The sequence below is a fragment of the Aphis gossypii genome, chromosome 1 (genome assembly GCF_020184175.1).
Source record: "Aphis gossypii isolate Hap1 chromosome 1, ASM2018417v2, whole genome shotgun sequence".
Taxonomy (NCBI): Eukaryota; Metazoa; Arthropoda; class Insecta; order Hemiptera; family Aphididae; genus Aphis; species Aphis gossypii.
The window spans coordinates 43,740,194-44,000,005 of record NC_065530.1 but is presented as its reverse complement, the minus strand read 5'-3'; the positions used below and the strand labels follow the sequence as shown (position 1 = coordinate 44,000,005).

General features: G+C 26.8%; 12 protein-coding genes and 1 long non-coding RNA gene across 24 annotated transcripts; 8 read left to right on the top strand and 5 right to left on the bottom strand.

Moving 5' to 3' along the window:
• Positions 1-51,450: 51,450 nt before the first annotated feature.
• Positions 51,451-101,717, top strand: LOC114126280 (uncharacterized). 4 transcript variants are annotated; one of them, XM_050197891.1, is made up of 21 exons: positions 51,451-51,805; positions 77,392-77,445; positions 92,698-92,956; positions 93,231-93,513; positions 93,584-93,711; positions 93,765-94,051; positions 94,113-94,189; positions 94,259-94,431; positions 94,511-94,648; positions 94,730-95,194; positions 95,231-95,272; positions 95,345-97,143; positions 97,211-97,295; positions 97,372-97,491; positions 97,566-97,670; positions 97,998-98,139; positions 98,212-98,471; positions 98,531-98,681; positions 98,764-99,038; positions 99,136-99,269; positions 100,663-101,717. In XM_050197891.1, the coding sequence occupies exons 3-21, from the start codon at positions 92,755-92,757 to the stop codon at positions 100,828-100,830; spliced, it is 5,034 nt and encodes a 1,677-aa protein (XP_050053848.1). In that variant the 5' UTR covers positions 51,451-51,805; positions 77,392-77,445; positions 92,698-92,754; the 3' UTR covers positions 100,831-101,717. The 4 variants fall into 4 exon arrangements, with proteins under 4 accessions (XP_050053848.1, XP_050053846.1, XP_050053847.1 ...); XM_050197889.1 differs by having other exon boundaries at positions 95,231-97,143; XM_050197890.1 differs by having other exon boundaries at positions 94,730-95,272.
• Positions 101,718-112,680: 10,963 nt separating this feature from the next.
• On the top strand, positions 112,681-140,434 carry LOC114125992 (diacylglycerol kinase eta-like). Of its 3 annotated transcripts, XM_050197892.1 has the most exons (26): positions 112,713-112,819; positions 132,027-132,118; positions 132,202-132,310; positions 132,540-132,645; positions 132,737-132,873; positions 133,256-133,347; positions 133,423-133,553; positions 133,627-133,795; positions 133,865-133,967; positions 134,027-134,172; positions 135,036-135,221; positions 135,288-135,456; positions 135,521-135,625; positions 135,682-135,807; positions 135,880-136,079; positions 136,176-137,134; positions 137,196-137,384; positions 137,467-137,566; positions 137,631-137,799; positions 137,866-137,966; positions 138,030-138,217; positions 138,276-138,543; positions 138,615-138,735; positions 138,822-138,911; positions 138,985-139,137; positions 139,276-140,434. In XM_050197892.1, the coding sequence occupies exons 3-26, from the start codon at positions 132,254-132,256 to the stop codon at positions 139,570-139,572; spliced, it is 4,362 nt and encodes a 1,453-aa protein (XP_050053849.1). In that variant the 5' UTR covers positions 112,713-112,819; positions 132,027-132,118; positions 132,202-132,253; the 3' UTR covers positions 139,573-140,434. The 3 variants fall into 3 exon arrangements, with proteins under 3 accessions (XP_027845656.2, XP_050053849.1, XP_027845664.2); XM_027989855.2 differs by lacking the exon at positions 132,027-132,118 and having other exon boundaries at positions 112,681-112,819; XM_027989863.2 differs by lacking the exon at positions 112,713-112,819 and having other exon boundaries at positions 131,977-132,106.
• A 4,337-nt stretch (positions 140,435-144,771) lies between these two features.
• On the bottom strand, positions 144,772-147,398 carry LOC126549224 (uncharacterized). Of its 2 annotated transcripts, XR_007603369.1 has the most exons (3): positions 147,204-147,398; positions 145,539-146,346; positions 144,772-145,463 (listed from the first exon to the last, which is right to left on the bottom strand). It is a non-coding gene; the product is annotated as an uncharacterized LOC126549224 (long non-coding RNA). The 2 variants fall into 2 exon arrangements; XR_007603368.1 differs by lacking the exon at positions 147,204-147,398 and having other exon boundaries at positions 145,539-146,881.
• Positions 147,399-151,670: 4,272 nt separating this feature from the next.
• On the top strand, positions 151,671-156,956 carry LOC114126199 (signal recognition particle receptor subunit alpha homolog). The gene is made up of 12 exons (XM_027990092.2): positions 151,671-151,923; positions 152,474-152,674; positions 152,733-152,907; positions 153,000-153,147; positions 153,221-153,371; positions 154,222-154,364; positions 154,438-154,582; positions 154,669-154,860; positions 154,939-155,110; positions 156,098-156,225; positions 156,319-156,495; positions 156,578-156,956. The coding sequence occupies exons 1-12, from the start codon at positions 151,798-151,800 to the stop codon at positions 156,701-156,703; spliced, it is 1,884 nt and encodes a 627-aa protein (XP_027845893.2). The 5' UTR covers positions 151,671-151,797; the 3' UTR covers positions 156,704-156,956.
• A 1,859-nt stretch (positions 156,957-158,815) lies between these two features.
• Positions 158,816-164,724, top strand: LOC114126080 (upstream stimulatory factor 2). The gene is made up of 6 exons (XM_050211070.1): positions 158,816-159,017; positions 159,116-159,339; positions 159,403-159,524; positions 159,720-159,854; positions 160,350-160,528; positions 161,732-164,724. The coding sequence occupies exons 1-6, from the start codon at positions 158,977-158,979 to the stop codon at positions 161,760-161,762; spliced, it is 732 nt and encodes a 243-aa protein (XP_050067027.1). The 5' UTR covers positions 158,816-158,976; the 3' UTR covers positions 161,763-164,724.
• Positions 164,572-168,714, top strand: LOC114126217 (short-chain specific acyl-CoA dehydrogenase, mitochondrial). Its single transcript, XM_027990115.2, has 10 exons — positions 164,572-164,724; positions 164,798-164,923; positions 165,078-165,244; positions 165,986-166,095; positions 166,188-166,339; positions 167,170-167,358; positions 167,438-167,581; positions 167,639-167,766; positions 167,923-168,018; positions 168,081-168,714. The coding sequence occupies exons 2-10, from the start codon at positions 164,884-164,886 to the stop codon at positions 168,291-168,293; spliced, it is 1,239 nt and encodes a 412-aa protein (XP_027845916.1). The 5' UTR covers positions 164,572-164,724; positions 164,798-164,883; the 3' UTR covers positions 168,294-168,714.
• Positions 168,715-170,449: 1,735 nt separating this feature from the next.
• LOC114126059 (malate dehydrogenase, mitochondrial) lies at positions 170,450-177,637 on the bottom strand. Its single transcript, XM_027989937.2, has 7 exons — positions 177,280-177,637; positions 176,700-176,897; positions 175,390-175,557; positions 171,997-172,122; positions 171,771-171,908; positions 171,496-171,687; positions 170,450-170,854 (listed from the first exon to the last, which is right to left on the bottom strand). Exons 1-7 carry the CDS (start codon positions 177,337-177,339, stop codon positions 170,723-170,725), a joined length of 1,014 nt encoding a protein of 337 aa, XP_027845738.1. The 5' UTR covers positions 177,340-177,637; the 3' UTR covers positions 170,450-170,722.
• On the top strand, positions 172,433-174,598 carry LOC114126070 (protein mono-ADP-ribosyltransferase PARP12-like). Its single transcript, XM_027989949.2, has 4 exons — positions 172,433-173,083; positions 173,623-173,743; positions 173,928-174,180; positions 174,258-174,598. Exons 1-4 carry the CDS (start codon positions 173,070-173,072, stop codon positions 174,431-174,433), a joined length of 564 nt encoding a protein of 187 aa, XP_027845750.2. The 5' UTR covers positions 172,433-173,069; the 3' UTR covers positions 174,434-174,598.
• A 5,436-nt stretch (positions 177,638-183,073) lies between the features above and the next one.
• On the top strand, positions 183,074-192,309 carry LOC114126274 (SANT and BTB domain regulator of class switch recombination-like). The gene is made up of 14 exons (XM_027990188.2): positions 183,074-183,944; positions 184,037-184,149; positions 184,222-184,335; positions 184,415-184,568; positions 184,650-184,805; positions 186,188-186,298; positions 187,468-187,688; positions 187,797-187,855; positions 189,177-189,324; positions 189,911-189,982; positions 190,127-190,264; positions 190,763-190,967; positions 191,088-191,281; positions 192,094-192,309. The coding sequence occupies exons 1-14, from the start codon at positions 183,436-183,438 to the stop codon at positions 192,234-192,236; spliced, it is 2,337 nt and encodes a 778-aa protein (XP_027845989.2). The 5' UTR covers positions 183,074-183,435; the 3' UTR covers positions 192,237-192,309.
• A 43-nt stretch (positions 192,310-192,352) lies between these two features.
• Positions 192,353-217,237, bottom strand: LOC114125887 (uncharacterized). Of its 3 annotated transcripts, none has more exons than XM_027989694.2 (8): positions 216,456-217,237; positions 215,418-215,475; positions 202,092-202,300; positions 199,846-199,952; positions 198,912-199,017; positions 198,475-198,801; positions 196,585-196,787; positions 192,353-194,753 (listed from the first exon to the last, which is right to left on the bottom strand). In XM_027989694.2, exons 2-8 carry the CDS (start codon positions 215,471-215,473, stop codon positions 194,481-194,483), a joined length of 1,281 nt encoding a protein of 426 aa, XP_027845495.2. In that variant the 5' UTR covers positions 215,474-215,475; positions 216,456-217,237; the 3' UTR covers positions 192,353-194,480. The 3 variants fall into 3 exon arrangements, with proteins under 3 accessions (XP_027845495.2, XP_027845503.2, XP_027845513.2); XM_027989702.2 differs by having other exon boundaries at positions 199,846-199,949; XM_027989712.2 differs by lacking the exons at positions 215,418-215,475; positions 216,456-217,237 and adding an exon at positions 202,675-202,826.
• Positions 217,238-224,875: 7,638 nt separating this feature from the next.
• On the top strand, positions 224,876-240,769 carry LOC114126140 (uncharacterized). Of its 2 annotated transcripts, XM_050199982.1 has the most exons (11): positions 224,876-225,955; positions 228,007-228,069; positions 228,205-228,378; positions 233,137-233,286; positions 233,349-233,504; positions 233,601-233,615; positions 233,681-233,866; positions 238,837-238,907; positions 239,070-239,242; positions 239,303-239,486; positions 239,596-240,769. In XM_050199982.1, the coding sequence occupies exons 1-11, from the start codon at positions 225,839-225,841 to the stop codon at positions 239,738-239,740; spliced, it is 1,434 nt and encodes a 477-aa protein (XP_050055939.1). In that variant the 5' UTR covers positions 224,876-225,838; the 3' UTR covers positions 239,741-240,769. The 2 variants fall into 2 exon arrangements, with proteins under 2 accessions (XP_050055939.1, XP_050055943.1); XM_050199986.1 differs by lacking the exon at positions 233,601-233,615 and having other exon boundaries at positions 224,884-225,955.
• Positions 240,449-243,797, bottom strand: LOC114125960 (uncharacterized). 2 transcript variants are annotated; one of them, XM_027989802.2, is made up of 6 exons: positions 243,638-243,797; positions 243,234-243,387; positions 242,178-242,366; positions 241,197-241,322; positions 241,000-241,113; positions 240,449-240,913 (listed from the first exon to the last, which is right to left on the bottom strand). In XM_027989802.2, the coding sequence occupies exons 1-6, from the start codon at positions 243,709-243,711 to the stop codon at positions 240,848-240,850; spliced, it is 723 nt and encodes a 240-aa protein (XP_027845603.1). In that variant the 5' UTR covers positions 243,712-243,797; the 3' UTR covers positions 240,449-240,847. The 2 variants fall into 2 exon arrangements, with proteins under 2 accessions (XP_027845603.1, XP_027845612.1); XM_027989811.2 differs by lacking the exon at positions 243,638-243,797 and adding an exon at positions 243,469-243,608.
• A 3,472-nt stretch (positions 243,798-247,269) lies between these two features.
• On the bottom strand, positions 247,270-259,507 carry LOC114125910 (PAX-interacting protein 1-like). 2 transcript variants are annotated; one of them, XM_027989730.2, is made up of 22 exons: positions 259,204-259,507; positions 258,961-259,145; positions 258,492-258,672; positions 257,901-258,063; positions 257,664-257,827; positions 256,399-257,550; positions 255,630-255,839; positions 255,427-255,558; positions 255,196-255,366; positions 254,932-255,097; positions 253,163-253,299; positions 252,935-253,099; positions 251,181-251,303; positions 250,376-250,477; positions 250,046-250,283; positions 249,792-249,982; positions 249,456-249,712; positions 249,170-249,354; positions 248,816-249,045; positions 248,573-248,741; positions 248,204-248,506; positions 247,270-247,830 (listed from the first exon to the last, which is right to left on the bottom strand). In XM_027989730.2, the coding sequence occupies exons 1-22, from the start codon at positions 259,321-259,323 to the stop codon at positions 247,736-247,738; spliced, it is 4,839 nt and encodes a 1,612-aa protein (XP_027845531.2). In that variant the 5' UTR covers positions 259,324-259,507; the 3' UTR covers positions 247,270-247,735. The 2 variants fall into 2 exon arrangements, with proteins under 2 accessions (XP_027845531.2, XP_027845539.2); XM_027989738.2 differs by lacking the exon at positions 251,181-251,303.
• Positions 259,508-259,812: the final 305 nt, after the last annotated feature.

The window sequence follows — 259,812 nt, the reverse complement described above, 5'->3', positions numbered from 1 at the left end:
CTATAAGTAAGACGCTTTCAGTGAAGTTCAAATATAATATGTTATATTTATCACAGAGGAAGAACACGGTTGAAAACACTCATATGTTCAACGTCTCTCTTCATCAATATAATATGTGCTTTATACTATATTACTAAAATTAAAAATCAAATTATCGGCTTTCGCTTGTCAGTACCACTGACTACTGCATTTCAGAATAAATACGTTCCCTTTACTTTTTAATTATTTATATCAATTATCGACTTTATCATATTGTAATGTACAAGATAATTCTTTAAGCATTAAATTTCTAAGTTTTAATTTAAAAACAATTTGAATCAGTAAAGTAAAGCGGCATAGATGTACTTATAAGTTATAACTACTCATTTTACTCGTTTGAAATTTGATTCTTGTACATCAAAATTCTCAAAAAAATATTCTACTTTGAAATATGAAATAAAAAATAAAATTTGTCATTCAAAATATGATATTTTACAAAAATAGTGCTTTGTAATGAATTAAGTAATGTAAAGATATTTTCAAAAACGTTTATGATAAAACGGCGTTCTGAATAGTCAATTTAAGTACTTCGCAGTGGTGTATGTATTTTTTCAGTATCATATAATTTTACGATTATTTTACTTTTATAATAAAAAAATACTGTACTCAATACCTACCTATAAAAGTAAACACTGTCCAAAACTTTTTAAAATCGTCGAAAAAATATAAAAATAAGGAAAATTAGGAATTTTTCTTAAACTAGTTTTAGACAAAATTAATTTCTTTATTTAGTTTTAATTCAAAAAGTAGATGTATAGATACTTGAAATTTTTACCAGATGCCTATAATATAGGTACCTATTATAATTTTCTTAACATGGTATAATTTTCAAAATATTTAGAGACCCTTAAGCTATTTATAGTTAGAATGCTACCCGTTTCGCTTTTCAACAAATCTTGTCCCCTAAAACTCTTCGGAACATAGACAGTTTTCAAAAAATATATAGTTTATAAGATAATCAATAAAAAATTATTAATCAATAATAATAATATATTAAATGAAAACCAATTAAAGAACACACCTTAAACCTTATTTACGTAACAGGTTATCGGGTCTAAATAAGTCTGCACATTGGGTAATGATGAGCTGTTTGAAACCTCGTCTGAAACTCTCATTGGAGTGCATTTCGGTCATATGACATTTATATTAAAATGTTCTACATTGAACTCCATAATCTTACCGCGATTCGGTCGAGTTCAATAGAAAATAGAAATCTTTCTTTTTTAAGTGAATACTAACATAATACGTGTGTACATGGATATCGTGAACACGTGAATGAAACATAATAAAACACGTATGGTTATTAATTTATTATATGTGAATTAATAAATGCTAAAACACGTGAACACGTATCAGAATCATAATCACGTGAAAACGTGAATTAGTTAAACACGTGAATAATTTTAATTGGTATGAAAATGTATATTATTTACTATTTACTTATATCATAATAAATATACATTGATTTTATAAAAATAAATAATTTTTAACTAGCGATTTATAGAAGATTATCATACAACAGATATTGCGTTACAAAAATCTGTTTTAATCACCAATTATCTTCATTCTGTAGTTTTTTATTTGAAAATTTATATTTATAATTTAGCGATTCGTTTAATTTTATTTTTTATTAGATTTTGTCATATTATACCACATTATTTATTACAAAATATTTGATATTATGTGTAGAGTTTCAACTATATTATAATTTATTTTATTACAACAGTCAGCCGTTAGGTTTACGTTCAACTACATTAAGCGAATGCAATACATTAGTTTTTCCGAAAAATGGGTTCAAGAAAAAGTTAGATCTAGTTAGGTATAAATCGAATCTTAATTTCACGTGAATACTTAAAAGCGTGTACACGTGAAATAAGGACCATTAATAGAAACTTGTAGCGTCGATGAGGCGGATGGCAATCGGGCCTCAACTTCTGCAGAAGATGGCGCCATGACTGCAGCTAAGACGACTGATGTCGAACAATATGCAGGATATTTGATCAGATCCTGTTGCACCGAGGCATAGGACGACGACCGGACTTCGACTGCATCGCCACCAGATGTTATCACCACAATATAGGGCATTAAACCATTTGATAATATAAAATTGTTGCTTGTCAAAACTTTTTCTAGTATTCTGTATCATAATCTATTTTAAGTCGAAATGACCAATTTTCTGCTTGTCACAAACTCATTGTGTGTACCTAATTTTATACAATAAAACCAGATAAAACACACCACGGTGACGTCAAATCGGAAACAATTATATGTTCACTATTATTTAAAGTGTATATCGCATGTTTTAGTCTATATAATTATTAATTATTACTATTATCTTTAGACAATTTTACACCCGGAATCTCTAAGTAAATATTACAAAATATCAAATATTGAACCATTTTGTATTCGAATCAAATAGAAGTATCGAGAATGTATACTCACATCTAAGAAAAAATGAAAATGAAATCAGGTAGTATTTTAGTGATTCTATACAATTATTATTCAAAATACTTAAAAAACAAAATGTTTAAAATATATAGCTAAACACAATTATGTTTTTTTAGACATTTGAAGTTTAAATTTTACGAAATTACAAATTTAAACATTGAATAACGGTATTAATTCAAATTTAATTTAATTAAAAACATTATTCGTGAGGAATGAAAACCTTTACATATATTACGAATTTTACTAAACGCAATACAATTTTAAAATATTATGTAGATTAATTTTAATTTTACCTATTTATAACATGAACCTATTCATGCTGTTTGAGACGGTGAGGTGGTATTAGCTCAAAAGTTAATTACAATAATATAATGGTATAAATAAATATATTATTATTTATTAAAATTAAGTATTAATTACATAATAGATGCTATGTTTCCGGGAAAAGAAAATCAACCTGCTACCGTAATACTAATAGAAAAATGTATTACTTAGTAGAAACATCAAAAAGCAAATTATCATGATATTATTATGTAGTTAATAATAAAAGTTGACAAGCCGTTTCCGCTTAGAATCATTCTTTATATTATAATATACAATCACAATGTTGTATAATTTAATTCAAAATTAATACATCCACTACAGTGACCTTATTGTACAGTATAGCGATACCCACTTGCGTACCATTTTAAAATATATAGATGTTACAGTAATGAAAAACTTAACGAAATCATCGTTAACTTAAAAATAAAGACGTGAGATAAATTCTATGAATATAATTTAATATATTTTATATTATATAGATAAAACGTGAAATTAAGATTTACATGAAAATAATTGTTTTCAGTAATATTATTATCAATTTATACACATCGTGGTTAATAGACTGTAATAAATGATGATATATCATAGTTATTGCAAGTATTATCATTATGTTGGTTTTAATGGTTCTGATGATTCAATATTATGAATTATTCATTATTTTATATTTGATACCTTAATCATAATCTCAAATAATGAAGTAGTAACTAAAATGATTACTAATTAAAATTCATTAATACAAACTGTGCAAAAAATATGAATGTAATATTATGAATTATGATTAAGGTCACAAACTAACAACTATATACGTATTATTTAAACGTTATCTAAAAAGTTTGAAAGTAAATAAACTCAATATAATAAAACGCAATAAATATACAATAGTTGTAATAATTTGAAATACTATTTGAAAACCAAAATTATTACAGTATTACGTATTATTAAGATAATAAACACATGAAGCGTAAAGTAGGTAACGAGAGAACTTTGTCACTGGCTAGTTCACTTGCTAATACTAGCACTTGCACTATGTGTTAAATTCGAATTCAATGATGAACCATTATACCTAAACCTACAAAAAAAAAAAACTCTGAACTGACACATATTTTTGAATTATACTAATTTTAGATTTTAAGAGAAAATCGGTATTGATTTCACAGTGTTATAGGTATATTTTATTTATTTTTTTGTTATTTTTCATTATTTTTTAGGGAAATAGAAATGATATTTTGATGCATAATTTTAAGAATAGTAGAAATTGATTCTAGTTGAAACTTTAGAGGGTTAAAAGTAATCAATTTTCAACACCTGTGTTTTAAAAAATAAGAATAAGGAACATTTATACTTAAAACTAGTATTCGACAGAATTATACTATTAATTAGTATAGAGTATAATATTATATCACACACATTATACACTGTAACAAAACAAATTATTACATTATATTTTAACATAATAATGTGCGCTTTATCGACTATAATAAATATAATAAAAAGGTTGATAAAGAGGGTTTTGGAATAAAAAAATCTGTCAACAAAGTTAAATTAAAATAAGTAAAATTTTTACATTTAAAAAAAAACTCTAAAGCATATAATGAGGAATTGAGTCTTTCATATTAAAATCCGACTATTATTACTGCCATAATAGTATAAAAAAGAAATTAATTATTCAAACTGTAAAATGATATACATACAATTTATACATATATAAATGTTCTTTTAAAAAAAAGGTCCTAATTTTTTATCGATAATGATTGAGTAATATAATTATATAATGCTGTATCAGTTGTCTTGTAGGTATTTTAATTTCTCATACTTTATATTAAAACTCGAAAACTAGATAATTTGTATTATAATATTAATTAAATTATAATTATGTATGACGAACAAACAGCAATCGCCAATAGTCGTCTATGGAACCGGTAATGAATACAACCCTTATAATAGAGCATTACACTTACACGCTCCCAGAATATAAAAATCAAAACGTATACTTATGTGTATGAATTTTTTTTAAACTAATAGACACTAATCATTATTCTCAAACCTATTTACGTCATACCTTAGTACGTTGGTATTGATTAATAATTTATCTACTTAAATATAAATAAGCAAAATACAATATATTTTAATCATCATTGAATTCAAATATAACAACTTTATTATATAAATTATAAACCTATCAATGACAACCTGAATTCAAAACCTATAGCAAAGGTATAGTAAATATACAGTTTTTCTTTCAGACAAGGGTTCTATTTTATAAATATTTTCATTCATTTGTAACTCATAATCATAAATGATTAAAAATGTACACTTATATTAAAAACGAATTGACAATAATATTTCTTAGGTTTTTTATATAAAAAAAAAAAATAATAATAATAATAAAAAGATACTGATTGTTTCTTTTTTTAACCCGAAACTTATTTACAGAGGGTAGTGATGACGAGAACATTATGTATCTGAGCTGCAACTTTTTTTTTTATTATTATTATTATTGATTTTATAAAATAAACTGTAGCCTTCTACTTTTTATTTGATAATGTACTAAGGAATTATTTCGGGCTAATTTATATTGTGTAATGAATAATTGACAAAATAGATTTTTAATTATAAATTATAGTTTATATTAGAATAAAAATTTACTATTATACGGATGGTTGTAAATGCATGCCAATTAAATTATATTTTAAAATAATTTCTAAATTGCCCATATTTTAAATTCATACATTTTACGAATTCACAATTTACTCTTAAAGTAAAGAGTAATAAAACGAAAATGGATTTCATTCAAGACCTAACTTAACCTAAAGAGCCGTATTGCACTATTTCGTATATGTATGTTTTATTAATAGTTCATCGATACACGTCAAAATGATAAAGTACGCGACAATGTCAATAAAATTGTTATTTTATTAATAAGTAATAGCACAGATATGTAAAAATTGAAAATTAATTATTATTGATTTTCAGAAATCTAGTGTTTCTTTGATCTCCCAAAATTAATGCATTTAATATAGTAATATATTATAATACTGTGACTTTTTTGAGGGATTCTGAAAGGTAGTAATACCAGTCCCTTATCTACGAGACTGGCACAGTGGCACAAAGCCAGTTTTCCGACTATTTAAAATGTACTGTATTTCAAGAATTTTCGTTATTGTATAATAATTGTCAGTCATACTCAATATATATATCCCAACCTACCAATATAAAATAAATTGATTATTATTTATAAACATTATATAACTTTTATGAAATACATTTTTATTTAATTATCTTTATTTTTTCACAGTAAACTTATTTATGTAACATTGTATTTGCCATTTATGTAACTATAATAATATAATAACCGACTATTAAAAGTTTAACTTACATAAAAGTTTCAATAGGTCGTTCATTTAAAAGGATGAAGTGCAGTTTGGTAGAAACCTTATTTTTTGTCCTGGCAATGGGTGGGTCTTTTTTGGTTTTAATATTGGCAGTTAAGCTACATTATACAGTTATTCTTAATAAGGTAAGCTGTTTTAAAGTTAATGAGCAACTATTAACCGCAATAAAAGAAAATTGCTGAAAATAATTTTTCCATAATATTCTACTTACGCAGTTACGCCAATAGGTATAAAAAAAAAAATCAATCAAAATTTATATCATATTAAAACAAATTATTTTTCATAAAAACGATGATTTAAAGGAGTAAAGTCAAGAGCGGTAACCCAAAAAATGTAATAATTTGTAATATTTGAAAGAGTAATTGTATAAACTCGACCCAGCAATGTCAAATAATAAAAAGGTCAAATATAAATTCTGCTCCGAATTTTTAGTTGTTATAAATTGTATACGTAAACTCAACCCCAATTCGTTAGGAAATTTACATAAGAAAATAACGTGAGCTAGTTCCTAATTTTTAAACTAGATGATATACTATTTTTATTTTTGAAAAATATTTATCATTACATTCCAAATGAGGCGAGGTTTTTTAACATTATCATCGTTGTTTTTTTTTTCATTTTTATTTTATTCAAATGAATAATAAACTGTAAATAAATTACAAAATTTAGACTCTTTAATAAGATTAGCTTATCGTAACGTATATATCATAATATAATTATTATCTGTCTATTGGAAAGCATATCATAAAAAAAATGTTATCGGTGGAAAATACTGTTTTACGGGTTTCATTAAACGATTTTTGTAAATAAATAAACTATAATAATCATTTTAAAACAAAAACAGTTTTCAAATTCTCAGATATCAAATGACAGAGTTCTTTCAGGGTTGTAATGTTAAACGAGTGCAGAATTCACGTATTCCGTGAAATTTACAAATTTATATTTATATTTTTTTTTTACATAAGTGAACATTACTGATTTGTTTATTTAGTATTTCAATATCCGTCTGCTTTTCTACTGTTTACTATGACCTATTGCAGAATGTAAAACCAAAATCGTAAAACTGCATGCATCCCGACGACAATAATAATGTCTGTTGTTTATTGTGATAAAGATTTCGTATACTTATACATAATACGTACGTTATCCTGCAGACCAATAATTTATTGATAATAATTATCTGTGGTGCAATAATGTTTTAAAATTTATCATTATTAGTATATCATTATTTTTAGGAAACCAAAGATTTATATTATTGCAACCATTACTACAATGATGTAGCCGACCCACACTAATAAAAATAATACCATACAAAGTCGCGTACACACATGTACACATAATAGCCCGCGAGATATAACTACACAATTTATTATTTTTACCACGTACAACCGCAAAATAATAGTATACCGTCGCGGCGGGTCTTCTTAAAATATCGCTCAGACAGTCGGACAACAAATCGTTTTATTTTAAAATACACTATACATTAGAAGTTATTTATGAACTGAACCGTGCGACAATTATAAGTCGATGCACAGACATTCCTATAGTTAATCGATACAACATTACAAGACATAATAACATGAACACGGAAAAGATTTGATATCGTACGCCGTGACAGACTTAAAATCTACGACGAGTTTTATAAGCTCAAATGTATTTTTATCATCCACACCATTCCCCTTAAAATAAGAATTCATATGACGTAGTTTCTCGTTGGTGACACTGACAAATATAAGTAATACTTATATTCGAATGAAATCATATTTCAGAAATGTTCATCTATTTTTTTCGAGATTAAAATAATAAAAAAATATGTACAATACACTTTCTTTTTAAAATCTTTAAAATTATTCATTTTAAAACACGCTAATTGTATAGATTAATTTTTAAAGCTTATTTTTTTTAACTGTGTAACATTCCAACCCTTGTTTAGGATTAATGGTCACAAATTAAGGATGATATAATATTTTCGAATTCTAAAAGGTGTACCTATACGTAATACGTTAAGTAATAATTTATATTTTATATTATAGTTTTAAGCATGATACAAATCATTTTAATGTTGTCTTGATCATGGTCCAGTTGAATATACCAACCCAAACTGTAATTAATAAATTAATAATTTATTAGTAATGTTTTAATTTATATTGTTATCTGAAACAATAATATAGAATATATTTTAATATTAATAACTATATGTTTTTAACGAATAAAAATTTATTACGTACGTTACAATGATAAGTCATTTTATTTTATATTTATTTCATCAATAATTTATTTTGATTTATTTTTCAATATAAATGTGAAAAATATTATCATATAGATAAAAAAATTATTATAATAAAACGAGTAAATATTTCTAGTGTATTTGTTATTTTTTTTTAATAACATAACTGAATGCATTTTAATATTTTAATAATTCTTTAGATTACCGAATTTCAAGGTTTAGATAGGTAACGTATACTATGGACTATAATGGCGTACCTTTAGTAGTCTGTTTACAACACCGTATATTCATCGTTTTACGATTGAAATGCATTTTCAAAAAAAAATCTATTACAGTATTATATAGAAATGTCAAAAATATACACTGACTAACTCGGCCATCGGAGATTCAAGTATTTTATTATATGATAAAAATTAATAATGAATAAACACTCATTGTTTGCGTTTGCGTAAAATCTGAATAATTTTATACACAATACGTAATATTGACAAATAATTAATTATTAAATTTAAAAGACAAATAATTCTTGGTGTATACCAACATTTGCGAGCATCGTGTGCATATTTATATTACGGTTTATTATTTAAACCAGCTATTTACTATGGTCTTAACATAATAATATTATGCGCGTTGATTTATTATACAACATTATTAATTATCATTATACCTACCTAAACGAACGCATTGGATAATAATTCAAATAATAAATATTACTAATATTATTATATAAGACTTGATTTATCATTTCATACACGAACGTAACGTAATTTAATTTATGAACGAACTTGTAGTTATATGTTGAGTATTATATTCAATAAAATTAATAATATATGAACTTAATACAACATTGAGCATCAAACTAACCTGAATAAATCTAGTGGCCTGTTTGCATATATTAAATTGCAATAAAAACATACACTTTTATTTAAGTATTTAATGATTATTATCCGTTTGACACAATTTTTTTTATACATATTTTTTTTTATGGAATATTATAATATATATATGATATTGCTTTTAAAATGTTATATTTTTTAAGACTTAAACTTTAAGTGATCAGCCTACGTAAATATAACAAATCGGGCTTGAGTGTTATAGTACAGTTTTGAAGGCTTTTTATAGAGCTCTGAAGTTATAAAAAAAAAAAAAAGTAATAACATGTGAAATTACAAATTATTGCATAGTGTTTTCGTACGATATTATATTATATTACTCTCGAGTCAAAACCTTCGGGTATTTACTTTAATTCTACACGTCAGTTGTTACAGTATGTCATGAGTCATGACACCATTTATTATAATGTATAAATATTAAGCGTGTGCGTCCAGGTCGAGGGCCAGTTACGACAACTTTATTATAAGTATAAATGAACATACAATTTTTTTTTTAACTAGTGCACTTACTGCACTTGTATATTTACAATTTTATTGGAGCATTTATTCACCTTACAGAGACAATGGTTATGGTGAAATAAAGAATAATTATTTTAAATATGGTATGCGTAAATTTCAAACTTATTTTTAAATCCTAATGCCTATACGAAAATGGTTTCAAGGATAAAATATTAATTTTTAAATTGTTACGTTAATGTTAGTAATAATAGAGTAAATCAACCCTCGTCGTCATGGCCGCCATCATCACGTGGAAGTGCTGAACGAGTGCAATTCCGTAGAAATGTTAAAGAGGGCGACATTAAACACAATAATCGTAAAAATGCAAATGACACAAAACGACTATTAAAAAAAATGTCTTTTCCACTGCAGTAAATTGTAGTTCGTATATTATACAGTTGTTATCAACGTGACTTTTTTTTTTTTTTTTAATAATGCAAACAATTGCATATGATTAAAATTTTAATTCTATATCTGCAGACGCATTATAAGTTATAACAGCCAACGGGTCATCACGCGTCCAGTATAATATACAAAAATATTATCATCATATTATTATCTAACGGTAAGAATAAGGATTGTATAATGCTTCCGCGTATAAATTGAAAATTTATTCGCTACCCGTTAATAATATATGACAAAATTGCCTTGAATGCTGTAACTGTAATATATGTACCGATTGTACTGTTGCGATTCATAAAAGTATATTTTTTTCTGTTCCCAAAAATAATGCGCCGTTCCAATACGCTTATATACCTACTTCTAACTGAAATTTGTTTCAGAGATAAGTCGGCGACCTCGGTCAATCCAGAGATTAAAACAAAATAATCATTAAATTTACAAACTTTTTTAATGAATCGTGAATTGAAAAAATTCTTTAGATTACCCTTAACACATAAATATATGTATTACATATGTCGTATGACTTGCAATGAATGTTTACGCCTCGGGTCTTTCGGTACCTCGACGCATATTCCGCAAGGAGGGGAGAAGGCCTTAGGTTAAATATTTAATACAATACCATTGTAGTATTCCCATTTCCAACACATCATTCGTATGATGTACGGCTTGATCATATTATATATAGCCAAACGTTATACAACATTTGGATTCGAGACTTTACAGCATTTACACAAGGTGTAAAGTGTAACAAAAAACAAACCGAAAAATGTAAATATTTTCTACATAATAATTTCTGTCAGTTGTTTTTGTTGCATTGTGTAGTATAATGTATATTGTATTATACATTTTATTGTATACATCTACATTCCACAATGCATTTTTTTATATGGTAAAGAATATATTAGATTGTATCGCGAAACGTTAGAACCACGCTGTCTGTATATAGCGTGTACTGCAAAGTATTTGAAATTTTACTTTGCCCATAGCTATTTCAGTATTGTTATTTTATGTAATGGTAGAGGTATGATCATAAAATAAGTACTTACAGTTATATAAAATAAAGAATTAGGCGCTTGTATTTTGAATGTGGTATATTATACCTGAATAAAAATTTGTATAAAGTGTATAAGATCTGTTGAGTATAGTAAATACTCTTATTTTCATTCAAATGTATAATAATTTTTAATTGAAAGTAAACAGCAAACAAGTGCAACAAACGCACATTATCTTTCTATGAGACAATGCGTTAAATTAACGTTTCTTATTCTTTCTTTATATTACATATAGACGTAAAAATTTTACTGACTACTTTCTGCTTGTATTTTTAGGGTTATAATTTGAAATTGTAGAATCGTGAATAAAAATATGATATATAATTTATATTTATACTTTTATAAATATTATACCATATTATACATTAGGTAGGTATGCTTAAACAAAATAATTAATGAAAAATTGAAAAACGTAACAACTACGATTGTAGCACTAATATCAATAATAAAGGGTGGTAAATCATAGAGAAGTCTATATTTATTCGCAGTAATTAACAGTTTGGTTCCTTGAAACTTTCGAAGTCAAACTCTTGAAAACTGAATCCACACGCCTCAACGTGTGTCGTCTACTAAGTGGACAATATTATAGTTAATACACCAATACAAGACAAAGTGCAGGCAAGTTTTTAAAAACTAAAATTTAATTAATTTCATATATCAATGATGATACTATAAAATTATTATTTTTATTATTATTTATTTACAATCATAATCGTGGTTTTGTGAACATATTCGAAATCAGTCCATTAAGCACAGTTATTTCTATTTTACACGACTTTGATAGTGTTGAAGATAGTTCATTCAGAGGAATGGGAGGCAATTCCTCCACCTTTGAATTTCATTCGACCCTCTCTCATGACAAATATAAGGTAACGTCAACTAAATTTATAATAATCATTAAGATTTTATTTATTTATTTTTTTTGATTATTATTATCGATGACATTATACTTACCTTTCACACATTCTTTGTCGAAATATCAAGAACTTATCTAATCGTGTTCAATAAACAATATTGTATTGTTATTAGTATTTTAATAAAATATACGCACTATACCTAATGTTTACCAATTTTAAGATGAAACTTTGAGATAATGAATACAAATAAATATCAAAAAAGACTTCATAGACTTATCAAGAGTTTTTTAAAGAGGCAAATTCGATTTAAGTATAACAAAGAAAAAAATCGCAGCATTGATTGGTTTAAAAAATAAACGTAATTATGTTTACTAACTTGTTTTGTGTAAGATGAACCATATTTTTAAATTAAATATGACATGTATATTATATAGTATATAAAATGGCAAGTATACTGAATTACCTAATTGTAATAAATAATAATTAAAAAATATAATTGATATTACTTAAATGTATACGGTTAGGTAACGAAACAATAAATAACGCTGTTTTTTAATATTTCCTATGTATAGAAAAATGTATATAATACACAATCGCCTGATGAGTACCTATAATTATTTATTCATCGTTAGCTACAAGTATACTTATAATAAACGATTATAACACAAACGACGAAAGTGTATGTGCGCGTAACGTAGGTAATTAATATCAAAAACGTCATTAAAAAAAAAAAATAATAATAATAACAATAAATAATAGAACCTTATCCTGCCTGCTGCAGCTCGTCAGTCGATCGAATCGCGTTAACGATAGCTATATAGTGACTACGGCAGCGATAGTGCTGCGCTGTTTTTTTTTTTTTTTTATCGAAGACGCAATCTGCAAGGTATTAACTATTATAATAAGACGACAGCGACGCTGTCGATCTTAATTGTCGAAAAAAATTTTAATTGCGCGTTAATTTTAACGCGATATCTGCACCGCAAATAAAATACAGAAAAATAAAACTGGAGTTCGCGATTATGTATATAATATTATTATCAATTCTAATTATCTTGAAGTTACCTTATACCCGGTACATCGTATAATATGACTAATTATTAATAATAAGTAGGTTCGCAAATATCTCATCTCATTATAATATATAATGTCTTGATAGACACCTGCGCATATATAATACGGTATACGATATACATGGTATATTATATTACGAACAATAATTATTGTTATGTGATTATTGCAGTTCGTTTACAAAATCACGAAGGCGTAAAAAGATTTCAAAACCGTCTGATTAAATATGACTGTCCAGATATTATACTCAATATAAATTTTACCGTTTTGAATTATAAATATTTTCATAAATTATTATTAAACGCAAAACCATTATATCACTGACTAGTACCTTTTGGTACAATGGTACTTTAAATAAGTACCTATTTCGTTGCAAGTATAATGATAACTTGATGTTGGTGTTTTATTGTAAGTCTACACAAAAAGTTATAGTTAAAGAATATTCTGACTTAAATAATAATATGTAATTACAATTTAGGTTATTATAGATTCTGAAAGGAGCGACACATGTATTGATTTTACAATGATGTATCTGTTTCTTTTTTCTGTCTGTCATCACCTTTAGGGATTTAGGGACCGTAAAAATATTTTTATTTCCATATTTAAGCCTTTGAGGGTGGTTTCTGATGAAAAATTGGATCTAATTGGTACTTTGGGAGTCAAAAGTAAAACAATACATAGTACTTTTCAAGATAATCAGAGAAAAAAAATTCAGGTAAACGAAAATATTTACATACAACCAGTATTCAAAATATCGATTTCGATTTTTGGTACAACTCATAAATAAATAAACTTAGATTCTTAAAATTTTCCCAAAATATTATAATATTATTTGTTACATAATTACTTTGTTATTATTTTTTTATAAATGTCGATAAGAAAATTTACTGGATAAAAATGCTTGAAAATTAAATACAAGGTTTCTCATAAATTGTTATAGCTTTTTAAAAATATGAAAGAAATATACAGACATGATTTTTCAGAACATTTGAAATTAAAATTTAAACAAAATTATAGTTATTTAAACTCAAAATAACGATTTTTCACGGGTACTTGAAACTTTTAACGTATAATTTCAACGTTATAATATATGCATTGTTTTTAGTAGAAATTCCCAATCGTTTTACTAATAATAAAATAAATTATTAAATTGTTTTATTTTTAATAGCAATATAAATGCTTATTGTACAGCAGAGTTTTTACTTATTTTCCTCCTGTTTTTCGTTGAAATAATAAATTATATTACATTAAATAAGTTCGTAGTTGTAGAATCGTTTCAAATTTACTTGTAGATAAGATAATACAATTTTATTTTGTATTTAGTGTTGAATTTTAAATGATGATTAAGAGAAACTAAGAAAGAAAGTTTTATAGTGTTAATAAAATAAATTATATATTTATAACTATTACTAATAATACTATTGATGAGCAATAATATATTCATTCAATAATTTAATTATCTACGACCTTTTTATATTGTCGAGGAAGTGCATAGGTAAGATGTAATCAATACATTTTTAACCTTGAGTTATTTTTAGCAAAAAAATAACCATAATGATTTATGAAAATATTTTGTTAATAACGCATTGGTTTTTATACGTTTTAATTTGTATTAAATAACTATTGTGTTATTATATTATATATTTAAATTGTAGATGTTTGATGTTAATTATTATAGTTTGCATGACCTTAGGAAAAACAGTTCAGCCTAAAAGTCCGGTAAAAAAGTCCAAGGAAAAAAATCCCGGATAATAGAACAAAAAGACTGGAAAAAATATAATATATTTGAAAAAAAAATGATAATTTAGTGAGCATCAAAAAAATAAAATAAATTAGATTAAAACTGTATTATATTACTTAATAGTAATCTCTTCTGAGTTTTTTCTGTTAGGTACAATGGTGATTAGAAAAATATTTATCTCATCATAATTTTATCAACAGATTGTTGTATAATGCCTTAGACTATCTATTATTTTTTTTTAGATTTACTATCGTTTTGTTGGTTGATTATTATTATTTTATGCTGTTTTAAAATTATAAACACCTTGATTATCGACACACTTTGTCAATCTATTTCCGTAGATTTTAGGATGACTGCGACACTGCAGCATTACGCCGTTACATCAAATTAGATAATCAAGTACTTGAAGTACTCTAACTTTCACAAATGTTAAATTTCATATTGTTGACCGTTTAGTGTAACTTCGTGAATGTTCTATGGAACTACACTTCAGATTGAAATAATGTTTAAATTTTACGCAATTTAATAGATATAACCGCAACAACTCTTTGATATGTAAATCATAAATATATGTTCCAGTATTACTTATTTACATATAGTGTCATATACAGGAAAAGAAATAGGAAGTTATTTCGAACAGTAATGTAATTTAGTCTTAATCTATTTTCTTTTTTCTTTTGGTACTAATAATAATTCACTTTTTCAAACATGTCTACTTTTTTCAGACTTTTTGTTTTTTGTCTAGACTTTCTTCCTGGGATTATTTAATATTTATATTATTTTCTACTTTAAATACATATATCATATAAGACAAAACCTAAGTTTAAACGTATGATCTATTATTTATATTTTTAAATTCTCTTATTAAATTTATGTGAAAAAAAAATTAATTCATTTTAGATTTATTTTTGTATTCATAGTTTATAATGTTTACATACTATACACGTAAAATAGATTTTGTATTAATGTATATCTAAGTGACGATAAGTACTAAGAATTGTGTATTTAGAAGATAGAAATATTTATTTTTCAGAACAAATATTTTTTAATTTGTTTTTAAATAAAAATTATTTTCACTAAGATATGACGTGCAAATAGTAAATACATAACAATATATTTTTAAATTTTAAAACTATATTGATAGAAAACATTATATATAGCTTAATTTTATATAAAAGTTCAATAAATAATAGTACCAAATATTAATTACTAGTAGGTATGCATATGAAATGTGACAAAAAAACTATAATACTTTGTATAATATGAGTCATATACAACTGTAATAATTATTACAGGTTTCCAATGTTTTCATAGTTTTCACTTGAAATTTTAGGTAGGTTAAGGTCAAAGTAGTTTTTAACAATTACTTTTTATGGTTAGAAATCTATTTAAAGGTAGTTTTAAAACGGTTTTTGAATATTAATTTTTGATACAATTTTCCATATTAACAATAAAGCATATAGCATTATGCAATATGCATTATACATGCACTATGCAAGAGGCTATACATTGAAATTAATTATATTGTCTGTTAAACTGACCCAGTATAACTAATGATTGAAGAGATGTCTAAAATCTAAATCAACAGAAATCTCTGTTCTAAAGATTTATTGAAAAATAAATTGACCGACAAAACAATTGAACTTGATCGAGTTATTCTTACTCGTCTATTCTACTTCAATGTTAGTCGAGATTCGATTAGTTGATAAACTATTGAAGAGTGAAACTATTAGCTTTACTAACTAGTTAGTAGTTTTGCTTTTCATGCGGTTATAACTTTTAAAACCAGCGCCAGTGTCCTCGATAAACTCATCGAGGGGATGCTAGATTCTTTTTCTCCTGCGGGTAGGAGTGTACCAATAACTATAAGGAGCATGCATGATTTAAGAATTCGTGGCATCTTGAAGCTGGATATTACAATATAATGTAATATGTTTCGTTGAGAGGGAAACATACGCCATACATTTTATTGATCACTGCAGATATGAAATAGTTTGATATTTATTTTTTATTCAAGTTGTTTGATCAGGTAAACGTGCGGGTAATAAGATTCAAGTGGCCAATATTCTTTTTCTGGTTCAATTATTTTGTTTATTGTTTTTTGTGATTATTATACTGCAATAAGAGTTATAGTTATAAAGGAAGAAAAAGCAGAAAATCGGAACAATATGACGTATTTCTTCAAGTATTTCTACGTGAAACATAAAATGAAAACGAATATTTATTTATTTGAGTCTTCCTAAATTAACTACAAATTATATTATAAGATACCAATAATGGCATAATATGCTGCGAGGAATGTTTGGGCTTTGGGGGGATATACCTCTAGCATGAATTTATTTTTAGTCAGGTATTCCTCTCTTTCTTAAAATATTTTGTATTCGATTATTTACCTACAAAAATTAAAGTGTACAATTTGATTTAGATACCTACTATACACTATAAAATATACTTTTTTATAACACTAATAAACACATTTTTGTACTTAAATATCCTTCACATTTAAAACTGTAAAATGAACAAAAAGTAAAGTAAAATAAAAAATAAATTATATTGTTAAATACGCCGAACATATTTTCGATAATATCGTGGTAACGATCTTATGTTTACTCTGCAAAACTGAAACGATTGTTATGAATCAATAAAACGTCTTGTACGCATTTACAGTGCCAGAAGGGTGTAGTTTGGCAGAGGTGCGGTCTTCCATGATCTCAAATCCGATAATAATTACTTTCAACCCCGTTTTAAAAATTCTTGCACACACGACTGCATGAAATCATTATAATATATGCTTTTATTATAATATACGTGATGGGTCAAATAGGTACCATGATAATAATATGTACATTATAAAATATATATTTCATAAATTACATGTATAGTATTGTATACTTACTATACACAAATTATATTAGTATACCTATTATACTCGTATATATAACTATATTATGATTTATGGTCTATAGTGCATAACACTCTGTACGCGGAGTCCGTTTAATTAGCACTTCTATAATCTGTCAAGCTTAAAACTGCCCTCGGTGCGAGTAGTGAATACGTATAAATATCTAATGTATAATATTATTTAGATAGTTCCACACAAACTATACATCGTGCTCCAGTAGCTCCCGACTGACCGACGTTATTCGTTATATTATGTATACGATTTGTCATCATGGTGTATTATTATACCCGTGTCTACCGCATTTTTATAATATACGCATGCTATAATAATAATATAACGTCTTTGCTTGATAAGACCACAGGCGTTACTTGTTGTGTTCAAGAGCAATCGACCGATGAGCTTTCACGAGTCCTGCAGTGGCAGTGCGCCAGTGCAAGCTGTTCGCTATGACGGTCATACAAGATAGATATAGAAATATGTACCTACTTTAACGATTATTAATCATATATTGCAGTAACCTAATTACATATATAATTGATTTAACTATCATCTATAGATTATATATGTTTAGTAGGTCCCTGTTAAAATCAATAAAAAATAACCGTAAGAGTAAATATCGCGAAAAATAAAATATATAAATAGGAAAATGTTTTGATATCAAAAACAATGATAGCGAAAAGTTATAATAATCTGCTATACTATCTTTTATTTTTGTATTATATAAAACTAAAATACCACCCACTCGCTGATAACTGCTTTTAAAAAATAACAAAACATATAAACATAAAATTTGTGATAGTTGTTTCTTTAGTGCTGTATAGATGTACTATAAGAACGGATTTTAAACGCAATTATATGTAGAGATGTATAAGATATATAGCTATATTGTACAATGCATGTTTATTATTTTTATTATTGACTACAAAAATAGAGATAAACTAGAAAACATAAGAGATATTGTCTATAATATTTACTGTAGGTACGTGTATTATTTTTATTATTATTATCTTTGATAGAGTTTGTAATATTTTGAAGTTAATTTTAAGAAAAGTTAAAAAATATTACTTAAAAAAAATCTTGTTTTTGTTATTAAAACATTTCGTAGTTTTAACTTTCACGATTTTCATTGGACTCGTATTCTGCAGTTGCAATAAATGCAGTTGGAATTTACCTACTGAATATACCATAGACATTTTGCCAACACCACCTAGTTAGGTACAAAATATTAAGCCATATTTTTGTTTGATTATTAAGTCTTCCAAAAATCTAAAAATTCAAAATGAATATCGCAAGAACGCTGTAGTTGATGTGGATTTTAAGTGATGTTATTGAGAATGTTGTTTACCAGAACCAGCAACTACAAGGAGTCATGAATATTGTAGGAATGTGTGTATACCTACTATTGAAATATATAGTTTTATGCGTTTTACCTGTCATTAAAATCATTTTTACTCTTTTAGCTGTACCCGTTGAAGTAGGTTTATACATACTACGAAAATAAAATATATCTACAATATTATATTTATTCTTCGAATGAGGTAATATTATGATATATATCTTTTACACAAAATCAAATAACTAATAAACAAACACTTATTCGACACATCATCATCCAAAAAAGAATTACCCATATTATTTTACCAATACATTTCATTATTTCAGGCTAAAATACAGGACATTTAAAATCATACGGCTGCTCTAAAGACATAATATGAAAACTTAAAATATTATATTATCGTTAAAGTTAAACCTAAGATAACAATAATATAGTATTAAAATGTACACCAAGTATCCTATTACGGGACACGTTTCATAAGTCATTGAGAATAATATAAACGATATACACTTTTCCAGTAACTTTTATGCCAACACGAAAAGGTAATAAACTTAGAACAATACACTGATATAGTAATTACGTTTACAGCGATATTAAATTACATGAATGTAAATTTTCAAGAGATGATCGATTGCTCTCTATTTGTTTAATTAATATTTGATGTAGGTAATTTAATGGGTTTAGACGGCAGCACGGTAACTAGTATAAATTAATAATTAATTGCACGCATCTATACAAATCGTAATCATTTAATTATCAATAATATTATAAAAAAATAAATAAAAAGGAATCAGGCATTAATAAAATAATAATTTTATTTATATACACCAGCTATATCGATTCAATAGTTAATAAATATAGTATATTGTGATGCTTAAAATATTTTTCATTAATATATTATATACTTGTATGTAAGTGTGTGTTATAGATTACAATCGAGTCTTAGATATAAAAAATTCGTAATTATAAGGATCCATAAAGTGAAAAAAAATTTCACTATGCCGAAAAATATTCATGCATATTTTTAAGTGGTTGAAAGTTATAAATATTCATAACTCGTATATCTGAATAATATAGATTTAAATACAAGAAAATATCACGACATAGATACATTTAATGAAGTAGGTATCTACTTCATGAAACGGATACGACACGAGTAAACACAAATGTTTAGGTACTAAGGTACACAACTCGTATAGGTATTGAATATGAAGGAGATCTACTTCGTTTTATACCTACTTGAATATGTCATATTGTGTATTTAATAACATTATTTTATCTTAAAACGTGTTGAATTGGTCAATTAATATACAAAACATCTGATCGATATAATTAAATGAAAGTATTTATATAATGTTAAAAGTAAATAATTATTAAAATTATCAATGTACATTCATATAAAATTATTTCTTCGATAATTAAGTAGGTGTAAGATTTCAAATGGCAATGTTTTATTTAATTCCACCAACAATAACTTCATCTACATTTGTAATTTTTTTCATAAAATTGAAAGTATAACTTTATTTTAAAATGGTGTTCTACATTTTTACAAATGAATCTAAATTGAATTCTTTATTGGCTTTATACTTTATAAAATTTACAGCAATTTTTTAACGTGCCTATTTCTAAAAATATATTTTTTTAATTATAAAGTATGAACAAAATGGCTATTAAATTTCTATGCTAGATTACCTTAGTCAATTGGTAAATAGTTTTAGTTTATTGTCGACCAATAGTAACTATAAGTTATTAGTTTGTAAACATCAACATCTAAAATATTCCAAATATGTATTATGAGTTAAGCTTAAGACTTTACAACGAATAGTTACACATAACTGAAATGTATAATAATATTATAGGTACATATTATTATTATTTACAAACAATATTTTTCATACCTACAAGACTAAAGTAAAATATTTAAATATATTAAAATTTTAAATTTAAGTCGAAACAATAGATGTATTACTTTGTGATAAAATGTTTGTTTTAAACTAAGCACTTATAAGCTATATTATGGTTATTTAGATAAAATAAAAACTTTTGTTATATAATATTTTAACAGAAACCAATGTATAAAAATGCGTTCGAATATCTTGTGTTTTTATTTTATTATACCATGCAAACGTACGTGCTGGTACAGTGGTACGGATCACATACGAGCGATATATTTTTATTGTTTAATTGTTTTACATAAATAGGCATGTGCTGAAATTGTATGGATAACTTGTCGAAATTCTTCCAGAGTAAAACAGAAAGAAAAAATGGCCATTAACTACTACGTACCTATACGCGAAAAAAAATCAGTAACTGACTCATTAGCGTTGTGGATTTTTGTACGAATTTTCACTTTTTGTTAATAATATAATATTAATTATTATACCTACTCGGTATGCGAATAACTCAAAATTGTCTGGGAACATGTTAAACGCAGTAAATTTCACTTAAAACTTAGTACTTTCCCAGCAAAGTTATTTGCTTTAGGGACCTATATAATTATATATACGTGTAATACGTGACGCGGGGTTAATGAAATAAATAATAATACTACCTTCGACTGAAAGAAAAAACCGACAATTGTGCAGTATATTATGTTATCGTATTGTAATCAAAAATTAATTGGTTCACACTCCACAATCAATAGAATGGTTTCCTGTTTTAGCAACAAAATTATTTGAGTATAACTTATTGGAATAATTAAGTTAAATCATTATATTTTTCTACAAAATTTAGGAAATATAAGATAAACTATTTAGGTAATTGCATTTTATAAGTTCCAAATTGTAAATAAAATATACTTTAAAATGTTTTATTAATATAAACAGTCATAGAAAAGATGAAAAATAATCTATCTCTTCAGATACATTTACAATTTAAAATTATATTGAAATCTATCAATAAAAATAAATGTTAAGACTAATTTCTTATATAGCTGTATGTGTGTACACTGTAAACTATACAGAATTATATAATATATGTCTACATCTTTTTAGATGTTAACAGTTTCAGTTTTTAGTAAAGAACATAATTTATTATTAATTAAAAAATAATGAAGAATGTATTTTAATTATACGAGTCCTATGTTTTAAATTGTTATTAAAAGTTAAATGAATTAGCCAATTAATTAAAACCGTATATTATACACAAAACTGTTTTACTTTCAGTTTTCACTAATACTCAGATTGTGATTAAAATATAGTAATATTTCATTAATTAAACACTATTTTTTTTTTAAACTAAAAAATGTTGTCATAAAATAAAATTAATACATTGTTAATTTTATTTGCTCACACTGTGAATATACATGTTTTTAACTGTTAAATTAAAATCGAGACAAAATAAAATAAAATACTGTATCAATGAAAATGAAGTTATAACTATGTAGCATCATAATATATGTTAAAAATTAATAAACTTATATTATTTACTAATTAGTCATCACAATAGTGATGTTATAGAGTATAGACCATAATATATTATGATGTTAATGAAGCTATACAATGAAACATGCAGTAATATATCATATATATATATATAGAGAGAGAGAGAGAAGTATAATATGGGTAAATTATAATATAAAAAATGATTAACTTGCAGGAATGCCCACTCCCATGATGCCACGGTCCCGTTTTATTTTTTTAATTATGCATTTATTTAAATTCTGATTTTTGGATGAAAGTTTATATCGCTACAGATCACTTCTCAAATGACATAAAAAGATTAAGGTATTTTAAAATACGGTCTTGAAGTTCACTTTACATTTTTAAAACTATTAATTTTTTAATAAATATACAAATAAAATATAAAAAGTAGTTGAACATTGAAGATGCTCGCGGAATCACCCTGTATGAAATAGTTCTTTTTTTCAAAGGGGTATCACTTTTTTCTTAAATGCAAATTTATTGTCAAGCTGTTGATTTTATTGAACACTCTGATTTTTATGTTTCAATCAAAATTCAAACCATTAATTTCTGAGTTGTTAAAAAATTAAAATGTATATACTAATACTCAGAATAATAGTTATCATTAATGATTTTACGTAGAACATAATATAGTTATAATATTTAGTCCAGTACTTATTATACACAGACAGTTTTTACAAATCATTTAAATATTAATAGATTCAAATTAATTAATATACATTTTAGATTACCCAAGCGCCCGTTTTTCTAAACTTGTTATACATGCAGGGAGTTATTATTCTTATTACTCAAAGTTTAATAAATAAAACACTGTTTGTTCAAAGTAAAATACATCAATATTTTCATAAAAAAAAAGCATCTGCTTATAAATGTACAGTACAATAGAGCATTAACCTTTAGATAAAAAGTACTTTTAATTGCCATAGTAATGATAGAATACTCCTTAATTTTTATTAAAATATTGTATTTAGATTTGTACTTATATTATATTAGTAACTAAGAAACAATTTCAAAAATCAGAATTTCAGTAAAAAATGCATAATTGAAATAACAATGATAGTGATCATGCTCAGTGAATCATCAAGTATATTGAGTATATCAGTAATCAAGAATGTACGTAAGTATCGTAATACAATTATTATGAAACCACGCGGCTCCCCCATTAATCTGCCCATACAAAATCAAATTAGAAAATTTGTTTAAAAGTTAAATTATAATTTAGCTGCAGCGTGATCGTAATACGAATCGGTGAAAATAAACAAGTTACAATTTAACACACACGTAGTAATAATTTCAGCGTAGGTAGTGTGAAATTCAATTTCTGGCGTATCAATAATTAGCTACCTATATGGATTGCGAGAGAAAATAATAAATTATAAATAACGTGAAGATTTCAAGGAAAACGGATTTATGTACGCGTGTATCATCAACAGTTAAATGTATAAAATATATTATGATTCGCGATTAATGATCTCATACAAAATATACAATACATGACGACCTTTTATAGTTGACTATTTAGTGTGTACATAACCGCGGCAGACTTACGTATCACATAATAATAATACCGTTTATCGATTTACTGGCCAAGGTTAACTGATGAGTAGAATCACTAGAATCGTCTGCCGCTCGCTTGACTGTATAATAATATTACATATTATTATATAAAAATATTTATGTAGTTTAAATACTTGCGTCCAATACTCTGTCATAAAATTATGATAATCTTCGATAAGCACCTATACCTTCATTATATAGGTTGAACAGTAAATATTATAGTATACAATATATATATTATACCTAATGATCTATCATCGTCATCAAAGTCGCTAAGATATTACCTTTAAAAGATTTAATATATACAATTTTTGATTTTGGTCATGGTAATTTGTATTTAGTAACTTATATAGCTGTATATAATATGCATTTCTGAGTTTTTTCTTCCTCTTCGGAGAAACATGCTGAGCGCCTCCCATCACTATGGAAATGATTTGAACCGTACATCGTCTAAAAATCAACAGACCACATCGGAATAAACGTTTTTCAAGATATATATATATAATAATAATAATATGTACAAGGATTAAATAATATTATTTTAATAACATGAATACTTTCTGAGTTGCCCAGTTGCAACGTTATACAATTTAGTTGGATAACCGACCACTATTATATATAAAACACTTTATGTATAGATATAATATCGAGCTTAATGTGTTCAAACGACTCTAATTGACTACACATAAATATGTAAATCGTGTTTATGTATTATATACACTAAACACTAAAGTACAACTGATATGATATTAAATCAGTGTCGTCAATGTGCATACCAATAGCAATATGTATAGATACGAAATGATGAATTTTGTACACAGATCTCTATTTGTATTTTAATTACAGATATATTCTTACTACCCTCTCGTAATTAAAATCATAAAATATTTTATGATTATTTTAGTAAATCCGAGATGGTTCTTAAACATATTATAAAAAAAAAACTAAAAATGCTTTATAAAGAATTTGGATTAAATGTCGTTTTGATATTGTATGAGAATTTATCAGGCAGATACAAAATACGTGTGTGTATAGTGTATTTGATAATGTATTACGCTTTTTATTCATACCAACAATCATTATCTTCGAGTCAAAAATCGAAAAACAAAAATAACCCATTAATACTAACTTATATATGGGTTACTACCAAAACATGACGTTTGGCGGCCGCTGTATGCACTTGAAAATAGGGTTCGGCGTCACGCTGTTATTAGTCGTACCATTGATACTTACTACAAGAGTATAAATATTATTTTAAAATTCATATAATTTTATCATCCATCATTAATATAAATCATCAATCATTTTATAACAGTTTGATTTTGAAAATGTGTTGTTTGGGACCAATAATATATTTTATTGATTTATTTATTAACGTTTAAATCATAGATTTTAAAGGTAAATAAGAAGTACCAATACAATACTATATTATAATATTATAATAAATAAATTGTAACACATTTTTAAATAATTTTTCGGTATATTAAATTATATACATAATTTTTTTTTTATATACGTACACTATTATATACGTAGGTAAACCTTAAAAAATATGTGTGTAATGATGTCATAAATTGGTTGTAATAAAATAATAGGTCCTTCGACGAAAATATTTTATTTGATAATATTCCGTGGGGAATATGACGTTTTAATATAATGTGATTTTTAATTCTGGACGAAGAAGTAGTATTAAAATGTTTAAGATATTAAAACTATGAAAATATAATACAAGGTCATTAATTTCACGTTTTTTATGTCGAATAAATTTCGAAAATATTTCATCGATATTTTATTATGTTCTTTTAAAATTTTAAAAACTGCATTAACGCTTTTGCTTCCAAATAAATTACGCTGTCTTTAGAAAATCGTTATTCAAATTCGATGATTTATCATTGCATTCAAATGTTTAAAACAATATGGTATAACTTAAAACTACAATACGATGCAGTCTTGCGCTAAGGTGAGCGATGCGAGACGAGCTCCTGACGTTGTAATTCACAGCAGTCACTATGTATACTATCCATTTTAATTATTTCATTTGTAAATGTACTTATGGTAGTTATTTAATATTGTTACACGTCTTAGAATAAATTTGCTCGTTTGTATTATATTTCAAACTATACAAAACAGTACGAAAAATATTCAAGTATAAATATTACTAAAAGGATAAATCTTAAAAATATTTAAATATTCATTATGACAAAATAGTGTATAGAAGAATCTTTTTTAAGTTATTTATAGTTTAAATATTTTAGTAGATAATTACCTTATTAAATAATTTTAAGATAAAAATTATTATCTAGGAAATCTTCTAAGCTTTATCGATATTTTAATTTTTAAGTGACTAAGAGTATGTGCAATTATACAGTTTTGAAATGCTTATAAATCATAACTAACTTTAAACATTTTAATATTAATCAAAGTTTATCTTGATATTATTTTTATTTTTAAACTGTATACAGACTATTCGCCTTTAAATTAAAATTAAAAACACTACTTAGTTTTTGTTTAACACAGATTTGCTATTCTGTTCATTGGTTAGGTTAGGTTAGGAGACAACATGTGTGACCAAATACGGGTATCTTTATAAGTCTCAAGATACATTTCATTACTTTCAATTTTCCTCAATATTATTATTGCAATAAATAATAATAAATTTAAAAATATAAAAACTTATACGAGTGAGCGTTATCAATTTATTTGCCCAAAATAAGATAAAATTCTTGTCCCTTTTTACTAAGTTGCAGAATATGTACCACATACCTATCTACTTATAGGGTACTTTACGTTACAGACATTTATAGTACAATAATATTTTTATCAGCCATTATATTATATTATCCGACTATCCGAGAGTAAAAGCACCACGCCTTAAAAATACACACATCGGTAAACGACGTATTTTACTACATAGCTGATGTTATTTGTAAAAATGATCTAATACCTAATTATATATATTTTTTAAAGTTTACATTTTTTTATTTTGTAACAGTAATACAAAATAATAATCTCAATATAATATGTATAATATCAACCACATATCCACATACAAGTATAAATATTATTATGATTATTAAATCTATTCATTTGAAATTCAAAAATAGCTACACTTACGAGTAGTTCATTATTTTTAATTTTATTTTTTAGAATCAAATAGTTTCACAAAATCATAGACTAGAGCGTGTAAAACAGTCTTATATTAATGGTTTTATATACTTCACATTTTTATCCAAGTGTATTTTACATAAAATATTACATCATTATCATTATAAATGTCTATACTTTAAGCAGCCACTATAGTACTGGTTTTCGAAGCGTATTATATTTCATATACGTTCTATACGTTCACCGTCTCAACGTAAGCGTTTTATGTAATAATTAAATACTTAAATATTATTTTGTCTCGAAAATTAATTATGTTTGTTAAATGCAGACTCGTTTAATTGCTTACATTTTAAATTTTAAGAACAAACCTAACTATTTAAGCCCGTATAAAACTCGAGTAGTTATCCCATATAATTTATATTTTTAAGAGTATTAACTATATTATATTAATTGTTTTAAATAACATTGAATAACTATTCTCATAAAAAAAAAACATTGGATTAAAAATATAGTTATTTTTAATTTTAACCAAATAAATATTATGTTTGTCATTAAACTAAATCCTGCTAGATAAAAAAAAATATTGATACGAAAAACTAACTGGAGAAGTAACTATTATGTATAGTAGAGTCTGAGTATACATCATTATTGAGTAGGCCACTAGTTAGTAGTAATAATGGATGTATTAAATTTGAATTCAATGATTGAATGATTGAAATTCCATTTGCTACGAAATCGATTTTGAGCGGAGGAGTTGTATCAGACTATTTCTATGGATTTATTGTAATGTATTATTTATATTTACTAGAACTCTAACCTATTATTTTTTTGTTATTGTTATATAGGTTGAACAAATATTTATGAAAAATAAATAACATATTATGATGTTATATCATATTATGTTACTATTATTACCAAGCACCAATAATCAATATGTACCTACAGTAAAACGATGTAAGTACGTTCGTGGTATAACTGTATAAATACCTTAAAATTAAACGAAATAATTTTGAATTACATTATATACACAAATGACGAAATGAATAATTGTAAAGTTCCAAGTACATAAAAATAATATTTTTTGAACTACATAAAATTTGTTGAAGGATAAATCATTATTTATCCTCAAATATCCAATTTTGTAAAAATTTGAACTTGAATACCTACAAAAAATCTTTTTTTAAATTTTATCCGTTTATTTTGAAAAGTACTAGAACTATTTAATACCTTGCAAAGTACTAACTAAATCCAATTTACTCCAAAAAATCACCAGTAGTTACTGTTCCAAAACATAACAACAGAAATAGAAATAAACAAAAAAAAATATCATCATTGGGAAATAGTTAAATTTATTACTATACACTCAAAATCTTTTATTGTTGAATATTGATTTACATAAACGTAATGATATTTATTAAAAAAACATCATTTATGTACGCTTCGAATTAAAATTTTAATTTCACAATTTCCACAACGTATATAAATAAATACAAAAAAAGATTACATTTTTAAATTTAAATTATTGAGTTTAAATTGTGTCCGCCTTTTTTTTGCACATAATTATAACTTATAAGTCAATTATAAACTTAAGCTATCCATTTTAATATTATTATTTTAAATAAAAAAAAAAATGTTTAACGAATACTTTATATAATATGTTAATTTAATAAACTATGGGTACCATTTATTAATCTGTGAATATATTAATTTCTTAATTTCTATAATATTATACATTTTTTTGGAGGGTAATTGCATGTAAATTTGTTATTTTCATATTAATTTATTATATTTTTATTGGTTACACAACTATAATGTAATAAATGAACAAAATATGGATGATGTTAAAATATTTAAAAATAAAAGCATTATAAAAAAAATTGTTTCCTATATTCTGTTATTTTATTTTCCTTATTATTTACTAAATAGGTATACAAAGTTAGTTTAATCAAGGTGACCATTATAGGTTTGTATCAATTAAGTACAAATACAAAGTATACTATATTATATTTATTTATTATTATTAATTTATAGTAGATTGTTGTCAATACAACTTATTGAAATTGTCAGTCAATATATAATTGTAGTATGTATGTATTATATACAAATTAAATTTTTTCTTGTAATAATTTATTATAATAATATATGAATCACTAATAATACAAAAAAAAAATCAGACAAGACTCATAAGTGAACAATATTTATGAAACATATTATGCTATAGCATAATCACTAATCGATATACTAATACTAGTAGAGGCCATTACTATATATTATGTCTATGTAGTATGTACTGCTATTATATTATTATATTATGCTAGAGCGGGTGGTCTATATATTGCGCATGTTATAATTAGATTTAGAAATAATATTGTATATATTTTATATGGAAAAAACAATTTTAACTAGAGAGAGACTTTTTGATTAGGTTGTCATAAACAAATAATAACTCATCAAATAAAATCCCTAGATGTATTTTAAAAGTCAAATATATAACTTATAAATAGTTATAACCATCATGATTATTAAATGCCAACTATTTAGACATATATAAGTAAATATATTAAAAAATAAAATTTAAAATTGCAAATCTACAAGGTTATAATATATTATTATGATTCAAAAATATGTTATAATATGTTCGATATTGACCTTTAAATGTAAGTTGTAACAGAAATTAGCTATAACTTAATATGAGACATTTTTTTACGAATCCTTATAATTTTTTATATTTATTAATATCATTACTAAAAAGCATATTGTACAAAATATATGTATCGTGTAGGTAATATATGTACCTACTATGAATTTTGGAATTTCCAAGGATAAACAATTACATTTTGTCTATGTCGAAAATTAATATTTAAAAATAATATTATTTCTTAATTATTTTCTTAATTACAGCATCATAATATTAGGTATTTATTATCTTATAAAATTTCAGTAATGAAAGAATACTTAAAAATGTAAATAGATAAACAAAATTTACAATAAATATATTGAATAATATAAATTAACTTATGTATATTTTGTTAGTACCTATTAGTTCTAAAATGTGGTGCCTATACATAAATTACTTCCATGATGTAAATAAGTAGATAAAAATAATATAGAAATTCATTTTTGAAATATAATTCCCATTTTGATACCGTGTATGATTTTAAATTTTCTCTTCTAAAACAAAAAAATAAACTATTAATTAATAAACAGCTTTGTTGTTTTAAAAAATATAAATCCTCCAAGTTATTGTTCATTATAAAAACGAATAAATTCTCTGCAACTACAATGAGCAATTATTTTTTTATTTTAGAGTACACGATGAGATTAATAACTGTTTTACTATAATATAGTGTTGTAGACTTGTAGTCGACACGACGATTTCACTATAGAAACAGCCTTCACATTATTTCAAATTCGTGAACCACGAGTAATCTACTTTGCCACTTTGGTGTAGGTACGTAAAACTGGAATCATATAATAAAATAAATATGATTTAATTTATTCGTTTTACAATAATACAATATTAATTATTATTGCCACGGTTTAGATACTCCAATACTCAATAGATTACCTACTTAATATAAAAATATATACAAAGCGCTCCGTAATAAACAACGCATATTTTTATCGTTCAATTTTAGTGACTAATCTGTCGTTCTTCAAAATGACGAAGTATATATACATAATAATACACTAGTAAGTAATAACATATACATGAATATACTTTCTGCAGGTTCTTATATTGTTTTATAATTGCAATCAATATTTTAAACATAAATATTTTCATTTATATACAAACATCGAAAATTAAATTATAATTAAAATTACATAGAAATGTAAAACTGTCTTATAAGAATGAACTCAATTATATCAAATTTGACGTATTGCACATTTATACTCGTGAAAGTAGTTTATAATACTGTAACTCGATAATCCATGTACCTACGTACGAACAGAATGACATGCATAAAATATCCAATATATTACTATTATTGTGATTTATTATTATTATTGTTATAACCGTTCAACCCGATATGACACGATGCAGGTTTTTCACGACGTCGATACTTATTTATTTTTTTAAATCACTAAAATTTAGTTTTATGATCTCCACTCGTTTGTACACCTATACGGCACGTAAACGCTCGACGTATCGCATCGATTAGTTTTATGTTTACAAAATGTCTGGACAAACTCGTTAGAATTGCATTGAAAAGAAAACGAATTTTCTGAATGTAATTTTATAGATCGCGGTAATCGAAATAATCGTGCGATATATATAATGCGAAAATAATAATAGCTGTACTTATTATTTTTATATAATGCAACACGTTTTAGTTTCAAAATGTATGCTTGTATTATATTTTAGATTTCTGAAGGACATAAACGTGTTTTTTTTTAATGTTAATATGGTTTTGTTCTTAAATCGTGTCCATATGCTCAAATAATTATCTGTTTTGACTACCGAACAGGAATAACATAATAGTTCACCAATTTATAAAATAATTTTTTAATCAAATATTATGTGTCTTATAGTATTACCTAGGTGGCTAGGTAGTTTATTTGGCAAGTTTGATTGCATTATCTACGTATATTATATAAATATAATATATACTATATATAGTATTATATACATTGTATTATTATAGTTTAGTGCACGTACCAATTGCAATACTAAATAGGTTACAGTAGAAAGAAAAAATGTCAACAGTTTATTTTCAAGATTGTTTTTATTTTTCGTTTTCAAGCTAAAAGTTAAATCCATCTGGCGTCTACATTGAATTATAGAGGTACCTATTTCTATCTACATCGGCGAACACATTAATAATGGTATTACAAGGTATAAACTTATTAAGTCTATTAAGACCTAAATAGTGATTGGATTATGGTCTGTTATAAATTGTAGAACCCCGTCTCGAACAGTCGGGTGAATTATTTTCACATTTTTAAAAAGAAATATGTAAAAAATAACCTCATATATGACATAGAAAAAAATTTCATATCGCCATAAAAAAAACAATCAACTGATAATATGATAAAAATAAATAATTTATTCAAAAATGAAGAGTTATGAAAAGTTAGTTATCAATTAGGAATTTGGAAAAATTTATCTGCATACGACACAATAGTAATATAGACTCTTAAATAAAAGAAATTGGTAAAAATAAAATAGAAATGTAGGTAAAGACTATATTCAACTTGCTACTGGAAACCACCTTAAATAAATAAGATCGCATCTGATTCTACTAAAAAAAAAAGCACATCATTATAATTATATAATACAATACATTCATTACTTAACTTAGAATCTAAGACAAAAATAATAAGAAAAGGGTATGGTTTAAATAAATGCGCTAGATTTTTTAATTAAGATAATTTTAAGTTCAAAAATAATAAAAATCAGAATGAACCAGATGTAAAAAAAAAAATTTGTTGGAAGATAATATTTAGCCAAAAATAAAAACACAACAAGAAATAGTTTCTAATATTAAAAAGGAAAGGGCAATATTTCGAAAAGTATAAATATACAAGGAAGGGGTCATAAACATAAACTGTCTATGACGAAGATGATCGAAGTAGAGATACATTATTATAAGAGAAAGGCGGAAGGAATGATTAAAAGAAGATGATGAGCAAGAAGGAAGACAAATATTTGATATCATGAGGGATCTATAAGTGTAGCGAGACTCCAGAACCATGGGCGATTTATAATAGAGGAGAAAGAATGAATATAATTAATTTAGTTAATAATTATTTATAATTATCTCAAATAATTCTACATCATAAAAAATTATAAAAACAACTTTAAATTAACGTTCAATAAATACATTTACTTTGTAAAACTTATGACCTATCACAATATTGTTTATTCAATAATTCAAATTAACTGTTTTATAAAGAATCAGAATATTATTTTCTGTAAGACATTATTATTGAACTATTATTAAAAAAATCCATTAATAGGTACAATGTTATTTAAATAACATGGTGAATATTTAAATTTTTAGTTAACCTTTCAAATGCTAGAAAAAATGTCCCTGATTATCTGCAATCTGCATATTATTATTTATAATACTACTGTAAGTTTCAGAGATGAGCGAGTTTTATAAATACTTGTATTGGCTATTGACTATATAATTATGGAAATTGTAATATATTAATAAATTATTTTGAAGGTAAAATATTATAAGTGTTTTAACCTGTTGGTAATTCATATTGAAATTGTTAATCATTATTATAAAAATAAAAATAGATATAAACTATTTAATACGTCAAAACAATAATGATTGATTTATGATTATATTTATCAAATATCAATATAATATGAAACTGACAAAAGTTTATTTATAAAATATTATTCATTCAACTATCTGCCGCTTTGCCAGGTGAAAAAAATATACCTACTCCATATTTTATTATATAATTTTATTTACATTTTAGAGAACTATAAAAATAATATAGGTTCTAAGACCTAAGTTCACATAAATAATTGCATGAACTAAACTGCAGTACCTTCCTAGTTCCTAATACGATTTATAAATTAAATACTATAATTAACAAAAAATATGAATTATTGAATTATATATAATACTGATAAATAAGTAATGATTTATAAAACTTGCAACCAAAAGAACAACCAGAAACCATGAATATAGACTTATATTATTATACAACAACGATTCGGAAACAAAAGTGTTATCGTCTCGTGTTAGTAGATATTAAAGTAATAATACATTTATGAAATTATTTATACTTAATCTTTTTTCATACGATAAGAAAATAACATGTAAAATATTATGAAATACAATATTAAATTATAAAGCATTTTTAAGATTAGTTTATGTACGATAATATTTGCAAGCTGCAAATACAAAACTGTAAAGTGTAAAATACGAACACAGAACGCATAGAAGTTCTACAATCTAATTATTGTATGAATAAAAATCTATAAAATTTAAAATGAACATTTATTTATCCAATAATTATGGACTGTGCTTTATAACTGTATCGTTTTGTAAAAAAGTATCTAAAACTAAAATTACTTATATTATTATAGTACATAGCAGGTAATAAGTAACATCTAATTCCAATAACGGAACTCAAAAGTGTCAAAAGTCAATACCAAACAAATATAATAGGTACTAGGTACTCCAAAAACTTTCTAAAACTAAAAGATAATATTATTATACCCTATAATCTATATAGGTAGTTTTGCAGTTTAGTGTTTTTAGTGTTTACACTGCATACGAGACACGAGTTTATATAACGTAATATGCCTGTGTGCCAATCTGTTTCAGTGACGTATTTAAGGTATTCGCTACCCTAAGTTAATAAAGTTCGATTTCCCTCCCCCCTGTTCCCAGTCCTTTAGTTTAGACCATAATGTGAGAGTAATTTTTAGATAAACATTTTAATTTTAGTTACAACAATGTAGTTGTAAATAATGAAATAACTTTGGTATATATATTACACATTAACACACCTCAGAAGTATTTAATTAAAAATAATTGAACACATATTATAATGATTACCAAAAAGCTACAATTATATAAAAATATTATTTTTTTAAGTTTATAAATAATTTAGTGTGTCAATAAAAATCACCATATTATAATAATATACAAGATTTGGCACTGTCTTCAAATTAAACTAAAAAAATTTAAATCCTTACATTCGTTTCATGAAAGTCGAAGCCATAGACGAAGCTAACCAAAAAACTTAAAACGAGCTTTTGCTCACATTATTATTCTATGTTGTTTCGAAATTTTAGTGTAAACTTCTGAGAAATTCAATAACCACAAATCTAAATATTTAAATAAGTTAAATACAATTGTTAGTATGTATTTATTTTCAGTGTGTGTGTATAGAATACAAAAGAGGAAGTGCATTTTTTAGTTTTTTATAACTTAAAAAGCACTTTAAAAATAACCTGTCGCATTAAACTGAAAAACTAAAAACTATAAACCAATTTTAAATATTAAACAATATATTTTAAGACAAGATTTTTGCCCTCTCGATTTGTAAGAAAATTATTAATTTAATTATTTTCTGGTAATCGTTATCAACTGTTGTTTAATTTTTCTGATTATAATATTATATTCTCCACCTTACGTAATATTTCGCACGTTTAATGATACGAGCAATATACATCCTTAACTATCAATTACATGCTCAAAGACGATATATATAATATTCTAATAATATAAATGTGGTATCAATATGTATACGTGGAATTATGGAAACACATACATAAAGCTAAAAATCTTTTTTTCTTTTACCAATACGTTAATTTGTAATTATAGTCCTAGGAAAATCAAATATGGATACGAACAAATATTTTATGATCGTGACTACCACACAGACAGTTATAATTATATTATTGTATGTGCGTTATTCCTGACGGTGTAAAATAATATTACAATAATATTATCGTATTAGAAATTTAGAACGTCGATGAGCGAGTATTTTTATCAACGGTCATAAATTGCGTGATTCGATAGTCATTATAAACACGGTTTTACTCTTAGTTGGAACACTTGGAATTGTTGAGAATTCTGTTTATTATATTAATTATTATAAGAAAATAATAGCTATTCAGTGTGGTTATCGCGTTGTACTGTGGGCTAATACAGAAGTATATAGGACCATCTGCATTTCACAATTTCACATACTATAATAAATTGTATGCACTTGACTACACACTTTAAATAAGAGAACCTTTAACTCGCTTGTAATGTTTTTGTCATACATTCGTACAAAATAGTCAGTTTGAGTTCAGCAGAACCAATTTTGTGTTGTAAGCTTTTATATTAGAGTAAATTGTTGACCTATTTTTTAAGCTTGAAAGAACATTTTTTGTATTTGTTTATTTTATTTTTACGATATTTCAATTTCTAATTCAGTTATGAGCACATATTATTATGAAAAAAATAAAATATTACTATTTACGATTTATTTATTAATTACATAAAAATTATTATTTCATATTTAAACAAAGATAGGCACATTGAAATAATATTCTTATTATTAAAGATTGATAATAGTTCGAATCATTAATATTTTGAGAAAATAGCACAAATTGGATCTACCATCTACCAAACGCAAATTTTCTATGTTGTACATTTGCATGACGTTTATAGGAAATGTTTGCACGAAAATTGAAGTTAGTTGACGGAAACAATAACGCCCACATGACCGCATGCAAGTATAGGATCCTCTTAAATTGATTATTTTTGTACATATTATTTACACAAACGCCTGACACTATTTTAATGGAAATTTCGACGAGGGTTCAAAAGTTTGACAGTTGTTGGACGTTGGTACGAATAAAAATCGGACAACTAACCGTAAATATTGTAAAATGATAATGCTATATTGGTATAAATATGTCACTGCGCCAATCTGTCTATCTGTCTTATCTTTCTTGATTCTTGACCTTGTTGCCATGGTTAAGACTAAGTAGTACAAAGTATTATTTAACTATAACAATATTTTCACTACAATTTACATTTTTTTTTTTTTATATTATTTCGTTTTATTGACGTTACATTTTATTAATACTTTCATATTGGTACCTACGTCATATTAAATATATTTCATAAATAACAAGAACCTATCGGCAACCTATCATAGTAACCTGCATTCAATATACATTTATCATTTATTACTTGGATATTAATTATTCACCTTAACATATTATCCAAGAATTTGTATTGAGCAATATAGGTACAACGTTTATAACTATTTATTACATTTAATGTGGGATTAATAAATTAAGTAGGAATATGTTTATATACCAGAAATGTAATCTGTCCGTAGATTAAATTTTTTCCTTGTAATTATTAGGTCCGTCAGCCTGGCACCCCGAATTCAAAATTTTCAACTCGAACCTTTTTAGATAATTAGTACCTAATTTGTAACAATTTGTAACGCAAAAATCAGAATTTGTAACACAAGTCTTATCCCCGAAAAAAGTGTTATTGTTTTCGGGGTGCTGGGCTGACGTCAGCCTGGCACCCCGAATTCAAAATTTTTAATTCAAACCTTTTTAGATAATAAGTACTTAATTTGTAACAATTTGTAACGCAAAAATTGGAATTTTTAACCCAAAATTTACCCCTGAAATCGACGTTTTTGAATTTTGGGGTGCTGGGCTGACGTCACTCTGGCACCCCGAATTCAAAATTTTTAACTCAAACCTTTTTAGATAATTAGTACCTAATTTGTAACAATTTGTAACGCAAAAATTGGAATTTGTAACCCAAAATTTACCCTTAAAATCGACGTTTTTGAATTTTGGACTACTGGGGCTGACTCACAGAGACTAAATGTAATTAAAGCATTGTAAGTGTATTGGTTTGTTAAAACTAAAATTAGTTATATTATAATATCTTTTATTCATTAAGTCGTATATGCTTAGAAATACATCTATTCATACTAGGAATTTCGAATTTTTTTTTTAATAGATCATAAGTTATTACATAGTTTAAAATAAAAAATCTATAATAAATAGAACATGCTATACCTAGTGAACCCCGCGATTGTGAACATGTAGGATTCTCTCGAATAAATAACTTAGGTATATAGTAAATAGGTACCTGGTATATTAGATGGGTGCATATTTTTTTGTATTTTTCGTTCATTAATTTTACTGTATTGATTGGTTAACACAGGCGTGCTTTGTGTGTGTGTGGTGTGTATGTGTGTATGTGTGTATGTGAGCATGGATATGAGTAGGTACATTATTTTATTTTTAAATTTGAAATAGAAACATATTTTATCGATAAGCAAAATTAAAATTAAAATCAAAAATGTGAATCTTGATGCTATAATATAATATTATTTTCATAATAATAATTATAATATATATATATACTAGGTAAGTGTTTAGTTTTATATCCATATATACTTTTTGAACAGAAAAAGTATTTTTAGACCGCGTGTAACTAATAAACGAATATGGTGGTTATCGACAACAAGAACTCAATTGATGTATATTTATTTTCGTACACAAGTATGAATATTGTTTAATATCGTTTATATTGTGTAACTATCATTTTGTATAAACCGCCTAACCGTAGTATTATAAGCGATTATACGAATACAACGTACGAATATTTCATTTTTGATTTTGATTTTTATTAATTTCGATAAAATGGCAGGAAGAAAGTCAACTATTGATAGTAAAATAGTCGATGACGAAATTGTTAAGCACAAAGATGAAGTAATTGGTGCAGATAAGCAAAGTAAGTTCGAATAATTTAACTTTTTCTCCACTGAATATCAAAATCAGTGTATTGACAGTGTGTTTTATAAAATATATTATTTAGATATTCCAGGACCTAAACATGTTGTTTGGCAAAAAATTGCAGATAAATTAAACAAAACTCATAATGCTAAAATTACTGCAGCATCAATTCGTGTACGTGTTGCATTGAACCGTAATGATTTAAAATCTAAACTTGGTATTTTACCATCAATAGATTTAAATTATTCATCCAAAGTTACAGATATTGGTAAATAACATAATTAATTATTATAGAAATAAATATACCTATCTACCTACTTATTATATATAAATGTTCTGTTATATTAATATTTCATTTTATAAAATATTTAGATAATGTTACATTTTCTAATGAAAGTGATACAAGTAGTGACACACAACACAATAAACTTAAGTTTACAATTACTTTTTCGGAAGAAGAATGGAAAAGTATCCAACCTCGTCCCAAAACGTATCAAGAAAAATATTATCCACGGAATTATTTAGTCTTATCGCCATATGATTGGAGTAATTTAGTACAAGAGCATTTTTTTTTGCACACTCGTCTACCATGTTGTATTTCGTTTAAAAAGGCAAAGGTACAAGCATCCGGAACAATATTTGTGAATATACGTGGCCGATGTTCAAGCTGTGGCTCATATTTTAATGGCACAATCGATGAAATTCCTGCCAAAGACACTCGGTAAGAATTACAAAAAATTATTTACTTTTACTAATTTTTCAACAAAATAATAAGGATTAGATGAAATTAAAGGCTGATTTGAATTTAATGTTGTCCTAGAAAACATACTATACTAAGTTATGTCTAAACGGGAACAAAGATCTTGTCTTGTAGGATTAATCAAATTTAATATTTTAAATTAATGTATGGCAATATAGCATTAAAATATAGCTTATATATACCTTTATTGCACTTTTATATTTAGTATTTTATTAATTTATTATGGCACAAAAATCACACGTGCATCAAAAAGATGTTGGTACCTACCTATTTTGTGTTTTAGATATTACGTATTTACGTGTACTATATTTAAGTGTTTCCTTTTATTTTATTTATCAGTCTATTAAACATAACTTATATATTTTTAAATATTATATAGAAATATGAAGAAATTTAGAATCATAGTTATATTTTAGATTCTGAACGGAGTGATGAATGTATTGATTTTACTATGTGTGTTTTTTTTTTTGTGTCTGTCGACAACATTTGGAGCAGTAAAAATGCTTCGATTTTTTACTTCAGCCCCTCTTTGAAAAGGAAATTGAATCTAGTTGGTACTTTGGGGGGTCAAAAGTTAAAAATTTTCAATATTTTTTAAATGAATCGGGAAAAACCCTAAAAAAATGAGGGAAAAACGGGATTTTTTACGCAAAACCAGTTTTTCTCAAAATCGAATTTTTTATTTTGATATAACTCAAAAACTAATCGATGTAAATACTTGAAATTTTCCCCAAATGTTTATATTAGCGTTCTCCATACACAGATAAATTTTCAAAGAATTTTGACTTTTTTTAAACTATTTATAGTCAATTGAAATTTTCAATTTTTCTAAGTATTTTTTTTTTTAAATAACGATAAAAATTTTTTGGCTGACCAGAAAATCTTGAAAATTTAATACAAGGTTTCTTATAAGTTTTTCTTAAAGTGATAAAAAAAAATCCGAAATCGTTAGTCATGATTTTTTTTATAAGTGCTTAATGTTCGAATTTATACGAAATATGTCAAAATTGCGAAAATTTGCAAGTAATTTTGTGGTTGGAAAATCGTAAAATTTTTTTCTTTTATAACTAAGTTTTGAAAATTTGGTACAAGGTTCTCCATAAGTCTTTCTTCAAATATCTGTAAAAAAAACTCTACCGGACTCAGACAAAAAAATTTTATGAGTGTTTGAATTTTAAATTTTTACAAAACCGTGTTAAATAACGGTTTAGCCTCAAACGATTTTTGATATTTGTTGTTATTCAAATAGTATAAGTCGTAAATACTTAAAAATTTTACCAGTTATTTAGATTGTCATTTTCTTTACGTGATTTGATTTTTAAATATTTTGACTTTTTTTTGAGCTAATTTTTCTAAGAATTTTTTTTTGAAGTGTCAAAATATTTGAAAAATTAATACAAAGTTCCTCATAAGTTATTCTTATAGCGATAAAAAAATTATAAGAATACATAGGCACAATTTTTTTTTATTAGCATTTGAAGTTCAAATTTTGACAAAAACTCGTCAAAATCATGAATATTTGCAAATTATTTTGTAGTTCAAAATTCATAAAATTGTTTATATTTATATCTAACGTTAAATATTCTAGACTGACAAATCATCTCCATTCAGAATCGTTTTTCGTATACAATGATACCTATGATTGCATTCAAATTTAACCTACCCTAGTCCGAGGTCCACCCCACCCCTAATGTACAGCAGAGCGGTACCCACTTGCCGACTTTTTTTTTTTTGTTTTTCCCGATGTTTTTGAAAATTACTGGAAAATGTTTACTTTTGAGTTTTTGACCTCTATAATGCACATAGGACATTTACTTTGCCATCGAAAACTACCAACGAAGTTTGAAATTGAAGCATTATTTCGACAAGTTATGCTGTACACTTAAAAAAAAACACACACATATCCCTATAAAATCAATACATTCATCACTTCGTACAGAATCTAAAAATACGAAAATTATACCCACGTCAATATAATATGTATATTACAATAATATTATTATTAATTATTTAATATTTAATTTATATGTATATTCTGTAAATTAGTTTATTTTGTATAAATCGTTTTTATTTCCACTATGACAATTGACAGTTGTATAGCATTGTTCTTTGTAATTTTTATATTTATTTAAATATTTTTTTGAATTCATTAAAAACAGGGAAGAATCCGAAATTAAAATCACAATGAAAAAAAAGCAATAAAATAATATGAATTCTAATATCATATAATATATTATATCATGTAATATTATTTAATTACAATAAATAATATAATACGTAGTATAACAAATATTTTCCAATCGCATGTATTTCTAATGCAATATTATCTAGCTTTTTCTGGATTATATAAACTTTGTTCTATTGTAGTTACTTACTATTCCAGTTTTTATTACAGTAGGCTTGTATGAAAAAAATTAAGACATATCTGAGCAATTCCATGCTACAAATAAATCTATCAAGTTAAAGTATTATTTATAGAGGGTTCTGATATTCTATGTTCTAACCAAATTTCCATGTAAAATTCCATTATCATCCACATTCCACATTTTTTGTTTTTTTTTATTTTATATTATATCTATGTACCTATGTTTTGATATAACATAATATTGTTTATTATTTGTAATATTGTGTATTAAATTTGTTAATATTAATATTAATATTTTAAAAGTTTTGAATTTTGTGTTTATTATTTTTTTGTTTTATTTATTAAATATTAAGTAGGTATAAGACGTTGTAATATCATAATTTTGAAAATTTTTGTTAAATTTTTTTTAATAAGTGTTGCTTAATTGGTTGGTATAATATGGCCTTTCTAGTAACGTACCGATGAGAGGTGAGTAAGTCTTAAGAATTGGACGGTTACTCCCTTGATAATGACCTTTTTATTTTGTTAACCTGTAATTGTATTCATCTTCATTTTATACACTTGTACAAAATATTTTTTGGAGTATTTCATCGACGTATAAAAAAATATTTAATAATTAAATAATCGAAGTATTGAACTAAACGTTATCCATTATCATTCCACTCAGCTATACTTATATATAAATATAATCAAACTTCAATCGTATTATTATATGATAACAATATTTTTTGATAAATAGTTTATATTTCATAAAACTATCACCACTATGAAAATGTAAAAAATTTTCAAATTCACAACTGTGTAAACTATTTATATGAATTTTAAGATATTTTATTTGAATTCTCAATTATTTATAAAAAAAATCCATTTTAATTTGAAACAGAGTAGTAATGCAATGTACCTATACCGGACCATATAATGAAAACCATGGTGATAATAAACGTCGACGATTGATAGGTTCTGAAAAAGACAGAGCGATTAAAGAAATGATCGATTATCATACAAGTCCATCAGTCTACTATCGTAATGAAGCAAATCGACTTATGATAGATGGTAAGTTCCTATACCTACGTATGTACTGAATAATTTAATAAAATGATAACTTCGCGAAGTTGTTCTTCTGTACTTATAGTTAGGGTTATGAATTTATGATAATGAAATATTTCAAACACAACGTACAATATCAAAAATTAACCTATCCTACTTTGATAAATTTTTATTCGACATGTATTATATAATTAACGCAATTATTACCGAAAATTCAATCACAAAAAATTTTTTGTTTACATTGGTACCTTTACTATATTATTAGATATTATATAATAATCATTAGGTGATTTTATAATTGAATATTTTCAGGTGATAATCTGCCGGCTCATTTACCAACATTAGCTTCTCTTAGACAGACTAAGCATAAAGCTATCTCTTTATCAAGACATCACCAAGATCCTATAAATTCTCTTGGTATCATGAAGCAAATAAATAAATATGATTGTGCAATTAGGAATTTAGGGTATGATAAATTTTTTGTTCATTTTTGGACAAATCTACAACTTAAAATATACAAAGAACAATACACAACATGCGCAGTACCTACGATTAGTTTTGACGCGACAGGTGGTGTATGTAGGAAAATACAAAGATATGGCAATAATTACAGCAATTCCATTTTTCTTTATGAAGGAATAATGAAGATAAAAGATCAAAATTTTTCGGTATTATCAATGTTGTCCGAACAACATGACAGCATATCAATTAGTGTTTGGCTTAAAAGATGGATCCAGTGTGGAGTAAAACCACCTAAAGTGTCTATAACTGACCAGTCTTTGGCTTTAATGTCGGCCACTGTACAAGCGTTTACACAATATGAATCACTAGAAAAATATCTGCAAATATGTTATTTATTGTGTCGTGGTAATAAAGATATAGAAATACCACAATGTTTTATACGAAATGATGTTAACCATTTCGTGCATTTAATAACGCAATGGAAACCTTTGAAAAACGCAAGATATCAACGGACTAAACAATTATTTGTAAGATCTTTAGCACTGTTAATAACTTGTGATTCAATAAAAAACGCAGAACAAATCTTAGAAGCTATATTCATAGTTGCTATGAGTAAGTATGATGGGCCTATTGTTTCAAATTTCGATACACAAAAACAGGACACTCATTGTAGACTTAGTAAAATATTTCTACAATCTAAAATTAGCAGTAGTAGTTTCAACGCAGATTCGTTAATCATAGAATCAGAAAACAGTGATGAACAACAGACATCGGAATTTGATTCTTTTGATTCATTCGACGAATTGAATTCATTCAAGGACTGGGCAAAGTTGTTGGCTACAAAATGTGAAAAAAAAATTGATGGGATTGAGGGAGAATTTGACAACGCCCAATACACTCCCGAAATAGTCCCAATGATTATAAACTGTATGAAATTATTCCCTTGTTGGTCCAATATAATGGTAAATGTGTTCAACTACGGTGAAAATATTGCTTCAAGTAGTAGAGTTGAAAGCAACTTCAACAATATAAAAAACAGGATTTTTAAAAATGATAACCTTCCGATAAGAGTGGATGATTTTGTTGAACGGTTAGTAGACTTCTACAGAGGTGATCATCTTATTCTTCAGACAAAGAAAGACGATGAATTAAGTAAAGTACATTTAATTGAAGAACCAGTTTGTAGTTCTTTATCATCTGATAAATCTAGTAAGACAATAAACCGCGATGATATTATTACAAATACTTTGGTTCAATGCATTGCCTGCCAAAATGGAGATTTTCCGACAGGTCTCCACCGCTGTAACACATGTAATAAGGCAGTACATGTATTTGGATGTTCTATAGAAGACCCTTCTAGTGAAGAAGGATGCGGACAAAACAGAATTTGCTTGTCGTGCAGTGCAAAAGATGAATTGGACAAAGAAAAAAATGCTATTGAAAATTGGAGAAATAAAGGTAGTACATCGCCGTCAAAATCACGTTCCGCTAAATCATATTTAGTCAAACAAACTGGATTTGAATACTTAGAATTAAATAATATCAAACCAGTTAATGAAATAGCCCTACTTCGAAATGGTTCCTGTTTTCAAAATAAGCCATTATTCGTTCCCGGTTTCGACAAAGTATTGCTGAGCAATACGTGTTCAGCTGATTCAATATTTTCAGTTTTAGCGGTTTCTGTAACAGAGAGTGAGAATTTCAGAAAATATTTTACAGAAGGAAAAGAACTACATAGAACAGCTGATTTTGTTAAAAAAATGATTGGTAATAGACCAACTAAAGATATGTATAGAGATCGCGTTTATTTACTGGCACTGCATTTCATAACAGAAAGTGAAGAAATTGTTGGAGGTATAAGGTTATTTAACACAGTAGACACGGCTGCATCTATGAGCGAAAAGTTACTGGAAAATATGCCATCATATAAAAGATCAAATCGTTGTCAAAATAGTATATGTTTTAATCCAGAACGTAATTCAGAAGGAGTTGTCATTACAATATATGGCGTTGATGGAAATATTCAATTGCAGCAAGAGATGAACAAGTTTTTCCAACCATTGACCGAGTTATGTGTTGCTATTAATTGTAATTGTTTAAGAGATGAGGTAACAGAACCAACTAACCACATTCTATTGGAACTCTTATCAATACCTAAAGGTAAATAAAAAAAAATGTTATTTAAACCGTAGGCGTAATGGGTGAATAGATCCCAATAGTCCTTCATTCGTATTTACCTTTAATACTTACTTGAAAAAAAATTAATTAATTTTTGTACTCAGTAACTCAGTAACTATTATATATTTAATTATTTTACTAAATTAAGTATTGATTAAATTATTATATTTATGTTCATGTTTTATTATTTACAGGTTTTCGAGCTTCAGGTAATTACAGTCATATGGAAAATACTACGAAAATATCACAAAACTATGCGGGTAAAGTCATGATGAAACTTGGAGATATTACAAAACAGCTTATAATTAATGGTAACATATATAACTTAAGAGGAGTAATTGCATTTGATGGATCAGCTAGACAATTGAGGCAATCATATGGCCATTACATAGCTTATGGTTTAAGATCAAATGATCAATGGGAAAGTTACGATGATTTAAAAGAACAAGTAATTACCAAATCAAACAATTTTAAAGTGAACGTAGAAATACTTTTTTATACAAGGTAAAATATACTAATACAACAACTTTTAATTGTTAAAATTATGATTTTAAAAAAAAACAAATAAAGAAAGAACACAATTATAATTTTTTTTTATCCTTTGATTGGTGTTTGTTCCATTGATTCGCTTTTCTTCTCTATGACCATATCCAATTTTTTTAATCCATATTCTACAGAACAAATACTGTAGTGCACAAAAAAATGTATTGCTTACATTCACAAATGAAACACAAAATTAATATTACATTTTATTATCTACAGTAATATTTAGTAGGTAAGGCAAAAAAAAAAAATTCTAACAGCGGTTAGTGAATTCAGAATTACTACGACGTTCTTTGATACAAACGAATAGGTGTAATAATGATACTTTATATTTTAGGATGAGCTTAATTATTTTAGATATGTAACGGATGATTACAAATGATATTATGTAATTCAACATAATTTAATTCTATACTTAGTAAGTGGCCATGTTATGGTAAGTGGTAACGTAACTGTTTATACTACCTATGGCTTTATTAAACATGTTTGTACAGACAATATTGGAAATTATACCATCGGATATAGTTATGTTCGATCTGTGAGATTAGTTAAATGCATGAGTCACTACCGTGGCCACTTTATTTGACTTGTATTAAATTTAATTCACAAATGATTTTTTTTATACCTATTAACATATTTAGAAAATTGAAAATCGTACATATAATATTAATAATAGGTGAATAAGAAACGTGATTTTTTTTTAGTATAACAAGTTTATAAAAATAGATAAATATACAATATAAACTTTGACTGCGTCGCCCAAAAGTTTATATCAATCGTTTATATATTGACCAAGGAAAAAATGTCTATGATTGCCAATCACTGTTTCAACTGTGTTACAAAAATGGTGAGTATATAATAATTAGATTGCAATCAGATTTCACTCGAAAATACAAAGAACAATATTATTGTCTTAATTTTTAACTAATATAACCTAAATAAAAACTACACCTTCTGATATAATAAAAAAAAACACAATTTCCTCAATCGAATAAATATAATATATATATTCAAAATAAGACTATACTCCTAAAATCAAAGATAATACTAATTATTCATAAATTTTACTAAATAGTTAGATAATATTAACAAAAAATAAGAAAAATATCCCTAAATATACCTTCATTTTAGTATAATAATTATTGAGTAAATAATAATTTAAAAATTTTATACAAAAAAGTCGAAGTTCAAAATGTTGAATTTGGGTTCCAGGAGCCGAGCAACACGAAAAGTGAAAACGTCAATTTCGGGGGTAATATTTGGATTACAAATTCCAATTTTTGCGTTACAAATTGTTACAAATTAGGTACTAATTATCTAAAAAGGTTTGAGTTAAAAATTTTGAATTCGGGGTGCCAGAGTGACGTCAGCCCAGCACCCCAAAATTCAAAAACGTCGATTTCAGGGGTAAATTTTGGGTTAAAAATTCCAATTTTTGCGTTACAAATTGTTACAAATTAAGTACTTATTATCTAAAAAGGTTTGAGTTAAAAATTTTGAATTCGGGGTGCCAGAGTGACGTCAGCCCAGCACCCCAAAATTCAAAAACGTCGATTTCAGGGGTAAATTTTGGGTTACAAATTCCAATTTTTGCGTTACAAATTGTTACAAATTAGGTACTAATTATCTAAAAAGGTTTGAGTTAAAAATTTTGAATTCGGGGTGCCAGGCTGACGTCAGCCCAGCACCCCGAAAACAATAACACTTTTTTCGGGGATAAGACTTGTGTTACAAATTCTGATTTTTGCGTTACAAATTGTTACAAATTAGGTACTAATTATCTAAAAAGGTTCGAGTTGAAAATTTTGAATTCGGGGTGCCAGGCTGACGGACCTGTAATTATTTTATATTTGTAAATAATTTGAATGTTATTAAGACAGTACTTTTGAGTTTTGACATAACACGTTTAACAAAAATTTACAGCTTAAAAATATAAATAAAAGCTGTTTACTTTTTAGTACTCACGTTATTTTGAAAAACTATTCATTTACTTTTTGGTATCAATACTTATCATCAGAAATTATTTTAAACAGAAGTCATATATTTTGAAAAACATGGACCTATAAAGTTATAAGTTATATCAAGTTGTAGTTGCATGCATTTTAGTATAAAAATATCATGTACACTGCATTAAGATTAATAAATTTATAAATATTTTAAATATCATAATATGTTTATTAGTTTATTGCATAATAATATTATTATATTCATAATATATATCTATAATATCTATAATATATATTATACATAATTATATAAGACGCATAGGTACCTACTATAAACATTTTGTCTAACTTAAAATATTTTCTGATTTTACTGGTTTTATGTGTTTGAAAATAAATTTAAATTTTCAAATTAATAATTATAATTTATAATTACAAATTAATTGTGAATTATATACTTCGTACTTAATAAGTATCTATCATAAAAATATTTAAATTTTAAATTTATGGTCGTTTCATATAATATTATATTTTATTGTTTTACTATTTATTAGTCATAATATTATGCTCATAATATGTTATACATGTTTATTGCGTATTTAATGACATAGAATTTAAACAGTGGACCTATAGTTAAATCTTTAATAATCTAAATAAAATAAAAAATTACAAAAAACATACATTTCCAGAATAATTTGTACATTACACACGTCATAATTTTGAATTTGTCGTATGAAAAATGTGTGTATTGTTTCATATAATCCTATAAAATATAGTTTATTCACTATTCACTCAAAATACCTATTTTAAATTTATTCAAAATAATTTTAATTCGTTGTTAATAAATTTAGAATATATTATATTTATGTCTTCTAAATGGAAAATCTATATTGTATTTAGTGCGTAAAATTAAATAACTCAGAAATAATCGTGCTAATTTAAATTTGGATAAATCAACGTTTTCAAGAAAATTAACTACTTTATAAATTAACATTTATTAGTAAAAAAGGTGGGTTTTCATTTGAAAAATAAGTCTGTATCGCCGCAGGACTTATCCCTCTTAAATGGTATAAACAAAATCCAAGTATTTAGAAATATTATAGTCGATAGTTTAAAAATCTAACCTAATAAATTCATTATTAAATAAAAAAAACCTTGTAGATTAAAAATTTTGCTAATATTAGACATTGGTATTTCTTCAAATTGTATTTTTGATTAAGTTGTTGTCAAACAGATTTAGTACTTGAGTAGTTGAGTGGTAAATTAAAACCCGCATGTTGGTTTATTGTTTATAAGTTATAACCAATAATTAACGAACCATTTATAAATATATGCCTAGAAATATGTCTGTGCATAATACAAGTACCTAATACAATAAACACACCAACAAACTAACAAAATTAGGTTTTTTTTTAATTTGGCACCCTACCAAAAAAAATAAGAAGAACATAATATACTCCATTCCCCCCCATTTCTCCCCCGCTTGTCGGGCTTGTACTTATAATTAATATCATTACGTATTTACGCTGTAATTATATTTTACAGTATAATAGCGGAAGACGTTGTGCCCACTGCACAAAATACCGGCATATTATAATATAGCTTAAGTAGTGGTCTTGTACATATACGCAAACTGACTGCAGCTCTGTTAGTAAGATATAACTATATTATAATTCACTTCTTTCGTCTGTCAATTTCAAAGTTCCTTTTCGCACTACTAGACACTATATTCCTTTTTTAGGTCTTACGTACACTATCAATTATATATTGTAGAAAAAATAATAATCCCTTAGACCGCATCATGAATCATGATGCGGTTTGCCAATGAGAGTACCATTTATCAAAACTGATAAAAAAAAAAAAAAACTAGGTCTTACTACTTCTATTATATATTATGTGCTATCATTATACTTATATTATTATTGAAATTATTATCGTATATAAAATAAACGTATGTGTTGTATCTGTATTAAATATTTATAAGTTGTAAATTGTACTATAAGTTTTAAATTGTTGTATTTATTTCGATCATTAATAAAAATAAGTAATAATAATAAAAATAATTGATGCACACTCCAGAATTATATACATTTAAAAAAAATAAAAATGTTTTGCATAAAAATTATTGAAATCCGATGAAGGGAATATAATATAAGTGTGCTACACCGACTCGCGTATTGTAAACGCGAATGATATACCAATAAACCGTAATAAAGATATTGCCATATTATTATGTTACACAAATAATACAATGTGTCTCTGTTTTATACTTTTATACTAGTAACTAGTACTTGCCCGACTATTATTTTTTGTAATATACTAATGTACCCGCCGATACCTGACATCGGCTTAACCTTTAAAAAATAGTAAATACATATTATTATAATATTAACTCTTTTAAATATGTAGTTAAAATAGGTACACACCTAGTAAATAATGATAGGTTTTAGGAAATAAATTATGCCATATACCTATGGCAACCATATAATATTATGATTTGAACAATATTTGTTTCAGTTTTAGCAAATAAATCGTTTGCGAAAACAAAACATTTGAAATCGTATAAATACATGTACATTTTTAATACTTCAATTGTAAATAATTAAATAATTTTCAATATGAAAAATATGCTTTGACCGATGTATACGTTGAATATAGTCATGTTTATTGTTTATATATTATACATTATCTCTAAATTATCCAAATACTTTATAAAAAGGGCGTATTTTAAATTGTAGTAAAGAATTTAGTCAAAAATTAATAAAATAAAATTACATTTGCATCTATAAGTCTAAATCGCTCACGCAGGTATTATTATTATTTATTACACTTACCCAAAGAGATCCAAACACGAAGTACCTAAGCTTTGGTCAATCATTTAGGTTGATTTAATGAAAAATAAATTGGATTTGTACTTTGTAGGCGTCATAACCTTGAAACGAAATCCGACCTAGGGTCCGTCTAGTGTACCAGCACTCAATATCCAAAAGAAATGATGGACGTTTTAATTATTTAATAACAGACATTAGTCCAATTTTAAAGTAAATTAATAACAATGATAAATCATCAAACACAGCATCAAATATACATTAAAATAAATTTAAAAAATAATAATTAATAATAAAATAATAATGGTCAGCTGCTATATTATGATAATAAGTTAATCATAAGGAAGAAATCACATGTATAATTTTATAAAAAGTTCATAGAAATAAAACTAATAGAGTTTTAATAAGTAAAATTTAAAATCTGTGCGAGCGATAAACTGCATTTATATCAGAATTGAGAATCAGACTTTTTGAAATTTTTCTAATTTCAAAATTCGTTTGAAGCGAGAGCGACACCCCGCCGTCGCAACAGTCTGCATATACTAGGTATCGAGTGGGTATCAAACACATACCATGTATACATAAACGTGATAGTTATACCGACCGACCGATACACGTGATAATAATAATATCGGTATAATTCTGAAAATAAAAATAATGTGCGCGCGCGTTGTCGCCTCCGCCGGGAAAAACACGAAACGCGCCGGCGGCCGACCGGGCGGCGGGGTGGAGGGGCGCGCGCTGACCACCGACGCGCCGCCGCCGAACACGAACCGGTCCCGCAACACCGAGTCGTCGGCGGCGGCAGCAGCAGCAGCACAGCAGTCGGTTGTCGGTGAGTCGGTGTTTCGACAGTCGTTTACTACCCGTCCGGCATTGCGGTCGTCGCGTCCAGTTTTTTTCTTCGGTGCACCTGTTCCTCCCTCACACGGTTACGGGTTCCGTCTTTTGTCCGTTTTCTTTTTGGCGCCATCCCGTCATTGTACCGAGTCGGTTTTCGTCACGTACCCCCACGGATCCTCCCCTTTTGACCGTACAGTAATAATTATTAATCGACCGTACCCAGTGCACGTGGTGAATACAGTACGTTTTTAATTAATAAACATACCTGCCTACCTGCATCAAAAACGAACAGCGCACGCCCTAGCTGACCATCCGTCGGAATCAGGTAAATACCACAATAATTATTATTGATAGTGGCTGTACGATGATATTTAGACGAATCCCCCCCCTCAAAAAAAAACCAGTGTGTTGGCTTCGGTCAAAATCTCACGATCTCCGAGAGCCCGTGTCGGGTGTCATATTATTACTCGTATTATGATTATTATTGTAACGTAACGTGTCGTCGTCTAGCCCCGTACTCACTTGTTACCTACTAATTTTTGCTAAAACGTACGACAGTTGGGGGGTAACGTGATATTGCTATATATATATATATTATATGGATAGGTACAATCTCGTTATCGTCGATCCGATACGATAACGCGATACCCGTGCGATGGATTATACGTTCCGGATTGATGTTGAACCCGTCCTTATCGATGTATAATAATACGACTGGTCAATATGACGTGATAGTTTTAGCGCAAAATTTTGCCGGGCGACTTGAATGCTGGTCTACCGAAAGGGTCTAATAGTTCTGAATACCTATCGAAAACGTGCGGCACGGTCTGCCGAACACGTCCGAGTGATGCGCTGTTCCCTTGTTCTGTGAATATTTGAAAACAGATAATACGTTATTTTTTAACCGTAATTTTTACAAACATAAAAAAGCTAACAATTCAATAGTTGTGGTGTTAAGATAGCCGCCTTTAGACGTCGGGCAGGAATGCAATTGGTTTAAATACGATTCATTTAAATTGCTCTGTTATTGTTTTTGGGTTATTGTATTTTCGTAAGTACCTATATAATTATTAAAATTGTTTATTTCATAAGTGATTATCGTTATAGTTTTCGAAGAGAACGACTTAACCATTATAACGATATTATATACGATCATACCTAAATATTTTAGAAAATAATAGTTGTAAACACAAATATTTTGCCATCTAACGACTGTCATTAAAATTGTCATTAAAAGTGTCGCATGGTTACTATTTTGATTTTAAATAATCGTTCCTTACAACAGTCGAAAAACAATTTATATCGTGTCGATATATTCAATCTTACCCAGTAAACGATTATGCACAATATTTCCCGTAGTCATTTATAAACTATTAATTACTAATAAACGTCAAATTAACAAACTATTCTCGAGTAAAGACACAACTTGTTAAAGACGTTTTAGAACTTAAAGACTTATCTAAACACTGGACATATTACACTACACTTATATAATTTAAAAAATATAGATTATTACGGGGGTGTTGTTAAATATTGAAGGTTACCTACTGTAATTTTCTCAAATTATTAAATAGGTTTATATAATAATTTATAGTTATTATACATTGGCTCCTACAATATTTAGTAATTAGTTACATATATTTCAGACGTCGACTAAACAATAAATTCGAGCATAAAATATTGTAGAAAAAAAGAATATAATAAAATAATAGGCTACAAAACTGGACCAAGATCGTAGGAGTGTATTGTTCATACGCTATGCATTGCAACACAGACACACTATATTATGTACTCTGTCTTATAATAATGTATCCAACGGGTGATTAAAAATAATGTACGGCATTGTGTTGAAATTTTATAGGCAGGTACCTACTCGAATCGAATTTAAAAACGATGGAAAATAAAATTTGTTTCGTACAATGGCGACCGTCTAGTTATGCTGATCGTGTCCGATAAACCTTGAGTGAATCAGATGCCATCAGTCGAATTTTAATATTTTTGTCTGAAGAATACTGTAGTTTAGTCGGAGAACATGATATTATATTTTATGTACCAATGTTATAATCTTTAGCCGATTGATATTTTTACTAGTACAAAATAGGAATTATTCTTTAAGTAATGCAGTAACGTTAGATTCAGGTGAACTTTTATTTTAATCTTCTGTTTACATTTTTTACGATTGAATAGGTTTTTGATTTTCTCGACGGTCATATATTATGTCAACGTCAATGGTTTAAATCTTGAGAAGACTATTAAAAGTTTCAAGATTTTAAAATACAAGATTACTACGAGTTAGGGATAAGGGTAAGTAGTGTGGCGTTTTTACGTGTAGGTATATGTATACACAAAACAATTTAATGTACGTTGACTTAGTGTTTGTGATATTTTATAAGGAATGAAAAATAATAAACTTAGTTCAAGTTTCCGTAATGTTATATCGTTCATTTCAAAGTTTTATTTCCCGATAATATAATACAGGAAACGCTTTTTATTTGTTCGAGGACGATACTTCACAGTTCACACTATTGTAATACATCTTCTATTATTATATTGTTCATGATTTTGGGCAAGGGCGAATTTTAACTTCTTCGACTGTTTTTAAACTGATTAATTTCTTTTATAAAAAACAACTTAGAAAGTCCGTTATTGCGACCTCGCGAATCTAAGTACCAAATCAATGTCATAAGTCATAACACTATTATAATAATATGACAATTACATATCATTATCTAACATTTTGTTTCTGGTGTTTCGTTTATGATGATAAGACATTTAAAAGCATGCAAAAGTTTTTTCTTAACTGTTTATTATTTTTAATTTACCAGCTTAATAAGTTCACCTGCATAACAGCATAGGGCACCTATGTTGATTAAATACTATATTTTAAATGTATCATGATAAGCACGATCTGGTTCCTAGAGGTAGATTCTTAAGAATTTTAATAGAATAAACTGAATTATATCATTAAATTTAATTATTGGAATTTGGGTTATTTTTATAGCTAATAATGATTATTATTTATTAATTACTGATTTTATACAATAAACTTTCCTGTGTAATATAGTATAGCTTATATTTATTTTAACTCATAATGGTTTTGATAACTATAAAATAACCTACGATCTTTTTCTTTGAAGGTAATACCAGTTACTTTACACATTATACTCAATACTTACCTATAATATAAAACATCTCTGTGAATAGACTAGATTAGTGTAAGTTCCTGGGACACAATCCGAAGGATTAAATTTATTATTAATTATTATAATTATGCAATTTTGAGCAGGGGTCAAGAATTTATCGAAGGATGTTTTTTCGGCACCTTCCTGTGTTCCTTGTTATCTATTTTCCGATTTGTGTCAACTTCCTGTCTAAAGTCAGCAGGAGGTATCATTACAACTATTGAGATCATTCCATTGTCTCGTATATTATATTTTTATTTTATTTTTTATTTTTTGTCAATGTTCAGTCCTTCGAATAATAATAATGTTGTATTAACTATACACTACGATACCATCATCACGTACCATTGCCGGTACGGTGAACCCTGTCGTGCATTACAAACAAATAAATTCCTGCTGGTCGATGTCCACGTTGGGAAATTGATCGATAGGTTAGCCTACGCGTTGTCCATTAGGTTATAATATGCATATTAATATTATGTAAAAAAAAAAAAAAAACGTAATAATAATAAATAAATGGATAACGTTAATAATTTAATATACGTCCTTGTCGGAAAGTATAATTTTTTTCGATTAATCTATTTTTCTTGAACCACTCGACCGTAATATTGTTGGGTAGTTATAGAAAAATATGTGATACCTACGTGCGAGTTCTTCGATCTCCCGTGTACCATAATAATAATAATAAACAGCATTTGAACCGGTTAACTGGAACTGTACACTGTACAGCTGCATACGAGAATTATTTAGTAGAAAGTGAAGGGGGTTTTATCGGTATTTGTCGTTGGTCCACTCGATGTATATAATATATAATAATATATAAGGCACTTGAATGAAAACTTACGTTTCTATATACATACGCCGTTGTGTGTAAAACGTTCGATAGCGTGTACGCACTTGATAATACGTATGGCTAGTAGAGTTTTCGTGTCAAGTGAATAGTTTATTACCCCATACGGTCTTGGAGAACGACGTCATATGCGCATCATCGTTTTTGAGAGCAATAGCCAGAACACGAGTGTTATGGTATAATAGTGTACCTACTTCGAAGTCCTAAAAACGGTTTTTGCTGCGTATATACAAACGAGTGGCTATATATTATTATATGGATATGTTTTCGTAACAATATTCTTGTGCTGCATTAAAGTGTGCTCTGATATATTATTATGGTTGCATCTTCAGTCGTTTAAATAATTTTATTCCATTGGGATAGCTGACCTACTCATCAATAACTAGTCGAGAACCCTGTTGTCGTAGGTTTGCGAAACGGGACTTATAAAAAATATAAATTGTGTTGGTTTAATATTTATATTTTTAATAATTTAACTAAAAATTATGTTAAATTATTTTAAATATAAGTATAAATCAAGACCTATGTGATAATGTGATGTATGTAGTAATTTAAATAACTTACTTGATATTTCCTCGGATATACCTAAGTATAATATTTAGGGTAATATTTAAATTAAAATATTAGATTTATCTTCAATTAGAAATTATACTTTCTATTTAATTTAATCTAATAACTAATTCTTAATAATTATTATATATTCTGTAATAAAAAGTACTTTTCATAGTAAATAATCAATTTTATATGCATATTTACATAGCAATATGTATAGATTTATAGGTTTTCTATAGTACCGACAATCATTAATAATATTTATTTTATGACCCAATAGATCTGTGTCGTTGCGGACACATAAATATTCACAATTGAGGTAAAAAAAAAATAGAAGTTATGAAATTGAGGACATTACTGTTCAACTGTTAATATGCGCTCGTGCAATATGTACAATGCATCATTTTTATTGCTAATAAAGGTCGATCGAAGGTCGAAAACGAAAAAAAATCGTGCAATCTAATTACTCGGAAAATCACATTTAATTGCTCTCAAGTCATGTTAAATAGGTTTAACGAACGTCATTGCATTTACATCGTTACTTTTAGACAATAGCGTTTTATTTTACTGGAATAAATTGTTTGTGAATTAGGTAAATTGATAAATATTATTTTTCAATAAATATTGTACCTCGTAACCGTGTTATCACCAAATCCCGTAATAGATTTTTTTCTTTTGAAAACGAGAGTGCTCGCTCATCCAACACGATGTATTCGACTATCCGCTCGGATTCACTTGGACTCCTTCGTCGGTTTATTTCAATAATATATCGTTCTTTAATATGTCACAGACGGTCGACCTAAACCGTTAATATACGTATTATGTCCTGGAAATTAAATTTAAGCGATTCGATTTTTTAAATTATCTAATGTCGTGAACATTAGCTTTAATTAGTTTACAGTTATTTAAATACAATCATTTATGATTAAATGAGTAAGTAATAAATGTGGAACATTATAAACTCTTGAGAAAAAAAACAATTGCCAATTAAATTAATAAAATGGTAAATTTTGTTATTCAGAATTCGAAAAAAAATGTACTTAAATGTGTTTTTGATATTACATATTTTATGTCGAGTGTTGGTTAATATTATAATACTACCTATAATTTAAGCTTTTATCAAAATTATTATCATTTATTTTATTTATGCTATCGTATGATATTGTTGTTTTTTTTAACTTGTATCATGTTTTGTATATTATTGTTTATATATAATATCTATTGGACTATTGCTATATCCAAAATTCAAATCATTATTCATGCGTAAACCTGATTATATATTATACGTTCCACTCGTGACCAGTTTGGCCAACATCTGATTAACATTTTGATTTTGTGACAAATACTAAGATTTGTGATATTATTGATATTGGATAATATTTTGTTGAATAATTTCTTCACGAATAGCAAAACACTTTCTTCTCTACTAAAATATAGTAGTTGATACAATACATTTTCCGATTTTTCCTCTATTTTATTTATTTCAATTTATTCCTATAATTCTACTACATTTAATCTATAGATAGTGGATACGTACATAATTATTTTTCGGTTATTTTTAATTCCAACCATTATAGGTTGTGGTATAAATTGAAATTAGTGGATGACACTGTTTTTATTGTTTTTTGACATTTATCTGTATAACAATTTTAGTATAGCGAACTGTATATCAGTATGAGAATTAGATTCCGGTATATAGGTATACGCCCTGGTATACGTTTCAATGAAATTTTTATATTCAAAATCATATTGTAATTATTTGGTTATTGACCTCAGTGTAATGAACAATGACGTTTTTATGCATTTATAACTATATAGTTTTCCAGGTTGCGACTACAAAACGTGTATCGATGTCTATTGTCTTAAGCAATGATCTTTAATATCATTAAAAAAAACCCATCATTGTTTCATATTATACTATTACGCACAAAAATACCGGAAATTCTTAACTAATTCCTAGGTTAATTTTTCAAATTCTTTATTAATTATTAGCATTATATTTTAGTTAAACACACGAGGTTATTTAACACAATAATATGTTTTACAAAAACGTACCTATTTAAAAGTTAAAACCCATTAACGAAACGCTTTTAAATGTATTGTTGAAAAAAATGCTCTCAAAGGAAAAAAATCGTCCTCATTAACCTATTTCTGAAAAACATAGTTTTTCACTTCAAATAAATACAACGGTAGACAATTCAATGTGAAATACATTAACTAATTAATTATCTAATTAGCGGATAACGGAAATGTTCCAAAATATGTCACTTAACAGAAGCTTACTAAATTATTAAAATTAGTTAGCAAAACTTTTCGACATAAATGAAACAAGTAGGTATTTAAACATTACATTTGCGAAAAAAATTATTTTAAAAACAAGTAAAAATGTATCTACCTAATTTTTATTAGTTTTTGTGCGTAAGAAAAAGTATTAAAAAAAAAATTCCTGAAATATTTACTACAGAATAATGTATATAGATTTTCGTTATCATTGTATTAATTATTGGTTTTTAACTACAAAATAAATATGCAAATACTACAAATAGTATTGTTTTACACCAACTCTTATAATTTTAAGTATATATTAATATAAGTTAAGTATATTTATAAAATCTAAATACTTACAAAACATTTCAATAGAAATTATTATGTGATAGTATTGGAGATTATATAAAAGTGTACCTTATATAAGATTTATTGCAAACAAACTTATAAACATTTTTCGATTTCTCATTATTCTTCAATCGTTGACAGTTTCAAACTATGTGGAATAGGTGCAGACTACAAGCGAATAGTCTAAACTCTAAATGGTTATTTTATTTTTAAATTCTATAAATGTCTCAGCGAAATTGGCCAATCGATTATCACACACATCAGCTATTGAGAAATGGCACGATTATTTTCGTTAGTCGCCAACTATATTTCCAAGATAGAGTGGACAGACACGTTTTAAACGAAAAATGTTTGATTTCATCGACACAATATCGGTATTATATAATATTATATACCCGTGCAAATTGATGTTTTATTTTTTTTTTTTTTTTGTGGATCTACCTATATAATGTACTAAATCGTCTTCGTACAAACGAACGCTTGCGACCGACTGACCGACACGTGATAATCCGTAAGAGCATTGTAATGGGATTTCTAGGTGTACACTGGTGGATAAAAAAATAAATAAACAAAACGGACGGCTACAAAAAAAAAATCGCACATCTATTTAACGTGGAAAAAAATAATAAAAACGAGGTATCATAAGAGTATGACTATTGAAATACTATAATATAATACTCGGTATTCGCCATTTTATAGAGTGGAACCGTTTACACACAGTGATGGTTCAGGTCCGTTTTACCGGAAATAATGTGATTTGCGTGTTATACACGAAAACAATGTGCCTCGAAAATCGTTCATTGTGTCCAACAGAATAACCCACTGCAATGCAGGTCCGTTCGATATCGTTTATTATTCGATTCTTGTTCAGTGTGTACGTACCTTCGTTATTACGATTGTGGTCACACACGTGTGTATATTTGTAGTTTGTGGAGGCGTTGTTGTTTTTTTTCGCTATGACACGGGCCATAACATTTGAAAATATTTGTAATACACATAAATAAGTACGTATATACACGTACCTATGTATGTTAATATTATATTGCCTACATTATCCTGAATCACTGCATATATCGGTCAGTGTCATAAAAACATTTCTATTATTCTATTATTTACCGCAATTTTTCAATTTTTAAAAATTTTATTATTTAAATCAAAATTAAAGATCTTAAAATAAATTAAATTAATACAAGAGTGGGTACATGACGTAACGAATAACGATATAACTATAAAATACTTTATAAAATGTATATTATTATTATTGACTAACAATTATTATCATCATTTCTATTAATTAGGTATTTACTTTTCACGAATATTACAACTTTTTTTCAATTACATCGTCTAATGATAAATAAAATAATTTACTACCTAATATATTGTTATATTTTATACTTTATGCACATAAATACTTGAAATGCTCTCATGTTACTTTAAAATGAACGGAATCAAAAATGTATTTTGAGTTTTTAATCATTTTATGGAAAAGTCCTTTTATGGATAAATCGTTGTTTGAGTAAGTAATGGTTTCTCTCCAGAATTTTCGTCCCACTTATGAATCCCGCACACGCCTATATAGTATATTGACGTGTCACATGATTTTTGAAATTTCTGACAACAGGCGTGAAATATTGAAAAATGTGACTGTCATTATTCGAACTCCCAAAAAAGTTTTTCGATTCTACTCACTAATACATATGACCATTTTCAAAGCTTGTTTGAAAAAACCCGAAACACCTTATACACTTTTTTGTAATATTATTTTTATTGTACCTATGTATAAAGATAATTACCTATATGTGTGTGTAAAATGCATTTTATATTAAAATGATATGGAACATTGGAGTTAGCCGTTCATCGTGGTGAACGTTTCTGAGTAACCGTGCCGTGAAGAAGTCTGCGCCTGGTTCGATGTAACTGTAGTGTATAATACACCCAATGTCGCGTGAAGACATATTTATAATAATACTTATATGTAATTAACTTTTTACTTTAATGTAATTTTTAAGGGAGGAAGACAGTATTTTTATTTTTTTGTACGTATATGTAATAAATGTGTGGCGTATTATTTTATTATTATTAGTCTAATAAATTAATCGCATCAATTAATAGATATTATATAGTTTATTTTATACCTATTATTAGCATCGTTGATATTTTGTTCTTTCGCGCAGTGTAGCAGCTATTGTGCAATCGGGTTTTTACATGTTTAATTTCCAACGAGAGATATTATAGCAATATATTAGAAAGCAAAATGACTGTCGGGCGAATCGATCGAGTATACGACGGTCGACAACTGTATGCGCTACCATTTGTATGGTACATAATATATTAGTTAGCTAAGATTAACGAATGTGACTAATATGAGTCACTGGGTGAAAGAAATGCAAAACAGTGCTTATGTATCCATTATTGTATGTACATCGGGACTTTGCAGCGCAGTGGGTTGCACAATACACTTTTCGCGGTCTGTGGCGAAATACTCAACAATTCTTATGCGTTAGCTATCATAATATTTTGTGCGTGTGTGTATATTAAAACAATATAAATCAACAGATTTATAATATTCTGTGTTCCGCGCGATGACAATGTCGCAAAATGAACAATCGAGTAAAAGCTCTCTCGAATATCACACCCGCGGCCTACGCTCTTGTACAAATCCATCGGACGAAGAGTAAAAAAAATTTCTCGCGAAAGTCGACTGCGGTGACGACGGATTTCGTAACACCAACCTTCGTTGTCGAGCGTTTAAAAATACCAAGTACGTATTCGCATTTCGCAGAACACTTGCCTCGAGCCTCTGATGTTTGTTTTGTCACAGCAATAAATTTAATAATTATACTTAATAATACAAATAACTATATATGTCGTTTAAACCGAATTCGACGTTGTTTTTTCATATATTATGTGAAATAATATCATTAAATCTCGATAACAACATTTTACTCGGCGACTGGTAATCGAAATAAAGTTGGAATATTATAAATATATATATATTTTTTTGATTTTGCATTAGATGATTTTACTTGAAATAATATATGCTACAACAATCGCTAAAATGTTATATATTTGGTTATAATGAGCTGATAAAAATATTGTCTGCGAATTATGTACGCATTCTCGTTTTGAACTCGAAATTCGGATAACTAATCCCTGTTGTATAAGACAAGTGATACGTACCTAGTATTTCTTTATTACTATTGAAAGCATTAATTGCATATTCGTATAATATTATTATGTTTTTATTTATAAGCTTATAAAGTTACTAGCATAACCATTACTTAATGGTAAATTAGTATGCTTATATAAGCAACCTATTGGTGTACGTAGATATATGACACGGCCGTTGGCCACGACGAACATCCTTTTTTTGTCTGACTAACTTTTTCTTTCAAATGAATGTTGGACTCTTGAAAATTGTTTTCTCATTAATTTATTATATACGTAATTTATAGAGTATAATAATATAAGATATATAATATTATTATCTAACTGAAATGCAAAACCATGTTCTATATATTACGGATGCAATACATAAGTAAGGTTTTATCGATATATTTGTATTAAATTTTCGTTTAAGTTTCTACGAAAAAAATATGCTCTTCTGAAAATTACATTATGAGAAATTTATACAAAACTACCATTAGTTGTTTCTTAAACTTTGTTTATTTTATGTATTTTACTCTGCGCTTCCACGAACCTAGGGTCTATTCGTAACTCGAACGATGCAGACCATGATGGCGTTTAATAAAATATTATGGTAATCGCTAATTTAATTTACGAGGTTTTCGACCAAACAAATATTTACCTAACAGTTTATTATTTAAATTTCAAACTTTCACGATCGCGAACGTTTTCTTTTCGTTTGTACCTCTGCTCTCTCTGTCCGGCAAGTACGCCGTACCTCACCCCATTGTGTTACCCTTTATTTTTCTTGTTCCTCATATTCCCGTCGTGAAAGATGCATTATGATTACTGCTGAGAATGGGAAGGGTATAGATTAAAATCCTATTATACAGTTATACGATACTCCCTAACTCTCTAATTAGATGTAAAGCTGTAGCGTTGATTTTGATTACAAGTATAAAAATATAAATGACTGTGAGATATAGAGAGAATAAATATGAATACATATATCTCGAGTTCTTCTTTTGTACACTCAATGTGTATTTCCCACAACTATCACAACAATCTTGATAGTCTGTTCATCCGTGGGTAAATGCGTGGTATAAATATTCGGTATAGTGAAGTTCAAATTTACCGTTTTTATTAAATGTTAATGTAAAACATAGAATAATATTGTACTGTTTTAAATGTATACCCTGCAATTATTATTATGTGTAACAACATAGTGTTCAGCCACTGAACTTTAGTACACGTTGGGACGACGTGGCAGATTCGATTATTTTATGAACCTAAACAAGTACAAAATTTAACAACCTAATAAAAAATAACTATAAAGATTTAGGGAATAAAAAAGAAAATATTTTCTTTATGCTTTCGCGCTAGACTGGTGTGATTGTCGATTGATGTATTATAGTATATAAATATGTACTTAAACAGAACTTTCTATTGTGAAATATTAGATAAAGAACACGTGGCGTTTTGAATGGCTGATTTACATTCTAAATTGGTTCAAACAGTTAAGAACGTATGGTCGAAAACTCGTTTCAAGTTAATATAATTATCATCATATTATAATATATAATATATATATAGTGAAGAATTGAAAAATGAAACAATTGATTGTCACGAAAGCGGAATTCATCTTTTGAAAGTGTTTCGCTCCAAATCCGACCCCGGAATATCGTTGGAAGCTCAAATTTCTTAGAATTTCACTCCTCAAACTCTTCTTAGTCGTTTATGAAAAAAGCTTGAGTTATCGTCAGAAAAATCATAAACGTGAATTAAAGAAATTAACTTACTAATGTTAACTTTAATTTATGTTTTTGAAATACCTTCTCTTGTCAACGGGTCTAATATATTATTATTACTTTTTAATAAACCGACAATACATTTTATCTATACGTGATTTATCATTTATTAGAATCAACTAAATAGAACGTCATAGAACGTGACGTTTATTTCGAAATATCATTTTATATTGAATCACTTCTGAGTCAATGGTATTTTATTTTCAACGCGCTACTAAAATTATTTATAGAAATGCACTGCATTTGTATTTGCATGATATAATTATCTGATTTTCATTTTTTTACCATTATTAATAATGAAAAATTCATTACACATTTTAAAAATGTTTTCTTAATTGGTGCCTTTAATTGTTCAAACCATATTTATTTTTATGCATCTATACAATAGAGTGTTAGTAATTTTTATTTCATATTAGGTAAATTAAAATGTATATAATACCAATTATAACAATTTTAGTATTTTATACTATTCCATAATAATTAACGAAAATATTATATAAAAAGTAAAATATGAGGAAAAATAAATACTTATCTGAAACCTATAATTATCTATTATACTATAGTGCGGTTGAATCATGACATGTATATACTCGCTTACGTATAAGACGTTATAACATACCTACCACATAGGAATATAACAACAAAATTCGAAGAAATTGCAAAAAAAAAGAAAAGAAACTTTTGTAGCATTTTTTTATCAACATAATTATTATACTTCACCTTACAATTTGTTATTTATATTGTAGATTAAATTATGAAAAAAAATAACTTCTAATCTGCCGCGTATAATATCAATTATTAAGTACAAGAAAAATTTGTATATAATATATAGATTATGAAATGAAATACGAAGCCAGTAATAGTCACTATATATAGATAATAAAATAATATTGCGCTGAACGCTCTGCTGGAGGACGCTTTAAGTGCCATTATTTCACATTACATGTAGCAATCTAAAATACAATCGACGGAAAACTGGTTCAAAAATTCCTTTATGTTTGGGACGCCCGTACTATTGACCGTTTGAATGGTGGAAAATCGTACGAACGATGGCGACAGATGATCCAGACGATAATAAAATATGATATTATTTATTGAAACCTTTACGGGTATAATAATCGTGTACAATGCGACGCCGCGACTACTATAATATTATATTGTTATACGATGTCGTGTTGTAAAGGTCTTCGGGTCCGGTAAAGTGCCTACGCCTATATACCTAAAATAACACGGGGTGTAAGGTCTAGACGAGCGTCGCAGGACACTAGGCGGGGCCGGCTCTTGCAGGATTTCGACCTGAGACGCGTACAACTCGCAATAGACGCCCGACACGATGTGTATCGGTCGGCGGGACATCCGGGGCGCCGAAATGCCCACGGACTCGCGCGATGTCCTCGGAGAACCCACGACCGTAATTATCGTGAAATCGAGCGACCACGCGACGCCCATCGTACCGTGTAGTAGTATTATAGTTTTGTAGTGATGTGTCGCCGAGCCCAATGCAGCGGAAGAACGCGCATTTATTACGACGATGGAACAAGCGGAGTGAACGGGGAGTGGAAACGAGAGGAGAAAAAAATTATTATACATCGTAGCGAGAATATAAAAGAACACAAATAATTGTCGATTATAGATATTGTGTAATTAGATTCAGCAGCCCCGTACCAACTAGTCCGTACAATATTTGTGTTAAAAGGTCAACGAGCTCGCTGGTTCGTTCGTCGACGTCGGCGGATTCGGGTGCGCACGCGTGTGTATGATGGTTAGCACTCATCGGTTCCTGTTGAGTTTGTCTAATTAGACATCGAGACCTAAAAACGTATAGCACACGTCTCAAAGACGTATAATAATAATAATAATATTATTATTATGTGCGCTAGGAAACGGGTTCGTCTCGGGTTTACAGCTATTCGAACTCGGAACTCCAAAAGCAATCATCTGCAAACAATGACCTATCCCGCGTGCGCGCACATCATGTATATTACGCGCATAATACGCTGTCGAATATTATTACATATTTATTATATTATATTATTATATACATTTGTCGTCAGCCGCACTGCTGTCTGTCGTTTTTATTATTTTTTTCAAGAATACGTGACACCCCCGTTTATTACATAATATACGTCACCGTCTGTCTAATGAATGGTATAGCAACATTCCATCACTGAGCAAATTCGAAATTATGACGTCTAGGTTTTAATGGTTAAACATTTATTACCGACATCTGAATTGGAGAATGTTTTCGAGATGATTTCACGTGTGTTTTGTAAAACGTATTGTTCTACATTTATTGCTGCAACATTATAAAAATACGATATTGCTCACATATAAAATTGTAATGTCTGACTGAGTGTTTGTATTATATTCGAGATATTCGAATATTAACACGAATGCCACAATTTTGATTTGGCGTTGTGGAATTTATTTTGCCATATTTCCCGTTCTACAGACGGATATAGATAGTAGTAATATATCGCGGATGTCACGTATTCGCACGTCCCCTCAATATCATACCTATTATTACTTTTACGTATCGCAATAGCCAATAATTCAAGGACCGGAAGAACGGATATTGATCTTGTACGGAGTTTTCACGGGTATAGCCACGACGATATACTGCAATAATATAATATACCAGCTGTTATCTATAACACACCGTTATAAGTCATAGCACTTATAACGATTATATTATATAATCACGTTAATGTATTTGGAGCATGTTGTGTCACGCCCAAAGTTTGCAACTCGAATTCCGTGCAACTTGTGGTTGTCTGTTTAGTCGAGCACATCATCCAAGTTTTCGAAACAATCGCCGCGTATCCATATTATGTGCATATACGGATATGCGTACGTGTGTGTCTTATAATATACCGACACAAGACTGCCGCTGCAACAACAGTAATACGTCATGTCCTTCGACGGAAAAGCATAAAATCACGCAGATGCGAAACAACAATTTTGTGGCGTCATAATTTGTTTTCGCTGGACAAAATTGAATCTCACGTGTACCTACCCATAGATATAAATAATATGATATAATACCACTATATACTGCGCGTACTCGTATTATATGTTTGTCGGAGTACAATAGAACGGCCCGGTAATTACCATTATTATATTATTTTTTCCCCTCCGTCACTATTTTTTTTTTTTTGTGTAATGCGAAAATAATATAGCAATGATAATGTAATCATCGAGTGGCCAGGAGAAGGACGCGTGTATAGGTATATGCACGATTGTCAACGAAGAAACGCCTGATACATCGTGATAGCAACGATAATGACAAATTATTATATTATACTATTATTTAAGTCCAAGGCAAGTCGCGGATAATAAAAATTAATATCTTATTATAATATGTCTATAAACTCGAGTCATTATGCCCATGCTAATAATATTACATGCACACGTTTGACGTGGATTCGGATTCTCGTTACGGTGTGTGTAATATGATAATAATATTATATATGTCACGTCTTGTGCCAAAATATTGGCGAAATTTATTATAAAATTAACGGAATGACGCAATCGAAAAATAATAGTCCGGTTAATATTTTTTCTTATTAATAATGTCAATATACGTGCGTTATTGGGGAATTCCTAGAAACGTCAGCCTGTACAAAGTAATATTTTCTATCGAGTTCGCGTTTGTCATGATCGGTATAACATAAACACACCATGCCGATAGACTACATTCAGAGTTGTTATGGATTTCTTGCGATGTTACTGCAAAGTACGAGTTTGTGAATCATCTTTTTTTTAAAACCAGAATTTTATACTCATCTAGTAGGTACATGTATAAAGACATAGTATCGGTTTTGTTATACAGTTTACATGTATCAAGCTGTGATTACTTATACATATATATATATATAATGCATAATATATAATATTGTAAGTAAATATGTATGTAACAACTATAAACACTAACAGACAATCGCTGTTTTAAACACAAAGAGCTTATAGATCTTTTTATAGTATGTTTTTGCACTAAACTCGCGACAACGCGTGAAGTGACCATGAAGGGACATCCGGCACGTGCATACCCGTAGCGCGATTTGGAATAACGTGGGAAGTTATCCGCAGACCATTTAAGATCTTTGCGATAATTACAGTAGGTATTTTAAGCACTGTAGTCTAGGAGTACTGGTCTCCACACTGACCACACTGATAGGGATTTATCAGACGCGGTATCTCATAACTGGAAGCAACACCTCTATATTTATACGACCACACATTTTTGTATTCTATAAATTTATTTTGGACTTAGTTAATTTTCAATAAACATAAAACACTTAAAAATATTCACCAAGTTGCGTTAAAATTATTCAAACTCCATTCTTCGGTCTATAACACGTTGGAGTTCTCAACAGTTGTGGCGTATCGATGATATATATATGTATCGAGAAAGGGAATGAATTTTCATAGAAGTGAACGTTTTTCAATTTGATCGAAGAAAAGATAAAATATATAATATAACAATACATTTTGGATACCTAAATATTGTACATCGTACTATTCGATTGGATCGAGTATATTACACAAGTTAACAATGTAATAATGTGTATTTGTTACCGACTTACCGTAAAATTGGACTGGAGAAGTGTGCTAACCTGCGTTAAACGTTAAAATCGTAATGTTAACGTCAACGTACCCGAATATTTACGTAATTATATAATAACAATGTAACATCGCTCGTTTGTTCATTTGGTCACAACACGTCGTAGTGCAATAATAATATTATGATATTTTGTGTTCGGTATGAAAATAAATATCGACTAGTATGAAGAGTAGAGTAGTATGGTTGGGGGGGATAGAATATCGAAGATTGTGTCTGCGGTAACTACGGATCCTAATTAGTGACAATATAAGTATTAGATTTATATTTAAAAAACTATGCCCAAAATACCGATTAAAAAATACTAGTGTTCTGTCTAACTATACCACAGATTATATGAGTATACTACCTACGCTTTTCACGTTAAAATTTTCGATTTGCTGCGTACCGATTTTATCGATAATGTTATTAATATTATACATTAAGACACGGTAATAAGGCATTGTAATTAGGTATTTATTATAGTTAGTCGGATATTAGATAAATCCGTTTTAATTGTACAACCGATTATAATACCCAATGAGTGCATATCCGAAATTTCAAGATGAGTCGGCATATATAGAGGCCACAAGTGAACGTTTAACAGAAACCTCAAAATATGATGAATATCAATAATAAGAGTTTACTGTTTAACAACGATTTTTGAACGTCGAAGAAAAAAATTAACATTAAAATCGACGCTATTAATGGTAAAAAAAATTCTAGTCACGATTCCTAAATAGGCGTACTACCTGTAGTTGTGTTGTATTAGTCGTCACCGGAGGCCGCGTGATGAGCCCCGAATAAACGGAAAGACTCAGCCCGTCCTTGCCATCGCTGGAGATGTGTGAACCGGATGCTGCTGCATGCGAGATGGCTTTTGACTGGTGAATTTCAAAGCGCGCACGTTGCTCGTTTCCTTATCGTCTGCTGCATGTTGCTGTGTTGTTACAATGGGTTAACCTCACGATTATGTCCACCCCACCAGCGTCTTATTCTTTATTTCATACTCTTCTCTCTTTTATCCGTCACAGAAAATGTAAAAGGCTACAGCCGTGTGGTGTTTTCGTGGTCGGTTTCTCATAGCGAGTCATCATAATGCGTGCGTAATTTTTATTTCATTTTTTTTTTCTATTCGACGAGAAGAAAAATCGCGTTGCATCGTACGTGCGAAATACTATGTATTTATTATAATATAATGTAACATTATATACAATATTTGTCTGCACGTAGGATGACGACGATGCAACCCATGTCGTACATGTAGTAGTGGTATACGGTTGCCGTAGATTCGCCTACATACGAGGGAATAACACGGCTGTCAATAATAATACGCGCGCGTAAGCGACAGCTGCAGGATAACGGTGTAACCATCATCATCCGATCTCTTTACCTATATAATCGCATGTCGACATATTATTATCGTTATATTGTATACAGATCATACACGCGCATTGCGGCTGGTGTGTTTCTCTTTTCCCTGTGTCCGGACAGGTACTCGTAATTGCAGTTTTCACACAGTTTTCTAGTAGGTAATATTGTGTATAATATTATATTATAGTGTAATAATGCTCGGCAACTGTGTACTACGGGCAGCAACGAGAGCTCCACAAAAACACCGTTAAGCCGTTGTGTGTATAATAATACAATATCCGTTCACCCGTATGATGTGTATCATATTAAATGTTTGAAATTGTAAATAATATTAGCTCATGGACTTGGTAAAAGAACAAATTTTGTTGTTTAAGTAAATTATTTCACAATTTTAAAATCCATCGAAAAAGTAGTTTCGCGTTTTAATACGAGTGGAAACAAATATTTTCTGTAATTTATTGTTACAATTGAAAATAGTACAATTCTGTAGGAAACGGAATTCATCACTAGCTTGTCGTCCGACCAATAACGGTCATCGCAGGTTATAAGGAAAGTGGAATACGCACATAGACCTTTTCAGTTTTAATAAAAATACAATCAGGTTCGTTACGAATGTCTTATTTAATTCAATATATATTCTTGTCCTACTATATTCCTCGTTGCTATTTTAGCAACTAAGCAGAGTGGTCGCTCGATGAATCCAAGAAAAATTTGCTTCTAATACTTGCTGTAGATTGCCTCAATAGTTTCAGTGTAATTTCCTTAAAGGTTAAAAGAATTCTGTAAAATGAAAGTTTATTTTTTATGTATATAAAATAATATTATTATTACGGCGAATTAAAAAGAAATGGAAATATGTTCCCTTCGCTTATTAATATCACTACATACAGTGTTAATATATATTTACTCTCACACACGCGTTATAACTATAGTGTTCTAGACAATCTCCCAACAGCGTATATAATATTATAGTAACCTGAACGCATTTCGAACGAACAAGACGAACGCCCAACACCGTGTTTCCTGGTAATACTACTCGTATGTTGGGCATTACGCGGTGGTGGAATATAATAAGGACATAGGTTATATTATACTTATGTATATACACATGTATGCGCCATCACTCTCGCAAAATCAAACGGACCGCGTGTCGGTTTGTCGGCACCGCGAAAGTTTACGCACACGATAATAATAAGCTCGTGTTTCTATTATAATATACAGAGGGGGCGTGTATTATTATATGACAACGTGTGTGTTGTATTGGTCGTGTCAGGTTAAGTCCATTGTTCGTGGACGGATAAATAAGCATATACTATTGTTTATATACGGGGTATTTGACACAGCGCGGAGAAGGGCCGTAATTTAGAGTGGGTGGACCTCGAGTTCGACCATTCCATCCCCTAATTGATGTTAGTAATTCTATAATCATATTAATAATACAAATTTAAATTTTGATCAATTGTAATTGTAAATTGCACAGCATTTATTTTAGTTGATAAAATATAATAGATATGATTATATTATTTTGATAAACTTACTGTGGTTGGTATAATAATTTGAGATACTTTCTTTTACGTTATACCTATTATTATTATTACGCATTGTGTGCCATTAATTAAAAGTAACAGTGTAACACTATCAGTTATAGAAAAAATGGGAGTGTTTGCATTATACTGTATTAAATATCGCTGAATATAATAAGTACAATTAAAGTGGTTATCTATCGTTTTCCTTATACTCTTTCTTTGAAAAAATCCTGGTTTCGTCACCATTCGTACTTATCTCTAATCCCGCGATCGTACAATAATTGTTGGCCTGAGGGCAATTCGCAACGAGTTCGTATAACGTAGTTGTTTAACTCGCATAGCAAATATCCAATTGGTACATTATCGATGTAATCGTTGATACGTATACATACATAATATAATATTATATACATTTAACAAGCATATGTGTGACAGTATATTTTAATACAATTATCTATCTGTCTAGTAGAGTAGCCTGTTACATCAAGTGGCGAAATATTTTGTGGAATGCACTATGTTTGGCAAAAGAAAAAAGTCAGTCGTCTTATAATAATTCTAATTTTGTATTTACTCTCTATCGCTATGAGATTATAATGTAATCTCGTGTGTAGGTATCACAGCGTACTGCGTTTATCATAATAGTGCAGGTCGTCAAATATTATCGCGGCTTAAGAGGTTTTGCAGAGTGCGTTTTAGTTTTAATAACTAAACGGCGCGGTATAACGTTTATTGTGACCACACGCTGTGTTTCTAATAGGAATCAATATTTATTTTTCGAAACACTAACCCAATAAAAGTCATACAGGTATATATATTACAAAACATATAAAAATCGTTTTAGCCCGCTATTAAACTGTCGTCGGTAAAAACAGAGGTTTTGGTGCGTATATAAAGGGGAAGAAAGAATATCGAACGGGTCGTGCACGTGCTATAATGGCTATTATTTCAGTACATACAAAATAATATGCGCTCCCGGTCTTCTTTTTCTCTTAGATAAATCGGTACGGTCGAAAGAAGCCACTGTGGGGAGATAATCGTTATACTGGCGTCTAGGAATAAGGCGATATTTTATTTCTGTATATATATATATATTAAAACACACGCTACGCATTGTATCAGTACTGTATACCCGTAGTATAATAGGCGGCATCGGCTGGTGGGAGAAGCCGGGCACCGTATGATGGCTGCAAGACGAAAACAGTTCTTTGTAGTTTGTAGACAAACCCGTATATTTTTGTAAGACACCGCGTAGACGATGAGATGTACAATAATAATTATGAACATAAAGGCACTACCAGCAGGTACCTACCGCACACTCGAACAAAAAAAAAAAAAATAATGAAAATAATATAGGTAAAGAAGTCGTATTATGGACGGTTTGAACAAAACGATTCGGTCCGAAGAGTACCAAACGTTTTAACGTCTCTCGTGTGGATCGTCGCATCATAGGTTTTACTTCGGTCGCGGTCATCCTATCCGAAGATTCGATAAAGTCTTAGACGATGTATCATCATCAATACTTGTATTGTCGGCTATCGGAATAGCGCATCGCAGCAGCCAGCACGCTTTCTGAGATTAGTTCGTCGACCTCACATTGAACACGAACAACGACGACGTGTACGCACATATACCCTTCGTAATTACAATTATGTAAAGCGGCGGTGAAGGAGAAAAAATGTGATTTACCCACGATGGATATTATAATTATTATTATACACTCTGTATTATACCTTATTTGCATTGTGTGTCATTAAACAATATAATATACGTACGACGCACCTACGAATGATTTTACAACGAATAAGAAAAAGTTGAATTTTACTCGGCAAACAGCACACACTTATACCGAGTTATAAACTGTTGTTTTGGTTTTACGTCGATTATAACTCTTGATTGACCCCAACTTGTTCGCGAGACTTTCGCCGATCGTTGCACAACTGTCGTGGTAACGCCATGCTGTTTAAACGACGTCACAGTAGTACGTGGACGAATTTATTTTTGAAAAAATTTGATTTTTTGATTAACCCCGAATTATACTGCAAGTCGTTGGTTAACGCCGCATCTCGTTAATGATTGAATATATAATTTATCATCGGGTTATAAGCAGCTTCTAATAGTGTGTATAATGTATATAGGTATGCGGTACCGAATCTCGCCGTGGCATGTACATTTTATACTATGATGTCCAAAGGTCATGGATCATGAACGATGATAAACTCTGACTGCGTGATATCCATCAATATCCGTCATCGATCCTCTGGCGCGCGCATTTATCAATAATAATCATCGCGATTAAAAAAAAAAATGTTATCATTCTAACAATATATTATGTTGTGCACATATACTACTACATGTTTTACCGTCGGTCGCCCCTGTTGTGCAACCGACTCGACTATTAGGTGTGTGTATTAGTTGTCGTCGGTGCGGCTGCCGTGAGAGGCTGTTTACCCATTTCAGGTCATGCGTCGCGCGTTCCCGTAGGCGAAAAGAGGGAGAGCTGCAATCGCCCGTCTCTCGAGCACGTAATATTTTTGTATTATTACTACAGGTACACACACACCCAACATACAATAGTAGCTCAGTACCAGTACTGTAATAGTGTGTGTGTATGTGACGTATAATTTTTTTACGGTGTATATACCATCGTCGATCATAATTTGAATTAGAAGAAGAGGAAAAACGAGAAGAGACAAGGAGAATAAACCGACTCTGTGTAATAATAATATAATACCTGAAAACACCTGTATTTATTATTATTGTTAATGAGGAATGTGTGCTCGGCGTTCTCTGGCCCCTCCCGCAGACCGATCTCCAGCCCGACGCACCGCTGCCGTCGCCGCGCGCACGGGACTTCGTGACTCCGCGGTACTGCACCACCGTTTGCCGCAGGGTTGACGGGTGTAATAGGTTAGGTACACATTCATGCCTCTAAGGAACACCGCGTGTAACGATGTTGACCGTCGCGTCTACAATATATTTAGATAAACACGACCTCGAGCAAGTACTGTTGCTGCTGCAAGTCGTTGCTTCGTCGGGCAAACGACAAATATTTTTTCATAAAATACTAACGCCCCGTTTGTAGGTTTTTCTCCTTGATGTATTTACTTAACCCGTTTGACGTTTTCGAGGTTTTCGGCCGTGTGGTTGTTCTGTCATGCGTTTTACAAAACGGCGAGTAAACAAATTATGTACAGAGGTAGACAAGTAGTTTGTGTTTATTTATAATATTATATACTATAGTAGTTATATTAGTGTATTACAATAATTATTGCATTGCAATCATACTACTAATCGTGTGTCGATTAAAAAATCCTGTTTACCCTTCGCTTGCAGTTAGTAGCATTTAATTTAAATCTCAATTGTATTATTCTTATTATAACTGCAAGTAATAATAATATAATATTAATAATTGACATTTTGATTCAATAATATTACGAAATTCAAAGTACAGGTTCTATACAGCTAGCTATATAGTATATACGTGACGCCATCACGATTACTTTTACGTTTATATCATGAATATTGTACGTGTTTCGTGTATAATGTGTAATACATTAGAATATTATGGTTGTATTATGAACGTGAGTATCTACGTAATTAATAATTATTACAGAACGAAGACGGACCGAGATAATAATAAAAAAAATGAATAAAGAGCGGATTTAAACCTTTTTACGTAATTTAAATAAAAACACTTATACTCTCAGTGCATGATGCAGTTTGTAGTATTTGACTTTGAACAAAAAAAACAGTTTCCCGTTAATGCACAGAATTGAAAGGATAATATAACGGTGTACTGAAATGATAGACCTAGGAACAAAACAATTTTTCGCTTTTCTAGTTAAACTTTTCGTTAAATAAGTTTCTATTGTGATATTCATGCTCATGAGGGTAGTTATAGTATTCGTCGCGATTTAAAATGTCACTTTAATTACGAAAATAGTTATTGCAGACGGAATTATGTCTTTGTTTATGATATATGTTACCGTTATATATATAGGTGGTTAAACTTCTCTAGCTGATGAATTAACTCGCAGAATTATATTTAATCTGACAACCGTATGAATATGATTAACATAGTATTCTTCAATATAAGTAATAAGTATAATAAATGATAATAATGTGCATCAAGAATCGAGTGATAAAAAAAAATTCAAAATAAGTGTTTAGAAAGTTTAAATATGACATCGATAATATTTTGGTTTTTTACTAAATATACAAAATGTTAATTCTTTACCTAAAAATAAAAGTATAATTATAAATAAATTTGTTTTTATTTTTAAAGTTATTTAAAATATTAATCCAACTAATCTTAACGTTAAAAATTTATCGAAAATATACTCAAAAAACCGTTCTGAAACAAATAATATAGAATATGCAAGAAGTACGAATTACTTTATAATTTTTCGTTTGTGATCGTTGTAAAACGCTTTTAAAGGCGAAAGGTGTTCAATATTTTTTAGGAGTGTGTATTTCATACATCTGCTCATCTGCATAAATTATGTTTAGAAAGTATAAAAAACAGAAATAATCAGATTCGATACCGGATTTTAGAATAACTAGTGCATATTTTCGATAAATATCACAGTTGGTGTTTTGGACTTTTCGGTCAACATTGTTGTTAATGGTTTTCCAGGATAGAGGAGAGAAAGTCGTTGCAGAAACGACGAGTAGCTCGCTTACTTATGCGATTTTCGGTGTGAACCGTTCGATAGAAGTTCACTGAAAGGTCGCCGTGTTAAAAAAATGCACTCGTCGTCCGGCACGCGTGCGTGTAAAAAATGTATGTTTTTATAGGGATGGGCCATGGGAAAAATTCGATGGCAATGACACGTCTGTCCGGCCAAGTTCAAGGGCGTTCGGTCTATCTCATTCGCTTTCTATCTCTGTCTCGGTATATGTACGTATCTCTCTCGCGCGCATATTCTCTCTCTTTCTCTCGTTCGCGCATACACTGCATTATAATATTGTAATGTACGCCCACCGCTCGCGCCGCAGCCGCGAAATAAGGTCTAATATAATATTATGTTCGCGTAAAATAATTACATAATTACCTCATGGTCGGGCGTAACGCTGTTATCACATACACACAAGTACACAACGGACGCACGAAACGACGTTATTATTTTATTATTATGATAATATATTATTATACATTAACGTTATTATTATAATGTTTTTCCCGTTTTATTGTATTTAAAAACCTGTTCGCACGACACCTGAAAATACCACCAACCGAATTTTCAAGGGAAAACTGAATACCCACATACTGTAAAGATAGATACTAGGATTATCATTATTATGCGTTTAATACTCGAACGGCCGAAATTCGCCTCAATTTCAAACGATTTGCGTCTACAACTAATGCTGTTTTGAGTTTAAAAAGTTTATTTAATTCAAAACATTTTATTTAAACCCAACACAAAAATATTTAAATATTATAACATAAATACCATCCATTTATTCATGAACTTGTGAAAATTGTTTTTGAAAAAATAGCAATTTCACTGCAATTCACATAGTATTGGACTAGGTTAAAACTAACATCTCAAACGATAGGAATGTACGGATTATTTATTTTTTTGATTATAAATACATATTCAATATTCAATTTATTTGAGTTATAATATTTTGTGTTATTTGTGTTTTTGTCAAATAAGTTGATTAATTCATAATAGTACTCATGACATAAAATACTTTATAGAATAATTATTTACCATTGTTAATTTAGAAAAATAGTAGAACACATTTTCAGAACTTAATGTTAATAATTCATTAATGAAACCGAAAGTGGACTTGAGAAATACAACAGTGGTGTTTTATTAATAAACTAAAATAAAAATAATATGTAGCGTTTTAAAGCGTAAAACCGGTTTATATTGTATTTACCGTGCGCATAACTTATATATCCGCGTTTGTGTGTAATACTTTTATAATATTCCTTTCACTAATAGTTTATGTACAAATCTATACGACTACAGAACGCGTTTATATTTATCTTATAGTACTCTTATCATAACATCAAGGATTAATGTGGTATGTCTATAATTCAATAAGTAAATATAGGTACCACCCGATTGGTTATTGTAACGTGAGGATTGAATATAATTTGGTGATGTGTGGTCAAGTTAATTTTATGACTTTATCTATCTTACAATGCGAGTATAATAATAATTATATCATATTATTATATGGTAATTTTCAATAATAATAATAAAAAAAAGAAAAACAATTTTCTAGGTCAAAACTAATCGATGATGTTTTTGTTTTTTTTTTCTAGAATAAAGAAGTTTGCTAAAAATAAAACGCCTAACAGTTTCCGCACATTTCTACAGTAAGTCGACAAATAATTATATTATTGTTAAGGTAATACAATTTACAAGTGACACGATTAAAACGTTAACAAGAGCACATCTTATCTGTATTGAAATTATAAGAGAAAGTTTAAAAATATGTATTTAAGATAAATTTTATGATATTATTATTGTTGTTATATCCTGCTGCACGTTAGCAATAAAGAAATTCCCGTGTAGACGCGTGTAATTAACCCCGTTGTTTTTTTTTTGGCAAGTTTATCCGTAGACGATTCGTTTTTGTGAAATCGTTACCTTATTTATTATGAACTTCGATTTATATAAAATATAATGCATACAACTACTGTGATTGTGTATAATGTTCTTTATTTTTTATACGCCATACTGATAGCACCCAGGTCTCCAATATGTGTAGCATGTGTATTGTGTATGTCTTATAAACATCGCGATTAGGTATATACATAGGTATGCGGGTATATTAATCGAATGCTTAAAATCGTGCAGCATTTGATTAATAGTTGCTCGAAGGGGGTTGCTATGGAAAGTCGAAATGCATTTTTGGTTCCTGGAATGTATAAAGGTTAATACGGAAGTTCATTGGAATTACGTTAAATGCTCGTTGTTCGCGTTAGAATTTTCAAGTATAATTTATATGCTCGTCGATATCATATTTTTATATTTTAATAGTTTTGTACTACGTGCTATTTTCGTCAAATACATTTAAATAAGAAGGATATCAAACCGCTAAGTGTTGGAACATATCTATATCTATATCCAATATCTATGACAATTAATTCATATTTTATTATATACGTATAACATACCTATTATATGTATATATATATTAAACAAACGACATATGTAACTAAACGTGAGTAATTTCTTTTATTTAATCGTACCAATTTATCGATAAATAAATTCTTTATTAATAATAATAATATATACCATTAAGATGATGTCAGTGCATAAGATTTTGTTTTCTTTCGGTAGCCCACACGGAATATGGTAAATTTGCATTCAACAGATCCAATTTTATGTAGGTAGTTAGTTTAAGTATTAAAATTAATTTGCTCTATTATATCTTAAAGTTAAGAAAATTATCTGTGTTTTACGTTGGTTTATTTACGATGATATGAAAATGTTATTAATTTGTAACATTTACATACTCACAAACGCATAAAAATAAAAATACAGTAATAAAACAACTGAAGAACATAGATAATGTTTTCAACTCTAAGTTTGATATTAGGCCAATTCACTCTAATACCAATTCACTCTAATACTGAAGTTAACAATACAAAGTTGATCATACTGAATACAAATTTGTTATGTTGCGCATGGGTCAGAGAAAGGAGAAACAAATAGGACACTAATGTGTTTATTTTAATTTAAATTAAGCTCGTCTGTTTAAATATAATTTTTCTAACTTTAATTAAACAGTTCAAAATTCAAATGTTTTTATATTACCATATTATATATCGTATTATATTTTATGTATTATTATACCTATATCTATATTCTACAATAGAGAATCATAAATTATAATTTATTAAGATATGGTCTCAATGATATAGAAATTCGAATAGCCGAGATTCTGGAATTTATAATTACCAAACAACGGTAAATTCACATTTACTGAGTACTCTTTTTTTTTTTTTTTGTCAATTATGATTCATTATATTAACATTACTTATATTTATATGTTTTTAATAAAACGAGTATCATAATCTAGTTTGAAACTAGTTGAGTTAGAAAATATTTAAATTACTAGTTTTTACTAATTTAATGCGCTTTAACTTAACAGGTATAAACTCGATAGTTTTTTTATATGTGTACCTACATATTATTATTTATTATTAAAATTTATGATTCGAAATTAACAAAACTACTATATTAATATGTTTTTTTTTTTATCTAGAGTGTTTTCGATAATTTTAGTATTAACGATTTTACAATCTCACGTTTATATATTTACAACCATAAAAATATTTATTTTAGTTGAGTTGTATAGTTAAACGTGGAATTTTTGTGCACGCGACTGCAGTTGGGTAATAAATAATAATTACCAATTCCAATTAAAAGTTTTAATACCTAGTTGGAGAGAAAACGAATGTAAATATTATTTAGTCTATTATCAGTTAAGTTTTCAGCAACGTAGAGATTTTATTTGATCATTTCACGGGCGTTGTTAATAAAACGGTGAACGTCCTGTCGTTGTCGGTTAATCCAATAACGTCGCGGTATGCCATTTGATTAAAGCGATACTACGACAGTCGTCTGCGTATACAACACGCAATAACGGTGGTCAGACATAATATTATTATGTATGAATAAGAAACGAATGGTCCGTGTAGTATTATAAATAATATATAATACTATAAAGCTATATACTTAAAGGTATAATAACTACAACTGCGGTGGACCTACAAGCGTCATGTATTACAATAATAATACATCACTATATGTATAAGCCGATCTCGTGATATGGGGGTGGCGGCGGATTACGATCAGGATCGGTCGTCGACACAGGCGTTCGACGTATACGATAAAAAGTCGCACCGACCAACGTCAGGGATCGACCGGTATACGGTAACGACTTACCGCGCTCTAGGTACACGATATACGTTAAATCCGATTAAAAAAATACGATCTACATATTATATTAATGCGATAGGCGTTGAATAATGGTAATAATATTTGACTATAATATAATAATATAATATATAATTATTATGTGGTCGGATGGTTATTGCACCCGGGTTCAATGGACTGGTACACCGAAATATGTGTGTGTTGCCCAGGGGTTAATGAGAAAAGTCGTTGCGGTATTACCGGACGAGGCGGCGACGGCGGCGGCGGGCGAGGGCAGATCACTGCAAGAGCGTCGTCTTCGTCATCGTCGTCGTCGTAGTCGTCGCTTGCACGGACAAGGTGCGATCCCATCGTGCCGCCGCCGCCACCTCCACTATGTATTCACTTCTCTTGTGTCCATTATATTACTATTATAATAATATTCCCCTACAATTCGACTATTGTGATACAAGAATCTACAGGACGTGACGAGGTCCGAGAATATAAAGAACCGAGTGCGTATACACTATAATAATAATATATACGTGTATGTATACATTGTACGTGTGCATGATAAATATACACAGTGTACCTGCTGCAGTATACCTACTTTATGTTATTATGATATTATTATTATAATATATATATTACCTATATAATACTAGATGGTTTGAGTCCGAGGGTCCAAAACGTGCGTCACAGGTGTACCATAGATTATATACAACCCCGAGGAATTCGTCTTTATATTGGTTTTTTTTTTTTTATATTAACTCACTATAATAATATTATATTATATTATACGATCACAGAATTCTTATACACAGTTAATATTATATTGTTATTATTATACGATGCGTATGCTAGTATTAGTCGTCGGACCTACGAAATGTTTTGTCAAACACGTTTCAGAAACAAAATCCATGATGTCTGTGTAGCTCGTATTTTACGATCCGTTCGTAAGATTGTGAAATTCCTGTCAAAAACTCATATAAAATATGTGTTTTTTCCGAGTTATTAATACAATAATAATAATATGTATATTATTTCAACTACAACTAGATTTCTGAAAATAACGTTACTGCTCAAAACATATAATCATTTATGTTACACCGCGTTCAAGATAAAACTATTTTAATTTTATTATTTTTTAATTTACTAATATTCCAATCATAGCGCGACACCATTAGTATTCAATGAGATGTTTATTTGAACGTATTTATTATTAAGTTTGTACAATTTTGAGTTAACATTTTAAACGCAGTGTAATAATGTACAGCATTTGAAATTGAAAATAAAGTCCTCGCGGAGAGAAATAAACATTTGTAACCTACATTTAGTATCTTTATTTTTTCTGTCACTGCTGCGTTTATTCTCACGTTTTAAAGGAAACTCATTTCACATTTGAAACATCGCGCATCGTTTAATGTGTATTTATATATTATACTTCTAAAAGGGCACGTTTGTAACCTATTCCCAGGTATAACAACGACCCTACCAGGTGTATCAGCAGGTACATAATGTACAAATTGTATACTGTAGATGTATAGAATATTGGTTATTGTCCGGTAGAAAAGGTTTTTTGTACATTCTAGCCCAGAAAAATAATGTCCTTTTTATCCATTTGTTGTATTTTGGTTATTATATGATATAGGACATAGGTAGACCATTATAAGTCCGAGCTATTGAAACCCCCGTATTAATACCCTTGTAATTCAAATATTTCAATGATTCGAATGATTTATCAAACATTACTACAATACCTGTTGATACGTGCGCTTAACAACTGATAATACAATTTATTTTATTGTATAGAAATAATTATGAAAGAAAGATAACAAAGTTTAAGAATAGGTAATAAATTACCAGAAACGGAATTCTTGTACACTATTATAATAGGTGTTTATAAACCTGAAAAATTTTTATTTGGAAACCTACAACTATATTATTTTTTTTTTATTTATTTTTTTTACTTATGAGATTTTAACATAAAAATTATAATATCTCAACACAGTAAGACGTAGTTTGGTAAAGCTCACGTTAACTATAAATTATAATATTATTAAAATAAAATATGCTATAATGAATAATGAGACATCCCGAAAAAAACCAAAAGAAAAACCCAACGGAAAAAAAACCAAAATTATAATACAACCAGATTATAATAGTATCATTACAATTTACAATAGTATGACAAGTTAATCTGTGAAGATTTATAATTGAAATTGAGGGATATGAAAATCATAGAAAAATACACTATTGATCATTGTGTTGACTGTGACTATTGCATCGTGTTCTTGAGCAGTTTTCTTTTTAAAGTCTTGGATTCAATATTTTGTAAAATATGGAAATCATTATTTTATTCTGTGATTATTTTTTATAATTTATACTATCATTTTGGTTTTTCTTTGTGGGTTTTTTCGTTGGATTTTTTCGTACACCTACCCATAAAATATATCATTATATCATTAAAAAAAATTATGCATCTGTTCTGAAATTAGCGAAACGGGTCACAATGACAAGAAACGTTTAAGATTCATTCATGAGTTAGTAACTCGTTTTAATATGTATATATTATGTATTTCTTAATTCATTGAATTTTTATGCTTCTGAATTTAATTAAGAGAGAAGAAAAATCTGAAATAACTCAACATTTATCGTGTATATACAATGTATACATGTTTGGACAACAAATGTGTTACTAAAACGGTATAGAATTATGGAAATGTATAATTAAACATTACTAATAGCTTAAAATAACGTGATCAAATGTAATAGTGAATATATCAAGGTATACGTATAAATATGCTTGACTATAATGTATATTAGTTAGAAAACCGTATCAAAGACTTAACTACAATAACAATAATATATTAAAAATATTTAAAAAAATTTATTTTATTCGATTATTGTACATAGGTACAGTACCTATATATTATAATATGTACTGTGTACATAAGATATAATGAATACAGAATAGTATTATAAATGCATAAGTATAAACATTTATACTGTATGTTACATGAATCGAAAATCGAAACGTTAAAAGTCTCTTAAAACGCTTACGATTTGATTGAATTGTATTGATGTTGTCAACGCACAGGATGACATCGCCGTGCTCGATTGAAGGGGAAATAAATCGACTTATTTCAATACTCGTATTATAGCAGGTAATGCGTAGTGCGTATTATTATTAAACCTAATACAAGACACGTATCACTGGCTAAAGTAGGAATTGAATCCTTTGAGGACGGGTACCGACGTATTTGTGTCATAGCCGTGTTTCGTGAAAGTATCTATCTAGACGTATAGAGTATTGAGAGTTAAATATTTGTAAACGTGCTACTTGTAATTCATTCGCCTATTGTTTATTCTAAAACGACACTTAAGAACGCTGTTCGTTTTTAATTGCAATTTAACTGACCTTTCTCCGAGATAACTGCACGGACTATCGTCGGTCGTACATTCAACACGCTCTGAGCTTCTCGCTTTATGATAATTGATAAACATTCGAGTCGATGTGTGTACTACACACACGTCATACTCATAACTATATTAGTCACGTGGGTGGGAGAATTTCTTTTCCTTCAGTTATGCAACGTTTGTTAAACACCAGGAATGTGTAACGAACGACCTACAATAATAACAATAATAATGGTTGGGTAGGTATATAATAATAATAATAATAATAATGCTAAAATATGTGCTGCACCCGCGGCTAGCGGCTACACAACGAATTATTGTGTCAAGGAATTCGTTAAGACTGTTAAGAGTTTAATGATAATATAAGATACCTACAAATCTCCAATAATAATACCACGATCTATTAGATCTATTATAGGAAACTGTGTGTGGATGTGGCCGACGACTTACCACATTTCGTGTACCTATAACTCAAAATCCAACCATAAGACGATAATATATAATAATTCTGGACAAACCGATAGTTAATCTGATACGCAGAGCGTATAATATTGCTTGTGTTATATAAATTATCGGATTATTTATTCATATTATGTTACAATATACAATTTTGATAACATGCATTGAAAAAAAAATTTTACCGTATTTATAAAAATCGTATTTTAACATAATACCGCAGGTATATGATAATGTATGATATGATATTATGAAATAATTGTACTCGCCACTCGATAACACCGGTACAGTAGGTACCATGATATATATCCCATTACCTTATTGAACTCTGTATTTAAATGACAGCCTTGAAAGGTAACCGGTTCGGGACAAGCAAACAAATTACTTTCGGTCATTTTTTTTTCATTTACAATATAATATTTTTTTTTTTATGCACACAAATAACATGATATTAGGTAATACTATTAACATTCGGCGAGGTTTTGTCATAAGTTACGATTTTTATGGGTATTTGCCAGTACGATCCAATATGTTATGTATTATGTATACGTTGGAAACCAGTTTTGTCCACATATTGAATTTCGTCCAACGATCCCACGTGTCCGAAGTTTTGGGTCATGTATTAAAAGTGAAACTAATCAATATTCGAGTTCAACAAGTATAATTAGATAACGTGATCAATTTATGTTCTTATTGTGATAATTTAATAAAATCAATTTGACGTTTACAAAGGTCGAGGTTTAGAGACAAAACAATATGGTACACGAATACGTGAATTTGGGTGAAAATCCTTAGAGCTATAGAAAGTTGATAAACTCAAGTTCACAAATTTGATTATTTGCGAACGTTACGAAAACGTTGAATCGTGTTGGAATTCGGATTAAGATTATTGAACTATGACATCACGATGTTTTAATATATGTATGTATCGAAGGTCTTTTAACTAGGTAGAGCTTATTAGTTATTTATGTTGAACGTGTCACAAAATTAGATTCGTTAATATTAACAAATCGACCTCAATAGTTTAAGAGTGGTGAGGTATGATTAAATGAAAATGTGTGCATTTTTAAATAAATTTATTTTGTCTTTTGAAAACTAAATACAAAATGAGAAAGAATATTTTATTCGTATATGGTATCCATTTGAGTTATTTATACGGCGGTAATCGTAAACAATTTTTATCTAAGTAGGTGTACGAAAAAAGTAATAAAACGCAACTCTTCCTTAAAGTTATAATAGGAGATTCCATTACTGCGCTTGTATAATAATATCTTTCAATAAATTATGCGTTAAAAATTCTTCTGCTTCCTGATTTTTAGAGCTTATTATTTCGGAGCACGTCATAATGGTTAGGTATCGTATTATTATAAGATCCGAGTACGCAATAGACGTATAGTCGGTTAACCACGAGTTTAAATTTTTTTAATGGTGTACAGATCGGCGTCATCCATCGATGTTTGTGGGAAGTTATATATTACACCAGTAATATACCAGTATATATAGTACTCAGTAGGTAAATGAATTGAATACGATTTGTATGAAAACTAATAGTCATTGTTTGTAACTATAGAGTAAATAGGAAATACATAATATCGTATATAATTCATATAGTTACCGATTGACCTTACCCTTGTACCGGAATTTAGTTTCAGTAATCATATAGTTGTAGTGTTCTACTAATAGCTGTGTCACTTAACATTCTAACTTTATTGTTTGTTATAAATGTCATTTCATAACTGAAAGTTAAACAGTTTTGATTTATTTGTACATTGATTTACCCTCTTCAGATCCGTTCAACGGTTTAACTTTATAAAATACACCCATGTAATAAAAGTCGATTTATTCATCGTGACAGTTTTTCGAGAATTCGTTGTGGGGTGGAGTATTGATTGTGCATTTATGAAACGGTTACATGTTATATTGGGCTTCATAATATTATTTTAACCCTCATAGTAGTTCTCGCTAAATTTTGTCGTGTAAAAAAAAGTTTTTATAAATATTTCACCTACAGGTTCAATCATAACACTTATATTAAAATAAATTTAGCTTTTCACTTACGTAATCTACGTAACCGTTAACCAATGTTGATCATTTTTCATAAATATACAAGTATTTTATAACGATCTGTAACTCATATTGTTGTCATGGATGTGTCAAAAATAAATAGGCATATATATAAAATCGTAGTACCGGATGTTTTCTATCAACAATCGACTATATTTTAGAGGTCGTCGACATAGGCTTAGAATAATACTAGTAACAAAATCTATTTGGTAAAAAAACAATATTTCTTCAATATACTCTAAAATATTTAAAAAAACAGATAACAAAAGTTATCCAATTATTATAATTAAAACTTCAAACTTTCATAGAAGCTTTAAATATTTCCATTCTTTTAGGTATTAGGTTAGCATAAAAATTTATTAAATTATAGTAAAACTGACAATTTTAACTTTCTTGAAGAAACTGAATACGAAAAATATATTAATTTAATCGTCTTTGTTGTTCTTATTTTATTATGTAGATAGCTGTAACATAAATATTTCTATTCCGTGTGTATTAATATAGGCAACTCAATTAAACACAATAATTATTATATAGTTATACTATTTCATGACTTGGAATAATATTTTTTATTAACATTTTTCACTGTTTAATTTTAAAGTTAAAAACATGGATGCAATTTTATAAATATATTTATTATATTTTATACTTAACAATCTTATACATATCTGAACCCTATTGATATATACTAAACAAAACAAACTATAATATATGTATTGATACTTTTGCAGTTTTATAAATCATGGATCGGATAGCCATTATCATATTAAATCTTGATACTTATATTCTGTATATATCTATGTTTTTCTTAGTATTATATAACGTTATATAAATATAATGTTGTGTGTATATTATAAAATTATTATATATTATGTTTGCCCAGTTATGTTTTTACTTTCCTTGACGTCATATACATAATAATTAGTAACGCTACCATTAAGCCGCTTATTAGCCGCCCATAACTAACTCAGGAGTCAGGTTTATAAACGCACCGAAAGGGATAATTTATTCGTGGCTACGTGATGACGATAACGTCGAAAATCATGTACAGGTGGTACTTCACTAGACGATTCACGTAAGTCCAAAACACATTATCTGCTAACTCGACGGCCATAGGCGCAAATAGAGCGAAATTTAAGAGGAATATCGACCACTTGTCATTCTTTCTTTCAGGAAAGAAAGTAAACCTTTAAAAACGATAAAAAACAATACACCAAATAAAACTGTAAAAAAAATTTGTTCTCAATAATTAATAATATTTTCAATTAATTCTGCTAGTGTGCTTTACAATGTAATAAATGAACGACCATTGTCCACCGTTCAAGTATGAAAAACGTAACTTAATTCGACAATGTTGTAAGAGCTATTTGATATTCAAGTTTAAGAATACTTATAGTTAATATTGAGAACGATATTATGATGTTTATACAAACTTAAATTGATTTGTCATATCCGACAGGAGAATCAATTTAATATATTGTGATATATTAATTATTATGATATACTATAATATGTGCCCAGCGCCTGTCTACGGATTTTCTAAAAGTAGGTATTTTCATTTTCTCATGTTCATTTTCTATTGTTCGTAGGGCTCCATCGCCTGTTGATTTAATTACCTTTGTTTTTCTTCTAAAACACGTATATTTACCATATCGGTCGGTGTACGATAGGGGAAATTATCATAAACTATATATTATATTAAGTAATATAAACCTACCCACCGATTTTTGTAAAGGTCTGCAAAATCGTATAATCGTATAATACAATACACGCGCATGATAATTTTTCCCACACCCGTAGCAGCGAAGTATATGGTAAACGATACCGTCTCGATATCATGTGCACGTGCGGTAAGACCACACTCTTTTATATGTATGGGACGACCATACACACACAAATAAACATATTATTTATTTTTTACGCGCATGTGTAATATACGCATTACAATATTATCAAGGTAAACGAGAACACCTCTGCTGGCCGCCGCACATCGAAATCCAATGAGCCTCAAATTTCGTATGATACGTATCATTATAATGTTCTGTGTTTCGCGTTCGTTGTTGCTACTGCGTACATTTTTTACGGCTATTTATATACATACTCATCAGAGACGATGCGCCTGCAGCGGAGCGTTGCAGTCTTCCTTTAAAATTCGAAAATCAAAAATTAAATCGTGATTTCGCTTTGCATGCGACATTGTTGTTTTAGTTCGACCTGCACGATCAAAATAATTTCACGTAACGCCTCTAGAATTTCAAAAGTTCAATTTTGTCTCTTCGATATATGTATTATACATAATTTATCCGAGAAACTTCGACACCAATTAAATAAATATTATATGACACATCAGACGGTGTGTTTCAAGGGTGACCCAAATAAAATAAATATTCAACTTTCCGTCATTGCACAGATTGTGCAAACTTAGAATATTCAAACGTAGCTTGTATATATTATATACTATTTGCAGTGTATATACCGACAACGGCGCCATAAGGTCGAAATTATTAGCTAGGGATTGCGATCAAGGTATATTATATATAACACAGGAGTTTCCTGAAATGCATTAAAACTTATTTTCTCGTTTCACCTTTTGTACCTGCGTGCATAGTTATTATTTCACTACACTAGAACTTAATTTTTTTGTTTTATTCTCCACCCTACCATAAAACCGCATATACGAATACTTCCGTTTTTCTTTGTATACTAAAAACCCAAATCATTGTTGTCTACCACCAAAACGTATTCATTCTTTTATACTATTCGAATCGGGGCCAAGTTTTCTATATGTATATAATATAATATAAATAGGTGACATAATGGTCTTAGGTACACGTAATCATGTTTGAAACGCGTACAATACTGTCTGAAAAATTATAATGGTATGAGTCTTATTGTAGTAATTTCTAGACTATTTATATATGATAAATATATATATATAATATATTATTATATATGTTTTCTCAACCAATTCATATTATTATTAAACATTAAATTTCAACCACTAACCTCAGCCTTTGCAAATTTATTTTAACAGTAACGATAGTCGCAATTTTATTATATTTATAACTATGCTTAGAATATTATATCTCGAATCAAACAAATAAAGTATTTTAATAATTTAATAATACATACATTTTGATAGAAAACGATAATATCTGTTGCCTTCCGCTAAGATAATTACTTATATTTTGAAAGATGAACTGCACAGCTTCTGTCATGGCTTCCTAATCCGACGTATACCAACAGTTGTAATAACAATTATATCATCTAACCGTCGTTAATATCTATATACCTATACGGAAATATAGTGTATGCATAGGACAATATTTTTATCGTTAAATATCAATAGCTCTTTGAACGTTTAAACTGTTTAAATTCGTCTCTCCTTAATCTTTTTACCGGAAATTACAACGCTCGAGACACACGAAAAATATGTTTTTATCTTTAAATAACATTATCGTATAATCACATAATAATAATCATGATGGCCGCGGTGCGTTGTAATTTCCGTTTTATATTACGAGATAAAGCGCCGCGGAATATGCAAAGAATATTCGTTTATCAAAATGATAACAATATTTTATATTATAAATGTGTAAATAATTCGTACATAACACTGCGCGTGGGAGTATACGGAATTTAGAGGAGAGTCGGATCACGTTTTGTGGTATGACGGATAAATATTATTTAAGACGCTTGTCGGGTCTTGGTGATGCACGTAGGATTTTGATTAAAAATACTCAACATTATATATGTAATAATTGTAATATATATATATTTATATTTTTTATGTATTCGTGTTTCATAATCCATACGATTTAATAAAAAAAAATATCAATTTAGATACACAACTTTTAAAATGTTAATTCATCGATGTGCTGAATTTGATGAACAGTTTTACAAAACTAAAATGGAATTATAAAATGGTTATACCTAATAGGTAAAACAATTTTTGTAATCATTTTATCAACATAAAAATTTTTAAGTTTAGATCGTCTGAAAATCACCACTTTTATGTATTATATTATACTTATCGCATAGAGCTGTCCAAAGAATAACGAATTCGTGGCCTCCGAATTCGTATATTATTATTTTCATGCGCAATCCAATCTAACGGCGGTCCAGCTTTCGGAAAAATTCCATTTCAAAAGTTGTTGGATTACGTTCTACACGTGTTGAGAGACCCTGTTCGCCGGCTCGTTCGTTAGTCAGCGACCACTTTCACCTTTCCGGCTGGACCTCTCCCGCACATGCGTGTCCAACCCCTCCCTGAGACAGTCTCGTTATAATGTAATAATAGTCTGATTGGACACATATATACCTACCGTTGAAAACAATTTACTCGTCTAGACATTGGTAACGCCGCGTATACAAATAATGTGCTGCGGAAACTATCCGAGAAAATGTAATTGGAAATAGGTACACACCTAAGACAAACTGTAAAGGAAATGACGAAATCAAAATCGACCAAATTTTGTTGGCCGCCAAATAATAATGATAATAATAATAGTAAATAACAATATAGCTGTAAAGAATATATAATATTTAACACGGTTTTGATAGCGAAGGCCGTATTGGTTTGTTGGACAATCGAACACCGTTAAGTGCCATACGCTTATGATACGGCAACCTTTAAAACTTTGTAAAAAAACATACTCGGTATATTATACCGATCTATCAATATAAACTTACCTATTTCCAAATTGTAAACGTGCCCAAAATTGAGATTGCCATTGCGATTTATTATTTCCATGGCGTGTATTTTCAGTAAATTGTCATTCGTTAAAGAACGTTCCGTTATTTTCGTTCGACGCGTTTTAATTATCTATTTTTTCAACAATACGAAGTATTGGTTGGATAGTTGCCAAACTTATTTGTCCCTTAACTCTCAATTTTTCGGAGCCATGTAGTAACACGAAATGATTTATACTTTTGGCGTGATTTGCAGACTTTTCAAGATTGGGTTGCCAGCTTTTTGGAGAAAGTTTGTAGTGAGGTTTTTAGCATTCTTCAGCATTTCTCCAATAAATGTAAAAATATTAGGAATAAGTATAACCATAATTTATATATTTTAAAAAGTATCAAATGAATATTGTTTTACACAATATGTTTTAAAAATCTTTGAATCGATCTTAAGTGATGATCAATTGTAAAATAGAACATTTTTTCTTATTAAAATAATTCAATTTCCGCTGGTTTTGAGGTGAGTTTAAGATTGTGACACAAATAAGTCGAAAATATAAACATATTTTATGTTAAGAAACACTACATAATTATACCTAACCGTCTTACCTTAATTCTAAGTCATAAATAATTTTGACAAATTATTGAAATTCGCTGTCAACAGATTAGTTAATGTGTTTATTATACAATTCTTTTATTCTTTTTACAGACGATGACACCAGTCATTTTCTAGTGCACCTATAGTCCATTAAAAATTGTATTATATGACGCACACTAAACGGTGGTTAGTCATTAGCGACACGCTATAATATACCAATTGGTGGTTTTCATTGGTATAGAATTCAATACTTCAATTGTAATTTAAATTTAAAATGGTGATGTTAATTGTATATATTTTTGACCTCATTTAGTTAAAAATTATCACTCAGATTAAGAAGATCCAACTAAGATTCTTATAAATGTATTAAGTTATTTGTAATAACTACGTTTTATCGAAAAATTTGAAAATAAAAACCATAGTATATTATACTTTTATAATAATAAATAATAATAATAAATTATCTATTTATTGTTTGTTTGGGTTTATATAGCAATGGAAAGAGATCGCGTTTATATTATTTGGACCGAGGTTCATCGATACATGAAAAGTAGTTACTAGTCCATTTATAAATCGTTATGAAAACTATATATATCCCCAATATCCACACATACATTACGATCTGCAATATCCCAAAACGTCTGCAGTTGTTTTATGTCTTATTATCTGATGGACAGCTTTCTATACAGGTTTTATGTACAGCTTCTTTACAGGACTATTTTGTCTCTATCTAAGATAAGACAAATATAATATATATAATATAAATCCCTATAGTATAATAGGTATGCATTGAATAGTTAAATTTGTTTTAATTGGTATTAAAATATGTAAATATTATTTTCTTCAATTTCAAATAATATTATACCTACTGCGTATATTTTTTTAATAAATCATTTTAAGTGAAATCACTGTATAGAATCAAGGAATTCGCTCTGCTGTGTAGTAAATCGTCCAGCTTACCTATTCATTGAATTAATTCACTGTAATAAACGTGTTAAATTTCAATCAATTTATCTTAATATATATTTATTATTATGGTTAAGAATTTTTAAAAGGTAAAATTCAAAACATCAAGAGTTTTAAATATTTTATAAAAGAAGGATTATCTAGCTGTTTACTATTATAATTATTTTAAAAAAAAACTACCAAAAGTAAATAAATTATTGCATATTTTTCTACTTAGTTCTATTAGGCTTTCTTTTCTTCTCTGATTTATGGCTGACATAACTCTTTTTGACATAAATCCGCTCTTACTAGTCTCATATAGTTTTAAGTATATTCTATATAGCTAGGATATCATACAGACCTCACATAAGGTATATTTTCGCATATATAAAATCCAATTTACCTATGATAATTAAGCCTCCCAAGTTTTCAATATTATTGTATACACTATATATTATAGTAAATATAACTGTTCAGTTTTTTTTCTAAAATAATTTTTAATACGTCAATTATTAATCTCAAATAAATTTTACAGGTTTGACATGGTAGTAGTGTCTGTGGAAATCTGAGTGATTACGGGGACTACGGGGACATGTCGACAACCAGTGGCGGTGATACTAATTACATGCAAGAGAACTCGGTGACTACTTTATACGACGGTGATAAAACGGTTGTCAACCATAGAGTGTCACCACCTTCTTCGTCCCATGCCGACAGTGGTTTAGATAATTCTTACCCAGAATCATCCGCTGGTGACGCTAAACTCATTATAGACGTGCCCGACTTTTCCACAGGTATTTTTGTATGATAAAATTGATTTTTAATATGTTAAAATATTTTGAAGAATTGCTTGATATTCCTAACTTACATATTTTATTCTTTAATTAAATTTTGAGATTATGAGATTTTCGTAATACCTACTTAAATACTAAAGTAGATCCATATTTAAAAATATATATTAGGATATATTATATATAGGTATTGAATTAAAATTTCTTTAAATATTTACAAAAATATCTTTTGACGTGTAAATGACATAGATATTGTATGTATTTTTACTTTGTATAGAAATGGAAACACCTCGCACGGGTATTGATAACCCGAGCTTTGAGACTGATAAAACTGATGTACCAAAACCTATAACTAACGGGCACAATGGAACCGTTAATCAAGAAAAGGATAAAATGGCTGAAGCTGTGAATTTAGAATTAATTAATATGAAACCATTTGCTAAAAGCATTAATGGCAAAGAAAACGGAGTTCCCAAGAAAAAAAAAGAAACTGCTGTTAATATGAATGATACGTACGATGACTATTTTATCCCTGTGAATGAACACAAAAAATACATTAGGTTAGTGATTTTCATGAACACTGATAAATTAAAATATTTATAATAATTATGCATTTATAACTTATCACAGGGGTGGAGAAAAACTGTATGTAACCAAAGATAAACGAGATATGAATCAATCTAAAAAACCATTTATGTGTTGGGTGTTTGGTTTAGTCTTATTGGCTGCTGCCGTCATTATCGCAATTTTAGCATCAAGTAAGTAAAATCGATTTGCATTATAAATTGAAAATTAATCCCATATTTTTTAGCTGGTGTAATATTTAATAACGAAAGCGCAGTAGAGAGTAGGAATTTCATGGAGAATGAAAAAATCGCCGGTTTTGGTAATCACCATGGACATTTCTCATCAGTCAGCCCACCTCCTAGTATAGATAGTTCAAGTCCATTCAGCCCTCCAACCACTGATATGTCAGGAGTGTACCTTCCTAGAACCGTACAAGGTGAAATTGTTATTGACAATATGCAGTTTAATTCTGACTTAGCAAACAAATCATCTGCAGAATTCATATCATTAGCTAGTTCAATCGAAACCGAGGTAATTTGTCGTTATTATATTAAAAAATTAATTTTTACAACAATATTTCATATGCTTTCAGCTAAAAAATGCTCTTTTTAAAAACCAACCATTAAATAGTGTAACTGATGATATACATATTAAAGTCTTTGAATTTTCGTAAGTATTGTTTATTAATTATAGATTTAAACTTAACTTTAATAAACTAACTATTTATTTATTTTATAGTTCTGGAAGTGTAGTAGCTAAATATAGAATAGGCTGGGAATATAAAGATGACAGTGAACCACAGGATCTCATTGATGCAGCTACTCTTTACACTCGATTGGATAGTTATTTACGAGAATCTAATGGATATTTATACAATTATAGAGTTCCTATCCATAGATTGCGCTCAGATCGTAAGTAAAAAATAAATATTAGGTACCTTATTTTTTTTATTAATAATACAATATTTCAACCATATTATTATATTTATAGCTGTTTTGGATAGATGCAAAATAAATAACGGAAAATGTTCCCATTATTGTTCTTACGATTATACAAGTTTAGATTTTGTATGTTCATGTCCGTCTGAACTCACCATAAGTGAGAATATGAAAGACTGCAAACGAATTGGTAAGCGTTCATAAATAATTTAAAGTATTTAAAATCTATATTTTATAAATATGAATAAAAATAAAAATATATTTTTTTCAGATGTTAATAATGATGATATAGATGATATTAACATTCATGATAATAAGCATGACGAAGATAGCTTTGACACCAAGTCCGAATATGATTCATTTCCAGAACTTGAACCTAGTTCGGTACCTGAATCAAAGGCAGAGCCTGAATCAAGGGCAGAACCTGAACCAAGTTCAAAACCCGAACCTGAGCCTGAACCTAATCCAGAACCTGAAGTGATAGCTGAACCAGAGCCTAGTTCAAAATCAAAAACAGAATCTGAACCGGAGCCAAGTGCCGTGCCCGAAGTAGAACCTGAACCAAGTTCCGAACCTGAAATCATTGCAGAATTGAAGCCTAGTACAGAACCCGAAGTAAAAACAGAACCAGAGCCAAGTTCGGTGTCTGAAGTCAAATCTGAACCAGAACCTAGTTCAGAACCAGAAGTAAAAGCTGAACCGGAACCAAATTCAGTATCTGAAGTTAAAGCTGAACCTGAGCCAAGTTCGGTATCTGAAGTCAAATCTGAACCAGAGCCAAGTTTAATATCCGAAGTCAAACCCGAACCTGAATCTACTTCAGAATCAGAAGTAAAAGCAGAACCAGAGCCAAGTGCAGTACTTGAAGTCAAACCCGAACCTGAACCTACTTCTGAATCAGAAGTAAAAGCAGAACCAGAGCCAAGTTTAATACCTGAAGTCAAATCTGAACCAGAACCTAGTTCAGAACCAGAAGTAAAAGCTGAACCGGAACCAAATTCAGTATCTGAAGTTAAAGCTGAACCTGAGCCTAGTTCAAAACCTGAAGTCAAATCTGAACCAGAGCCAAGTTTAATACCTGAAGTCAAACCTGAACCTACTTCAAAATCAGAGCCTAGTTCAGAACCAAATGTAAATGCAGAACCAGAGCCTAGTTCAGAACCAAATGTAAATGCAGAGCCAGAGCCTAGTTCAGAACCAGAAGTCAAAGCAGAACCGAAAGTAAAAGGATCGGAAATTATCACAAAAATTGAACCTGATACTAAACCGGAACCAGTACCTAGTGCAGAGCCAGATTCGAAAAGTTCTATTGACAACTTTGAATCGTTGTCAGATGTCGACATTAGTTCTGAATCAGATACTGTTGAACAAAATAACCCGTCTTTAAGTTCTTCATCAGAAAAATCAATTTTAAATATTGATCCATCTGATAGAGAAGCAAAATCCCATTCAGATGAAGTATTCAGTCATGAAATCAAACCAGAAGTTACTTATAGTGTATCAACAGAGACTGAATTTGAAGCAAAAACCGAGTCAGCATCTAAAGAGAATTCTAAACCCAAAGAAAGTTCTGGATTATTAGGTGATATTGATTTGAATGATTCAGAGGAATCCACTATACCTCCATCGATAACCGAAAACTGGTTGACTACTACCTCATCTAGTATTCAAGGCATTCCTAAATTACCTAGTGATCTGGAAGTAACTGAAAAGGAAAATGAATCTACAGAAGATAAAATGAAGACAGAAGCTTTAGGTTTTGAACAAATGGAATTGAAATCTGAAAATAAATCTACCATTATTGATTTAATATCAGAATCCAACAGTAAAAATCCAGTTGAAGAAATAACCGAAATGCCAGAAATAACTACTTTAGATAACGTAAAAGATTTATCAAGTGTAGTTACAGTTTCAACCATTGATGCAAGTTCAACTATCAAAGAAGATATGAATTTACCTATGAAAGAAATGGAAAATATTACAAATGAACATGTTACAGAATACATTGATATGACCACTATGCCTTCAACAATAGATCAAGAACTAATTAAGCCATTGCATGGTTCAGCAGATCCAAATTCCTTAGAAAAAAAACAATCAGATGATTTGACAACTTTAGAAAAAACTAGTATACCCGATCCAACTAAAAAATTACAGTCTTTAACATCCTTGGAAGATCAGATAACTAATTCACCTATTATTGAAGTTTTAAGTACATCTACACAAAGTAGTATTGATAATTTCAACGAAAATAGTTCTCCTGATGAAAAAGATCCAATTGATCAAATTATAACACACTCAAATGAATCAAACATATCAGATGTTAATGAAGATGATAATATGAGTGCATTAGATTTATACCAAAAACCAGAATCGAAAAAAAAAGACAAGAAGACTTCCAAAAATCCTGAATTTTATTTATCTGATAGTGGATTTACAAAAAGAAATAAAACAAAAACAGAAAAAGAAAACAAAAAAAATAATAAATCTGATGTCATGGATATGATGCCAGAATTATTAAATTCCAACAAATGTGAAGAAGGACAATTCCAGTGTATAAATGGTACAACCAAAGATGGTTCATATTGTATAAAAATGTCATCAAGATGTGATACCAATAAAGATTGTACTGATAACTCAGATGAACATGAATGTGCTGAAAATGCTTGTTCTGGGAATTTCCAGGTAATAAAAGTATAATTAATTAATTAAATAGATAATGTTTTAATCAATCAATATTATTTTTTATTAGTGTAAAAGTGGAGAATGTCTACAAAGAAATCTGGTTTGTAATAATATAATGGATTGTGAAGATGGCAGTGATGAACAATCTTGTGGTTTGTGTACAATATATATAATTATTTTAACTATATATTATAATATATAATTAATATAATCTTTTTTATATAATAGATTTATGGAAGTGTGCCGATGATGAAAAACAATGTACTGGTGGTCAATGTTTACCAGAGTCATACTTTTGTGATGGAAAATCTGATTGTAATGACCATTCAGATGAGCTACAATGCAATAGTAATAATATTTATAATATAAATATGAATACAAATATTAAATTATGACATATTTTATATAATTTCTTATTATAGGTACTTGTAATGGGTATCAATGTTCTAACAGCCATTGCATATCGAGTACTTTGCGATGCAATGGAGTAAATGATTGTACTGGAGGAGAAGACGAACTAAATTGTGGTATGTATAAATTATAATAGTAATCGTATAGGCTTATTACTAATTACTGTATTATTAATAATAAACCAGAGAAATTATTGGAATTTTGGTTAAGTACCTAACAACTAAGAACTATTTATCTATATGATGCAAATGTGTATATAATATTCAAAAACTATTTAAAATAATAATATTAGTTATTAGGAAACCATTGTATCTTCTTTGTCACAAATTTTTACATATATATTTATCATTTACTTATACTTATATGCATGTATATATATTATGTATATGTATAATGAAATTAAATAAATAATATTAATTATACATACCATGGTTTATTTTTAGAATGTAATTCCAATGAATTTAAATGTAATACGGGCTCAGAATGTATTCCAAAAACCCAAGTTTGTGACAATGTACCACAGTGCACAGACCAAAGTGATGAATGGCAGTGTGTTCAACTTGATGGTGTTCAACTTTTTGCAAAGTATGTATTCTGTATATATTTATATTATTTTTTATAAAGACAAATATATTAATAATTTATGTTAACCAATAGAAAAGAAAGCGAAATAGCCATGAAAGTATGCAGTAATGATTGGTCAGAAACGTGGAGTAACTTTGTATGTCAAAGTCTTGGATTTACTGAAACAAAAACAACTAACTTCCGACCAAGTGAAAACTCTACTGAAAACTTAGTAGGCTACCTTAAGTTGAAACAGAATGCAACTTTAAATAGTTCTAAGAGCTTAACGGGATATCTTGAACCAGAACTGACTTCTTGTGAGACTGTGGAAATTAAATGTTCTTCTAAGCACTGTAAGACTTTATTTTGCATTTGTGTAAATTTGTATTAAAATTTCAACTTAATGTTATAGTGTGTGGAGATTTTGGAGGCAAAGATCCACTATCAATGGAAATGTGGCCTTCTGTTGTCTATCTTCATAACACAAAAACCCATAAGTCGTGTACATCTAGTCTTGTAAAAAGAAATTGGATATTATCATCTTATAGTTGTGTACATTCCATGTTAGTATATATTTTTATTTAAAGAAAAACAAATTTATTGTAATTATTTGATCTTAAACATATTGTATTGTTTTTATTTTAGTGATGAATCTCTATCGCCTGAACAATGGGAAGCAGTCTCAAGCAAATCTCGAGTAGCCAATGAACAGAACTTAACAAAAAGATCAGTTTCTAGGATAATTAGTCACCCTGGAGTAAAATTCGAGAAATTACGCTATTTCAATGACTCAGTATTAGTAGAACTTAGTATGCCATATGATTTATCAGAAGAAGTCAATACAATTTGTTTACCTGAAAAAGTTGTTGATAACAAACAACCATGTGTCACTGCCAGTTGGTCATATGAGTCTCCAGGAGGTATGTAATGTGTATAGCTCTATAGTCTTAAAAAAATATAATTTCTTTATTACTCATTCTTGTTTGTATTTCTACATATTAATTTTTATAATTACAGTTTTCAAACAGTTTTCTCGCTCTTTATCTGAACCATTAATGCAAACAGATTTGTGCAACTCAACAAAACACTTCAATGGTTTCCTAACAGAACAGGACATTTGTGTTGCTTCGGGAGAAATGGAAGCCAGTAATGTAAGTGTTATTATCTTTGTATTCATATATTAACACAAGTAACAGTAGATACAGTGATTTTGGTAAAAATATTAAATTAAAGTGTATATATATTATGTAATGTGTATGTTTCAAATGTCTTAAAGATATTATATGTTAAAGGATACAATTAATGTATCCAATAACTAAATAATAACTTAGTATAGTATTTAACTGAAAACATTTAAGATAATCAAAAATTGACATAAAATATCAAATATTATGTTTGAAAGGTTACATTAGTGTATTATTTTTCATGATATTTAAAAAAAATAATATGTATACGTTAGCCAATACATTCATAAACTGTTTATTATGACAGTAGCTTGGTATAATTTATTATTATGAATTTATCAAGCAATAAATGACAGTTATATATATTTTTAATAGTATTAATATTGTTGTAATATTTGTGAACAAAAATATAAATACATTTAAATTATAAAAATATCATAGAGAAATAAATAAATTATAATGGTTTTTAAATTTGCATAGCCATTGCATACTGTTTCTCAAAGTTATAATGCAATTACAATTACCTATAATAAGAAATTTTATTTACATACTTATTTATAAAAAACACATTTCCATTTACAATTAATCAAATGAATGAGGTAACAAATATAAAATTATAATTCAGATTTAATTTAATACAACTGTATAGTTTTTTTTTTATTATTATTTCTCAATTAAAATATAGATATTAATTTAATCTTAATGGTTTTGCTTAGCCAATATATTTTTTTATTATAAATAATATTACACACAAATATTAATCTAATCAATTATGTATTTGAATTAAAGCTGTCTTTTGACAAAAAAAAAATAATAATTATAATAAAATAAAATACAAACAGAAGCTTCATTCATTTTATATAATATCATCATTGTTAATTTGTATTGATTAATTAATTCAAATATCTTAATTATTAAAAGTATGATCTAATTAAGTATCTAAATGCTAATTAAATTATTTAAAAAATATTTAATAAAACCACCTCTGTGTTTCAATAAACTTAAGAACTTTTTTTTTAATCAAAACATCTGTATTATCTGAATACTGTTTATAGTAATATTATATGTGAATTTATGATTAAGCATTTTAGTTTTTTATAAAATTGATTTGTATATTTTATGTACCTATTTTATAAAATAATATCTTCTGAACAAAAATCTTATACAATGCTATATCATGCTTGTCACTTAATTTTTAGTTATATTTATTATTTACCATAATAATTTTGCTATTAATTATAATTAATTTACTATATTGACAAATTACATGGCCCATTAATAGAATAAAAAATAAGATTTGTTATAGTTTAATTAAATTTTTTTCTTTGTTATTTAATTATAAATTGTTGCCATTTTACAGATGGAAATTGGATCACCATTAATGTGTTTGGCTGAGAATGGATTATGGCAAGTACAAGGTATGCTCAGTTACCGGGGTGGTTACGGTCGGTCATCAAAACCATCGCTTTACAACGCGATTGTAGAATCTGTACCGTGGGTAGAGAACACAATAGCATCTGGTGTCTAACATGTTCTCTTGGACAATTTCCCCTCATGGGTCTAAATGATTAATATTTTAGAAGTATTTAATAATAATTATGAAACGACAACCATTATATTATTATCTAAAGTGTCGTAATTTATACTTTTTTAAAGAGATATTATACTATAGTATAATGTTTTTGATATTTTAAGTACCTATTTTAATTTTTTTTTTTTTTTACTTATGTTTTAAGAGAAATTACTCATTTAAACTTATCTAATTTTATGGTATATTATGTATACAGTTAATTAATATTTAAATTCATAGGCTTTTATAATACGGCATGTTTTTGACACGAGTATACAGCGAGTTGCCATATAGAAATATTATTCATGTCTGTAAAATATTATCCGTCCATTTATTATTATTATTATTATTATTTTGTATTTTATTATTAACCAGTATAATAATATATACGAACATGTTCCTTCGGTCGACCGTTTACATTGGTTCGTGTGTTGGACACGCGATCATATTATAAGCTTCATTAGTTTCGTTTACACGACTGTATGTCAGTCGTACAACGGTCTCATCAACGTAAACGCTCGTTAAATCCAAAATTATATCTTTTATACTTGTTTGTAATTATTATAACATTTTTGTAGTTGTGCTCAAGAATTTTATATTTTAATATATTATTATTTTATAAGTGATGTGATTTGTTTTAAAGCTTGATACACTGATGTATTAACATTTATATGTATATATTATATGTATAATCATAAAATAATACATATTAATATACTATATAGAACTACCAATATCAGTTAGATTTTTCTATAAAATTATACTCAATATTTAAATTAAATAGATATATTCAATATTGTATTAATTGTATGGTTAAAAATAAAATAAATTTGATTTACATACTATTTGTTTTTTTCAATTTTATGGAATTATTTAATGTACTTGATGTTTTGATTGTTATTGTGTGATTATGATTATTAATAATAATGAAAATAAGGTTACCCATACTTATTATTATTATTTTTTTTTTTTTTAACAAATGTATAGGTATAACATAATACTTTAATGTGTTTCATTAGATCATAAAAATAATTATTATGATCTTTGGATGTAATATAAAGGAGAAGAAACTATTTTTCAAGTTCAATAAAAAGAAAATTGATATTGGTCATACAATTTTCTAAATATATTACCTAATTACTCAGTACATTTTATTATTTTATTTAAACTTCATAAAATGAGTTTTTTTACTCTTAATTGAAAAATACATTAATTATCATTTATTAGTTATTACATACAATTTCATATTTCTTTTTTTTTTCAGTTTAAGTACATATTAAATGTTATAAAGAAAAGTTATTACGTTTCTCTAAGAGGCTTGAAGATTATAAATTTATACTTAGACAAGACAAATTGATTTTTATAACCAGCATAGAAAATATTATCTTAAAGAACTGCCCCCACCAACCAAAAACTAGGGATTCACCTTTTCAATTTTACTCACTTATGCTTAAGTTGGATCTATTAAAAATGATGCCTGGCATGAAAGTGATAATGTGGACTCGATTTTATAATTTATAAATGTAATATATTTTCATTTATAATTAATGGCTATTAATTAATTAAATTTCAACCAGGAACCTGCGTAAATGATAGATAAGTAACTGTGTGTATCTTACATGGATGACCAGAAGTGATAAAAATTCTTTTCACCAATATAACATACATTAAAGATTAAATAAATGATTCGATAGTTAATTAAAGATCAAGATTTACAATCGAAATTTCGCCGCAATGTATAATATTATACATACCTATATAGGTATACCTATGCACTTGAGGATCCGAATAATATGAAACGAAGCAATTAAAACTCTTTCATTGAGAAAGTGGCCACGGCATGAATGATGTACAAAACATATCGCCTGGTCGGCTGTGATTACCAATGTCAGACAGCAGTACAATAAGGGCTTAGAATTTCGAAGGATTTCGCCGATAAATTATGTTTCAGTGACAACTTTTCGAACAAGTCCTTTAGCGAATTCCTCAGTGAAGCCCATTATAAGCCAAGACAACCGCCGCGCCGCACGCCATCCGTACAATGTTTAAGCGTTTAAGGTACTATTCCACCATCACTGTGTTCTGTCTATATGTACCGTTTGAACCGTGTTTATGTAGTTATTAATAATTAAATGAGATACCACCTATGAACACAATTTAATTTAATTTTGAAAATGGTAAGAAAATTCTGAATAATATTCAGATTCTATATTATAGAATATAATATTATCATTACGGTATTATACTTAACTTTAGTAAACGGCTAACGATAATTTTTCGTTGCTCATCAATATCCCAGCGTTAATGGTTGGCTATTACTACTCGTTTTAATTGCATTCATCTCGCCACCTTATCCGGCTCACGAAGATTCTACACAATATATTATCGAAGCATTTTCTCGTTACTATTCAGAAGGCAAAATGTTATGTATTGCGTATGGATAGGCGATGAAATCTCAATTTGTAATCAACCATTTCACGCCGAGTTCACGAGTGCATAGGTATTTATAATATTATAGAAATTACGTGTGGCGCGACACAATTTCGGTGAAACATATCACATTTGATATGTTTCCTGGCCGAAGATTATGCGCCGTGGATAACTCTAAAATGATAGAATCCACACTTCTGACATAAAATATTTATCACGAGTATGAATAACATGGACAATTTTACACGCATCTATATGCAGTATTCAGAATTATTTAAATTGTGTTTACGGACAGTGTGTGTATAGTGTATAGTGTATATAATATTGTATATTGAATATGTCTAGAAAATTCAAGTAAAATTGAGAAAATATTCGAACGGTATATTAAAAATATTAATTTACTAATGTTGTATATTCAGGCATAAAACACGAGATCTGCAATGTTATTACAATATTATTATGGATATAATTATTGAACTTTAAGTAGGGTACAATATTGTGAATTTGATGAAAGACTAAAATAAATATGCCTCGACAACAATAACAACACAATAATGCAATATATTATGTAGGTATACTTAGTACTTACCACTTATTAACATATAATTTATTATAAAAGTATTAATCGTGATACGCTTATGATTCATGTGGAATATACGAAAACAATCTATTCAATTATTGAAGGTAAATATCCAAAATGTAAGTAATAGCTGACAGTAAATACAACTGTTTTTAGAAATATAAAAGTAAGAAAATTGGATCTTTTCGTAAATTTATATAAGTACCGAATCACTAAAAATGTTGGATCTTATAGTACGCAATAAATAATTACCTACTAATAAAAGTATTATTTTACGACAAATTAAATAAGGGTGTCTATGAAGTCAAATTCAATGGGAGGAGAAGAACATAAAAATATAACCTACTAAGTTCTTTACGTTTATTACTATTTATATTACTTAACAATCTTTAAACAGGTAGTTTACCCTAGTCCTAGTGTTAATACTAATAAACAGTATAAAATACAGTCAATGGTTTATTATTATATTAGGTACTAGAAATCCTAGCCATTTCTACTAGAGATTTTCTTACATCTTAGAGCATCCCTCTTTAGGGGAATTAATATTATGGATCGAAAACACTTATCATCTTATCACTGCATGTAATACTGTTAATTAAGGTTTGGAAATGATACATCCGCAATTATTATTATTTGGCTAATACCTGCGTTGTCCATCTCTATAGAATGTTCGATTCGTATAAAATAGAATATTATAAATTATAATGGTTAAAAATTTAATTCATATTAAGTTTTAAGTTTATATTTAGGAAATACATTTTATGTACCTCGTGATTTTCGGTCGTGTAATGCAATTTTATAGTTTCAATGAGAGTATATAGCATTTTCGTTAATTGTTATATACCATTGTTATAATGCAGTTAGTGACAGGAAGCAGTAACAGAACGTTTATATAGTTAGAGGATTGAGTATAAGTTGCGGCGGCGGTGACGGCGGTCATCGAGCCACAGCTTTAAGTCGATATATGCACGCAGCACGCCGCCAGGAATCGTGGGTCAAAAGCCAATGACGTCACGCTTTCAGACGGTGACGTCAGGCCGGCAAGGAAAATGTGTAACAGATTAATCTCCATCGTCCCGCGCTCGCGCCGTGTCGACGAACCTAACAGCTAACAATGCATTTATGTAAACCGTGACTACTGTGTCTGTTTTAACTCTAATATAGAAGAAATGTTTAAGTCGTAGAATGTGGAAAAGCAGAGGCCTATCGGTCGAATGTTAAAAATATATCTCCGTCACTTTTACTATTACGCTCATACAATACGTAATAATATTGGTACAGGACCGAGATAATTCACCAAGTATGCCATTCTTTCATTTATCCTCTAATAAAATTAATTTAATCAATAGTTCCGATTTTTTGGAATTTCTAAGTATGCTCATAGGGACCATATTATAGTTTTAAATATTCAAATCTTTTGTGCAATTTAAAAATTGTTCTACGATGTAAAATTCTTTTTTTTTAAATTTATTTCTACTTTTTTTTAATATAAATTGTTATGGAGATTATTTCGTTGAAAATGTTGTTGTACATAATCAAAATTCGTTAAAATGTTTTTTAGGTTATTTAACTTAATAGTACTAAGGATGACATATTATTTAAAATATATGCGAGGTATGACGGTTTTAAAATTATACCAATTAATATAATATATTATGTATCACAATTCACAATTCTTTATATTATCGAAAATTTGTTTTATCTAGTATAATAATAAGTTCTTGATTCAATATTACATATTGTATTATAATATGTAAAACCATTATAAATTACTTCCTTATAAGTTATAAGTATAAGTATTGATTTTTTTTTCATATGAAACCAAATTTTCAAAAAAAATAAAAAATCATCTGATTTATAGTTAACAATAAAAAAGGGTAGTTTACTTTGGGAAAAAAGAAGTTTGTATCAATACCATAGAATGGTCCATATAAATGCTATAAACATTCTAATTATTTTAAAATATGAAGTTAAAAATTTTCTTAAAAATACAAAACTCAGAATTTATTTCAGAATACATTTTTAAAGGATAAAAGGGTGATGAGGTGAATCACTCTGTTATCTAGCTGTGTATACATTATATGCATCATACATCTATATTATTTTTGTATTGTATACGCATAATGGCATCAGCGGTAGAAAAATATTTTCAACATAATATAATCACTATACTCACTAGGTCTCTTCTCTGCTCTCCTCTTCTATTCTACATTCAATAGGCCATGAGTAGTTCGCTAGACTTATATATACATAAATGGGACAAATAAGGGATGGTAAGACCCCTCCAATAATATTTCAAGACCTCTCGAGGAGAGATGAATAAAAAATATATTCAACTTATTAAACGAAGATTGTTTTCAATAAAAATTTCACGTAATAAACATTTATTGTTTAGGGTTTATTTTTCATTTTGTACATATTTTCTAAATATAAGTTAAAAAAATAAATTATCTATCTGATTTAAATTCAATTTTATAACAGATCAGGGATCACTATATATGAACAGAGTTCATAATAACTATGATCTATATTTTACAATAATATTATTTAAGTAGGTACCTACGTAATTTGAAAAATACTTAAAGATGAATACAGATTACACCAAAGCAGGATAATATTAATACACGGCATACTAATGTAAGCCGAATCTACGGTTTTCGTATACAATTATTCTTATTATTATTTTAAACATGATTTATCATTGTATTAATTAATAAAAAATTGTATACATAATTAGTAAAGATTGATAAATCTATGGAAAACTTACCAATATCCCTATGATTTTTTACTGCTTAAATAACAATCCGGATGGTTAAGCTTACTTATTCATGGTAATTTTTCTATTTTACTACAGTAATACACTACTGTATTAATAATAATATATTATAATTTATAGCGTAATATTGTAGTATTGTTATTATTGTATTGTCTTTGTGGTACGTACTGATTGTGTGCGTCAGCGGCATTAAGCCTTATATATAATTTCATATTCAGACAATGAGATAATATATGCATAAATATATATAATATATATGTAATAATTTACTCGTCGTTCCGCGAGTGTGTACGTGTTTCGTTCACTCTGTACACTCGTACGTTTTCAGAAACAATCGACAGCGAAAACTACGTTTTGACACTAATAATACTAATAATACTTTAGCCGATATGTTTGGCCAGGACTCAGTGTATCAGTGTGTGAATTTTCATCAATGGAAAAAATATTCGTTTACTTGATATATCTCCTTAAAATATTTACTGACAACATTATTATCCTTTTCAAGAGCCTTTATATTGTATTCTCATTGATTATCTACATTTACCAAAATTGTAGTAGGTACATAATTTGAAAAAAAAAATAACTGCAAGGGAGTATAACGACACCTTAAGCGGTCAAGAACTAACCTACTCAAATTGTTAGATGAGTTCACGTATATGCTTAGGTATATAATAACTAAGGCTCAGACTTTAAAGCATATGCTTCATTTTTTTTTTTTATATAGATAGAAATCTAATTTATCTACAAAAATTCGTTTCATTTCATTCTGATTCCAAATAAACCAATTTATTTTCGATTTTTTTCAATTATTTTAGCTGTGGATTTTTTATATGTTTATTATGCTATAATGATAATAATAAAAAAATAATTAATAAGAAATGTAAAAACCCAGAATGCGGACTAAATGGTTATTTTGAATTATTATTGTTTTCGTTATCGGCTTGTTTATTAAATGTATTAAACGTATAAATTGTCGATTTACATATATATAGCCTGCAGTACCTATACGGTCAGTAGGCCTATAACATCGATATCGACCATTTCAAAATTTAAGATTTAGTGTTGTAATTTGAAACCTCTTGTGTGAAGTATACACCGATCACTTCAGTGGATGCAGAGAGTTTGCTTTCTATGTATACAAATATTCTGTCGAACAATAGAGTCAGTTTCACTACTGAAAAATATTTAGGTAAATACATAGTAGTTAATTCTTTTTTTAATTTAAATTTGTATTTCAAATTTATTTTATTTTTTTTTATAGCTAATTCATGTTAATTTTTGGTCTTGCTTTTTTTTTAAATAAATATGCTTCTTTTTTGATTTTTTAAAACAATCGTGTGCTTTTTAGTTGCTTTATTAGGTAGCTTTTAAAAACCAAGCTCTAATAATAACAAAGATACAAATAATTACATTTTTCTGAATCTATATTATACTTATAGTTTTATAAAAGTAATATCTATCTTAAATAGATATCATAAATCATAATGAAAATAAAAGATTCCTTGATCAGTTAAAGCCTCAGCACTTTTTTAATGAATATGAAAAACTAACCCTTCCTATAGTATATAGTCAGTAGTATAAACGTCAATTAATGCTTCAACTTACAAAAACAAATAGAATATACTTGGCCTAAACATTAAGTAAAGAAAAAAATTTACTTAATATATGGTGATATTTCCATGCATCATATTGTGATAAAGTTATGTATTATGTATATTATACAAACGCTCTGCATGAAAACTTGTCAAGAACGTTAATTATCACAAAAGATCCACTGAATACAAGCAGTACGGAGCAGTTAAGATAACTTTGAATTTCAACCCAAAATTATACCACTACTCTACAGAAATTAATTTCCGTGGCCATTCGCACTACCTATTCAACTCCGTACACAACAAAAGTCACCATACCGGGCACCCAACGTTAATATTATATACATGCTTAACCAAAAACCGTAGTATACTGAATCAAACACTAAAACCATATCTTTACATTGTCCATCAGCTTATTAATATTAAAATGCAGTTTTATAATATTATTATTGTTATTCTTAATTCGTGGGCTCTTTTTCGCGTTTTTGAAAGTAATTCATAAGTCTTATCTATCGATTAAAAATCAAGTCGATAATTTATACATACTTTTGTAGAATCAATCCATTAGAAAATATAATAAAATTATAATTTTAATAACTAATACTTGTACAGGTATGATAATTTCAGATAGAATTTTATACTATACTCGTACACATTGAAGAACGGCAAGGGAGGGACATGTTTCTTCAGAAAAATAATGAAATATAAAATAACAGCAAAAGAATGACGAGAAGGTACCGCTCCTCTGCTGTGTAGTAGGTGTTGAGTGGGTCACTGCAATGGACGTTTTAAATTTGACTTCAATAATATAAGTATATAGCACTGTATACAAAAAACGATTCAGAGTTGAGACGATCTGTCAGTCTATATCAGTCTATAATGTACTAAGTATATTTCGTGATTTGTTTTTTGGTATTGCAATTAAATATTAAAATAGTTTATTTAATTGGCCTTTAAGTTGATTTAATTTCCACCGAGAATATTGAATTTTTTATAATATAAATATCGATTTATAATAATAACATAATATATTTATCTATAATTATACATTTATAATATATTATTCTAATTGATTTTTGAGTCAATACCACCTTGTCGTAAAATACCAGTATGCTATTATATATTAAAAATAAAATGTACTTATACTTAAGATTTTTTATATTAAATGAATAATTATTAATCTTAATTAATTAATTACATTTTAAAATTCACATCACCATTGTTACAAATTGCAATATAGACAATAATTTATTCAACAGTATATTAATAATAATAATATATTGGAAATTAAATGTTTGCATTAATGCACTTGATTTGCCTATTTTACACGCCGTGTTAGCCTAATATTGAAGTCAGTATATTGGTTAAATAAAAAAGTTTTTAATTAATATAACGAAAAATAAAAACAATAATTTATAATTTATTAACACATTTTAAAACTTTTACCACTATAAATTTTGGCCCCTGAACAAAAATAAAGCTTATAATTTTTTACTATTTAACCATAATAATTTTAATAAAATTTACAATTTTTATTTCTGTAAACTGCAATAGTGTTCAATATATTAATTAATATTGCACACTGCAAATAATATTAACTTAAAAAATAAGAAACAAATAAAAGAAAATTTCTAATAATGTTTTTTTAAATGATATGTATAGATTAAATTAACTATATCATTTAAATAAAGATATAGAATATAGACAGTGCCTAAGTCAATTCTAGTCATTCACTAAAATAGATAAGTTAAAAAGTTTGTTCATGATGTCTAGTTCTAATTAAAAGTATAGAATAAGTTTCCACTTTTTAATATGCTCAGAAGCGAGTTCTCAATGTTCAAAATTTCATTATTTGCATTTTTCCTCATGTTATTGCTTGGAAATATGTAATACCTAGTTATTACATAAGTTTTATTGTATCAATAAATGTAGTCTCCAATTATTTTTCATAAAGATTAAAATCATTTATTGTAAAAATTAAAATTTCTTCAAAATAATGTAAGTATAATTTATCAATATTACAGTTTTATCAGTGCATTCGAGAATCGTAATATTAGGTAACTTCAAAATTCTTAAAACCTATTTTTAAATTGTTGAATTGCTTTCATATAATCTTAGAAACACATTTATGTTTTTATCTGGGTGTTTCATGAATTTAAATTTAAAATTTTCTATATCACTATTAAATATATCAAATTTTACCCCAAAACCTTAAATTAAAACTAACATGAAAACCAAGGTTTTTCAAATTCCTCGAAATTGTATGTTAATTTAATTCAAGTGTAAACAAAAATCAGAAAAAACATTAAATTGCATAGCCAATTTAAATCAGTTAATTTTTTATAATTATTTTGAATTTAACTCAAAAATAATCAAACTTCATGTAGACATTAATATATTAAACTACTACAAAAAATGACCTCTACTAGTAAGCCAGTGAAAATCATTGTACGTTATGTCAATACTCCTATTAAAATCACTGAGTGTTACCATGGCAAATGTATATACGTTCCTGAACCTCAAAGTTTAATATAACTTTATTAACAACCTTATTTTTATAATTATTGAAATTTTTTATAAAAGTGTTGATAGCACCGTTTTAGTAAAATATTGTACACTGCAATATTCAACAGTCAGATTAAATATATAGGTATTGATTCATACTATTTGAATTAAATTTGATAGGATAGGAGTGGAATTACCGAAATTGATTTCATGGAATAAATGCGACCACAAACCAGTGGTAGTATTGTATTTTAATTACGTTAATTTCAATTGATTATATTAAATAGAAATTTCTTAAAAGATTATTGTTATATATATTTTTTTAAACTTCTCCTAGAATAAATATTTTAATTATTTAATTTTTTTTTAAGTAACCTTATCCAGGAGAACATACTAATACCATTTGGGTACAAGTAAGAAGTAACAAAATTTAATTTAATAAGCGTGCATAAACGTCTAATGGATAACCCACATCAACTTCTATACCACCACACTGAAATAATTATAATATCATAATATACATCGGAGTGGTTGCATGTTTAATTTAAATAAATAAAATTATTCGGGCGCGTATGAGTTAAATTATTATTAAATTCTAGTTGTGTATGGAAAATATACCAAAGTAGCAATGTATATGAAACGAAACAAATTATTTAGTTTTATTGTTTGTTACAACGACATTGATCATCGCTTTGGTATGTCAGTTTAGTAAATTGTAAAAGTTTACCAACGATTTATGATAGGTATTTATTTATCAATAATATTACATGATATAGTATATTGTATTATAATATGGTGTTTAGCTTTACTATACGTTTGTACCTATGTCTGCTTGGGATGACTTATAGCAGTTATTTCCACTATTTTATTAATCTATCTAATTTTAATAAAAAAAAATACGTATGAGCATCGATATTCACACACCTATATTATGTACGCTATGCTAGATAAAAAAAAAAACCAAAAGCAATTGTGTTCTATATGATTATTTCAAAATTTCCCACGAGATTTAAAAACCAAAATATAATAAAGTATTCTCAATTTGTACTTTAATAATAAATAATGTGGACAGTTCATGAAAAATAAACAAAAACAAAACGCTATTGGATAGGCAGTAAATAATATTATTATGTTTTTATTAAAACTTATGAATTATAAAATGAACATAGTAATAAATAATAGGCACCATTAATTTAAAGCGATAGTGAAATTTTGATATTTTGTTCAACCTAAATAAATAAATAATTTAAAAAAATCGTCGTGCTTAATAATTTACTGTAAAAATTTGAGTTAAAAAATGGGAGGTTCTTGTTTACAAAAAACTAATTTTCATAGCCACGTGAAATCGTTTAAAATGTTTAAATACTGCATACACAATTTATACAAATTAACGAGTTGAAAGTGCAAAGTGTTCTTGAAAATTCCAAAAATCAAAACTCGAAGACACTTATAATAAATCAAACGATAAAGTGTATAAGGGTAAACATGTTTGGTGTATCATATTGTAAACACAGGTATAAATACATACAATTAGTTTTATCCTATACGACCTATACACATACTCCACCGGAGCTATAGTCCTCCTGTAATCTACTACCTAGCTATATAATATAGTGTATATGGGTATATGCCGAAAAAGGTCGTTAAATTAGGTACCTCCTTATCCCTTACACACGCGACAAAAGTATAATGTCTTGCGAGAAGGAGGAAGAAACGCGACTTTGAAGGGGTGGACACGGGTGTGTGGGTGCGCGACACACACCCTTTAACCATTGCGTCGAACGAACATCGGTCAGGATGTTGCCCCCCCTTCCTATCCACTGGATTGCCACCCAACGGAAATCGTGCGCGTGAGTACGGTGGAGTAATGTTTTGAGAGTAGCCGCTAGTCGTGTATTATTATTATTACTATTACTATTACTATAGTCGGCAGTAGTTTGCGGACCACGTTTCAAACAGTACACAGTCGCGTCTCGGTCCTGATCCAGTGGCGTTCCAGACTCACAGACGTCGGCTCTTTCACCTCGTACATATTACATGCAATATTATAATATATGTGCACTGGTAAGTTGATTGCGTAATGGTTTTCATATAATTGTTGTTCATCGATTTGTATTGTAGTATTGTATGATAATTATAGGTATGATATGAATAGTATTATGATATCGATGTTGTTAAATATTAATCACTAACGATTAACAAAAAATGATTTACGATTACGTGTGTAGCGTTAGTAAATTCTTTTTTCCATTACAAACTATTTTATTAACGTTTTAAAAAAAAAAACTTTAGCTTTATTAGCAATATTATAATAATTTAATTTTAAATTTCTATTTTTTTTCATATTATCTTAAAAATTGACAAACTTTTAAATACAAGTCGTATTATATTCAAATCCTTCAATATAAAGAATAAATAAAAATAAAAAATATTAATTTTTTTATTTCATCAGGCATTTCAAAACAATTAAAATGTTATCATACTAATAGGTATATCAATCCGTTTTTTGAAGAATGAATATTATATTTATAATTTAAATGCATTATTATATTTTACAAAATCAATTCCGATTTTCAAGAAAATATATTTAATCTTATCTGATCACTTTAATTTTATTCGTTTATAAATTTCCATTTTTTTATAAGTATCCAATCTTGTTAATATTCGTGTTAATTTAATTACAATAGTATACATAATATAACTATATAAAAATATTATACAATAGTGAATATAGGTCCATGAGTTTTATATGAATTTTCAACGTTTATTTTAATTTAAGTTAAAATAAAATAAATATAAAGAACTTAATGTGTTATTGACAAATGTTTACAAAATACAGTCGTTAATAATAATTGTAAATAGGTACTAATATACATACTTATGAGTTATTATATAGATAATTTAGAACAATTTGATGGACAGGTTAACATAATTTATATTTTATATTTAGTAACATTCTAATTATTCTTTAAAAGAAAAATTGTAAATATATTATATGTGTCATATATATTATACACTCGTATTTGTTCTTTATATTGTAAACACATAATATAATATTATGATTATATTTTCAGATTATATTATTTATACAGGAAGATTCATTTTTATTAAAAGTTATAATAAGAACATCAAATATTACGTAATAATTCACATGTATAGGATATGAATTTAATAATGTAATACTAGATATACTTTAATCATAGAAAATTACATTATTTTATATTACTTTAAATAGTATTGTAATTTTCTTTTTTTTTAAAAAACACTTAATTCAGATTTAAATTTATCTAACAATAAGCTTAAGTACTGAAATTAAATGTGTCAACACATTTTATTGTATTAGGTATAATTCAATAAAAATATGATAAAATATACTCAATCTAACAATTATCATATTGGTTAATTTATCACACAGTATTAATTTTAGGTTAAGACAAACGAAGAAAATAAATAAATCTGTAGACATGAAATACAAATAAACTTATCCACTATTAAGTTCAAAATAAATACGAATCTTTTTTTTTTTTAACAAAAAAAGAGCTTTGACATTAATTTAGTTAAAAATATTACATCGGATACAGTTTTCGATTATATTTTGTAATATTCATATCATAAGTTATAGTACCCATTTCAACATAATTAAAATTTAAAATATAAATATGCTTACACATTTTTATAAAAACGACATAATAATTATTATTCTTTTTATTTAATATATGAGTGAATTCAGTTATTAATATTATTATTATTGAGTAATTAAATAGAGTTAAACAAAAAAAAAAAAAATTATATTCTTACATTTAAAATTATTCACAATCAAATTATGTTAATATAACATAAATTGTAAAAAAGAAATGAAATATCATCCATTTGAGAGATTGAATTAAAATAAACTCAAACCAATGAATTTAAATTATTAAAATGATTTAAATACAATTTCATAAATTAATAATTTCATTAAATATATACCACAAAGAGAAAATGAATATAATACATATAGTTATATGTTTATTTTATTTGTGTGTATTTTTCTTTAATTATGTTTATCCTAGTTTAACCGGAAACATTTACTTTAACGTTATTTTACCCTGCAGTTAAATATCCCAAATAAATTTTATTCCTGGTAAAAATTTGAATTGTAAATTTCCACCAGTTTTTAATTATAATGATTAATGAAATAAAACGTATGTTTGGTAATTATTATTCAGTTTTCATTTTAACTGACATAATATTTTATTGGTTGATATTTATCAAAAAGATAATATATCTAATATCTACTTGAAAAAATAAATCGAAGAACAAAATAGTAAAATAACTAGTGTTATATTTTTTCTAGTTCATACTACGGAAATGTAAGGAGCACATAATATATAAGATAATACATCACTAAGTATAAATACATTTTAACTATAAGCGATCATTTTTACTGCAAGTAATTTATTATTTTTCTGTTTTTGCTAATACTTTACTGGTATTATTTGTCATCATAAAATGGATAATATTATACCTGTCATTAAAATAATATGGAGTCCATAATCACAGATAGGTTTACCAATGCAGTATACTCGGAATTAACTACTTCCGTCAATTAATTAGTCAAATGATGCAAAATTATTATTAACAGGATATATGACAATTATTTCTATACGATGTCTATTTCTATACTTTTGCTTCACATAAAATTAATCACTTTAAATTTGTGTTTATTGAAATTTTTATTTAAAATAAAATATACAAAAAAAATATTAAATATCTATTCGACGGGTAATTTAATTTATATTTGTATATTGTATATTAACTACCCATCGAATCGTATCCTAATATTTTTAATATATACAATTCAAATATATACACTTACATAACATTGAGTTAGATATTCATCACCCTTAGGTCTTGAGGCATGTTTTTAAATATTTAAAGTTGACAGATATAGCTAACTCACCTTGACAGGTGTCACTTATTTTTTTTTTATACATATATATGATGATACACATGTAGACAATACTGATGGATATTGTATGTAAAGTTGTAAATGGTCACCTATTTTCTGATTATCGTTTTTTATATTATTATTTCAACTCTTTCGTTGTTTGATAAAATATGATGTTCTGTGTTATATTTGAAATGTTAATGTAATATTATTAAAAATAAAAAATAAAAATAACTATATTAATAAAGTTTATTTATTTATTTTAATTCTCGTAGTTAAAATTTAAAATTATTCCGCAATATTTGATTATAAATAACAGGAAATGTATTTAAAATGTTGATAACAGAATTATTTTTCAAAATGTCGAATTTTCACTCATAAAATTATCAAACTAATTATTCCCGTATAATCATGTACATAACCCAAAGTCGAAAATATATGCAAAATAAATTTTATTATAAATTAAAAATGAATAACTATGAAACACTAAAGAACATTTTCACCAAATATTTAAAATTAACCTTTTATAGACGTCATGATATCATTTTCAAAATATTTTGATTCTTTTTGTGCTATTTACAGATATTCGAATTTATATTTTATATCTAATTATTTTTTTGATTAATGTATGATAGTATATTTTTGTAAGTTTAAAAGATTAAAAATAAAAGGTTACTCTTAAGTTGAGAAGGTACCTACTTTAATCAATTTTATTAAACCACAAACACATACGTACAATTTTGTTTTATAGAAATTCTTTTAAGTTCTAATTTTTTTGAAATTGTAGGTATAATTAAACTAAGAAATTACTATTTTTGTTATAATGTTGCAATTAAAAAAAAAATCAAAAATAATAAGCCTTAAACTTAAAAATGTTCTTTATAACCATTGCGCATACTATTATTTTTCATACACAATGCGATTTTCAATATATTCAGACTTATTTAAGTACATTTATACAACCTCATTTTTTTTATATAGCCTATTCATAGGTACCGTTATATGTAGGTATTATATATATGATATTGACTTATAAGTTAATATTATATAGACAACTAATAATATAATATTTGTAATTTTTATCAAAAAAAGTTCAAATTATCATACTTACTAATAGAAAAATAAAGTTTTAAATTTATAGTAATATAAATATATTGGGATATATTCTTAGAAATAGATTCTACTAATACTGTCTCTGAGTAGAACTAGTTTTGAGTTATTTAAAGGTATTACTATTTATATAATTTTTTTTTATTATTATTAACATTGAGACAATTACAATGAGTATCAGCCAAGGGTAATATCATTTACATACTATTATAAATTTTTACAATACAAGAGAACACATATTACATTTACAGTTTTTTATCTAAGTTTATTTGTTTGAAAAATTTGAAAATATTAGCGGTATTATTTTGATTGAGGGCTTCTTCGAGTGATGAAAGATTGTTGAGAAGAAGATGTAAAGTTGATTATTTGGGGCTGTGGATAATTATGTTTGCAATTGTAAGGTGAGTTTTGCATACATCGCACTATGAACCGGGTTTCTTAGTTATTAAATAATAGTATATAAAATGGGAGTGGCCAATTCTGACTATGTTTATAACTATTTGTTCTCTCCTAGATAAGTTATCTGTACCTTTATGTCCATTTACTTTTAACAGTTTTTTTCTGAAATACCTCAATTTTTTGTTATATAGAATAAAATCCCAGTCATTTTCATAATGATTTTATTATCTATTTTTGAGCTTCATTCATCAGGTCTTTAGTTGGGATTTTATTTATAGAGTTAGTAGTTGCGGATGTAACCGCTTTGTACGCCATATTTATATATTTTATACGCACAATTTACTTTAATTAATTTACAAACATTTTATTAGAATTATTGTAATTTAAAGTACAAATACAATTTAAAACTAAACAAGTAAATAGTATACATAATACTCACTACTATATTGTATAGTACTTATTATAAAATATAAAAATGTACAAAACAATGCCGAACATTTAAATTATTTACAGTAAATAAAATGCAAAATTTATGTATATAAATAATAATAGAAAAATATATTTCTAGAATTAGAATAGATTGAACGTATAATTTAAAATTGTGTTTCTATTAAATTAAATATGGTGAAAATAAACAACGATGTATAGAAAGACAAAACGAGCATATTATAAAGAATTTTATTTCGGTTGTAAAGAATTCTAAAGACTAAAAGTATTATATTGGATTAAAGCTTCATGTGGATTTCAATTTTAATTTAATCTTTTTCATCATTTATTGGATCAGATTGAAAATAAATTAAATTTGTTAATACATGATGTTTTTGGGAGATTTTAAAGGTAGTAAGTACCTAAGTTGTCAGTTGGCCCACATAATCTCTCTGATATATTTGATATATTTTGTATCGAAACCGATATATTGACAGTATATTCATCTATCTTATCACTCCGTACAGTCTTTAATTTTTGCTATCTTGACTTTTATTTTATTATTACAAATATAAAACAAGTATAATTTTACAAGAAACAAAATGCCAACTTACACATTACACTCAAAATATGATTTAAATTCAGATCTTATTTTCTGAGTACAATTTGTTTGAGTAATTCACAAGTAGGGATATTATCAATAAATCGATAATATGCCAAGTTAAATTAGGATATTATATTAGGTTTATAGTTAGATGTATATGTTATTAATGTTGTATATAATATTGGACTATATTTCAAAGTGACAAATCTATTATCCTTCCAACTTTAAAAAAAAAAAAAAATAATTGATATTGATGGCTAGTCGTTAAGGTCATCTAAAGTTTAATACGCATATGTTTTTTAATATATTTATATAAAAATAGTAATTTGGATTATACACATTTACATTCGCACAAATAAATATTATTTTAATACAATTTCTTAAAAATGTATTTATAATTTACGAATAATTAAATTTATTATTATAATGTATGCTATGACAATATTATATAACACTTAAAGTACTAAATTTATAATATAAATAAAACTATTATAAACATTGAAAAAAAAATTAACTTTATTTTCTATAAATCTTTAGTAAAATATAAATTTTGATATTTATACTAATGAATATATTTTAAAAATCTGTAATATTTTTAGTACAATGTTTCAGTAATTGTACAGTTCACTGACTTCGCGCTATAACACACATACCATTTTAAAACTAATTGATCTGTATAATATTAACTCATTTTTTTTCATATAAAATAATATAAAATTAGTGCATAGTAATAATAAATGATTATATAACACATAAATAATCATTAATGAAATAATTTTTTTTTTATATAGTAACCAGTAGAAAAATAGTCCATTGGAATGTATATAATTTACAAATTAATTGAGTAGTAGGTATATCAGTTTAAAAAAAATAATAAAAAAAAATTAAATGCTATCTACTTTTATAAATATTTATTATGAATTACAATGTGAATGAAAATAACGTACCTATCGTGTATGTTTTTAAAATTATTTTATCATAAGAAATATATTTAGTTAGATTGTCCTTATTTATTATGAAGGTATTTTTGTTATTACTCAATAATTAACGTATGTGGTCATTGAAATTCATTATTATATTTTAACAACACAATTAAAATGATTTATTATGATTGCGTAAATTTAATATATTAAACTTATTTAATATATATATATATTATAAGTAACGATGATTATTGTTGTACCTATATTATTTTCTAATACGTAATAATAAAATTTTTTTATTTATTTATCAGTTAATGAATTTCACTCGGAATCAATTTTAGAACTCAATAATACAACGCTTTCAGATTTAAAATTGTAGAACAGTAATCTGATCCATCAGCCTAAGTGGTATCTTCGACGCACTAAGTATATTCGGATTTTGTGTCTATTATTCTTTCTACTGTATATCTAAGACAGACCGAGAGAAGTGTCCTTGTTACGAATTTTTTGAAAAAAGTAATTGAATATCAAATTTAACAACAAAATGTTTAAACAGAAAGATTTTAATGTAAATAATATGAAAACATTGTTTCATGGAATATTGTTAGGTTTAATAATATAATATATGTATACCTTTATAATATACAGTCGGTTCAACGTAAAAGGTAACACGAAATATTTCAAACGAATGACCCTACTTATTCATTCAGATTTTTGTTTACTGTATAAAATACTTATTATAACTTTTTTTTTTAATTTCTCCTCTTTATTGAGTTTAAAATTGAATTAAATTAGTTTTCTTAAGTAACTATGACATAGAGTTTTTTTCTAACTTAAATTTGACATATTAAAAGTGAGTTTAAGTTCAAATTTATTATTTATACATATTATATTTATGGTTTTAATAGTACATTTACAATATGACAAAGTTCCGTGTTATTTTGTACTTAGTACTTACAATACTAGTACAATAAATCTAAGTTTTTATAAAAAACCATATGGAATTGTAAAATGTTATAATATGGATTTTTAAAAAATACATCATGGATAAATTGAATATTATTTTATTAAGTAATATACGCTCCAAAACGATACACATTTAAAATATAAATCACGCACTTGTCCTGTGTTAATAATTATAATATAATATAAGTACAAATAATAAATATAAAATATTTAAATATATTATGTTTCAACGATAATAATTTATATTCATGATATACCCATTATCCGGTACTAGAGGTTAAATTGACGTCATACTTTAGGTTATTTTTAGCGTTTATACCAAACATAATCAAATTGTATTATTTTTTATATATATATAGTAATCAATTTTGAATATTACTGCCTCACTCAATTACATGCAACCCATGAGAAGTTTATTTTAAAATGGTTTGTTCCAGTAAATCATATTATGTGTACTCTTACATAATACTAATAAACTACTATAGCTATAAAAATATTAAATGATTATGAAAAATTTAATCATTTCAGAAAGCCTACACAATTTTTATTTCTAGGTAATATTATAATATCAATGTCTACATAAGTTCATACATTTAAGCTATAATTATATATTTTTATTTTTACATGTATTATACTTATGAATGGTAGATGAAGAGTTTTGATTGCGTTGAAAAACGTTTATTTTTTTTAATTTTATTTTTAGTTTTTTTTACGTTTATTTTTCCAACTTTAAAAATATATATATTATGTATAAACTATGGCCGCATGATTAAAAAATAATTAATGATATAAAAAAAAATAATAATAATAACACGAGAAAAGTTGATTGTTATACGGTTTTAAGGATATAACCGTAATATATATATATATATATATGATTTTAATAACAAATAAAAACTTCGTTATGGAAATCATTAATATTTCTAACTTCCTCGTACAAACAAAACATATAATAATATGATGTATAACGTGTCGAAAATATTAGTTTGGGTTATGCTCGCAAATATTGTGTGAGAAATATACGTATTGTATAGGTATATATAAATAGGTTTTGATTGACACTGCTGTGAGAAATCTGCAGTGTGGCGCGTAAGAGTTAAACTAAGTATTAATTTATCAGAAGGGATATAATATACGTGTGCATATCGCGTGTGTGCGTATATATATATACGTCTTACGACCACGATGGGGTGGTTGAGATTTCTATAAGAGCTTTACTGCCATATACGCCGCGTATAATTTATTTGGCAATGGCATTCACCGAGACTTACCACTCGTACCTAGACCACGATTGGCGCTCGTTGGCCTCGTTTTTAAAAGCCATTAATCCTCCGGCAGACCTCCCGCAAAACATCGAATCGCGCCCGTACCGCACGCACACATTATTATGTGGACCAGTGAAAATAAAATATTCTTCTCGATTTGTCTCATCAGAAATCTTTTTGTCGGCGTTCTTTTTCCACTGGCCCAGTCATTACTTATTCGAGCCCTATACATACGCGTAGACAGACATATTTTATATTATGTGTAGTTTTCTTAGCGTACATTGTTATAATATATATAACGGTCGGATTCTACAAATATTACACACATATAATATATATATTCTTTATATATAATACGTACAGAGGTCGTGAGAATAGTCGCAAGCGCGTAAACATATCACTTATCTCACATTGTACTATACACCGGTTAGTTCATCTATCATTCGGCCCGACGGACGATTTGACAATCATAAAAATTGCATTATCCGCGCGTATAGGTATATGTGCGTACGTGGTTGTACGGAGGTAAATAAATCGGACTTATAAGTGAAAAAAAATATTGTACGCCGAGAAAACAGTCAAAATAGAAGTGGTGTTCATAAATTCTCATTCCCAAGGTGTAATTTCAACAGTAATATCGACAAATATAAGAAATACCTCAGAAGTATAGGTACGTAATCATTATATTTTTATAGGTGGTTTTAGTTATATTTTTTTTTTTCAAGAATTTGCAATTTAAATTTTTAATTACAAGTGATGAAGGTACCTTACTATGTAAACCAGTGAGCTCACCCTAAGGCCTAAATAATTCAAGGTTTACTATCTATACTAAATAATTTTAACCAGAAAAAATAATCTGCATCAGGTAATGAAATTAAAAATAAAGGTTACCGTTTAAAAATCAAAAGTTTAAAATAATACTTTATAATGCACTTCTAGCAACAAACATACATTATAATGTAAAAAGAGGAAAAATAAAAATATTTTAAAATGTTAGAGTTACTGTAGTGTATAATATAAGTTTCTCAAAAAGACAATTTCAAAAAAGTGAGTCAACGATATTGTGAATAATCAGTGCTTATTTTCAAAAGAAACGTCGCTTTTGAATAATTATGAAAAAACTCGTATAAGTGTTCCCATGAGGGCGTTTAAGTGCCCGAGAATTCCAACATTTCCAAGTAACATAAAAATGATTTAACAAAAATATAAAGTAAAAGTAATATTAAAATATGGAATCTAGTATTTATTATAGTCACGCAGTCGGTAAATTTTTACATATTATTATAAAAAGTTGATAAATTAATATTAAGTACATATTATTTATTTAAGTACATATTGTCTATATCTACCAAAACTTATATATATTATTATTGATCTGTTAGTACACATAATTAAATATAACTAAAAAATAACTCGTTAGAATTTTAATTTAGACATATTTACATCATCAAAGGCCGTTTAGCGTATGCGCGCATCACAATTGTTATTTTCGAAGTCTTTTATAAGACAGCTGGGCATCGTTATATTTTTGAGTTATTTACTGTTTGCCCATCACTAGTTAACCACGCGTAAAATAATCGTGTATATATTATTTCTGCATCAGAATATTTAATAATGTAACTGGAAGAGATTAGGAATACCCAAAAGAGCAAGTCGTTTACTAAATTTAACTTAAAATTTGGCGTTCGTAATAAAATGTTCAAAAATTGAGTACTTTAGTACTTATAGATATTTCTATTTAAAAATATAAACATATATTACGATAATATTAAACAATTATGTGACTCGTAACCGCGACCAACTCAATCATTTTTCTATTGCAATATGTATGTACATGTATTGTAATAGAAGCAATTATAGTAGTTGCTACATTACAGTGCATTCGTTCAAAGATATAAAAATCGATTTATTCAAAAATTTGGTCGTTAAGAAGAATACTTAAAAGTTAAAAGTTCCAAAACTCATAAATTTAATTAATTCATTATACATGGAAAAATAGTGGTGAATATGCTTGGTTAATTACTCTGTATAGGTATTATGCATGTATTTATGATACTAGAAAACGCATATACGAGTAAATACATTAATAATATATCTGTGATAAATAGTTGATAACCAGTGTAACCAATATAGAAAATAACTCTGAATTGTATTTTATAAAAAATTAAATAGAATTTATTTTTCACCCTTTTTTAAAAAGTTTCTAGGATCGATACATAGAATTATATGTATTATATTATTTGTCGGTTGGCGATAGTTTAAACAAATCTTCTGTCCATTTCCTCACTTGAAATTACTTATTGTTCACAATAAGTAAAAATTACTCTAAACCTAAATAAACTATAATTGATGCAATTTAGTTAATATAAAATAATTATTTTCCGGTATTTTATTAATGGACTGATTTTATTAGTCCATTTTATAATATTATTAATTTAAATATCTAAACATTCAAAAATATAAAATACAGTTAATGATTCACAAAATCAGTTATTTAATTGTATAATAAATTAATCATTACATACATTTTAAGTTTAATTTCAGTTGGTTATGTATTTTCAATTAATAGATGAAGGGCCACACACATTTTTTTCTAAATTTACGAGTTATTTCAATTAACCATTATTTACACACTAGTTTTGAATCTTTGTTTTAAAAATATCAAATATTTATTCCCAATAATCATCTAAAAATAATATAACTTGAGTAACATTTAAACATAAAATATCTAACGATTTCTCCTCATAGATGATTTTTGTTATTTTGTATTATAATTCAAAGCATATTAATTATTCGTAGAGTTTAAACATTAGCTTGAACCTAACCTAACCTACTTTTAATTAATTTATAATTTTTTGTAGGTACTTGGTGATATTTTTAAAATTTGTTTCAATCCAAAATCGTTTTGTTTACATCATTTATCATTGAATACAAATTTAACACATCCAATGCAGCTACCTACTCGATGAAAAGATCCACTTAAAACCTATGAAATACAGCAAAGTGGTTTTTTTAATTACATGTATAAGTAGGTATATATATTATACATAACACATCAAATGGGATCATACGGTTTAATTTTTAGCAATGATTTAACACCATCCAAATGACAGTACAATAAAGAGACAAATCTCATGCACATACATATTATACGTTTTTTTATTCTTTTAATTAAATTACTTATAAAATTGTCTAGTGCTATACAATATTCATGAAAATATTTTGATTTTATAATAATAATCAATATGCTGTTATATAAATTATTTATTTTTAAATATTTCATAAATTAATTCTTTCGTAAATTTGTGTTTCGTTATTTTTATATTTTTTAATATAGTTTTACTGCAACTTTTAACTTTATACATCATACGCGTACTATTCATAAGGTTTTGATAACTCTAGATATTGTACAGGAAACCTTAACTAATGAGAAAAAATTAACATGGCAAAATGTATATAGACGTTTTATATTTTGTCATTTATTGTTATACCTACTGATCTACTTTTTCCAATATTCAAATAGCTGCTATAAAATCATACGGTATATTTGAATCATTAAGTCATTAGTAAAAAATATCATAGAACAAAATGCATTTTAGGTACTTTACGCATTGATTATTCAAATACAAACAAATTCCGAATTTCAAATCATTTTTTTTACTGAACATTATTTTTAGATTAACAATAATGAATAAATACACATATTATTACAATATGAAAATAATACATACGGTTTAATGATCAGTTAAGAGTACTTGTTGACTATTGTTTATTAATATTTATTGTATAATTCTCATTAGTAATGATAGTTACTAGTTTATAATGAGATATTATAGGTATACTTATACAATCAATAACATTGTAATACTAATGATATACAAAATATATGTACTAAAAAATAGATGCATTGTAGGTAGAAATAATTTTAATTATACATTTTTACAACGTATAAGTTAGGTTAAGTTATTGTTAATAAGCAATAAAATACTGGTAATAGATATTATTATTTAGTGAAAAAGTATCCAGATTTTTAAATTTTAAAATTTCACCTAGGATAATAGTCTATACTCTATTCGATAATTTATTTATAAGAAATGAGTACTATAATGCCTTATTATGTGTTATGTTTTTAAACATTTTATTAAATATTATAGATCTGTTGACATTTTATTATTTATAAAAATATTCTATGTACTCGTAGGAAACTGAATACATTTTATATATAATTTATATTTAAATGTGTTCGGTGAACCAACCATCTCGAATAGTATACCTTATAATAGGGATATAATTGTCTCTTATTAAACAGGTATTTTATCGTTATGTAATTAAAATAAGAACGATTTAACAGATTGTATTCTATGAATATATAAAAAATATTAATTAAATAAAAACAATAAAAGAATGTATGACATGTAATTTGGCTGCGTAATATATTTAACTGTGGAGAATGTACAGACAATATATTATTGCATTTAAAATAAAGGAACGTACTTAAATTAATATATAATATTATGACTTAATAAATGCATATCAAATTAATAATTGGTTAAATAAATTTATTTGTGACGTACAATTTTGGAGGTGACTAACGCATTTTAAGTTTTTGTAAAATTATTTTACCTATTATTTACATGACTACGCCGTAACATAGTCATCGGGTTAAGTCTAAAATGTACACTGATCACTAATTTGAATATAGTAGTGTATTAATATTTTTTAAGTATAACTTCGGAAGTATAAAATTATAATAATATGTTATTAATAATTATAACGTGACATGTCGTGTGAGCATGTGTTGGAAGATATAGAAATAAAGCTACATTGAATGTAAAAAAATCATAATAACAATTGTACGCAGGAAAAATAGTAAAGCTTGAAGTATGAATTTTTTTAGTTAGTATATCATATTATTATTTACATTTTAACCAATAATAACTGGACCGTATTATTTTAAATTTTATAAAAATGTATTCCATTTTTTGAAAATGTTAAAAATCTATTATTTTAAATCTCTTTTGAAAATTCTAAACTATCATAAATTCATAATATTCTTACTTAGGCTGTGGTTTTATTTATTCATATTTTTTGTAACCTTTTTTATTTGGTTTTTTTTTTGTGAATAAGTAATGCAATATTGTGATACTAAAAAAAAAATCAATATATATGGATAATATTTATTTTATAATAATATCATAATAGGTATCGTAATATTGCTATTTTTTTTTATGTCTCAATAATATCATTATGGTAACACGGCGTTCTAGTTAGGCAATTTAGTTACATAAGTTTTGTTGGCTCATTTTTCCAATATCTTATAATTATTATAAATACATAACTACTAATATAATGTATTATATTATAAAGCTTTATTCTATATTTAAATAATAATCATAATAATCATATAATTAGACAGGGTTATTTGTAGTAAATTCTATAGTTATATTTAGAGTACAAAGGACTTCAACACGATTGATGTTATAGAACAGTATATTTCCAATAATCTAAAACTAATCAAGAATTTTAATTTTATATCGACTTTTTTTTTTATATAAAGGATATAATATAATAATTAGAAGAGTTAAATATTTTTCCCTAAAAATACACTTACATATTTAATGTATTCTAGATATACTCCAGCTGTATTGAAAGTATTTTTATAAAACAATAATAACTAGATATATACTATAATTACATTTAAATTAATTATGCGCGGGTTTCATACATTTTAAATCTACATGTATAACACGTGCTGTTTATTATACTTCAACCAATTATTATAATATATCTATGAATATACGATATTATTATAATACGTATTGTATTATTAGTTACAAGACACGTGATAAAATTATTTTAGTTTAGAAAGTAGATATAGATATTATTTGGTATATAATAAGATACTATTTTGGAAAATTCGTCTTTGCAAAATATAAATATAAATATTCTTTATACCCACGTTTTGTGTACGAAATTAAGTCAAATACAAAATAAGACAATGCGCTGTATACAAAATGATTAATTTAACTACATTCTATTGAACCTATAGTATAGTAGATATACATATTTTCTATGTCAATTTTTACTTTTTATGTTTAAAAAAAAAGTTTTCGTGATATAGTTTTAAGTGTTGTTTAATTTTTTTATTTTTAAATATTATTTGTCCGTTTATAATGTTTTTTAAGAAAATGCTGAATTTACGTATATTTTTAGCTTCATTTTACAAACTTGTGTTTGACGTATCAAATCTGCGTTCATCAGAACCAATTTAGCTTAAATAACCTAACCTAATCAATTATCAAACTTAAAAATAATATGATATTATCTAGAGAATTTTTTAGGTTTTTATTGAAATTTAAATTTTAAAGCAAATTATGAGGTATTTTAAAGTTATAAATATAAATTATAACTCGCTTAAGAAATATAATATATCCTTGCTATACATATGTAAATCCGTAAAAACACACTCTAGTCGATTTTTAAAAAATATGACTTATAGTTGTGAATTAATATAATCAATGTTCAAAAATATGTATCACCCCGTATATAATATTATGTATCGCTCTTTTACATTTTTTAGAAAAGCGTGTAATAATATATTCTCATATTTGGATTTGACAATAGGTAGGACAATTAGTTAATTGATATGTATACATGATTTAAACTAGAGCCCGGGCGCAATGTATGACTGGTGAATGGATAATAATTATATGTAGGTGTATATAGCCTCGGAAGGCAAATTAGCCGCTCATATTTTATAAGCAATGCGAACGGATGGTGCAGTCGTGCAGATATATATTATGCATTAAGTACGGTTATTGATTATATTATTATAATAATACACTACCTTTAGTATTCAAAACAATAAAAATAATCGCCAAGCGTGGTCACGTGTATCATCAGTCGCACCGAACTCTTCAAGTACCTACATACTATATTATAATACATTATGAGTTATGACAATATTGACAATAACGATTTTTGTCACACGTTCAAGGTTTCTCTTTTCACTAGGTATATAATTATAATTTATAATATTATTGTAATTTGTATTTTAGAATTAATATACACTTTTTTGCTCGCACACGCAACACTGCACCATAAAGTAATAGATGCATAAACACGTTTAAACTATATCATGCAATAATTATAAAAAAAAAACGTCGTAAACTCGTCACTATGATGCATACCTACCTATACACAAATTGAATTTTAAACTTAAGGAAGTGGTCTAATTTTTTTTAAATAACGTCCTGCAGCCATATCCCTTTATATTTAAAGAAAAACCAATTAGGTACAACATGTAATTTATTGATCGATTATTACAAATTAAGTACTTTTAGAATCCGTTATTTCATTAGTCATTAGAAAAATAATATTGTATACAATTATTCACGGGCTCTGTCCAGTTGGCGGTTTGATACGGTTTAATATATTCTACGAGTATTATAGCTATTATTTTTTTTTTTATATTTAAGATAGAATTTAAACGATAATTTATATTTTTAAAACGACCAACATCATAATTTGGGCGTACACATCTTGTACGAACATAATTCATACATACCATTAGTAAAAATTAGGGTAATGAATTTAATGCATTAAAAACACTTAAAATCTCAAAAAAAAAAAGTATAGTATAAAATGCATGTAAAATTCAAGTATACTTATTAACCATAGCAAAAAAATACAGCCGAACTTAAAATATTTGTAAGACGAAAATTAAGTAAATAATAATAATTCATAAAATGTATGAAAAAATATATTAAAGGAAATAAATCAAAAAAAAAAATCGAAAAAAGTAGTGATAGATGAAAGATAACTTTATCACTTAAAAGTCTTAGAAAATCTAAAATGATAAACAATTTTAAAATGGTATTCATTAGTACCTACCTCATTCAAACTTTGTATTAAAACAATGTTTTACAGTTAACTAAAATTTATATATTTTCTATGAATTCACAGTAATACTTATTATAATATATATAATATCAAATAACTGGCTCGTGCACTTAGTTGCCCGTACAAAATGAATCCGTGTTAAATTCGTTTACCTATTGTCTATTACTAACATAACGTAACGCGTGTAAATAAATAATATTTTTAGTTTTCTGATTTGGTGTAAAGATGATATTTCCAACTGATTTCAGCTTTACATAGTAATCCCAGTAACTCGCCCAGCATTGCCTGTACAATTTTTTTAACCATTTAAAAGCAGCATTTTTTAAAATTATTTTTTGCTCGGCTGTCAGACTAAATATTTTTTTTTAAGTATTCTTTAAAGTTTTTATCGATTTTCTAATATTACTTTGTAAACAATATTATTCGTTTTTTTTTTTTTTTTTTGATTAGGTGCATAAGATGTATAAATTGTTTTCTAAGTTTAGACGGGAGCAAGTAACAAAGCAGTTATGTGCACTTCGTTGCCCGACAAAATTACGCCTCTTATGATGTTCAAACTTTTTTCAATTCGTTACATACATATTTGATATATTGATATATTTTTTGTTCAAAGACGACATATCGTTTTTTTATAGTTTTATGTGCTTATTTGTCGATTATTTTAAAAACACTAATAATTTGATTAACTTATAAAATTAGAAATTAGTTTAAAACCTTTTCTGCCGGAACGAACGTACATCGTCATAACCTGCTCTGTGGTGTGCTCTTTCATTTAAAAAAAATGCATCATTGGTATCATACATACATATTTTATTTAAGTTGAATTCACGACAACATTTCCTAAAACCCAATTGCACAGCTACCGAGTCTAATTATGAATCTAAATTATCCAGCGACCCATTTAACCACACACAACATTTTTTTTCAAAATTGGTTCAGCTACAGTATAATATTAAAAAAAAATAATTATCGTTTCTATTTCATTAAATACAAATTATATACATTTTTTATGCCTGCATTTTTGGTGAATTATAACTGATTTGACATATCGTTAGGCATTATTTTCGATAAACTTTCCATTTGGCTTTCAAACACGTATTTTGTACGCTTAATATAATATTATAATACGTTAATTATACTTTATTTTATAATATATTAATACATAAATATATGTAAAATACATTCGTAAACCATTAAATCGTAAATACAAGTACTTGAAATACTGAACAATTTATAACTTAAAAGTTATAACCGATAACATTTTGACACCTATTAGTTAAAATAGGTACTTAAAATAGACCATCATGTGTACACATTTATATTTTTTCTAGCTGTCACCCGCGTACTCCACCCTCATGGATAGTTGTTTGCAAATTGTAGGGCTGTTTAAAATCCTGTCTTATAGTAACAATAACTTAAGGTATTTATTAATTCTCATAAATTTTATATACCTACTTATACAAAATAAAAACAATTACCTATTTTCTCAAATTAATATCATTATTCTTACACATTAAACAATAATATTATAACGTCGTTAAATCAATAACAATAATAATGATTATTAAACAAAAAAAAATGAGCATGGCATTTTGTGGGTTTTCGCATTATATACAGCCAATCAGCGCTCTACTGACTTATTAAATTATTTTCCTATTGGTTATTATTATTATTGGATGCGTTTTAACCTGTCTTAACTACTCGAGTCTCAAGATTAAGTACATCAATCGTAGTTAGAACGCAGTGATCTAAACTTCAAACCCCGCAGGACTGTTCAAAGCACCGCGCCGTTGTCACATCTCATATACGTCGACAATATAATAATTGATTCATCGTAATATTTCTAATTTCTATATACACATTCTAAGGTGGGTCGTGGGCGATAACTTAACTATATACGCTTTAAATAATTATTTTAATATATTACAATACATAAAATACATACATCGAAATTCAAATTTAACAGGAGAGACACAAAACTTATTTTGTGTAACTATTTGTTCCCTTTTCGAAATAAATAAAATAAAGATACACGTCATACTGTTACTAACTTACACAGCTAAATATATTTAGCCATGGAATTTTCTATGTAATATGGTACAATTTTCAAAAAAAAATGTATTATTTTTGAGCTATTTATAGAAATTTAAAAAAAAATTTAAAGATAGATATTATTGATAATAGGTACTATTTGTTTTTTAAAAATATAATACAAGATCTTACATAAGTTATTTACTTAGAAAATTTAAATATTGAAAATACTTACCTAAGTAGAATTGATTTTTATTAATATCTGAAGTTTAAATGTTGGCAAAAATCTTCAAAGTATTGAACAAAATATTTTGTTGATAAAAATGTAAAAAAATGTTCAGATTTAATGCTAATGTTTAAAAAATTAATTTGAGGTTTATAAATAAACCAAAGTTTTTAAGTGTATTATTTCACTTTACTGATTGCATTTTCAAAATATTTAATTAATTTTAAGCTAGGTATTGCTTTTAGTATGTCTACTGACTAGAGAGTCTAAATATTTAATAATTATTATCTAGGTTCTCCCTTCTCTAGTACTTATTTGGTCGTGTAATAAATTTCATCTATTCTGTGATATAATCGTGATAGTGATTATCAGGCTAGATTTGTAAAATGATAGCATCGTGATAACCTTATCAAAATCTTCTAAATTAGTTAGGTGTTGACTGTTAATTTTTTTTTTTTTTTTTTAATTATATTTTTATTTTTAACGGAGGTTTTTCGCTGTATAATGAGTCGTAATGCCGTTTTTCCGATACCGGTCGAACGAAAATATGAGTACTCATCATTGGGATGGTCGGTATTTCGGTTAGTTGGATATCTTTTCAAACGGACAAAACTAGTGCATTGAAAATATTTTGGACTAATGGTTTTTGTTTTCACTTGTTTAGGTGACCAAGCTCAACGCTTGGCAAATTTGAATAACTCTGCCTATTGTACATCATGGAAGACTGGATGGCAGCATTAAAAGTTACAGCCAGCAGAGATATTTTAAATCAGGTAATTGTTTCGATCTACTAAAGTATTGCATGCACCAGTGACTGTTTTTAACTAGAGTTATATAGTAATTTATTATGGGAATAAGTGCATTGTACATAGTTTTTAAATACCAAAATGTTTTATAAAAGTTGAACTAGGAATAACTGATGTTCTTTAAACTATTATTAGAACTAATAGAATGTACTTATGGTTTTGATTTTAATTTGCTTCGACTTATTTCTATGTTTAGCCAATCGGTGTGGATTTAAATGATTTTCTGTCTGGAAATCACTCATGGCATACTACATCTCATGCACGCCCAACATATTGCAATATCTGTCGAGAGCAGCTCTCAGGTAATTTAAATAACACAATATTCAAATTATTATTCATTTCTTTAATCCTTAGGAGAATTCATGAATTAATATTTATTTCAAAATTATTTAGGTGTTACATCTCATGGATATAGTTGTGAAGTATGTAAGTGTAAAGTACATAAAAGATGCGTGGACAAGGCGATCAGCAACTGCAAGTGGACTACATTGGCTAGTGTTGGGAAAGACATAATTGAAGATAAACAAGGGGTGAATAATTTTTGTTATTTTTGACAATATTGATTATTTTTATACATTTATTCAATCTTGATATAATATTTATAATTTTTAATACTTAAACAAAAACTAATATATTATTAAAAAAAAATATTATTTGTATAATAGAACTCTATAGCCATATTTATTAGACAATAGTAACAACTAACAATATTATGTATTTACCTAATAACACAGTATCTTGCCTACTTTTTAATAAATTTCTTTATAGCACAATATATTATTAAATATTTTAAATATGTTTTACTGATATTAATTATGTATTTTTGTACTACTTATAATTTATAAGTTATAAATTAATACAAACAAGTTAAAAAAAAATTTCTGTAATTGAATTATTTATTATATATCTTAGAATATTTTAATGATACACCAATGGATGGAAGGAAATTTACCTGTTTCTTCCAAATGTGCAGTCTGTGATAAAACTTGTGGATCAGTTTTAAGGTACATGACATTATTTATTGTATAATTAGGATAGAAATGCCAACTCTATTTATTTTTTTATTCAACAAAAATCAGGCTTCAAGACTGGAGATGTTTATGGTGCAAAGCAACAGTACATACTGCATGTCGCCCTAAACATACAATTAAATGTCCACTGGGATCCAATAGATTAAGTGTTGTGCCACCTACAGCTATACATTCTGTTGGTAAGATACTAATAATTACAAATTTATTTATTATAAATAAATATTTAAACAATAAAATATTTTATGACTGTAGGTAGTGATGATTCTTTAGAAGCAATCCAACCCCATGGATGTTCTCCATTATTGGTATTTGTCAATTCTAAGTCTGGTGACAATCAAGGTATAAAATTTCTTAGACGGTTCAAACAAATATTGAATCCAGCACAAGTATTTGATCTCATTGGTAATGGCCCTGGACCCGGGTAATAAAATCTTACTATCTTTGTTTTAAAACAAAATAAAATATCTTTTTTTAAATATTTATTACTCAGGTTAAGGTTGTTTAGACATTTCAATCCGTTCAGAGTATTAGTATGTAGTGGTGATGGTTCTGTTGGTTGGGTACTTTCCGAAATTGATAGGCTAAACATGCAGGTAACATATATCCATTTACCAAGTAGTTATTTTATAATCAAAATGTGTTTGTATATCAGGTGCAGTGTCATGTCGGTGTACTACCTTTAGGAACTGGTAATGATTTAGCAAGAGTATTGGGTTGGGGCGCATCTTGCGACGATGATGCTCATTTACCCCAAATAATGGACAAATATGAACGAGCCAGTACCAAGATCCTTGACAGGTAATGATTGATAGATGATCACTACATCATACATGTATAGGCACTTAAAAGTTATGTATCACTATATTCTATATTATAATTTGTAGTAAAAATTATGAAAATATGCAAAACAATTTTAAAAAAATCTGTAGTAGTAAAAAATTGTACCATGTATTTAATAATTATAAATTTGTTATATATAAGAATGGTTTTATATAATTTTAACAGTTTAACTAGTAATTTTATTTATATACTCTACTCCAAATAAGATCATTCTTCGACGGCCGAGTTGTGGGCTTGGCTTCACTATGAGCACGGTCTCGAACTTTGCCGTTGCGGCGCAGTCGTATAACTACTAGGCGGGGGAACCTGACCACCTCCGGACGACAACTAGTCAATATCGAAAGTTGATCTTATTTGGAATAGAGTATAGTGAAATTAATTAATAAAATTAAAAAAAAAAAATTGATGTTGGTTTTCTGAAAAACAATTGGATTTTGGTTGACAAAAATTAGAATTTTCTAGCCAGTGAAATATTAGATGTTGCCAAAATATGCAATAACCATCAAATATGAAGAAATATGAAAAACAAAATTGTTGCCGTTAACTTAATAATTGAAAATATTACAATTCATAAAGATTACTAATAAAAAGTATAAAAATGAAAACATTAAAAAATTGCTTAAAAATCCAAGCTCTAAATATGACGACTTGTATAGTCTGTCTCAAAAAAGAAAGGTATCGTTTCGAGTATGTAGACTAAGTTATGAAGTGATGCCGGGTCTAATGTGGTTGTGTTACTAAACACACAGTACCTTCTTTTCGTGAAACAGGCTATATGTATGATATGTAATCTTATTCAACACTTTATATGCACATTTTAGATGGAGTATAATGGTATATGAACGTAGCATTGACATTGGTAGTGGCACGAAACTCACAATGAATTCTGGGGTACAAGAGGGTATTAGTTTAGAATCAGCCATATCCACGTACTACAATTATATTATGTCTAATTTGAACATTATTTTGCAAACTGATGAACACGAAATAATTGTTAACACAGCCAAGTTAGTATATTCCTTGTTAATAATTTAATAATCTCAATTAATTTTAATTTTATTATGTACTTTCAGAGTGTTATGTGGTACTATCAAAGATTTTATTGTATGCATATCAGAAATTAGCAATGTTATCGGCAATACTGAATTCAATGATATGCGCCAAGATTTAAAGTATAAATTAGATAAATTTTTAAAACTTCTTCAAAAAGAAGAATTTAAAATAACATATCAGACCAAAATCGTAAGATATTTAGTTTATTTTTTTCCATCATAATATTTAAATTTAACTTTTCATTTTTGTTTAGGAAACAGTACATAATAATGATTTAAATGAAGAAAACATGCAAATTAATATTGATAAATTAACAAATAACAACGAAAAAGATACTGAAAATAAAGCCATCAAAAAAGTATGAGATTTAATTATTTTTATAAAAACAATTTTAACTTATAAATGTTTATATAGATGTATAAAAAGAAATTACTTGAAAGAGCTAATAGCCTTAAAAAATCAGTTACAAAATTAATTGAACATTCTGGCAAGACAACTTTTCCTTCTACTATTTCAACTACACTTCCTACGTCACAACTGGTATGTTTTAAGATATTTATGAAGCATAATGTATTTATTTTGTATAAGTTAAATTATTATTTTACTATTTAGCTGTCACCAAGCATCGATAATAATTTGAACCTTCAACAGCTAACTCCTACATCTATTGCCAATCCTATATCGATTTCTCCTTTACCGATGTTAAGAAGAGAATCATCGTGTTCAACAGAATTAAATATTGAATCATTACCTGCACCTGTGGAATTTTCTGATTGCCGCCAGGAAATAGTTTTGGATGATCAAAATGCTGTGTATGTTGAATTTTTTTTTTTTTTATGTATTTTAAACATTTTTTTTTTTTTATCAAATAAAAAGTTATAAATAAATTATTATTAAAATTTTAATAGGATGTCTGAAGAAGATACAAGTACATATCAAACTTCACAGTATGATGATTTGAATAGTTATTGTCAAATATACGAAACTGATAAATTAAAAAATGAATATAAAGATCAAATTTGTGAATCACTAAAAACATATCCAGCATTTAAAATAAGCGAAGAAGAATCTTTAGGGAATATTTGTCATATTGATTCGTCTGAAGCATCAGATGAGATACCAGATAGCTATAAAATGTGTGACAATAAGTGCCAAGCCTCTTCGTCTCGTTATAGTTTTCGGCAAGCATGTCGAGGACCATTTTCACGTCATCAGCCCAAATTTAATTTTGGTGTAAACGAGTGTATGGAATCTGATGTAGATGTATCCAATTTAATATCATCATCCCCAGAAGATGAAGAAAGTGATGACTTTCGTAAAGAGCTTATATTTGTAGAAAATAGTTCTAAGAAGTGTAGTATTGCACATTTCATTGAGGGAAATGACATTGCACGAAGATCAATTAAATGTCGTCATCTTAATAAGACATATAGTGACATGGAAGCTGAAATTGAATTAGGGTTTAAAAACATAACTAAGGAACCAGAAAAATGTAGTGTCAATGTGGGCTTAGAAGTACCAAATGAATCAAAATTTGATCCGCATAAAAATGAAATAAATGTCAGAATTCAAGGTTCTAATTGTAATTTAAGTACAAATGGTGATAATTCATACCTACTTCAAGATACTAAACCAGTGAGTGATGTTTTTGATGCTGCTGCTGCTGCTGTTGATGATGATGATGATGATGATGATGATGATGATGAATTGCATAGTTTCAAAGGATTAAAAAGAAGTCAAACAATGGCTGGTCCAGCTGTGGTAATCAATCCTCCTTCTCCCCAAAATTTCTCTCCCAATAAATTGTGTGATGTTGAAGAGTCACATCTGGATTGTAGAAGAAATAGTTTTGATAGTTGTCGGAGACGTATGTGTGAATATTTAACAAAACTAAAAATATAAATCTAATAATTGTTTTTATTTTTTAGTTTCTGCAGCGTCACCTATCATGTTGAATGCTTCACCTTTGCGATCTTCACATAGAATTTCTAGTAGTACAGCATTAAATAATAGAAATCCTTCACCTACACCATGCTCAGTACATAATTATACATCGTTTAAACGTAATAAACATTTACCAATCATTAATCCATTGGTTACTTTACCTACTTGGCCTAGTAAGAAGAAAAAAATAATTTTAAAAAGATTACTTTAATTTTATATAATAATTAATACTATTCATCATTTTATTTTAAATAGATGTAACAGAATCAAGCTTAATAAGTCAAGTGTTATTGGCTAATGCTGATGCTCTGTGTGCTCCTGCTGTGCCTTTGATGGACCCCGATGAGACACTGCTGTGAATAAGAATTAAAACTATAAATTTAGAAGTAAAAACAATAAAAATTTTATTTTTATTTCAGAGAAGGATTTTTTGAAAAATGCATTATGAATAATTACTTTGGTATTGGCATAGATGCCAAGATCTCATTAGATTTTCACCATAAACGGGAAGAACATCCAGAAAAATGTAGGTCACGGACTCGAAACTATATGTGGTATGGAGTATTAGGAAGCAAACAGTGGTTACAGGTTAGTTATTTTTCTTTTCTTATAAAAAAACATTTTTTAATTTTGACTATTATGCTATTTGATAAGAAAACCTATAAAAATTTGGATCAAAGAGTTCAATTAGAATGTGATGGACAAAGAATTCCACTTCCTTCATTACAAGGAATTGTAATACTTAATATTCCTAGGTAATGTATCTAATTATTATATTTACTGAGATTCAAATCAATTAATTGATGTTAAATGTTTAGTTTCATGGGCGGTACTAATTTTTGGGGTGGTACTAAAGAAGACAGAGTCTTTTTAGCTCCCAGTATTGATGATAGAATATTAGAAGTAGTTGCTGTGTTTGGAACTATCCAAATGGCTGCATCACGTTTAATAAACTTACAACATCATCGCATTGCCCAATGTACTACTGTGCAAATTAATATTATGGGTATGCATAGTCAATTTTGTTTAAATAAAAACATGTATATATTTAATTTTTAACTCAGGTGATGAAGGGGTACCAATACAAGTAGACGGTGAGGCATGGGTACAGCCTCCTGGAATGATTCGTATAATTCACAAAAACAGAATGAAAATGTTATGCAGAAATAAGGCACTTGAATTGTCACTAAAATCATGGGAAGAAAAACAAAAACAAATTAAACATCAAAGTAAACGCGCACACAGCCAATCACTTTGCAGATTTACTCCTTTAAGTCAAGATGAATGGACTATTCTAAACGAATTTTTAGAAGCCACAAAAAACTTAATTGAGTAATAAATAAATTCAATATATTATATGACAGCATTATTTTACAGCAAATTATTAAAATTATTATTTTTAGGCTGATTAGAGAAATATTACTTAAACAAAAATTATTTAAAGGAGATGATGTGAAAAAGTTAACAGATATTACTAATGATAACGTAAAAAAAATCAGTATCATTGAACATGAGACTAAGGAAGTAAGTCATAATGGTTTTATTATTTTACTCAATTTGTCTTTTATATCTATATTTTATTCATGAATTGATTTTCTGTTTGGATTTAGAAAGAGTTACGATCAGTAGCAACTGATATTGTATTAAGTACAAAATGTTTACATGAAGAAACACTAACTATGATCAGAAATGCAGGAAATGTTAGTAGGATAAATTAGTTTTTCTATAAATGTTTTATTATTAATTTTTTTTTTTTTTATATATATATATAAGGTTTTTGATGGAAAATTTGTAGTTAAACTGTCGTTGGCATTTAACAAACTTGAAATTGAATTTAAAAAATGTCTAATATCATCAAAAGATTCTGAAGGAGATTATGATTCATCATCATGTTATGTTTATTTCCTCAACAATACTTATGAATCGGTAATATATTAATTTTTTAAAATTACACACTAACTTGTCCTATGACACAAATTTATATCTATAGAAAAAAATGGATTCAACATTTTGAAAATATTTCTGAGGGATTATCATATAATAAAATGTGTTAATTTATTTTAGGATAAGTTGTGCCGTAAAGGACAGTTTTGGCAAAAGTTATGGAAAACTAATGTAATATCATCAAAACCACTCAGTCAAGATATATCTAACTGGAGCATAGTGGAGGTGGGAATTTGGCTTGAATCAGTCCAGTTGGGAGAATACATAGAAGTATTTGCCAACAATGATATTCGAGGCAAAGAATTATTGAACTTATCACGACGTGACCTTAAAGAAATTGGCATGACTAAAGTAGGGCACTTAAAACGCATACTTATGGCTGTTAAAGAATTAGGCACGATCCATGAAAATCATTAAAATTAATTGAGGTGAAGTATTCAATATTTTAGCTAAAATATACATTATATAAATGTATATTTATACATATATATTTTATAGAAGCTTTTACATTTTTTTTACAGAATATATTATTTATTTTATATTAAAATACTTTCTTAACATACAGTGAAAGGTAGTTTCCAATATCTCAAATCTTATATCTTGAGCTTAATGAAGCTAATTTATAAACCTAAACACAAAATATTAATTAGAATAGTAATCAAGAACAAAACCATCTATTTAAATGATGTTCCTAAGTTATAATACATATTATTGCATATCTAATAGGTATACAACATTATTATACAATTCTATTTATGCATAATATGTTGATTTATTTTAATTTTTTTTTTTTTTATGAATACCTGTTATAGATTAACATAATTTGTTACTTTATATTGGTATTAGGCATGGATATAATAATGGGAACACAAGTTATAGCCCTCAAAATCCATAATCATTATATTAGTATTTGAGTACATTCTTTTAACATAATTTTCAATTTTCTATTACATTCATTTTTAATTAATTATTGAGTACAAAAATTCAATGATATAATTTGTGGGATACAAGGGCGTGCATGTGCATCTATTAAAGGCAAGCATAGTGATTGGCTTTGATATCATGCTACATTGCTACTAGGTTATTAGCATCCTATAGCATAATACAAATTTACTTATAAAAATACTATTATTTACACATATACTCCAAATTTAATTCCTGGATCTCTACCTGCCATGTGTATAATCAGTAAGTGTCTGTCAATATTTTAATGATGGACATTATTAGTTTTATGTTTATGGGTAAATTATGTTAAATTTAAAACAGGAATGACAAAGACTTATTCTACTTGCTCTATTTGACTTGTCTATTAGCCCTATCATCTAGTAACATAAGTGCCAAATAACTATTTATTAACATTTTCATTGTTTTTTTAATTTTTAATGTTTATATGATTCAAAAATTATACATTTCTAAATGAAAAAAGTTTTTAAAAATATTAACGTACATTTTATCAATTTATTCAATCTTAATGTATAATTCATAGATACTAGATATAACTAATAATAATAAATTCACTCATTACTCATTAGTATAATTATCTATATTTTTGTTACGCACATGTTTTCAAAATTTTAACTGTACATAATATTATTCATTTTATTGTTTAAATTATGAAGTAATTCATATTGTGATATGGTCAAACTAAGATGAAAACTATTCATTCATAATATAAAATATTTGATGACTATTGATTTTAGGCAAATTTCTTTTTATATTAATTGTAAATTTTAAATTATAGATTATTAGTTATTGCCTTTGTAATTTTCCGTGTATATTTTACACTAATATTGATATTCCAATTTTATTTTTTTTTTTTTGGAATTACATATTAAAGCATATTTAAAAATGTTGATAAATTTACAGACATAATATTCATAACATTTTTATTAATCAATTAATTTTTTACTGATTCAATATATGATAGTTATATTTATACAATGAAAATCAATGGTCAACCAAATTATAATGAATTTAAATTGTTTAATATTGTGTACTGATTAGTGATATAATAATTAATAATTAAGGCCATCAATGTGTTTCAATGAACTTTTTATTTATTTATTTATTTATTTATTTGTTTGTTTGTTTGTTTAACTATTACTTGTGACTGTTAAAATGTACTATGAAATCATCTGTTTACACTAAGTAATGTAATAACTAATTTTTGGTGCTAATTACAGTGTTTCGTTTCGTTTAGATACTATTTCTAAAACAAAAAAATTACAAGACTAAAAAAAAGTCACAATTAGTTAAATTAATTAAAATTAGTGTAATACAATCTGTTGTTGAACATTGACTTTGTCTCACAGGGTTTAAACGAGTGACAAAATATTCTACCTGTGTCCATGTTATCTGTAAATGGTTGATGGACACTTAAAATCTTGTGTAATTGTTATTACTTATTATTATGGTAGAATATAATGTCTTAGCAATAATTTATTAAGCAATAGTTTAGTAAGTTCCTACTATTTTATTCTAAAAACAAATATTTATTTACTTTTTATCTAAACAAAATCTATATTGTGTAGAATAGACGTACTTAATACACATAATATTACATCATAATTTATTATAAAATTGCCTTTTGATTTCTTTGGCACTTATTCAAAGAAAACAAATGGATTTTATTTATTGTATACTATTTTTACCTTTGTGTTTATGAATAATTAATAATAATAATCATATTAATAATAGTATAGACTGTATTGTTTTATTATCAATTAAACCTTACCTGTGCTGATCAATCTCCAATCTAAATTATAATATATGGTTTTGGGTTCATTGCGATTTACACTAAATTAAATGAATTTGGATTCTTAACACATTAATGAACAAGTACTACTATTACAATAACTTTGATTTCAAAAGTTGAATTCCATGTATCACTATAGCAGTATTTTCTTTTATATGAAATATTTTTTATCTTCCCATTGAAAACTTGTTAACATTTACCATTGGTCACTTTATTCTTGATTTTGAATAGTAATTTTTAAATAAGTCTGAGAATATATTTCTTAAAAAATATTGTACTGTTCATGAATGTATTAATTTTAACTTTAAATTGGTACCTGTTGAAATATTTATTGCAATATTATACAATGTTCTTTAAATATTAATAATGTCTGAATTAAATTTCTACCTCAATCACCTAAACTTAGTAACCTTTTTTAACCAGTTATTTCACATGTATATATCTTATGGTTGAGGGTCATTCTGTTACTTTGTGCGACACCGAGAATGTTACCAGTTGAGACAGTGATTGTTTATAGTAACCAGTTGTTATAGCAACCGATCGCTATAACAAGATATAATGTACATGTACCGATGTATCTACATGTAGTGTAGATATTCTTTGTTTTTTTTTTTTAAGTTTAAAATATCTAAAAGTTATAATTGAATGATAATTACTAAATTTTTTTTTTTAATTAATTAATTAATAGGTATAGGAAATGTAAGCGTTGGCGATATGCTACAGCGCTTGTACTTAGTTCTTGCGACATCGGCTTATATAGTTTTAGATGAGACTTACTGTGTGACTCCTCCGGATGCAGACCTGGACGACGGGACAGAATCTACGGAGAGTATACGTATACAGCAGGGGTGGCCAAACAGTCGATCGCGGACAATTTAAAAATCGATCATGTTAGAATTTATTTTTAGCGCTACGTGCCCTACATGTTTCTTAATAATTATAGTTATTCAATAATAAAAAAAAATATCTATGGAAGTCGATCCTCAAAGATGAAGTATATTTTGTGACCAAAAAAATTTGGCCACCCCTGGTATACAGAGATCGGGACGCGTTTTGGTGCGGTCCGCTGATTCTCCTTTTCGTCCCCATGGTTGCCATTGGTACTTATTTTACTATTCGATTTAGATTAATAGTATAAGTATACTAATATGATGGTCCTTTGATATTATTATATTTTAACATTTTTTTTTTAATTAAGATACTGGAAAAATAGATCCATCTCAGGAATGTACCTAAATAGCCTATCTAGGACGCCACATGATCACAATATTGTATTATTGAAAATTGAATATGTCAACGTAATCGTTGTATAAAATATTATACAAAAATAAAAAAATAGCCTAGGTCCTTATTTTCTTATAAGGAGGGCTCGGTTCTTATGTAAAAGTATACCTATTTGTTCATTGTTATGAAAATTATAATTTTTTTTATTATTTTTTTCTTTTCGAATTAGCTTATATGAGGGGAGTGAACAAGTAGATCACTACACCATTTTCTTTTTAGACATCTGGGAGGGTTACCAGTAATAGTAGGGACTACGAGATTACGTATCAAAGAGTTGCTGCTAGAGGTAAGGTGATTGCAGAATCGTTGATAGTGAATTTTAGCTTCTTCGTGTACCTACTAATTTTATTTTAAAATCGGAATGGATAGTGTGATTCGAGACGTAAGGGGGGCATTTAAAAGCTTTCTGAGAGATATGTTTTGAAAAGTTTGTATTTTATTTATGTTCGATTTTTTTTAATAACTCCATATAGCTGTATACCATACGTACAGGTTGGTTTAGTTAAAGATTTATAAATGAGCAGTTTGTTGTTGACATTTGTGTATTTATTATTAACAAGAAATGTTTTAAGAAGGCGTAGTCGAGAGTTAATGTTTAGTCGTTTAGATTTTATATGCTGGGCCCAAGTTAGTCTGCGATCAAGCACTAGTTCAAAATATTTTACAAATAAAGGTACCATAGATGGAGACAGCTGGGCATGGCGTCTGTCTAAGAGTAAATGTGCAATGTATGGATTTAGATTGATTTATTTTTAACCGCCAATTTGTGTACATGTAGTCTTCCAAGAGGGAGAGGTAATTTTGGAGGTGGCGAGAAGCAATAACTAGATCATGTTTTATTGAAATTATAGCCTTTTCATCAGCATAGTCGGCGACCAGCGTATTAGGGGAGGTGGGTTGATCAATATAATAGATATTATAGAGAACAGGGGAAAGAATTCCGCCCTGAGAAACATGAAAACATCGTTAAGTAAAAAAAATCACTTAAACTACAAAAGTTGGGATAACGAAAATTGGCTAAGTAATTTCATAAATTCATTAATATAGAAGTATTTATAACTGTTTGTATTTAATGTACCTTGTGTATTTATTTAGTGTAAATAATAATTTTACTTAGCTTGGCGCAGAAACGCAGTTTCTATTATTTATATATCTCTACAACTAAGAAATCAAATCCAATATGTCTCGGTCTCCATTTCTACATAAATATTCGCATTATTTTACTTACTTTTATTATAGTTAAACTATAGAACAATACAACTATTTAAATACATTCTTTTAGTAGTCGCCAAGCTTAGTAAAATTATTTACATAGTGTTTTTGATGAAATTTGGATATTTAAAACAAACGTCGAACCAAAAAAAAAAAAAAATAAAAAATAAAACAACATATATATTTTTAGTATTTTTTTAAATGACGTATTAAAAATTAATGACATTCTAAAACATTTTTTATTTTGGCTATGCAATATTTATGGACACATAAAAATATAAAGCTATTAATTCTATATAATTTTATAAGCCAAAAACATTCATAGAAAAAATAAAATATAATATTAAAAAAAAAGGATTCAATAATTTTATAATAAATCAGCACCATTTGAATGTGGATTTGACAAATTTAATAAATCAAGAATTCCATTTTCATTATTTAATTGCAATATTGTTTTTTTAATTTTTGATACTGAAATTTCAATAATTTTTCCTATTTCAATTATGCATTACCCGCCTTGTCGTCGTTGTCTGTCGTTCCGCGCGATCAAAGCAGCCAGCCACTCACCTATAATAACTGCCTGCAGAGGTATCATCGTATCGACCGCAGAACATAATATTTGTTCATACACATTTTTTTTCTAATTCAGCTGGCTGTCCATTCTGATAACTGCAGTGAGTGAGTCTCATTTCACGAAGTATGATATTCAAAGCAACCGTAGAATCAAAAACAAAAAAAACAAACAAACATTTACTCGTATGTAAATTGAAACATCAGTGTTATTAAATCATTTACCGGAAGCCCAAAGGACTTCCAACTTCTACTCCGCGAATATCGGCACTTGTTCGCTTGCTTCGGAAGCCCGGATTAAGACCTTCAGGAGCCTGGGTAGATACGTGGTTAGAAAGTAAAAATTATTATTTAATCTAATTATAAGCAGAGAAAACTATAGGCTCTTTACACACGTGGGCCCCGGGGAAGTGCCCTCTCCCTCTTAATCCGGGCTTGTTGCTTCCTATAGGTGCGTTCAATTATACCATCATCATGAAACACCATGCTGTTATTGAACAATAAGTGATACAATTATAAAAAAACTACTGTAACAAAATATCGCAATTTAAAAATGTTATACCGGAAGTAATTTGGGCTTCCATCATTGAATACTGTTCGAAGTCCATATTATTGTAATAGTATAGCAGTGTGGCGACATCGGAACCACATACTCAGTATTCTTGTCTATAAAAAAATATGTACTGGGCATCCAACAAAGAGCAAACATTAACCAAATATTTTAAATTGAAAAAAATGAAAAATTTAAGTTATTATGACCGGATAGGACAGTTGGCATACCGATTAAAAACTTTTCTTGGGGATAGACCAACCTATACACAACCGTACACTGCAGTCATCTATATAAAACTGCCAATGCAAAGTTGCATATCTAAAATTTATATCCGAATCCATAGTCAGATTAGATTTATCTAATCTGACTTTTTTTACTAAGTCTTCTTTCTTCAATCTTCAGCAGTGCTTCGTGACTATACAGCTCATATAGGTGTCTTAAAAAAGGGAGTATACTCGGTATCTCGCAAAGCCAATCTGCCGCTTTTTTTATCGTTTTACCTACGACTCGGTAAAACAATAAAAAAAGAAAAGAAAAAAAAAAGGTTTTTATATATTTGTTTAACGTTTGGTTACCTCTTTATTGGACGTCCAGTACATAGGTATGTATAAGTGAGAGTCCTATTCAAACTGCGTTAGGCCGGAACTGTATAGGTACACGACAGTGGTGGACCCCGGGTCCAGACCCCCCCCCCTTGAATAAATCTTGGTTGCGCTACTGGTAAACGACAAATTCCTACACCTTTCGTTTTCGTACCTAACCTAGTCCCGGCCTAGCGCAATTAATATATAACAAAATATTAATAACATTATACGATCTGATAATCCGTATGTTGACTTATTGTTTGCATGTAAGTATGACGTGTAACAAATAATTTGGGCTTCCATCATCGAATACTGTTCAAAGTCCATATTATTGTAATAGTATAGCAGTGTGGCGACATCGGAACCACATACTCAGTATTGTTGTCTATAAAAAAATATGTACTGGGCATCCAACAAAGAGCAAACATTAACCAAATATTTTAAATTGAAAAAAATCAAAAATTTAAGTTATTATGACCGGATAGGACAGTTGGCATACCGATTAAAAACTTTTCTTGGGGATAGACCAACCTATACACAACCGTACACTGCAGTCATCTATATAAAACTGCCAATGCAAAGTTGCATATCTAAAATTTATATCCGAATCCATAGTCAGATTAGATTAATCTAACCTGACTTTTTTTACTAAGTCTTCTTTCTTCAATCTTCAGCAGTGCTTCGTGACTATACAGCTCATATAGGTGTCTTATAAAAAAGGGAGTGTACTCGGTATCTCGCAAAGCCAATCTGCCGCTTTTTTTATCGTTTTACCTACGACTCGGTAAAACAATAAAAAAAAGAAAAGAAAAAAAAGGTTTTTATATATTTGTTTAACGTTTGGTTACCTCTTTATTGGACGTCCAGTACATAGGTATGTATAAGTGAGAGTCCTGTTCAAACTGCGTTAGGCCGGAACTACATAGGTACACGACAGTGGTGGACCCCGGGTCCAGACCCCCCCCCCTTGAATAAATCCTGGTTGTGCCACTGGTACACGACAAATTCCTACACGTTTCATTTTCGTACCTAACTTAGTCCCGGCCTAGCGCAATTAATATATAACAAAATATTTATAACATTATACGACCTGATAATCCGTATGTTGACTTGGAAAATTATATATAGGACTGAATTTATGAACATAATAATAATATGTGAAAGGTGTCTTGTAAACAAATAAAAAAAAAATTATGTATTTAAAATTAAAAAAAAACTTAAATTTGAATTTTGGTGTTGTTTGTTTGACTGTCACTGATAAACTGAGCAAAATTTAATAAAATCTCTTGTTTAAAATAATACAGTGTTTGTTTATCGGTTCGTAGTTACAAGATTTTGTGGCCAATATTATATTATTGATATGCCTTTCGAATTCAAACGTTTCCAGTTTTCGGTGCGACTCGCCTTTGCAATGACCATCAACAAAGCACAAGAACAATTGTTACAAGTGTGCGGACTGAATTTCGCAAAACCATACTTCTTACATGGACAGCTATATGTGGAATGCTCACAAGTCGGAGAACCTTCAGATTTATTTGTGTACGCACCAGAAGGAAGAACAAAAAATATTGTGTATCCAAATGCAATTCAATAAAAATGATTTAACTGAATACTTGAATTATCAGACTTTTCTCGATAAAACTTATACAGTTACGTAATGATATACTAAATTGAATATCATTGTAAGATATTATTACTTTGTATATTTTAAGTATATCTAGCTAGTTACTGCTATAGCCGCCACATAATCACAGGTAGGTAATGAATTTAACACACAGTTTGAGACGTGTAAGAGGTAGGATTTTTAACGGACAACAAAGTGCACCTGGTTCAGCTAGTTATTTATTACATTTGATACAACATAGATTTTTGTTCACTTGTGTCAAACAAGATGCGGAAATGTAGAATATAATAAATAAAATTATTTTATACTGAAATGTTTCTGTTGTTAATTGTAAATAATAACTAGTACAAACAGTCAATAAAAATAAAAATTTAATGAATTTATTAGTATATTACGCTAATTCTGTTGGGTAATATTTTATACTAGCAGTCACCCGTGTGCTCCGACCCCGTGGATAGTTGTTTGAAAATTGTGTGGCCGTTTCTTTGTCTTACAGTTATTTCGACCAGAAAACGCTATAAAGTGTACGTAGTAGGTACATACTGTATACTTACGTAAAATAATAATAATTTAAAGTGTTTATAAATTCTTATAAATTTAATAAACTTATAATTAATAAAAACAATTTTTTTCAAACATTAATATCATTATTCTTACACCCGGGAAATATAATATTATAACTTCGTTAAATGAATAACAATAATAATGATTATTAAACAATAACATTGGGCATGGCGTTCTGTGGGTTTTCATACAGCCAATCAGAGCACTGTTGACTTATTGTACTACTTTTCTATTGGTTATTATTACTATTGGATGCGTTTGCGTTTAATTTGTCTTAACTACTCGAGTCCCAAGATCAAGTACATCAGTCGTAGTTAGAACGCAGTGTTCTATACTTGAATACTTCAAACCCTGCAGGACCGTTCAAAGAGCCGAACCGTTGTCACATCTCATATAGATCGACAATAATAATTGATTCATCGTCGATTCTTTATACACATTCTGAGGTGGGTCGTAAGCGATTGCTTAACTATACGCTTTAAACAATTATTATTTTTATATCCATAGTAAAACCTCGATAATTCGAATTTTTTTTCGCCCCCAACTGATTTATATTAACTGGTTCTAACTAGATACAAAACTTTTGAGCGATTAAACATAATTATTAAGGCTTAGTATCAGAAGAAAACAGTAAAAGTTAAAATATTGCGTACAGCCATTGCGTGAACATAATATTGTTTTCTCTTTAGTCAACTTAAAACAATTTTAAATACCTACAGCATGAATAAAATTAAATGATTTAGTAATTTTTGATTTTTCACGTAAAAATGTCAAACGACTAAATTATTGTCAACATTCCGACTACCAATATCTTACAGTCGGACTATGTATGTGTTGTATTTTAACTTGTCCGCCGAGTAGGTTATTGTAGTAATGAGTACTTATGTAAAATTTGAATTTAATTATTTAATAAAATTATATTAACCGTAGATCAGTTATTCCCAACGTGGGCGTTACTGCCTCCTTGTGAACATTTTTTATTTTAAAGGGGGCGTTTTTCTGAGGGGGCGCTAAAGGGGGCACTCGGGTATCAATTACGTTTTTATTATTCATATCATAAGTAGGTATTTAAATATAAAATTAACTTAATTGTAGCATTAAAATGTTAAATTATATTTTATTTGATTAAATAACTTATTAAAAACTAAAATATTAATCTTTTGAAAAAATTGATTGAGGGAGGCGGTATGAGATTTTTAAAATCTAAAATTGGCGTAGATTAAAAAATGGTTGGGAAACACTGCCGTAAATGATCTGTCAGTCTAATATAATATATTATTTATATTTATATATACTGCTGTAAGAAGTTTATTTTTCTGTTAGAAATAGGTACCATAGGATAAATTGTTTTTCGTAAATATTACATTTGCATGTTTGTGATTTTCAAATTATAAATTTATCAGTAAAAAATTAAAATATACTATTATAGATACAGTTGTGTAAAATTGGGCTATTTTTTTGTAAATTTTTCTATGATGGGTATCTGACACAATATGATTGGATATAGGTAGGTATAACTTTTATTTGAACTATAAAACGTTATAATATTATTATTTTGTACTGTTTATATTATATAATATATTGACGTTGATTGCAGTTTTGTTTTAATTAAGATTAATCGTTTGCAATTTATTTTAAATATTCTTTTTGTTATTTTAATTATTTAATTATTATAATATGTTGTGTTAATTTCTCGTATGAAAATGTCTAGGCGTATAATGCAAGTTAAATCTAAGATTCACTTCCCACACTTTATATAAAGACAAATGTGCACAATACCTAATATAATAAAATTATGTAAGTTTTATAAGTGTCAATGATGCATTTTACTAAAAGGTCTATGATACCAAATTGTCTGTCATGACTCATTATATTGTATACTTATATACTCGTACATTATACAAAATAATGAAAATATATTATAAACATTAGACTGTAAAAATAACTACTTTTACTTGTTCATAATGTGCTAAAGTGAAATATTTTGCCCTTAGGTGGTGGGTGTCACCTCAAGGTCCAGATAAAATAATCGTCCTAATTTCGATTTGTATGTATCGAAATACTCAAAAAAATATTTTACTTCGGAATATGAAATTGAAAATGTATGTTGCCATTCAAAAAAGTAAAAACTTAAAAACTTATTACGAAAACAAATTTTAAAAATATAGGTAATTTTTTAATATTTAATGTATTGTTTTATTATTTCAACTGTAAATTTTAGCAATTATGTAAAAAAAAATATTTTCAAAAACATTAATAGATTTTAAAATATAGGGGTTTGGTCGACAAAAGAATCGACCTATATTATCACGACTTAATAAGAATAATAATTGTAAATGTACCTATAAATAAAGGTAATATTAATATAATAACATCGATAATAGTTTTTTTCGTGAATTAATTAATAATTTATTTAATTCATTTGAACTAATTGACAATGCACTTCAGAACACTTAGCTATCTGTATAAGTATTTGGGTGGTCTTTATTTGGTGGTTCTGAAAAAAAAATTTAATTTCTCAAGCTACACCCCTTAGATTGATTTAGTATTTAGTAAACCACTAATATGAAATATTGGAAGTTTCAACACAATCGATAAAAGTTAAGTCGTGCCAAAAAAGCCCTTAAGTTTTTGGTTTTTAATTTTCACAAATTATTTTATATTTTTAAATTTAACTTATTAAACATTAATTTTACACTAAATTGTATATAATAAATAAGTGCACATAGGTACCTATTTATTATATATATTATATTGTTTTAGGAATCTAGGACAAAAAGTACGAAAAATACAATATACCTACTCTATTACATTTTCATTTATAATTATATAATATATTAAATAGGTGTATACTATATTCATGTATACATAATAAAATATAATCAACATTCATTTTTTTTTAATCAAATTTAAAAATGTTTGTACATATATATTATATTACTCTATTTTTTCTATTTTTTCTATTTTCTTATGTAAGTAGATATACCTAGTTTAAAATTAACATAAATATAAATTAACAAAAATGAATATTAATTATATTTTAATATACCTATTTAATAAATTATAAAACTATAAATGAAAATATTTAATAGAATATTTTATATTTTCGGACAGACTACCTTCAGACTTACTTGCATTACTACGTAATTATGTCCAGATCCACAAACCGTTTTGTATGACAAAATAATAGAACCCTACCACCGCCGACGTGGCTTGTTATCACCATCTTTTAACCAAACGAATGGTAACAACAGAATTTGTGATTACACGTTTCATATTATTCATAATATTATTTACATTACACACATTTACACAGCTGTTTGACAAGTGAAATTGATTACGTGAACACTTAACAGTAAATACTGAATGTGAATACGTGATAAATACACAAGTAAATGTGAATTGATGAAATAGTTTTTATGGTTTGCGCCAGTCCCGTCTGTGATGAAATATTATTAAATTTGTACATTTTTGTTGTTTGTAATTTGTGTTAAAAATGTTGGATCTTTTTACAATATTCAGTAAGGGCGGCATCGTTCTTTGGTGTTTCCAAAGCACCAGTCAAATTAGTCAATTTTTTATACCCTCGGTGAATTCTTTGATCAAAACTGTTATTCTTCAGGTAAATAATCTTTGTCACAAATTGTTAGATTAAACGTATGTTTCACTAAATTATTTTATTGAAAAATTGAAATATTCCTATAACATTTTACCTAGGTACCTATACAATATATCAAATGGATTATAATTGTTAAAGATAGAAACTATTTTAATTATTACCAACTACGAGATCAACTCTCAATTAAAATAGTTTAATTAATGAAGAATTTTCTAAGATAATTTTTAAATAATTTCTATTTTATTTATTTATTTCTATGCCAGACAGCCATTTTACAAATATATATATATATATATAAGTAACAATTATTAATAATATTAAACATTTAAAACGATGAATGACAAGCAAATAAATGTATTATCAAATTAAAATAAAATATTTTGTAGTCTTATGAATATAAGATTTATCTTACACTTCATTTGGACTAAAAATCTTGGAGACTAGGGTCCCAATATTAATCATTTGTATGGTTTTTGGATTATGGTTTTAAATTTTATAATTATATTTTTAGTTTATGGAAGATATTGTAGTTAAATATATGTATTTATTTCAGGAAAGGACTAGTAGTAACAACAATTATGAACAAGATTCTCTTTCACTGAAATATAGATTAGATAATGAGTTTGACCTGGTATTTGTGATAGCATTTCAAAAGATACTACAACTGTCTTATGTAGACAAATTTCTGGATGATATACAATTGGAATTTAGGGATAAGTATAAAAATGACTTGGCTCGTAAAAACTATTTTATGGTAAGATTGTATTGTATATTTAATTAATATCAATATTAATAATTTAATTTCATCTTAGGAATTTGAATTCAGTAAAAATTTTAAAGAAGTTCTAAAGTCTGCTGAAGAATGGGGTAGGGCTCAAGCCTGTATTCCAAAGCAGATGCGTACATTCAATGAGTCTACAAAATCAAAAAAAACTGTAGCATCTATGATTGAACGAAAAGGCGATGATAAAGAAAACAAAAAAAATTGTAAGTTCAATATCTTAACTGTTTATACTGCTGATATTTAATAAATCTAAATTAAGAAAATAATAAATATCTAAAAAAAATTTAATATTTAGTAAAAATGATTGAAACTCAAAAAAATGACAAAGAAGTTAATCATAACAGTGTATCATTTAACGAGGAAGACTTAATCACTCAAAATAGATTAAAAATGGCTCAAAAAATGGGTGCTATAAATTCTAATAAACTGAAAAAAAATAAAGAGTAAGTGTTAAAAAAAAAGTTAATGTTCTTTTACATTTTGGGAAATAAATTATAATTAATTTATATAATTAAGGAAAGTGCCAAAACCTTCTCCTAAAGCAACTAAGCAACCACGTACATGGCCATTAGGCGGAGCAGCAAAAGATATAAGTTCTTTAGATTATACAAAAGATAAGCCAAATAACAATGCAGACAGTCCTATTGAAATTGAAACAAACAATGAGGTAAATAATTTTTTTATCAATGTTGAATTAAATCTTATTTTATTGTCATCTGTACAGTGTGTTCCCAAAAGTCCTGTAGTTCCGTAAAAAATTAATATATTTAAATGTGTTTTTTACAGTAATAAGTGATTACTATGAAAATTCTGGTTGGATGGCATAAAATTGGTTGCCAATTTGATTTGGTTGGAAATAATGTAATGAATTATTTTTGTTTTTGTGTAATAAAATCAAATTTTTTTAATTAACAATCAAGATTAAAATTATTATTTTAATTTAAATTTCAATTTTTTTTAAAAATTCCACTAATAATTAGATATTTGCAGATTACCATAAGAATCAACTTTCAAATCGAGATTGATTAAACCATGTAATTTGTGTTTTAATTGTTTGAAAAAAATATAACCATATTGAACATTTAAAAAACTTAATTTCATAAAAAAATTTTATTTTTCAAAAAAAAATTGATTCTTATGCCATTCAAATAGAAATTCTGTACTTATTACTGTACAAAAAAAACTACATGTAAGTATTGATTTTCATAGAGATACTAAGAGTGATTTGGGACTTTTGGGACACATTGTATAATCCATTCAAGTTAAGATTGAACTGTTTGGTTTACTGTAATTCATGGTGTTGACATTTTTCCACCACTATATTGTCTCTTTTGGAAGCGTTCTAAAAATACCAGTATTGACACTTTTTAGTCAATCTATGAATTGTGGTTAATTGAATGGTCCAATCTTACCTAACTGGAACATAGTAACAGTATTAAAGACTATGTTATACATTTTACAATTTTAAGAAAATAAATATATTAAATAGTAAAGACCTATATTATATTTATAATTAGATTGTTGGACAAATGGTTGGAGGAATTAAAGACATAGAAATTGATAGCGACAGTGATGAAGAAGAATCTGATGAAAAATTTGAGACAGCTGCTGAACGCAAGAAGAAAAATGATAGTAAAAAAAGTGTATTCTCTATGTTCAAGTAAATGATTGATTTTTAATATTTGTATAAATGTATATTATAATTATTAATTAATATTTATTTATTTTTTTAGAGGTTTAGTTGGAAGAAAAAATTTGACTGCAGCTGATATGGATCCAGTGTTGGAAAAACTTAAAGAACACTTAGTTGCAAAAAATGTTGCTATTGAAATAGCCACTAAACTTTGCGACTCTGTTTCCTCTAAACTTGAAGGAAAGGTAAAATTATCATTTTTTGCTAAAAAATTAAATATAATTATAAACATTTTTTAAAATGTACCTATAATTATTTTATGATTATATAGGTTCTTGGTTCATTTGAATCGGTGGCATCAACAGTAAAGACTACTATGATTGAATCTCTAGTACAAATATTGTCACCAAAACGTAGAATTGATATTTTACGTGACGCAATGATGGCTAAAAAAAATGATAAACCTTATGTTATGGCATTTTGTGGAGTTAATGGTGTTGGAAAATCTACAAATCTTGCAAAAGTATGGATTAAATAAAATTTCCTATTTCCTATTTTTTTAACTTATAATAGATGACTTATTATATTATCATTTTTACAGATCTGTTTTTGGTTGATTGAAAATAATCTGAGAGTATTAATTGCAGCTTGTGATACATTTAGAGCAGGTGCTGTTGAACAATTAAGAACTCATACAAAACATTTAAATGCACTTCATCCGGCTAAAAAACATAATGATCAGCAAATGGTACAATTGTACGAAAAAGGATATGGTTAGTGTTTACTATTTAACATGAACTTTATTATGCAAGTTTAATAACACTAATACATGTTTTATATCCTTTAACTAGTAGGTTTTATGTTTAACAACTTAAATTTATATAAAGTTTAGAAGATATTACATAACAACACAACGCGCCTAAAGTTAAATGGGTTACTTACCTAACTATCTCCCTATTTTTTATCAATTAAATTTAGTGTATCGAGTGGATACTGTTGTTGACTATACAAGGTTATTTTTTTATGATATATGAAACACACTTTGTTTTAAAGACTATTAATATATTCTTAAATATTTTTACTTTTGATCATAAAATTGAAATTTGTACGATTAGTTGAGCAAAATAGTAGGCTAAAATGTTGCAGTATATCTCCTTGATATTATCACTAGATAACTGAAAATTTGCGATTTGGAGTCATATGTTAGAGCTATCCCTTAATACTAAGGAAATGTAGTTATGTTAATATGTTATCTATTCACATTACACATAATGGACATACGATAAGTTGATAAAGTACAAAACTATTTCATGAGTATTTTAGATTAATGTTTGAATACTGCCCATCTGACTCACAATTACAGCCCTGTAAATCAGGTACTTGATCTTGATTTCTTGAAACATAAACTGTCAGATCAAAATATGTCATCATTTCATTTCCTGATTAATGCAACCACTGTGTTAGAACAGTTCAGCATCCATATTCCTAGCTATACAGGACTTCAGTGCTCTTTTTAATTTCTACCGACCAATAGTTTGTTTTACCAGCATTACACCTTTAATTAGGATAATATATGTAGCCTAAGAATATTTTGATTATCATATTTTGGTATAGTATGAACTATATACTATATTGTTATTTCTTTACAGTAAATAATTTAACTATAATATTGTTATTTATTGTTGTTAAAAGCCAAATAATTTTCATTTTTAATAAATATTTATACCTATTACTAATTATTAAGTTTATGATAATTACAGGAAAGGATGCAGCTGGAATTGCTATGGAAGCGATAAACCATGCCAAAGAAGCCAAGTATGATGTAGTTCTTGTCGACACAGCTGGAAGAATGCAAGATAATGAACCATTAATGCGAGCTTTGACAAAAGTAATTTATTATTTATTTTATTAAATATGTTATAATGCAACGCAATGTATATTTGTATATTTTTATGAGATTTATTTTTTTATTGATTTTTAGTTGATTAAAGTGAATGAACCAGACATGGTATTATTTGTTGGTGAAGCATTGGTTGGCAACGAAGCAGTTGATCAGCTGGTAAAATTTAATCAAGCTTTAGCTGATTACTCATCTTCAGTTACTCCACATTTGATAGATGGAATTGTGCTCACAAAATTTGACACAATTGACGATAAAGTAATTAATTTAATTTTAATAACAACTAAATAATCATTATGTTAATTCTAATTAGTATACTAAAAAAATAATTACATTCTAGGTTGGAGCTGCTATTTCAATGACATACATCACAGGTCAGCCAATAGTATTTGTGGGAACTGGACAAACGTATACAGATCTCAAGTCACTGAATGCAAAGGCAGTGGTTGCTGCTCTAATGAAATGAAAAAATTGATTGCTGCACATTACATTTAAACAGTATCTTTAATAACTTAATTGACCTATAATATTTGAACTCCGTGTATTTCTTTACAATCTGGTGATAATTTGTTGGTTTTTTTTTATTAGTTATTTAATGAATGTACTAAAGTATTTTATGTTTTAATTTGTGGTGAATGTTCATCCTACTTAATATTTATGTATTATTTGTTATTTTTCATTCCATTGTATTTTTGGTAATAAAAAAATAAGGGCACCGATCTATTTGTTTCTATATTGTTTTTTTTTTTTTTTTTATCTAAATCTCATGTGAATGTAAGTTATACAAAAATCAGTTTAAAATTTAAATCAATTAACAATTGTCTATTGATAATTGATACTTTTAAAAAAAAAATAAACTTAAAATTTACAAAGTATTATAAATTATCAACATTTAGTTCTCCTAATTATTGCATGCATAATTAATATATTATAAAAATCAACAACTTATCACTGCAATACTACATTTTGTAATCTTCCTAATTTAAAAAAAAAAACTGTTCAATCTTGAACAAATATAAATTTAAATATTTTTTTATCCTTCTCTAGATATCAACACTTTATTCAGTAAAATAAGAGAACCATTAGGTTGCCTACAATGTTGAAGTATATTTAATGATCAAAATTAAATAAATACTAGAACACTAAAACTAGTAGATCTAAATACTAAATAGTATGTTTAATAGTTAATTAAATAAAATAACTATGTATTTGTTGTATAAATAGGTACCTAATTTTTTTTTCAAAATTTAAACTTTAAATACTTGTAAGTTGTAATAAAAACTTAGGCCCATGTGTAGGACACCTTTAATAATTTTTAATTACTATAATAAGAGAAATATTTTTAATTTTCAAACAATTTGACCAAATACAACTGTACAAAATGTTGTAACAAGAAAAAATTGTTATTTTTATGTAATTATTCAACACTGTCAAAATTTGAACTTCAATTAACCAATCATGAAAAATATAATATGCAACTCAATATTTTTTTTTTTTGAAATTTCAGTTAAAAAAATCAATTAGTCTTCCAATATATTTTCAAATCATAAGTGACAATAAAATTGACAAAGCTTCTTTTTAACATCTGTGCAAGGTTTACACACCATTCTTCAGTACTCGGTAGGTACAAAAAAAAAAAGAAATATAGTCAATTTACGCTCTACCCAATATTATTACTTATACTTCAATAGTCATGGGCGCCTATAAGTAACATTTAAGGGGGGGGGGGTTAAAATAAAAAAATTCTCAAATGTAAGGTAATGAAGATAATAATAATATTCTGGTAATATTTATTGAGCTACAAGTTTTAAATATTTTTTGTCTAGGGGGGGGGCAAGTGCCCCATCTTGCCCCTCCCAATGGGTGCCCATGTTAATAGTTATATCTACAACCATCGTCAGTTTGGCATATAAAAGGCCACCGCCGCAATTTCCCTCTAGGGCCTCAATTTTTTTTTTCATTCACTATGAACATAGGTAGTAGATCCTCCCCTCGACTCGTTTATAAACTAAAAAAAAATAATATAAAAGCTCAGGACTTCGGCCGCATTTTCGGTACTCGCCGGGCCGACTCTGCAGATAACCTACATAATTCTAGCAACTATATATACAGTTACACAACTTAAGGCATTGAGTAACAATCTTGAGTTTAACTATAAAATTAGTTTATGAAAGAAAAATAGTCACAAGTCAGTAGGTAATAACTATAATAGGTAAACATAAATACATTAAACAATATGTTAGTCGTCAACTAGAAAAAATTAACTGGAGTCTAGATTCTGTAGACCTGTAGTTGTTGATGCCGAAATGCTGACTGGACAATATTTTAAATTAGTATTAGTAATAATTACCAATTTCAGATTTCCACGAAATGAATGAAATAATCAGAAATATTGAAATGACAAACAGACACACAGTCCACAGACCACAATTTTAAATTATTAATATATTTTCTTATAATATAGTAGTTAGTTTCGTGCATATTTAATTTTATTCTTCCATGACAGAATTACATGTGGTGTGATTTCATATCAACATTATCAACATAAAATTAGCTAAATATTTATGTTTTAACTTTTAAAGATTATCTTATTTAAAAAGCAATTTATATTTTATTTTTTATCTAAATTTATTCCATATTTCCATCTTCAATCCTTATTCCTTATGTTTGTAATTTTTCAAATTTGTTAATAATATTTAATTTTTATCTCATAATTTATAGTAAGATTTGATTGGAATTATGTCTATTAAAATGTCAGATAATGATTCACTAAATGTTGGGTAAATTATATTTTAAGATACTTGTCTTGTCTTTGAAATGACAACTTTGTCAAATAATATATGAAATTTAATATACATAATTTTAATTTGTATTATAGTAATACTTATAAAGTGGCAAACAATGGTCAACTTATTAAACTAGAATCAAATATTCTTGGTGCACAAACTTTGATCGTCACTGATGATGATGGATCTCTTGAGTCTGTTGATGAACAACCTACTGCTGCTGTCATAGAAAACGGAAACGTAACTGGAATTGTTATGAGTAAAACCAACGATACAAACATTACACAATATGAGCTTAGACCAAACAATAATGCTAGTAAGGAGTCTAATAATTGAGTATTTAGTTTGAAAATTTTTAATTTTTAATTTTTTTTCGTAGCTCAATTTTTTGTTGTACAACCAATTAATGATTTATTTACAACTACAACAACTGTTAAAAGACCAATTGTACCACTCAATAGTGAAGTGTCCAGAAAACGAGTAGATCGTACTGTTGTAACAGTAAGTAATTTAAAATTAATTTAATTTTTATAGTATTTTAATACTTAATCTCATTATTTTTGTTTAAATAAATGTTAATTTTTTTCTCATTATTATAACATTATTTAAAAACCCATCTTAAATTATAAACTTTAAATTCAAATTGTTGATAAATAAACTAAAATACATTTAAAAAATGCATGATAATGTTTAAAGAGGGATGCTAAAAGACGATTGACACACAATGAAGTAGAACGTCGAAGACGTGATAAAATAAACCAATGGATAATGTATATGAGCAAAATTATACCAGATTGTGCTGAAGAAAACAAGACTAATTATGATAACCAGGTAAAATATTAAGTATTTTTTTTACAATATCTTTTTATCAAATAAGTTTTTTAAGGAATAACTATCAGAAAGTTAATAATAATACTAATCAAATTTTAATAATATGTAAAATTTAAGATAGTTTGTTTATTACATTCAACTTAAATGAGTAAATGTCTTGTTTTCATTGTAAGTATAGATAAAAGCATTTATATGTAATTAAAATAATAAAATTGCCCTAATTATCTATTTTTTTTCTGGCTGTAATATTAATATTTGCATTATCGGATTAAAAAAAACTCATAATTTTTTTAATGATAATTTATACTGTATCTGTTAATTTAAATATTTATAATTAGTCTACTTTGGAATTAAAAAATAAAAAAATTAACTTAAACTTTATAAGTTAAATTTAGTATTATTCATTAATTTATTAAAAATCAAAATAATAATTTATTCATTGATATTTTTAACTCTGTTATAATAATTAATATAAATTATCATTATTTATTCTAGAGTAAAGGAGGAATTTTAGCAAAAGCATGCGATTATATTAATGAATTAAAATCAACTAATCAAAGATTGATGGACTGTGTAAAACAAATGGAGGCTGTTAATAGGCATAATGATGAACTAAGGATGGAAAATGAAGAATTAAGAGGAATCTTATCACAACATGGATTATTATCTGAAAGGTAATTTTTAATATTTTTGTTGATATTTCAATAATTATAGGCTGAAATGATGTGAACTGTTTAAATATATTAGTAAATAATTATTACACATAACATTATATGTTGGGGTATACGTTTGAATATGGTTAAAGCATAGTGTATTGCCTATACTGTATAATATGTTCATATTTCCAAATTAAGATTAGCATTGATAAAATCTAAGGTATCTAAAATAGTTTTATCAAACTACAATATTATTGTAATTTGGGCTGTAATAAACAAATAAAAGTAAACCTATAGATAAAATAAACAATATAGTATGATAGAAATCTGAAATAAAAAAAAAAAGTGTGAATGTTATACACATATTTAACAATTAATTTTAGTGTGTACAAATAAAACTAACAGAAGTTATAGCTTGGTTAGTATATGTTGAATAATAAAATGATCAAATAAAATACAATAATCTAATTTTATTTTAAAAATATAATATTTTTTATGTATAGTTCTCATTATATTATGATTTTTTATATTTTGAACTTTAAGTTTTTATAATAATATATTTATTAATATGTAATAATTCTTGTTTTTAAAAGTCTAGGCTACAATTATTATTTTTGAAGTTTGATTAAACTCCTTTTATATATCTTAGAATTTATTGTAAACTATTAGGAAAACTTAGAATTTGGACATTTTACCAAATACTCGCAGTAGTTAGCCATCATAACAGCCTAGGTCTTGCAAATATTAATATTTTAACTTTAAAGGGATTGAAAGCAGTGATATTTGTTTTTGTGTAACACATGTGCAACATAGAATTATAAACATGTTCTATTTCAAACATACTAATTGGTGTAATGAAGCAATAAGAATTTTGAAAACAGATTTAAATTTTTTTGTCAAGTCTACTTAAAGTTACTCAAGTTTTTGAAAAGTTAAAATAATAATAATATAAGAAAGTTAATCTTGAGAAGACTTAATGACTAATACAAATACAATGTTTTCAGAATTATTCTTATCATTTGGTATATTAAAAATAGAACACATCTAAAATCCCACGCTATTCATGTATTAGACAAAAACAAAAAATCACAGCTTCCAAACCCCTTAACAAGAGAAATATTATACAAGCAATTATTGCAATCGCCATTTAGCCTTCACATAAGTTTGTTCAGTGAGGTGCAGTGAATAAAATTGTATGAATTAATATTATTGTGGTTTTAGTTTTGTTTCTAGAGATGGCGATTCTTCATGAGAATTATTAGAAGTTATAAATTATGTTAAACTGATTTAAACTTCTTCTTTGTTACTATATTTAAAACTTTCAAAATACCGAAGAGACCAATGTTTTACTATTTATGTTTAAAATTTTAAATGTTTTCAATAATATTAAAATAAATAAGGGCTATTTGGAATATTAAATATAATATTATGTTTATATATTAATAGCTGACTTTTGATTAATTTTATTCAGTCCATAAAAAGTTATTTGAATTTAACTATCATTTTAGATCAAATACTAAAAACAAAAAAAAAAAATTAGATAATAAGTAATTTATTAATTATTATTATACTTTAGTGACAACCATAAAATGTACTTAACCTCTATATTTAATTTATGTAATACAATGTTTAACTGTAAATTATTATACTAAGTTTAGAGTATATAAAAGGTGTGTTTGTGTTGAACTACATTTTAAATTTCTGTTAATTTATAAATTTAGTTTGTTTGGTTAGGTTACTAAACTGAACCTTACTTGAAATATAGAGTTAAAATTAAATCAAATTAATTCCTTAAATAGTTTTTGATCTTAAAAAATTTGAGGAAACTAAAATAGTCATCTGAAAATAATTGTTATATGTTAATTTAATCTAATGGAATACAATTTTTATTTTACCTAAATAAAAGCTCAGAATATAATTAAATTCTATTAACGGTTAATAAAACTATGCAAGATCATGTTTTTGTTTTTATAAAAAATAATCATTATTTACAAATTAGTGATACAATTTTTATTTTTTAAATTTTAGTGATTATAAAAACTTAGTAATTTTTTTTTATTTTTTTTATTTATCATAAACAATTTTTATGATATAGAGTGTCTCAATTTTAAAATAGAACATACCTTTTACTGATTTATTGACTTTTCATAAATTTGTAATTATATTTTATAATTTAGGTTATTGGAATCATTCTGTCATAAATTCTTTTTTTCATATCACTAAACAATTTCTTAAGCTGTATTATTGATAATATATAAACAGTTTTTAGAAACTAATTTTATTATTTATGTATTTTTACTGTTTAATAAATGAAGATGTATATTATTTTAAAATAGTCTTTATATTGTCAAATATAAAATTAATGTATAAGGGTTATTGTTTTTTTTTTTTTTTTAGTACTAATCTTAGTAAGTTTATTGTTTTGTGTTTTTGTTATGTAGTTTCTAATTATTTATATGAAAAATGTTGAATGGAATTACATGTGGTTTTTTTGTAAATATTAATTTATGCGTGGTTATTGCTATTTTATTTTCTTGAATATAAATCAGAATTTAAAAAATATATAAATTGGTTTTAGTTTTTCAATTTTTTACCCCCTCTCCCTTAAAAAAATAAATTTATTTTTATCAAATATTGTCCAATTATAATTGTTTCACCATAATATTAAACTTCAAACTATTTATTACAGTTTCAAATAATGTGGAGGCTGTTATAGTTCTCTTAAATGTATAAAACCCAAGTCATTCATTAGTCAATTTTCATGTAATAATTTTAATGATTGTGGTTTACCTGATCTACCATAGTTGCAGTGCAATATTGTTGTACTTAAACAAACACCATTGGTAGTCAAGTAGAATGTACAAAATTTAAATTAATTTCTTGAAATTTAAAACTGTGAGAAAGTAAATTATTATATTATGTATTATTAACATCCTCTTGAAGTTAAATATCAAACTATTGCTACATAGTACATGCTCTAACCTACATACTTATTGTAAACTATTTAAGGTATTATAAATTTAATTAGTTGTGACTAGGATTTGAATTTGCTGAAATATAATTTTTTTTTTTAGTGTTTTACCTACTAGGTACATATCTATTTCTGTTCATGATGTTATTTTTGAATTGTTTCGTTAATATTTTTATTTGGAATTTTTGACAAATCTAATTTTACAGAGGAATTTTTAAGTTTTAAGAATATTTTTTTACAATTTATTTCTAGAGCGAACGTAAATAATTGTATTAAAAAATTACGATATAATAATTGATAAGAAATTTGCTCGTGGGCTGTCTCTAGACGCTCGTGTAAGTATTTGATTTTAAAAATTGTTTTCTTGGTTGAACGCATGACAAAATAAACAAAATAAAATGAAAAAATATTTTGTCATTTTAGTACTCATTAATCATTCGAACAAGGCGTAGCTGTGAAACTTGTAGATCCAAAATATATTTATAATATTCTTCACAATATTCTCTACTGTACAATACGTTTCCCTCGTACTTTTTTAAAACTTTACTAAATTAATTTCTAAATGTATTTTTACCGAGGAATTCTTTGAGATTTCTTAATCCCATCCCCATGTAATCACGTATTACTATAATATATTGCTTATAGTGGTGTAATATGTTGACACGTTAACAGAAAACAACTACGTGGTGAGGACACTGAACTCTATAACTCCTTAGAGTCTAGTGGATGAGGAGGATAGATTTATAAGTAAAACGTCTTACACGGGACTTAGCCGAAAAACCAAATTATTTTAAACGTATTTTAGGTTGTTAATTTCACAATGCATAATTTATATTTTGTTATGTATTTCCCCCCTCCCCAAATTCGTTTTGTTTGACGAGTTATACAATCGTCAAAATCAACCCTATCCCTAGTATATCGCGGGCTGTTGTTTCGCGATAAAAACCGAACGGAAAACGAAAAGGCATGAACATTTAACGCTTTTTATTGCTACTAGAGTGCAGTCGTGATTTTAATCATTTTTTTTTTCTAAACAAGTGCACAGATGGAAACGGAGTAGTATTAAGTTCACGGAAATGTTATTTGAATAATTGGTAGTTGGTACTGCACTACGCCGCTTCTGCATTAGACATTAGTACATTCGGCCAGTCGACTCGTACAAACTCGAAGTACGAGTGTTTTTTTAAACTAGATCATTTCTACGTCTATATATGTCCTCACCCGTTGACCGTTGTGTATTGCTGTAATAATAATTATCTTACAAAACATTTTAATAAGTATTTTTATTTTTTATTTTTTATTTTTTTTTTTCACAGAAACAAATCTTTATAGTTTTTTTTTCTGTGAATCTGTCAATTTTTGCATCTCATTATTAGCTTGTTTGAATCGAAAAATAATCATAATGTCGAGCTTAAAATTATCTTCTCTTTTGAAAAACTCAGGTAAATAATAATTATAATTCTTTTTTTTTCTCTCTCACCTTTTAACCGAGCCAATGTCAAATAGATTAATTTAAAACAAATAATATGGTTTATAATCTATGGAAACTGGTGTATTATAATATATTTTATATTGTTGAACTGTTCCTTTGTGCAGGGATGAGGTTTGCTCTGAATGGTGTCACGAAAAGGTCGATAGCCTCTCTGTCGTCCTTGTCAGAGACTCATCAAATGCTGTATAAGACTTGTAGAGATTTTGCAGAAGGAGAGTTAAAACCTGTTGCAGCTAAAGTGGATAAGGAACATTTATTTCCTGAGAAACAGGTCTGTGACTTGTGATAAATATTTGACTCTAAAATATTATATTATAAACATTATATGTGTAATGAACCTGCATCATTTATAAAATATGGTAAATTAATATTTACAATCTGTTTTATAGTAATTTAATTTAATGCAATTAAATTTATATGGAAATAATCTTGCACTTTATATTTATAATACAAAGTCCGTGTTGGCAGTAAACTATTTGAGAAATACCTTTATTCTTAAATTACATTTGTGTTCATCATTTATATTTAAAAAAAAGGAACCAAAGGTACATAATATGCAATTGAAATTTTGCATTATGCATATTTAATGTGTTTACGATAAATAAGTGTACTATAATCTCTCCTTCTAAATGACCATGGCTTGTATTATGTAATTGGTTAGTTATATTTACATTTATGATTATATGTTGATGTTAAAAATACATTTTGTTGTTAAATTCAAAGGATATTGGATTTAACATTACAAGTACAATATTGCTACAATGTCATTTGGTTAAATTATTTTTACTATACAGACAAGATAGGTGTAGTAGAATGATTGATATAAATATCTTAAGATAAAATCTCAAATATATTGCCTTTAATTAAAATGTTGTATAAGTAGTATTGACTTGGTAGGTATAGATATTGTTGTAAATTTTAATAAGAATATAATGAATCAAACATTTTTTTTGTACTTGCTATGTTTAAAATGTGTGATTAGATTTTTGAAATTTTTTTTAATGTATTTTAGATTAAAGAAATGGGAGAATTGGGTTTAATGGCAATTGATATTCCAGAGTCATTGGGTGGTACGGGTCTTGACTATTTGGCATATGCTATTGCAATAGAAGAAATTTCTAGGTATGTTAAAAATACATAAAAGTACATTTATTTCTGAGTACCTCTATCCATTTTTAAAATATTAATATATTTATACATATATTTTTTTTTAGAGGTTGTGCATCAGCTGGCGTTATTATGAGCGTGAATAATTCTTTGTACCTTGGTCCAATTAATAAGTTTGGAAATGATAAACAAAAAGAGGAGTATATCAGACCTTTTACAAATGGGGAAAAAATTGGATGTTTTGGTCTTAGCGAACCAGGTAAATAAAACATTTCTTGTTCCATAATTGATACACATAATACTCAAGATAAGTTAAGTTTTAGTATAAATTAATGACTCATTAGGTATGTTGAAACGATCAAATTTCACGATTTATATAATTTTATTAGTAAATGATTTAATCGCTTGATAGGTATGCTTATTGATATTTAATGTTTTGATAAAAATAAACAATAGTTATAAAATGAAAATAATTACCATATTTCAGGTTAATAGTTCAACCTAATTCAAAAAAAATGGTAATTATTAATTAGTAATACTAATTCAGATTAAATATGACCTTTAATAACTTGTTTATCATTTTTGATTTATGTATCATTTATATCTATAATTGGATGAGATTTAAATTGCTATGTTACTCTTTTATCAAACATCAACAAAATGTATAATAATGTTTCAGGATCTTAAAATCATAAATGTAAATAATGCATAACAAGTGTACAATACTGAGAAATTTATCTTTCATATTGCACAATTTAAATAAAACTCAATAATTTTCATTAGGTAAATGCAGTTATTGAATAAAGTTTTACCTATATTGTATTGAGAAAGAATCTGAAGAAATGAATCGATGTTGAAAATTATTTATTTATGCATAATAATTCTATATTACTTGATTAACAGTTATGAAATTATTAAATAGAATATAAACAGAAATGTATTGATATTGTACTTAAAATGGTTTTTTAGTCACTATAATTTTTTTATAATTGAGTGCAATATTTATAACTATTAGTTGTAATTATTTTGTTTTTGTTTATTAGTAATTCAAGTACAATATTTTATATGATTTTACCCATTTTTTTTAAGGTAATGGAAGTGATGCTGGTGCAGCTTCTACTTTGGCAGTTAAAAGTGGTTCCAATTGGGTTTTAAATGGCACTAAATCATGGATTACTAATGCCCATGAAGCCAAAGCATCAGTTGTATTTGCAACCACCGATAAAGCTAAGAAACACAAAGGAATTAGTGCATTTTTAGTTAGAAGAGAATATCCAGGTAAAAATAGTATTTTAAGTATAATATAATTAAAAATATTTAGAAATGTTTGGTATGATGAACTGAAATTTATTTTTAGGGTTTTCATTGGGTAAAAAAGAAGATAAACTTGGTATACGAGGTTCGTCTACTAGTAATTTAATTTTTGAAGACTGTTCAATTCCAGAAGAAAACATCTTGGGTGAACCTGGTATGGGTTTCAAAATTGCAATGATGACTTTAGGTAATTTTAAATTTCACTTTTTTTCAATACTTTTCTAAAATAAGTGTTTTATTGTAGATGCTGGCCGCATCGGAATTGCTTCTCAAGCACTTGGGATAGCTCAAGCATCTCTCGATGTTGCTGTTGAATATGCAACCAAAAGAATAGCATTTGGCGCTCCTATATCTAAACTGCAAAGTATTCAGGTATTAATATTTATTTGTTTTTGATTAAAATTGAATTAAAATTTAGATTAAAGTATTAGTTATTAGTGTTATACAGTTTATACCTTACCATATTATTATGTTTTATATTTAAAATGTATTTTAATGGAATAAAAAATATAAATGTATTTTTTTTAGAATAAAATTGCCGACATGTCTTTGAGAGTAGAAAGTGCAAGATTGTTGACATGGAGAGCAGCTGTTTTAAAAGATGAACATAAGCCATTTACAAAGGTTCATATATTTTATTTTATTTGTTAAATTTATATACTTAAAAATGATATTTCCTTTTATAGGAAGCAGCAATGGCCAAATTAGCTGCATCTGAAGCAGCAACATTCAATGCACATCAGTGTATTCAAGTATTGGGTGGTATGGGTTATGTTTCTGACATGCCCGCTGAACGGCACTATCGCGATGCTCGGATAACAGAAATTTATGAAGGAACGTCTGAAATACAGAAGCTTGTGATAGCTGGAAATGTATTCAAAGAGTATAGCAGCTCTTAATAAGTTATTATCCATAAGAATTAATACTGATATACCGTTACCAATTAATTAAAGTGTATACTACACAATCTACGGATGGTGTTTAGACTGAATTTTTCAAATTTAAAAGTATATCTATGGAAGTATAAAATTATACCTATTGAAAATATCCCAACATAATATATTATGATCATTTCAATTCAATTAATTGTTAGATCTATATAGTATATTTTATAAACTGTTAAACATTTATGACAGATTTTTAAATTTCTATACTATTGCATGCAATTAAATTAATATAAATTATAAGTATAAAATATTTAATCAAATAATTATATTATGATTTTAATGAAATGTCATTTATTTTTTTGATTTTATAATTGAGTATTTTATTTGATATACATATATTTTTTTAAATAAATAAATGTATTCAAATGTTATATATCATTTGTCGTTTATAATTCCTTTTTCTATAATAAACTAATTTAGTACTTGGGTTAGGTAAAAGTAGTGGCAAGAAGTGTTAATAAAAAAATGATAATTAATTCTACCTTTTTTTTTTAATTTGAAAAAAAATTAACAATAAGTAGGTAATAGTAATAGCAACCTACATCAGTTATGATGAAATGATGTTGTTTAAATATTTTTTGTTGAAATTTGAAATTTACAATTGCCCATATGGATTACTACTTTAGATCATTTCATTAATGAAATTAAAAAAAAAGAAGCATTACAGCTATTGTATAATTTCTAAAATTAAGCCAATATAGTTTTTGTTTTTTGAATTTATAACAGTTATCACTACTGAAAAGAGAAAAACAAGTATTCTTTTACTTTGTTTTCAAGCACTAGAAAACATTTTAATAAAAATTTAATATCAAAAAAAGTATTTAATTTTTATACAGTTATGGAATTAATAATTTTTTTAACATTCTTTTCCCACAAAGAGTTACTTCCATCAATCACATCCATAACTGTGTCCTTTATTCATAAGGCAAATGTTTTCAATGTTTTGTTAAAAACATTAAGAACAACCGACTTGGTGAAACTGGTGGGATGGCTTTGTTATAGTTCAAGTATCTCATCAAAAATTTAAAGTGGGATATTTATCATATCTTTGTCATTGAATAATCTAATTATTATTTACAAGAACATGTTGGTGTTACCCGTGTTGGAAAATTATAGAAAATTGGTAAAGTATATTATAAAGTATAATAATTTGTATAAAGTAGAGTGTCCGCACAACAATTTTTTTGATGAAGAATGTATTTTTAAATTAACTAATATATTATACCTTGCGCAATACATAAATATTTATTTCATCATAATATTATACATAGTACATATGGTAAATTAGTTTTTAGTTATATAAAAACAAACATTTAAAGTTGTGTTTACTGCACATTTTCTATCATTATTCGATTATCTTTACTCCCTCGGTCACAATTAGTACTAATGATCAACATACAAATATAATGCATTCACTTTAATTTGTTTATTCATGCCACATTCAACTAATACGGGAAAACAAATAAGACCATTCAGTAAGAAATAATATTATGCAAGACATAAGTCCCCTCTCACTAAGACAGTGGTGTATTTAGGATTTTGTCCAGGGGGGGGGATATAAGTTGGAAAACATAATTTCCTCGACGGTGAGGGGGGTACACTTACCAACGTTATTAAACTTACTAGTAAAAAAATACCAAGGGGGGGATCTATCCACCCCCCCCCCATAAATATGCCACTGCACTAAGATTATCGTTTTAGGATGTGTGTTATAAGAATTCATCACATAATGCTAATTAAGCACTAACACCAAAGATTATGTTAACCAACTATGTATCTTATTTTTCATCGATGCAATATCAGTTTGGAATAAAGGTTTTAAATTGTGGTTTGCAATACTTATTACACGTGACTGCAATAACAAGACACTTATCAGAGGATCAGAGTATATTATTGTTTTTTGAGCTTAAATCGCGTTAATTATTTTAAGAAGGTTATAAAAAATAGTTTTTCAAAATATAATAAGATTTAGAAATGGGTGTTGGCATATTGAAAGATCTTTATCGGCAATCTGTACATTCGACTGATGTTCAAGAACAACAAGATTAGAATATTCCAATAACATTTTCCTACAGTTAATATGACGAGAAATAAAAAAAAACAGCAAATTGTAATATCTTTTTTTATAGTTTCATTACGTAAACTAGCATTTATTATGACTCTTAGTTTATATATAATTAAATAACAAATTATACGTCTAATGTTTATAATCTGATTTAGAGTAAAATCTTAAATCGTGTATATAATAATATTCGGTAAACATTCAATTTTGTCATGTAGAAATACAACGAAGAGAGGACATGTTTTCAATTTAAATACTTTTAAGTAGCAGTACGTAAATAATACAATGGATCGAAATTAAAATAATCTATTTATGACATTTATTTGTAGTTTTTGCCAAAATCTGCTCCTTTCTTGATGTTGGAAGCCAATTCAGGTAAGGCAGCCTTTAGCAAATCTTTTTCAAAATCTGACAGATTACCCATGCCAAAGTTCTTTTCAATTCCATTTTTCTAGAAAAAAAAAAAATTAAAAATTATACATTGGTGATATACCAGTACAGTCTTGATTGCAACTCAAAAGGGTCAAGTGATTAAAATTGCTAGTACTTTAAACTGCATAAGTACAAAATGTTTTCCACATATACTGACATTGTAGGGTTCAATTTTTACTTAAATCGGTTAATTATTTAGTATTTGATGGGTCATGAAAAAATTCAATAGTTGAATGAATAAAAATTCTAAATAAAAAAGTGCATTAATATTTTACTATCATAATATTTTAAAACTAAAATAATTAAAGTATTTATTTATTTTTTCAATAAAAAAGTTAAAAGAGTAGACGAGTAAAAAAAATAATAAAGTTGAATCACTTTAATAGTTTTATTCCTTATGATTATATTTTAAAGATAAGTACACAAAAAATATGATTGTATAAAAATAATGTAGACATAAATATGCAATAATATTGCAATTATTATGAAACCGTTATCATAATTTTACACAATCATAATGTATCCAATAATAAAGTAATTATGTTGTATCTTGATTTGAATGGCATTTAATTAAATATAATATCACGTGTTCATTATATATAGCCTTGGAAGATAAATTTCTATAAAATATAAAAAACAACAACAAAAGTACAAAATTACCCCAATAAGAACTGGTGTACTGAAGTATGGCGAGTCAGTTACTGTTGACTCTACGAATGAACATTCTACGACATTTGGTTCGCCAAGTATTGCTCTACACATAGAAGTTGTAAATTTGGCACCTGCAAATGCCATAGACAGGGTTGCAGAGCCTGCTCCAGCTTTAGCTTGTACAACTTCAGTACCAGCTTCCTAAAAAAATTGATGTGTTAATTATAAAAATAGTATAAACAAAATTTAACACAAAAGATAAATAAAAAAAAAAAATCTATTACTTGAATGCGTTTTGTTAGCTTCACGAGCACATCATGGTCAAATGTCACTTGAGGTGTACATTGAGATATTAAAGGAATAATTGTTGGTCCGGAATGTCCACCGATTACAGGAACGTTGACATCAGTAGCATTAAGACACTAAAAATATATATATTTATTAATATATTATTTTATATATATATATTACATAAAAAGTGTTTCAATTAAATCAACACACAATACTTACTTTAAGTTCAGCAATGAATCTGTTAGATCGGACAATATCTAAAGTGGTCACACCAAATAACCTTTTTGGATCATAAACATTAAGCTTCTTCAATATTTCCGCAGCAGCTGGTACAGCACTATTGACCTAAAAAAAAAATATATAATTATTCATAATAAAACCTCATAGTAATTTATGTTAACTCATGATAAAGACAATTAAGAAATTAAGTATAAATTAATAATGAACTGAACCGAACATAAACCAGAAATGTAAATATACTCTGTCTAGCAAGAGAATATACTACCTTCTGGTGAATCTATTCATCTAAGTACACATCTTCGAGCAATATTGGTCTTGATGGCAGTGTTAGACCAAGATACATATATAAGACATGTCTTCTTGCTGGACAGAGTATAGAAATTGAATATTGTTACTGAGGTTGTGATGAAATATGAAAAAGAAATTTATTAAAAGAAAATATTGAAAAGTTGCAAGTCAGGAATTAACAGTATGTCAATATAATTTATGCTATAAAATACTTTCCAATTTCCCCAAAATTTTTACTATATGTATAAAGAGCTTTATAATATTATAAAGCATCTTATTTGCAGTAAAATATATACAACATTTATAAAATAAATATTGATTATTTATAAATTTAATATAATTATAAATAATCTAATATTTTTTTTATTTAACATTTGACTGGACTTATTATTATTATTTATATTTTGAATATAACTTAAATGATAAATTAAATTTGTTAATACATTGCATACTATGTCAATAGTTAAGACATTTGGATTTAAATATTAATAGACAATGATAATGAATACTATCTAATAACTACAGAGTAAACAAAATAATATGTTTACAGAACAAAGAACTATGCCTAAAATTGTACTTAGATACCATACAATGAATATTAGAATATGTATCATTGGAAATAAACTGGATTAGTAGCTTATAATACTACAAGAGTATTGGTTGATCTTCATTATAAACTAATAAAAGAATTAAAATTCTCTTAAAAGTGTTTAACACTTCTAGTTTGGAACCAGTAAAATTTTTAGAAATCAATCAAAATAATAATGACTTTAAATTGGTGAGTATCTATTTATAAAATAAATTTTGAGAACAGTATACATTTAAATTCTAAACCAATTTTTATTTATTAAGTTACTTAGTTTATTATTAAGAAGATACCAAACCCACATGTTTTGTTTATACATAGCAAAACTGTATTCAGCAGAATCAATCTTGTGTTATTAGTTGCGTTAAATTAGTATGAGTTGATCCTATATCAACGAAAGAATATTATTTAGGTCACCATATTGGCTTTTATTGATATTTAAAATTTAAAATGAGTTATGATAATTTAAAAACTGTCATATTTTACACAGTTATAACACAATTTAAAATTAAACTTTCAATAAAAGATAATATTCTTACTTTAAGTTTTGATAGTAGGTAAATTATTCATCTTAATATTAAAACTAATAACACAAAATTTGTTTTTACTGAATTCATATTTGTACAAGAGCAAAAGTACTTTGGAATTTGCACACATCAATTAATATTATAAATATAAATTATATTATTAATGTAAGAGAATTGATAGAATTGTATATTATTTATATTCAGTGATTTTTCTAAAGCATCACCATTGGCAAATATTTACCAACAAAACATACTGGAAGATTATGACTACAATAATGACGACATAAACAGATCATTGTTTTGGGGTATAAAATCATATTTTAAAGTAAGTATTTCAAGTAAACATTAATTAATATAAAATTATATAACAGTAAACATAGTTCAAACTAGTTTTTATCTAAAAAATAATTTTATAATTTATTTAGTTGACAATATTTTATTCGACATAAATAGGTTTAAGTACAATGTACATTATATAACATATTATCAATATCATACAATGACTATAGATTCTCAACGTGAAAAAAGTGAACAATCCTCAACTTTATGGCATGTATTTATTATGGAAAGAGGAATTAAAAGTTAGTGACAGTAACCAATTGAAGGAAAGACAATTATATCACGCAACTTCACCAAAAAATGCTTTAAGTATTTCTCAAAATAATATTGACTGGCGTAAGACATACAGGTCAAGATTTGGAATTGGTGCTTGTTTTTCAACATGTCCTAAATATGCACACAGATATTCAAGTGCAAATGGAGGTATATCAAATTTAAACAGAGATTTAAACAACCATATCAGATAGATTTTAAATTTAAATTTATAAATATTTTCATAGCATTTATGATTTGCAAAGTGCTTACAAAAAAAATAGAAGTAGTAGATGTCAACTATGACTTAAATGTACCAACAAAATGTGAAAATGATACTTCTTTGAGTAATACAGGTAAAGTATATGTTAAATATGATGACAACACTTTTTACCCAGAATTTATTGTTTATTATGTACATTAATTTTTGCATTTGATTTATTGAAAAATAATATTAATAATAAGAAAAAATATTAATGTTTTTAAATAATAAACAAAATAGTTATTTTGAAAACTTCTCAACATTTTTACACAACTAGAACAAAATATTGTATAAGTGATTCTAAATTAAATATTTAGATTACATACAAAAATAATACATTACATCTATTACTTAAATAAAAAATAACTATTTTCATTTTTAAATGAATACAGATTTAAATTTTAGTAATAAGTTTTTTTTTTAATATTTATTTTTATTGATTAATTCAAATAAATTTTATCTATATTTATTATTATTATTATTATTATTATTTAACTCAAAACACTTAGCTATTACCTACACAAATTGAATAAAAAATTATTTTTTAGTTATATGTATTAATTACCTACGACCTGCGACATGTAGCATGAACTTACATTCACTAGTAGTTTTAGATGTTATTCTATGCATTTACCAAGAGAGGGTTAAAAATGAGGTTTATTACTTTTATGATCAAAACTCAAGGTAGAATAATACTGGTTCAACTCTGGAGTATTAATCAATACAACAATAATCAAAAATGTGTTTTATGGTTTATTTTGAACTATATATTATGCTCTAAGCATGGGTCAAGAGTTAGGTGATTAAATAATGTCTGCTAATATTATACTATTCAATTTAACTAGTTTAATATTTAAAAAAATGTATTATATACCCCACAGTAAGAAAAAATATTTAAATATCATTGTTCTCAAAGTTATAAAAGGTAAACCATACTATGATTTATATGAAATTAATAGATCATAAATTTTAAAAATATATCACTGTAAAACAATTAACAAATGTTTAATGTTGCCTAATGAAAATAATATTTTAGGTATTAATTTATTACTTTTCAATAAGTTTAAATATTTAATGAAATATTCTATATAACTGGTCAAACATATAAAGGTACTTACTGGATTTGATATAATTCCAACAAGAGCATGAGGACTGACTTGTCCAATAACTTTAATGATATCGCATACAATTGAAATATTTGTATTGAACAAATCATCACGTGTCATACCAGGTTTACGAGGAATTCCTGCTGGAATAATAACTACATCTGTATCAGCAACGGCATCCTAAAAAAGGTAAATACATAAAATGGTATTCAAATAAAAAATTAAATTAAGAAGGGATATTAATATAACAAGTTAAAAATAAATTATACCAATTTTAAAGATTGACATCTTATTACCTATTTCAATTTAGGAAGTAAAAAATTGGCAATCAAAACTTTACCTTGAAACATATAATGACCTATTTTTAGAATTTATTAAATTTGTTACTGCCAAGAAAATAAAAATATTGGCAATAATATAAGTAAAAACTAAGGGCAATGTGTTATTTATATACTAAACATATATATAATCCCTTATTATCACATACACACAATTTTTAAATAATTAAAGTATTATCCAATAAATTAAATACAAAAAAATTATGTTGGTACAATAAAATATTCTGTAAATGAACATATAGAAGTAACTGGCTATAAAATATTATTTATACAATTTGAAAGGCTAAAAATGTACAATTATTGATTAAATTTAATTCAGTTTACTAAACATTAGATACCTAGTTATGCAGAAGACTTATTGATGACTGAAAATATTTAATTTTTAAGTATTATTTAGCTATTATTTATTTAATGAAATATAATATAGATTTTTTAAATGACTTAAATATTACATTATATTTTAACATTTTTTTTTTTTTAATACTATAATTTCACTTTAAATGTTAATATTTCCGTTAAACAATTAGATATTTTATTTTATACTGGCATATACTTAAAGATTAATATATATATTGTTTTGTCAGTTAATATTGATTAAACAATCTTTACATAATGTAAAATGATGTAATATTATCAGTAGGACTATCCACAGTTCATAAAGGTTAAATTTGATTAGGGATAGTTTATAAATTTGAATTTTTTTTAAGATTTAAAACTTGGTTGGACACAAATTTGTTTTAAATTAATTAAATATCGAGGTAAAAACATTGAATTTTATTTATTTGACACTTATTAATATTTAAGGATATCATATAATTATGGCTGTTATTAATTATAAAAGTGCATAAAATTTAACCTGTTTATGATTGTAACATTTTCTTTTATACTTGTTTTTTAAAATAGATAGTTTCTTGATTATACTTATGAATACTAACTACTAACTGTCTATTAAATATTACCTAATTCATTCATATAAACACATACTTTTAAGTTGTCCAACCCAACGTGACTGGTTACGTTGGAGTTAGTATCCATATGACTTAAATCAGCAACCACGCCTGGAGTTACTGGAGCAATATCATAAATAGCTAAGTCCGTGATGAGTGGACTTTGTTTTAACAATAAGGACAAGGGTTGACCAATGCCGCCCGAACCTCCACATACTGTTACTTTTAAACCTTTCTATAAATATTTACAAACACAGATAATTTAGTTTATTAAAATATGAGAATATACAAAAAAATACATTAAATAATAACAAAGCCACATACAAACCACACGTATGAAATAAAATATTTATTAAGTTTAGAAAAATAAAAAAATTTTAATCACTTATGTATTTTTCCGCCCAATGTGTTTTTTGAAATACCTAGGTAATATTGTGCAATTAACCAATGCGATCAAGATTTAAAAGAAATACACATTTACCTGCTAAATACAAAGAACTAAGCGACACTTGTTATTAATAATCAAAAGTTTACACGATAAACACAATAGTAATATTATAATACCTACATTATTTCAAACGTGTGGTAGGTATAGTTATAAAAATGTATTTTATTACCTTTGAAGAATACTGTCTAGCTCCTTGGTTAATGATGTTCTTAAATACTTTGGAAAACATTTTTAATTGTAAGACGGAATTCAAAAGTAAAAATTATAGGTAATTAATAATAAAAGGTAACTACGAGGAGAACTAGTGTTGTAGGTAGTTGAAGTAACAATAAGTAATAACGCGTTCGTCAAACGGTTATAAAATTTTAGAGGTAGACGACGACAGAACAGAGTCGGCACAAAAACGAGAAAGAAAGAAAGATATAGAAAGATGGTCGGCTTCAATATTTTCCTTATCAACAATAGCGATTGACGTGTAACGAAAAAAAATTGTACAACCGCTCTCTAGTAACAAGTTTACAAACTATTATCATCAAAATTGTATTGTACTATTTGTACTAAAAAATATTGTAGTGTATTAATTTTATTATGGACTATGGTTCTCAAATCTCAATAATGTGTATGGACGTCGTCAAAATACTGAACTTAGTAATTACTACCGTTGTCTGTAGCATGGCTTAAGATATCTAAAGCCGTGGTCTGTAATATTATATTATTACCTTATATCGATTACAAATTATAAGATAGTACCTACCTAAGTATAAACTCAGGGTGATTTATAATGTGTTTTTTTTATGTATCGATATATTTTATCGATCCAAAAATTATTCTTTTTCGGAATATCAACTTAAAAATGTATGTTGTTTTATTCATAAAATATAACTATAAAAACTGTACCTATATGTTACAGATGACACTGTTGAAAGCCTTCCATCTCATTTTAAACATTATTGTCAACTTACTTATTATACCACTTGATAAAATATATTTTATTTAATAAACAAAAAATAATAGAAAATTGTAAAAATTATCATTTTGTTTCAAAAATGTAATGTTTTACAATGGCGTCAAACTGAAAAAAAAATATTATTAAAACAGTTAAAAACTTTAAAATCAATGATTAGCTATGTAGAATACAGATTATAGATACTTCAATAGTTAAATGAGCGAAATTAATTTATAAATCATGTTCTGTAGGTACCTAGTTCTATATTATAATATATTATCCACCTTCCCGCAAACCATACCAGTGATACAAGCACGGCCTGTGGATTGATATTAATTATTATTCGTAGTTCGTAGATAATATTCTATGATATTATGTAAATTATTTCTTGTCATTTGTATGAGCAGACGAGCAGTAGGTATTAATCAATATTCAATATTATACTTACAATTCGATTAAAATTTAGATTCTGGGTAGTAACCGTGTAGATATATAATATATTAAACTAAAAATAGAATACGGTAGATATATTGAATTCGTGGTATTTTTAAATAGATATAGGTACAAATGTACAATACCTATACATTTATAATAATATATGTAGGTACTGTGCTATAGGTATTTGTGGCCGTGGTTAATAAATACATTAAGTAATATTCTTAATCTACATAATAAGTATTTTTCAACTTATTTTTAATTGTCTGACAATAAAATTGAAATACATAAAGAATACGTAATTGGATGCAATACTAGAAAAGACACTTATTTTTGGTAATTAAGTTTCATTAAATATACGAATTACTGTTCAAAGTTGTAATAATAATTGTAATAATAATAATTATAGTTGTAACCTTATGTTAGGTAATTTTTTATAAGGTCGAGTTATATTATTACTAACTTAGGTATCATTGTCTATTGAACTAAGTAGCTAACAAAGAAATGTTATTACCTACTATTAAAATCGTTTTCTTTTTTTGAAGAATATCACTAAATCCGTATTATAAATTGATTAATTTTTGATGTAATCAACATGTTTATTTTAAAAGCTATCACATTTAACATTATTATAATAAATATATTAGTCAGACCATAATGCATTACCTAATAGATATCTACCTATAATTAGATATGTTTTTTTAAAAACATTTATCTATGAGAAAATTCCAATTTTATGATACACATATTTCTAATAGGATTACTGTTGTAAAAACCATATTTATGTATACATTTTATTTGTCAGGGTCTACCTAAAAACTTTAACCTTTTTAGTTTTAATGAAAATAAAAATGTCAAAATATGTAAAACTATTACTATTATGATAACTTGTGAGTGTAAATATTTAACATTAATTGGACTTGAATGCTTAAAAAATTATGGAAAATAGCTTAAAATTTCATTGTGGCCTTGTGGTCAACTTTAATTTAATAGATTTATGTGTTATAATAATAAACAAAAAAAAAAAAACTAACGACGAGAGAGGAAGACAATTTAACTTTAATTTTACAGGACTCTAGCTTTTGTGACTTTTATATTCTACTTAAGCTCATGTCTAGTACAAAGTATAGTACCTAAACTGGCTAAACTTTAAATGTTTTTAGAATGATTAGTATATTATAAAAATAACTAGTAACAACTAATAACAGCATTACGTGTATTAAAACTAAGTTAAATAAAGAACAAAGAACATAATTTTATATAGTTGCACAAAGTCCAGAAATTATCGATGACAAAATAGTACAAAGTGAAATATTAATCATTTTTTTTTTTATGATAACAATTTAAAATTTATAGTAGCACTATAATATTATAATAAGAAAATATTAATCAATTGTATTTTTCGACATTAAATAAATTACTAATCGTAAAGTTTTATCAGTTTAATGGATCGGACCACTGCCGCTGTAGGTATAGTATAGTGATAGTATCACAGCCATCTATCTACAGCTGTGGATTGGACTAATATAATACTGGTTATATTGATAACAATTATTATAACGCGTAATGTATGCCTTATTGTTGATCTATAAAATTTTATAACTTATGATTCAATTTCCAATGACAAATTTTGATTGCACCATTGTTCTTAAAAGCTCGTTGAAATACGTAAGTTACGAATAAAAATATGAAAATTAACGAGAGGAGTGGTTAAACTAGATTGTTGTTTTTTTTCTTTCTAATACCTATATGTATATATAATGGTTGGGATATAAAAATTTTGAATAAAATTTTTAATTTTTATACAACCCAATAACCCTAAGTCTTTTTAAAATCTATTATCTAACAACTGTCTTTAGATTTCATACAAAGATGTTCAAAGGTCACTCAGCTGCTGTCGGATGAACTAATTTTGATGATATGATAATGAAAAATTACAAAACTAGATTATTGAAATCTACTATAGAAAATAAGTTGGTAATTTTTTCGATAAGGAAATCTAAAAGCCTGTTAATGAGATGATTGAGATGCCAATAAATCATATATTCATACTTTCTGTACTTGTACTTATATTTTTCTGTTCAGTTTATATCTATGATAGACAATTTATAGGACAAATTAAACAAATTTTATTTTATATAATTGTTTTATTAGGAGAACCGTAGATTTTGAAAATATCAAATTGTCTATACTACCTCTATTTTATTACACACTAGGTGATTCGAAAGAGCGCGTCCACGTTTTTAAAACGTCACGATTTGACTTTTTTGAAACTCATCATTTTAAAATGATCATAACTTACTTAAAAATAATAATATCAATAAAATTAACTAACCTTTAAATGATGTAATAGGTCAATTCACTCTAATATCAAAACTAACAGCATATTTTTGAAACTGGTGAACGAAAATTTGTTATGTCGTACGTGTATAAGACGAAGACGCAACACATGCGGGACGTGGGTACGACGTCCCCTTAAAGTGTTTAGTTAAGCAATCGCCTACGACCTTCCTCAGAATGGATAATATATTATAGAATCGACCATGAATCAATTATTATTGTCGACATATATGAGATGTGACAATGGCTCGGTGTTTTGAACAGTAATGTGGAGTTAGAAGTATAGATCACTGCGTTCTAACTACGACTGATGTACTTGATCTTGAGACTCGAGTAGTTAAAACGCATCCAGTAATAATAACAACCAATAGAAAAGTAGTACAATAAGTCAACAGTACTCTGATTGGCTGTATGATGTGAAAACCCGCAGAACGCCATGCCCAATGTTTTTGTTTAATAATCATTATTATTGTTATTCATTTAACGACGTTATAATATTATAATATATTCCATTTTATACAGAAAAAATAATGTTTTTATTATCTATAAGTATATATTTATGAGAACTTATAATTATAAACAACTTAAATTATTATTATTTTTAGAAGTTTTAAAATATAAAAATAATATAAATTCAATTTAAAGTTTAAACTTAAATATATTTCAATAAAACCAAAATCGACATTCAACATAGTAGTCAGTAACTAAAGTCAAGTAGTAAGCATTACACAAACATTACAAACAATAAATACAATTTTAATTTCTAATAATAAAAATTTAAAAAAATGTACTTACTTGATACATTATTGCTTTTTAGTTTTCATATTAAAAATGTATAATATGAAATTTATATTTATTAAAAATAAAAACCATAGGTTCTATAAAATATGATATTTATTGATTATTGTACGTATTTACTGTAGAGTGTAGGTATATACTAGAAATATTTTATTTATTGAGTAATACAAATAAAATACCAGATCGGCAATATTTATACAAAAATAATAATCTCAGAATATTTTAAAAATAAAAATAATATAATATGTATATCTAAGATACATCCTAATCATTAGATTTAAAAATGTATAACAAAATCACAAAAGCAATCATAAATATTGATTTTATTAAATCAATTTAATTTATGATCGAAATAATTATAAGTAAAAAAAACAGCTCCAAAATTTGTAAACAACTATCCACGAGGGTAGAACATGTGGATGACAGCTAGTATATTATATAAATTCATTAATAAAATATAAAAACAATGATTGGTCAAAAGATAACAATCGCATGTCGATAAAAATCCAATTTTATTTTTTTTTCAAACGGCGCAATATATAGGCAATTTAAGGGCATATGTCCTGTTATTATATACTTTATAGGTACATTAGTCATTACAATATTATTACATAGGTACATAATAAGTACTATTGATAATCAATGATAATACATATTATCTAAATACTACTCTGTGTGCTTCATGATGACATTTAATTTTCAGTAGCGAGATTCTCGAAAAATTGTACAGGCGCCCACTTAAAAAAACCTAGTACGGACAAACAGTACATATAAACTACCAATATTTAAAGTTCATTTTAATGTAGTTTCAGGGATAGATCCAGAAATGTATCGAGGGGGGGGGTAATACGATAATTAAAGCTGAATATAACTAGTATTTCTAACAAGTCACAATGTAATAAATCTGTTTATAATAAACTCAAGGGGGGTATTTACCCTATGGCCTATAACCCCCCCTTGGATCTACCACTGTGTGGTTTTTGAGTTTTTTAGAATTGGCTATATAAAAACTTGAACTTTAAAATGAATTCACTTCACACATATTATGTACCAAGTCTAAGTATGTATGAATACAATTAATTATCCATGAAAGTGGTGCTTTAGGATAGTTTTAGATATGTGATAGTTGCCACTGTTCATTTTTATATTTATCAAAAAATAAACCTGAACATTGTTATGCGTTATGACGATATATATATCAATAAAAAACTTCTATTATGAATTTTTAAATTTTTTAAAAATTAGCTCATATTATAATATAATAATGTAAATTGGTTACATTTTTTATTTATAGTATGTTCACATGATACCCCTTTTCTACCATGCATTACATTTTCAACCTATAAGTGTATATATGCATCAATATAATAATAAATAGTGACATCTTTAAACATCTTCTGTATCTTGGTAACCAAATATAAACACCATAATTTAACTTATTTTGTGAAACCTTATTGTGTTATATGTGTATCATTGTTTCTATAGAAACAAACAAATACGTCTCTACAATCATTATTTTTTTTCTAGCCAAATAATATACATTTTTTTTACATCCTTTACTTATCAAGTTCAATAGTTCAATATTATAAGCGTTAATACGCGTGTACGAAACGGTTATTGTTTGTTTAGTTATAAAAAAGACGATGTTAATTGTTTATAGTGTGTTTAGTTATATAGTTAGTTAAGATACAATGCAATACGTCATGATCAAAACAATAATAAAAATACTAACACGGCGTGGTTGGGCGTGTGTACCGTAATTTCGTATAAAAACCAACAAAAATGAAAATCGTTATTACATGAGTTATGAATTCATCAACCGATGAATCAAACAAACTCGATATTACAGCATTTGACGTGACTTCCGAATGTGACCGAATAGATTTACAAGAATTTTTAGATTTTTTAATATTAGCCTATCGGATAAATGACGTATTAACTTCAGTCAAGGGAAAACAAGTTCACGATACCTGCAGCATTGATTGGACTGAGCTTTCTCGCAATAATTTGTTTTTACGTTTGTCGGATAAAAAACCCGATACCGCTGCCGAAAACGAGACGGGGCAAGGAACAATGCTAAGTACAAGTACTGAACGAGTGCAATATATTCTCAAACACAAGCTCAAAGATATTATGAATGAGGGTATTTTGGATTCTGTACTTCCATTTATAGTTAAAAAAACGTTGACGACAAATGTTTTGAAAACATTTGAATCATTTAACTCCAAAATTAGTAGTAATCCTTCGAATAAAGACAAAATATGTTCAAAACCAAAATGTAATACAATCGAAAATTCGTCTAGATCTAATAAAGAGTAAGTAATTACAGTTAAAATACTATGTTAACATTTTTATTAATAACCATTAACCATTCATTATATTAATATATTTTTTTAAACCAAAAAAGTACGGAAATTGAGATTAACGTATGCGACGCTGTTCAAAAATTAAAAAAAGTATTTCGATGTCCTAAGCGATTACTTATTTCAAAAATGGGATATTTTTCTGAGGTCACCAAAGGTATGTATACAAATAAGTGATAAACAGTTTACTGTAATCGTTATATGAGATTAAAAATTATTCATGTTTTAGGACAACGGTTGGAAGATATTGATATATCAGTACATTGTGAAATACCTATATTTGATTGGTTAATAAAGTGGGTTAAGAAGGATTTAAAACCAAAAAACGAATGGCCATCATTAGGTACCTATTAATTTTTATTTTTAAATAAAAAAATATATTGAAGATCCTCTTTTTTTAAAATACTCATATTTTTATCCAGATAATGGAAATGTAGTGCCGATTTTGGTTTCTGCATCATTTCTTCAAATGGAGCCATTATTTCAAGAATGTCTACTATTTTGCAAAAATAATATTAATGATGTTTTATCATCTTCGGCAAGTTTTGGGTGTGTTAATGATGGAGTTATTACAAGGTTTGTAAGTAAATTTACATAATTATTATTTATCATATTTGGTTTTATAACTGTCAAACTTGGTTGAATTTATCCATTTAGATTATCAAATCAGTTTAATAATTGTGATGTAGAAAATATGGTGGACGTAAAGGATAAGTTAAAATCACGTTTGTTTACAAAATTGATATGGGATTTGTGCAAACGGGATTCAAAACGTGAATTAGGTCATTATAGTACACTAGCTTATGCTTACTAGTAAGTTTAACGAATTTAATCTTTTCCTAATAAATATATTATTTATTAAAATAAAAAATACATTATTTTATTTTATTAAAATTATTGAAATTTGTATGACTTTTATGTTAAACATAAAATTAAAAAATGTAATTAAATTTGCTTAATTGTCAATTTAAAAAACTAAAACAAAAAACTACATTTAAATTGCTATTTTAGATTTTAATTTTAAAGTTTAATATAAATATTACAGATTGTATAACAATTTATAATATTTTAAAATTACATTTATTTTATATTTAACAGCTCCGTGTTATTTAAAAATTGTATAAAATTCATTATTAATGTTTCTTTAATAATTAATCCCCATTTAAATATAATAATTCATTTATTATTATTTTGGTCATATCAAATATTAAATCTAATATTCGTTTTTTTTATGCAATTAGGTTAATATGAGTTAATATGAGTTTTATTTTGAATGTCCGAGTAAGATAGTGTTATAGTGAAGTGTATATTCTATTTTATAAATATATACATTACATTATGATTATGTTATTAAATACCATTAATTATTAATAAATTACTAAATTACCTATACTAAAAAGGTTTTAAACTTGTATGATTAGAATAAATATCATTACCTACTTAATTGATTAATTATCAGTCATTTCTGATATAATTCGCCAAATAGAATAAATTGCGATATTATTAATATAACTAACTATATATGATATATTATAGATTAATTTTGGATTTCATTATTATAATAATCATAATTTGTTATCCCACAAGTAGATACATGATATTGAAACATTTAAAACATTTGCTGTAAATAGACTTAGATTATTTATAATATTAAAAAAAATTATGACTTAAACATACATTTGTGTTAACTGAATTGCCTATTTACAAGGAATAAATATGAAAATCAAAAATGATTATAATTTAGTTTGTCTCATGAAATAGTCTGAGTGAATAAACATAATGTGCATCATTATTTTATATTTTGTATGTAACTAATTTTTTAAATATATATTTTATTCTTTAATAAAATCAATCAAAATGTTTTCAAAACATTGACAAATTTTAATGTTATGTCTTATTTTTACGATTAAATTAATATTGAAGTATTTGGTATTAATCAAATTATTTATTGTAATTTTATTGAGGTAATTTATTTAAAATTCAGAACTAAAAAAAATAACATAAGGCAACGGTTTTTTTTTTTTTTTTATCTATTTTACGTTTTATAATAAATCGGTAAGGTTTCGTACAGTTTTAATCTCGTGATTTTATTTTAAATAAATCAATTTGTATATTTTCATTTACGGTCTTTAAAATGACATACACATCATAGTACTTACCAAGACCTCAAAATAATTTAACCAATATATTTTTAGTTGCTGTCGTTGTAATACAATTTTGATTCCAAGCGTTGCTGGCAGGATACCTTGTAAGCCACCGACTTTTAAAATTGCTCAAAACGGAAGTGTGATTGCTTGTCATTTAAGGTAATACATGGATTCTTCTAGATTGGTATCTTATATCGTATAGTGAACTTATAAGTATATACAAAGTACAAACTAATATAATATTAAGTTATTTGTTTTAAATATTCTAGCACCTTCATTTAATAATATTCATTAATGTTATAGATATTTTATGATATTTTCCAATCTTAAGATAAATTGTTCTTACGTTATAATAAATTTAATTATTTTAAAATCAAACCATTCAACGAATTAAGATCACTGCCGTATAATTAAATACATTTAAACGACTTTTTTTTAATAAAAGTATTAAATCAATTTCAGACATTTTAATAAGACGTTTGTTACCTTCTAAACTCTAAAGTGTGCAATATTTCATTTTATGCTGTTAAAGCACCTTGTTATGATTTTGTACAAAGACAATGTAAATTAAACTATAAATTAATGTATTGATATTAAAAGTAGAATTTAAACTATGAAAAATTAAATGAAATTTAAAAAAAACAGTGCAAACTAACTCAATAGTCTATTAAATTACTGTCCTGCAAATATTTTGTCTATAATGTAAGACTATTACTAAAAATAATATACTCAATTTTATTAGTCGTCAACCGTTTTACTCCAAAAAGGCTTATCGAAAAATTTACATACAAAAAAAAAAAATTGTTTAGTGAAAATCGATTAAATGATTTGATACTTATAACTTATTACTTCATTATAACTTAATGAATCAATGAATGTTAATATTAATGAACTAAAAGGTTATTGAAATAAATATTAATACAATTACTAATTTGTTGTCTCTAAAAATAAAAGGCATTAAGATATTTTAATATTTTATTTGATTATTATCATATTTATTATTTTTATCATGACTTATTAAATTATGTTTTAATTTTTCGCGGTAAGCCATCAATTCATTTTTACTGATTAACCAATTTTGATGATTATTTATTTAAAATACATTTTTATATTTCTTAAAAATTAGTACCTAATGATTATAACTTATTTTTTTTTTCTTATTGTAATATTATTTTTCTTATTGCTTATATTTGCTATGTTTCTAATTAAGAGTATATTATTATATATACTAGTAAAATGTATACGTTGGAATAAAATTAAAAATAAATAAAAAGTATCACTTATTTGCAATTCTGATTGTTTAAACTTACTATATATTACTACTGCAGAGATTCAAAATGGACATTAAACGATCATGTAAAGTCACTGTTTTCAAAATATAAATGTTGGCGAATTGTTTACTGGTCTCTGTGGTCAGAGTGTCATTTCATGCGGTGTTCACGATGCCAATACATGTATCCGGCCAAGAATCAAAGGTGTTGTCAATTCCATACGCAACAGCCACAATATTATCCGGTGGAAAACAATCGATATCTTTACTATCCTATTGGTAACAATTATATCTTGTATTATGATTGTAAAATTTGTACTCTGTTACTAAAAATAATTATCACCCCTGGAATATATCTTTACATAAAACTTATTTGTAAATTTTTAGGTCGTTACCCGTGTTGCAACGAAAAAACTTTTAAATACGAGCCAATCAAAAATCCATTTGTAAGTTTCCACAAAGGATTAAAATTATTATAATAGTGTGTATTCGCTTCAGAAAAATTTATTCATCAGCGTGTATTGATTTATTTTGCATTTGTGGTTGGTGCTTAATAATAATAAGCCTATTTTTACTGTGCGATTGCAACAATGAGTTTAGTATAAGTATATATAGGACGAATAATTCGTTTGATAAATCATAATCCAAACATCCAATTAATAATTTGACATTGTATAGACAATAATAAGAGATTATACTATTGCTTTTTTTTATTTTTATAAGTACTATGTTTTTCTTAAAATTTATCAGATACCTATATTGTTCAGGGATAAACTCAGAGTGGTTGAGTGGTTATCTATGGAAGAGAGGAAACATTAATTTGAATATATACCAAAATATACATCTTAGTTTTTTAAATATTAAAATATTTTGTTTTTTTCTAAACAAAAGTTTTGTAAAATTTATTTTTTATAAACCTAATAGGTATGATTATTGTGGCAACTAACTAGATTGGTGAGCGAAGTAAAAATGGGGCAAAGCCTCCTAGTTGTTTACAATTAAATTATTAGATTGTACATTTTTAATTAAATTAAGGAAAATTGCGAGTTTCATGATTATGTGTTTTGAACGATGTGTATCTCTAGTCTCTGGATTGGGGCTATTTTAATACCCTCGATCTGTTCTTGATATTATAACATATACCTGTAGGAAATTAAAAAACCTATATTAATTGTATTTTCACGAGTAATTGCAGATGACAAATATTATTATAATACGATTATAATATATTTTTGTTTCATCTTTACATGTCAAATTATTCTTGTTTTAACAATAACCATATTAATTAAACGTATTGTTTGTGTAACGTTAATTTTATAACACGAATAAACATCATAATTCATATTACAACATAATATTATTATGTTCAATTCGGTAACTACCTATTTATGTTTCCTGCAAAATGTACATAAATATATAATATTAAATGACTTATCTATATATTTGATAATCTCTTGTAATTGTATTAAGCGAATAATTAGATTATAAAATATAACGTTGTCAAGTGTTTATTGTATAAAACAAAATAATTAATTATCTATATTATGGGTTGTGTAAATAAAAATCAGTCTTGATGACGTTTTATTTAGTTAACGGATTGAGCTAAGTCCCGTCGGGTGCGTATATTCATTTGTTTAATGATAATATAATTATACAAACAAATCGTAAAGTAACGAGTTTATAATAACTAATAATACTATTAACACGATTGTCATTGTCGAATGTGATAAAAAGTATAAACAAATATTATGTATTATGTTTAAACAGGGTTGTCACTATCGAGAGCACATTCCGTTACTTGAACATACAGCCGAAATAGAAACGTATAAAATCATGCAAATGTTTCCGTCCTTAACGATCACCGATCCACCCATGTTTTTCTCGAATGGGATTACAAAACTTATGGATGCGCATGGTAGGCCGTTGTGTTCATATAAATATGTCGTGCTATTTCTGGCACGGGTTGTTCTTACCGACGATTTTAATTTTACCTTCGGACTTTGACATACTTTAAAAAAAAAATGCAATGCAATCCGAAAATTATCGAAAAACGTTAATTTAAAAAATAAATTAAAGTTTATAACAAAATTATATACTGATTTTTCAAATACACTCGTCCTGCTTTTTTTTATAAAATATAATGAATTTGTCTAAATTCTGATTTTTGAAATTTTTTGATTTTAATGTTTAACGAATTGTTGATTAATTTTAAGTATAAAAATATTATAAAATGATAATTATTTAAAAAAATATATATTCTCAACAATTCAAAACAACTACCATATGTCCATATGTATAGGTAGTATATATTATATAGCTAAAGGTCAAATTGTATTCGTTGACAATATTGTACCACATGAATTACATGTTTTTAAAATTTATTTTAGAAATTTTATCGATTGTCGGAAGTAGCACGGAACTAATTTGAGAATGCGTGTTTATCAAAATGATTTATTATGTTATTTATTCATAATTATTCTTATTACCCTCATTTTAAACAGGCGATGTAAAGAGCAATGATCAAAACCCTACGGCTTGGACCACCGAATCTCATCGGTTCGCTCCGTTTATCGGTATACTATTATACTGTACTTATATATAGCTCAGATTTGTATATTATACCACAATAATAATAAAATTATAGTATAGAAATCAAGTAGGAACGTGTGTGCAGTATTTTCAGACTTCATAAACGTGTTTCTATGCTTTATTTATAGCTTCAAACGATGGTACGTCAAGGAAATCACAGTTTTGGTGGGATAATATTGTGATGGGCACGTCGTCAAACAAAAGACAGTTGTTGACAGAATTGTGGGATAAACCTTTTGCTAAACCTCCCGAATCGCCTAGTGCAAGTAAAACATATTACAATTCATAAACACGTATTATTAAAATTGTTATTGTATTTTATGCAAATTTATATTTATTTATATTAACTGACCAATTGCAAAAATTATTTTGACTATTATACATGCATGGCTTATAAAGTTGTATAATATCGTTTTTAATATTTTATTGGAAATTATTTTTGATAATTGATTCCTAAGATATAACGTGTTTTCATTTCAAGTATGTAGATATCTAGAATAATAATGATAAAAAAAAAATTAACTAAACAAAAAAATAATAATATAACAAGTAGGTGTCTAGCTAGTAGTTACTGTAAAAATATTTATGATAGATATAAGATATATATTACCTATATCAAACTTTGATAAATATTTGTCACATTTCAGTATTTCTTAAAAGAAATTTACCCGAAACTGCAATCAATTTGAACACAGATTACTAATTAGGTATATGTACGCAAATATAACTAAAAAATGTTATTCTTTTTTTCCTCTAAATAAAAGGTGATAATAATGTATACGAAGCTACCGAAGTTCCATTGAATGAAATTAATTCATCGTTTGGATCGTCATTTGAAGAAGTCGAAGATTCGTTGTCGAGTTTCAGTGACAGTGATTCGACTCATTCTGAAAAGACAACTTATAATAATAGACAACAAAAGATTAAACGGTCTTCAAAAGCAATCAGAACACTAAAACAAAGATATAGGTAATTCCTTTGTATTCTAATAAGTCAGGTAACATTTAAATTGTATGTATACAGTATTACATTCTATTTTCTATACAATATATTATTGTAAGCAAATTGATAAAATTGTTCATTTCAAAGATACTCTGGTACATATCAATGGTCGTTGACGGCACCAATGCGTTGCAATCAAGACAACCAGAGAGAATACGAAGAACGTTGTTTTAGACAAATTGTACATCATCTGGTACATCAAAATAGTAATTCGAATGCAGATTGCAGTCAAGTGTTGACTACTACCAACAATTCCGTTGTTGATATTAGTCAACGATCTGGTAATTATAATGAGATATCAATCGATGGATAAGCCTACTGGGAAATGGTTTCTATTCGAATTGTGGAAATTGGGCAATTTTTCATTGTTTGATGAAAATAAATAATGTCCTAACGGTAGAATGATAGAATAATATTCAAGGACATGTTATCATTATTTTTGAAGTATATGAATTAGTAATTATTATACAGTACCTTCACGACTATTATATTATACGAGCATTATTATGATGTCATAATATTATGAGCACAATTTAATATATTAATAATATGAAACAAAAATTAGAAAAGATATTTAATTCAGCTAGTTTAGAATATTACACAAAAAAGCTTTCTTATAGGCTCTCCGTCGTATTTTTTTCTCAAAAATTATTTGAGATACTTCATAAGTCAAAATATATTAGAGAATCTGTTGTTAACGAATGTCGAGAAAGATATTCTAAAGAAAATCGAATAAGAAATATATTGTAGGAACTAAAAGTTAGTTAGGTATTGAATAAATTATTCTAAAATTAAAAATAAATTAATGATTTTTAATATTTGTTCTTTATACTCATCATAATATAATACTATATTTATAAGTAATTATTCAACAGCGAGCGAAGTGACCTAGTTTTTTCATGTAGTGGCAATTCTCAAAATTTCCTTATTAGCCAAAAATTGCGCATCCACCTATGAAAATATTTACACTTAATTATGGGAACCTTGCACGTTCTGTATTATAATATTACATTTTTTGTTATTATAACGATTTGTTAACGAATATTGATGATTATTTTGTTTATTTATGTACGTATAATGTATATATATTTAGGTGGTTATTACGTAAAACTTGAAACTGAACTTCTATCAAAAATTGATCCGAAAAATGCTCAAAGACCGACGAGTACCGTGGAGATGAAAGGTGTGCAATCGAAAACCAAGCTAAAGAAAACGCCCAAACCACCTAGTTCTTAACTTTAAAAAATATTAAAAACCATTGTTCATTACAATTATTATTTAAAAGTAATATATAAAATGTTTGTTATCGTTTTAACTAAAGGAGCTTAATTTATGATATATAAAAAAAAAACTTAAATTAATAGTTTTATTAAATTGAAATTACACACATACAAAGAAATATTTTGGAATAGATACAAAAATTATATTAATAAGGACTACTTGATAAAATTTTTACAGAATCAGTATTTTAACATATTATAATAATATATGGGTTAAAACTGGATAGGATGGAATAACAATAATTTTGGTATAGATGGTCTAAAATTTGAAATAACATATTATAATAAACATATAATATAACTTAAAAGGTTACCCTTTGGTTTGGTCGCCTATTTTGCGACTAGATAATACACACACATACATATATAATACATATACATACACACACAAGCACGCAAACGTGAAATCGTACTTATTGATATTATCATATAGGTACATCAATGTTATACATTAAAATAAATACTTATGCGATCTGATAATAAACATTAGGAATCAATTACGAAAAGAATCATTATATAGATGTGTTATAACTTATAATATTATACATTATATAAATGCCAAGGGCAGTAATCACAAATCTTAACATAATAACATAATATCATAACTATAATATTTATAGGTACATATATGCCTATCTACTTGAACGGAATCACGAAGGACTACAACAGAGAATTATAATATAATAACTGCTAATGCATATTTAAAATCATTATCTAATGAAGGATTAACAATAATAATCGCAGTTTATTTGACGTTCTCCGGTAATCGGGTAAGAGACGCGAAAGATACGCGATTGCGGCTATTATATTATATTTCTCTATTGTTAGTATTGTATTACCAAATATAACGCAATCATGACACTTAGGTACAGTTAAGCGATATATATTTAGTAAAACACATAACTCAATACATTTCAAATGATTTATCTAAATTATATACTGCTAATAACTAACTTAAAACTAAATCGTCCATAGACCATACATTATAATTTAATATAGATTCTAATGACTCTATACAAAAAAAAAAGTATATATGATTTAGGTTTATTTAATAGAGTATATTAATAAAATCGTGTAAATACAATAAACATGTTTGTGACATTAGTAGGCGAAATTAATAATAATATATATATACACTCATACATAGGTTAATAACACGAAATTATATGTACCTATATATATTGTTATTACGTGGCAAGAATAACGTTTTTTCGCAACCCGATCGCGTGTAATATCAAACTACACTGCTCTCTTTCATAATATACTTGTATAGTAAACGATCAATGTTCTATCGATTTTCATTGAGTGGGTTATAGTAACTTATTATCTACTTATTTAGCTTTTAAATTTTATAAGACATGATTATGTGACACAAAATTATTTTACAGACATTCGATCGATAAAATTACATAAGACAAGGCAATAACTAAATTATTAAAGCTATAGATTTAGGCAATAAAAACAATATATGTATAAATATAAATAAGTAAAAATAGAATAAGTCGAAAATGATATAAATTTGTTGAAAAGTTGTATATATATAATAAGATAAATAACAGGTGCTACACGCGGACTTATCGACTTAGCTAGGTATTAAATATTGGTCAAACGAAATTATCTGGTAGATATAAACACATCGGAAACGTCTGATGACATCATAACTTTAGTATACCTTTCGAGTTAAAAGCTTCGGCAATTAATGTAGTATGTGATATACGCATGTGTATATAGGTTATACATAAGGACTCAGTTATAATTGGTACATCGTAGGCTAAACGGAGAGAAGAATTTAAAGGTGAGCGGGGATGGAATATGAGGTTTTAAAAAAATGTCATTATTTATATTTTTATACATTGTCGTAAATTACCATATAGCTTCGAATAGGTTCCGATAAATATTGGTTCTCTGCGACGGACTGATTCGCATAGGGTGCTGTATCAAAATTAGTTTCTAGTTGGAATTGTTGTACAACTTTTTAAAAACAGAATTTGTAATAAGTTTTGAATCGCGTTGTAACCAAACTACAATTCCAATAAAATAACATTTCAAAAACTCAGTATATTATGCTTGAGTTCATTTTTAATATTTGGAGCGGGGATATGATTGTTTTTGTAATGTGCGACGTGGAAGACGTACACCCGTGGATAACCTCTGACGATGTGGGTTGGGGGTCGCAGGCGAGATGATGATGGGCAGTGGTTCAGTCGTGGTAGGAGACGTAAGACTCCAGGGGCTTAGGCAGGTTTAGCTCGGCCACCGTGTCGGGGTGCGCGTTACCGTGGCGTCCGCGAAACAACGATCGTCGTATGGACTTGCGGCATAGCTGCTGAAGCGAGTGCGGTTGCACCCACTGGGGTGACAGGGCCTTTTTGATCTGGAAGAACACCGGTCCGAATATATTGTAACACTGAGCGTGACTGAACATGGTCCGCATGACGTGCGAGTGCATCCTGGTCGGGTCCTCGCCCATTGACTAGGTGTGTCAAAAAAAAAAAAAAAAACGAAAAAAATTAGGTACCTAATTAATATTTTTGAAAAGAAAAGAAGAAGAACCACACGCCGACATACATTGTTTTGTGTTTTGACGTATTGCAATAATCAATATACAGACGGTAAGGAGTGCTGCACTAATACAATATAACATAATTATACAACCTACGCATTCTATAATAGTATAGCAGTTGGAATTATTGAATAAGGTATATAGTGACGCACACGAAGGGATCGAAACAGGATCAAAATGAGTGGTGGGTGGCTGGATGAATAGTAATATTAGTATTATGAATGTAACGAAACTGACTAAAACTTTTTTTTGTACATAATAAACGCTGGCATGTCTCTATAGTTTTGACACTCTTCAGTCTTTACGTTTAATGAGTGTGCGCCACTGTATAGGTATAATATATACGAAAGAGATACATTTAAATAGCAAAAAAAATGCAACATAATGTTCACTACTGTGTTTAAAATAGATTAGAGTTATATCTACAACACATAATATAAAGTTTATACAGGTAGAATGAAACTGCAAGGTTTAGGACTTACAAGAGTTTAAGTCCAGTTAAATTCTCCTTATCTAAACTTTAAAATAGTTTAAATCCTATTATTAATGAATAAGGCCCAAATTTATATGTAAAATACAAATTTTAATAATAAAATATGAACGTGAATATATAGACAAAAATTTAAAAAAAAAAATCTCATTATTTATTTATTATTGTTATAAGCAGTAAAACTGATTTTAGCGCTATACATACACTTGTGATTGGAATACAACACAATTGTGTAATAAATAATAGTTTAAAAGAATGAAATTAACAATTAATAAATATAGTTGTGCTGATATGAATTATAAAAGAAAAACGAGAAATACTTAACGAAATAAAATATGTTGAAATTACCTGCAACCCGGTTAAATTACCCAGATATAGTGAATAAATCATTTTTATTTCAAGTGACAGAGTAGAATATATAATATTGTTATTTCTTATATTGAAGTAATTTATTTTAAAATGGATGAGGAAACCGAGCTCGGAACAATCCATGCCCCCCAAAAATAAATTATACGTTGTGTTTATGATAGTTTGGCATGCGTTGTCTTTAAACGAAGAAACATTGATACATTTCTTATACTACATTATAATATATAATATTTAAGATTATTGAATAGTAGAAATCAATAATCGTCTTGATTATTGACTAATTTTAATTTTATTTTTATACAATATAAATGTATACTTAAAATATTAAGACACTATCAATTAATTATGATCATATGCATTTACGCAATTCATTAACTATTGGCTATTGTATCTTTGAAACAATTACCAATACGAAGATAAAAATAGATTTTCAAATTGAAAATTTTAATAGTTATCATAGAATATGATTAATTTTGAAAAAAATACAATCGTACTATTTTTTTTAAATGTATACGATATAAGATGAAGTATACAATATATGTATTTTAAACTCTAATATGCCAAAGTACTTGATTAAAAATACATTTTAGTTATGAATTAAATAATAACTACTAATAATTATGAAGCGTATACATTTGTAATTACAAAAGTGCAATGTAAAATATAAAAATATTTAATAAGTATTATAATATGCACTTTAATATCCAGATTCTATAAATAAAAAATATTTACTGTCAATCTTCGAATTAAGTATGACGTTATAACAGTTAGATTGACGTTTGTAATTTTTTTTTTTAAGCCCATAAGCCCAAAGATAGACATTGCAAATTCATTTATATAGATTACTTTGTACATTTATACCATAATATGTATTGTACCAACCTGTGAGAGTAGTGACAATGTGCGCAGGCAACTGTCATCCATGCGCCTTCTGATCATGACGGATCGTAGGAACCAAGTGAATATGCTGTCCAACGGGCTTTCAATCGGGGCATCGGTCAGACATCTTTGAAGATCTGTCTCCGTTTTTGTGCGATATTCCTTCAGTAATTTCACATAATGAAGTCTAGCTTCCGAATTGCAATCTGTTGGCAATGTATATAAGTTAAAATAACGCGAACTCTCGATCTGCTATAAAGTAGGTTTTTAGTGTAACTCAGCATTGAGTAGGTCATAGAAATGGATGTATTAAATGTTAACAAAATGATGAATCATTGTTTAGGAAATACGATTTTGAACGGAGACATAATAATATCATGTCAACCTTTATTTCTAAGAATATTTTATATTATAATAATATGTTACTATTAAAGTAGTGATTTAAATTAAAATAACTTTCCTATTTGAGTCATAAATTAAAATAAACCAAAAAATTATTCAGGTTGATTATTATAATTTTGAGGATCAAGTTAATAAAATTAATTAAGTACAAAAAAGTGTATTCAACTAGGGCAGAACCATACATGATACAGCTCTAAAAAAACAAAATGTACGATCACTTAAAATCCTCTAAATTGAGGGATATGTTCTAAAACAAAATTTTTATGATATTGTTTTTTTAGTAAAATTAGTCTTTATTTTTATATTATTATTTATTTTTAAATACTTAAAAAAAACTTTTGTGTCAAAAACAACTATTGCGTAAATATTTCCGTTTTATCGCCATTTTGTGTTAGTTTTTTCCAGTTACTAAAAAAAAAAGTACTAAGAATTTCTTTCAGTTGACCCCCCAAAATATCACCCAAATCAAATTTTCTATCAAAAACAACCCCCAAATGAGGAAGATTGAACTATATATTAAAAAAGTGGTGACAGTCACACATAAAAAAACTTACATCATTGTAATAGATGTCAAACATTATTCAACTCGATCAAAATCTAAAACGCCATCTGTCTTAGTCACACTGACGTACTTAAGTCAGACCGATATTTTTAGTGGTTGAAAAATAACTATGTTTATAGCGACCTGCTAGAAGTTGTATTTTATACAGTTCAAACATGGTTGGACTTTTACTAGGACTTGGTCTTGGTGGATTACTATTCCCCAAGTGAAAATAAACTGCATATTGGTAACTATTTATTGTAAGTGTGTAATATTTAATCAATGCCTTAATTTAAAGCAATTTAGTGCTTGATTAGTGATATTTAGTTCTGAAAAATATTAATTATGAGTGTAATTATAGTTAATTAATCTCAAATTATTTTTTAATCAACTTAGTATTACAATTTATTTTAAATTTTAATCATCATAATAAAATATATAAGTAATTTTATTATTCTGGATTGAATGTTGTGTGTGTGCGTACAGTAGAATATCTAGGATTTGTTTTTTTACAACAATTGAACAACAAGTGTACGTTTTTGTTAGTATAAGATAAGATAAAATGAAACTATACATGCTTATTTCGGTTGAATTATAAGTAAAACTAGTACAAGGTATAAAGTTAGTAATTTCAAAACAAATACGATTATGAAACCTAAATCATAAACTTATAAATTCATTACTCGTATAACATTTTTGTTTTAATTTTATTTCCCATATAAGTTTTACGTCATAACTATTACAAAATTTTCTAATTTATTAATTTATATAGGCATAATTAGGCTGATTTTACTTCAAATACACCACCGTGTGTAGAAAGGGAGTAATTTTTCACTAAAAAATATATAGGACTTGAAACCCTCGTCGGTTTAATACCCTGCAGATGGCAGTTATGGAAAGATGGGTTTGGCCATTTGGAGGGAAAACTTTCCTATTGTAGATCGTCTCACCTTCTAGCCAGACTGTCGCTCCGCAATTCAATAAGAGTCTAGTAATGTCTATCGCCTGATCCATGTAGTGTACAGTGTATGTGATCAACGATCGACCGCCGTTATTCAGCCAGTTAACATCACTACCAAATTTCAACATCATGACTGCAAACTGGTACGCTCGTTTAAACAATCCACAGTTCATTAAGCGTTTAGCTCCCAATATTAACGCGGTGTTACCATTTTCGTCCACAGCTTGCGACCACCGGCGTAACTGTGCAACAGTTGCGTTAGCCGATGCCTCTTTCAACCGGCGTACCACTTGCATCCAATTTTTATGGATATCACCTGCAACCGATATAAGTGGATACCGTATATCAAAATATATAGTTGTCCATAAAGGGGTGGTCGTTTGACACGTAAATTATGTTTGTGTGTGTAATGTGTATATTGCTTACCCGAGACGATGTCAAAAAATATGAAACAGTTGGCGTTTGGCACGTTTGGATGCTTCAAACATTTTGGGCTAGACTTGAACCGAAAGCAAAACTGTATGTTCGCTATCTGCAACACGATATCAAATTATTAAGTTGTAAAATAACTACGTAATTAATGTTGATTTCTCCCCCCCCCTCCCTCTAAAACGTGTAATATTTTCTGTCTTTTTCAAAATGTTATATTTTATTTTATTGATTTTTATAAATAAACGCCAAACGGCTTTTTAAATTGGAATAACATGTATTATATGTTATTTACATATGCTTATGTTTAGTGTTTGAATACATTTTGTTTTTATTTTCACATATTATTGTGGATACAATTTCTTCGTAAAAACAATTATGTGTCTAAATATAAATTTAATAATATATTAAATCATTTATATTATGGCAGGCATATCATAACACCTGCCATAACTTGTCAGGTGTGTTAAGCTTACATACACTATCATTGAAAAAGGTATAATGATTATAATTTATGACATAAGATTTTTTCAATAATATATAAATCATGGTATGTATAAATAAATCTATATACTTATTACTAAAGTGTATTAATGAGGTTAAAATTGTTCGTTTAACTAAGTACTTCAATACAAAAAATAATCAATTTTCATTACGTCTATTAGTGTATCAGTATATGGTATAAAATTTTTGTAACCCTAAATCCTAATAAACTAGCTATATTGGCAGAAATTATAAAGCGATATTTGGAACTTTGGGAGTAATATCTACATTAAAAGTAATTAATATTGTTGGTATAATTGATAATCATGTGTTATTTTTCTTGAATAATTAAATGTTATAATTTTTTTAAATGTGTACTTTTAATAGAATTTAAACTATTATTACCAAATATTATAAAATAATAAGTATTTTATTTGTACTAATTTACCGCTGGTCGAGTTGCTATCAACGCATCATAATCTTTGAAACAAAATAACTGCAACTTATCACCGACCAGCCTCCATTCTCTGAACGCACACCTGCTGCAGCAACCTGCTTTTAACAAAAATAAACAACAATATCATTAAATGTTCTAGTTTGTGTATGTATAAAATGTTATTATATATATTTCCATAACAGCTGGCAGGATATGTTGTAAAGACAGAAAGATCTAATCGTGTATGAAAGATATTAATACTTTGGTATTCGTTATAGCATATATAAGTTCGCAAAATTATAGACAGTACCTATTTAAGTATAAAACGAAGAAATATAAAGTGAAGCTATATACTCGTATGTACCTATTGATGGTAATAATATAAAATGTTTAGTGTGCAGTATAAAATTAAGCGTGCAGTAAAATTCGTTTTATTATAATTTTTGATTCATATATTTTAATTTAATTATTAAAAAAAAAATTTTAATCTTTACTCACAAGTATATAGTTGTCAATATGCATGTAAACTTAAGTTAAATTACTTTTAGCTAAAACATTGTAAAGACCAAAATATATTTTTCGCTACACTTCAAATAGGAATTAAATTATTAACTGAAATTGACATTCATAATAGGTTCAAATTTGTTATCAAAATTGAATTCAGTTTACTCTACATATTGAATATTTAAAGTACATTATTTTATCTAATAAATGAATAATATATCTTATATCAACAGTCAAGCTAGAGATGTTTGAATGTTTAATAAGTAGTTGCGTAGTAAGTTTTTGTATATGATTTAGGTACACATTGGCAACCCATCTCCCTCTGTGGAGGCACTTAATAATGTTTGTATATGACCTAATCAATAATCCCTTATATGAACTTTTTAATACGTAAAATATATACTATTTTAGCCTCTGCAAGAAAGAGAAAGAGTTTATTCCTCAGTAAACTTCAAACGACCTAATTGTGGGCACGTACAGTGTACCTATATTGTTGTCTGTTGATATACATGGCATTATTTGTTTAATATAAGATACTTATTATTTGGAAACATAGTTTAAAAATTTTTTTTTTTTACATAATTTTAAGTTATTAAAAAACAACATTTTTGAGAAAAAATTATATGTTTTTTTACTGTTTTTATCGTTATCATTTTTAAATTAATTTTCTCTTTTGAATGACAACATACATTTTTAATTTGATATTACTAAGCAAAGTGGAAATTGTTCAAAGTATTTCGATCAATAAAAATCAATTAAAGTTTAGATAAGCAAAGTAGTGGACCAACATTTTGCGGGGTATCCCTTTATCACTCCACTCTGCTCATCATATAAACTCTAAATAACCACTTATAACTAGGGCGTGGATTTAAATGTAAATTGCATTTTTTTCTGTATATCTCAAAACATTGATTGTCATGCACAAAATTCGTTTAAGAATATTCTATTCTTGGAATTTGCTGAGCATTTTTTCAAAACATAAGGTATATTTTTTGTATATTTTATCATGATGAATAACATTTTATAAAAATTTACCATAGACTACACAATAACTACACTAGAAGAAAAAATTAAATAAGTACATGTTTATAGATACTTTGCTTCGTCGTATTATTTTTATTACACATGATTTTACTTATGTACCAGACAAATGCAACGGTGGCTGCATAATTATCTAACATATTAAGTTACAACTCACAAGCAAGCAACTATGAATATAGATAAGTTTTATTTACGACTTGCATTAATTGCGATAACGTTAAATTACAAAAAATGTAATAATTTAAACCGATTTTTGTTGGATCATTTAATTTATCATTTTATTAAAAACAATATTTAAGGATAATATTTAAAATATTTGTAATCTATTTGTAATAGTGTATTAAGTAGTTTTTTTTTAAAGTAATTTTTCATGTTTTTTGGGAACATTTAAATGTACATTCTACTTATAATTCATAACTTGCTCATCCAAAATTATATTATTATATACCAAAAACTAAAAAAATATTATCCTTTGGAATAAAATATTGAAAATCGAAATTTTAAAGCATTAAAAAAAAAAAATTAATTACGTAAATTACGATAAAAAATAATAAAAATATAATTTTTTTTTAAATGTTGTTTTTTTAATGTCTTACAATTATATAAAAGAAATATTTTCAAAAACATTAGTAGTTTTTGAAATAACGAGTGTTTTGTGAAATAGCTAACCCGATATATGTATAAAAAAAATATTGCTCAAACCGCAAACATACTTTTGCATTCTCCTCCATGCCATTCTCCGGCGATTATTTTGTCAATATCATTGTCTGCCGACGATATACATAACGTGGACACTTCCGCTTGGCTCTCAGGCTGTTGGCTTTCCGACGATGGGCCCCCGGAAGCGACGTCTAACTGCAATGAAGCCAGCGGGTCGTCACTGCGACCTTCTGCACCCTCGGTCATAGTGTCATTTTTGTCACTGTGATTAAAATTAAAAAAATTATATTTATAAATGATCTAAAAAAAAATTAATTTTATAGGTAGTTATATTATAATTATTTTTTTTAAAATATTAACCAAATGTATTATTTATGTTTAGTCAAATTAAATTATATATATTAATATTATAATTTCGATTATGTTTTATTTTAAGTTTTTTAGCTATATACACTGTAAAAACATCTTCAGAGCGCTAAAGTTCATAAATGTTGCCCTGAAAAGTTTTCATAGATTCTTTAAAAGTTTCAACAGGTTGAGAATCATTAATTTTTTTGCTACCTATGTAATATAATTATATTTAATAGAGTTGATTATAAATAATTTATGCTAATAAATAATAGTAGTTATACGCACTATACGATATAGTTATTAGATTTGTATTACTCATTTGTCATTCCTATTAATTGATATGTCTACCGTGTGTAACCAATACACATTGTATACTAATGTATAAGTAATTTTTACTTAAAGTTAATATTTTATAAAAAGTAATCGAAAACTAAAGATAGGTTTTTAAATCCTATAATATAATATGTAAGATATAATATACATCAAGTTGTATATCTTATACACTTAAATAGGTAAGTACGTTATAAACTATATAATACTCTATCAGAATTATTGATAATAAACTGCTAAGTACTTAACATAAGTATTATGTAGAATTGTTAATAAACTGTTGATACTTTATTGGTTTGATAAAATAAATTATAATCATATATTAAAATTAAAAATAATTAAATGATTATATTGAAGTACAATAAACGGCACTTACGAAATTTAAGATTATGCCAATTACTGTGTCACTGAACTTAAGAATAATCATATATTTAAACACAGTACAATTGTTAAATTAAAATAGTAAAAAATATGATATGTATTTAATATCAGACATCAGTAGTTTTCTTATTGATATTTTGATTAATAAGAAAATAATAATATGTTTATATAAATATAATTGCAGTGTTTAAAAACTTGTATACTCATTATTTATTGTATTTATTGTTTATAGATATTCCACCTTTTAATTAAATCATATTAAGTTATAATACATAATATACATGACAAAAATTTTAATGTTTTTTTAATAATGGTCTGAAAATTTGACTATTACGTCAAGTAGTTTATACCTAAGTTCACACGGTCATAGTTTTGATGTCTTTATAATTGACTTCAGCGATATCGCGATAGACAAACGCGTGGCGGTAGTCAAACTAAATTGATATGGAAAAAACACGGTTTTTTTTTATCTTTACCGTTATTCTATATGTTAACGACGTGTGAGGTGAACGGGAAACAGGGGAACATGGAATGCTGAAGGTTATTGCCTCTTCTACACCGCGCGCATAAACACTCCGTGCAACGCGGAATTGTTCAAATCGCCGCAATAATGCACATTTATAGAAAGTGGAAGTAGATATGTATCGCAGTGTGGTGCATCATTGTAGTTACCATGTGTTATAACGATGCTGGTAACAAACGATACATTATAATTTATAATTAATAATGATTGTTGTGACTTATCATATATTATGTATAATACGCGCTGCACTAATTCGTGTATCTGTATTTTTAAGTAGTTTTTTTTTTATACACCATTCGCGTGACATCCGTTAGGATGTATGAATATAAAAAAATGTAGTTCATCATATAATTTGAAAGTTGTCATAAGTCAAATGCAATATCGTTGATAATATATTACTGTTTTGTCAATATCCATTATTTTTTAGTACATAATAATATTCGATAGTCTTTATTAATTCACGTTGCACGTCATGAAATAAAAGCATTAATGACAATTTTAACTACTACCTACCTATAATATGTAGGTACAATAAATATCAAATTATATTATATATTTATAAAATATTACGACATCAGAACAAATATGTTATAGGTAGGCAATTATTAATTTTCTTTTATAATAAGAAAACATTATTTTAACTTTTAAGTAGGTACGCATTAATTGGTTAGGTACGTTTTTGTATTTTATAAGCATGAATCATGAATACACAATATACCTAGCTGGTAATTTGCATTGATTGCAGTGTTTAAGCTCATATTTTATATCAATAATGATACGTTAGGACTAAAATACCATATACATACATAAATATTATTTTTCACTAAGTATAAGACTCGACCGCGCCTTGTTAAAACATCAGTGCAGGATAACGGTACATAATATTATATTACATTATATTATAGTATCATACCTACCATGTTCTGTGCGAGTATAGTACTTACATGACATTATGCTACGCAATTCACAATTATTCAAATTTTATGACTATTATAGTAGTGTTATCAATACATAAATTTATATATATTATAATATATATATATATATATATATATATATATATATATATATAATATACATATGTGTATGTGTGCAATGTGCATATCTAGTGATACCTATTACACAGTATGGCATTGATTAAACGCGTACATGTATCGTAAATGTATTCTCAATGCTTATTATAATTTTTATATTCGTATCTTACATTGATATGTTTTATTATATTTTTAATTATTTTCAACACTATATTTTTAAGATATGAACCTGTAACCATATAATATCATAAATTCGATATGTCTTTCAATCCTGATTCTCTATTTCTTAATTATATTTCATTCGTTAATAAATTTTCTGTTTTTAACATTATATACGGTAACAATAATATATAATAATAGATTAGTATCAGTATTTTAATTTTATAGAAAAAAAACTAAACAGTCATTGTATAAGCTGTAATTAATTTTTATGTATTACATCAATATAATACTTATGATTTTTATCTTTTTTGCATATTGGATAATATTGTTCTGATATTTGATTTTATACTAATAAAACAATTAAGTTAATAATATGGTTATTGTTTAAACTGTCCTACGTATTTTACTATTTTGGAAATATCGGAAACGTAATAAAACAATAGTAGATTTTTTAATGAATTATGATAATCTATCCTTAAATCTTAAAAACTGCATACAGTATTACCATTATATCATTTAATATGATGGAACAAATTAGAATATAATAATAAAATATTAGAATGATATTTATAAATAATTAATAATATCTATAAATTATAAATCGGCGAAGTTTAATGAAAACCGTAGTACACAAATTATACTTAAAATTTATATTTAAGTAGAAAACTAATCATATATAACGAACCATTAGGAAGTATATATATATCCATACCTATATTAGAAATGAAAGAGTATTATACAGATGAGTATTGTGCAGGCACAATGCAGAACAGTACGCATAGGTCTGCTCTAACGGTTGTGTGTCCGTTATGTTCTTCATCGTTGTAACGATTGAATGAGCGCGTGTTTTTTTGGCTACATTACACACCACTTCAAGTCGTCTTGGGAAATAAATAAATAATAGGTATATATATATATATATATGCAATATGTATACAAAAACCTAGAGAATAAACTCAGAAAATACTTTATAAAGACAGAGGTGTGCAGAATAGAAAAAAACGAATAAATAAAATAATATAAAAAATAAAGTGATGAAAGGTCGATCCTCTTTGCCTGTCGATGACCTCACGTATACTTACATACAGTCGATATATTCAGTCAGTATCCTTTATATTTAAAAGAATATATATTATATATGACTCTTAATACTGAGCAACATTTTTCTTTAACTTACTCATCCCTAACCGGCCACAAATATGATTAAAATAATACATATCAAATATCATTATTGCATTAAACTAAACAATTTGATAGTTTTAGTTATTTTGGATTATAGGTAATCATTAAATGAACATACCAATTTTCCCAAAATTTGAGTGTTATGTAGTTTAAGTTTGTCTAATTATATGATAGTGTAATAAAAATATTATTATAATTTATCACAAAGTAATAACTTATATTATAAGAAATGACTCATGTATTCAATGTTTTGATTAGTGTCTTATAGTTATAAATACGACTTGGTAATAATGGAATAAAATCTAGATACAGTGATATATAGATAAGGTATTTCGATTAATTTGCACGTATATAATAATAAAATATTAAATTACATATGAGTTGTAAATGATACTATATCTATATATAAGTGGTAGAAATATAGTCTATATACATTTTATATAATGAATACTTCAATTCAATTATACTCATATACCTGAGTGGTAGAGAAATATGAAAAATGACAACATATAGTATTACTACTATTTTCTGCGAAGTTCATGAACTTAAAGCTTAAAATGTTTATGACACCTGAGTATCACATTTTTGAAAACTCCATAAACATATAAATTATAAAATATTTATTTATATAGATATTTTATAACGTGGAGGTTAAATTAAAAAGTATTATAAATTATAAGTTATATGTAATCGAATATTCTCAATTTAAAAAAAACCCTAATAGCTATCTTAAAAAATATAATTTAAATGAAAATGTATTTGCAAATTCTGAAAATTAAATGTTTTTGTTATTGGTTTGGTAAAAATAAATAATGGTTAAAAAAAGATATTCATTCAAGCGAAAAAAAAATGAATTAAAAATCATCAATGTAATATATAATGTTGGTACATTATAAATATTGTGTATGTAACTCATAGGTCATAATGAATACGCCAACTTCAAGTTAAAAATCAAATGCGCGTATAGTAATCAAACACACTCACTCATTCGAGAATTCCAGATGTCCGGTGGATACTAAAATAAATAGACTGAAGAATGAACGTGAACTCGTTATTATTTCGAGTGGATTGAATACGATATTATATGTAATGCCTACGAAAAAAATTAAAGGAAAATAAAATAAATAAAGCAAGTATATATACTTGCTACATGTATATACTTATATATGAATACGTAATTTATTATATGTCTATATAATATAATTAAAAATTGTTTAATTTGAAATTTTGTCGAACAATTTCCACGCTAGCACATATTATATAGTCTCACCGTAGAAACGCACTAATAATCGGTGTCGGCCCGAAATGTGGAGTGGAGAAAAAATTACCTGGTGAGAATGACGAAAAAAAAATAAAAAACAAAACTAGGGACTCTACACGGATTTCTCAATCTCAGTCAGTCCGCGCTGTCACCTCAGCATGGTTCAACGATTCTTTTGTGATTCGAGACCTGCAGCCGCCTTCTACTCCTCCTCCCGCTACTCCACAACTACCTCCTCTTCGTATTTAACATCCACGTGGTCCAAATAAAAACCGATAAACCCGTTCGCCAAAAATAAAATTTATATTTAATATAACAAAGAAGATACTTGAAAGGAAAAAAAGAAAGAAAGAAAAAAGGCGAGTATGAAAATATTGACGACATAACCGGTTGAACGTTAAAATAAAGAACATCTGTATAGTTTACTATACAATATATATATGTAATACAGCAGAGGGTAGAGTTACTTTGCTTGATGTACCTATATCATATTTTTTCTTTGTACCTATATTCGTATACAGGGTGATTCATTCAACTGGGTGAATTTTCTTTTAAAAATGAATACATTAAATTCTGATTTATACAATTTTTATGTAAAACCATATTATTTTAAAATGTTTAGATTTAAAAAATATTTTTTGGTGGTATAAACTTATTATTTTTAAATTCTAACCACTCTATTCTATTATTATTGCCAAGCCAATATTTTTATTAAATGTATAATATATATATATATATATATATATATTATATCTATTAAGAACACTAATACTTAGGTATAAACTCCGTAATAATAGAACAATTAGAACCTATTATAAGGATATAAAATACAATATAATTAAACAAACAAATATAATATTGATGTATAATTTTACTTAACCAATTACTTATATACTTATGTTTACAGCTTATAGAATTCTTATATAAGAATTGTTTATTAATTATTTGTTATTATTATATATAATTTTAAAATTATCATATTTTCCAATCTGTTAAGATTTTTATCATAGACCTTAGTATTATACAAAGTGTAATAACTCAGTAACTAAATATTTTAATTTTAATTCGATTTTATATATGTATCCCAATTTCAATAAAAATAAAATATGTTTAGATTAAAAATAGGTGTGTTTCAAATGACTTTTGAAAAAAAGGAAATTTTATCGTTACATTTGTCACATGACACTCTTTAAATGCCATACATATTCTAAGTATTATAGGATATGACACTTAAGGGTGTAATTATAAAAAAAATCTAGAATCCAGAATTTAAGTTTAAATGGATGATTAATAAATGATAACTTAGATCACTCTGTATATAGCTGTCGATAGGAGGTGGTCACTAGGATTACGAAAATGTGAGTAAGAGGGAGGGAAATAGGTGGTCATGAAAGGGCCGAATACATCCCGCTAAACTACCCGAACTTTGTGTACGTGCATGTGTATGTGTATGCACGTGCCATCGAAAACGTAATATAGGTACCTACAAATAGCGCGCGCCTCTGTCGATTGAACTTTTACAGCGCTCGGCGCGGAATAAAGACGACACTATATTACTCTGAGTGGCCGCAAAATGATTATTTTTTCGATTACAAATTTCAAGTGGATCGCATTGAGTTATATTTATATTTATGTATATTATATTGAATATGTTATAATATCATGGGCGCTCTTCCGTATTGCCAGTTTCAGAGCGCGGGAGAGAACCATCAAATTATTATTATTATTATTGCCGCCGCGCCGTTAGCGCATCGAGGTCGGTGAACCATCGGCGGTCACGCCGGTCCTTGCCAAATTATATTACCGTACGATGGCAATGTTCGCGTCGCCTACTGCTCGTAAACGTATTAATTTGTTCGTCGACAGTAAATTGCAAAATTATCCCTTAGGCATGCCGTTTCCGAATCTCAATTATTATTATTCGCGTCATCAATTTAAACATTAATCGGCATACTTTTGAAAGTGGTTATTTATTTTATACATAAGGGTTTTTTTTTGTATATTGAACATGAATTGTTTTTACTAACGAAAATTTTTGAAAATTCGTAGCATTATATTACAAAGTTTGAAAAAAAATTGAAACGAATATATTATATATAATTATTATTACCTAATATGTATTTTATTATTATACATAAATAAAGACTTTTTATATTATGAAACAGTTGCATCACTCTATATAAAATTTACATAGGTTAAATACAAATAAATAAACTTAATACTATAGGAACACAGCATGATGCACACTAAACTCAATAATATAATAATAGAAAATGCCAAAATATCTTTACATTATTGTTTGATTAATACCGAATAAGATATAACCTATGCAATGAATAATCTTTGTAACATGACGTAAGTGACCATGAGCTTACAAAAAAATGACAATCTGCCCTAATTCACATATTTTGAGTGGAATTTTTCCATTGTGTCATAAACTAGTTACCTATGTAACTTTTCCACTATATATCTACAATGTATAGATTATGATAATATGTTATAGTAATTTTAGTCATTGAACATTTTTAAGTTTCTTGTTTCAATCAACTAAGGTTTTTTTTAATTACAATAATACCTACCACGTATAAAATTGAATTGATGTTAAACAGTTTATGATTAACCTTGCAGTATTTAATTTTCTAACTTTTTGAATAAATATTATTAATATTAGAATCATAAATAATAACCACCCTTCTCCGCCGGAAAAGGATAGAATATTTCAAACGACTAAAAAAGTAAAAAATAATAATTATTCATCTAAAACTAGTGTCTTGTAAATATGCCAGCTTTCTGAAAGCTAAAGTTACCTAATTTTTCTGAATTACTAAGAAAAATACTTATAGAATTTGACCTTCACTTAAAAAAAAAAAATTAGACCAAACTCACTGCTAGGTTAAAAAATTGGAGCAAATTTTCTATTCTATAATTAAAATGTAACAACAATCATAAAAAATATGTACTAATATGTTAGTAGATGACTTAATTATAATTTTAATTACTACGAAAGTTGATAAATGTTATTGATAGGCATACTGTAGCTATAATGAATTTTTAAATTCCTTCTGTAGGTACTTATATGGAATGGCACGACACATTTTGCGACATAAATCACATTGAATGACATGCAGACACAATGAAAATACACATAGAGGTGTGTGGTATCGTCGTTTGGGTTCTATCAATTTAATACTTATAGCTGTTCGCACATTTCAACAGGTTTTCCTTCACGGGTCGTAGAGTTTATATAGCGTATTGGATTTGGACGTCGACGGGGTCAACGCACACCGCGATCGGCCGTTAATCTTTTTAGGCACACCCATATTATCACTGAAAACTAAAATAGAAAAAAAACCACTAGCAGTCCTAAAATCCATTAAATGTGGCCGATAATTACAAACCAAACCGTGATTACACGATTGCCACGGAAGGAGAGAAAAAACAACATCGTATACACATATATAGTAGAGGGACGGTTTAGAGTAGCAATTATATTTGGTTAGGACGTTAACCCACACAATTCCAAGCTTAATTAAATTGTATAATGATTAAATTTCACCAATTTACCCCCGTCCTATTATAGTGACAAAATGAGTCAAGGCTAAACGTCTATTATATATTGAAAATCATGAGTTATTTTTATCAAAAGCTTTAGCTTTATTGGTTCATACTCGTATTATATGAAATTTCATCTCTTTTCTCTTAATTTGAACAATTAATATTTTACAGTAATAAGTAACAAAATTTTTTTTTAATTTATTTGAAAAACTTGAAAAATATTTTTTTTTAAATGATATTCATATTTAGGTAATTTATTTTGTTATTTTAGTACCTTTGTATTCATAAATTTTTTATTTTAAAAGCATAACATACTTATCTACTTTATTTTAGTAAATCCTTTATTTTTTAGCACACAACAGTAAAATATAGAATGTCTTAACTATTTTTTTTTAATATCACAATAATATATAATGCATTAGTAACTTAAAATTATATAATACTTTTATTTATATGATAAGCTACTGATAAAATGAAAGTTTGTCGAACTTAAAAACCATAAATTATCATAATTTACATTTAATTTATTGTATGTATCATTTGTTTTTATAACATGGAAGGTTTAAAAAATACAATGATAAATAATAATAAAATAAATTTTTTTTTCAAAATTCAATAAGACAAATTAGTCATAATAGACTTTTGTGAAAACAACAATAGAAGTTCGTTCAATTTTTATCGGAGGTACAACATCATGCTCTTATGAATATGTTATTAACAGTTTTATAACTAACACAATACACATTTTACGATATTGCTATAATATAAATATTATACTTTACCTATATAATATATTTTATTTTATATGTATCATTTTATAAAAATATTTTTCTGTAGTTCTTTTACTACTTATATAATATATATTTGTGTTTGTGTGTTTATTACCAACGTACTAATATATTATTAAGTACAATATAATTATTTTAATCGTTTTATCTACGAAATAGTAACTTTTTTAAACTTCATTCAACTATAGCGTGTTAGTAATTATGTTTTTTATCCCATTATCCATACAAAAATATATTGTAAATTTATAAATATATATAAAAATGTACATTGAAAAGCATTCGATCATATAAAGTTTAGACCTTATACCTTATTAATTTGGGGTTAAATGAAATTATATAATTAATATTAATAATAATTACCTATGAAATATTAAAATATGAGCATTGTATATTATATCAGAAACTTTCCTATTTTAAATTAATGTGTTAAACAACTTTTAATTTTCGGCTTATCTAAAAAAAAATTAAAATTTATTAAACTAAGTTAAGTAACTATAAGATAAAATGAAAGTTATTCGGCTAATCGGTGAAAAATCATATTTTTAGGAGTGGAGGACAGTGACCGACCGCGCCAAGTACCTACATCGTGGGTCAATGATCTGCCTCCGTGTTCCGTTACTATAATATTATTATTGCCGTGTTGCTATATCATCGCGACAACGGTCGCTTTGTTTTTTTTCGCTGTACGTTTAGTCGGAAGAGTTTTTTTCATTCTTTATATTTTTTTTCATATACAAGTCTATGAAAAAAAAAAATAATAATAATAATAATAAAGAATTGATTAATAAAAACCATATCCGGGTTGACAACTTCTTGACATCGGCAATGAAAAGAGTTAAGTAAAGAAATCGTCGTATAGTGAAAATCTCGGTTGATTTGTACTGGAACGCACAATTCTAAAACCTACAACATGCTACAGAATCGTCATTTTTTACGGGAATTGTATGTTTTCTTTTAAAATGTAATGGTTGTCTCTAACCCTAACTAATAAATCAAAACTAAAATCAAGAAGTTAATTTAACCCTTAAAATTCAAATTGTATAATATTTCCCAACATATTAATATGAATATTAAATATTAATTTAATATCTAGAAATATTAAAAAATATATTAAATTATTATAAATAAAATTAGTAATTAGATTTTAAATAAGTAATAACTACATAAGATTGTAATATGTAGAAGAACTTAAAAATAGAACTTTATAAGCAAATTAAATAATACTACGACTATTTAATTTCAAATTATTATCAATTTTCTATTACTATTTATAGGTACAAAAATATACAAATACTTATTATTATACAATCAGGAACAATCTAGGTATTTATAAAATTTTAAATATTTCAAAAATAATACAAATTATTCTTTAATAATATCATTATATTGATTACAATATAACAAATAGTTTTACATTTTTTAAATATGTTTCTTGACCTATTTTGTATAAATCGTAGTGCCCATGAAACATTCAAACATAAACTAATTTAAACAAAGGATTATAATAGAATTTATGTAACGCTACTGCTGAAAACTCTAAAGTATAGTTACTCGCAACTTTGCGAGACACCTTGTAAGTGTTGTAGATGCTTATACTATAAAGTAATAGTATACTATATATATAACATAATGAATTGAGTGCAATAACTATAATTTGCATATTTTAATCTAATACATTAATTATTTGATGGAAGCAAGTATACACGGCCATTTCGTTACAAGTTTCTAACAATAGCTCAGAGCAAATTGTTTATTATCATATTTTTTATACAAATATAAATACCAACAAAATAAAAAAATAAAAATTGTATTACGGTATTAACATAAGTAAACGGTATAACTGTTAACTTTTTTTTGTATAATTTTTTAATTAAATATATACTATATTTACTATTGTTGGGATAAATATTTTGAAATCAACAGTCAACACTATACGTATATCACATAAATTAAAACGGATAGTTACTATTTTATCGTTGTAGACAAAATATCTATTGTATCTGTATGTATAAAAATAACATGTTAAGTATATGAACACTTAGAAGCAATTCATTATAATAAGGTATAGCTATAAAGAATGTAAAATTGCGTGGGATTTCTAACAAAAAGTGTTAAATGGATCTCTATTATAGTACAACCTAGAGTGAGCTGTTTTATAAAATAAAAATTGCAGAATTAAACAAAAACAAACAGTTATATTTACTGTCGACCAAGTTATAAATATACTACAGCTTATATAATATTATCGTGTACTTCTAGTTTATAATAATATTTCAAAAATTAATGTAATAAACTAATAAATGATAATAGCATACGATATGTCAATATGAGTTGTACAGAAGATAAATCATTCGTAATTCTGACGTTAGTTAGGTATATGTGTTTTAGTCTATCTAGTGACCACTGAACCATTGCATTGTTGTAAAAAAAAAACGATAGAAAAATTGTCTCTAAGTAAATTATTATTTATGTGATGTAAAAAACTAACTATCATAGTATGTAGATTGATGAACCCGTAGACATATTTATTCGCTATATAGTACCTACCTATAACTGTAATATCACGCGTATACGTATATATTATACATACATAGTGCCGGATGATCCGTTACATACTTCATCGGACGAATGGCGCAGAACGGCAGAAAGATCGAATAGAGCGTTACGGGGAAGCAGAGTGGTAGGTATAAATAAATATATAGTGAGATAGAGTGAGCGAAACAGAGTGAAAGAAGCGCGTACAGTATAGAGGGAGTGAGAGCATGACAACGCACGGGAATACACGATCAATGTCTCGCAGACGCACTAGCACCAGTTTCTCGGGCGGCGGGGTGGTACGAGCAAGCAAAAGAGGGGAGGGTACAGCTACGCTATCAAAATTTAAGGTTTATGAGTCAATTGTGTGATGTTGATGATTAACCTGTTACCGTCTTATAAGTACCTACTACCTGTTCCGGTAACGGCGATCTCCTACAGTGATGCTTCCGCGCGCTACTGCTGAACAAATAATACATAAAATGCCTATCTGCGCAGTTAGGTACGCAAAATCACTATCGTTAGTAAGTTCTGTATACATATAGATAGATAGATATCTACCTAGAACATACATAGAACTATAGTTATGTTAAGCACTGAACTGTTTGCCACACTAACGTCTAAAACACCGATAACCCTTCGCAGTAGGTATATATATCATATATAATATACATATGTGGTCCACCACACAATACAATAATGTACATACGCCTATATTATATTATCATAATTTGTGTTGAACGCATAAGGCGTAAAATGTCATTCAACTTTTATTCCATCGAATTATCAAAATGAATAAACCGTTAGCAAGCTACTCAAGTCAACAACTGCAGATAACGAACAATTTTAAACATTACACGTATATTTAAATATTGATAACAGTTTCTTAAATATTAGATAATATATGTGTGTACATTATATACCTAAATCATTCGTTGAATTTATCAAATGTTTGAATTCGGAATGAAACTAATCAAAAATCTAAACGATCTTTTAGTTTTTACAATTGTTATAATACTTCAAGTTTATTTTTGTGTAAAGACAAGTGTAAATTATAGGTACCAAAAAAAAAGTCAGAAAATAGTAAGTTATTCATTATTCGAAATAATACTATACTACTCTGTATTCCATTTTATACTATAATATTAGGTGATTGATTTGTGGAAAAGTCTTAAACACAGAAACTCGTAGGATTTCGCAACTATTATATAACAAGCAATTATCAAATTTAGTTTTCCTCGAAATGAGGAAAACTGTATTAATAATAATTAACTTACCTAATTATGCTTTCAGTAGTTGTGACCCTAAGTCCTTTGGTTCGGTGTTCCTTCATAACTAAAATAACAAATAATTCAAAGTTAAATATATGTATATACATTTTTATAGTAATTAACTTATAAATCATTAATAATTTTTAAATATTTCATTTTTATTGATACTTGAATATAGATACTAAATATTGTCAAATTAAAAAAAAAAATTAAGCATTACGAACATTTGTATTTTGTAAGTACATACCAATTGTATCAATAGTTAAGTATTTAACGTTAGGTATACGCATTTTATCTTTATTATTAGGTAATAGAGTAACGACCGAAAAAATTGAGTTGAATGAACTTATAGTAAAATGAATAGAATATGCACTCGCCTAGTTTTTCCTTTATTAATAACGTAAACCGCATTTTTAACTAATAAATCAACATCAAAACATTACCTACAAACAATTAAAGATATTTTATTGAAATTTAATTTTAAAAAGTATAGGTATATATTGAAGTATAATATACTATAAGATTTAAATTTTATTATTTTAAAAAATGTGTGTTTAATTTTATTAAATTTACATCAAAATTTAGAATAACCAATATTTATTTATAAGTATTATTTTTAAATTTATTACTGAATTATGTAAGTAAATATTTTATGAACTAAGATCCTTATCGTTTAATTAATTTTTAAATAAGTAAGTACATATACATTAATGTATATAAAAATAAAAAGTATTATTAATTATTATAAAATTAGAATTTTAGTTTATCAAATAAAGTACATTATAGAAAAATCAATTTTTTTTAATATTAAAGTTTTTACAAATTGATTTGTAGTATAAGCAAAAAAACTAATTTATATGCATTTATGTGCAAAAAATAAAATATATTTTAGTATTTAAATTTAATAAAGTTGATAAATATTAAATTAACTAATCTAAAGTACCTATTGGCTATTCCCAATATGTTTATATTATTGCATATTACACGTTCCGTAATTTTATTGGATTATAGTTCAAGTGTAATTGGTAATTATTTTATACTCACCGGAGAAGAGACGATACCATTTGCGTGCACTTAAGTCCTTAATTTCGATTACACCTAAATCAAAATATAATTGGAGAAAAAAATAACGAATGAAAAATGTCGTACAAGTGTAAGTAAACCGAAAGCACTTCACATGAAACGTTATCACAATAAATGGTTTATTGACATCCGGGACAACACAGTCGAACGGCGAGCTACGATGCACTGCGATCAGTTGAGTTCGCGCGCGCGGTCATCGGCTCGATTGGATTTCGCAGATTCGCCGGCGCAAGTGTGCCTACGCTACGGCGCGGCGGTAGACAGTATGACCACGTCTGGTGTGAGCCCGCGCAAAGAAGAATCTGCAGCCCGACCGTTACATGTATTAGGTACCGTAATAAATACCTATACACCATAAGAATAATATATATATATATATACAACTTATATATTATACCTACAGACTAAACTTTATGTAATGTAGAAAATTGAAGTTTATTTAGAACATTATGTTTTTAAATTTTTATACATTTTCAGTATAATATACGAGTATAATAAGTTTATAGTTTGATACAGTGATGGTTAGATAAGATGGGTTGATTTTTGCATAGTATTCAATTTATTTATTATACACCATAAAAATGTAATACATTATTATAAATATAAATTTAAATATATATATATATTAAATGATTATATTATTCATTACAAAATCATCATAAGTCAATTATTTAAAACTTTTGAATAATTGATAAAAATTGTATAATATATATAATTTAGAAAAAAAACTAGTTAAAGAATAAAAACTTATTAAAATATATATTATCAACTAATTATACAACTAAAATCGTTTTTACACTCAATGCATAGAAACACATTACTAGTATACGTTTTTACTAATATCTCAATTTCATAAAATATGTGACTCGTGACGTTTTTGCAATCAACGATTCTGTTTAAATATTCAAACAGTTTTATTTTTTTGTAATTTTAATGATTTAAGTTATTTAATTTTTATTAAAACTTAAAGTCATTCTGAATATTGTTTTTAGTTATATGCTATGAAATTCGAGCTATTTATAAAATTATCCTATTCATCATACCGTTCTAAAGTTGGTACGCCATTATGAAGTTATGTATAAATAAAAATAATACTATACTATATGATATATTATTATAATTATCATGCTTTTGTCAGCAATTAGCTCAACATACCTACCATGTAACTAATAAAAAAAATTAATTACTTAGGTTCGTTTATCGTTAATGTAATGTATACATTAACATATATACATGTAATGATTTATCACTGAATTCAAATTTAAAAATCCATTACAATGCTCTACTTAATGATGAGTGACGAATTGTCAAAACCAGGTTGCACTCGGAATCAATACATACATAGGTAAATATACATCAAATTATTTCAAAAAATTATTATTTGACTATTATTTAATTTTTACTATTTTTAAAACCTATCATTTTATTTTTTTTTTTTAAATATTTATTCTTTTTTAATTTGACATAATACCAAAATGTAATTATTGAAATATTATTTTATATTTTATACTAATATCTACTAATATACTAATATAAAGCAAAGGGGAATAAATATCATATAATTGGTAAAGATTTCGGACTTTTACCAATGCTGGTTATTTATTCTAAGATTTACCAAATCTCGTTTGTAAAAGTCTGTACTACAGAAATCATTCGTGGTTTGACCAAACTATTTTATATAACCTAGATTTTCCAAAAATCAGACATTTACCAACTGGCGACTGCAGTCAGTAAATCCTAGGTTTTAGCGGTATTCGTACTTTTATCTTAACATACTTATACCTATATACATTAGATTATTTATCGTGAAATAGTTCGCTTTCTTAGGAACTTGAACTTGTATAATTTATTAATTGCTGAGTCTATATCTTAGGTATATGTATGGTATGGTATTAATTAAATAAGGGCTAAGGCGTATATTAATGTAACTATGAAACAAGAAATGAAAACTACTAAAACTGAATTTTTGTTGTATGACATAATTAATAAGACTAATAATTAAAGTAACATATACTCAATTTTGATTTATAAATTCGAAATGAGTATAAACTTAGAATATAATATCCACTTTTAAATAGTATAATATTTAAAGTAAAACACATTAAAATCAAAGGAAACACAATATTACTTTAACATAAACATTATTGATGCTGAACTAAAAAAACTCATTAATTATACAAATCTTCTAATAAGTAATATTGCTAATTTGACCTCCAAAATAATATATTATTTTTTCTTACTTGGTGACTAACGTATGTGATCTATATTAACTTTTTTGATGTTAAAATATTTAAATTTTAAAATATAAATATGTTATACATGTTCACAATCAATAATAATATTTTTATTTCACCTATAATATAATGCATGAAGAGTTTTCCTCATTAAATAAAATAAACACTATTTCATATAATGTACAAAATAATATATATTTCACGAAAAAAATTCCCAAAATGGGAAGAATGATCATTAAAAATTATAAATCGAGTAAAAAAATGTAGCTATTCAATATAGGTACACATTTCATGATACGAATGGCTACTTCACAAATCGTATGATTTTACTAAATAGAAACAACATATCTATATGACAATACCTATTACTTGATATTCTTTTGCTAAAAATATTGGTATAATATAAAATAAATATTATCATGGCACTCCATAAACTATAAGTACTATAATATAGACTATAGAATATAATATACACAGAGTACCGAAAAGATACTAAAGAACCTATATTGAAAATACAAGAAGACATTTTTTTTAGATTATTATTTTTCGATGAGTGAACAAAAATAATGATGTTCTTCCAGTATTCCTATACTACATTAATATACAAAAGGTTAGTATCTTGACTGGGTATTTGGATTTTCAAGATGACCCTATAATTTCTTTGTTCGGTGCACGTGCTTGTGTAGTTATATATAACTATATAAGATAGTTCTTATAACAGCAAACAGATAATTTAAGCGGTTTTGTTATTTATCCAGAATTATTATAATTAATAAGTTTCCGAATCTTCGCATAATATACCTAGACTTGTTTTGTATTCCAAATTTAAAATATATTATACATACTCTAGTAGCACTTTTATAACAATAATATCTAATACAATTGTCGATTTAGTTATGTCTCGCAAAGTATAAAATCAAATAATTTGTTATTTTTGAAAAAAGCTGTCAAGTAAGTACAATTATGCTGTACAGTTGTATGGACTGTGGAGTGAACCTCGTCATTGAGTAAGTACACTGTAATGTGGAATGTGAATGTGTTAAACTGAATAGTGAATACAATAATAAATCAATCATCAATTGATACGTTGTTAAACGACTCTGCGCGGAGACGATCTAACTTTTTGGTAACCATATAGTTGGTACCAAACAATTATTTCGGTTTAAATATATATATATAAATGTTTAACAGTGTCATTAATGTCAACCGAATATGAAATAATAAATAAAAAACCTAATAAAAAATAATCATAATTATAATAATAATAATTGTTATTAATTAAAATTTAAGACTATTGTTAAAAATTTTGTTTATTTTATCTTCATAATTTTTAAACAATTTTAAAATATAAAAATTATAATTTTGATAAAATTGGATAATTTAACAGAAAACAATAAATTTAAAATAAGTATTATTTTGTAATTAAAAAAACTTATGAGAATATTTGCCCATTATATTATTATTTTACCCACAAAATTACATTTTAAAAATAAAATTATTTATATTTATACCATTATACCATAGTCCTTGGATCTATTTACACTGCTCTACATTACGTTGGTATTGATTATACAAAATAATAACTATGTTAGGTATATTTTTATAATATTACAAACACCTTTAATGTTTTCTAACTTAAAAATCACTGCACTTTGAGTATTATAGAGATTGTAATAAAATTTTCTTAATTAAATAATATTGATATTTTAATGATGGTGGTAGTGAAGCAAAAAAAATTATTCTAGGGGAATAATATGAATTGTTAACTACGTTACTTATAGTGTTATATAACATTGAAAATCGGTAATATATTGAACTAATAAACGCCAAAATAATGATTATAATGGTTATACAAACTATTTTTTACAGTAGCATCTATAGTATATATATATATATATAGGTACATAAATTATATAATAATTACATAATTCGTTACTTTTAATGAAGTTACGTTTTTCTATAATACTGAATATACCATATACGATGTAGGTATAATATACATGAAAATTTAGATTTTTATAATTTTTTTAAGAATTTAAGAATTTAATTTTTATAGCATTTAAGTTCTAAAATAAGAAATATATGCTTGTTAGGTACATAATTATATAGTTATAGTAGTATATTATTATTTATGGACGAATCGGAAAATTATGCCTTCTATCATTTTTCCACGAATTCAAAAATAAAATTTGATATTATTAATATAAATTTAAATAATGACTATAGTTCCCAAAAGTTAGTTTACTGTTTAAGTATAACAAATTGTATTAGGTATATAAAAATAAAAATTGAATTTTTAAAAAAATAGTAATAAAATAGATTAAATAAAAAGCGTTTTACATAATTATATTCACGAGGAGTATAATTGTGTATTTGTGTCATATAATTACATTTAGCCATTTAAGTAAGTACCTATTTTTTGTATTCATAATTGTATGTTTACATTATGCTATTTTTGTTAATATTTTTTAAATTTTATTAATGTCGACTTCATATTAAAAAACAAAACGAAAATAACCAAAAGTGAAAATAATTTATAAAACACATATTTATTATATGTGTTAACGCATACAATAGGTACCTAATAGATTAATCAATGAATTAGATTAACTGTCAACTACACAACAACGAACAGGACCGTATTTTGAATAATGACACCTCAGGGCACATATAAAATGCTACCCTTCTTTTAAGCCTTTAAGGAGTTGATGACGGTCATTATATTAAATTTTACTTAAACACTAGGACGAGCAAATAAAAATTATTAAAGAATAAATCCTTGTATTTTCAATTTTTTACAAATTGTACCTATCTAATAATTAGCACAGATATTTTATACGTAGTTTGTATATTTTTTATTGCTTGGTGAAAATTATGAAATACAAAATAAATAATAATTGTTCAAGTTTTTATAAATAAACATGCTGGTAACCTGTACAACTCATTAATTATATTAAGCGTGGCAGAAAAAAAATTAAGGACAATAATTACAAAAAAAAGTATGATCTTGTTTACTTATATAAAAAAAAAAATACTAAATAGTATTTTTAATAATCTAGTTCAATTGATTTTTTAAAAACTAGCTAAGGAGCTAATGAGTACTAATGATTAATGTAATTAATAGGTGAATAGAGTAAATGGTATGTTAAAAAAAATAACATTTTCATGTTATAATTGTAAATTTAAAAAATATTAGAATTTCTAATACTTGAACTATGGTATAACTACATCTATATTCTGTATGCCTGTACCTATTTTAACAAAGAATAATATAACATAATTTTCTGTTCTATTATAAATAATATGATCGTACCTTTTTTGCGTTTATTGTTAAATTTTTTACTATCACACCACCTAGTACCTACAATAACAATGATAAATATTATACTAATTCATCTTTCAATATTCACTTACAATTTACAAAATAACCGAGCTATACCTTCATACAAAAAATAAAAATAAACCACATTATATTATCATTTAGCACAAAGAAATAGATTATACAAATTTACTATAGGTGCCAATAATTTCCACCCGTTACAAACTTTCCAACCCTGGTATTTTTATAAATACAGGACTAATAATTAGATATCCATTAATTTTTGTTACATATTATAATATTAACCACAAACCACTTAGGTATAACAATTAAGTTATCAGTTATCACTATGGTGTAAATGATATTTTACTACGAATAAAAGAAAAAAGTTTAATGTCTTAATTATATAAGACAGTGGTAAACTCTCCCAGGTCAACATAATTATATTTACCTGAAACACATATAGCACTATATAAATAAAAATGTTCACAAATCAATTAATTGTTCAAAGTTGTAATTTATTGAAATTTATATTCTTTAATTTTTTTTTATTTGTTTGTTAATATTATTATAAAAATTAAATTATTATGATACTATTAAAATATAACACACATCATTATTGTAGACTTGGTAGACATATAATCTTCAGATAGTATTGAAGTAGACTTAGAAGAATTTACAGGTCATTTAAATTGGGAAAGCTTAAAATCACCATTCATCAGCATTTTATGATTTTATCAGATTATGGAATATGTGCAAGCATTATTTTACCTATAATATATTGTAAATAACATAAAAAATTGAACATTTCACCATTCACCAAGCTCCTAATCAATTTTTTTCTTAAAATTCTGAGCAAGTGCGTTTTAGAGTATTACACCTTAATAGCTACATCGTACTCGCATATTATGTTGTCTCAGTCTTTACCACGCACAACATAGCAAATTTTGTTTACCAGTTTCAATAATGTACTTTTAAGTTTTATATTATTAGGTACAGTGAATTGACCTAATTTTATATACAATTTAAAGTTAAAATTATTTTCTAGAGCTCCAAGTAGGCTTTTATTGATATTATTATTTGTAAATAAGTTATAGTCTTTTTGAAAGTTAACATTTTAAAATAATCATATAACTTACTTAAAAAAAAAATTATATCAATAAAAGGCTCCTTGGGGTCCTAGATAATAATATTACCTTTAGATTATATAATAGGTCAGGTCAATTCACTGTAATATCAAAACTATTTAAATAATAATTAATAACAGAACACTATTAAAACTGATGAACGAAAATTTGCCATGTTGTACGTGTGTAAGACGGTGACTACCTATCACATGCGGGTACGACGTCGTCTTTTAATACCTATATATTATGTTCTAGGCTCACCACGCCACTTCAGAATAGTCTAGACTCTAGACTTCCGCCTATCTTGTCTATATCTCGGTATATATTATTATCTTTTTTAATAGATTAATTAATTAAATATGATAGATTAAGTACATAGAAAGAAGGTAGGTAATAGTTAGACTTTATTATAGTTATATAAACGTAATTTTTATACCTATTATGTATTCACTATTCAACAAGAAAATGTCATACTCGTAGACATACCTACCTACCAAGTAGGTATATAAAACTGAAGGTAATTTATCTGCATATACATTATGTAATTTTGCATTAGCTAACTGCTAACATCAGTGGTTTTATACTTTAATTAAAATCTTTATTTTGACCGTTGACCACTAATATTTGTGTCGAAATTACCGTTTTAGTTTTTGTAATTTAATACATAAGTACTAGGTAAGTACGCTACGAATGTCCTTTAGTAGATAGTTAACGACTAGCGGATTCATGACAATGAAAAATAAAAACGTGTACAACAATATTCAATGTTGTGAATTATGAACTATGAAGTGTGTGTACATAAAAATTTTTATTATATAATATAATTTTTAGTAGATATACCTAAACTAGTATTACTCTTATAAGTTTTTTATCCTAAATATAATATTTTAATAAAATAACATAATTACCAAAGAATGATTTTATGTAATCAGAATAAATGAATATTTTTTATAAAATCAAAATTACAATATATTATTTATTTTATATTTTATTCGGTTTTGTAAAAAAACTTTTAATTTCAATTATATGACGCCATCTATCCGCATTTATAGCTCAGATTATCAGAAGGTAAAAATTAATCACTTATAGCAACTGTTCAAAAACAAATAAATACATTTGACATAAATAAATAACGCAAGAAAAACAGAACGATTCTCGATAAATCCATGAGTAATATTATGTAAATACTAAATCCATGATTATTATGAATGTTAGTCGATTTACATAATATTATTATTTTATTGTGCACAACAGTCAACAACAAAATAACGACAACAATGAATCACAATAAATTTGATTAATTTAAAATTTTCGTTTGGGTTGTCCAACTTGGTGATACCCGGGTGATAATAGTACCGCGACCGCGGTATTACTACAACTACTAAAAATAATATAATAAAAAAAAAAATAATAATAGGTAGTGGTAATAATTATCTATTCTTATTTCCTCTATTCTATTTGCCAATCGCGGTAATCACTAAACCACTACAACACTGAACTTGGAACAGTTTTTTTACCGTCCTTAAAAAACAAAATAAAAAAAAACAGTAGTCCTACGGCCCGCGCGGCTAATCACCATTCACCAATCACGACGTATTCACGTCAAGTTGTCGATGGTCGCGGGCCAGCTCGCCACAGCGCTGACGGTGTAAAACGCGCGATTCCGTTCGTGGGGGGAAAGAACGGTTTGAATCAAACGGATTGAATAAGGACGGCGTTGGCACAGTGGTAGGAGGCCACAGTGCGTTTTCCTTTTCCATCGCGCTCGGTGCGCCAACTCCCGACGGCCCCGCGACTCCGTGTCTCCTCGTCGCTCTCTCCTGCGCCGCCGCCGCGTCCCATTTCATAAAAAGATTTCCGACTCGGTTGAAACGTCAGCGTTGAGGCCAACCGCAGCGCTGCTGTTGCTCGCCGCCCGTCGAGTCCGCTCTCGCTCGCCGTTTTACCTGTATAATATTATTATTATGTTTCTTCTTTATTAGTTTATTACCACTATTGGCACTATTATTGTATAGTTGTAGGTACTCGTGTATATAATATTATTACTATTACTATTATTATTATCACCGACTTCTGTTGAATCTATTTTTTTTTTATTTTTTTTTCACCCCGTCACGCCGACGTTCAAACGGCCGCGTCCTTGTGTGCTCGTAAATCGCGTATTTATTCCGAGTTCCGATGGCGCACGTCAACAACGTTTATACCACATTTGGCGACGACGACGACAATTAATTCGTTCGGGACGTGCTGGTGCTATTTGACGCCGATATCGGTTCGCGACGACAACGCCCGGCCGAGATCCGCGATCTCCGCACGATTTTCCTCACCGGAACTCGACACGGAAACGATAGGCTCTATATTATACACTCGTTATACATACCACCCCGCACAACAACAACAACAACAATAACCATGTTCAGCAATAAACATTTTTGATATCTGGTCTCCGCGGTGCTCGCTTGCAACTCGGACGGCCGCAAGTCCTTCTTTTCTTTGTTTTGTAAATTTTAATTTAGGTATTTCGTTTTTTGATTTTTAACAAGTTTGTAACGTAAGTACGTGTGCGAATATTACTCATACTCTTAGGTTTTTTTTTTTTTTTGCTCGTTGCGAATTCAAGTAAAATATTAACTCAAGTGTCGATATTTAAAAAAATAAATAAAAATGGGCAATCACAACAGTTTTAATTTGAATCACAAGGAACAGTTGCACTCTGCCAGGATTAATTCTCTCAACAAGGACCCAACACTCGGCATGTTACCAATGGAAAAACTTGGAAAGGTATAATATATTTCATCACTAAATATTCAATCCTGATTTACATTTAGACTTATTAGGTAATTTCTCATGCATTATCCTTAATTAGCTACCTCTAGGTAAACAGAGTAATTTTACTTTTAACCTTTTTTTTTATTTTAATAAAATAAAATAATTGTTTCAACAAATTTAACCTAAATTAAATTATCAACAACATTTAAATAGGTATATAAGACCATTAGGTATTGCTTTTTAGTTTTTAGGAATTAATCACAATTCATTCAAGTACCTACCTGTCCTACCTACATGGTTAAATAAAAATTATATATTCTTGTGATTTCTTCTTATCAGTCTTATTGATTAGTTTTAGTAGCCACCTATACAGCAGAAAAGTTATTATTTTTTATGAGTCAAATTTTGTCAATATTTGTGTTGAAAAATTACTTATTTATTACCTATATTAATTTTATATAGGTAGATAACTAAAATTTTGAAATGTATTAGATGCATACAGTTTTTGAATCACAAAATGTTTTGTTACACTATTTTGTGGGTTAAACCTTTTATGTCCGTCATTTTAAATTGTATCTATTTAGCCCAATATGGTTTCATACATCATGTTATGTATCTCTATATCATTAACACAAATATTTTGTGTTGGTATTTCTTGTTAGATGTAGTCAAGAATATTGAAAAGCATATCCATCTTCCATATTTTGCTATACCCTGTTCCATAAAAAAATGAACTACTATCGTGCACACAGACTAAATCGCCAAACATTGTCGACCTCTCAGGCGATTATTATTATTATTATTTTAATTGGCTGACAGTTATTGCCAGTCGTCGTTGTGTAATGGGAATGCGCAAAAAAATGAGTTTTGGTCGGCTGAGGGGTTCAATCTTAGATGGAATTGGATATAGATTTGCTTATTGGCTTTCTAGATATGAAACCCAATGATTAAAATATCTATAGATAATAGCATAATAGGTTGATGTATAATAAAGTATTTGTTTTAACTTAGCAGTAAATATAGAGACACCTACCCTCGCACCTACCTATCCAAATTTATAAATTAGGTGTACCTATATGTTAGTATATATTATCTCTAAAATTTCTGTAGTATTTTATTTATTTTTTAATTTAGAGCTAAGCACCCAAATTAATTGGAACCATGATCACATCATGAAAACTCAAAAGTCAAAACACCCATTAGTATAATCCAACTGATTTTATTTCAATTCTAAACATTCAAAATAACCAAAACCCAAATGACTCACAGATTTACTCGAATAATTACATCAAATGTCCAATTTCTAAATTTTGGACCAGTATTTTTTTTTAAATAATTCAACTTTTTAGTTAGGTTGGTTTTTAATGGTAGATAATTATTATTAACTGGCATGATAATATACCTTATAATATATTATGTCTTAAATTGTAGTTGAAATAAGCTAGTTTTGGCCTAGACTACTATTTAAATAAGAATTTGTAAACTACCTATGGCTTAAACTAGGTTTATATGTAGCTACTTAATATTAACTATTTTTAAGTTAATAGGTATACCTAAAAGAACTAAAATAGTATATTACACATAATAATTACCCACCTACCTATGTTATTATTATTTTTTTCTAACTCAATAACAGAACTGTTAACTGTACCTTTAAATATTATAACAACCATTTATTTATTATATATATGTAATAATAATTTTTAATTTGTCCCGCAATTTTAGCAATATACAAGTTATGAACTATATTGAGAATAGAAACGTAATATAGCTATCTGCAACAATTGAATATCACAAATGTAATGAAATATTTATAGTTTTTAAAGCAATATTTCAAATAGAAACTCATTTATGTATTTCATATTTCGAGACTTATTAAGTTTTAACATTAATGTAAGAATATTATGATTTTTTGTTATGTGAATTTAGGTTATATGTTGTATTCATGTACCTACCTTGTTAACGATTGGGAAATAGTAAAATTATTCTATTTAAAAGATATTTTTATTTATAAGATTGTTAAATAATATTGCTTTATCACTGATTTACCTTAAATGTTTCAGTTATTAATTCAAAAGAGTTTAGAAGAAGATTCAATTAATGGTATTGGCTGTGGTGTATTTAAGGTACTCATCTAATTTAGCTAAATTTATTAAGTTTTTTTTATCATATGCAATAATAAAAATAAAAATTAGATAAATATTACTCATAGATATATTTAATTTTAATGTTAATTATATGTGTTTAAATGTTTTTTCAAGCGATACTTGTTTCCACAATATCCTGAAATGGCTCGTAAACTTTTTGCATTTCTGGTTACTTCATCTGGTGGTCCTGCTTCTTCCCATGTAATTAGTTATTCAAACTTTAAAACCCAAACTGAACGTTTGCTGAGTGTTTTGGCTGATGACCGCCAAGTATTGATGTACGTCACGGTGAGCGAGTCTTAATAATTTTATATATGAAATTGGTAGATAATAACCAAATTAATAATCCATCTCATTAAAATAATAAAATGTAATGCATAATATGTATTAAACAAAACAATACAATTTGATTGTACTTTGATTTGAACTTAAATTTTAATGCAAGTTAATAAATAATAACATATTCAAAAAATATTTAAAAAAAAGAAGATTATGTGGTTCAATTAGTAATATTGGTATTTGTTAATGGGTAGTGGGTGTATTTTATATTTCATTTATAAATATGATAATCCATTTAATGAATACTTAAACTAATTTTCCAAGTTAATTTTTGTTAAATTTTGATGAAAAAAAAAATATTTTTTTTATTTAGTTTGTAGTTTTATGGCATTACATTTTTGATCTGATAATAGCTTATGAGTCTATAAAAAGTTACTTTAATTTTAGTTTCTAATGAATCTAATGTCATCTTAACAACTAGAATACGAGTACTTAGTTGACTACGGTTTAAAAAACAGATATTCTAATTTAAATTTGTATTTGTGCCAATATAAGATAAAACTGTGTTTAGCCTTTAGTTTTTATTTATTTTAAATTATCAGACAAGTTATTAGCTGTCATTTAAGTTATCCAACTCAATTATGAACATTGTGATTTCATAAAAATATTAATCCTTGATATAATTTCTAAACTAAAATGTAATTTAAAATAACTACTAATTATATTCGCGCATTGTAAAGTATCTTGATTTTTACTTATATATTTGAAATTACCTCGGAAATTACTTTCAAATAGGCAGGTACTGTTAATAGATAATTGCCCTTGCCAATTTTAAATCTATCAGTTTTAACCTCTATATACTTTGTTCAGTTTGTCGATGATAAATGATAATGAATGATTCATTACTACCAATACCAGAAATTTTTTTTTTTTAATTGAACTCTAGAAAACTGATTATTCCAACTATCATAGAATATTGGATTTATTTTTTGTTACTATCACGTTATAATTGAATGATTTATTTCTATAGTATTTTTGCTGACAGGTTAATATGCTAAAATAATTATATACGTAGTACCTTTAATTTTAATTTTATAAGGTACTTATAGAAAATAACTTTATGTCTTATGGTTATGAAACATACCAATGTATGTACAAACATCTTATATAATTTTGTGATTTTATTTATGTAAGAAATTTATTGATTAAAATTATATTTTTTTATACTTTAAAATATTTGAAAAAATATTGGTAGGTTCTTCATAAATATATTTTGTAATTTGATCTTTAATAGTAAAACAAATATATGTTATTTACTATGACATTAAAGTATAACTATTAATTGAATGGATATCACATCTAAATTGGTTAAAAATATTATTATTTAGTTTGACTAAATGAAGATACAAGATATATACAATTATAAAAGTTAGTTTTTATTCGAAATTGATAAATAGAACATCTTTTTAACTTTTCTTTACATATTCAATTTAGTTATATATTATAATAAATAATCAATAATTTGGCGTATTATTTGTTTTTCATTCTTTGAACCCACATGCAAAATAGTAGATTTGCATTTAGCAGAACTAAGTTTATGTTATTAACTGTTATATTTATTGGCTGTTTAACAATGTTTAAATTTTAATGCAAGATATGAGCATTTTTAAATTGTAATATTTTACATACTTGTAATTCTCGTATAAATGCAAATTTCGTAATTAAGCCTATATTAGCACATGGATAATATACTTAACTTTAAGTTTAATGATAAGTAAATTTATTCTAATATTAAAACTAATAGCAAAAGGTTAGTAATTTTGCTGAAAACAAATTTGATTTTTTTTTGCGTTGCTAAGTGAAAGAAAACAAATAGTGCGCTGACATTCTTTTAACACAGTTTAAATTATTTAGTGAAATTTATTTGGTATAGGTACTATAAAATATTGTAATATATTATATTCATAATTTAGTCCACATTTTTTTTCGTTGGCTGTAGTATTTAATGCAACATTTGTACAATATTTATAAAGTATTGTGGTGTGTTAGTGTTACCAATTTTTATTAACTGATAAAGGTATATAAATTTTAAATTATTTATAAAGATATATTTGGACTTTAGTCTTAAATTATATAAGATTAACTTATGGAATGTTTATTGTTTGATCATTTATAGAGGTCCTATGTTCTGATTAAAAAACTATAATCAGTCATTATATAATTGTTAAGTTAGCTAATTACTTTATAACTTACATAGTAAATGCATTTCAATTTATTCATTCAATAAATATTTTGATAATAATATTTGTTATCTATATTATCTAATAGTTAGTTGAAAATGTATTTGTTTTTATAAATGCAGTAAATAGTGTGCATGTATCTAGATACCTACTATTGATATTCAAAGAGAAATAATATCTATGTAATTTCTAACAGTAGATATTCTGCGAAGAGTGAAGGTTTAGTTTGTAAATTAAAATTTATACAGTATAACTATACGATAAATATGCTTTGTAAATTAATACGTAATATTATGTGTAAATGATATCCGTGGTTTTTAAAAAGGTAATTCAATAATATAACTTAATCATATCATCAAAACAATTCTTTCATATATATTTTTTTTCAAATCTAATCATTATTCCAAATTTTATTTTAACATAATTTATAGAAATATTTACTTTAGTATTCCTTTATTTTATTTAAATATAGTTTTAGTTGATACAGTTTTAAATTAATATAGTATTAAGTTAATGGTTATATTGATATGTAAGTATTTAGTATAGTATAATTATAGATCAATCACCCAAATTATTAAGTGTAAATGCTTATAAATATATGTATATATATATATTTTTAGACAATTCAATGACAATATTATTATATTATTTATTTATGTGTACATATACGTTCAAGCCCTTTGATAATAATATACATATCAATACATAATAGTAACAATTAATAACAACTGAATAAATTATTCTTTATCATAAGCATGTGTAGGTCCTATTAACAAGGGAGGCAATACTGCAGTAGATTGGGATTTAGGAGTCTGGACCCTTCTTGAATTATTTTTCTCCAACTGCGGCCTTGAGGTGAAATAATGATTTTTGAAATCTATGAACACAAAATCATTATGTCAACGTTTTTTAAATTTTTTTATTTTTGGAACCCTTTTATGTGTATTTTTATTGTGAAATCCTTACTTTTAACAATAAGTTATTTCAACTCGTTAATTAGAACCTCTACTTTGTTTCAATAGTGTTAATGCATAAACATTTTTTTCCTCCGCCAACTACTTAAGTTTTGGAGAACCTTGAAGTGATCTTCACAGAACACAGTTTAAAAAACACCAAATTGTATTATCAGCTTTGACTGGTTTGAGATTAGGGTTTGTCTGGCATTATTTCGCTGACTTTATTTTCACATGCACACACTTATGTTCTATACTATTTCAATAAATATGTAATACAATATTGGCCCAAGGTTATTTGGTATTTGATCGCTTGTTGCTTGGGTGCTCATAACCATTGATATAAGTTAACACTGGGGTTACGTAGTTTAAGAAAATTTTATTTGACACTATGTACCTATTTAATATACTGGATATTTTTTTAAATAGTAATTCTTCTTATAAAGTCTTTGAAAACTATAAGTATAAATATGATTATATGTTTATTACACATGGCCATGATCAATTATTACAAAATGTCCATTTAGAATTCAAATTTATAGTTATCTAGACCAAAAACTATTTATTTCACTTAAAATCATAGTACATTCTAGGCTTGTTAATAATAATTATTAAAATACTAATTACAAAATTGAATTAACAGCTCTAAAATGTAAAGGGTGTTATGGATTCTAATTAATTTTAGTGCAAAGCCTTGTTTTTACTTTAAATTCTGTAAACAATAATATAAATTTAAATATTTCAATGTACAGTAAAAAAAAATATTTAGTAAACTGATTTTTCCTTCTAAATAAGGTTATCCATAGGTATTTCAGTTGTTTTGTCAATATAATTTATATTCTATAGTTAATGATAACAAATTATGATACTTTTTATAAGAACTATGGAAATAATAACTTATATATTATGATAATATGTAGTAGTTTTAATTAATAATTAGTTTGTTACTGTGAATAATAGAATAACTAGGCATACACTATATTGCCCTTGAATTTTAAACATACATGAAATATTAGTAATGATGAAGTTATAACAGCTGTATGCTGTACAATTACCTTTATAATTAAGCTCAGTACCATAATACTAAATGTGTAACAAATTTTAATTCATAAAATTATCAACATATAGTTCACATGTGTTAAAGTATAGACTATAGAAATATAATAAATAAATATTTGCTATGTTTGTAGTCTGGTGAATACTTCTTTATTTATAGCATTAATAAAAAAATAAAAACCTTTATTATAATTTATAAGTTATGATATTAAAACAAAATAAATATTTTGTTTGATTAATCAGTTGAATTTTTGAGAGTTTCTGGGAAAGAAGTAAAAACATAATATTATATATTATAAAATATAATACTTGGTACATAATTTGATTTAAAATAAGTCATATATATTATTTTTGCCGTTCTCTTTCATTTTTTTTTTAAACTGAAAATCATAATTATTGTTTAAAAAAAATTTGAAAGTATAATAATATTGCTTTCAAATTTTATATAAATTAAATTAATATGCAGCTTCCCCAATGTACAAAGAATATTCTTTTTTTTTACTATTGCTGATTGTTAGATGTATGCTGATGGAAAAGAAGAAATTGATCAAGACCAATTTCGAGATCTACTTATAGCTGTGTACAAACTTGCAATGGATCATTATCCTGAAGGGCCTCAATCATGTCGTTATATATTTAAGACTGTTCAAGCCGTTGTTGATTCTGCAGTAAGTTTATTGTTTATTTGCTTAATTTAATTGTATGCATGTTAATTTAAATTAAATTTTAGTTTCATAAAAAATTAACACTAAAAGTGGGTTACTTGACCAATTGGATACTTCAACATTGTCCACGGTTAATTGTCTTACTCCATCGATATATTGTTCACATCTTGTCCACTGGTTACAGATCCGTTATTGAAAAGTGCCCATATTCCAAACCTAATGTAAGTATATATTCATATATAACTATAATTGATTTTATGAAGGGAAAACAATTTAATAATTTTGAATATGATTCTATTTTGTTATTACCTCATTAGGAAAACGAACCTAATGTGAGTAAATTTTACTGAATTTTTTGTGATTTAATTAAATATTAATTGACTCTATTTTATTACAGGATCTCGAATTAACAACTCCAGTTTTGGAACAAGAGAACTTGTTCAAAACTGAAAAGAATCCATTATTGCCATTGTCTCAAGTGTGGATATTATCTACAACATTACCAGCATTATATACTCAACCGATTTTGCATTCCAAACCAACACCAAATTGTTTCAACACTCAAAACTTCTTATCAAAATTTGTAAGTTTTTAATTAATAATTTAATTATTTTTTGGGGGGGTCTATTTTCTTGATTCAAAGTTAATAATGTATATAACAAGTACATTCTCTAAGATTTTTCATCCTTATTTAAGTATAAATTTTTTTGAATATAAAGATATAATAAAATATAAAAAATTATTAATAATAATAAATATTATTTAATTCAAATCAAAATAATATTAGTTTAAGTTACAGTCGTTAAAGGTATTATTTATTATTGATTTCTGTTTTAAATAATTTTATTGGAACACAACAATATTATTATATTATAATAATTATAGATATATTTCTCTAAAACTAATAATAAAAATAATAGTCTTCAAATTGTAAAACTTTCTTTGTAAAATTTTATATTCAATCACACTAGAAAATTGAAACAACTACATATCTTCATTAAGCATTATAAAGAAATTATTTTACAAAAAACAAAAAAAAACATTCATTCATTAATCATATCTGAAATGATGATATGAAAAATTGTATACTTAAACAAAGTATAGTTGGCAATCCTACTTTTAAAACCAGTTTTTATAACTGTTGTAAGTATGAAGAAACTAATTTAATTATTTTTCCTTCATTACTAATTTTACTGTTAGGTTGATTTAACTTACATTGTTAATACACTCGCAAATAATATTGCATAAGTTTAAATTTAGTTTTTCAATCTTTGTATAATAATATTTAGAATGATAAAAAAATTAATGTACTATATGCTTATGACCATGATAATTTTGTTAAAAAGTGAATTTTTCATATTCAATATATATATCAGATATTACATTATTTTTTTGTTAAATTTTAAAATTAATTCTCAATTAAATGTCTTATTAAAATTAATTATACTCTCGTTTTTACAAATATTTTCGAGTGAAATTTATATATTATAATTTGAATTTTTAATTATTATTCTTACCTATTTTTTACATAATAATTTAGCTCTTCCCATTTGTTTTAATATTTTTTATACATACTATTATAATTTGTGTATTATTTAAAAAGAAAAATTAAATTTCAAAAATACTTTGATACTTAATTAATTTTATTTAGAAATAAAGTTTTTAGTCTGTCTCTTTTAGATTCTGAGTGGAATGAAATAGTTTAACAATAATCTGTTCTTTTTGTTTTTCTTCAAATATTTTGGTTTGATTGAACTGTTTATAAACATTTTAAATTGTCTTCATTTTTAGTTTATTTTTTGTTCATGTTAATAACAATTTTTTTTAATCATAAAGCTTAATAAAAGGTTCTTCATGAGTAGTTAGTGTTTTAGTTACAAATATTAACAAGGTCAAAATCACATAACTGTGGAAATTATTTTGTTAAAAATTCAAAATATTTTTAATTTAAATTGTTAAGGATTAAAATTTAATACAGAGATCTTCATTAGTATTTCTAATATAACTTTAAAATATTATACCCAATTTTTTTGATACTACAATTTATTATTTTTCAATCTATACTTATTATCTTTGTTGTTTTATTACATAGTTTAATCTATAATTTTCTACAAAATTATTTATTCTAAATAGGAATTAATTGATAAATAACTTAAGTGTGAATTTAACTAACTAGGAATAAACGAAGAAAACAAACTAGCTTGTGTTCAATTAAAAAATCAAAATAACAATAAAAAAAAAGCAATAATAAATTATTATTACCTTGGTACATTAAAAATATTTCATTTGTAATAAATAACAATATAACATATCAATTGACTTCTCTTTTCAACTTCTACTGTTTGTTTCAATTTTATTTTATCATACACGATTTTGATATGTTCTTGATTACTGTAAAATATCTGCTTGATATGGATTTTCAAAATAATTCATAGATAGAGTAGGTACTAGGTATAATCTTAAAAATTAGGTTTTAACATTTCGTGATATATTTTCAAACGTACAAAAACAAATTAGCATGCAGCAGAACCAATTTTCTGTTGTTTTTTTTAATACTAGACTATTCGAGTGAATTTTCATAAACTTTTAAGATGTTTAAAGGTTAGAAAATTATCTGTGTTTTTTCGTTAGTTTTTTGTATTTTTAAACTTTTAATCAAATTATAACCTTCTTTATATTGTAAAATTTTACATTATTTTTAAATATTTGAATAGAAAATAATATATATTATATATTCATTATTCGCTTACAAAATCAAATATCGTAAAAAAAACTGACATAAATATAAATAATATTCTTGCCTTTAAGTTTTATAATAAGTCGATTTACTCTTATATTAAAAATTATAATTCAAAATTGGTTCTACTGAATGCAAAATTGTTGTATAAGTACTACATATTATAGGTATAGTAGATATTATGTTTGTTAAACAAAAATGACACAATATTCGGGTATGATGCTGCCTCAAAATTGACTAATAATATAGGCTCTATCATTTCTAAAACTTTCAAATTTTCAAATAACCCCTGAATAATATGGTTCAAAGATCATAAGGTTAGTCCTGTGGATTATTTAGTGATCATATTTCGTAATAATACGCAAATATTCAAATATTCTTTTATATTTATTCTAGGACTTAAGTCACAGACAATCATTTTTTAAAATTATACGTAGCTATATAAAAAAATCAACCGTAAACAATTATTTTAACATTTTATATATTTTTAAAATAAAGAAACATAATATAAGCTAGTTATAAATGTGACCATGATACTATTGAGCCGTTAAGGTCAATGTCTATTGTCCTTGATACGTAAATATATTAAAACCGTACATAAATGATTTTCCAATCACCATTTTCAATTTTTTTTAAAAAATTATGTAGTGTCAATAGCTGAATAATGCATTTATGTGTAGGTATTTTTAAGTTAGAAGTAGTCAGATAGATAAATAAAAATCACATATTAATACAACTATAAATTAAATGATCATACTGATCATAGTAACTAATATTAATGTTTATTATAGTCCAGGGGTGGCCAAACTTTTTTTGTTCACGATCTACTAAAAATATACTTCACCTTTGAGGATCGACTTCCATAGAAATTTTTTTTATTATTGATTAACTATAATTATTAAGAAACATAGAGGCCGCGTGGCCCTAAAAATAAATTCTAACGTGATCGATTTTGAAATTGTCCGCGATCGACTATTTGAACGCCCCTGTTATAGGCTATACTCGTATACTCTTTAATCAGAAAAGAAACATACTTTTTAATATAAAAAATGTTTTAGAAAAATGCATACATTTATAGGATGATGTTTAAGTATTAATTATTTTTTATTGCTTTGTTTCATATCACAGTAGGTATACTATAATATCAGACAGTTTTTAGTTGAAAACTAATGTTTCATTATCGTCAATAGTTTATTTAAAACATAACATGGCTGTTGTTTATATTTTGTAAATATTTATGAATACCTTTGCGATTGACAAACTTTTTTCATTTTATTATTCTAAATTGAATTTTATACCCAAATACTACCTAATGTAATAGTATTTATTTGCCTGTTTTTTTTTTACATATATTTTAATACAATTACATAAATTCAAACAATAATATAGTGACGTAGAAATGTTTAACCATACAATATTCTAACTATATATAAAAAAATCTCATAATATAAATTTTGAAATGTATATATTTTTAAAATAATTTTGCTTTTTAATTGTTTTCAAATTTGAAATTTATTTTGTCACTTTATATTAATAGTCTAATAACTGTAATTTCGTTCGAAGAGTGGTACCTAAATACTTTGCACTGATCTTTTAATTTATAAATAGATTAATTTTACCGAAACACGCACGTGCGTACAAAACAACATAATTTGGTTACGACTATTTTTAAATTGCACATACCTACCGTGTAATATAAATTCTATCTATTTGTAAGTTAATTATATAGTATTTTTTCATAATGTTTTTCAGAATTTTATTATTGTCGTACCATTTTATTTTGTTTATTTTACTGTTATTTTTGAACCCCGATAGACGGCAGACGTTACATATTTTCACTATTTTATGATCAGAAAGAATATTAAACTAAGAGAGTGCAAATTTAACAATCGTGTTGATTTGCCAATTAAATATTCGTATTATTATTAAAAAATAAATAATAATGTTTGGTACTTTTTTGATCGATTGATTGCGATGGTATCGTTTGCATGAAGTGGGAAGTAGAGGAGCATCGTAGTTTTATAAACAAACAAAAGGAATAAATAAAAAAGACGTATTTTGCCAAATGTAGGTCATTCATATTTTATTCTATTGTGTTAGGAGTTACTACGAAGTAGGTACATACGCTGTACGCTGCACAGACATGAATCAGCATATTTACCTATTTCAAGGCGACTTTAGTAATTTTTATCTGATAAGAATGTACATATTAATTGAAAAATGTTCTGCGAGTAGATTACAATTTGGAAGATAGGTACCTTCTGTAGTTGTTTACATTCCACTCCGATTTCGTCATACACTAGACAAGTAGACAGTATTATAATATCATATTATAGCGGACAAAAATAATTTTTTTGATAATGAATATCATTCAATACTGAATTATAACACGTCTCTTGAATATGTTTGTATAGTACAGTTCAAGATCAAATGGTTCTAATTGAGCGTGGAAAAAAAACAAAATTTAATTTAAAACAGTCAATGAATAATTGTTTAATATTTATGTTTTTTTAATTGCCATTGCAGAATTATGAATTGCGAGTTGTAGGTTGTTGCCAATAGGTATGGAACTGTATAAAAACATAAATTAAATGAGAGTGAATAAACTATATATAGGTTCACTATCCAAAATACTTAATATCATTCTCCATTAACGATATAACTAATATAAAATAGAAATAACAAATTGAATCAAGTGTGTAATTAGTAGTAATTAGTAGCTAGGCAGTAGGCAATAATGGGTAATAGTTTTTAAATTGGTAATAGAAAACAAGCTGAAAGCATCGGAGCTTTTATGTTTTATATTTCTATTACAGTTGGACTATTCTTGTCCATCACATTGGACACTATTGTACAACAGCAATCAACACGGTATCGGAAGTAATAGGTAATTATTTCCAAGTAAACTATTATGAATACTTTATTCCTGTTTCAAAATGTATATGTTTTACATTATGCTTTACATACAACGTTAATAAAAAAAACGTTTGTGTGCGGCTCTTAATTTTTGAAATATAATCTTTTTTTTTCTTCTTATTTTTTTCTATAGGTTTTTACACCATGTACTAAGTTATCGGGGGCCAACGTTAACGTTCTTGCGAGGTGATGAAGGGGTTTTATTTTGCATGGGAGGTACATCTGAATGGCGGGAGTCACATCAATACTGGGGTGGAGATGACACCATAATTTTGCAATTATTACCCTATTACAAAGTAATCAACCGTAAGTATCTCAATAACTTAAGAGTTAAAATTCTTTTTAATACCAGCCAATTCATTAAAGGTGGTCCAAAATCTATGTATTTGAACACATCTATACGTGGATACCCAAAGGGCATCAGAGCTGGTAACGACCCAAGAAAACCATCAATTGAAGTTGATGACTCGTTTCAACATGTTACTCACTGTGGCATACCATACAAGTTGGAAAGTGTTGAAGTATGGGGTTGCGGTTCACCAAAAAATAGGTATTTGTTGCTTTTATTTTTTCAATTCTCTTGTCAGTGTAAATTTCATAAATATAAAATTAAATACACATTCACTAATACTAATTATAATATGTATTTTATATTTTAGAGAAGTACAATTGGATATAAAGAACTGGCAAATCAAAGAGGCTGAGAAGAACCGAAAATTAAAAATGACATCAAAAGAATGGTTAGATCACCCTGATAGATATTTATTAGAGTTGGCTGGACGTCAGACATATTCAACATCATAAACCAGTTTTAATCATAATGTTCTTTTCAGTCCTCGCATAATGTCGTTTTCGTATTTGTACATAAGATATTTTTTTAACTATATTTCAACTCGTGCTTTAATTTCTCGACGTACTTATGGATACAAGAGTATTATTTTATCAGTATTAACCGGATACCAGATAAAGTTTACTATGAATTATAGAAATTGACCATAGTTTTCAAAATAGAAGTACTAAAACAAATATTATAAATGTATTGAATTATTGGAAGTTTTAAAAAAGAAACCCCGTGTATTATCTATATATATTTTTGTATCATAACAGTATACTTTGTCCATAATAGATTAAATGAGAAAATTGTTTTCTGCATTGATTCTGTTTATAGTTGAATTAAATACAGAAATCTTGAGTTCTAAATTTCCACCCATCCCTATTAACTAAAATAGTTAATCTAATAAAATGCGAGATTTATACATATCTGTTATTTAAAATGCAATCGTTCTTATTAACTGTTACAATGTTAAGATTCAAATTTTAACAAAATAAAACAGTTTTTTTTTTTTGTCAAGTGATAAACCTGTGATACATCTTAAAGCTCATTTGATGATCGTGTAAGCAATTTTTATTAAATTATTGACGAATTTAATAGCAAGTCTGAGGGATTTTCAATCTCAAAAATGTATTTGAAGAGCCATAAAAATCAATGATTTTTTAATCTTTTCTTGTGAATTATTTTTTTTTCGAGTATTAAATTATTACAAAAAAGGTAAGATAATAAGAAAGTACTCTTCAATTTTTTTTGAGGTGTTAAACAAAATGCTGATGTGTCTTGTATCTAAAATAGAGCTATATTTTAAAGATGATATAAGATCGTAATTTATTATTTTACAATTCTTTTTACTTATAATAATTTAGTCATTTATCATAGCAATTCTTATTATAATATATGTTTATATTATATATTTTTTTCTGTAATAATTTAAAATGTACAATCATTATTATTATATTATAATAATACTTTTGCAATAAAATGAAAAGAGTAAGTTTTTATTATTGTTTTTCTTGTGTTAAAATAATGTATTCATAGTTTTTTATTAAGTGACGTGAACCTTTTTTAAGGTTCTGGACTTACGTTATTTTTGAACTGTCATAATTGTTTGGCACTTGTTCAACTACATAACCAAGACATTGAGTCTTGAACAAAACATAAATTAAAGTAAATGTTATTTAAAAATCAACTTATTATATGTCATAATATATAAGTACTTTAGGTGCAATACCTTGTTATTTATGTCTGGCCTATGTACAAATTGTATGTCATTGCAGGTTCTTGTACTAGGTCTCCATGAAATGGCCGTCGTGGTGTTATGAATCAAATAAGGCGGTAGTTTTTGCTTGAAAAACAAATTAAAAAAATAAATAAATACATTTCTCAAACTATTAAACAGATTCTTATACTCTGGTAGCAGCAACTCACTTCGAAAAACGGTCTACCGAATCGAGGTACATCTGCATACAACTTAATCTCTTCCAAGTGGAACGTTTTGCACATTGGCGACGGTTGCCTAAGTATGATTTTAAGCTTTGAAACGTTGTTCCACGCCTATGTATGTATATATTATATACGAATATAAATAAATGTGAAAGTAATTAACCACTGCTATACAGTACGAGTCGAGCGTAACTCGTCTTTGAGTTACTATAGTAAATCAGATGTGTCAAATTTAAATTCAATGATAAATCATTGCATACATACAAACAATTTTTAGCGGAAACGATCTGTCAGTCTACATTGTCATGGAAATACACTACTACTAATTATCAGTAATTTATTCTAGTACCTATTAGTAATATGGTATAAACTATAAATAGGCAATAGCATAAAATTAATGTAATGTTTTGAAAACATCATTGTATGTATAATATAATGATGTGTGTAAGTAAAACTTTCAAATCCCCACAAAAGTATTTTTGAATATTATAACAAAATAACTAAAATCATTCTACATTTAAATATCAAATTTAAACTACAAATGTCTAAAAAATCAAATTGTATAATATTTTGGTTTCAATATGAACTACTAAAAGAACCTCATGATATATTTTCTATCCTTCGCTTTAAAAATCGAACTTTTAATATATTTTTAAATAAAAAATATTGTGACTATAATATATTATTATTGATGTATTTTAATTGGTATTTAAACAATTCATGAGGAACCTTGCATTAAATTTTCAAGGTTTTTTACCCAGCAAGTGGCTAATGTATGTCGACAAATCACACCCTGCACCTCCTGTTTTTACTTTTTACTACTAAAACCGCTCCTGTTAATGAGACTAATAATACATTGGGTCTTGCGAATTTTAAAAAAAAATCCGATAGATATGTCAAGTTTTTAACTTATCGCGACTTGACTACCTACCTATCTATAATAGCTCTATAACTTTTTTATCGTACCTCAGTGAAACATAGCGAGAAATAGTCTTGTGCGCCGTTTTCGCAGTGCGGCTGATTCATTAGAGTCCGGTTCTTGATGCCCACCTCCCAGTTTCTCGATCCCATCGAAGGTCCTTGCAGAGTATTCGATCTTAACAGTAGCACACTTACACTGGCCGTGTAATAGTTTCTGAACGTTATTTCACCCACCTACCATCAAAGGATAATACATACCTATTATTATTTATTAGATCTATGTAAATCACTGCAGGTGATTATAAAACATGTAGACACTAAGCAAGGTGGATTATATATATATCCACCTTGGCACTAAGGTACCTTAGATTACCATCCCCTTATATTTTAAACACGAACTATTAAGTATTAATCTTAAATAAATCTTGAATAAAAAATCGTACATCCATTTTATAAAATAAAATACGTAGGTAGTTCCTAACATTTATTAAAAATTAAATATTTTAATAAGTACTGCAAAATTTGAAATCGCTTATTTTATTGATGATACGTTTAAAGTTTTAACTATACCTACTTAGGATTTAAATTAAAAATAAATTTTATGTTTTTTAATAGTTTAGTAGTTTAATTGTCGTTTAACTTAATTCCAAGAATTTCTTTGTAACTATCTTATATTATTTTTACTTTAAACTGATTTTTTGTCTTATGCAAAGATACATGATATTAAATAAACCTTATTGGCTATAAACATATCCATAAGTATTTTAAATACCCTTTATAATTAGTTCCCTTTTATTTTACTTGTATGCAACATTTTGTTCATAAATAATTTTTAATTTTTAAACTGATTTTTACTTTCGCTTGTAATAGTGAATTTTTATTTATAAACTAAATTTCAACTAATAATAACTAAGTGACAAGTATGAAATAGAGCATTCTACTATTTCGCTCGTCAAATCATTAAAATTTAAGTGCTCGTATTATTATAATATTATAATTAGGTACGCCTATATACCTAAAGGTATTAATAAAATTTACCACCTGCAAACAACAAAATATCTATTGAAATATTGATAAACGATAAAAATGTATGATACTCACCTTAGAGTGTTTTTGCAACTTGAGTTCGATGTATGAACAACCGGTGAGAACTTTCTGTTTTTTGTGTATGTAAATCGGCACGGGACCTTTGACGCTAAAGTCCAACGGCCGAGACATGGACGGGCAGTATGACAGCGAGTATTTCAATTTCGGTCTACGGCAGAAAAGACAGAAAAATTAAAATAATATTAGATAGGTAATAGTATATACATAAAAATAAATATTTCTATTGTACTTATAGGTATATGGTAAAACGGTCAGTCAAAAAGAGTCTGAATGTTTGTGGCGAAAAAAAAATAAATTACTTAAAATGACGATACAAATTAGGAATACTGTAAGTACAATTTATCATATTACTATTATTATATATTGTCGTGTTTACTGTGTAAAGTCTCATATAATACCTCATTGTACGACTACGTTCGTTGTCTTCTTTTTCTTTCGTTTTTTCGTCCGCACCGCCGCTCATGGTATCCATTGTTAAATCGTGTAGGTATAATAAAATAGGCAGTATAAGTATATTATACGAGTGTGTATATAGATATAGGTAATTATATTACCGCCACGAACGTTTTGTATTATATCGACGTTGGCTAGAAACTAGATTCTGGCCTTATCGATATAATAATATCATATACACACCTGCCGCATCTTCCTCTGCTTGTACCTACATAGTATGATATTATTAGGTATAATAATATATTACCTACATTATATGGTTATATTATACATCGCTACCATAATAATAAAACAGCGCACGCATCACCTTGGTAACCCCTAACCATGATTTTATGCGCTTTATTGGTATTTGTATAAGACTATCGCATGACTATTGACTTGCAATGAAATAAGTACGAACATGGTAGAAATAGTGGGTAGGGGTTAAAGAGCAGCAGCCCACCCTGGGTCGCCTCGAGCGGTTCAAGCCTCCTTCTTCAGACATTTGAATATATATTTTAGGATGACAAATTTTCTACGGCCATCACTTGGTTAGTATTGACGGTATTGTAGTCGGCTCAATAACGGATCTAATAAAAAAGGCAAATAAAAAATTAGCTCCCTTACTAGTATTAGTGTGCGGGTTGTAGACACTTAAGAGCGCCCTTATACCAGCCCTTATACTACGAGTAGAACAGCACCCGGGGCAAGGACATCCACATTCACAATTTATTACTGTGCTGGCTAATTAGAATAACATAAATATTATTATAATAATATATATTTAAACCTATTGTTGTTTTTATAATTTTTATCGTCAGTCAGTAGAATTATTTGAATACAATTTCATCGTTTATATTATTTTTATACTTATGTGATTTTTTTTTTTTTTAACTTTTATTTATAATACATACAATCTATAAATACATTTTACAATAAGCATGTTTGAGGAATTACGTTTAATGACATGATTGACTTGATGAAGAAATCACCCAGCGGCAACACTTACTGACAAGAGGGTTAGAATTATTTTAGGTCACGGTTCCAGCTTCGCTTTAACCTTCTAGGTGGGTTCCCAGGAATGGACTCAGAGTTTAGAGCAAGGATTAGAGGGTTAGAGTGGTTTGCAAGGCGGGCACGGAAAAGTTTGTAGGAGTTTTTTTTTTTTATTTATTTATCTGTTAATTGTTTTCATTCTAAGTACACTATTAATTTTTATTTTTAAGTAGTTATGTTTTACAAATATTATCTTTAATTTAAAATGTTTTATTCTAATTTACAATTTTAATTTTAGTGTATAATTTTTCAAGAATGCATCGTGATCAGATGAGTATTAGTATCTGCGTTTTATAATATTATTCACATCGTTCTAAGTAGGTATAGAATCATTTAATTTGTTTTATTTTATTTTTTATCTTAATGATATTCAAGAAAGACAAGAAAGATTTTAGATGTACAATAGATTGTTATTAACGATACGTGAAAAATATGTTACTTTTCTATTACAGAATTACTCAATTACCTATTAAAATATATTTGATATTATACCTACAAGTAAGTTTAATTTTATTATTTATCTGTGTAATATTAGAAATAATTTTAATAACCTTATTTAAGTTAAAATACTACCCGTTGTAATAGTATAACTAGTAGTATATAATATTAATTTATATGTATTAATTATATTTATTTTAGCTTTATGTGTACACATATCACACTAGTCGTATTGAATTCAGTAGACAAAAATATATCAATATAAACTAAATTATGTAACAATGTTAATCTTTAATTGTAGAATGCGTTTTTATAATTTTTTATTTTGAAATCAAATTGCACAACAACGATTACCGTTTATTAGATCACCTTTAATATGATATAGGAACGTCTTGAATTCAACACTGCTAATGAGGGTAATGGTAGATTTCCGGTCACATAATATGAGATACTATTTCATTAAATCAAAAATGTATTTTAAACATTATCATTAATTTAGCTTAAAATATGCATAACACGATAAATCATGACAATTGCCCTTACTATATTACTGTCATGCAGTTTATCATTATCCTCTATGATGTGGATTAGGCCTAAATATTTTATACTCGGGGAAACCACATTAAAAAAAACGCACCACATGCAATACCTTATGCAACATTAAAGTTGATATAATATCAATTTTCATAATGTGCTAAGGTGGTGAGGAAACTTGCATTAAAAATTGAATATAAAGTTCCTTATAAGTTAGTCTTATAGTGATTCAATAATTATAAGAATACATAAGCACATTTTTTTTATTACCTAGTGTTTGAAGTTCAAATATCAACAAAAATTCGTCAAAATCATGAATATTTGCAAATTATTTTGTAGTTCAAATTTATAAAAAAATTTGTATCTAAGAGTTGAACATTTAATACTCAATTTTCCATAAGTTAGGCTTACAATAATATGTCTATGAATTGTTTCCTTTATGTAGAATATTAGATAGTAAATTCCATTTATCGCAATTATGGTAACTATTGTAAAATAAAAAAATTGCAACTGATTATACAAATCTAAAACATAAACTGGAAAATTATGTTTTAATACAATAAAAAAAATAAATACTTATATTTTGATGCAGAATACTGATACAAAATCTTCAACTACACGGTAACAGAAAAAATAAATAATATTGAAAAATACATTAATTAAGTAGGTAGGTACCTCAGGTTTTCGGGAAAAAATATACTCAATACCGAGGAGGTCTTGAAATCCGTGGTCTCCGCCACATGCATCCAAAAATAATTCCACTTGTATCATACTATCGATTATCATCAGTAGTTAAATTAATAATTTGTCAGACTCATTAAGATCTGTACTACCTGCGTTCTAACACTTCAATTCGCTGATTAAACCACTGCACATTATTGAAATCGATTTTCCAGTAATAATCGTTTTTTCGTTTTTGTTTCGTAAAATTCATAATATTTATTACAAGTAATTTTCAATTATACAAGCTTATTACAGTAGAAGGTTGTAAGGGAAATGTCCACATAGATTAATAAGGAAAAATTTGAGGGCTACAATGTTTTAAATACTATTCTTTACAACATTTTAAGTAATTTTTCAGATTTTTATTAGATTTAAAAGATACATGATCTGTAAACTCTTGTTATTACTTAAAAATGTGCTGATTTCACTTGCTGATTGTCGGCCTATACTTACAATATAAGCCACCTAAATTTGATTTCAGTTTGGTTGGCCAGGTCATTCAATGTCTAGGTACTGCAGTACGTAGTTTAATATTGATCAGTAAAAGTTATACGTACACAAAGTCAAAGACTTTTGTGCATTTTTCGTGTACGTTATAAGTAGAACTATATTCGTTAATTTATTCGATACTTAACTATATTTTTATAACTCAAACTATTTCCAATCAGAGATTGTATTTAACAACTAGTTTTATTTTAAGGAGAGATTATATAAGTTATACGAGTATTTTATATTATTTGACAGCTACCAACAAAGTCTGTGCAATTTTTCATAATACAACTAATATTTGTGCTAACATAATTTTGCTGCTGATTGACGATTTGGAGTAAACAAACAAAACATTAAGTACATAATTAAACTTATTATATTTTATTAACATTTTAAAAATTAACAGTATGAATGAAAATATTATTGATACAAAAGATATAGATTTATAAATTAAAACATATTAAATGGTACTTACAAAAATCACTGTAAGAATTACAAATTAACTTACCATTGTATGATAGACATTGTAACCAAAATAATAAAATGTTGTATTAATATATTTTAGTTTCACATAAACAATAAAAAATAAAAAAAGATAATTAAATCAAGGAAACAATGGATAAATTAACTAATATTTTATAAGGTTGGAACTTGGAATATACAATACAATAATTACTTATAGAAATAAAAAAAAAATCATTCATTTCAATCAAAAATAAATAAAATAAAATGAAAAAACATCTAAAGATTTAAACTTGCACAGAAGACAATATTATACTCGCTCCCTTTCAATATAATATACACGGTGCTGTTAATTCTTATAACTAATTCGTTATTTTTTTTGCTTTTTTATAAGCCATGTCATAATTGACATATTGTGTCATAACTGCAGACAGTACAAATTCAGAAGAGTAGATACCTAAAACAAGAATAATACACATTATACACTTTAATAATTCAAATAACTGAAAATCACTTGAAAAATAATCAAAAAACAAGTGTCCCAATATTATAATAAAATAATTGTTTATTTATGTAAATGTTGAACTAAAAATTTGTTATAAAATGGTCACACTAAACTAATGACTGTATAAAATAAGAAATTTTAAAAGGCAACTTTCTTATTGTAGAGTATGTGGGATGAAATTATGTAATAAGTTCTTGATTATATAATTATAACATTAAAATGATAAGTTTTTATTTAAATTTGTTATTAAGGTTAAGGATATTTGAATTTTACATTTATCATTTAAAAAATGTAATGTAAAATATTCAAATTAATGTTTACTCACCATAAGATGATCGAATAAGATCAGCAACCAGATGAAGATCATTATTAGATGCAATTACGATATATGTGTTAGGTTCAAGTTCTTGTATAGCTCTCAATGATCTTCTTTGTTTTTCAACAGTACCACCGGCTGATTCTATTATTTGTCGAACAATAAACACTGATGGATGAGTAACTCCCGGAGTCACATAAAATATCTTTCCTTTGAATAATTCGTGTCGATTTGGATTAGATAGTATTTTATGTACTTTACAAATGACTTTTTGATCTACAGAAACTTCCTCAATAGTGTAAATTGCTTCACCTATTATTTTATGAAAACATATTAAATAAATATAATATACAATCGTTTATTATAATTTCATCATACCTAAAAACATATGCTGAGTAGAAGAGTCTTTAAGCCATTCAGCATTCACAATGTGTTTAACAGTTGAAACACAACATAAAAATTTTGTAGTTCTAACAGATTCTTTCATAACTAAATGAGTAGCATCAGAATAATTTTTAGCAATTGTGCCACCAAGTTGTAAGACCATCTGTAAAAAAGAAAATTTGACTGTATTAATATTATTTATTTTTAAACATTTCATCAAATAATAGTACAGCATACCCGTTGTTCTTCTTTTCCCAAGCCGAATCCAGAAAGCATGACACATGGTCGATATTCTATTGGTGGTGGGTTGATATTTGTAATAATTATATCAGCTGTACTTAAGTCATTATTTTCTTGGTCTGGGAAATTAGTATTAGGTCTAGGTCGTTTTCTTTTAACAGGAACGGGATTATTACGTATTCTGTCATACGATTCTTGGGTAACGTTAATTGGAATTTTCCATGCTCCTATTAAACACAATGTCAAAATAAAATTTGAAAAAATGATAACCTATTGTATCAATGACTGTCAACAAATTCATTGAAATTCTAATATCATAAATTTTAGTGGTGATTATTATAGATATCTTACCCATTAAGTGAAGTACTAGATTATAATCAACTCTGAATGGATTGTTAAGATTAAACTGCTGATATTTGACGTTTTCTGGTTGATACATACACGATAAGTGGCCAAAAAGGATTTCATTTAACCATTGCACATTGACCACTGGTCGATTAATATCTCTAGCTTTTTTGACTTTTTTACCTTCTAATCTAAAATCATTAAACCACAATTTAGGAATTCAATCAATAACAATTTGGTTAACATGTAAAAAAAGTTATATAAATTAATATGGTCAAGTAAATGTGCTTACTTCCTTGTAACTAAAATATTGTTATCAGCAGAAAAATAAGATGTAACACGGGCACCTGTCAATTCTATCATGAATTTAACACGATTGCGTTCATCATTTTCAAAATTTGTCAGTGATATCAACATCTGTCGGCATGGTCTCTCTTCACTGTACGGAGTTGGAAAATGAAGAGCATACCATGGAGGCATAAGTTGTTGTTTGGTTATTATATCACTAAGCCAGTAAGCTGTAATACATCTTTTTCCATCTCGCAAACCCTAATAGCATATTTATTTAAATTAACAATTTTACAACACCTAAAAAAAGATAATTTTAACTTTTAACTTATTACCCTACCTGTTGAACAAGAGGGTGCTTTTGAGTTTGACAAAGAATATGCGTAAGCCGTAAAGTGTAAGATGGTTCAATTTCTCCACCATGGTCCAGGATGATTTGTTTCCAGGTAGGTACTTCTTTTATGGTATCTGGACATCGATCATATTCAACAATTAAAAATATACAACCAAGCAAACATTTGTCGGGTGGTACTAAAAGTTAAAAAAAATGTTTTAATCTCATAGTAAAATATAATGAAGGTACATTTTAAGTACATTTGAGATTTGGGTTGTGTCCAAAAAATCTAGCTTGATGAGGAAGCTGTTGATGACCAACAGTTTGTCCGGCAGCACTTTTTGCCAAGACTGCTGCAACTCTTACAGCAGCCGATTGATTGTAGTTTGCAGGTAATGTTTTATTAGTAGCTGCAGTGGGGACTGCTGCACGACCTACTACTTGAGCAGCACGGTTTGTTACAGTATTGTTGGTGACATTATTTAAAACTGTTCGAGACTATTCGCGAACAAATAAAAAATAAATATACATTTATTTTTTTATACATTACTACAACACAATATTATTATATATATGTATGGATATAGTACCTGATATGTGCCTTGAGTATTGCCTTGTTGTTGTGCAGCATGATGTTGAGCAGTCATCAATCTCAATTGCCCTGCCGCACTAATCTCTTGTCCAGATATTTGCTATAAAAGTTTTACATTTAGGTAAATAAATGTATGCCATATATTTTTATATTACAAATGAAGTATAAATATCAGCATGTTATTTTATTAAATAATGGTATGAACTATTATTGTTATAATTTGTTATATACACACATGCTATAATAATAATAATCAATTAAATATTAAATTAGCAAATTATTTTAATTATTATACATAAATATAAATATATTTTTAAGCTAATAATATGATTAGATTTATAATAAAATCATTAGATCTAAGTAAACAATTATTGTTAATTTTGTAGTATAATTAGAAATTTATCTATATTATGTTAGCAATACAAAAACTCCATATTTATTATAAATGATAAATGTTGTTAATAACTATATAAGGTTAGATTAATAAGCAATAAATCAATATTAAATTAGTACAAATAGTATATATATATAATTATAAAATAAAAACTGCTAATATTAAATACAAAACGAGTGGCATTTATAGAATATTAAACATGGAAGTATTATTATAATCTTATAGTAAGCTTAAATTGTCTTAAATATCCTAAAACAATATTATCAATAGTTTAGATTAAAATGACCATGCACTAAGAGTATGGATTAGCTCAATATTAGAAATCAACTGAATGAAGTTATACACATAGATATGTGTCTACGAAGACAAAATTCAAACAGCGTTGGTCCATTGCGTGTTTACTTTTTACCTGTTGCTGTGTTGAAGTAGATGATGATATGCCATTTTGTAAACGTATACTTAACATATTAGCAAGCGCAGTTTTGGTCTTAGGATTTACAACCAACGCTTGTTGATTTGATTGAGATGTTTGCTAGAAAAATGATTTTGATGCAATCACAATAGCAACAATATTCCATTTATATAAAAATAAATTGAATATTTGTGTGCATTAGGTAAAATATAATATTACAATTAAACTGTATGTTTAAAAAATTGAATGATTTTGATTTTACCTGAAATTGTTAGTTAAATAATAAAATAAGTTATAAGAAATTATTCAACAAAATAAATAAATAATAAATAGTATATGTATTTTATAATACTTTGATTACATTTATATAGAATAGTGGTAAATTATTATTTTGAAATTTGAGACTAAATTTATGTTTTAAATATATAGATACATAGAACAAAAAGTTAAGTAATATTGATCAAAGTAGCATTTGTGATTTTAATGAAAATCTTTGAGAATTTTTAAACAATGTTATAAGTACTTGAAAATTTATTTTTTTAATATCAGAAAGAAAGAGTATTTAAGTTGAATGAATAATAGTAATCAAAAATGTAATCTTACTTTGAGTCTTAACTAAAATTACAATTTTAGTTTTAATTTTTACTTTAAAATTTAAATTGATGAATTATTATTTTAAATCTTACATGTAAGTACAAAAATCATGAACATTAAAACATATATTATAAATAATACAAATAATAAAAATACTTATTGTACAAAAACAGTATTTGTAATTAAAAAATGAGTTGTTTCACATACTTTATTTGAACTTGAATGATGTAATTTACAAAATAATATCAATATTTTATTTTTATTTTTTTGTCAAGGACTTAACTATTACATTATTAAACAATATTGGATATATATGTTATTTAAGTAATGTAAAATGTAAACATAAAAATATAATAACAACAATAGTATAAATGCAAAAATAAGCTAAAATAGATACATAATATTATATAATATAATAGTATTACGTATAACATTATGACTGGAAGATATTTTGAACTACCTATTATAGAATGAAAATAGTAGAATGTAAAAACTTATTTGTTATATAATTGCAATATCAAATTAGTAAATTAAGAAATGTACAAAATAATTTTAGAATGAATAATAACAGAGTGAAAACCACACAAAAATACATTAGGTATTAAGCATCAAAAGATTTTTGCAAAAATTATAAATAAAAAAATAAAAAATAAAAAATTATGATTATACACAACATATTATTATCAGTTAAAAATTGATCAAGTAATATTCTCCAATTAGGAAAATATGCTATTTACAAATTTATGACTTCATTGTAGATTTTAGGACATTAAATAATTTTAGTAAAAGAAAATTGCTGACGTATGCAATATAAATAAAACATTACTATTAATTTAACAAGTATATTATAGTTGTACATATAATAAACTAAGTGCATACTTTCAGCTTTATGTTTTGTTATTAAATATTTAAGTGTTTGACACGTCATTCATTTTGCACTTTTATATTAGACCAAATTATGTATAATGTATACTACTGGTATACAGTTTTAAAGAATTTAGTAATAATGGAAAACCATTAACAAGTAAATATAGAAAACCTCAAACCAAAATTTTATCAAGAACACCAAAATAATGTCCATCACCAAAAAGCAATTGTCCCAATAACATGTACACTTTTCCAATGTAATTAAAATGACAAATCAATAATGTACTTACAGTAAACGGTTCTTGACTTGGTGTTTGCGTTTCAGTTGGCTCATTTGTAGGTAATGTTGGTGTCTGTTGCGGTTGAACAGCTGAAGTCTGGGCCGTAGCAACTTGAGGTGATGGTACAACATTTGGCTGCATTGCTCCAGCAATTTGTGGTTGATTAGGGGCAACCTAATGAACAATGCATGTATTGTAAAATATGATATCAAACACTTGTTACTTCACCTTAGATACCTGTTGTTGCATAGTTTGTTGTTTTTGTGAGGCATCCATTTGCAGTTGTTGTAATCTCAACTGTTGGAGTTGTTGTTGTCTTTGATGTATTTGTGCCAATTGAGCAGCTGACATTGTTCCGGAAGCTTGTTGATGTCCTGTAATAATTTTTTTATTTTAGTAAAGAAATGAAATATGAACCATCAATAATTGATTTACTAATCTTATATGTTAATTCTTAATCACACACAAGTCAAAACTAAATTTATTTAATTTTATGCGTTAGAGCTTTATACAAATAATTAATTTAATGTAATAAAAAACCACAGTAGCCAAAAAAAATATTGAGAAAATTGGAACAAGATCTAAATATTTTAAATAGTAATTAAACAAAAATATATTTGAAAATATGATATTATTATATAATTAAATAATATTTATTATAGAACGAATTATATAGGCAATAAGTGTGAATTAAATATTGACTAAAATTTGTTTATTTAAAAATTAAAATATATAGTAAGGTTTACATATTTTGTTTTTAGGTTTTACCATAGGTCCGTAATGGGAATTAGGGAAAACCAATTTTTTAGAATTGAACATTTTTAAAAATAAGGTTATATAATAATATAAGACATAAGTAATAAAGTAAACAATTTCTATAACCTATTAATAATATAAACCTTATCAATTAAAATATTTATCTTGTTTTTTTCAATAGCTGATAAGAGATGCAATAACTTACTACTGAAATATTAAAATCATTTAATTTGAAATAAAAATTATATTTAAGTTTCCTAGCATCTGCTTTACTGCTTATTTATATAATTAGTTACCTATAATATAACTTAAGTTAATTACCTAAATTTATCTACATAAACGTGTTGATAAATATTTATCATTAACAAAAAATATAAAAAGCAAGGCTGAGAGTTTATTTTTTTAATTACATTTATGTTTAAAATAAATAAATATTACTACTTAATAACTTATGTGATTTTAGTAGTCGAGGTCTTATAAAGTTTAAGTTATAAGAGTCATAATATAAATTAATTTATCTTTTCTTCATATTTTGTAAATAAAGAAAATTATAAATATTATATGTAATTATTTTAAATTGACTCCTATTTCTGTTGTTCCATTTGTTTTGGAAAGAATAATTACTGCACTAGTTTAATTTACTTCAAGGAACAACATACTTTGAGTAGGTAATACAAGTTAAATTTTGAACATGTAGTACTTACTAAAATAAAACGCATAGCTTTAACTCTAAAATTATTGTATTTTAAAGATTTGTTTTAATTTTTTTTTTTTAATGGACTATTCATAAATATGTTTTAATTAAAGAATCAAAATTCAACAAATCCAGTGGAATATGATAGTTAAAAATATTTCTTGAATATAATATAATGGCATATAAATATTATAGGTACTCATATGCATATATTTAAAAAAAAATTGATAAATTGCATTTATAATAATTGTCTGCGTTATATAAATATATTACTTAAGCTTACAATTAAATCCAATAAAAAGAAAGAGCATACCAGGTAAAAATTCTGAAACTTGTAACTAAGAGGTAAAAAGATTAAATTTTTCATACTATTTTGTATATTTAGTTGTTAATGTATCATATATATTATTTTTTGATATAACAAGTATATTCCTACTTTCTCTACCTATTCATAGTATTTAATTTGATTATTTGTACAATATCATAATCCAACTTTGTGAATAAAAGAAGTATGGAAACATACTCAATAAATAATAGTAAATATTAAGTTACAAACCTTGTTCAGTAACAGGTGCCTGTTGCCAAACTGTAGTTTGTGGTTGAGCGACTTGTTGATTGTTCACCAAAGTATTGCTGACAGTTTTTGCATTGGTTTGCAATCCAGTAGTGACTGTTCCACCTGCCATTTGTTGTTGTTGCTGCTGTTGTTGTTGAGCCAATAGCTTTATGAAAAGTCAACATTTTAAGTATCATAATAGTTTTGAATAAAATAACTTATAATATGTATTTAATACATATTATAATTATACACATTTATTACTTGTTGTTGGCGTATTTGATTCCACTGTGCTTGTTGAGCTGGTGTCATCCCAGTAGACGATATTAGTTGATGATTGAGAGTACGTATCACAGTGGTCTGACCATTGGGTGTTGTAGACGGTCTGACAATATTTGTACCTCCAGCTACACCTGCAGCTTGCTGCTGACGAGCCTAAAAGACAATTATTATTTTTTATTGATATATAATACAATTATTTAATTTCAATCATACGGTAAATTGTTGCAAGACAAGGTTTCTCTGTTTCGTTAATTTATTAATAAATGCCAATCGTTCGGCAGGATTCATGGCTTGTATTTGCTGATGTGTTTTTGCATCCATATGTATCATCTGTTGTGGTCCATGCTAGAAATAGTTATTGTTTACAAATACTAAGTTAATAAATAAATTATAAATGGTAAAAAGTGATCAATTACCGGAGACTGCTGTGACCATATTACTTGTCTTTGATCCATTGGCTGTGGAATAGTTCTTTGAATGGTTACAGTTTGCTGTTGAGGCCAGTTAGTTTGAGTAGTTGGTTGTGTGTTTGCATTATTCATGTTGGTAGCTGGTTGTTGTCCTATAACTAAGGTTTGTTGTTGTTGGATTTGTTGGGATTGTTGCTGGTTAACTTGAACACGTGGCTATAAAATTATTAAAATATGTTCATTATATAAAATAAATGTAATAATATAACAATCAGTGGTCCGTAAAGAGTTTTGGAGAGAATGTCTATCCCTATACTTTAGAGAAATAGTAATTAAAAATAGCACAGTCAATAAAAACAAATTAGAAATAACTAATAACAATGAACGGCAAATTAATGAAATGATCATTTAAAACTCATAGTTAGACTTAGATATTAGAAATGAGTAGTAAAATAACCTGTGTTAATGTTAAGTCTTGTGTTTTCAAGGTTATACAGTTGTCTCTAAATGTATGTTGAATGTTTTTTTAATTTATAATTTAACATCTATTTGAGTTTTTATTTTTTGTCTTTTTATAATAGAAAAAAAAAGAGTATTCTAAACCAGTTTTAATAAGGATGTATAAAAATAACCTATTTTTATTTTTTACATAATATTTTGCAGTATAAAACATTTTCGGTCTCCTCAGATAAAATAGTAGGATAGATATTCACGAACCCCCATTGATAATATTTATATATTATATTAATAAGAAAATATATTTAAATAATAGTACCATGTTAGATGGTGGATGAGCCATTCGCCATTGAGTTGAAACAGTCCCACCACCTTGTTGCACAATGCGTTGTTGAAACATTAATCTCTGCTGCTGTTGAATTAGGAGTTGTTGTTGATTTGATGGATTAGATTGAGCTTGTTGAAGCTGTTGTCCATTTGAAACAATACAAATCTGAGAGGGTTGTGTAGACTGCACATTTTGTAATTGAGGTTGTTGTTGTTGTTGTTGTTGTTGTAAGTGAACTTGAGTATTTTGAGTAACTTGTTGAGAAAATTGTACTTGTTGACCATTACTTGTTTGAAATTGTATCTGTTGTGGCTGAATTTGTTGGATTTGTTGTCCCTGTTGCAACTGGTTAGAATGCTGTGGGTTTTGTTGCAATTGAACAGTTTGTTTCTGTAACTGAGTGAGTTGACCCTGCTGTTGTTGACCTTGTTGAAGTTGAACAGTTTGCTGTTGTAATTGAGGTATTTGAACTTGTTGCTGTTGTGGCTGACCCTGCTGAATTTGAACAGACTGTGGCTGTAACTGAGGTACTTGACTAGAATGTTGAATTTGTACTGTTTGTTGCTGTAATAGTGGTATCTGGTTAGGCTGTTGGCTAGATTGAAGTTGCTGGACATTTTGTTGTTGCTGGACATTTTGTTGTTGCTGTTGGCCTGACTGAATTTGAACATTTTGCTGTTGCAATACAACTTGTTGCTGTTGATTTTGAAGTTGTTGACCAGGAATAGACTGCAGTTGTTGAACTTTTTGTTGCATTTGAATGTGTTGTTGATTTTGCTGTTGACCTTTTTGCATAATTTGAAGATGAGTTTGTTGACCTTGTTGCAACTGCATATGCATTTGTTGTTGATTAGGTTGATATTGCAACTGCTGTCCGTGTTGTAACTGAATTTGTTTTGAATGTTGCATTTGTTGAGTACGAATTTGTTGAAATTGATTTTGTTGTTGGGGCATATGTATTTGTTGCTGGGATAAAAGCTGATTATTAGCATGTGTTTGCTGTTGCAACTGCAATTGTTGAACTTGTTGTTGCGATAGTCTTTGAAGTTGAGGGGTAGACATTAATGACATCATTGGTTTTAGTTGAGTAGTATTTGATTGAGCTGTTCCTTGAGCTACTTGTGACACTTGAGACGGTTGAGTCTAAATAATAAAATGCAAAAAAAATGTACATTATATATTTATCAATTAAAATGACTTTTTAATAATTATTAAATATCAAACAAAATAATGAATAATAATTAATAATAATTTACATGAACAGGTTGAGGTGTTGGTGGTGTAGGTGGTTGATTCCATGGTAAACGTTGTTTTAATTGTTCCAAACCCTGATTTTTAGGAACAACACCTCCAGGCTGTTCAATGGGTGCATCAAAATCAGCAAACCCAGTAATTGTTGACAAGCCACTAGTTTGTAATTCTATGAAAGAAAAGTTTTTTAAAAACAGTTTCAAGTTTTATTCTCAAATAACATAACTATAACAATAACATACTAAAAGATTGATTCGTAGGTAGTAATTTGGGCATGACAAGAAGTCTAGGATGATAATTAGTTTCAGGACATAATTCTTTGTTTTTCAAGCAATCAATAATCCAATCAGGTGTTACAATTTTGATCTTATCTGAACTACTTGATAAAACTGCATCATATTTTTTCTAAATAAAATAATATTTTTAGTTTTATAAAATAAATTACAAAATAAATAAATAAATAAAATAGATAATTTGTGAATTCATAATATTTAAATGGATGATATATTTGAATAAAATATTAGCATAAATCAAAACTATTAAGAAAAATATATATATTAATTAATTTAATAATATATTTGAATTAAAAAATGGTAAATAATTATTGCTTATTAGCAGGGCATAGACTTAAAGCAATTAAAAGGTATTAAAAATTTAATTTTATTCATATGCTTTAAGTCCTAAACTTTGCAACTATTAGGTAATAAGTATAAGTGTATAGCATATTTTTTTTTTACAGAAGATACCAATATTTAGTAAAATATAATATATGGTAAAAAAAATTATTATGTATATCTTTTCATGAATTTATTAACAAATACATTATAAATTACCCCAAATGGTTTGGTAACTACTAGATGAGTAGTTTTTTTAAGATTCAATGTCAGTTGGAAAGTGCCACCGTTATAGGTAACTAACGCCCATAGCATTTTACAATCATTTGCTATCTGTTGAGATACACATACAATTAATCCACTAAATAGATTATCCTCAAATGGATTAAACGGTTTTGTTCTAAAATTATATTATAAGGAAGAATACAAATAATTGGTACAAGTGTTAATATCATATAACATATTCATTAAAAATTAATGATATCTTTGTTATAATATAATATTAAATAATTTTAAGTAAGCTCATATTGTTATAATATTTTTTATAGTATTATAATACACTAATACACAATATGGTTTGTAAGAATTGAATTTTTAATAAAATTCAATTTATACTTAATTTATGAAATGTATCTATTTATTAACTAATTAGATACAACATTCAGAACGTATTTTAATAAAAGGATACGGTAGTAGTTTGTTGCATAAAACAGACATACGAATCCATTCTGGAGTTACTGTAGTAACATCATATAATTCTCTTGCAGCACTGACATCAGCTTCTACATAATTTTTTCCAACAATACAATGTGTAACAGAATCAGACAGCAAACACGTCGATTCGGCATTGCTGTTTTTGAGCGCCAATAATGCCTACAATAGCAAAAACACCACAATTAACAATTCCGTGTACAGACAAAGCGATACTTACCTCGTTACCAATTGAACCACTTGCAAAATAGACAATTTTTTCAAATAATTTAGGTTTATTGTCGCCATCCCGCGGCAAGGAAGAGTTTTGGGCCTCTTCGGTTTTTACAGAAGTATCCATCGTGGACAACGGATTTTCTAATACAATGTCAACCGGGTTTTATCAGCATTTTGAGTTTTAATAATTTTAGAAATATTTGACTAGTGACTACACTCGTAGTACATTTGTATTTTGCATTTTTCTGGTTCACAGAATAAAATAAATAATAGAACAATTACTATTTTAGTCATGAGTACCTCGGCTGGTCTTTACGTATAATATCACTATAATACTTAGAAAAATATAAACAATCGTTATCAGTAAACGCGTACAGTGTAACCAGCTGCAAGAACGAACAGAATCACAAAAATAATCCCATTTAAAAATGTTATTTTTTTATAAGATTTTTAAGATTTAATTACCTATATTATGTAAAACGAATGTATATATTTGTAAAATTAAATATAACTCATGAGATTATGAGAAAATTAGTTAATCAATCTATTATTTTGTTTTCTGTAATATTTATGATTATCCATGTCCAAATTAAATAGATTTACATGAGTATAT

Bases quoted from the DNA above. Each gene is read 5' to 3' on its own strand.
- LOC114126080 (XM_050211070.1), top strand. From the start codon at position 158,977: ATGTCTATTAAAATGTCAGATAATGATTCACTAAATGTTGG. The intron at 159,855-160,349 runs GTAAAATATTAA...TATTTATTCTAG, and splicing joins AGACTAATTATGATAACCAG to AGTAAAGGAGGAATTTTAGC. The intron at 160,529-161,731 runs GTAATTTTTAAT...TTGTGGTTTTAG, and splicing joins CATGGATTATTATCTGAAAG to TTTTGTTTCTAGAGATGGCG.
- LOC114126280 (XM_050197888.1), top strand. From the start codon at position 92,755: ATGTCGACAACCAGTGGCGGTGATACTAATTACATGCAAGAGAACTCG. The intron at 94,649-94,729 runs GTAAGCGTTCAT...TATTTTTTTCAG, and splicing joins GAAAGACTGCAAACGAATTG to ATGTTAATAATGATGATATA. The intron at 99,270-100,662 runs GTAAGTGTTATT...GCCATTTTACAG, and splicing joins GAGAAATGGAAGCCAGTAAT to ATGGAAATTGGATCACCATT.
- LOC114126217 (XM_027990115.2), top strand. From the start codon at position 164,884: ATGTCGAGCTTAAAATTATCTTCTCTTTTGAAAAACTCAG. The intron at 166,096-166,187 runs GTATGTTAAAAA...ATTTTTTTTTAG, and splicing joins GCAATAGAAGAAATTTCTAG to AGGTTGTGCATCAGCTGGCG. The intron at 167,582-167,638 runs GTAATTTTAAAT...GTTTTATTGTAG, and splicing joins AATTGCAATGATGACTTTAG to ATGCTGGCCGCATCGGAATT.
- LOC114126199 (XM_027990092.2), top strand. From the start codon at position 151,798: ATGTTGGATCTTTTTACAATATTCAGTAAGGGCGGCATCGTTCTTTGG. The intron at 152,908-152,999 runs GTAAGTTCAATA...TTTAATATTTAG, and splicing joins TAAAGAAAACAAAAAAAATT to TAAAAATGATTGAAACTCAA. The intron at 155,111-156,097 runs GTTAGTGTTTAC...TGATAATTACAG, and splicing joins ATTGTACGAAAAAGGATATG to GAAAGGATGCAGCTGGAATT.
- LOC114126140 (XM_050199982.1), top strand. From the start codon at position 225,839: ATGGGCAATCACAACAGTTTTAATTTGAATCACAAGGAACAGTTGCAC. The intron at 238,908-239,069 runs GTAATTATTTCC...TTTTTTCTATAG, and splicing joins CACGGTATCGGAAGTAATAG to GTTTTTACACCATGTACTAA. The intron at 239,243-239,302 runs GTAAGTATCTCA...AATTCATTAAAG, and splicing joins CTATTACAAAGTAATCAACC to GTGGTCCAAAATCTATGTAT.
- LOC114126059 (XM_027989937.2), bottom strand. From the start codon at position 177,339: ATGTTTTCCAAAGTATTTAAGAACATCATTAACCAAGGAGCTAGACAG. The intron at 176,898-177,279 runs GTAATAAAATAC...AAATATTTATAG, and splicing joins CTAGACAGTATTCTTCAAAG to AAAGGTTTAAAAGTAACAGT. The intron at 172,123-175,389 runs GTAAGTACCTTT...TTTTTTTTTTAG, and splicing joins TTGGAATTATATCAAATCCA to GTCAATAGTGCTGTACCAGC.
- LOC114125960 (XM_027989802.2), bottom strand. From the start codon at position 243,711: ATGGATACCATGAGCGGCGGTGCGGACGAAAAAACGAAAGAAAAAGAA. The intron at 241,323-242,177 runs GTACGATAAAAA...ATACATACATAG, and splicing joins TCTCGCTATGTTTCACTGAG to GCGTGGAACAACGTTTCAAA. The intron at 240,914-240,999 runs GTATTGCACCTA...GTTTTGTTCAAG, and splicing joins GGCCAGACATAAATAACAAG to ACTCAATGTCTTGGTTATGT.
- LOC114125887 (XM_027989694.2), bottom strand. From the start codon at position 215,473: ATGAAGGAACACCGAACCAAAGGACTTAGGGTCACAACTACTGAAAGC. The intron at 199,018-199,845 runs GTAAATTAGTAC...ATCGTGTTGCAG, and splicing joins TGATAGCAACTCGACCAGCG to ATAGCGAACATACAGTTTTG. The intron at 198,802-198,911 runs GTAAGCAATATA...TATCGGTTGCAG, and splicing joins ATTTTTTGACATCGTCTCGG to GTGATATCCATAAAAATTGG.
- LOC114126274 (XM_027990188.2), top strand. From the start codon at position 183,436: ATGAATTCATCAACCGATGAATCAAACAAACTCGATATTACAGCATTT. The intron at 184,150-184,221 runs GTATGTATACAA...TTCATGTTTTAG, and splicing joins TTTTTCTGAGGTCACCAAAG to GACAACGGTTGGAAGATATT. The intron at 189,325-189,910 runs GTAGGCCGTTGT...CATTTTAAACAG, and splicing joins AAAACTTATGGATGCGCATG to GCGATGTAAAGAGCAATGAT.
- LOC114126070 (XM_027989949.2), top strand. The intron at 173,744-173,927 runs GTAAGTATTTCA...CAATGACTATAG, and splicing joins GTATAAAATCATATTTTAAA to ATTCTCAACGTGAAAAAAGT. The intron at 174,181-174,257 runs GTATATCAAATT...ATATTTTCATAG, and splicing joins ATATTCAAGTGCAAATGGAG to CATTTATGATTTGCAAAGTG.
- LOC114125910 (XM_027989730.2), bottom strand. From the start codon at position 259,323: ATGGATACTTCTGTAAAAACCGAAGAGGCCCAAAACTCTTCCTTGCCG. The intron at 255,840-256,398 runs GTACTATTATTT...ATAATTTTATAG, and splicing joins CTCATCCACCATCTAACATG to CCACGTGTTCAAGTTAACCA. The intron at 255,367-255,426 runs GTATGATTGAAA...ATTGTCTTTTAG, and splicing joins TTGTCTTGCAACAATTTACC to GCTCGTCAGCAGCAAGCTGC.
- LOC114125992 (XM_027989855.2), top strand. From the start codon at position 132,254: ATGGAAGACTGGATGGCAGCATTAAAAGTTACAGCCAGCAGAGATATT. The intron at 133,796-133,864 runs GTAATAAAATCT...TTTATTACTCAG, and splicing joins GGTAATGGCCCTGGACCCGG to GTTAAGGTTGTTTAGACATT. The intron at 135,222-135,287 runs GTTAGTATATTC...ATGTACTTTCAG, and splicing joins ATAATTGTTAACACAGCCAA to AGTGTTATGTGGTACTATCA.